Consider the following 284579-nt stretch of genomic DNA (forward strand, 5'->3'; position numbering starts at 1 on the left):
AAGGCTACGAATCTGTAGGTATGAAAAGTCCCTGGGGTGTTTTTAGATTAGATTATTAGTGTTTTTGGCCATATTACATCACAGGGCCCTGAAGTCTTTAGGGAGAAGTGGTCTGGACCCTGTCAATTCTTTTGGTCACAGGGGGAAAAAAAGAAAGGAAGGCACGCTTCTTTAAAGTAAAGAAATGTGTACAAGTGAATAAAATCATTTCAAAAGGCATTAGAAAGTGGAGCTTCATAGAAGGTTTTAAATGTGACAGCCTGAATATACATTTGTTTCACATGCTAGGGACTCATCTAAAGGAGATGCCGTGGCATTGGCAGGTAAGCTTATCCCAATATAGCTATACTGTGCACAAAATTCTCCTATTTATGTATATGCTGACACATAGCGATTTATTGTTTGCTTCAGAGCGCCGGACAATATTTTTTTTTGTTCTCACATACTCAGGGTAAGGTTGCTTTGTTCTTGATAAACTCATTCTTATATAGAAATTGTCTGGACAGTAACTTCCGGGACTGTGACCATGTAATGTAATAATTCTGAGTGTGTAAACCAAACAAACACTATCTAATTGTGCTCGGTCGTCAGATATATAAGCATAGCAGCACACTGGACCAGAGGAGCCCTCAAAGATACAACCCGCATCAGTGGCAGAGACCCACAAATGGCTTCTGCAGGCTTTGGCCTAGTGCTTCTGAAGGCCGCCTGAGAACACTGCTAGGCTTAGTCCTCTCCTAAATTAGAGATCTCTCTTGGAAATACATTAAACTCAATGACAGAGAGTAACATAGAAAATAAAGTCTTTGGTAAGTTATAACATCAATTGAGGAACAGGACAAAGTCAGCCCCAATCTGTGGCCTGCACTGCCTAATCAAGTTTAATACCCAGAATCAATTTACCTGAATCTCAAGCAGCCTGCTCACCAAAGAATTGTGGAAATACCGCCTACAAGCTCAACATCTTGCCAGCATGATAAACATACAGGTGATCACTGACAAGCCTTAACTGGCATTCTGTCTTCTCAGACCCTATCCAGCGGACCTCAATGATTGTGAACTCTTTCCATATGGAGCATTACAAGGGTTGCCTCATTGATACCTAAGACAAAGAGTACTCCAGGTCATGGGGCAGCATTAATGAGCAGGGACCTAAACAAACTTGGAAATCCATATTTCTTTTGGTCATCAGCTGCACAGCTGAATTTAACCTCTGTATACGTCAAACATAAAGCTAATATTAAGCATGTCCGCAAGATAATTACATCTACTATACCCATGGCAGTGGAGATGCCACAAGTTTGTCCACGTAACCAGTGAAGAAGTCACCACCGCTATGACAGACGCTGCCTAGGCCACCTCATGGGGGAACCTGGCCATCGTTGACTTGACACGGCTTATCACCCTGTCTGGTACATCAGCAACAACTCTCACCTTAAAAAAGCAATATGGACACATGAGCCTCATGGGAAAAGACAAAAAGAGCATGCAAAGAAAAGGGGCAGGAAACCGAGGAATTACACTCACTGTGCTGATTAAAGACAATTCTAAAAGTATTGAGCTCTGGGATAGTGAAAGATGGTACTCCGTAGAACCCACAACACAATCAGATTTGCCAGAGAGATTAATGCAGCCAGTATAATGTAAACACCATTTGACTTCAAATATTAGTTAAGAGATCAGTGAGATCCTCTCGCAGATAAAGACACTGCTTACAAAGGAGGATCTGAAAGCTTTAGGGGGGTATTCAATTGTGAGCTGGATCAGTGAAATACTCTCGCTCGAAAAATATTACCGTTAATACGGTAATCACTCGCTGAATTTCAGCTCGCATCTCCCTGAGCTGCAAGCTGAAATCCAGCGAGTAAATTACCATATTAACGGTATTTACGCACAATATTACCGTATTAACGGTAATATTTTTCGAGCGCGAGTATTTTAGCGATCTCGCTAACAATTGAATACCCCTCTTGGGGGGGTATTTAATTGTGAGCGAGATGGGTGAAATACTCGCTGACTGATCCCTAAATGGAATTAGAACCCAATTTAATCAGAGTTACTGTAAACCAAGCAATTCCCTGCATAAATGTAGCATTCTAAAAAGTAACTAAATTTAACATGTAAATTCTTTAGGGACACAAAGACAGCACATTATTAAATGTATATAATAAGACACAAAGCTTATTTAATAAAATAGTGATAATGAACTGACATATTGAAATATAAAAGAAAAACAGTCTTCTTAAAATAAAACAGATATAAAACACAGAAACAGTAATAACCCATTCATCTGTCCTTTTGTGTAGGCTACCACAAAGACTAGAAGGTATGGAGAATTCATCTGAAGTAGACTGAGCCCCACAAACTGACAACATCTAAAATAATTTAAATTTTAAATCTTGTTTTTCTTGTACAAAACCCCTCCTTTATGACATCACCGCAAGAGGTGTGCTGGTAAGCTAATCTGTTTTACAAGTTTTATTGTCCTTTGTCCAAGAACAGTTCTAGCAATAGGTTCTATGCATATAGTATATGTGTAGAACCTATATCACATTAATTGCACTAAACATGGAATGATTTTTCACACATACACATATGAAACATTATTACTTATAATCCTTGGGGGGGGGATTTTTCTTAAACACATAGTTAAAATTAGGGTCCAGGGTTTCTTAAGTCAGCTCAATCACATACAGTTTCTGCAACAGGCACAGATAGCACCCTCCCCAAACATATAAATACAAAATAATATTAATGACATTTATGAAAAAAAGATTATAAATTATATACCCAGGGATAAGGACTGATTTCACATGGTTTCCTCTCAATTGTGTCAGAGTGTAAACTGGCCTAAACCTTTATTACGGTCTAGGGAGCAGAGGGGCTCATGCCAATTGAAGAAAAAGAAAGTACTTTTATTATAACGTACAGGAGTTTGACAGCAATTAACACGACAATTCCACTAAATAAGCACACTAACATGTAATGGAAACACACAGACAACTGAGTAATATTACTGTTTTTTTGCACCCCCTCCAAGGGTATAAGAAGAAGTCCAATGGTCTAATGCTCCCATAGCATTGCACACATCCTGGGGTTTGTATTCCCCACTCTGCTTGTAATAGGCAGCAACAAGCCCTAGATTCTCCCCACTTTTGGTGGGCTCACTCCAGCTACCTAGATCCGATAAGAACGGCATGGACAGCTTAGTACAGCTAGTTAAAAGGTAAATGCTCCTTCAGACAACTGCTATGCTAGAATTTACTTATACCTTATTTAGAGTTAGGAAAATACAACTAGGAGGTGCAAACGTACAGCTAGACAAAGCATGGTGCAACTTTACACCAAGATAAACCATTCTGGTGCAAATGCAAATACTGGGCAGCTTTATTTTTAACTCTCAACACTAAATCTGCCATTTTTGATTTTTCCACCCTGCAGCGCAACATGGCACCGTCGAGCTGGATTTACTCATTACTCTAAATAAGGCTCAGGGTGGGCAAATTCTGAAAACAAATTCTTAAGAATTTGTAAACTGCACTGAAAATACTGACCTAGCCTTACCCCCAGTTTTCACTACTACCTATGTGAACAGCAAGTGCCTGCAGTATTTACAGAGTGTTCTACTTGTAATGCATTCCATTTAAAATGCTGCATGTGCGAAGTCTTACAATCTGCTTGTCAGATAAAGCCCTAATGCTTATAACTTCAGGTGTTCAACGACCTATTTAGCTCAGATGGTGACATGTCAAGGTGCCTAAGATGACCACAACATCAAATTTAGGTCCTAAGACCTCATTAGTAAAGCATTAAGATGAAAAGAACACACAAACCACTACTGTGATTCCTATTAACTACTTTGACAGTCTTGCTTTAAATATCATTTTATCTCTCTTGCTGTCTTGTAAACCTGAAAACAATTCAGGAGGTATTTGTTAGATAGAGAAAGCTTGTAAATATGTTTGACTGTAAACTGGCAAGAACATGAAAACTGCCCTGCCTAATATGTTTATTATCTCTCTGAATAGCTGCAATTATTTTACTTACAAACAAGGGTCATACACTTAGAAAAATATAAAATATATACGTATACAGCTAGCACAAGCATTTGGGCCAAAACCCACAAATGGAGTTTGTATTAAATTTTAAGGAGAGCCTCCAAATACATGAGTAGTAACTTTCAAAAAAAAAAAAAAAAGAACAATAAGTGAGAGGCTAAAGCCTACAAGAAAAAAGTGTAAGGGTGGGGTACTAACTGGCGGAGGAGGGAGTCAAAATGGTTCAGGTCCATGAATGTCAAGAGCATGATTAATTAGAATTAATAACAGGTAGGAAAACAAGAAGTTAGCATATTGTGAATTGTATGTAAAGGTCCATAACTATGCATAATTATGGGGTTTATTGTTAAGGTAAGCTGTAATTTTTTACATGGCTGTAACATGCCATTTTTTCTATGGAGGAGAGATATAAGTGGACTGTGCAGTTGTTTCCGGTGGTTTACAATTAGGTGTTTCACTTCCATAAGGTTTAGAGGCTAACTTATTTTGGTATTTATCAAGCCCTTCCATTTGATGGACAAGAAGAATAAAAACATGGTTCCTTCTGGTTTGGGTGTTGCATAATTTTACTAACAGTTTGGGAACATAGTTTTTCCAACAGAGTAGGAGGTTTATCCCAAAATAGTTTTGAAGCCTAGTAGACACTATATACCAGCTATAATAGATCTTTTATGAGGTTTTATTAATTATTACAGTTAAAACAGTGCACTTCTCTAATTTCTGACCATGCCTCATCTGGTGGTCTGCCTAGATCTGTTTGCCATTGTTATTTACATTTAAGAGTCTGTGATTGCATTGATGCCAAGATCAGATTAGAGAACAGAAAAATAATGCATTTAAGTTAGGGACCCTTGATAACAAATTACTTCAAATGGAGTCAAATTTCCTAGCGAAGCGAATTAACAAAATGTTTGACTTTGAGGCAGTCAATAGGACTGAATGAATTCAACTCTATTTTCTGTTGTATAATACCTCTTTCCAATGTATTTATACACAAGTCTAAATACCCTTTGCTAGCCACTGTTCAAATCGTGCAGGGCCAGTAAGGGGTGAGGGGAAACTAGAGAGATGCTAACATTTTCTGCACTGATCCTATATTCGTCAAGAAAAACTAGTTACCAAGTGTGAAAATTGCTAGGTCTAGGAGTTCCTAAGATTGAAATCATAGAGGTAACCTCACAAACGGATACTTTTAATTCGATCATTTTTAAAATTTGCATAGGTGAAAATCAAGCCACAATTTAGCTTAGACGAGATGCAAGATAGTAAAATAAATAACGTGAGGTAAACCATTAGTATTGGGGTGTTGTAATGTGGAGGAATGTATTCTTGGTGGTTTGTCCCTCCAAATTGCACTAGTCATTTATAGACATGGTCAAGCTTAGTGGTTGGCAACTGGGACTGGCAATAGATATAAGAATTTTGGGAGCAGAGAAATACACAAAATATATCAAGTGCTAAGAATCATAAATATAAACAGTATAAAAGACTGGACAGCAGCTCTCTTAATACAGATATCTGATTCTGTGAATGACAATGACAAGAAAGAAAAAAATGAGAGAGCGCTGATTTCAGGAAATATATTTATTAGTTAGCATAAAAAACAATTGTATAATAATGGTCACTGTAAATATAAACAATAGCTATAGCAATTAGGTATAAATATGCATGGCTGTCAAAAGCAGCAATAATTCATCATATAGACAATTAAATATCTTGATATCTTTATCTTCTGAGTGAAGCATAATAACACAATTCGGGTTCAAGACCCTCTTTATCAGGGAAAATAAAAAGAAGAGTCACCAAATACACTGGGAATAATTTAGTCCAAACTCTCCTTGGCTGTTTCAAGAGGAAATATGCAAATATTCAATAAGAGACTCTTTAGCATACGGGAGTAGACCGCAGCAAATAGTTAATCAGAGTAAGAATGATGAACCCCATATGTACTGCTCCTCAACAACCTCAAATAGAGGTTAGCAAAGTTTGGGGCGAACCTGGTACCCATGGCCGTGCCAAGTGTCTGTAAATAAAATTGCGAATCCAATAAAAAATAATTGTGTTGTAATATAAACCGAATCAATGAGAAAATGAACTCACATAACAATAGAAGATGGAGTTAGTACTTGGTTACAGAGAAAAAAACAGAAACATATTAAGTAAATTATATAGTGTTAGGGAATTGTATTGGATTGAAGTAAAAGTGTACAGACTCAGTTAAGAGTGACATGATAGCCATGTAAACTGGCACCACAATTTTCAGTGGATTCTAAGAGATGAAGCCACTTCTGGACTGCTCTCAAAATAAGATATGACAGAGCTGATTTCCATATAAAATTATAATCAGTGGATCAGTTTTATATTTGTTTGTTAATATTGGTGGTGGGTAAAGATGGCAAGAAGGCAATGGATGTGGGTCCAGCTACTATGAAAGTTCTTGTTGATATTATTCAGGGATAGTAGATGTAAGGAGGCAAGAAACAGGAATTGTGATGTATTTGTCACAGGTTTGATGACCTAACCATGTGCTAATAGCAGTGATGACCCAGTAATGAGTCTGTGGAGCAGAGGCAGAATGGCCACAGAACCTACTGGGACATTTCCCGGTGTGCCGGTCGCCTCAGGAAATCGCCAAATTGCTTTTTTGGGGGGGTTGAAAGAACACTTGAAAAATTAAATTTAATTACTTATGTGTAGTGGCCGGTCCACAGCCTCCAGGACTAGGTAGGTCTATTTATTAAATGTGTATACTATTAAATTAATGTTAGGGCTGATTAAATAGATCTATTAATCAAATGTGAATACTATGATTTTATTGTAGGGGCTGGAGGGAGGCCTAATCATTAAATGTGGGTGCTATTGAATGTCTTGGGTGGTTGGTGTTTTCTAAATTACATGTATTCATTTTTTTTTTTCCAAATGGGATCCCCAGCATTCCAGGATCCAGACAAGCAGCAACTGAACTAAAGACACCAGTAGCCACATGTGATGAAAGTGACAAGAACAGGTAGGAGAGAGCAGGACAGTCTGTCAACTGTCCTCAATCTGGTGGGGTAGTCCAGAATTTGGGTGACTGTCTCGCTAAGTCGGGATTTGGTCAGACTGCAAGGACAGTTGGAAGGTATGTCCTGTTCCACACTATACTACTCATAAAGGCAGAGCTGCATGCACCTATCAGTAGTGCACACAGCATTGCCTGTGTATTTGTCTAAAATGATAACCCTCCTGGCTTAAGTGCTCAAGTCCCCCCAGAGCTATAGTCCAGCTTTGGTGATACTTTAGAGGCTCTTGCATTGATTCCATTGCCTGCCTTCTACCTTGCACTGGTCCCATTCTCATATTACTTTATTGAACATATAGCCAGCCCCGTTGCACTGGCAATATCATTAATCATGCATCCTTTGCACTTACTATATTACAAGCAAACCCTTGGAATAGCTCTCCCCTTCACTCATTTAATTTTCTGCCAACCCTCCCCGAACTGTTATAAATTCAAATCAATCCTCCAGTCACTGGGCACATTTTAGGGCTTATACACAATTATTACAAAATAAGTGTTTTCTTGTAGATGCTTGAAGCATTTCACCTTTGAGGTGATTGCACCTTGACAGCCATTTATTATAAGGATTATTTTTAAAGCATTTTTGAAACACACAGTGCACATATTTATATATTATATATAGTGATTTGACTGGTATCGGTAACAGTGCACAGGCCGCGTTACTTTCAGCAGTAACGCGGCCAACGGAATTCCCCCATAAGTACCCAATCCCTCCCTGCCGTGGAGCATGACTGATCTGCAGTAAATTGCGCTCATTGTTTAGTTTAGTTAACTGGGCCTGCTAGTGGCTGGTGATGGCCTGGTCCATAGTATATCCAGGATACCAAAGAATCTCTGGGCTGAAAACTGTAGATGTGTGGAGTGTGCCGTCCATAGGTCTCAGGTCTGGCAGCAGATCTTCATAGTTGGCATGTATTATGCCCAGATGTTCTCAATGTGCCCTATGGAGAAGTGAAAGCCTTTGGAGAAAGTGAAGGTATAGTTTCAAGGTCTGGGTGCAGGCCAGATTGCACCAGGGGGCTGCAGACTGGAGAAGGGTCACTATCAGTAATTTGTTAATGGGAGCCCAAAGGTATGTTATTTATAGATACTCCAGAGGACACAGAGTACCAGGAGGGCCACATATCAGGAGCGAACGGAGGTTTGTGGGGGGGGTAGGGTTGTTTCCCCCCCGACCCCCCCCAAAAAACACACACCCCCGCGCGAGAGCGCAGCAGCTTCGTTTCTTCAGCGCTGTCCTATACAGCAGCCGCGGCGCTGTCTAAGAAGCGTCCGCGGCGGTGCTGTATACACAGCACCGCCGCGGACGCTTCTTTGACAGCGCCGCAGCTGCTGTATAGGACAGTGCAGCTATAGCGGCCACTTAGTTAGCGCAGGGGGGGTTCTGGAGACTCAGAAACCCCCCCTGCGTGCGCCACTGCTTATTTAAAGTGAGTGTGAAAAGCCCTATTTTATAGCTTAATGTTCATTGTTTCCAGGAGCTCAGCATGTATCTGGAAATGTTCTGTGTGACTGGTCATACCTCACAGTACGTCTGCATCAGTCTCCTGTTTGACTGGTCATCTCTCTCTCAGAACGTCTGTAACTACCTCTTGTGTGACCGGCCGTGTCTTCCGCGCCCCGCCTTCTGTGTTCATCCAATCAGCGGCTTAGTATGCAAGGCGACAGGTGGCGCGTGTGAGCTGCAGAGGACACGTGACAGGAGCAGGAGGTGAGGAGGCGGCGGAATGAGGTGCGGTGTGCGGGCTGCTGTGATGGAGATGGGGGCTGTGCAGTACTGAGGCGTATATGTTTCAGATGAGAGTACCGACAAAAGAATACTACTGGCTAGGCTATAATATACCTATTGGCATAGTCTACAGTCAAAAATATATGATATACCTATAACTAAATACCTATAACTATAGTGTACAGTCATAAATATATTAATACATGATCTGCCACACAGCATCTGCAGGAAGTGCCCCCACTCTCAATCTTCCCCCATCCTAATCTCCCCCACCTTTATAAGGAGTCTTGTGCTCAGATGTTCTTGGATTTCTATGGGTGCCCTTAGCAACTGGGAGAATCAGTTTATCACAATGACGTTTGCATTTGGTTAGGTTATTGCATATTGTTATATTACATTTATCCATCCCGTATAGTTGAGCTAAATTGGGTATTATTAAGTTTTAAAAATTATGGGGAAGAGGGGTTGCTGAATAAATGATCTGGTTAATTAGGAATTAGTCTTCAACCATAAGGGGATCTGTGGGCACAGGGCACCGAATTTACATTCCTCCAACAGCGATCAAAGAAAGAAGGGAATATTTTATTTAAATTGCATTAAGTATCTATAAATACATTTCAAATGAGAGATTTTGTGAATTGTTTGTACCAAAAAGTAAGATAGGTTTTGAATTTAAGTTGAAATGTAGCTAATGTGGAGCAATGGTGAGAATAATATACGTATTAAAGTGGGATAACGTTTATCAAAGATTTTATATAGCAATGTAATAATCTTATGACGGATTTGGGATATAATCAATGAGTTATCTTTGGGAGGGCTAGTTCCATTTATACCCATGTTTTTTTTAGGGAATCTGACCTATATATATATATATATATATATATATATATATATATATATATATATATATGTTTTGTACTACGATAACTGCAATGTGACTAAGGTTTAAGCTATGCTATTCTTGGAGAGGTTTTTCACAAGTAAAGTTGTTCAAAATATTTTGGGCTATGTGGAAAATGTAGTTGGGGATGGGATAATGGATTGTTGTGAATATATAAAGAAATTGAGGCAGAAATTCATCCTCAATAAACTGAGGCATCCTAACATGGAAACTGCATATGGGACCCATTTAATAAATTTCTTTCTTTTTAATAAGGGGTATATATTATATACTTGTCTGAACCTAGCTACCCTCATCAACTTGATACTCCAATGGCACTTTCTCTTCCATCTTCAAATATGTGCTTATCTCCTATTCTTGAAAAAACCTCTTGTCTTTCCATCTACTACTTAATTTCTCTCCTCCCATTGGCTTCTAAAGTACTTAAATGTGTACAACTGCCTGGCCAACTTTCTCTCCATTCAATCCCTGCTTGACTACCTACAATACTGCGTACACCCTCTAAATTCACCAACACTGCCCTCACTAACGTGACCAATGATAAAACTCCCAGACTCCCAAGCACGCTGTTTTGGTATCGTGCTTGACTCCACCCTCAGCTTTACCCACATCCTCGTCTCCTCATTGACAACCACTTCTCACTAACACCTTCAAGACTTCTCTTGGGCTGTGTTCCACTTACGGAATGCCCCACACTGTCTGACTAGATACTCCCCCTTCAATCTTTTAAGTGCTCTCTCAAAGCCTACCTCTTCACCTATCCCACCACACCTGATGCTATTCCCTCTGAGCCCTCTAGGTTTTCTACCAGCTGCAGTCCCATCTCTATCCTGAGACCCACTAGCTCCTATTGTCTCAGCATTGCCCATGATAATAATGAGCTAAATGGAAATGGTTGTATTCATGTGTAGCTGCTGAGGCTACCTATCTTTCAGGAGCTCTAACATACTGCTACCATCCAGCTCGGACTGTATTCTGTCTTATACTTTGAAAGCATAACTAGTTTTCGGGTGACAACATGTTCTCAATACACCTCTATCTGAGGTTCATGAAAATAGCAGTGGTGCTGTTGCCTACTCTCCTGGCATTTCTGGTGTACACTACTAATCCAGGATCATCTACATCATTTGATTTGCTTGTGCTCCCTCTTTATTGTATATAGCAGCAATCTATTGGTACTTGCCTAAATGATGCTCTAACTACTCATCAACATTTGTTTATATAGCAAATTCCATATCTCTTTACAATTGGGAACAAACACAGTAATAAAACAATACTGGGTAATACATATAGACAGAGAGTTAAGTATGTCCTACAGTCAATTACATGCGGAGGGTAGGTATACCTAATAAGATAACTAGTAAGTTTAAAGTATGGAGTAAGTGCACCAGTGTTTCTAGTTTTGTGGGGTACTGTAGAAACAATATATTGTGTGGAATGAGCTTGAAATGAAATAAAAGGGTTGAAAGGGTGCATTTTTAGAGGCGTTCCTTTCAGTGCTGAAGGACACAGTGATTTCACCTTACAAAAGTCCTTGAGTTTTGCAAAAGCTCAGAGCTGGCCCTCTTTAGGTCTCATCCTATAATTTTATTGGACCTAATTTAACTCCTCCAGTTTTCACTTTGGTGGAAAAACACATTTCCATGTGTTCTATGAGAAATGTAAGAAAAAGCTTCACGCAAAAGATAAATACAGTTAATGATCCCCACACTCATTATTCATTTAAGACATAAATGTGGTTAAGCAGAGCATTATGTCAGTAGAAAAATGGAAACATTTATTTTATGTAAAGCATTGGTCCCAAAGTGGTAGGAGATTATACTTTATAATGTGACATTTACACAGTTTGCCACTAGAGATATTTTCACCTATCTGCACTTCTAGACACAACTGTGGTTTGCCAAAGTGTCTCCCAAGTGCAGAGGGTAAGCAAACAACTAGATGTGCACTATGCCTGCCTTCAGTGGCGGATCCAGGGGAAAGGGGGCGATCAGCAGGGGCTTGCTGCCGGCGGCTGCACACTATGTGCAGGCCTGTTCGGCAGAGACAGAGCAGGGAGAGTGTGCTGCCCAGCTGCTCTGATTGTGTTTAAAACACAATCAGAGCGGCCGGGCAGCACACTCTCCCTGCCTGTCTCTGCCGAACGGACCTGCACATATTGTGCAGCCGTAGGCAGCCTTAGGTGTCAAAAAGGGTGCTGGGCCTAAATCGCCCTGGGTAGAACTATTTTCTAGATCTGCCCCTGCATGCCTTCCTGGTGCAAAATCAAGGCATTTTGTGGTTTATACTAAGTGTGCTTTGTAAACAACTTCCAATTTGTTTGTAGACTGAGGGATTTTAAATAGCAGAAAGGGTTTAAATTAATTTAGACCAACACTGTCCTTGGGAATTACTACAAAGTAATTTTGTTTTACTTTATTTAAAGAGATTATTTTGTACAGATATTAACAAATAAAATACATTGCAAACTTTCAGATCTCAAAGGTCCATAATTATACAAAACATCATCATCAGCTATTTATATATCTCCACTAATCCCGCAACGCTGTACAGAGAATTCGCATCAGTCCCTGCCCCATTGGAGCTTTCAGTCTAAATTCCATACAATACACACACAGAGAGACCAAGGGAGAGTAGGGTCAATTTAATAGCAGACAATTAACCTACTGGTATGTTTTTGGAGTGTGGGAGGAAACCCACCCAAACACAGGGATTCAATCTCCACACATATAAGGCCATAGTCAGGAATCAAACTCATAACCCCAGTACGTCATATACTGAGCCTATAAAAGGAATTCTAATTACAGTCATGGCCAAAAGTTTTGAGAATAACACAAGTATTGGTTTTCACAAAGTTTGCTGCTTCAGTGTTTTTAGACTTTTTTGTCAGATGTTGCTATGGTATACTGAAATAAAATTACAAGCATTTCATAAATGTCAAAGGCTTTTATTAACAATTACATTAAGTTTATACAAAAAGTCAATATTTGCAGTGTTGACCCTTCTTTTTGAAGACCTGCAATTCGCCCTGGCATGCTGTCAATCAACTTCTGGCCACATACTGACTGATGGCCGCCGATTCTTGCCTAATCAATGTTTGGAGTTTATCAGAATTTGTGGGTTTTTGTTTGTCCACCCGCTTCTTGAGGATTGACCATAAGTTCTGAATGGGATTAAGGTCTGGGGAGTTTCCTTTCCAAGGACCCAAAATTTTGATGTTTTGATCCCCGAGCCACTTAGTTATCACTTTTGCCTTATGGCAAGATGCTCCATCATGCTGGAAAAGGCATTGTTCATCACCAAACTGTTCTTTGATAGTTGGGAGAAGTTGCTCTTTTGTGAATGTTTTGGTACTATTCTTTATGCATGGCTGTGTTCTTAGGAAAAATTGTGAGAGAGCCCACTCCCTTGACTGAGAAGCAACCCCACATATGAATGGTCTGTTGGCATGACACAGGACTGATGGTAGCACTCACCTTTCCTTCTCCGGACAAGCGTTTTTCCAGATGCCCCAAACAATCTGAAAGGGGATTCATCAGAGAAAAACACTTTACCCAGTCCTCAGCAAGCCAATCCCTGTACCTTTTGCAGAATATCAGTCTGTCCCCGATGTTTTTCCTGGAGAGAAGTGGCTTCTTTGCTGGCCTTCTTGACACCAGGCCATCCTCCAAAAGTCTTTGCCTCACTGTGCATGCAGAGGCACTCACACCTGCCTGCTGCCATTCCTGAGCAAGCTCTGCACTGGTGGTTCCTCGATCCCGCAGCAGAATCAACTTTAGAAGATGGTCCTGGCGCTTGCTGGACGTTCTTGGGCGCCCGGAAGCCTTCTTCACAACTATTGAACCCATTCTCTTTGAAGTTCTTGATGATCCGATAAATGGTTGATGTAGGTGAAATTTTACTAACAGCAATATCATTGCTTGTGAAGCACCTCTTGTGCAATGCAATTATGATTGCACGTGTTTCTTTGCAGGTAACCATGGTTAACAGGATAGAGGTAAACATGGATGAACAAAGCTTTCATTCGTTAAATATTTAGCAAATAGTACCTCCAGAGAAATAAATCTCATATCGTAGTGAGAAAAAGATTAATGAAATCAGATAAAATCCACAAGCCCATTCCATCTTTATAAATTATATGCAGTGGTGGATATATTTACACACAGTGGCCCTTATTTAGAGTGGAACACAAACTTAAGCGTAACTTGTGATTGAAAAATTTGCACACAAATGAGTGTGAAGGCCATATTTTGATTTGAAAATGTATCCAGGTTTTAATGATTAGAAGATGTCTTTGCTTCACAAAAGACACACCCTCAAATAAATATGTCCAACTTAACATAAGCCTCTTGTTTTATAAGTTCAGAACGAAAACGACATTGCAATGAAGCAGTGTTTGAATTTGAATAACTTTGTTAATACAGCAGGAATAATTTCCCAACATGCGTACAACAAAAAATAAAAAATTGCATCTTTGCTACTACAGCACGCTTGGCAAATCCTATCTCTGGGTGAGTGACTACTACTATTACAAGTGGTTCATCACCATATTCCACTACTTACACCTAACCACCCGCAAATAAAACTTCTTCTTTAGCTGCATCTGACACTGTCCCTGTCTGAATCTTTATGCAGTTGCACGAACATGCCCTTACTGTACATTGCCTATGTTACAAATCTCCTTCCCTCCCCCATGACTGTTCTCCAGACGTAAGGAGTCGTAAGTGCATATAAGTTGCAGGTCTGACAAAGCAAAATGATATGATATGCAAATGGACTGACATCTCACTCTGAATCGGGCCTAGTAACTCTTTAACTATTTTTTGCAGTATCACCAATATATAAAAAAAAATTGTCTTTTTCAGGTATGGACTGGTTGCACTGTAATGTGTGTCATCTGCAACAGGGAAACACTTTTTACATCACTAGCTGTGGACACATTCTCTGCCAGGCGTGCATCACCCAAGGTTATTTCTTTATAAAATGTTTTGTATCCAGCAGTTAAATAATAGTACCTTTTTAAATGTTGTCATCATGTAATCTCTAAATGTTTACTATGTTACCAGTGTGAGACTTTGTTTTACAGTAAACAGTGTTTCCCAAACCCAGTCCTCAGGGAGCCCTAACAGTGCAGGTTTTCCATTGACAAGTGAAATAATTAGTACCACATGTGGATCTTTCAAAATGTGTCCATCAGTAATGACTATAGCTGTGCTCCAGCAAGGAGATATGGAAAACGTGCACTGTTAGGGGTTCCTGACGACTGGGTTTGGGAAACACTGGCAGTAAACATCTTTATGCTCACCTGGATTAGCAAACCTACAAATTACTGGAATCAGTTTCGTGAAAGAATCTAACTAGTTGATTTGCTGTTTATGTGTATTGCTGTGTTATTCCTTGGATCCTCCTGTTTGAACCCGACTCCAGACTTTGGTTGTAGACTTTATTTTAACCCACTACACTAATACAAAGTGTTATTTACCTTCCTATTCTCTATATATATTAAGGCAAAGTGACAGGCAGAGAAGACGGTTCTCATGGATGTTCCGCTCTTTTCTACCACTTACACTGCTGCCCCTGTTCCCCTCTGATGGTCACCAGCTGCTAACTATGTTTATGACTAAAAATCTATATTTTTTATCCAAAGGAGAGCCAAAGATGTTATACTCTTAGATTTACTTTGCTACTGTAGTAGTGACTGATAGTGAGTGCATTAAAGTCAGAAGAGGGTATGTAGTGTAGTAGAGTTGCTTCATCCTGCTGCCGATAAGTGTAGAGAAGCTAAAGGCTGGAGTGCAGGGGCCAGGAAGTAAAATTCTTACTGTGTTGTGTACACAGAACTACTACACATACCAATCAAATCACACTCAACTTCTAAATACACCTCTAGATTGGCCGATACATTAAAACATCTACACACACATCCATTGCTGTACAATTAAACCTTCTCACATTTATCTTGATACCCTGCTTCCCACATGCTTTGATCCCTAACTTGTGAGCAGGGTCCTCTTGTCTGTCTGTTAGAACCCAGTCTTGATTTATTACTGTTTGTTCCCAATTTTAAAGCGCTATGGAATATGTTGGCGCTATGTTAAATGTTAATGGTTCCTTCCTAATGCTCCAATATCAGCTTCGACTGCCGTCCCCATTCCTTGATCTCTGCCTCCACTGCCTGATTCATACCTACCGTCCCCTGTCCCCCACACACATGCAGCTGTTGCACAGTAACGCTAGTCTTGACATCCATTGCCTCCTTTTCAGGTTTTGATGAGAAATTGTGGTAATAAATGTTTGTCGCATTCACCAACGGTAAGTTCTAAATAATTCTTTTCCTGGTGCATCATTTATTGAGGATTTACATTTTACTTCTGGTGCAAGTGAGAGACTTTTATTACTGCAATTCTCTTTTCCTCATCTGCTTACAGATCAGCAGAAGTGACTTCCCTGCATTTAATGACAGACTGTGGTGATAGTGGTCACACACAGCGAAAGGGGCAATAGAGGATAGTAAGCATCTGTTGCTGCATACCAGCAACACAGCAATTTAGGATTATAGGGATTCTGTGATGAGCCTGCAAATGGGGACGTCTCTGCAATGAGCATGCAAATTTAAATTTGTAAATGTAGTACAATACATAGTGTTATATGTCTGCTCACCATTAAAGATTAAATTTATTGATTTAAATAAAGTTGTGTTCTTATGTCGTTGCTGGGTAAACTTATATGTACACTGCGGTCCTGAAGCTGAGTTGAATTGATGCTAGTTTGCATAATGAAAATACTGATAATTTGCACTGTGCACGCATCTGACACTTGTGGCTCCTTATGACGAAATACGGACAGGTGGGGAAAGGCAGTCTGAAGTAGGCCGAGTACAGTAAACGTGTGTTCATACAAATGTGGCTGAGACGCAGATACATCTGTCACGAACCATATCTCTTTCACCTGCTAGAGGGCAGGTGCAAATACACTTTTGTGAGATGTTGTCCGGAACCATTAGTTGCATCTGATTAACCTCCTTAGCTGATACTAATTCCTTCATTGTTTGTGGCTGTATACAGGATTGAGCAAATATTTGTTTGTTTGTGTGAAATTTTTGCTTTTTGTGGTCTGATTGGAGTTCGTTACAGGTATATAAATTTATTTGTGTCTTTATTACACTGAATAGCGAATGCATGTTTTTTTAGCAAAGCAAAATCAGCAATGAATGTCCGCTTAGGACATTACATTACAATTATGTTTGCTCTTTTTGCAATTGGAGTAAACCTGGCGCATATGCCGCTGATGTAGAGCTGGACGAATTTTGAGATGAGTACGACTCGACATATGAGCGTAAGTACACTATTTTTATTAACAACTTTTGTTTATCGTAATTATATTTAATTTGCGTCCAAATCAGCATCAGGCCATGTGTAGGGTTTTTGAAGCAAATGTTATGCACTGGGGCTTGAACTTTATGGTTATCAGAGATCCCATGAACTAAGTAAGGAGGACAGTTCTGCACTAAGCAGAGTAGAATACTGTTAGGCTTTGCCTTCCCCTTGATAAGTCCAACACATTCTAAGCCTGATTCATCTTCGAATGCAACTTGCAAGCAAGTTGCTTTTTTAAAACTAGCACAGATCTTGAGTGTGCATATGCCCAGGGCCATCTTTTCCATTGGGCACGATGGGCAGCTGCCCGGGGGCCCCACGGGCAAGGGGGTCCCATTGGCATGGCTTTTAATGAGAATAAATAATCCTGCAAAAGAAAAAAACCTGCAAAAAAAGCCTACAAGGGTCACTAAGCAAGTACATCTATCTATCTCTATATATCTATATCTGTATCTGTATACATCTATATATCTATATCTAGGGGCCCCGGTGCACTGCTTTGCCCGGGGGCCCATAATGTTGTTAAGATGGCCCTGCATATGCCCATATTCAAATCCAAGTGGATCTCAAGATATGTTTCCATTTGAATCTGGTTATAAGTTTGCTCTGCCTAAACAGTACTTGTCATTTGTTAACAGACAGAACAGACATCCATATGTGCAATATCAAGTCCAATCAGAATGCATGCAAAAAATTAAGTACATAAATTCTTAATGCGTACTGTACATACAATCCGTTTTTATAGTTTCTATTTATTTCATACACGTTATGTGCTATCTAGTGGCACACTTACTTGTGGTTTTTAAAATAATGATAATGTCATGACAGTCATCCCTATCAGTCGGCACTTACACCTGCCCAGAAGGTGATGCAAATGGTAAAGTTAAAAAACACGTACCTAAAAGATGCCCAGAGCATGAATCGTCCGCATCTGCATTGGCATACCCATACTGTGCATTGCCTACGTTCATCCACCCCTTCCCTCACTCTATTTTGCCTTTCAAGTCGTAGGAAGTAATGTCATTTGTATTCAGACATGAATTGTATGCAATTGCGGTCCTTGGCGTAAGGTCACTCAAGTTATGGTACGCAAAGGCACTTGCGTCCGAAGATAAATCAGAGCAGCCTGGTCTCTGCACCTACTATCTGAAGCCCTTTTCAGTCACTGCTCCCTACCTCTGGAATTCTCTCAGACTGAAAATTCGCCAGACAAGTTCCATCACTAGTTTCAAAACTCAGCTGCAGATTCACCCCTCAACAATGTCACAAATTAGACTTAATGCACTGATTGATCCCCTGTGTGTGATTGTTTCCAACAATACACTAAGTGGTATATTCAATTGTCGGCGGGATTGCCGAAAATCCCGCGCTCAAAAAATATTAACGTTAATACGGTAATATCTCGCTGGATTTCAGCTCGCAGCTCCCTGAGCTGCGAGCTGAAATCCAGCGATTAAATTACCGTATTAACGGTTTTTCCGCGCATGATTACCAAAATATCGGTAATGGTCCGCTGGATTTTCGGCAATCCCGCTGACAATTGAATACCCCCCTTAGAATTCACCAAACTCTGTCTGTGAGATCGTCCGAGGTGGAATGTTTGCCTTTGAATCATACCAAGATGAAGAGCATATTTTTTGTTATTTGGTGCTTATTGACTTCTTTATACATTTGCGTTTTGTGTAAAATTTGTCACACTGTACATGCACACAACTTTAAGCTGCACTTACGACCACTTGCACTTTGAAAAAAGGGTAAAGATCATTCATATGCAAGTTCAGTAAAGTGAGTTCCCTTTGAGATACATACTATTATGGGTTACATTTATCTTTACATACACCTTTTAGCTGGGTGGAAGTTGAGAGTTGATGATGATGATTTGCATTTCATGTATCTTAGAATACATGCAACTAAAAAAACTGCTAAAAAACGAAGTGTGCAGATGCAGCCTTTCTCAAACACAAAGGGCTGATTCACGTTCAAGCGCAGTAAAGAGCACAAAGCTTAAGTGTAGTTCTGACAATATTCAACTCGCTGCAGATCTCAAGATGCGTTTAGATTTGCATCTGAGCGTATAAGTATGCTCTACCTAAACTTACCTAGACAGGCAGAACTGACTGCAGTATATGCACAAGCATGTCAGCAAGACAGTCACATCACAGCTCCTGAAAAAAATGTATATTAGAAAATAAGTGCCACTCAGTATAATCACTGATAAAAAAAGAAAAAATGAAATGGGTCATACATTAAGTAGCTGTACCTGGACCATGGAGTACAAGCATTTATATGTACTTTTATATTGACCCCCCCCCCTACTTCCTCACCACAAAGTTTTAGAACACAAGGTTGTGGCTGGCAGAGATATCTGTTCTCAGAACCGATATTCCCCTATTCATATCATCATCATCATTAACATTTATTTATATAGCGCCAGCAGATTCCGTAGCACTTTACAATTGGGAACAAACAGTAATAAAACAATACTAGGTAATGCATACGTAGAGCTAAGAAGGCCCTGCTCGCAAGCTTACAATCTATGGGACAATGGTTTGATACACAAGGGTGAGTGCTACATCATATTGAATATTTGTCCAGCTTGAATGCAAAGCTTGCAAAGTATTTAGTGGGCTGTATGTTCAGTCACACAACTATGTTGGTCAGAGGGTTGTTGTCTTGTTAGTTGTGTAGAGGGTGGTAATAGGGTAACCTAGGGAGATTAATAGGGTGGTACAGGAATACTATAAGCTTGTCTGAAGAGGAGGGTTTTTAGAGAACACTTGAAGGTTTGAAAACTAGAGGAAATTCTCGTGGTGTGAGGGAGTGAATTCCATAAATTAAGTGCAGCCCAAAAAAAGTCCTGTAACCGAGAATGGGAGGAAGTGATGAGAGTAGAAGAGAGACGCAGATCTTGTGCAGAACGGAGTTGTGAGACAAGTGAGGAGTGTTGGTGCAATTTTGTCGATGACCTTGTATGTTAGTGAAAGAATTTTATATTGGATTCGTTGAAAAACAAGCAACCAATGTAGAGACTGACAGAGTAACTCAGCAGATGTAAAACGATTTGCAAGGAAAATCAATCTAGCCACCGCGTGCAAAATAGATTGTAGGGGATCGAGTCTGATTTTGGGAAGACCAGTAAGGAGGGAATTACAATAGTCGATGCGGGAGATGATGAGTGCATGAATTAAAGTTTTTGCAGTGTTTTGTGTGAGATATGTACGTATTCTGGAAATGGTTTTTAGATGTATGCAGCATGATGTAAATATAGAGTTGATGTGGGGAACAAATGATAGTTGCGAGTCAAGGATTACACCTAGGCAGCTAGCTTGTGGGGTGGGATTTATGGTCATGTTGTCAACAGAAATAGAAATGTCAGGCAGTAAGCTTCTATTGTTGGGTGGGAATATTATTAATTCTGTCTTTGAGTTGGCAAGAGGACATCCAAAATGAAATGACAGAAAGACAGTCAGTAACGTGTAACAACACAGATGGTGAGAGATCAGGAGAGGATAGATTTGTGTATCATCCATATAGAGATGATATTGAAATCCAGAGGAGCTTATTAGTTTTCCAAGAGAAGTGGTGTATATAGAGCATAGCAGAGGACCTAGGACTGAGCCTTGTGGTACTCCAACTGATAAAGGAAGCGGAATGGAAGTTGTTCCAGAGAAATTAACATTGAAAGCGATTAGATAGGTAGGATGAGAACCAGGTTAAGACAGTGTCTTGAAGACCTAGGGATTGTAGTAGCGTCTGTGTGAGGAGAGAGTGGTCAACAGTGTTGAATGCAGCAAAGAGGTCCAGGAGAATTAGAAGAGAGTAATCACCTTTATTTTTAGCTGTGATCAGATCATTGACAACCTTGGTTAGCGCAGTCTCTGTGGAGTGTTGAGAGCGAAAGCCTGATTGAAGAAGATCCTATAGGTTGTTTGCAGAAAGAAAGCTTGTGAGGCGAGTGTAGGCAATTCGCTCAAGAAGTTTGGAGGAGAATGGGAGCTTAGAGATGGGGCGGTGATTTGAGAGCTTGGGTCAGAATTTAGTTTTTTTTAGAATAGGAGTAATCACTGCGTGCTTGAATATCGGTGACCACTAACAGTTTCTCAGATTGCTGCTGTGAAGGCTTTAAACAGTGGTGCATGTGAGGATAGCTTGATGACAGATTAGTGTGCAGCTGGATTGAACTTTGTGCTTCCTGTGGTTAGAGTTTCATGTGCATGGTTTTATATTCCTCTTCCTTGACCCACTTCAGTATGTTTCTGCTAATCCCCTCATCAGCTGACTATCAGTCTGTGCTGCACTTCAAAGCAGCTCAATTTCTCTAATCTACTAGCTCTTGGAAAGGTTTTTGCAGTGGCAGGGGGTAGGTTGCTTTTCTACACGCATTAGCAGATGCTTTTTAAATGTTGATTATGACCTATGTCAATATTTTAATCAACAAAGTCTAAAGTGACAGTCTTGTTTTCTCACAGACTAAACTTCAGCTTCAGATTTTTTTTCAGTTGCTTTTTTTTTTTATTCTTTGTGTGCAATGATGGTTAAAAGTGTGCTTCGGTTTCCTCCCACACTTCAAAAACATACTGGTAGGTTAATTGACTGCTACTAAAATTGCCCTTAGTCTCTCTTGGTCTGTGTGTGTGTGTGTGTGTGTGTGTATGTTAGAGGATTTAGATTGTAAGCCCCAATGGGGCAGGGACTGATGTGAATGAGTTCTCTGTACAGAGCTGCTGATTTAGTGGCGCTATATAAATACATAGATGATGATGAAAGTGGTTTGACTAATTGCTGATCAGAGTACTGGGTTGATTAACTGCTGCTGAAGACTGCAGTTATGTTGGCAGTGACTCAGAGAAGAATCATGTTGTCCTGTGCCCTAGTACTCTTACTGACGTGGCACTTTTGATGCAAAAGATGCCGACCTCCAGAAAATAAAGCACAATAATCAATGCTATATGGTTAGTCTTCTTACATTTGTCATGAGGCAATTAGGAACTTCAGCTGAGTAATATAAATGGCCCCTAAGCAGAAGTAACAGGCAATGTGAGTTGTATTTCCACAGGTAAATATTGAACACCAAGGGCCTCAGTCATTAAGGAGCGTAAACGCAATGAGCATTTTTTTCTTAAAATGCACATAAATCAAGTATATGCAAGCTTGAATTCAACAAGGATCAGATCTAAAGGAACGTTGCTGGATAAATACGGTAGTAAAGGCACTTGTGAGCCTGGCACACATAGCACTGCATTTTTCTTGGCCCCTCTAGCTAATTCATTGATATGCATTTGTATTGCCGATTGGAAGTGGAACGCATAGACGTGCAATTACATTTAATTATAAATAAATTAGTAATCCTAACGCTCATGTTTTTTAATCAGAGTTATTATCATAATTTCATACTAAACCTGATCATTAACCCTTTTATGATGCTGTATGTATGTTGTTTGTTTGATATCACATGATATGGAAAAAGCTTATATGATGATAGCGGGAGAAATGCTGTGCTGCTGTATACTGCATGGGGATAATGGAACAATGGCTGTACTGCCGTATACTGCATGGGGATAATGGAGCAATGACTGTACGTATACTGTGTAGGGGAATAATAGCTGTGCTGAAATATACTGTGTGTGGGATAATGGAATAATGGTTGTGCTAGCATATTCTGTGGGGGGATACTGGAATAACAGTTCTGCTGCCATATACTGTGTGATTGTAATGGCTGTGCTGCCTTATGCTGTGTGAGGAAAGGAAACAATTATCAACCATACAAAATGTACCTAGTGTCACGAGCCATGGCGGTACTCACAGCCGCCGCGGCTCGCTTCCTGCCCGCTCTAGAGTCCCGGCTGTCACCATGACGACCGGGACGTCATTTCCCCTCAACCCCCGACCGTTGCCAAGGCAACGGCCGGACGCCTCTTCAGCGCTGCGTCCCGGCGGTGTTGGTAGCCGGGCGCATGCGCGCAACAGATAGCCGGTAGGCTGATCTAATGAGGAGGGCTGGATTTACAGGCATTAGCCTGCAACTGTGTATTTCAGGGTCAAGCCCTGATTGGCCCTGTTCTGTCTAAGCAATTAGCCTGCAGGAGTGTATCAACTCCTGATTGGTTTGTGTGAGTATTTAAGGCAATTAGGTCTGCTGCCTCATTGCCGGTTATAGCGTCCAGTCTGCCTGTCAGCTAACCTGCTCCTGCTCCTGTTTAGTATTGGTGAAAACCTGTTTGGACTGATTACCTGTGTATGACCCCTTGCCTGGATTTTAACCCTGCCTGAGTATCCTGTGACCCTGACCTTCTTGCCTGTATCTGGACCTTGCTACCGTGCTTGTGACCCTTGACCCTGGATCGTGTATTGGATTCCCTGTCTGCTGCCGGCCCTTGACCCTTGCCTGGACTTCACTCCGCTTACCTGTGTTCCCCCTAGTCGGTACGCACTTCACGACCCTCTGCTAGTCTGCGGCCAAGTCTGTCCCCACCACTAGGGGCTCCAGTGAACACCTGACTGGCAGAGCAGACTCCGGGTTGTGCTGTACTGGCTAGAGGGGTTCCTGACATTATAACTGGCCCACACATTTCGTAGACGAAGTTGGTATGGAAGAAAGTGGAACTAAATCGTCTCCTCTTCAAGCCCTCATGTTGAGACCCTCTAAAAGATGATCCGGGAACTGTCCCAGCGTTTGTCCTCCCCAGACGGGGTCCCCCGGACTACACTGCTCAGTTCTGGTACAGTTGATGAACCCAAGTTAAATTTGCCGGACAGGTTCTCCGGAAATAGAGCCCTATTCCGGAATTTTAAAGAAAGCTGCAAACTCTACTTTCGGCTGAAGCCTCGGTCTTCTGGTTCAGAACAGCAGAGAGTTGGAATTGTCATCTCCCTCCTGCAGGGTGACCCCCAGTCCTGGTCCTTCACCCTACCACAGTCGAGTCCTATCATGCAATCGTTGGAAGCTTTCTTTAATGCACTAGGCCTCCTTTACGATGATCCGGATCGAGTTGCCTCTGCTGAGGCTCATCTACGGGCCTTAAAGCAAGGCCGGCGCTCGGCAGAAGAATACTGCGCTGAATTCCGCAGATGGTCGCCTGACAGCGAGTGGAATGATCCAGCATTACGCAGCCAGTTTCGCTTAGCACTGTCAGAGGAGATTAAGGATTCACTTGTGCAGTATCCTTCCCCCACCTCGTTGGAGAGCCTTATGCAACTCGCCATTAAAATTAACAGGAGGATCGAGGAGAGGAGGACAGAGAAAGAGGTGTCTTCTGGTTTGTCTGCAATTATTTCAGCTTCCCCGGATGTTGAGAAGCCTACGCAGTCAGGGGCGTTTCACCTCCCTCCGGAGGAAAGAGACAAGAGACGGTCACAAGGCCTACGTCTTTATTGTGGCAATAAGGGCCACTTTTCCTGTTCCTGTCCATACAAACCTGAAAAGGGAGCATGTCTGGGAAAAGTCCACTTGGGGTTGCAAATCGTTTCCCAAAAGAATGCACAAGTTACTTTCGGTGCCAGTTCCGTGGCCCTGTCTGCCTTCATTGATAGTGGAGCGACCGGCAACTTCCTCGACATCGGGTTTGCCCATTCTGCTGGGATTCCTATGGTGAAGCTTCGTTCTGCAGTTAGTTTGTGGTCTAGATGGGAGTCCATTGCCTGGAGGTAAAATTGTTTGTGAGACTCCATCACTACAACTGAACATAGGAGCTCTCCATTCCGAGGCCATAACCCTCCTCCTTATCGACTGTCCATCAGTCCCGCTGATCCTGGGCCATCCGTGGCTTTCCCGTCACAATCCTGTCGTGGATTGGGAAAAAGGTGAAATTGTCCAGTGGAGCTCGTATTGTACACAGTCCTGCTTGACTCTGCCTCTGCGTGTAATCCAGTCTATTCCGGAGCAACTTCCCGCACGATATCATGAGTACTGGGATGTGTTCTCCAAAAAGGCTGCTGACACCTTACCGCTTCATCGAGACTTCGACTGTGCTATTGAGTTGATTCCTGGTTCCAAGTTACCTAAGGGGCGCTTATATTCTCTCTGGTCCCGAGACCAAGTCCATGCAAGCTTATATTGAGGAGAATCTTGAGAAGCGGTTCATCAGGCCATCTAAATCTCCTGTAGGTGACGGATGCTTCTTTGTGTCAAAAAAAGATGGTGGCCTGCATTGACTACCGGGGTCTCAATCAAATTACAGTCAAGAACACCAATCCTCTCCCTCTCATCTCAGTGTTATTCGATCAGTTAAGAGGTGCCACGGTCTTCACCAAAATCGATCTCCGTGGCGCATACAACCTCATCCGCATCAGAGAGGGAGATGAATGGAAGACGGCATTCAATACACACTCCGGCCACTACGAGTATCTGGTCATGCCGTTTGGCCTCAGTAATGCACCTGCTGTGTTTCAAGATCTGATTAACGAAGTGCTACGAGAGTTCCTTGATTGTTTCGTGGTCGTCTATTTAGACGACATTCTCATCTATTCCAAGTCATTAATTATACATCGGGGCCACGTCAGACAGGTCCTACAGAAATTGCGAGAACACCACCTTTATGCCAAATTAGAAAAGTGCGAGTTTGAGGTGCAGAAGGTATCCTTCCTAGGCTACGTAATTTCTTCGGAAGGGTTCTCCATGGATCCAACCAAGGTCCAAGCTATCCTGGATTGGGTGCAACCAAATAATCTCAAAGCGGTGCAGAGGTTCCTGGGCTTCGCCAATTATTATAGAAGGTTCATTCGTGGCTTTGGTGATATTGTGGCTCCTATTGTCACCCTGACTTGCAAAGGAATGGATTCCACTAATTGGTCGCCTCAAGCAATAGCTGCATTTGAAAGCCTGAAAAAAGCCTTTGTATCCGCTCAGGTCCTTAGACACCCAGATCCTAAAAAAACATTTGTTCTTCAGGTTGACGCCTCTGATGTCGGTGCTGGTGCTATATTGTCTCAGAAGGACTCTCATACTCACCGTCTGCACCCATGTGCCTACTTTTCTCATAAATTCTCTTCGGCGTAAGCCAACTATGACGTGGGGAACCGAGAACTATTGGCAATTATGTGGGCCTTTGAAGAGTGGCGTCATTGGCTGGAGGGTGCCACGCATCAGATTTCCGTTATTACGGATCATAAAAACCTACAATATATTCAGTTGGCCAAACGTCTGAACCCCAGACAGTCCCGTTGGTCGCTATTTTTCACTCGATTCGATTTTGTAATCACCTACCGACCAGGTTCTAAGAATGTCCGAGCAGATGCTCTGTCTAGAAGCTTCCTGGCAAATCATGTTCCAATTATGAATCCGGAACCTATCATTCCCCCTTCCGTAATCCACGCTGGGCTGACCCAAGACCTGAGCATTACACTCCAAAGGTTTCAAAGGATAGCCCCGGATAATACCCCGGACGGATGTTTATTTGTGCCGGTTCATTTAAGGAAGGCGGTTCTTGCAGAAGCTCACAATTTTAAGACTGCTGGACATCCTGGAATCCGGAAAATGTTGGAAGTCTTATCCCGTACTGTATGGTGGCCATCGTTACCTACTGATGTCAGGAGTTATGTTCTCTCTTGCGAGGGTTGTGCCAGGAATAAAGTTCCCAGGAATCGTCCGATAGGTCAAGTGATTCCATTGCCCGTTCCTGCAAAACCCTGGACTCATTTGTCCATGGACTTTATAGTCGATCTGCCACTCTCTGCAGGACACAACACCATATGGGTTGTAGTAGATCGATTCAGCAAGATGTCTCACTTCACACCACTAACCAGGCTCCCTAGTGCTCGAAATCTGGCTGTCCTGTTCATCCAGCACATATTCCGCCTCCATGGACTTCCTGTTGACATTGTTTCTGATCGTGGGTCACAATTTATAGCACAATTTTGGAAATCCTTTTGTACCCTGCTTGGAATCAAGATTAGCCTGTCGTCTGCATACCACCCTCAGTCTAATGGGCAGACTGAAGAGGTTAATCAGTCCTTGGAGCAGTTCTTATGATGCTACACTTCCGAATTTCACGACAACTGGTCGTCCTTATTGCCCTGGGCAGAATTCGCCTATAACAATTCATATCGTTCATCTACGCAAATCTCGCCATTCTATTGCAACTTTGGTTTCCATCCCAGATCCAATTCCTTGTATTCCCTCAGATCCGCTGGTATTCCGGAGATTCGTTCCACAGCTGATGACCTCCAGTTCATTTAGAAAAAAGTGCAATTCGCTTTAAGACAGGCCTCATTTTCTGCGAAAAAAAATTCTGATCGCCACTGTACCACCTGCTCCCTTAAAGTGGGCCAGAAAGTGTGGCTTTCTACACGAAATATTAGGCTCAGACAGCCTTGCAGGAAATTGGGTCCTAAATTCATCGGTCCGTTTCTCATTGTTAAGCAGATCAATGCCGTGGCATTCAGGTTGAAAATTCCTGGGTCATTAAGGATACCAAACACATTTCATTGCTCTTTGCTTAAGCCTGTGCTGTACCCAAGTCAATTCCAGCTTCCAAGTCCACATGTACATAATCGGAATAAACCTCAAAAATACATAATTCAGAAGATTCTCGATTCTAAGAACGTGCAGGGCCAGGTGCACTTCCTGGTACAGTGGAGGAATTCGTGGCTTGGAAGAGCGGTCCTGGGTCCCGCGGAGAAAACTTAATGCTACAAAACTCTTAAGAGAATTTTTCAAAAAATTCCCTAAAAAACCTGGGTGTCGGGGCTCCTTGACCCCTCCTCAAGGGGGGGTACTGTCACGAGCCGCAGCGGTACTCACAGCCGCCGCGGCTCGCTTCCTGCCCGCTCTAGAGTCCCGGCGTCACCATGACGACCGGGACGTCATTTCTCCTCAACCCCCGACCGTTGCCAAGGCAACGGCCGGACGCCTCTTCAGCGCTGCGTCCTGGCGGTGCTGGTAGCCGGGCGCATGCGCGCAACAGATAGCCAGTAGGCTGATCTAATGAGGAGGGCTGGATTTACAGGCATTAGCCTGCAACTGTGTATTTCAGGGTCAAGCCCTGATTGGCCCTGTTCTGTCTAAGCAATTAGCCTGCAGGAGTGTATCAACTCCTGATTGGTTTGTGTGAGTATTTAAGGCAATGAGATCTGCTGCCTCATTGCCGGTTATAGCGTCCAGTCTGCCTGTCAGCTAACCTGCTCCTGCTCCTGTTTAGTATTGGTGAAAACCTGTTTGGACTGATTACCTGTGTATGACCCCTTGCCTGGATTTTAACCCTGCCTGAGTATCCTGTGACCCTGACCTTCTTGCCTGTATCTGGACCTTGTACCGTGCTTGTGACCCTTGACCCTGGATCGTGTATTGGATTCCCTGTCTGCTGCTGGCCCTTGACCCTTGCCTGAACTTCACTCCGCTTACCTGGGTTCCCCCTAGTAGGTATGCACTTCACGACCCTCTGCTAGTCTGCGGCCAAGTCTGTCCCCACCACTAGGGGCTCCAGTGAACACCTGACTGGCAGAGCAGACTCCGGGTTGTGCTGTACTGGCTAGAGGGGTTCCTAACACCTAGGAAGTCATAGGTGTTTCCTGGCAATTTAGCAACCAGACATCAAATCTGGAGAGATGCGTCACATATAGCCTTGACATTGATCAAGTGGAAATGCTTTCTATTGGAAAAAATAAAAACATATCCACCCAATGGGAAGAGGGCTACATGTTGTCATGAGCCGCGGCAGTGCCCCAAACCGCCGCGACTCATTGTGCTCTCCCTAGCTGAGTCCCGGGCGTCACCATGATGACCTGTCATATCACTTCACTCCTCTGTCCCGACTATTACCAGGGCAATGGCCGAAAAGCTTTTTTCGTCCCGGCATGTGAGGCGGCCGGGCGCATGCACATAATACCTAATTAATTAAGCAGCCTTTTGTGACTGATTGTGAGCCTCTGTGCCTGCTCTCTCCTGATTGGACCATTAATGTATTTAAGACAGGGAGGTCTTATCCTTCCTCCCGGTTATAACGTTCTGTTCTATGGATTGCTGACCTGCTTTGTTTTGTCCTCTGATTTCTGATCGAATTCTGTGTATGACCCTTGTCCTGATTTGGACTCCGATTGTATGCTGACTGCCCAGACCTCTAGCTGTTTCTGACCACGTTATCTGCTACAGGCCCCTGACTTCGACTTTCTTCTGACTACCATCCACCATTCTGGCTATCATCCTGTTTACTGACTCCTATTTAAAGCTGTGCTACGGCTGCCAAAGATAAACTTTTACTACGCTATAGGTTAAGATCTGAGGGCATCTAAGCGCCTGTTTGCGCATAATGCTATACGGGAAAGGCAGCTGCTAAAGGTGAAGACCTCTGTACGATCAGTTGTAGAAGAGTATACTGGTAACGTGAGCTCTAACACATGTTACATCTACTGCTGCTATAACGTGTGGAAAGACAGTTATGGTGGCAGACTGCTGCTATATGTGACTCCTCATCGTGTGGAAGATGGATGAATTGCTGAATGCACGTCAGGAAAGCCCTGAGCTCAATCTTTATCACATAGAAACATAGAATTTGATGACGGATAAGAGTCGCTTGGCCCATCTAGTTTGCCCAATTTTTAACCTTTGGAAAACCTCAAACCCTATTCATTCCTTTATTCTTTGTGAGGATATCCTTATGTCTATCCCAAGCATGTTTAAATTGCTATATTGTTTTAAACTCAACCAACTCTGATCCACTACCCTTTCTATGAAGTAGTTTTTCCTCAGATTTCCTCTGAACCAACTTCTTTCCAATTTCATTGCATGTCCTCGTGTTCTAATATTTCTCTTGCTTTGAAGAATGTATCCCTCCTCTACCTTGTTGAAATTCTTGATATATTTGAAATGTTCTATCATGTCCCCTGTTCCCTTCTCTGCCCCAAACTATACATATTGAGATAGAAGTAAGGGGTTTGGTGAGCGCTCCCTAGTGTTGTGAAAGAAAAAGGCTGCTTGGAGGGAAAAGGGTTTAGTATGGGTAGTTCCAGCCCTTAAGTAGATAGATTAAAAAGTGGTCTCCCCATAGCGCACAGATGTATGACAGATATGTAGAAATCAGTTTAATAGTGACAAATAATGCGGTGGTTACATATAATGCAAGGTTGCAACCTAAGAATTCAATCATGTCACAGACAAATAGGCATATAAAGACGTAAAAGTCACAATGGCTCAAACCTATAACAATCGGCAATATACCTAATATATTCACAATAGGTATCGATGTGGCGAAATAATGTTGAATAAACATAGAGTCCGATCCAATAATGTAGAGTAATTGTGGTGATTTCACTTACCCCTGTGGGGTTGAAGCGCTGCTGCATCCTCCCGAGGTGGTAGTCTCTGGACGTAGAAAGTAGCAAGAGCCTCCAAGTGTTGGTGTAGTCGCGGACACGGCTAACACCAGATTGTGCATGCGGCGTGGGATGAAAAAAATCGCTGTTCCGAACTCGTGTTCTGAAGGTGATCAATAACGGAGTTAAGGGTAACAGTTGTCCTCCCAACGCTTTTCCAAAGCTGTATGAAACAGCCAATCATACAGCTTATCCCTGTTAAAGCGCCTTTAAAAGGAATGAAGTCTCCTACATGATCTACCTTCCTTGATAAAGCGGTAAGCGAAACGCGTTGGGGGACAGCTGTTACCCTTAACTCCATTTTCGTCCCACGCCGCATGCGCTATCTGGTGTTAGCCGCGGCCGCGACTACACCAACACTTGGAGGCTCTTGCTACTTTCTACGTCCAGAGACTACCACCTCGGGAGGATGCAGCAGCGCTTCAACCCCACAGGGGTAAGTGAAATCACCTGTCACTCACCGGACCATGAGTGCCTCTGCGCTGGTGCGTGGTTCTCTATCCTTCCTGCCGGCGCCTGTCCTGAGCCGCGGCCGTCCGCCATCTTGATGGACTGCGCATGCGCAACATCCATGAACTCTTATGACCTTGCTTTTAACCTAATTGGTGGATCAATCACCTCTCCCTATTTAAGGCACCTGTGGCCATTGTATCGTTGCATGATCTTGAGTCTCATTCCCTGTGAGTCTCTGAAGGTGTCTCCTGTGTCCTGCTCGTATCCTCAGTTTCCTGCTGGATTACCTGCTCTGCTCAACGGCGGTTCCCATACCCGCTACTGACTCCTGTGCCCTGCTCGTGTCTTCAGCTGTCTGCTGGATTACCTGCTTTGCTCATCGGCGGTTCCCATACCCGCTACTGACTCCTGTGTCCTGCTCGTGTCTTCAGCTGTCTGCTGGATTACCTGCTCTGCTCACCTGCGGTTCCCATACCCGCTACAGTCCCTCAGCTCTCCTGCTGTGCCTGCATATCCTCGTTGGACAAGCTTCTCTACTCAGCAGCGGTATGCATACTTGTTATTGACTATCAGCTGTTATCCTGCATATCCGCTTTGGACAAGCTTCTCTACTTAGCAGCGGTATTCATACCCGCTATAGACTATTAGCTGTGACGCTGCATATCTGTTTGAACAAGCTTTTCTACTCAGCAGCGATATGCATACTTGTTATTGACTATCAGTTGTTATCCTGCATATCCGCTTTGGACAAGCCTCTCTACTCAGCAGCGGTATACATACCCGCTATAGACTATTAGCTGTGACGCTGCATATCTGTTTGGGACTAGCTCCTCTGCTCTCCAATTGTATTTATACAGTTATAGACTCTTATCACTCCTCCACTTATCCGCACCTGGACAAGTCCTCACCTCATCACAGCAGTGGAACAACTTGCTATACGCAGACCACTGACTCTCCCGCTACCTACCTACACCTGGACAAGTCTTCCCTTCACAGCAGTGGTATAACTTGCTATACGCAGACCACTGACTCTCCCGCTACCTACCTGCACCTGAACAAGTCTTCCCTTCACAGCAGTGGTACAACTTGCTATACGCAGACCACTGACTCTCCCGCTACCTACCTGCACCTGAACAAGTCTTCCCTTCACAGCAGTGGTACAACTTGCTATACGCAGACCACTGACTCTCCCGCTACCTACCTGCACCTGGACAAGTCTTCCTTTCACAGCAGTGGTACAACTTGCTATCCACAGACCACTGACTCTCCCGTTACCTTCCTTCACCTGTTCACGTCCACTCTACTCTCCTACCAGTACAGCTGCAAGTCGCTGACTCTCCTACCAGTATAGCTGCAAGTCACTGACTCTCATCTATTCCATTGGCATTCTCTCTCCATCTGCTGTTATATACGTTCCTACTATTCACCCTACTACCAGAGGACCGCTGTGTAAACCCCGCCCCTCTGGTAAGCATTATCAACTGGTGAATCCTGGGCAGAACTCCTAGTGCCCGTGACATCACCACAATTACTCTACATTATTGGATCGGACTCTGTGTTTATTCAACATTATTTCGCCACATCGATACCTATTGTGAATATCTGAACTGTACTACAGCTCTAGGACTTTTTCAGCTTGCTCGCATCTATTGCATATTATTTGACTGCATTCTCTGATTCATAACGGCCTCCGCTTATGCCAATTTATATCCTAGTGTGAAGCATTGCCAGTATGTTTATTCAAAGACTGTGATTCTAATTATCGTTTGGATTAACCTTTATATTGGGACTCATTTAACCTATTCAGCTTCCTGGGACCTCCGTGTCCAACCCTATAGGTATATTGCTGATTGTTATAGGTTTGAGCCATTGTGACTTTTACGTCTTTATATGCCTATTTGTCTGTGACATGATTGAATTCTTAGGTTGCAACACTGCATTATTTGTCACTATTAAACTGATTTCTACATATCTGTCATACATCTGTGCGCTACGGGGTGACCACTTTTTAATATACATATTGAGAGATTTTATTCTTTCTGAGTAAGTTTTGTGTTGCTATTCTTTGTACAGTCTCTAATGTATTTATATCCTTCTGGAGATATGTCCTCCAGAACTGAACACAGTGTTTTAGATAAAGGCCGTACCAATGACCTATACAGTGGCATTATTACTTCTTTCTTTCTGCTACTGATTCCTCTCTATGCAGCCAAGCATCTGACAAGAAGTATTGAGGTTTGTTTTTATCTATTATTGATATGCTTCTTTTTCCAATCTATTTGTTTAAGAATTTTATTGGTGTCTTGGTAGTGAGGGTTAGCTCCAGACACTGATCACATGACCTAGTTACTCTTCTTATTGAGTCTGTAGGCAGTATAGAGAGTATTTTTGTATTTTGTTCATCCTAAGTGTGGGTTTAATACATGCGCGTATGCAGATTTATAAAGCGTAGTAAGGGTTACACATGAGCCGAAGAGGAGAGGAGAATATATTACATGAAAAGACTGCTACAGAAGTGTAACATCCAACACCCTACTTTAAATATCTATTACTCTTCACTTCATGCACCTGTTTTGAGCTCTGCCTGTACACTCCCTGCTGAACTGTTTGCAACTCTTGCTTCCTACAATTGGTTTCAATATTTTTGTACCTCTAACTTTTGCTGCTGTTTGTTTTTTTCTCATTCAAAGCACCAGCAATCCTGGTACTTGATTGTAATTGCCATAGTATTGCTTTGTTTTAGTACATTGATTACATTGCCACTTTGTTTTACTTGCTGTTGCCTTTATCGCTATGATCTAAGCTCCTTTTCTCCTCTTTGCTGATCCCACTACCGCTATACCACAGCTTTTCTCTCCTTTTACCTCTCCCTCTACCTCTCTCCATTCGCTCATCGCCATCATCTTTGTAGACATCATCCAACCTCACATCCTACTACACAGTCACATTTAATTTCACAACCTTTAGCTTATCTTTACCCTTTGACATGCTTTGCTCCTCTCTCCCATCCTCCCCCCATCTTTCTGTACCCCTTGTCCCTCCATTCTATTCTTTATACCATCTTCCTCTGTCCCTTCTCTTCATCCTTCCTTTCCCGCTGTCTCGCCTTACTTCTCTCCTCTGCACTTCTGACCTGCTCTCCCTCACTGTCTCCTTTCTTTTCTCCCCCTCATGCTAGCTTTACCTTACTCATCCTCACCCCTCCAAACCCTCGCCCCTGCCATATATACTCCTCCAGTAGTTCTTCTCGCTGCTCCTACCTGTCCCCTTCCCCTTCTCTTCCCCCGACCTTGGTCCCTTCTTGTCACCCCTTCCCTCTCCAGCTTCCCCCACCTACCTCTGCTCCCCCTCCTGGAAAGCCCTATCTCCACTTCTTTTCCATCCACTCCTGTCCCCTCAGGACCTCCCTGTTCTGTTTCTAACCCTCCCCTCACTCCCCTTGCTCAAAATCCTGCCCTCCACTGCTACACCAACAATTTGATCCATCTCTTTTTCCCTCCCTCTCTTCTATGCTGTCTGGAATTCTAAATCAGTGTACAACAAACTGATCTCTGTCCATGATCTCTTAATCTCTAGCTGCTTAAACCTTCTCGCCAATTGTAACCTGTATTTCCTCTGCCAACGCCACCTATCCCACCACTCTTTCGTACCTGTGCTTTTCCCAGACCTGGAGGCTGGCATGGTTGCACCTTCTGGGTTATTCCCCCTGAACCCTCCTTTTCCTTTGAGGTCTTCTTCATCCGCCTCTTCCACACAACTCACCTCTGCATGGCTGTCATATACCATTCCCATGGTCCTGTCTCTCCTATAGCAGCGGCCACTCCCTTGATCTAGTCTTTTCCTACCTCTGGAGAAAGTTGCGCTCTTTCAATGATTTTTTCCAATTCAAGATCATTCTCTCATCTTACAGTTTTCCACTATCACTCTCTAAACAGTCCTACTTTAAGGCTCTCTTTCCTCCCAGCCCTCCAAACTCCATTGTCTTTATTAACCACCCCCAACTCCATCCTCTGACCTCCCTTCCTTTCCTCACTCTCTGCTCTTGACTTTGCCATCCACGTTTGAGTCCATATGACATGGCATCCCCACCCTCTCTCTCCATTGTACCCATCTTGTCCCCCCTCACCTGTTGTCTGCACTTTCTTCACTGCACCCTTCCTTGCTAGCATACCCACTCCTCTACTCCTTCATCACAAAGTTAGCATCCTTCTCTCCTCTTCTCCCCCTACAACTGCCCCCTCAACCCCATCCACTTTCATCTCCTCTCCCTCTCTTCGGGGGCTTGCTCCCACCATGTCAACTTTCACAGCTAACGCCCCTCTGATACCTTCCCCTCGTCCTTCAAATATGCCCTTGTCGTCACTATAGTAAAAAAAAACACTACGTAGACAATGACTCTCTCTCAAATTATCATCCTATCTGCTTCTTTCCCTCTCCTTCTTAGCTTTTTGATCGTGTTGATTACAACCGCCTTACCACCTTTCTTTCCTCTCACTCCCTACTCGTCCCACTCTTGTGGATTTTGCTCTCTCCCACCACTCCACTCCACAGAAACAACTTCCGCCAAAGTCAGTAACCGTCTTCTTGCTGCTAAATCTAGGGGTCACTTCTCCCTCCTTATCCTTGACTTTTCTGCTGCCTTTAATACCATCGACCACCCCATTCTTTTGCAAGCTCTCAATTCCATCGGCCTCAATGACACTGTTCTGTCTGGATTTACTCCCTACCTTTTAAGTCTAAAAATAACTAACTTTGATTAAATAAAGTGAATGTGGTAGCTATGTAAATGTGAACATTGGGACTGGACGCAGTTTCAATTGTAGTTAATTTTATCATTTTGTCTGGTACTTGTATTTTATTGTTAACAAGCATTGAATCCAGTTTCAACAACAAAATTTTCCAAATATGGAAAAGACTGTAGATTGACTGGTGAAGTGGTTGCCTTGGGGCTCCAGTGCTGCTGACCATTCTGGTATTGCGGGTGTAAATTTGAGCACACACTTGTGGAAGCGGACTAGGCCAGACTTTCAAGTTCGGCCCCAGAGGTTTGAAAATCTATATGCCGGGCTCAAAGTGTGCTGGTGGGTGAAAGGAACTCTTGTATGTCCACTGGTGGTAGATTATAGTTGGGGGAATCTCCGACATGTATCGATGCTGGAAGCTCACAGCACCACGTCGCTCCAGTATGGCTGTCGTCCATGCCACGTCTAATACTGCGGACTGCGTACCACCTAACCTTACTCTGCTTACTATTTACTGTGAACCATTTCTCTAAATCATAAAACTGATGTGGCAGCTTACAGTGTGGAACAAAGCAGCTGCACTCTAGTAACTTTTCACGGAACACTAAAATCTTCTGAGACAGCAGAAACAAAACCGGTTGGTTTTTCTCTACTATTCAAACTTGTTGCAGTGATGAAAAGTGCAGGGGCTCTTCTAGCCGTCCAAGTGGACCAGAAGGAAACCTTCCACAAATGAAAGAAATAACAACTTCTTAAAACATTTAATGCAGACAAAAAAATTCTCCTGACCTCAGAGCATGGAATATATTCTGGTTATAAATATAACAGGCATAGCCGCTAAGACCTCATTTGCGATGGGAGTTCTGAACGGACCTAGTGTAGCGGCGACTATTATGGTTTTTATTTTAAGGACAGGATTTTGACAACAAGGTAAAGGTACAGAATGTTTATAGCTAGGTAAGTAAATAAATAAAATACGTGATATGTTGGATTAATTCAATTATTATTTTGAATATCGGTGTGTATGTTTTATTTACATTTTTCTCTGGTGCACTACAGGCAGGACCTGATTAAGTCAATGTAGGCCCCTGGGCTAAGGGTACTGTGAGGCCCCCAGTAATTTGTAAAGGCCCTCGTTCCCCCTGCATCCAATTCATATCTCCACCCCCCATCATGACCCTCCGTCAGCCCCAATTTATCACCTCCGCTTCTTCTCCCCCCGATACATACAAAAACAGCACTTATTCGGTCCTCTCCTCATCACTGCAGGCATCGGGCAACACCCCTTATTTCTTGCCCTGCTGTTAGTGCAGGCATGGTGGGCAGCGTGCTGCTTAGTGAGGAGATCTGGTGAGACTATAGTCTCACGAGACCTCTTCACTAAACAGCGCACTGTGCCCGCACTAACAGCAGGGCAGCTAATAGCATCAGATTTGCTGTTAGCTGCCAAGACCTCTTCACTAAACAGCGCACTGTGCCCGCACTAACAGCAGGGCAGCTAATAGCATCAGATTTGCTGTTAGCTGCTCCTGCCTAACTTGAATGAATAAGAGTTGTGACTGTGTGAGGGGGATCAGATCCATCTCCTGGGGTAGATGGAGGTAAACAGCAGCAATGATGTCAAGTCCATGGATTTAAGTACAACAGCCAGTTTTATTAAGGAACAAAAATAATAGATCACTTCAAGATAAAGACGTTTCTGTCCGGCTCTAACTAAACATATGTCACGTCTGACTACCAAACTAAAGCACATCATAAACAGAGCAGTATGGTTCAGTCTCAGCCAAAGTAGCAAGGTTTCCTCTAACTGAGACTCACCAGCCTCAGCCCCCAGGCAGAGACAGAGACTGTGCTGAGAAGTAACTTTTTACCTGCACTGCTCAGGTGCACATCCTAATTATCAGCAGGTTAGCAGGTCACATGAAAGACCCGGCTACATGCCTAATGGATAGAATCTACCCTACTCTTTACAACCATAAACCCCAGGACCCTTTCCGGCTTTTCCACAAACCTTTAGTTTTGCAGTAGCTCACAGCTAGTACAAACACACATTCTCCAGGAGTTTTAAAAGCATTATGTTAGAAATCTAGGCAAAACTTAGCTGTTACAATACACTTCACCCTTGATTCTGTCACAGAGGCTATTGCCAAGAAAGCCTATTGTGTTATTCTGGCTCTGACTACAGGTCCCAGTGAGTCCTTAGCGCCAGGACATGCTTGTAATTGTGGATTACTAAGTGCCAGCATGCCCTGGCAGCATTGGTTTTACTAGCGTTTGTAGTACTGCTAATGGTGGCCTGGGCATGTTCAGGGAGGTATTCAAAGTTATGCATTTTAAGATACATACAGCTCTGAATACAGAGTAAAGACGTACTTTAAAAGGATGCAATTTATGGTTTTGTTTTAATTGTAAACTCTTCATAAGGCTGGGTACACACTTTGTTTTCAGACGATTTTCATGCTAACCAGATGTTAAACTGCTAATAAACAAAAGTTTTAGATTTCCCTGCGCTACCCCCAATTGTAGAAATATACACCTTAGGTTAACATCCAATTAAACCAATATTACAAAATATCCAAAAAACAAATAAATGGTAATGTGGGCTATTTGTACATTATGCAATTCTATAAAAGTAGAATTTCATTAATTATATTTTAGCCTACAGCGCTTGGTATTCCCAAGTGGTCTCTCATCCAAGTACTAACCCGGCCCAATCCTGGTTAGTTACCAAGATCAGACAAAATTGAGCTTGATCAGGGTGGTACAGCTGTATGCATATATTATCACAATGTCCTTTTAAAGTGGTGTGTGCTTTCTTCTTAATAGAGGTGTGTCACTTCCTTTTTGTCTCAAGTGTTACAATATAAACAAACAAATAATGGCCTTTTAAAGGGGTGTGTGCTTTCTTCTTAATAAAGGTGTGTATCACTGTATTTGTTTTTTAGATGTTAAACGACTGATTGGCCCGATTTCACAGTAGTGTGTACCCTTGGCTTTGAAATGATTATTGTTCTATGGCACTTCATATGATTGAACAAGATTTTTACAGTGAACTAAAAATCACGTTCAAAGATGAAACGATGTTGGTCCAATTCTGCAGTGTGTATGCACTCTGCAGAATTGGAGCGAAATTTTAGCTATGAAGCAGCAGTCACCTGTCGCTGGAGGAGCTGATGTCCGCTGTCATATCCCTGTGAATGTGAGGATTACTGCCTCCTGTCCTACAGATGCAGTTGTTACATCTGTCCTGAGCTCTCCACTCACTCCCAACCAGCCAATTAGCCTCTGTCTCACCTGACCTAGTCACTGTTATATTGTAGTCAGCCACATCCACTGGAAAGCTGAGGACAGATTGTTACCAGAGACCGGGCAACGGGAGGTGACCAGACTGGGGCAGATAGGACAGCGTTGTCTGGGGGCAGCAGGTACATTACACTGGGTGGAATCTGCCAGTCTCTTACTGCCAGCAGCTTCCTCTGCACTTTTCTTTCACACCCTTAAAGACTGTTCATAGGAGGTTTTATGGACCTTTTTGCTTTTATAGTTTCTGTTTCTGCAGTTTTCTCTACGTGGACACACAGTATTAATTTTGTCATCCAGCCAGCCGATGGTTAACTTATGACAGATGAGAAGCACAGATCTGAAGGTAATTGTGTATAGTGCGGCGGTTCCCAAACTGTGCGCCGTGGCTCCCAGGGGTGCCGCGGCGCTGTCACTGGGGTGCCGCGGGCCAAGCATTGAAAAAAAGAAAAAGCACAGAAACTTACCAATCCGCCGGGCGCTGGGACCCAGAAGACTCCTCCCTCCCGCAGCTGTCACTGAATATCGACGTCAGTAACAAGCTGCTGGGTCCCGGCGCCCGGCGGATTGGTAAGTTTCTGTGCTCTTTCTTATTTTTCTATGGCTGGCGCGCGGCAGAGGAGTGAGAGGGAGCGTGACAGCGGGGAAGAGAGGGTGACAGCTGGGGCAGAGAGCGTGATAGCGGGAAAGAGAGGGTGACAGCTGGGGCAGAGAGCGTGACAGCGGGGAAGAGAGGGTGACAGCTGGGGCAGAGAGCGTGACAGCGGGGAAGAGAGGGTTGCAGCTGGGGCAGAGTGTGTGACAGCAGGGGAAGAGAGGGTGACAGCTGGGGCAGAGAGCGTGACAGCAGGGAAGAGAGGGTGACAGCTGGGGCAGAGAGGGTGACAGCTGGGGCAGAGAGGGTGACAGCGGAGAAGAGAGGGTGACAGCTGGGGCAGAGAGCGTGACAGCGGGGAAGAGAGTGTGACAGCTGGGGCAGAGAGTGTGACAGCGAGGAAGAGAGGGTGACAGCTGGGGCAGAGAGTGTGACAGCGAGGAAGAGAGCGTGACAGCGGGGAAGAGAGGGTGACAGCTGGGGCAGAGAGGGTGACAGCTGGGGAAGAGAGGGTGACAGCTGGGGCAGAGAGGGTGACAGCTGGGGCAGAGAGCGTGACAGCTGGGGCAGAGAGCGTGACAGCGGGGAAGAGAGGGTTGCAGCTGGGGCAGAGAGTGTGACAGCAGGGGAAGAGAGGGTGACAGCTGGGGCAGAGAGCGTGACAGCAGGGAAGAGAGGGTGACAGCTGGGGCAGAGAGGGTGACAGCTGGGGCAGAGAGGGTGACAGCGGAGAAGAGAGGGTGACAGCTGGGGCAGAGAGCGTGACAGCGGGGAAGAGAGTGTGACAGCTGGGGCAGAGAGTGTGACAGCGAGGAAGAGAGGGTGACAGCTGGGGCAGAGAGTGTGACAGCGAGGAAGAGAGCGTGACAGCGGGGAAGAGAGGGTGACAGCTGGGGCAGAGAGGGTGACAGTGGGGAAGAGAGGGTGACAGCTGGGGCAGAGAGGGTGACAGCTGGGGCAGAGAGGGTGACAGCGGGGAAAAGAGGGTGACAGCGGGGAAGAGAGGGTGACAGTGGGGAGGAGAGGGTGACAGCTGGGGCAGAGAGTGTGACAGTGGGGAAGAGAGGGTGACAGCTGGGGCAGAGAGGGTGACAGCTGGGGCAGAGAGGGTGACAGCGGGGAAGAGAGGGTGACAGCTGGGGCAGAGAGGGTGACAGCGGGGAAGAGAGGGTGACAGTGGGGAAGAGAGGGTGACAGCTGGGGCAGAGAGGGTGACAGCTGGGGCAGAGAGGGTGACAGCTGGGGCACAACGGGGCAGAGGAGTGTAACAGGGGCAGAGAGGGTGACAGCTGGGGCACAACGGGGCAGAGGAGTGTCACAGGGGCAGAGGAGTGTCACAGGGGGCAGAGGAGAGTAACAGGGGGCAGAGGAGGGTGACAGCTGGGGCACAACGGTTCAGAGGAGTGTAACAGGGGGCAGAGGGCAGAGGAGGGGGACAGCGTGACAGAGGGCAGAGGAGGGGGACAGCATGAGAGAGGGCAGAGGAGGGGGGACATCGTGAGAGAGGGCAGAGGAGGGGGGACATCGTGAGAGAGGGCAGATGAGGGGGGGCAGCGTGACAGAGGGCAGAGGGGGCAGTGTGAGAGAGGGCAGTGTGTCTGGATGCAGAGGAGGCAGTGTGTCTGGATGCAGAGGGGACAGAGTGCCTGAGGGCAGAGTGTCTGGATGCAGAGGGGGCATTTTTGCATACAACTAAATAAGTATTTCTGTCCTGACCTAAATACTTATTACAATTTTTTGACCCAACTACTTCTAAAACAGGACTGCTCAATAATTATTTTGGAGGGGTGCCTTCAAAAAATTTGGAAACTCTAAGGGTGCCGCGAACTGCAAAAGTTTGGGAACCACTGGTATAGTGTGTACACATAAATCGGCAAGCTGATCGGGACTTTTCTTTTCCTGTCGCTGGTAAAATTGCTAAAAATATCGCATTGTTGGAATTTTGCTGTAGTGCAGTGGAACCCAAACTTTCTCAGTTCGAGGCACCCTTAGGGTCTCCTATAATTTTTTCAAGGCACTCCTAAACTGAAATAATTACCAAGAAGTCCCCTGCCTTGCTTACCACTGGCCCTTGCCGAGGCACCCCAGGGAGTCGCGGCACACAGTTTGGGAACCACTGCTGTAGTGTGTACCCAGCCTAAGGCCCATGGTGTTTTACATAAGCATGTGAATGACTGACTTGGCCAATCAACTATTTTCCTACCACCTGAATATTTATCGCTAATTGTGTAATAGTTCTAATCTTTGCAGCATATGGCTGATGGGTGGGTTGGATTTTTCTTTTCTTTTTAATCATTGAAGCTATTTCAAAGAAGAAGATTGAGGAGCATTGTGCTTCATTGTGGTTATTATCTTGTCTTTTTATTTCTTTTGTTTGTTACTGCATGTACTAAACTATGCTCTGTTAAGAGATATCCGTGACCTTTTGAACAGTATACAGTGGGGTGGGTGTATAGTTTTTTTTATTTATTTTTTATTTACTGTTATTAGGCTGGTGCTTTCTTGAACTGAATACCGGACTGATGTCTTTGTGATTACATGAACAGTATACATTATTTTACTAATTGGAAACATTTATGTTTCCAATTAGTAAAATAATTATGGTATTTATGGAGCAGGTTTTCATCCATGATGTCTCTGTACATTGCTGCATTCATCTTTCCCTCTATTCTGACTAGTCTCCCAGTTTCTGCCGCTGAAAAACATCCCCACAGCATGATGCTGCCACCACCATGCTTCACTGTAGGGATGGTATTGGCCTGGTGATGAGTGGTGCCTGGTTTCCGCCAAACATGACGCCTGGTATTCACGCCAAAGAGTTCAATCTTTGTCTCATCAGAACAGAGAATTTTGTTTCTCAAGGTCTGAGAGTCCTTCAGGTGCATTTTGGCAAACTTCAGATGGCCTGCCATGTGCTTTTTACTAAGGAATGGCTTCCGTCTGGGTACTCTACCATACAGGCCTGATTGGTGGATTGCTGCAGAGATGGTTTCCTTCTGGAAGGTTCTCCTCTCCACAGAGGAATGCTGTAGCTCTGACAGAGTGACCATCAGATTCTTGGTCACCTCCCTGACTAGGGCCCTTCTCCCCCGATCGCTCAATTTAGACGGCTGGCCAGCTCTAGGAAGAGTCCGGGTGGTTCCGAACTTCTTCCATTTACAGATGGTGGAGGCCAATGCTCATTGGGACCTTCAAAGATTGCAGATATTGTTTTGTACCGTGCCCCAGATTTGTGCCTCGAGAACAAACCTGTCTTGGAGGTCTACAGACAATTCCTTTGACTTCATGCTTGATTTGTACTCTCACATGCACTGTCAAGTGTGGGACCTTATATAGACAAGTGTGTGCCTTTGCAAATCATGTCCAATCAACTGAATTTACCACAGATGGACTTCAATTAAGATGTAGGAACATGATGATCAGTGGAAACAGGAAGCACCTGAGCTCAATTTTGAGCTTCATGGCAAAGGCTGTGAATACTTATGTACATGTGAGTTCTTAGTTTTTTATTTATAATACATTTTCAAAAATCTGAAAAAACTTTTTTAACGTCGTCATTATGAGGTATTGTGTGTAGAATTTTGAGGGGAAAAAAGGAATTTATTTCATTTTGGAAAAAGGCTGTAACATAGCATATATATATATATATATATATATATATATATATATATATATATATATATATATATATATATATATATAATCTCTATATGAGAGAGAGAGCGAGCAATAGGGATGGGTTTTGGGGTTTCAGTTAGAAACATTTCATAAACTGTAGCCACCTTTGTAATTCACAACATAAACCTTTGTGATGTGTTTATATGTTTGTGGGGAGAAAAGCAAAAGTAATAATTTATGTTTTATGGGTTACATTCAGGAGAGAAATATTGCTAGATAGAGTACTGCCTCACCCTTTCTTTGCCTTGTCACGCCTGTCTCCTGTGCAGCTATGGATGTTGCTGAATTGTATTTGAACCCTGTCCCCATCACTCTGAGCCAGCATGTATTTTTAGTTAATATCTAACATGGTTCCTTCATCTCCCTTGCACAGATTATTGCAGCGTATGCAGAACTGCCTGCAAATATCTGCCTGTTTCAGAGAATGTGAGTATGAATGCCAATGACCCTGTTTAAGGTTGTGTTTCTGGCTTATTTTTATATTGTAGTATAACAGATTATTTGCTGCACACAGTGTTAACCTGTATTCCTTAACTGCATTGTGAACAGTAGACAAATCACAATATTGAGTTAGCAAATTATCTAAGAAACAGCACACAATATATGGGCTTTGTTAAAATCTCCTTTTTACAGCTCTTTTAAATGATGTTTCTTTCTATGCTACATTAAGGCTCATTAATGAAGTACAAAAAGTTTAGACCTGCACATTATAGGCCTGATTCATGAAGGCATGCAAAAGGAGCGGATGTAAAGATACGGCTCTTGTTGAATACAGGTCTAGGTGCTCTCTGCTCTAACAGACAATACACTGCAGCATACGGCCAATACATTTGTGCAATATAAAGTCCCCAAAGAAAGCATAATAATAAAACTATTAACGCCGCCTGTTAATATAGTCATTAAATTACATTTATTAGGATGATATAAATGTATACTGTACGTAAAATGCATTTTTGGTCCTAATTGCAAACACATGGTCTAGCATACATACGTGACGTTTAACACTAGTAATTGGCACTTACTCCCGACCTGTAGCTGGTGCAAGTGATACGGCAAAAAAACATATATCTTAGAGATAACCAAAGATTGAATCAGACGTTGCTGCTTGCGCTCAAGCTTGGCACTCCCTTACTGTACACTGACTATGTGCTTATGTCCAGGGGTGTATAGTCCAGTTCTGGCCATATGCAGAGCGATTTTGCACATATCGGCATTAACGTTCTTTAATGAATCAGGCCCAATTTGTTTACGGGCACTCACTTGTGCACCTAGTGTATTTCAAGGTGCACACATAATTCCCAGTGCTTGTAACTAACTGCTCTTGGAAATTAAATTTGTACCTAGCTTTATAGGTTTACAGATACAGCTGGAAATGCACATGGGTGAAAGAGTGAAGCTTCACTTTAAACTCCAACCTATTACACTTCCTTTGGAGCGCGACACATGACTGACAGCACAAAGATCAATTTATAGACAGCTCATTGTACACAAATGAATCAGAGCAGTCCAGCCAGTAAGATACAGTTCTCTGGAGGCACACATCCTTCCATCTCATTAACTTGTTCTGCTATCTTTGAAACATGGGTATAATGTAAATTATATGGATCGTGCTTCAGGACCATGCATCAGTCATTTTCAAATTGGTTTGCAAGTCAGAGTACTATAGTAAAAGCATAGTTGACTACTCTCCCAGATTGTCCATGAGACTCCCAAACTAGGGGGCAGCATGCCAAACTTCCAAGACAGCAGGCAGTTCTTCCAGGGAATGCTTACCTGATACAAAGTGGGTGGGGACAAGTGCAGGGAGTCGTCCAAACACACCCACCACAGTAAAGACAGAGTGGCAGGGGCGGGATGTGAGGGATTGTATTTAGTGAGTTGGTTTGGGCTTGACGACAATTGCATCATCAAGCCCTGTCCTTCTCTTTTCCTACCTTGCCTCCACGTCTAGAATTTATTAAATATGATTAAAAAGTCTGTGTTCTGGGCTTCCAGGATTACAGATGAATCACTGATGCAGCTGCTCAACATACTAAATAGAACGGCATATGGATTAGAAATATTATAGTTTTGGTAGCAAGCAGATCAGCTGTCTACCATTGTTATGCAAGATATCTCACCCATTGTCCAAGTTTATCTTAGAATTTAAACTTGAATAATAAAACCTAAGACAGTTGGTTCAGAGGTTGAATTTATTCTGTTAATAAGGACTCTTTTATAATATATTCTATATATACATATTCATCAGTTGTTCTTGCCTTTAAGTCACTGTATTTTCTCTTATACGTAGCTCAAGCCTCAAGAAAAGATATATTTTAGAAGCCCTAGAGATACAGTACAGACATACTTTAAAAATATTGCTCAGGTGGGTCTTCTAAACATGGTTCATATGTTTACCAACATAGCTCAAATGCAGAAAAATAGCATTTGAGTTACCAAATATACTAAAGATTGGTATTGTTTTGATTTAGCTATAAAGATATCCTTTACGTCATGTATGATCAGAAACCAAATAGGAAAGATAGTTACTTTTTAAGCAAATCAGACTGTTTAGAATAAGATTATAATTTCACTTTCGTGTATCGCTAATATTTAATTTATTTACTTTTAGCATTTATATACTTCTGTGTATGACATATGTTATCCATGTAAGTATGTAATGTGACATTTGACAAAAAATAAGGGTACCATGCAATTCATGTGCTTTCCAGCTGTGTTAGTTAATGAACATATTCTACCGTACCCAAGGATTTGACACTGCCCCACAGATATCCCGTTTAATGATTGAAGCAGTGAAAATCACCGGTTTATTTAAATGGGGTATGTCTAACAAAAAAATACCACACATTGTAAAATAAGTGGTTTAAAGTGAAATAGAATATCTGATATTTGTTTTATGTCTTTTTTTTTAATAATTGTTCTATTGCAGTCTTTAAAATTTTAAATGTTCCAAATACTTTATCAGATGGAACAGTATAACAAAAGATAATTGATAAGTGAGTGCCAACCAAGTGCTGGAGTCTTGGAGTCCATGGGCCTGAGTCATTAAGTAGAGCAAAGCATACAAAAGGAGTAACTTTGCACCTGGGTAAAACCATGTTGTATTGGAGGGGGGAGGTAAATGTAAAATGTGGGGACAAATTTATAGCTGGTGTAGGGCATGTCCTAGATCAATTTTAAATTCAGAGTATAAAGAAAGTTATCAAGTTTTTGTGTTCTAGATGAAAAAGCAGCCAGTATTTAAGTTATGTGCAAAATAATAAATTAATTTGCTTCCCTTGTATTGTAACATTTACTCCATTTTTTGCCTTACTTTCCATAATAACTCAGGCCCCATATGTTCATATTTGTTAAACCATACTAGGGTCTAATAAGAGTGTGTGTAAGTATGTGTCTCCATTATATAGCCACTAATATTTATTTGCCAAAATTGCTGAGGCATAGTTATGATGAACAACCCACATCAGCAAAGTAAGAGAGTTCTATGAGAATATGCTAAACCTACTACTTTATGATTCAGTGTCCTTCTAGTAGTATTATTTGGGCCAAAGTCTAAAACCTAGTAGATAACCCAGTCATTTCGACTGACTTCTGATCAGTTAATAAGTTCATCACATGTATGAAGGTTCTTTACTTTCTGCACTCTAAAAACATCCAGTGTACTGATTTACATACTTTACCTACCCAAATCCATTTATGGCTATGTATGCAGACTGCTACAGACTTCGGGGTATATTTACTAAACTGTGGGTTTGAAAATGTGGAGATGTTGCCTATAACAACCAATCAGATTCTAGCTGTCATTTATTTAGTGCATTCTAAAAAATTATAGCTAGCATCCGTTTGATTGCTATTGGCAATATCTTCACTTTTTCAAATCGCAGTTCAGTAAATATACCCCTTGGTGTTTGAACACAAAGCTCCAGACTCTGGTAGAAGCGAAATGTAGGAATAATTTGATATAACTATAAAGCTACATTTTCAAGTACAGCATTATTGTGCGTCATTAGTAATCCATAAACACTTTTTAAGGAGTACATTCATGATTTTCATGTTTCTCAGACCTGTAACATGCTTAACAACCACTAGGAGGCCCACAGTATGTGGACAATCCTTATAATTAATGTGTTTGGCCTTATCTGTGGTAACCACCTATCACTCCCACCTACAAAACTTCTCCTGTACTGCTACCCACTTATAGAATTCCCTACCCACAACCATGAAATCTTTAGGTGCTCTCTGAAAACCCATCTCTTTATTAGAGATTACCCTACTCCCTCCAATACCAGTCACGATAATGCAACCACTCAACTGTCCCAATTAAACTCTGTTTCAGCTGTGCCATCTTCCCTACCCTTTGTTTTCATGTCTGTATTTATTTTGTCTACCTTGTATGTCCCCATTTTATGTATTTGCTGTTTTCGCTACTGAGGGGCACTTTGAAACATTACAAATGTGGGGTAATAGTAATATTTGCCACTTCCATTGATAACAAGTGCATAAAATGAAGCTTACAGCCATGCAATCTCCATAGTCAAACATTAGCAGTAGAATGGATCATACTGAAGAGCTCGGTGACTTTCAACGTAACACTGTCATAGGATGCCACCTTTGTCAAATTTCTGCCCTGCTAGAGCTGCCCCGGTCAACTGTACATGTTGTTATTGTGTAGTGAGCAATAACAGCTCAGCAGCAAAGCGGTAGGCCACCCAAGCTCACAGATGGGGACCACCAAGTGCTGTAGCTCGTAGCGAGTAAAAATCATCTCTCCTCATTTGCAAGACTGACTTTCCAAGTTCCAAACTGCCTTTAGAAGCAATGCCAACACAAGACCTGTTTGTCGGGAACTTCATGGTCTGCATCTCCATGGTTTAGCAGCTGCCTGCAAGTCTCAGATCACCATGCACAATGCCAAACTTTGACTGGAGTGGGGTAAAGCACAAACCCATTGGGCTCTGGAATAGTGAAAATTTGTTATTTGGAGTGACGCATACAATGACATCTTAGAGAATTGCGTGTTTCCAACGTTGTGGGAACAGTTTGGGGTATTTTCTGTTTCAGGATGACAATGACCCCATGTGCAAAGTGACGTCCTTCAAAGAATGGTTTCCCAAGTTTGGTATGGAAGAACTTAACTGGCATGCACAGCTCTAACCTAAATCCCATTGAACACTTGCGAACCAGGACTTACTGATATTAGTGCCTGAACTCAATAATGCTCTTGTGCCTGAATGGATGGGAATCCCTGCAGCAATATTCCAAATTCCAGTGGTATGCCTTCTCATAGGAGTGGAGGGTGTTGTAGCCAGGGCCGCCGAGAGGGGGGGGGAGCGGGTACTAATTACCCGGGCCCGGCATGTCAGGGGGCCCGGCCCGGGCCCTTGCGCTGCTGATTTTTTTTAATTTTCAAATATTTTTTTTCAAAACGTTTTTTTTCCTTTTCTTTTTTTTTTTTTTTTTTTTTTTGGCAGGGGGGGGGGGGGGCGGCTCGGTCGTTGGTGGGGGGAGCAGGCTAGTTTAAAAAAAAAACAAAACATACTCACCTGATCGCGGAGCCGGCATCCCTCCTCTCTGCTGCTCTGTGCTCTATTCAGACTGTCTGAATGCTGGGTGTGATGTCATCATGTCATGCCCAGCATTCAGTCAGTCTGGAGCAATGGAGCACAGAGCAGCAGAGAAGACCAAGAGAGGAGAAAAGGTAAGTGAAGGGAGGAAAACGAGGGGGGCACAAAGGGGTTAAAAAACGGGGGGGCAGCATGACAGAGGGGTTAAAAAATAAGGGGGAGCACAGAGGGGTTAAAAAACGGGAAAGCAGCATGTCAAAGGGGTTAAAAACGGGAAAGCAGCATGTCAAAGGGGTTAAAAACGGGGAAGCAGCATGTCAGAGGGGTTAAAAACGGGGAAGCAGCATGTCAGAGGGGTTAAAAAATTAGGGGGAGCACAGAGGGGTTAAAAAACGGGAAAGCAGCATGTCAAAGGGGTTAAAAACGGGGAAGCAGCATGTCAGAGGGGTTAAAAAATGAGGGGGAGCACAGAGGGGTTAAAAAATGGGAAAGCAGCATGTCAGAGGGGTTAAAAAATGAGGGGGAGCACAGAGGGGTTAAAAAACGGGGAAGCAGCATGTCAGAGGGGTTAAAAAATGAGGGGGAGCACAGAGGGGTTAAAAAACGGGAAAGCAGCATGTCAGAGGGGTTAAAAAATGAGGGGGAGCACAGAGGGGTTAAAAAACGGGGAAGCAGCATGTCAGAGGGGTTAAAAAATGAGGGGGAGCACAGAGGGGTTAAAAAACGGGGAAGCAGCATGTCAGAGGGGTTAAAAAATGAGTGGGGGCACAGAGGGGTTAAAAAATGGGAAAGCAGCATGTCAGAGGGGTTAAAAATTGAGGGGGAGCACAGAGGGGTTAAAAAATGGGAAAGCAGCATGTCAGAGGGGTTAAAAACGGGGGGGGGGGCAGCATGACAGAGGGGGTGAAAAAATGAGAGGGGCACAGATGGGTTAAAAAACGGGGCAGTATGGCACAGTGGGGTTAATAAACAGGGGTCAGCATGGCACAGTGGGGTTAAAAAATGGTGGGCAGCATGGCACAGTGGGGTTACAAAGGGGGGGAGGCATGGCACAGTGGGATTGAAAAAGGGGGGGAGCAGCATAGTATAGTCTGATGAAGGGGAGCCAGATGAAGGGGGCAAAAACAGCATGGAGGGCACAGTGTGATCATAAGGCATGGCGATGATGAAGGGGCACATTATTGTAATATTGGAGCTGGAGGAAGGCCTAATTATTAATCGTGGATGGTATTGATTTAACGCCAGGGTTGTTTGGAATTATCTAAATGTAGCTATTTTTTTCCAAATAGGGCCCCCAGCATTCCAGGATCCAGACAAGCCGCAACTAAAGAAACATGCAGCCACAGGTGGAGAAAGTGAGAAGAACAGGTAGGAGAGAGCAGGACAGTATGTGAAATGTTGTGATTCTAGTAGGGACAATACCAATTTTTGGTGAATGTTGTGCCCAATGTAAGGTGTAGGCCAAGACTGAACTGTTTGTGTACACACTGCATTGTTTGTATACTACACTGTGGTGGTAGATGTCCTGAAAGTCAGGAGTGCTTGAACATATGTGACGCTCCGGCGAATTGAGAGCCTAGTGGTTTTTATGTTAGCCACGCCCCAATGGCACGTTTGCCACGCCCCAAAATGCATGACCACACCTCCCAAAATTTTTGCACCGCCGTTTGGCTAGCTACGCCCCTGAATGCATGACCAGACACCTAAATTTTTTTGCGCCGCCGTAAGGCGGCGCAAAAAATTTTTGGGGCTTATTTGACTATGAGGGGGGGCCCCATGAATTTGTTGTACCCGGGCCCTGAATTCTTCTTGGCAGCCCTGGTTGTAGCAGCAAAAGGGGACCAACTCCATATGAATACCAATGGTTTTCAAATGAGATGTTCAAAAGAATGCATATGGAAGTGTTTGGGTGTCCCCATACTTTTGGCCATGAAGTGTATATTCAGAGGTTGCTGCCCACCTCTGAATGACTATGACCTGAATTGACCAGAACTTAACCAATTGGCTGAGTGGCAGTCACTCCTGGTTGCAGTCTTTCAGCAATTTAGAGCAATTGGTTGCATCGGTTTTTAGATTTTATTTTTTCTCCTACTGATTACAAACACAGAATTTTTTTAAACTGAATTATGACCGATCAAGAACAAAGATATAAGGTTTTATTGTTTAATAAGGTTGTGAACAATGGTTTTATTTTAAAAATTGCATATGTGTGTTCTAATTACCTTTTTTATACACTCATGGTGTAATGGACAAGGGTCTTACGGAGCTTGGTCCATTATTCTGGGACTACGAAGGTGACAGAGTTGCCACACTACATGTCTCAGTATTTTTAATTAATATGCCTCCCCTGCAGGAAGAGGAGCTGGTACTCTCTTGTGGAGGTTGACATGTGGCATGCTGAGTTTTTTAAGTCCCCATTGTTTTAGAGGCAAAAGATCTGTGCTGGTTTCCCTTCTGACGGGGGACCCTTCCGTGTATTGGGAAATAAACCTGGCCGCCTACTGCTGAGGCTGGTTGGGGATTTTGGAGGGTGGGCCATGCTATAAATCAAATATTGACACAATCAGTCTGATGATTATTGTGTATAATATCGGTTGTTTTTATAAATAAATAAAGGTATGTCAAGTTTATATCTAAGAACTGTAGTATGCAATTATGCATATTTTTTTTGCATTAGCATATTTTATGAAATAAATATAAAAACTTGTATTCTTATATTAAAAACATGGTTTGAAATCACTGTCACACTGTCCTTTATTTCAGCATTAATTGTAAGTACAAATATTTAGAAGAATAGGTTGTAGTCTCAAAACAGAGAATGGTTTCTTAAATATCCTTACTTAATAAAATTCAGATATGTTCCTTACTAGTAAAAATGTAATGACTGTCCTTATCCAAGATTAAATATATATTGTCCAAAACCAGAACATGCCTCGTTATGGTAAAAACTGTTTCCCCTTATTGTAGAATTATGTCTTGTCCATTAAATAGAATCTATATAAGTGGTCAAAGTGGAAATTATGAATTTCTCTGCCCGAATGATATCCCCTCCTGACCCCCCAAATTTTTACTGTAATCAACTCTCACATTTTTCTGTTTCTGCTGTATCTCTTCTGTACCTTGAAACCTCTTGGATTTCACATCCATTTGGCACCTTGTAGGACTTTTTAAGAATCATGGAAGATGTGCATCCGTTGAATAATCAAAACTATACAAAAAAGTTAGAATTCACAATCATTTGACACATTGGCTCCATTAATCCAGCCTCAGGGCTTCACACATGGATTCCTACCTGTCACGAATCGGGGTCTTAGCGCAGTTTACACCACTCGGCGGTACCATATTACCATACATCTTTCTCCTGGTCGTATGCAGCATTTTATCCTGGGACAAGCGTGACTTCTGTCTGCAGCACTGGAGGCTGCCATCTTGGGTGAGACATTTGCTAAGCTTCCTGCGGAGTCTGAACACCTGATCTCATTTCCAAATTGGCTTCCTCTGCAGACTATAAGAGTCCCCTCCTACACTCAGCAAGTTGCCAGTGCAACACTTCCCTAGTTTCTGGTTCCAGATCTATAGTTGCTGTTGTTTTGCTGCTCCAACCTACCTGCTGTATGCAGAGCCCTACCCTCCCTTCGTGTGTATTCAGCTTCATCCTGATTACTGCTTTAATCCTCCTGCTGTATACAGATCTCCACCATTACCTCTGAGTGAATTCAGTCTCAACCTGCTGCTATGTTATGGATTTCTCTCAGTGAGCTCAACTTCATCTGTTGCTATTCTAAGAACTGCAAACCTTTTAACCATTCGTGTGAATTCAACTTCATCTGTTGCTGTTATGTGAATTACAAACTATTAACAGTTTGTGTGAATTCAGCTTCATTCCCTGCTGAAATAAATACCTTGGTTAGTTATTCCTAGTGTGGATTTACCTTCTTTACACCTGCTTGTGTACTGATTCCTGCGGTTGTCCTCTGTATAGTTTTTTTCTCCTACATCCTGTATACAGGACTCAAGCAAGCTCTATGAGCAAGACATTCATCCAGCCCCTAGTTTCCACTCCACTTCACTCCTGCCACAGCTAGTCCCTGGGGTCCTGAGACAGATCCCAGAAACCCAATTGCCGTGACACTGCCATGCTCTGATTTCCCCTGAAGAATCTTCTAACTTTCTTCCTTCTATATCTGGTCCTCCTGCAGCCTGGCCCACACCTGCAGTCTTCTGGTTTTAATCCCCAGCCTTGGGTGCTGCATCTCTCTATCTCTGTTGTCTGTCAGACTTCAAGGAGCACTGTGAACTACAGATGCACATAAACCACTAACTGGTGTTCGCACCTCCTGGCTCAGTGGCGCTGAGTCTAACATACCCTTGGGGTAAATGTATCTCTACACTCTGACCTCCATTCCTGTTTCTTCTGCCCTTCTTTTCTCTCCCCTCCATTGTCCCTTCTTTCCTGGTCTCTCACCATGCCTCCTCACTCCTGTCCTATGCCCATCCTCTCCCCTATCCCTCTTACCTACCCCAACTTTAACCCTTCCCCACATTCTGCAATCTTGTCCATATCTCCCCTGTTCCCTCCCTCTCCTTCTCCTGTGCCCTCTAGAACTCCAGATCCATCCGAAATAAACTGCCCTCTATCCACAACCTCTTCATCTCCAACTCCCTTAACCTTCTTTCTGTCACAGAAACCTGGTTGTCTTCTACTGACACTGCTTCCCCTGCAGCTTCCTCTCATGGGGGCATCTCCTTCACCCATTCCACCAGACCGGATTACATTCTTAGAGGCAGTGTGGGTCTCCTCCTATCACCTAACTGTACCTTTCGGGTCATTCCCACTGTGCCCTCCCTCTCTTTCTCCTCATTTGAAGTCCACTCAATCCTTATCTTCTTCCCCATCCATCTCCGTGTCTCTGTCATTTACCGACCCCTTGGCCCCACTTCCCTTTTTCTTGCCAACTTTGCAGCCTGGCTTCTTCAATATATTTTCTCTGACCTCCCCTCCATCGTACTAGGTGATTTTAACATCCCTATTGACAACTCTACTGACCCTGCCTCCGTCAAACTTCTTGCCCCTTCTTTCTCCTTTGGCATCACTCAGTGGACCTCATCCCTCACCCACTGTCTTGGTCTCTCCTTTACCCATGTCTTCTCTTATAAATGTGCTATCTCGGTCTTCTCTAACTTTCCCATTAAACTCACTGACCAGCATCTTCTCTCCTTCACCCTGTTGTCTTCCCCTGCACCCCCACTTAAATCTGCCCTCACTAGGTGCAATCTTGATGCTCTTGACCCTACTTCATCCTCCTCTCTTCTCTTCTCACCCTGGTCTGCCCAGATCACACAACCACTCCTTCACCACTGCCCTCTTCTCTTTTCACCCTGGTCTGCCCAGATCACACAACCACTCCCTCACCGCTGCCCTGGACACTCTCATCCCACACTCTTCTGTCTGCCGTGGCCGCTTTGCTACCCCATCCTTTGCACTCCAAATTCACCTGTTTCCTTCAGTAGTGCACTCGCGCTGCTGAATGCCTCTGGAAGTAATCTCGCTCCCAGAACGACTTCCTTTATTTTATCCTTTCCTTCATCTCTGCCTTCTCCCTTGCTAAATAATCCTTAAGTCCCTCTTTTCTTCTCAGTCCTCCAGTCCCCACTGCTTCTCTTTGCCACGTTCAACTCCCCACCCATCCCGCTCTCCCATTCTTCCACTGAATTATCCTCCTTTTTCTTCTCCATAATCGAGGTATTGGACATGACATTTCCTCCTCGCATTATCCTCCAGCCACCCTCATCGATCCACCTTCCTCCATCAACCAACTCTGGTGCTTCTATTGTCCTACTTCAGATGAAGAATTCCACTCCCTCAACTTCTTCTGCCTCCCCTCTCTGCCTTGACTTACATTGGCTCCCCTTCCTCTACAGAATCCTTTTCAAACTCCTCACCTTGACTTAAAAGGCCCTCTCACACTCCCCTTATATCTCCAACATTCTCTCCATTCACGCTCCCTGCGATCGGCCAGTGAGTGTCTCCTCTCCTCCACTCTGATCACCTCATCCCACGCCAGAATCCAAGATTTCTCCCAGGCTGTCCCCCTACACTGAAACAACGTTCCATCCTACTGTCCCCTAATATGTTCACCTTTAAATGGGCACTTAAATCTCATCTGTTCCTCAAAGCACACCAGCCATCCACTTAACTATCTCCATACTTGGTATCCTCTCTCTTACCCCGTCCCTGAACTTGCTCCTTGCATGTCATCCCTTCCACTGACTCCAGTTGTGCCTGCAGTCTGTTTGCCCTCCATTTAGTATGTAAGCTCTTACGAGCAGGGTCCTCTTCCCTCCTGTCTCTATACCAGTTATTCAACTTCACTGTATTAGCTATGTTTGGAGCTATCAGAGTCTTGATTTTACTCGTTTATTGTTTTGTACTGTCTTACCCTGGATTGTCAAATGTTTGTAGTTTGATTGGCACTGTGGAAATCTTGTGACACCTTATAAATAAAGGATAATATTAATAATAATTGGCCTAAAGTATACGCTTCTCTAGCACAAATGTAGGCATCATGACGACGTTCGTCTGCTGTTTGCCTACAAGTCCGAGCATGCCATTCCCTGCCCGGTTTCTAGTTCTATAACAACTTGGATGCCACAGGTTGCTCAAGCATATTTTTTATTTCAGATGTCCCTCTTCCCTGTTTCATACATTTTCTCTGTAGTACTCCCCCTTTTCTCTTAAGTGCCTTTTTATCCTTATCTATCACTGTAAACTGTTATTAGCTTTTCACATAATGGTGGCTGCATCCCTAATGCTCCCATTGTTAAGCTGTCTCTCCCATTACAATTTTCCTCTTACCTATCATCTTTGTCCCTGTCCCTCTCACCTCACCCCATGTACCATCTTCTCCCGTGTTCCCCTTGCATATCCCCTGAAACATCTTCTCTGCTGTCTCTCTCGCCTAACCAACTGCAATATCTTCTCCTTTGTTCAACTTACTTATCCTCTTGCACCAGCTTCTCCCCCATGCCTCTTACCTATCCACCTGCAGCTTTCTTCCCTCTCACTAATTTGTTTTCTTTTTTCTGCTTCTCCACTGTTCTCTTTGGACTGTCCCACTCACAATCGCTCCTCTGCTGCTCTCCCATTTTTCCATTCATCACCTATATACTCCTCTTATTTCTGAGTCACTCAGTGAGAGTGAATCGAATGCATGTGGAACGCATAGTTCCACTTCCAACTTCTGCTTTGGGTACAGGAGCTGCAAAGGTAAAAACAGGTAAGTCAAAGTTTGCAGTGTGAGTGTCCTACCTGGTGGTCTGCTAGGCTGCTTTCCCTGATGTGAAGGGGGATGTTGGTGTGGTGGACACATTGGGAGCCTGGTGGTCATTACGGCAAAACAAGCACATGGAGAAGGGTAGAGTAGAGAGAAAAGAGAATGACTTATGATTCCTTTTGGACCTAAAATAAAAACAGTGGTGGTATGGAATACCGTTGTTTACTGGCCCACTTTGACCATTGATTTAAGTGTATAGGGATTTGTTACTCGTAGACCTGCTGCATGATCCGTTTTAATTGCTATAATTACAATAAGTGATTCTTTCCTTTGACCAGCATTTGAAATTGATCTTTCACGGTTTCTATTTATTTGGTAATAGGACTTCTGTAGTGTTGTCAGTCTCTGTCTTGCTCAAAACTTTTAATAATTCTTAATAGCCAAGTAATACCTTGATTGGTTCTTGCAGGTGCAGCTTCGGTCCTCTCTTTGTGGCTGCCTTCTTCTTATAGCATGTGCTTGTATAAAACTTGGTCTTATGCATTTTACTTTGCGGGTTAGTTAGTTGAGGAAATTTTGATATGTTAGTATTCAAACCAAAATAAAAAGCTACATCTGGCTCATAAACCGACTTCTTCAGGGTGAAAGTTTGTATACAGGATAGTCTGGAGTTTGTAGGCACAGCACATATTATATGCAAATGGAGTGTATGATCATGAAGCAGGTTCTGCTTCTACTTTGTCACTTATTTGTAACACAAGATTTGTCACATAAAAACTTCTCCTATTTCATATTGTTACATAAGTTGAGCATATTTGTTACTTTTGCATGTTAATTATCTGACAATCATTTGTTTTTTTTTCTTACAACTATTACATTTTAAAACATTTATACATAATGTATTTTCATATGTAAAACTACAAGCCCCAGCATGCTTTGCCAGTAAATAGCTAGCTGATTGCTGGCAATGCATGCTGGGACATGTAGTTTCACAACACCTGGAGAGCCACAGGTTGGTCAGGCCTGCAGAAGGGGGTTGTTATTATAGCAGGCATATTATTTAGCACAAAAATAGAAATGTAGTTATTTTAACAGTTTAATTATTTTTTTATTTTTTTATTTTCTCTTGTTCTTCATTTTTGTATTGTTTATTATATTTATCCTTTTCTTTCTTCAGAGATATGCAACTCTCTTTCTCTTTTATGGATACATACGTTCTGTCTCGTTGTTTCTTAATTTTACATCTGAAAGTGTCTTGAGGTATCTGGCACCAAGACCTTAGCAGCAGATTCTTTAAGTCCTGTAAGTTCCGAGGTACATCCCACAGATACATGATCGGGTTGAGATATGGGGACTTTGGAGGTCAGGTCAACACCTTGAACTCTTTCGGTTATATTTACTAAGCTGCGGGTTTGAAAAAGTGGGGATGTTGCCTATAGCAACCAATCAGATTCTAGCTTTCATTTATTTAGTACTTTCTACAAAATGACAGCTAGAATCTGATTGGTTGCTATAGGCAACATCCCCACTTTTTCAAACCCGCAGCTTAGTAAATCTAGCCCTTTGTCCTATTTCTCAAACCATTCCTGAACAAATTTTGCAGTGTGGTAGGGCGCATTATACTGCAGAAAGAGGCCACTGCCATCAGGAAAATACCTTTGCTGTGAAGGGGTGTACTTGGTGTGCAACAATGTTTATGTAGGTGGTACGTGTCAAAGTAACATCAACATGAAAGGCAGGACCCAAGGTTTTCCAGCAGAACATTACCCGGAGCATCATATTGCCTCTGATGGCTTGTCTTCTTCCCATAGTGAATCCTGGTGCTACATCTTCCTCACGTAAATGACGCACAGGCATCTGGCTGTACACATGATGTAAACAAAACCATGATTCATCAGACCAGACCACCTTTTTCCATTGCTCTATGGTCCAGTTTTGGTGCTCACATGCTCATTGTAGGCGTTTTGGCAGCGGAGAGGGGTCAGCATGGGCACTCTGACCTGTCTGCAGCTCCTACCGCTTGACAGGCGCCATTGTAACGAGATAATCAATGTTATTTGCTACACTTGTCAGTGATTTTTATTGTCATTGCTGATCGGAGTATGTATTCACATAGGCGTTCCTTTTCAGTACTAGGTTATTCTTTTCTTCTGCTCTCTTTGTATTAGATCTTCAAAAAACCAGCTGAAAATCCACGTTAATGTTATGAGCCGCGGCGGTGCCGTAACTCTATGTTGGAGCCTGACCGCGTCCCGGCCTAATGCTCAGCCTCATCCTCACCCTCATCAGTTTGTACATCATTCTCACACATTATTAATTCATCACCGCTGGAATCCACCATTACAGAAGTCTCAGTATTTTGATGTAAATGTCGGGAAACGTCTTCCTCATGGAAATTTAAGTTGATTTTTATGAACATCATCTTTTCCACATTTTGAGGAAGTAGCCTCCTACGCTGATCGCTGAAAAGGTTCCCAGCTGTGCTGAAAACTCTTTCCGAGTACACACTGGAGGATGGGCAGCTTAGGCAGTGCAAAGCGAGTTGGTACATGGGTCTCCAAATTCTCTTTTTTTCCTCCAAGTATGTAAAGGGACTGACTGATGTGTATATTTCTATGCTGTTTTGAAAATAATCTTCCACCATCCTTTGGATGTTGATAGTAGGACCAGGTGGAGTTACGGCAGAGGTGTCACGTTTTTTGGTCATTTCTTTTAGACCAGACCAGGGGGTAAATGTATCAAGGTTAGATTTTTTTTTTCAGCATGTTAGAATCATGGCAAATCGCGGGTGATAACTGAACCAGCACTAGACAAACCAGCCGGGGTTGGTGGCACTATAGCAGGGGGACAAGCGGCAGGGGTCCCCGTCATAATGACAAACAAACCTCAGGCTGTTCAGCACTGGGCTGGATTCCCTAGGGAGTGGGGTCCGCTGAAAAAAAACGAGCGGGCCCCCCCCTCTAGGGATACCCAGCCCAGTGCTGAAAAGGCTCTTCCTACACCCCTGGGCGGTGGGTGTAGGGTAATAACGGTGATTATAGTAGAAAAAATAAACGGACACCATTTTGTTTTGTGGAACTACAAGTTCCAGCCAGCCAGGGTGCGATAAATAGTGTGGCATGAAGATACTTGTATAACTACAAGCACCAGCATACCCATGGCAGCCAGGTCATGTTGGCACTTGGAGAACCACAAGTGCCAACATGCCCTGACACCCACGGCTGGCTGGGACCTGTAGTTTCACAAAAGACAATGTTAAACCACTACTCCCTCATTAAAACCACATACATTTAATAAAAATAATAACCCTACAATAAAGACAGTAAACACCCTAATTTATACCATATATTTTTATTAAAAATAAGAAATGCCCTTATACTCACCACAAATGTTTTCATCTGTTGTCAGCAGCTTTTAATCCGAAAATGGCTGTCAACCAAGTCCCAAATAATTTTGTATCCAATAGTCCGGCTTGAAAAGTCCAAAAAGAATTTGTACATCCAAAAGTCTCTGCTTGAAATGTCCAAAAAATATTTGTATCCAAAAGTCCGTGCTTGTAATATCTTCTGTTCTTCTTGGGCAAAAGCCCTCCTTGTTGCTTGCAGTCTTCACTTGATAAAATCGGACCTTGGTACATTTACCCCCTGGTCTGGTCTAAAAGAATTGACCAAAAAACGTGACACCTCTGCTGTTACTCCACCTGATCCTACTATCAACATCCAAAGGATGGTGGAGGATTATTTCCATGACAGCATAAAATTGACACATCAGACAGTCAGTCCCTTTACATACTGGGAGGAAAAAATGGGAATTTGGAGACCCATGTACCAACTCGCTTTGCACTGCCTAAGCTGCCCACCCTCCATTGTGTACTCAGAAAGAGTTTTCAGCACAGCCGGGAACCTTGTCAGCGATCAGCGTAGGAGGCTACTTCCTGAAAATTAACAGGTGCAGAGAGGAAAATCATGTAACGTAGGAGCACTCAATGATAATAGAATATTTTAAACTTACATTTTATTAATTTTATTAAAATAGTAATGAGTCCCAATATAGTACCTGTGACACCAGTTGCGAAATGAAAACAAAAAAATATGGGATAAACAAAAATATAAATTTAAAATGGCACAAAACACCGCCAAGCTTCGCAGTGTGATGAGACAGCTAATAAATCTTCAATATAGTCTATAATAAATGACAAGATATTTGGTAGCTGTCTGTACATCTATAAATGTAGAGTACCGTTGGAATTCTTAGGTCCTAGATGGGAGATGTCTTAAATACATGATAAATTATCACTAAATGTGGAAAAGATGATGTTCTTAAAAATTAACTTCAATTTCCACAAGGAAGGCCTTTCCCGACAATTACATCAAAATACTGAGACTTCTGTAATGGTGGATTCAAGCAGTGATGAATTAATAATGTGTGAGAATGATGTACAAACTGATGAGGATGAGGCTGAGGATGATGACAACAACATTTTGCCACAGTAGAGCTCATTAACAGCACTGTTACCTTAGGTTCCTTAAGCCAATTGTTAGCTTGTCTTGTGGGTGCCCAACCAAACCAAACTTGAGCCTCAAAAGTGGCACGCCTTGTCGCTGAAGTGCTTGGTTTGTTAAAGTGTGCATGTCCTTTTTAAGATCCAACAAAAGGGCCCAAGGACAATTCCATCTTGCACTACTTTTCCTTTCAGCTACCGCTGTGTGCCAATGTTACGTACATGTGCTATATACTGTTGTGTGCTTTGCAAAAATCTTAGACATTCATTGATGATGGAGACGACTCAGCACAACATTTTGACATCTGGTCTTGTCTACTGTAAAAGAATTGACCAGCATTAGTGACACCTCTGCTGTACTCCACCTGATCCTACTATCAACTATTAACATCCAAAGAATGGTGGAGGATTGTTTTAATTTTGTTGAACGGTATAAAGACAACAGTTTTATTAACAAAGAACAATGTTGTTTGCAGAAGTAATGTAAGCATGGATGTCTAAATAGACGTGTATATGTATTACCTTCCACTCTGCTGCTGTTTCATCAGTATTGTACAAAGTGTTTGTAATCTGCACTTTACGTCAAAGGTTCCTAACCATATTATAATTTTTTGTGAATTGGGGCTGATTCGAAGCTCAGTGATGAACTTGCTTTCTGCTGTGAATTACAATGGCTCTTTTTGGTGCATTGTCTGGCACCCTGGATTGGTCTGGGTATGATAAAAGCACACATCCGGGGGGGGGGGGGGGCGCTCGTTGCCATGTATTAGCTGTAGAATTACCATGGTTATCCTAGGAACGGGTGGAGTGATCAAATGAACCATAACTGATTTCATGATCCAAGAACAATTCCATCTTGCACCACTTTTCTTTACTGACACTGCTGTTTTGCAATGTTTCTGTCACACTCCGTTCCCCGGGTGTCTCTGCTCAAGCCCCTAAACATTGGCTGTCACTTTAAATCTCTCTTCTTAGTGCAGGTTGTCAGCTATGCCTTCTATCTGTGATTAGTTCACCTGTGCATTGGGCAGTTCTGCTATTGGTCAGTCTCTCTTTATAAGGTCCCTCCTTTCACCTGTGTATTGCTGGTTCTTCAAGTCACACCTGACCTGATTCTGTCTCATCTGTGTTCCACATCTCTGTGGTAATCATGCTTCTATGCCGCTGGGTGCCTGGACTATGCTGACCTGTACACATCGGTTTGCTTACCCGTGGTATTGCTGTGATTAACATCCACTGCCTACTCGGCCTGCATTATGACTATTACTGTTGTGTTCCACGTTTCTGTGGTAAGCTGTATTTCATTGTCGCCTTGTTTGGATTATGCTGATCTCAACGTACCTGTTCCACTTACCTGTGGTAAATTGCTGTGATCAACATCCACTGCCTACTCGGCCTGCACTATTGTCTACTACTACCGTGTTCCACATCTCCGTGGTAAGCTGAACTGCTTCTCTGCTTTGTGTCTGGACTTTGCTGATCTCAACGTACTTGTTCCGCTACTAGTGGTAATCGCTGTGATCTTCATCCATTGGCTGCTCGGTGTCACAGTCACTAGGAGTCTTTGCCCAGGATATCACCAGATGTAGTCTTACCAGAGTAGTGTATGCACACAGTGGTCTTCTGGTAGCAGGGTGACTAGCGGAACAGGAGAATCAGCAGATGGTGAGAGGATGCTAGAGGAAAGTCTATGACTAGCAGCAACTGGTTATGAGTTAAACAATATGAACACGAGGATCTTGATGGAAGTGAAGACGTGAGGAAAGTCAGTGGTCTGCGTACAGCAAGTTGTACCACTGCTATAGTGAGAGGAATGTCCAGAAATAGATAGGAGGTAGTGAAGTCAGTGGTCTGCGTACAGCAAGTTGTACCACTGCTTGTAGTGATGGGACTGGTTCCAGGTGCAAGTAGGTAACGGAGAAGTCAGTGGTCTGCGTATAGCAAGTTGTACCACTGCTTATAGTGAGGAAACTAGTAACTGGTGCCAATAGGAAACAGGGAGTCAGTGGTCTGCGTACAGCAACTTGTACCACTGCATATATAGGTGAGGATAGGCACTAGGGTAGATGAGCGGAGCATCAAAGGTAACACGGAGAGCACAAGGAACTTGATTCCAATGGTATATATAATACGATAGCAAATGACTAGCGCTGCTTGGAGATACAAAGTCACTACTGAAATCCAGGACATATGAGACAGTCAATAGTATCTATAACTTCGTGAGGTAGAGGACTCCGTAGCTGAGCATAACACAGTCCAAGCGGATATGCAATAAACTGGTAAAGTCAATAAAAGATAAGCATACCGCGATTCAGTTGAGCAGGCTGTCACGAGAGAAACACAGGGATAGCTGAGCGGCTGAACGCCGACACGAGTAAAAAGACCACAGGAGAGTGGTAGCGGTAATCCTTGTCTGTGAAGCACACAGACAGAGAACATAACACGAGTGGAGCAATGATGATTCTTGCAGAGGTCAGCAGGAATAGTAGACACGATGAAACACAGGAGAGTTGAAGCGGTCTGGCAACCGGCAATGCAGTAGTCAGGAATCAGCTAGGACTAAAGACGCGATGAAACACAGGAGAGTTGAAGCGGTCTGGAAACCGGCAGTGCAGTAGCGAGGAATCAGCTGGGACTGAAGACACGATGAAACACAGGAGAGTTGAAGCGGTCTGGAAACCGGTAGTGCAGTAGCGAGGAATCAGCTGGGACTGAAGACACGATGAAACACAGGAGAGTTGAAGCGGTCTGGAAACCGGTAGTGCAGTAGCGAGGAATCAGCTGGAGCTGAAGACACGAGGAAACACAGGAACACCTTCAGAGACTCACAGGGAATGAGACTCCAAGATCAGGCAACGAGGTAATGACCACAGGTGCTTTAAATAGGGAGTGTTGCCTGATCAGCCAATTAACTAAAAGCAACAGGTCTGAAGAGTTCATAGAGGCTGCGCATGCGCAGACCATCAGGATGGCGGGCGGCCACAGTTCCTAACAACGGGAGAAGAGGCACTCACAGTCCGGTGAGTGACACTCGGCATGCACTTCTGATTTCTTCTATTATGTTTTACATCTCCGTGGCAAGCTGTACTTCTTCAATGCTGTGTGTTTGGACAGTGATCAACATCTACTGCCTATTCGGCCTACACCGCTGACTACTCTACATCTCCGGATAATTGTTGTGATCTACTTCTATTTGTCCACCTATTCCACACCATTGACTCCTGTTGCTGTCTTTTACATCTTCATGGTAAGCTGTGCCTCATCGCTGTTTATATCTGGACTTTGCTATTTGCTGTACAGCATTTCCACTACTGTGGTAATCGTTATGTTCAACGTGCATTAATCTTCTGGTCTGCACCACTGATTGCTGCTGTTTTGTTTCACATCTTGTGGTAAGCTGTGACTCACCGCTGCTGTGTGTTTCTGGACTTCGCTGTTCTCGGTGCACCAGTTCCACTATTTGTGGTAATCATCGTGACCAACATCTCCTACCTATTTGTCCTGCATTACTGACTACTGCTGCTTGTTCTATCATCTTGTGGCGGTTACCCGTGGAAGCAACATTTGCTAATTATGTCATCTACATTGTTGTCTATGCTGGCTCGTTGACATCCTGATAGTGAGCTGTTACTCATCACTGTTGCATTTGGATTTATTGAGCTGTTCATCTCTAGTACATCTTTCAACTTTGTATTATGTTCCACTCCTCAGTGGTATAGTGGTGATTTGCTATTAGCCTTCAGTCTGCATTATTGAATTTCATTGATCGTTCCTATTCTCTGTATATTATCGTTATCATCTACAGTTTACTCAACCTTCAGTGAACTTTGTACTATATTTTACAATAAAGTGGTAATCGTTCTTATCACCATTTGATGTACGAATTGGATTTCTTCTGTTATCAAGTATTCTCCATTTGTCTCACTGGGAACTTTCCTAAAGGGCCGCGACCTGCAGGGTGGAAGATGCTGAAGCCCAAATTCCCTTGTGGGACTCTCTGGTGAATACCTTCCACCTTGTTAGACTGGGGAAGTCTAGCCAACTCCTACTGAGACAACAGGATCTCACTCATCTATTTGTGAGCTTTTTGACAGTTCCCTAGATGTGGTAGGAACTGCCGTGTGTTTGAGTCATTGCTCTGTCGCTTAGCATCCAGCCAGGTTGCTGCAGTCTTTGTTTGAAAGTGTATGAAAATAATATTGTGACCTGTGAGGTGGTCAAAATTGACTGCAAATGACTTGAAATTAGTGTTCTTGAGGTTAATAATAATGTAGCGGGGCAAAAAAGCAAAAATATGTGATTTTAGCAAAAAAAAATAGGGATAATTGGGAACCATAATCAAAACAAGCAAGGGCGGTTTTGCCAAAACCGAATCCAGAACATGAATTTAATCCAGATACAAAACCAGAACACGGGGGTCAGTGAACATGTCTAATATTGAGTAACAGATTTAGGATTTTCCATTCTACATAATCTGCATACATTTTCTTTATTTCTGCGTATCTGAAGATTTGTATAATGTTTTTTTTTAATCATTCTTACCAGATATTTGTGCTGTGTACTAAACTAGGTAATAAAACAGACTTGCTCCTTCTGTTGTTGGGGTGTTTTCTTATAGGTTACAACTTCTTACCGTTTTCAAGGTCCTTCTGCATCTATTCTTCTCTATCATTTTTTTCTACAATCTTTAGTTTCATGTCTTCTGCTTGCTCCAGGTAAGTTTCCTCCATACAACAGTTTTTCCCTGGGATATTTCAGATCCATCTATACTTGCAATTACTTTGCAGATAGGTAAATGTTGCAATCCACTCTCTTCATATATGGTTTGGTCCTATACATAAATTATTAAATTGAGGAATTCCACCTGATTAGGGCTTATGTGACCTGTAAACTCAAGAGAGACATCATGACAACTGATGTATCTTATGAAGGAGTATAGTTTTTCTTCTGTTCCTTTCCAAATAATCAGAACATCATCTATAAATCTTAACCAAGAGATGATGAGTTCAAGAAAAGCGTTGTGGGTCCAGACCTTGTCTTCTTCCCATCTTGCCATAAACAGGTTCACTTCGCTTAGGACAAACCTAGTTCCCATCGCTGTTCCGCAAATCTGGCTATAGTAACCACCCGCGAAACAGAAGTAGTTGTGTTTCAAAATTAATCTGTTCACTTCTCTTGCAAAATCTATTTGGCTTCTTGGGAAATCTGAATATTTATCATGTAGTCATCCTTGTGAAGAATTAAAATGTTACCTTCCTTCTCTGCCAGTTTTATTCTTATCTCTGTTTTCTTTAAGGAATTTCTGCGTTTGTTTTTCTCTGATGGAAAAAATTGTTTTCTCTTTTAAAACTTCTCAGTAATCTTTTTCCAAATCACCTTCTATTAATCTTTGAAAACTTTTAATAAAGGGTCCCTTCTAATGTGTTGTATAAAACAATGCTTCCTGTATTGACAGATTCTGCCAAAAAATTCTTGCACATACTATGTAATGGGAAACGCTAGTTATCAAGTATTGTGCAACGCAAAAAATGCTTTTTTAGATCTATTGCACATGCGCAGGAAAACAAGCTACTTCACGCATACTGGTCTAACTAAGCAATGAGCTACCTTTGTGATAAAATATCACTACAGTTTGATGAAAATCAATTTGATACTGGGACACAACATTTATTTTTAATAAATTGGCTCCTCCAAATAACTGAGTCTGGGAAAGATGACCGGTTTGGATGGAATTGGGGAAATTTATATATGCTTAGTGGTTTTAGTTTTTTGATATAGCATTATGGATTACACACAAATATCAACTTTAAATTTCACTGTACAAATAAGCTATCAAGTATTTGGGTGCTACGTGAAAAAACAGTCAATATTTAACTTATGTGCAAAACAGAATACTAATTTGCACCCCTTGTAACATGCTTTTGTCCAGGAGACTGAAATAAGAAGTTTCTTAAGTTAAGATCCTTAATGAATCAGGCCCCTAATGTTAATGTTCAGTAAAAGAAAAATTATAATTATATATTGAGACAATATATTAGGAATATAACATACTAGAAAGTTCCTTTTAAGATAGATTGAGGGATATTGTTGACAATTAAATAGTGGTGTATGGTAGTGATAGAGTATAAATAAAGGTGAAACAATGAAGTACAATATTTACAATTAGTAATAAAAAAATATGCTGATAAGATATGGGACAAAGTATACCAAATGCTGCAAATCTTATTGAAATGAGCTTTGCTAAATTTAGCTTTTTGTGGTTCTATATATTTTAGAAACTCCGAATGTAATCAGTGGTCTCTCTCATGTTTGTAACATAAGTCAAAAATGTTCTGGTCAACAACAATTTGTCCAGGGCTCATACCTAATAAGGATTATCATTTTCCAACTCAGCAAATGACTTGCATTATCATACCCAGCAAATCTCGCCCTCTCCACATATTACAGGATATTCCTAGCCTAGGTGTAAAAATATATTCCTAGTCTAGGTATATAACCTGTACTTAATAACATTGTTATCTCTAATTAATGTTTGCAGGGGATATTTCTCCCATTGCCAAACATATAGCACAGAGATAAGCCCCTATTGCTAGTCAACATTGCACATTGAATGGAAAGGTAATGCTGAAGGACACTAAAACCTGTCACACCACTGCAAAACATTAAACAACATAGAAGAAATCTGACAAGACAATTTGTAGCAAATAATTGTATCATTGGGTACATTAGATGCTAAATAGGGCAAGCTTACAAATAATTGCTGTAAATGGTATATTCTATGTTCTGTTTTGTCTTCAAATATAACTCCAACTGTTAGCTGTATATGGGAAGAGATAATTACTCCGCTGTCCACCATATTTTGCACAGCAATAACGCCCTATTCCCAGCCACAGAAACCAACATTGGCAACCTTACATTAGATCACATAGATATTGCTGACAGAGATAACTCAAATGCCAACCATTTAAGGCAGAGGTACACCCCTGTGCCAGCCATATATTAAAGAGATATCCTCCATCGCCAGCAATATATTGCACTGAAATGCCCCCTTCGTTGCCAGCCAAAGGTTGCAAATAAATCATAATTTCTAACCTTATATCACACTTACCTGGTGTCGCATCTTCCTGTTACCTCTGCACTGTCTAGCTTTTAGGGTGTCATTCAGGACACTTACAGGGATTATGTGCAATAAAGATGAGACCTCTTTGAGCTAGAGGACCCCAGAACCTCCAAAGAGCAAGTAACATTAAACATCTAGAGGAAGTGCTGCTGTGTGGACTTTACAGAGCCATTGAGCACTACAAGCACTTATCTGCATTGTACTTAATGCAGAGAAGCGCTCATAGTTCTGAATGACTTTGGTGCAATGTTAGTGAGCAAGATGGTAGGAGCTTTCGTCACCTCTACTGTCGTCAGTGGTCAATGCGTAGATCCTTTGGAATTAATACTAGAAGCGTAACATTTTAAAATCTTTCTTTTTTTTTTACCCAAAATTGCAGTATACAAATTATTTAAAGTAGTAATTCAATTGGAGTTATCCAGCTCAGCCTCTAGTATGTTCTCCAACTTTCTGTAGCAATTTTCTCCTCATCCTTTCTAATGATAAATCTCAGATACATGGCCTCAGATGCCATTGTAGGCAATGACTATCCTCTCAAATATTATAGGGTGCACACCTGAATTCTTTAAAATTGTGTATGCCTAGGGGGAGATTCAATTTGGTGCGAGCTGTCTCCGGAACATCCGCAGAGACACCTCCCACCAACGTTATGGCTGGAATCTCCGCTCATATTTCCTCATAAAGGTGTGAGAAAAAATAAGCGAAGATTCCTACCCTAATAGCCGCCATTGTGCATAGCGAGATGTGCACGTGCCACATCGCTAGCAATTGAATTTCCTCCCTAGTGTATACTATTTTAGCCTTATTATGGTACATTCTGTATATCAGTTTGTTATCACAATTATTTATCAATAATAATTGTGATGTTCTAAAGACTTCTCGTTTCAAATTGGCTTCATTTTTATAATGTTGTTTTTATGTAGAAAATTGCTTAGTTTACAGTGACTGATTAAATTAGCTTGTGATTCAGTTTTGGGATCAGTTAGGGAGTAATTTAAGACTTCCTAAGAGTGTCAGCTCTAACTAAATCGTAGTGATGTCAGCACTTTGTGTTGAATAGAGTGAGTGTGATATATATTTTTGAAACATTTTAGACAATTTTTGACAGACCAAGTGGTTTTGTTTGCATTAACCCTTTTACATCCTCATGTCATGCCTGCCAAGGTGGTTATAAATATGACACACAGTGTAAGTAATTAATATGCCAGTTCCCCAATGTCATTGAGCTGAGGTGTTCAATTAAAAGCCTTTTAAGTACCCTGATGGTATCTCAGACATCATACCTATGTTATATATGCCATACAGAGTGTACTAGACTTTACGCATGGTGGACTTGAATTTGAAAAAATTGGCCAAATGTATTAAAACTGTCCCAATAACACATAACCAAAACCGAATATTTGGAAGCATTTGACTCTATTTTACTGATGGACATAATAAATTAATCTGCATACTCTAGCTGGCCGGCAGACACGCCCAGTTCCTAACAGCACTTATCTTCATGTACTATATATATATATATATATATATATATATATATATATATATATATATATATATATATCAACATACTAAGCATCAAACTATACCATATATGTGTGTATATATATATATATATATATATATATATATATATATATATATATGGTATAGTTTGATGTTTAGTATGTTGATATATGCATACAATGCTTGTGCTTTTCCATTTATCACTGCTATGTTTTTTTATTTGTTCTTTAAAATCTTCAATAAAAACGTATGTAAGTGGGGAAAAAAGAGCTAATAATTGTATTCACAAATATATAGTAAAATCTTCCATACCTTGCAATATTTGACAATGTATTTACATTTGATATGCATGTACATGATACTTCTTTGTTATTAATCATTTCACTTTGAGAGAGGTCCACTGTCTGTTAGCTTTCCTAGGCTTAAATACAGTCCAGTGTGCAAATGAAAAAGTCTATTCCCACAATCACCATTTTATGTGAAATATATTCTGTTCTATTAATCTTATTAATAAGTCTTTTATTTATTCAGCAAATAGCATTTTAGGTTGATGCGTCCTTTACTCCCATAAAATGTTACAATATTATGTAACTTGGTGACTGCCATTGCAAAAAGGGGATAGAGATTCTACCAACATAGAACATTGTGACATTATTATACAACGTTACACTTTAATTCAGTGTTAATAACACATCTTAACCAAATTGTGGAAGTTTATATAGAAGTGAACAATCATGAAAATGTGTCCTTCATATTTTAGTCTACAAAGGGTTCTGTTACTGAAGAACAATGCAATAATGCTGATGTTCATAATACTTTAGGCTTGGAGTTTCCAAAAGCAACAGCATGACCTTCATGTTATGTTCTACAAACAATACCTTACTAAGAACCAGAATACTTTGCAAGTGGCTCTACAGAAGATTCACTCCCAAGAGAAGTATTATATATATATATATGTTTAGCTTATGTTTGTTGCCCTTGTATGTTAAATTTTTGCCATAGGAGGGCTGTACTCTGTATATATACTGTAATATATTTATGCATAGTGCTTAAAGTATGTCATACATGCTATTATTGACAAATGGCTTCTTCCATAGTGAATTGAAAGTTATAAAAAAGGAAAATGATGAGCTTAGATCTTTGGTCACACATTTGAAGGTGAGAAACAAGTGTTATAGTGTTTAATTGACATCTCACGGTTTTGTGGGACAATTTCAGTAGATTAAAGACTGGTGACAGTCCAGTTATGAAAACATTTTTTGTTGCTTGGCACATTAAAAATTAAATCCTATAGTGGTAACCATGTTTTCAAGAAAAAATTACTTTGAAGGTTCTACACTTTATCTGCCTTTTCCCTCCCATTTGCTAGCACTGTCTGCCCAATACTAGTGACATTTTTAGGCAGTGTGAGAGGAAAGAAGAATGTCTGTCTGGCTAGACAAAAACTAATTTCACATGTTAAAGACCCCAACTGGCTTGGACTAACCATAAAAACACCAAAAGAACCCTTAGTAGGGCCTAAGGCATACTGGTTCTTGTACAGGCTGCACATGAGAAAAGTGGCTTTATTTTGTTATAACATGTTTGCTATATTTTATTTTGAGTCATCAGAGGGGACGATGATGAGTTTTACTGGTGTGACCGTTCTGCCTACAAAGTATTCACCATTTTCTTAGATTATATCATCATAAGGACAGTGTGCCCAGAACTTTCCTTTCATACCATTCAGTATTTTATGGATTATTTCCTGGGACCCACATCATTGGGGCAATCCAGGAGGCCTGGTGCCTTATGAACTGCTTTAAGGACGCTATTTGGCTTGCCAGGAATCGCCTCATCATCATCACCATTTATTTATATAGCGCCACTGATTCCACAGCGCTGTACAGGGAACTCATTCACATCAGCCCCTGCCCCATTGGGGCTTACAGTGCAAATTCCCTAACACACACACACACACACACACACACACACACACACACACACACAGACTAGGGTCAATTTGTTAGCAGCCAATTAAGCTACCAGTATGTTTTTGGAGTGTGGGAGGATACCGAAGCCCCTGGAGGAAACCCACGCAAACATGGGGAGAACATGCAAACTACTCACAGATAAGGCCATGGTCGGGAATTGAACTCATGACCCCAGTGCTGTAAGGCACAAGTGCTAACCACTAAAGCTGGGTACACACTGAAGAATTGTTCAGACCAACGTGATATCTCAAACGATTGTACCTACGACTGAAGGTCCGATCAGTCTGACGATTAATGCATACACACTGACACGATTTACCTTCAGATATGTGCTCTTCATCTGGTCCTCTAGTACGGAGAATGACAGCACAATATTCATTCATTCATTCACTAATGTCACATTGTCACACTGATTAAAACCGCCTTGTTATAGGTATCCACATGTCCTAACGAATTTCGTTATCTTCTGTGACTCAAAATATTCTGTCTCAGAAAAAACAAATGAATTATTCCTATACAGCACTCTCTACATTTATTCACTCTGACATTCAGTGTTAACATCGGCTGAAAAGAGCCCGACTCTGTAAACTCTATGGAGATCGTCAGCATGAGCGCATACACACTACACGATCGTTAGGTGATTGATCGGAAAAAATTGAACGGTATGACCAACCAAATGAGGCGATAATCGTCTATTTGGGCAGACTTTCGACCATTGTGTCACTACACACACTGACCCGAAACGAGCGGTCGTATGTCAGCTGGTTGAGCCGATTATTGGACAAAAACCCTGTAGTGTGTACCCAGTTTTTGCCACCGTGCTGCCCTTTATATTATATAAATATGTACTTAATTTTGGTTGCTGAAAGCTTAACTGTATGAAGACAGAAGGCATGATTCCTGTTTGGACGTACGTACACTTGCATATCTTGCATGAAATATCTCTGTGTATGTCCAGAAACAGACGTTATGCCAATGAACGCAATTACATGCAATTTATGTCTGAAAGCAAATGACGTTTACACCTCCCGATGATTTGAGAGGTGGAACGTGGGAGAAAAGGTGTATGCCATGTACAATAAGGGTGCTGGCATTATATAAATAAATGATGATGATGATGATTTTCCAACACAGCTGTGGGTTATTCAAGTCCCCTGTTTGTTGTAAGTACGTTTGTTTCCAACCTTATATTTTGCACTACAGAGCAAGTGTAAATGTCGACTGATATTGATGGCTGACGCAGAATTGTCTTTGAATTAAAAAGTACATGAGTGCATGTCACTAGCTATCACAGAATAACATATGCAACTGAGATATACTATAAAAATGCATTGTATGTACAGTACACATTGAAGTCATCTTTATGTGAATAATGCAAAAATATTAAATACTTAAAATATATTTTAAAATAAATATATAAATAATAATACTGTTAAGTGTTGTTATTTTAGTTAATGATAAAATAATATGTGCATATACTGCAGTCTGTTCCGTGTGTCTACATATGGCAAGTACTGTTTAGGCAAAGAGCATACTCCTACCAAGATTCAAATTGAAACGTGTTTTGAGATACGCTTGGATATGAATGTGGTTGGAACTATGCACGTTGCATCTGGACATGAATCAGACCCAGAATGCCTTTACCACTTCCTTATTTGGATTCAATAGAGAGGAAGGCAGTTGGAGCTGAGAATTACTTAGCAGTAGATGCAACAATTACTATTAAATATACCAACTTTTAAAAAAAACAAGGGGGTGAAAATCATCTTTTACTTTAGGCCATGTTACTAAATTGATTTCTAATCTGTCTAAATTCTTGATATCGACACAGATTGTACTATATGTTTTTGTGGGGTTTTTCTGTCTTTTGTTATTACTTAACTTCCAATTTTCACTACTTTTATCTATATCATTGTTCTGACCGAGCTAAGCCTGATACAGGTTTGGACGCATGTCAGTTTCCATGCTGTATCTTGTATGAAATAGTTCTATGCATGACAGAACTGGTTCTTATGCCAATGAAAGAAATTGCATGTAATTGGTGCCCAAATGGAAATGACACTACAACTGCCTACGACTTGATGGGGTGGGAAGGGCCGAACAGACAATGCAATGTACGGTAAGTACGATCAGAGAGCATGCCAACGTAGATGTGGCCGATTCATGATCTAGGTTTCTCTTAAGTAACTTGGTTTCAAATGTATAATTTGCTCCAGCTACAGGGGAGGTGTTAGTGCTGACTGATAATGATGACTGTCATAGGCAGTGTTTGTTTGAAAAGTACACGTATGTGTGCCACTAGCTAGCACAGAACATGTGTATGCAAGTAAGATAAACCATAAAAAAAACATTGTATGTACAGTACGCATTAAGAACATCCTGATTTATATATTTAATGTAAGAAAAACAAAAACGCCCAGATTCAAATCGAAGCACATCTTGAAATCTGCTTAGGTTTGAATATGGTCGGAACTATACTCAAGTTCTGTGCTCATTTTTTAATTGGCAAGTTGCATACATGTTGCATTCCCATTCAAACCAGGCCCTAAGAGTATAACAGGAAAGTGGTTACTTTTATATTTCACAAAGTCTCAAAAAAACAGGGAACACTTTCCAGCTTATCACAATCTCAGTTTGTCTTACATGTTTGCAGTTCGATTGAATGTCTTACACACAAAACCAAATTAAATTTTAGATTTCTAAGAACACAGATGGTTGGAAAAAACTAGACCATAAACCGTAGAAATGCAGCAATCGATCATCCAGAGCTAAAAGTTACTATCTTGCAAAAGACGCTTTCTTGCCATGCAAAGAGGTGTCCTCCAATATAAAACCAGTTTCACAATGTGCAAAAGCAGTCACATAATGTTACAAGACAGGACAGACCATTTCACTGTAGCTCGTTTTTTTTTAAATCAAGTGTTTTTATTGAAAATTTTCAATTAGAGATGCAACACAATACAAACTTATGCCACAAATAAACTACACATTTAATCTCAACAAACATTAACTTGAGGCATACATGGAAAAAATAGTGTTAAATTGACTTAGCCCTGTAAATTCATAGATAAATAAGTCAACAACAACATTACAGATAGATTCTATATAAATAGAGATGTAGTGCATAGAGTTGTGCAAAACTCCACAAAAAGAAATAAATGAAAGAAAACAGACATGTAGAGATCGCACTTAAGCATTATAATCATCACCACCTTGGTGGGGATGTTTAACAAACGGAGACTTGTACAAGCGTGGCCAGACATTATATTTATGTAATGCTTCTCTATTCTCATACATAAATGTAGCTCTTCTTTTTAAATGAAAATAAGTGCCAACCTGTTTGTGTCTGCTCCTTCTCTTTAGGATGCAAGCTCCCACATGCAGTGCCCTCTTTTCTTGTGTCCTCCTACTATTGCTTCACCCTCAGTTCGTCTAGGCCTGCTTCCTTAGACCTGTTTTCTAGAGCGTAGGCCTTCATCACAATGGACATTAATATCACTCTTACTCACTGTCACGTAAATAACTTGATCTACATTAACAAGTTATCTGTGTGTAATGTTTTAATAAATATATATCTGGGCTGTGTATAATGATTAATTTAATAATGTATTTTGTAATGTAATGTTATGTGATGTATTATGGATTGACGCTGTCTCTTAATTGTATTCTGTAAATTCTATCTACAATGTTGTAGACTTTTTGTGGTGCCTTATAAATAAAAGATAATAATGCATTAATCCCCATTTTTAGTTTCCTAGGAGTTTGTCTTTTCTGTTAACTAGTCCTTTTCCATCTCAGTTTTTCCCCAATTTATGTTCCATTTACTTTGTAGGCAACAAAGTTTTGGCAGTATAGTCAGCTTTAGACCTTCAGAAGGACAGACACCTTGGAACCTTCTGAAAGAACAGGCAATTCAGGAAATTTTGACATCTGGGGACCCTCTGGCAGAATAGAACTTTGAGACCTTCTGGCGTGTTAAAAACCATGGGACTCACTGGAAGGCCATGGGCTCTGTAGATGTGGCTGGATAGACTTGGGCCTTTTTTTAAAAAAAAAACAGCTACTGAGCATGCTAAGGACTTTCTGGAAGGAGCAGGAGCATTGCAAACATTTCAGGAGTTGAAACAAAGAAGAAATGGGGTGTTGCCCACTCATGGGTACCATCTGTACAGGGTCACCAGGACTGAAGGCCAGGGCCACTGTTTTATACTCGGGCCAGAGTGCCAGTGCAGTAGGTGTTTCTTCCAGGACAAAGGCCTGAGCAGCAGATACACTCAGGTGGTTGAACACAGGCACAGACCTCTGGAGGATGGGCACAGGCATGGAAATCTCAAAGATCTTGCAGTAATCCCCAGTATGTCAACTGGGCAGTCATCTCTGGTACGTAGAATAAACCAGAATAGATCTTAGGCAGAGCAGGCATCTTTTATACCTTGGGCAAGCAGCTGCCTCAGAGACCTCTGGCAAGGCAGTCATCTTATAGACCTCGAGCAAGTCAGTGGTCTCGAAGTCCATAGATAAGGCAGTTGCACAGGAGTCTTCGGGCAAGGCAGTCGTTTAGGAGATCTTAAGCAGGATAGACCACTCATAGACCTTAGGCAAAAAGGCAAGAACTGCCCCTTGAAAATGGATGCAATCACTAGGCTCTCAAGCATAGAAGTAGGAGCCTATGGTGGATAAGTATTGTTTCTTTAACTGTTGTGGAACCAATAGGAAACTGCTGAGGCTTAAGCTTTCTCAATATTTTGGGGCAAGGTAAAAGGGCAAGCAGGTATGCTTTTGGAGGAAAATGGCACCTCCTCACACAGGACAGGACAGGTCAGAATGGAAAGTAAGTGAGTAGAGATTAAGAATTCCAGGCCAGAATGTTTCTGCAGTAATGTCTCTAATGATTGACATGGGTTGTACATGGCATTCAATAGGATGGTTGTAGAGCAATAAACTCTATTACTGTTTTGTACTGTCCTATTTTGGCTGTGTTTAGAACTGGAATTGTTGGTAGTAAAGGATTGAGAACCCCTAGGACTTGTGGCAACATAAAACACCTTTGCTAATTATACAGGTGCAGGTGAGAAGCAGAAGGTTTAAGCTTGCAAGGTCTGAATCATTGGCATTAACAGGACCTCTCCATTTTGTTGGGTTAAAGTATTCTGTTGGGCATCTAAGGCAGAAACAGTAGGAATTGTACAAAAATTGTGAACACACAGAACAGATAATTGGGTGATAATGGCAGCAGATGCAGATTTGCTGACACATTAGAAACAGGACAAGATCCTTGAAAATCTATGCAGCTTCACAGGAAACAGTTACAGCTGAAATAACAGATGCAGGTGTCTGCAGTTGGAGAAGACTTTTAAATTAGTTATGTGCTACAGATTATAGGTTGATGTTTAGAGAGAGCTGGTAAGTCCAAGGCTAAATAAGTTGCGGTTAACAAATCCAGTTGGAAGTAACAATAAACAGTTGAAGGAGAGAAGCCATGGTCAGGAAGTGGAGAAATCAGTGAGGTCACAAATAAATGCTGGGTCTGCACATAGGAACTTTGAAGGAGGAAGTCCACAAGTGACAGTAGCAATATATCATACGTGCATTTTAGATTCTCCCTGAATCTGACTTGAGAGGGAAAGGGCCAAGAAGTTAGCAACATAGGATCCTCCACCCTGCCAACTAGAATTTTAGGCAGAACAAGTAAATGCAAAATGCGTGAACAGTCAAGTGGCAATAATGCAATAATATGTAAAATCAACATTATTTATTTGTAAGGCGCCACAATTCTCTGCAGTGCCGGACAGTCAGATTAAAAAGTAATACAAAATACATGGACATATAAACATAGAACATGTGTAGACCGGGTTGGCAAAGTAAGCTCAGATGTGAGACAAAAGATAGAGCCCTGCTTGTGAAGCTGACAGTATATTTTGAGAGAGCAATCCTGAGACACTAGGAGCTAGTGGGACGAGCTGATAGAACATACAGAAGGAGTGGGGGAAAGATAGACTATATTGAATAGGTAGGGTTTCAGAGAGATCAGGCGTGTACAGAGTTCCATAAGTGGGGTGCAGCATGCTAGAAATCTTGGAGGCGGGAGTGATAGATGGTTACTAGGGAGGAGCAGAGGGTGGGAAAGAGTGTATCTTGTGATGAGTCCATAGTCATATGACTGAGAGGATTTGTTGAGGATGTTGAAGGTGAGGATTAAAAGCTGAAATTAAATTCTTGAGGGAATAGGGGGGAGCCAGTGCAGAAATTTGCAGAGTGATGCAGTGGATGCGGAGCAGTAAGAAAGGAGGATCAGTCTTTAGGCAGGATTGGGGTATTCAGTTTAAGATGGCAACAGGCAAGGTACAGAACAGACATAAAGCATTGTACAGAACATGAAAGAGGCATAATATAAGGACGCATAGGTGGACAAGATGGCAGAGACAAGAAGGTTGATATGGAGTGAGGATGTGGACAGAGGCAGGTTGAGCCAATGAGAGTGGAATTAGGTGGCAGACTGGTAGTCTTTGATGAAAACTTTGGTTTTTAAAGAGCATTTTAAATGCTGGGGGTGAGTTTGATTGTGCATGTTCAGTATTCTTCATAGATGGGGAGTAGCAGAGGATAAGTCCTGGAGGTGGGATGTGGTTAACAATAGGGAGTCAAGGCACTGGTCATTAGCAAATTGAAGAGGGCTGAATGTGATCTGAGCTCAGAAATGGTTGGTAAGGAGTGGCTGAGGGCTTTGTCAGTAAGGGTGAGGAGTTTGCATTGAACTCAGTAGGAAACAAGGAGCAAGTGTGGTGGCAGGAGAGGAAAACCAGAGGAGATAACAATAGAGGGAAGATGAAGAGTTCAGTTTTAGACATTTAAAGATCTAGATAATATTGGGACCCATCAGGAAATGGCAGGGAGAGAATGGGCATTATGTATATATATGGATGTTATCAGTATAGCTTAATGGGATCTAGAAGATAAGATTAGTTATCCAAGGAAGGAGATGTACATCAAGAAGAGCAGAGGGCTAAGGACCCTAACAGGTAGATGAAGAAGAAGGGAGTCGTCCTGGTAGTATAGACACATAAGGAGCATTTGGAGAGGTAGAAAATTAACCAGAAGAGAACAGAGTAATGTAGTAGAGGGGGAGAAAGTGGTCATTGATGTCAAAAGCAGTGGAGAGGTCCATAATAATGAGCATGGAGAAGTGACCCTTGGACTTAGCAGAGAGAAAATTGTTGGTGGTTTAGTGAGGGTACTTTTTTCCCTAGACTTAGTGCTTATTTATTTACCACATTTTGTGTAACAGTATTGAACTTTTGCAAAATCCAAACCTATCAATTGAACTTTTAAAGCCTGGTTTGAAACTTGCACCCAATAGTATAATCATATTTGTTACGCATCTCTGGGCTTCCATGAAACTGTGCTGTCACTGTTATCAACTTTAGTTTCTGTTTGCAAGATATTTCAGTAATACTGTGCCAATATTTTACCCACCCAAGGTCACAGGTCTATAATTTCCTGGTTCCAATGTTATTCCTTTTTTAAAGATTAGTACCATATCAGCTTTATGACAATTTTTGTGGCACTGATCAGATTATAAGGGAGTCTATTAATATGAAATATATTGGTCCATCAATTACAGAACTTTTAGCACATGTAGGTGAATGCCATCTCGTCCATGTGATTTATCTGTATTAATCTTAGGTGTAACTGTACCTCCTTGTACAAGTAGCATTTAATGGTGTGTGTATAGGCTATTGCTACATAACCTATTCTTGGTATTTGTTCTGCTTTGTACATACAGCAGAATACATCATCATCATTTATTTATGTAGCGCCAACAAATTCCGTAGCACTTTACAATTGGGGACAGACATAGTAATAGACAATACTGGGTAATACAGACAAAGAGGTGAGAAGGCCCTGCTCGCAAGGTTACAATCTATGAGTCAACGAGATTCAGACACATGAGGTTAGGTCTACATATTGCATTTCGGTTTGTCTAGATTACAAAGGTAATAAAGTGATTAGTATGCTATATGATCCAGTCATACAGCAATATTGGTCGGGGGGTCAGAATGGTGTTTTTTTGTGTAAAGGGTGGTAATAGGGTAACCTAGAGTGGTTAAGCCAGTGGGTGAGGAATATTATAAGCTTGCCTGAAGAGATGGATTTTCAGAGAACACTTGAAGGTTTTTAGACCAGAAGAATGTCTTACTGTGCAAGGAAGGGAGTTCCATAGAATGGGTGTAGCTCGAAAAAATATCCTGTAAACGGGAATGGGAGGATGTAATAACACTGAATGAGAGACGCTGATCTTCTGCAGAATGGAATTTTTCAAGTTGGGAGATATTTTGAGAAAGTGAGGAGATGTATGTTGGTGCAGTTTTGTTGATTGCCTTTTAGGCTAGTAGAAGTATTTTATATTGGATTTGGTAAAAACAACAGACAACCAATGTAAAGACTGACAGAGCGACTCAGTAGAGGAAAAATGATTTGCAAGGAAAATCAATCTAGCTGCTGCGTGCAAAATAAATTGTAGGTGCTAAAGTCTATTTTGGGGTCTACCAGTAAGGTGTGAATTGCAATAGTCAATGTGGGAGATGATAAGTACATGAATTAGAGTTTTTGCCGTGTGTAAGATATGCGTGTATTCTAGAGATGTTCACTGACCCCTGTCTTCTGGTTTTGGATCTAGATTAACTTTGTGTTTTGGTTTTGGCAAAACTGCCTTTTTGTATTTTGGTTTTGGATCTGTATTTGTTTTGAAAAATTCCTAAAATAGGCTAAAATCACATAATTTTGCTCTTTTTTTGTTCCTATATTATTATTAACCTCAATAACACTATTTTCCAGTCATTTGCAGTCAATTTTGACCACCTCACGGGTCACAATATTATTTTCATACACTTTCGGACAAATACTGCAGCGACCTGACTGGATGTTAAGCGACAGAGCAATGACTCAAACACATGGCAGTTCCTAGCACATCTAGGAAACATTGCCACACAACAGTGCCTGTAAAGAAGAGTGGTGCAAGATGAAATTGTCCTTGGATCATGAAATCAGTTATGGTTCATTTGATCGCTCCACCCGTTCCTTAGATAACTGTGGTAATTCTACAGCTAATACATGGACAGAGTGAAGCGGGTAGTCATGTACAAGGAGACCCTCAAAGGTGGGAAAGGGATCCCGGATATCCCCACCATGCTGCGAGCCTTCTTTGTCTGCAACTGCATCCACAGAACTCCCTTTGAAAGAACATTTGCTCTGCTGGGATGTCCATGTCTCGCTTTTTCCTCCTGCCTCTTTGGAGGACCCTTGGTTGGGAGAAGTGGGACAGCTCCTTCACTTGCAACTGGACTACACCTTGGTTTTACCTGGATGTTGAACATTTTGTGAGGGAGCACCATCTGGAGGGACTTAAGCCAGATTTGTGGAAGCCAAAAACTCCAAAAGCCTTGGAACATGAACTTAAGGACAATGTGCCCAGAACTTGCCTTTCATACCATTCAGTATTTTATGGATTATTTCCTGGGACCCACATTATTGGGGTAATCCAGGAGACCTGGTGCCTTATGAACTGCTTTAAGGACGCTATTTGGCTTGCCAGGAATCGCCTCATCATCATCACCATTTATTTATATAGCGCCTCTGATTCCACACCGCTGTACAGAGAACTCACATCAGTCCCTGCCCCATTGGAACTTACAGTCTAAATTTCTTAACATACACACACACACACACACACACACACACAGAGACACTAGGGTCAATTTTGATAGCCGCCAATTAACCTACTAGTATATTTTTGGAGTGTGGGAGAAAACCGGAGGAAACCCATGCAAACACGGGGAGAACATACAAACTCCACACAGATAAGGCCATGGTTGGGAATTGAACTCATGACCCTAGCGCTCTGAGGCATAAGTGATAACCTCACCGCCTCATATTGAAAAGGGAGAAGATGACCATCCAGGACTGTCGCAGGCTGATCCAAAGCCTACTAATAGACTATAACACCATTAACAGTCTTGAGGAAGAGAGATGATTCATTTTCTGTCTCCCTCTTCTCCTGCTTCCCTATGTGAAGCCTATCCCTTACCCCCTCCACCCCATTTCCCCATCACTGTTTGAAGTTTTGTTGAATGTCTTGCCTTAATTTATGCACCATTCCCTATATTTCTATCTGTCTCAATAAAGCTTCAGTCTTCTATGTACTGCTGTGAATCCATTTTGATAACACAGTACAATGTGACTGCAGATTTAGCCCAAGACTGCCAGCCCTATTATTTCTATTTCAGCAATGACAATTAGCAATGGAGCTCTCTTCTTTGTGTGTAACCTATATAACACCGTACAATTTGACTGCAAATTCAGACGACCAAGCCTGACAGCTCTAGTATTTGGATTTCAGCAATGACAATCACCGAAATGCAACATGAATGCACAAAATGCTTCCTATTAAAATTATTGGATAAAACCTGAGGCATGCAAGTTCTGAGCTGTTGTAGAATTTTGTTTGCTGTGCACTGTGGTTTGTTACTCCCCATCCTAAGGGCTCTGTTTTACTGCCATCAAGTGTGTTTTAATCTTAACAAGCTTTACTATTAGTCAACTACTTCCTGCTTCAGTAAAAACACATTGTGATTCATAAACGAATGACCAGCCACAAGCTATTTGGAGCCTGCTCTGGAGTTTTCAGCTCTTGCACCTATTCAGTACCATATATAAACCCAGTCTGGACTCCTCTGAAACCATGTCTACTCTGTTGAAGTCTTACAAACCATTGTTACAGGCCTTGCAGTTTGATATCATGCTGCTTTGTGCTCAGCTGACCACTTTTGACTGTTGTGTCTGATCTTTTAAAGCTCTTCTCAACTACCTCAATCATTTCTGATTCAGCTCCTGTCTCAAGTCCGGCACTTATACCACCCCAAGGAAACAGTCAGTCAGTAGAAAGACACCTCAGACATTGGTTATCTATGAAAATTCTTTTTTGGGGGTCACTAATCCTCCAGGTTCTACCCACAAGACTGATCATTTTATTTCTAAAAGATGGAGACCTGCAAGTGGTCCATGTCCTCTCACCTGACTGAGCATGAACACAGTCATAGAAGGAGCTGCCTTTTTTGCCTTATTGTGCTAGTCCTGTACATTTTTTACAGCAATTTCCACTTAAGAGGTCAATATGTGTTTCTGAACACTCCATTATCTGTCCACTCCAGAGATAGTATACCTCCAGCTCCTGTTCCAGTAGTGCCTGTACCTCCAGTTCTTGCTCCACAGATGGTTGTGTTCCTTAAGCTAGTCCATGCACCATCCTTCCTACTGGCTACAGAGGGTTTGCAACCTTCTTTGTCAGACACTGCTCCAATACCCAAGGGTCCACATTCTGTTTTGTTATCTCAGGGGTGTCAGTACCTATTTCTAGTACTGAGGTACTAGTATCTGTTTCCAACCCTGAGGGGCCAGGTAATGGCTCTTTTCCCGAGCTCCCAGAGGAGACTGTCCATTCCAGGCTCCCAGAGGGCAATTCTGCCTTGGCCTCTGGGTTCTTAAAAAACATTCTGCCCTGTCCTTCAGGCTTGAGGTCAGTTCTGCAATAGGCTCTGTCCCTGAGAACAATTTTGCTCTTACCCTAGGTCCACATTGCATTAGATGACTGATTCTAATGCCAAGGTTCAAGTCCCTGCTTCCAGTCCCGAGGTTCAAGTAGCTGCCTCCAATTCCAAGGGTTCAAGTTGCTGCCTCAGGTCCTGAGGTAAAAGTCGTTGTCTCCAGTCAATTTGTTGCCTTTTTTCCTGAGAGCACAATCGTGGAACAGATGACTCTTTTGAGCCGCTACAGGTGACTGCTGCCCAGTCGGGGGTTTCTGGAGATGCAAAACCAGCCGTACGTCCAACTCTAAATTAGTCACTATGGGTCTGATTCATCAAGTAACGTAAATGCTGATACATGATGTATTTTGCGCAAAATCATTCTGTGCATCATGCCCAGAACTGGACTGCAGTAACATCCAATTCCTCTTCGAGTGCAAAGGACCCTTATGACCGCCTATGATTTAATGGTTGAAACTGCGAGAGTAATGGGCATATGCATGTAGTCAATGTACAGTAAGGGAGTGCCAAGCTCTAACGCTGTCACGTCTTGACAAATTGTTCAGGTTCAGGTTGGGCCTCGAAGCCTGCTAGGAAATGACTACCCCCTGAGGTGTACAGAGTCTAATGGAAGGAGAGGCATTCACCAGGGATCCCCGCAAGGAGATATGGACTTGGCAGCTCTCCAACTACAGGTCGTGGTCCTCTAAGGGGCGCAGAGCTCACTAAGGAGACAATGGAGACAAGTAGCTATCCTGGAGTGCAGGAGGGGTAAATATACAAGTCTTGGAGAGCGGCAGGTGAGTCAGGAGAATACGACAGGAACAATACGCTGAGAGAAGCAGATGACCTATAGTCAGCAGACCATCCACTACTCTGAGAGGTCTGTGTTGAGCAGCAATATACAGGAGAGCTGAGATCCCTAAGAGCCGGTTACCCATAGACAGGATCTATGATGATGCCTGATGTCTTCAGGTAAACTGTGAAACACACTGGAGCAGGTAAAAGCACTGAGGTCCCAGATGGGTAGCAAAGGTTTGATTCAGGATCAGTGATGAGGTGTGATATAATGCTGGCTAAACATGAACATATACTGAGGAACAGATGACACAGGAACAGTGAGATTGATAAACTGTAGGGAATTGTGCACTGAAATCCCTGTGGGCGAAATAGCCCGGAGCAGGATCAATAATGAGATGCTATACTCAGCAGTATAATCACTGGCCTAGAATTAGAACAGGTAGAGCAACGAGGACACAATGAGTAGTAGATGACTGATCGCTGAGATCCCTGCTGGCTGGATAGCCTATAGACAGGACCGATGGTAAGGAACGAGGCACTGTGATATATCCACTGATCTTGATCGTAGAACGGATGATACCGGTTAGAAGCAGGAAGGCGCTGTACTGCACAGGCCAGAGGCGCTGAGATCCCCGTGAGGCTTATAGCCTAGGAACAGGACCGATGGTAAGACGCGATATACTAGCAATACAGCCATGGATCACGATGATGATACAGATGTCACAGGAATCAGCAGGCAGGTATGAGTGGAAGCAATCAGGAGTCAGACTGCAAACAGGCAGGTAGGAGACCTGAAGTTCTGACAATTAGAGATACGAGGAAGCGGTTAAAATAGTGAACAGGCCGGTAATCAGCCAATGGGGAACCAGGAGAAGTTTGAAAAGTGCCGGGACTGCACATGCACAGCAGGGCAGGCAAGATGGCGATAGAGAGAGGAGGAACGCCGTGCAGTCCGAGATGAGATGGTTGTCCAGGGCAACAGGTATGACAACCGTCCAACATGGAGTGATAAACGCATTCTGCAACGTGCGATTGAAGCTTTGGGTATCTCAAGGTTAAGTGTTTCTTTATTATATCACTTGCACCAGCTACAAGGCAGGTGTAAGTACTAATTACTAGTGACGGTTATGTGTGTGTACTAGAAAATATGTTTGTAATCAGGAGCAACTGTAAATATTTATTTCATGTACAGTAGACATTAAGAACATCATGATGTATTGCATGGGGAGGGGAACTTTTTATTTTTTTAAGTTTTCAGTATTGACTACATTATTAACAGGTTACATTAATTGCATTTTCTTCTGTGTGTTCTGCTGGGACTATGTATCCCACATATGTATTGGAAATATCCTGCAGTGTAATGTCTGTCAAAGCAGTTGAATACGGGCGTGCTTAATCCTGAATTATATGAGTTTTTAAAAATATGCAATTTAGTTTGCTTTACGTGCTTTAATGAATCAGTCCCAATTTGTATAAGATTAGAAAAAAAAGGGAGTAAAGTTTTATGGAGTGGGAGATGGGGAGCCCCATAAATATGGAGTGGAATTAGAGATATGAGAAAAAAAGCAAATCTATCTTGTTGAATCTTATTTTACTCCCTGCTCGCAGAATCTGTAAGAAGGTCTGTAAGGAACATAGTTTGTGAACTGAATAAATGGATATACACAGTTTTAACTATGAAAGTTCCCGATACATCGGGAGTGAAGTTAACATGATGGGGGACTGGAGCATGGAAGGGAAAATTGAGTCAGGTGACCCCGTTAAAAAGTGAGCTGAAGCTTTCGGTTTAGTTGTATAATTAAGCTTACCAATTGATCATTGGGGGCAAATTAAGTGGGCGTTGTAACACTAGATGAGAGGCATACTAAGTGGTTGGGGGAAGATTTGTCCGGTTCTGGGGCGTGTGCAGAATGATTTTACGCAAAATACGGCACCTATCAACATTTACATTCCTTGATGAATCAGGCCTGCTGTGTTTGTGTGAGTATTAGGAAATTGTAGATAGTAAGCTCCACTGGGGCAAGCAATTATGGGAATTATTGAATATTCTCTGCAAAGCACTGCAAAATATGATAGCATTATATAAATAAATTAAACATGTCATACAACACTATGATAAACCTATATCTTCTGAGTTCATAAATGTTTCATTCCTTTTCTTATATTTGGCACTCTCCAACTCCACCATCTTCTTAATAAAGTTGTTTTTGTTTCTCTTCAGGGTTCTCTGAGCAGGTCACAAAGTAACAGCAGGTGAGAACTTTATCAGTGTTTATTATATTTCCTGTATCCTGGGGAAGTAACTTTTAATAGTACCAGAGTGCTGTTTTGTGGAGAGAAGCAAAGCTACATCTGGTAGGACACATAATCAATGGGTTGTATCCTCCGGTATTTGATACATTGAATTTACTTTATTGACTAGTTTAAAAAAAAACCATTGTTGATTTATGGTAATTGTTTCCCGTTAGATCCTGCACACCTCGACCAGTTGCCATCACGTCTCCCTCTCAGACAGGTAAAGAGCATTTGCCGAAGATGTGCTTTTGAAAACACCTCTATTTGTTTTTGGTTATACATTGTCCACAAATGTATTAAGGGTACATGAACTATCATATTGATTGAAAGACATAGAAGTATTCCAGCTTTAGACTGCAATTAATTAGTAATGAAATTGTGAAGTTTTTATTATATTATTTCATACTAGTTTGCACTGCAGGCTTTCCAGTTTCCTTATCCTTCTTTTTTCCATTCTCTTTTGCACTCTATCCATTGAGATCAGGCCTGGTATATGATTCTCTTTTTCAAGCTGCTCAAATGAGGTTGGAAGTAGTGTAGTGTTTCTAGAGATAACAGTGAATGGTGAACTGTCACTGCATTCATAAAACCATTCCTAGCCTGCTCTTTTTGCAGAAGATGGGTAAGAGGAAAGTGTGGAACTGTGGTTACATAGAGCTCTTGTAGATATAATTGAAAACAATAATATATGTTCACTTTAGTGAGGATAATTGTAAGTGAAATAAGTTATACCTTGTCTGTGTTTTTAGGGAAAAACTACTGCTACTACCACTATCATGTATTTTTATTCCAGTTACTCCTCGACACAGCTCTCAGCACTGCGGACAGGTTGTTAGGTAAGAGAAGTGGAGGTACAGCAAACCTCTTTCTCCAAAAGGGAAAATGAGTGATCATTCAAAAATATATAATGTATATATATATTTTTACTAGTAGATGTAGCTTTAAACGTGCAACCCGACAGTGGAGCTAAAAGTAACTGCAATTTACCATGTAAGGCTCTCTGAGTGATTTCTGATTCATTGGAGTCAGTGAAAATGTTATACAACTAGCATTTGTAATAGACAGAAGTGTTAGTCTGCCCCATAGTGTTTGTTTCATGCAGTACACTTTTATGTGGGAATCTCAGCCTAACCTTGCTGTGTGTCTAATACTATGCGTAAAGCTTTCAGAGGAGCCTAACGGCTTACAAATACTATGTCAATTTACATCTGTCATCCAGGGAAGTTTAATTTCCCATCCCTATTCCATGCTTCTCTGCATGATTACTTCTTGCCCAACTGCATTGTAGACTAGGTAAATTATTATCTTTTTCACTTCATAAAACTCGTTTCTATAATTTTATCTCCTCAATTAATCCATCTGGATAACTTGACCAATCAGTGGATGTAGGAGGGAAGGATTTTACCATATTGATTAGGATCAGTGAGTGGCATTCTTTAATCAGTTCTTTAGACATCTATTTCTATCTATGTCATGTCAACTTAAATGTATTCATGTGTAAATTTGTACTATTTTTTTCAGCCGTTCGTCATCTGTGGAGTCTTATGTTCGGTCACATTCAGGAACAGGCAGTGTAAGTGTGTAAACAGCACGGAAAGGATTATTATACTGAGCAATTCTTGGGATTATTGTGCATTACACCAAGAATGTGCTTAACCCCTTAATGACCATTTATAGCTTCATGATCAGACTCATTTAAGGGCAGCAGAATGGTTAACATAGTTACGTAGCAGCACTGGGGTCATTGGCTCGATTCCAACCAACTCAGCTCTATCTGTGTACAGTTTGTATGTTCTCCCCATATTTGCATCTGTGTGCTCCAATTTCCTACAAAACTCTAAATTCATTATGGCAAGGATTGATGTCAATGATTCTATCTAAAGTGCTGTATAATATATGTAGATTTTATAATCTATATAGTGACACAGGCAACCCACTGGTGATGGGTACTGTCTAGCAGTGGTCACCCAACACAAGTGCACAATACAGGTTTAAATACTTTACAGCCCTCTACCCCCATTAGCTTGATTGGCAGGTGACACTCCCACCAAGTCTTTAGAGAAGGCCGGCTCTTTAGGGGCTCTGTTTGATCCATCTCACTGCAGATACACCCAGTCAACTGTAAAAGAAAAACATATCCAAAGCACCTCCACCATGCAAGTTAAATCATGCTTTATACTTTTACTTCCTCACACATGTCTTACACCTGTATCTAGGTGCACTGCTATACATGTTATACATATATAGAAAATTTCTCAAGGGCTGCATTCACATAGAAAAATGTGAATTTTGGTTGTAGCAACTATAGCTCTGTGTGAAATATACACAAGAGTATGGAGTGTGTAAGAGACAGTTCTATAAAACTATATGATTGTAATCTAAGGGCCTGAGTCATTAAGGAGAGTAAAGGAGTAGTTTTGCATCTGGGAAAACCGTGTTGCATTGGAGGGGTGGGGATGGGGTAAATTTAAAATGTGGGAACAGATTTATAGTTCTAGAACAACTTTAAATTTCAGTTTAAAAATAGAGCTATCAAGTATTTGTGTGCTACATGAAAAAACAGCCACTGTTTAACTTATGTACAAAATAATAAACTAATTGCTCCCTGTCACGGTTTGATACTCTGGACTCTTGGACCTGCCTAACTTGGCGCTACTCCCAGCAGGGCATGGAGTCTATCGAACATATGGTGTTCACCAGTGATCACCGCAAGGTGATTTGGGCTTAACAGCGTCCGTCCGCAGGTCGCGGTCCCTACCAAGAGTGTCAGGCGAGATCCCAGGGGAGTAGGTTTAAGAGGTATGCAGACACACTGGAGATATAGAGATGTAAGCTCTACAACCAAGTAGCGGAGTGAAGACAGATGCAGGATGAACAATTCAAGTAGTGGTTTAATAATGACTAGAGGTTTGAACAGAACAGTCTGTAGTATATTGACACAAGGAGAATAATTGCAGCGTGTACAGTTCCACTAGCAGCGTAACAGGAGTAAATACAGCTTAGCAGTATAATGACATAATTAAGAGTAGTAGTATCATGAACAGTCCAGCAGCAGAATGGTAGCGACAAGTGCAGCTTGGGTATTAGGGACCACAATATGGCAGCACGATAAGAGAGGTGCAGTTAGCAATCCAGCCAGCAGGGTAATAACGATAAGTGCAGCCTGAGTGGAATAACCCGTAATACAGCTATACAAATAGAGACAAATGCAGCAGGAACAGTTTAGCCAACAGAGGTAGATGAAATCAAGCAGCTTGAGAGATACAACCTGTAGTGCAGCCAGGCCACAGGGACAGATGCAGAGTAGATGATCCAGACAGCACGATAATGGAGATTGGTGCGACTTGAGCAGAGGAGCCCATGGAGCAGCGTCACAGCAGAGTCAGGTGTAGCTTGAGCGTTACAGCTCGTGGAGCAGCAACACAACAAAGAGAGGTGCAGCTTGAGCAATATAGCCTGTGGAACAGCAACACAGCGGAGACAGGTGCAGCTTGAGCGGTATAGCCCTTGGAACAGCAACACAGCGGAGACAGGTGCAGCTTGAGTGGTATAGGCCGTGAAACAGCAACACAGCGGAGACAGGTGCAGCTTGAGCGGTATAGCCCGTTGAACAGCAACACACAGCAGATGCACTTACGATCCATGTAGACACACAGGGAATAGACAAGGTCCTAATCAGGCAGGTAACTTGATCAACAGGCCCAGAGGAAAGGGAGGAAGTGCCTTTTCAAGTTTAGAGCCAGAACTAAGAACCAATAGGAAACTGCAACGGACAGACAGGTACTAAGTCTGCGCATGTGCAGATCCAACGCCAAGAGCTGAGGTATGCTTAATGAGGGACAGGTGAGTGTCTTAGTCTTCGGTTATGGCAGCCGAATGAGCACCGTGTGACACTCCCCTTGCATAGTAACATGGTTTGTCCAGGAACAAACTTACCCTTTTTTCTGCTTTGCTCCCCTTAATGACTAGGGCCCTAAGTCTGTCAGTGTATTGCAGAGCATAACCTTGTGTATCTAGAGGGCATAAGAATTAACACTGTTTGGAAAAAATAAAATGTAATGGATGACTTCATCTTATCTAATAGTCAAAAATAACTTGGCATGACATGGCACTGCTCAGCAATCAAGCTTGTCATGAGGAATAGTTCAAATGAAAAAGCTCTGCTGATTCCGTAGCTGAAGAGTTCCGAATTTCCACTAGCATTAATGTAGGCACAAAAACTGTGTGGTGGAAGCCACACATCACCAAGACCAATGCCAAGCGTCAGATAGAGTGGTGTAAAGCACACCGAAGCTGAATGGTGGAGCAGTAGAAACGTGTTCTGTGGCATGACGAATCACGCTTCTCTGTTTGGCAGTCAGATGGGCGAGTCTGGGCTTGGCAGATGCCGGGAGAACGTTACCTGCCTGACTGCATTATGCCAACTGTGATGTTTGGTGGAGCGGGGATAATGGTATGGGGCTGTTTTTAAAGATTTGGGCTAGGCTCCTTATCTCCAGTGAAGAGTAATCTTAATGCTTCAGCATAACAAGTAATTTTACTTCCAACTTTGTGGCAACAGTTTGGGAAAGGCCTTTTTCTATTCCGACATGACTGTGCCCCAGTGCCAAAACAAGGACTACAAAGACATGGTTTGATGAGTTTGGTGTGGGAGAACTTGACTGGCCCGCACAGAGTCCTGATCTCAACCCCATCATACACCTTTGGGATGAACTGGAACGGAGATTGCGAGCCAGGCCAACATCAGTGCCTGACTTCATAAATGCTCTTCAGAATGAGTGGACACAAATTCCCACAGAAACACTCCAACATCTTGTGGAAAGCCTTCCAAGAAGAGTGGAAGCTGTTATCGCTGCAAAAGGGGGACCAACTCCATATTAAAGTATATGTATTTTAATACAATGTCATTACAGTCACTGTTAGTGTAATGGTCAAGCGTCCAAATACTTTTGTCCATATAGTGTATATACTGTATGTATGAATAACTGTTAATAAGGTTGAGCATTTTTGTGGTTTGTGCGTTAAACAACAAAACATTATTTATTGGTTAGGTTATCAAAGTAAGTTTTATATTGCTTTTTATTTGTTACATATAGCACTTTCGTTTGGTAGCATTTTTAAGTAATTAATTTATCGATTATATGATCACCAGGGGTATACACAATTCAGAAGTACTGCATGCTGTTCAGCATTCTATTGAAATCTACGCAGAAATTCTGAAGCTATCAGCAACAGTTTATAATTTATATATTTCTGTACAGGCAGGCTTTCGGTGTGTGGCCACCATTCCTGTGTGGTGTGTTTTTAAAGTACATAGGGTCAAAGCGCATGACTGCCCGATGTAAAAAAGGTTGGGTGGGCATAAATGGGTTAACCACTTCACATAAACATTACATTTACCTCTTAAGTGCAAAAAACGAGTGGAACTTATTTTTAGCACTCTCTTTCTATAGCTCTTTTACTGGGCCACACTCGGTGGCTTCACATGTGTCTACTATGATATGACTAGTGTTATTGAGTTATCACCTACCTCATATAATATGTTTATTGTTGATAATTATTACCTTTGTCTCCTCCTTCCATGTACTCCCCCTTTGCCTCCTCTACCGTAGTGGTCAGTAATTTCCTTATACCTTCCCCACTCCCCTCCCTCTTAATAGGTCATACACACTAAATTGGTCCCTTGAGTTCCCTTTCTGGGTCCCCCGGCCCTCTGTTTTCTTTTGTGGTTGCTCTTAGTCTACCACCCCCCTTAGAGCCTAGGGCTCTTTGCTGGTCCCCCTGATGGCTTGTCCATCATGTCCTATCCTCTACCAGCATTTGCAACAAGTGGACTTTGGTCCACTATGTCGATCCCCTTGTACCCTTAACCTTTGGTTCTCCCCTCCTTCTCATCACTGGTCATCATCTACCATGTCATTCCCTGTACACTCTTCTTTTTGTCTCCTCTCCCCTGACATCTCCTCCCTTTTCTGGTCTCTAGCGCTCCCCTCATTGATTTTTCTATGACCCTTAACCTTATCTCCTATAATGTCAAGGGCCTCAACTCCCCTCAGAAATGGGCTAAACTCCATTTGTCTCTTAAATCTCTTAAAGGAGATTTGATATTCCTACAAGAAACTCATTTTGTCAACCATCTCCACCCCGAGCTTCGTTCCAGAAAATTTCCCTTGACATTTCATGCATGTGACCATAGGCAGAAAAAGCGGGGTGTAGCAATCCTGTTTGCGCGCGGGGTTTAGCAATTCTTGTTTTCGAACTTCATGACTCTCATAAAGATAAAGAAGGTAGATTCCTGATTCTCATAGGCACTCTGAATAATCTCCCCTGCACTTTAGTGAACCTCTATGCACCCAACACTGGCCAGCAGAGGTTCTTCAAAAAACTGGGTTCTTTGTTAGCGTGTGTCCGTCAGGGTGAACTTATTGTCGCTGGTGACTTCAATGCTGTTTTAGCCCCAACTATAAATCGTTCCTCAGGCCCCTCCTCTTCTCCCCTGCGGAGAGATGCCCACACCACAGCTGCCTTACAGGCTTTTCTGAAACTCCATAACTTATATGACTCATGGAGAGTATCGGACCCCTTGGCCAGGGACTATACCTTCTTCTCTTCTCCCCATAATATCTACTCCCGGATTGACATGATCCAGCTCAGCCACGACCTCACTCTTAAACTTGGCTCCTCCCAAATCTTCCCTGTTACCTGGTCAGTTCATGCCCCTGTTTCCGCTGTACTTACCTCCCTTGCTCGCCGCCCTCCTGGAGCAACCTGGAGAATTAACTAATCACTCCTACATGATAAAGAAACTACTACTCACCTGCATTCTGTTCTCTCTGAATATTTTGAGACGGACGACACTCCTGATATCTCTCCTATGACACTTTGGGATGCCCATAAGGCAGTAATACGGAGTCATCTTATTGCTTTGGCGTCTCGGACTAAGCGATTCCTAAACTAAATCTCCTACTATCTCACCAGGTTGCTAATAAACTGAAGTGGCTCAATCAGCGCTTTTATGAAAAGGGCGACAAGACTGATAGATTGCTGGCCACCAAACTTAGAGCTAAGATAGCGGCCTGGAATCTCCTGGCTATCAGGGACTCCGATGGAGTTTTACACTATGACCCCCAGCGGATGCGTGCTGCCTTCCAATCTTACTACACTAAACTTTATAACCTTCCCCAACCGTGTGATCCTTTAGTCTCCCAACAACACTCATCACCATTTATTTATATAGCGCCACTGATTCTGCAGCGCTGTACAGAGAACTCACTCACATCAGTCCCTGCCCCAGTGGAGCTTACAGTCTAAATTGCCTAACATACACACACACACACACACACAGAGAGAGAGAGGGAGAGACTAGGGTCAATTTTTTTTTTTTGATAGCAGCCAATTAACCTAATGGTATGTTTTTGGAGTGTGGGAGGAAACCAGAGCACCCGGAGGAAACCCACGCAAGCACAGGGAGAACATACAAACTCCACACAGATAAGGCCATGGTCGGGATTTGAATTTATGAGGCAGAAGTGCTAACCACTTCGCCACCGTGCTGCCCACTCGCAGTTGATTGAATCTTTTCTTTCTTCTGCTAAGCTTCCGAAACTCTATCCACAGGCTTGTACTCTTCTGGGGGATGAGATTACTAGAGATGAAATTGAACAGACCATAAAGTCTCAGAAATCAGAAAAGGCTCCGGGGCTGGATGGCTTTACTGCTGTGTATTATAAGAGGTTTGCTGGGCTTTTGGTCCCCTGTTTCCACGCTGGGGGTTCTTGGTCTAGGGATTCTTTGGAGGCTCGGATCTCCGTCATTCACAAAGAGGGTAAAGATGTTCATGACTGCGCTAGTTATCGCCCTATCTCCCTGCTTAATACAGATGTCAAATTATATGCTAAAATTTTGGCTAATAGATTAAATTCGGTCCTTCCCTCCCTTATACATTACGATCAGGTTGGCTTTATACCGGGACGTCAGGCCAGAGACAATACCAGGTGAGTCGTTGATCTGATTCATATTATTAATACCAGGAAGGCCCTGGCCATTATTCTCTCCCTTGACGCCGAGAAGGCTTTTGATAGGATCTCCTGGAGCTTTATGTCCCGAGCCTTGTCTGCGTTTTGGATTTCGGGTAACCTCCTCACGGGTATTCTAGCCTTATACTCTCGACCCTCCGCAAGAGTCATGATAAACGGTTCTCCCTCTGACCTTATTACAATATCCAACGGTACCCGCCAGGGGTGCCCTCTGTCTCCTCTCATTTTTGCCCTCGTCATAGAGCCTCTTGCTCCCTCTATCCGGGCCTGCCCGGACATACAGGGTGTGCGAACGGGGAATCTGGAGAGTAAGCTCTCTCTCTCTTTGCGCACAATGTCCTTCTGACTCTCCAGTAGCCAGGGAAGTCGCTTCCTGGACTCTTTTACACCAATATGGGAACCTCTCAGGTTACAAGATCAATATTATGAAATCGTAAGCCCTCCTCCTTAATATTCATTCCCCGGAAGGACTGGTACTTACCTCCCGCTTTAACTTTCGGTGGCAGAGAAAGAAAATCAAATACTTAGGTATTTTTACAGGTTGATATATATGTAGGAGGGCTACCCCCGGGTCAAGAGTGACAGAAACTCGCATGACCTCTGAAATCAAAGCGGATACCTTGCCCCAGAACGCCTGAATCACCGGGCATGTCCAAAAGACATGATAAACATCTGCTATCTGACCACATTGACGCCAGCAGAATTTAGACTGACTTGACCATATCTTATGGAGGCGATCCGGGGTGAGATAGAGCCGATTGAGGAGCTTAACATGCATTTCGGTGTGATTAATGCATCTAGACGTGCGGTGTGAGGATATGTAGATCTTTTCCCACTGCTGGGGGGTGAGAGTCAGAGAGTTGGAGGCTGGGACCAGGGACTGGAAATAGCGGTACCAGAATGTTATTCCTCCCCTACTACCCGCCTTTGTTAATCTATCTAGAACCTGAGCTGGTAATGTGGACAGAGCATGGGGGGGTTCTGGAGGCTGCCCCCACCCAGTGTCTAATTCGCATATATTACTTAGGTATTTTTATTAGCGACTCCTATGATTCCCTCTACCGGGAGAACTACCCGGGCCTCTTTGCTAAAATCAGGTCCGAATTGTTCTCCTGGCGCTCATTGATCATCTCGTAGCTGGGCAGGATCATCTCTGTCAAGATGAACCTCCTTCCTAAGCCTCTCTATTATTTTCAGACCCTTCCTGTTCGAGTCCCCCTTTCGGATCTGTCATCTATACAAAAACCTCTTTCTAGATTTATCTGGAACGGCCGGTCTCCCAGGATTAAGCTGGCTCTCTTAAAGAGACCCACCAGAGGTGGTGGTAGGGGTTTCCTGGATTTGAAAATTTACTATTGGGCGGCTCATCTGAGCCAGATTGTAGCCTCCTTTGCCCCCCCTGCGGCACTGTCGTGGGTTGACATTGAATCCGCCTATCTTAAATTTCCAATTCTGTCCAGTATATGGGGTCTCTCAAAACAAACTAGATCTCCCCTCACCGCCCAATGTCCTACCTTACTATTCTCAGCTGCAATATGGGAGACCTGCCGGCCCCACCTCAATATAGTGGTGTCCTCTCTTACTGTTCTACCTCTTTGGGGTAACCCTGCCTTTCCTCCTGGGCTCTCCTATGCCTTCTATAGTCCCTGGATCACTGCGGGAGTTCGATTTGTCGGAGACCTATTATTTCAGGGGCCTTTATCTCCTGGGATGATCTCCGCTCTAAATATCCAAGTCACCATTCTAAATTCTACGAATATTTCCAGTTACGACACTTTGAGGGCTCTCTCCTAGGGAGGGGGGGGGGGCTCCTCCTCTCCCCTTTCTTAAGTCACCCTTTGAATCCCTATGTCTCTCCTCACCTTTGGGTAGGGGCACGATCTCCTTTATCTACAGCTTATTTGACAGTGCACTCTTACCTCCAGGTGGCAGGCATGAGAAAGAGTGGGAGAGGGATCTGCCCCCCCCCCCCCCCAGAGGTGGATTATTGGGAAATCATAAGGGATCAAGTCGCCACCAGCTCTATTTCCACCTTGGTGAAGGAGAACGCATATAAAGTATACTATAGGTGGTACTACAAAACTGACAAACTCACTAAAATGTTTCCCTCGAGTTCTCCATTATGTCAGCGGGGTTGTGGCCAGATGGGATCTTTCTTACATATTTGGTGGTCCTGCCCTAAAATATCCTCCTTTTAGGATCGAGTTAGGACTCTCCTCCCTCCTTCCATGCCCTGTCCGGAAAGACCCATGGTCTTTTCTTCTCTGTTATCCTCTGATTGATGATGATAGACAGTCTGTGAAATTGGCTTCCCATGTCCTTGCTGCTGCGCGATGTCTAGTAGCTAAGTCTTGGAAACAGGTTGAACACCCCACTATGGCGGCCCTGCGATCCTATATTTGGTTTATTGCCCAGATGGAACAGATTACATACCACCTACATGATAAGGATGATAAATTTGACCAGATTTGGGCTCCTTGGCTTTACTATAACCCCATACCTCGTGTAACATCTCCTTCCTTCTAAGAAGAACTCGATTTTTATTTATTTGTTTCTCTTCTTAAAAAGGGGAAGGATAAGGGTGAGGAAATGTGAGGATAAAGGGAAGTGTGTTCTATTTCTCTTTCTCGGTGACGACCAGTGCCCCCCCACACACACACATTATATTGTTATAAAATGTTATAGTATCCTGAATATTCTGGATAACAATTGTATACTTACCTGTCTGTTTAATGACAACCTGTTGTTGTCTTTGATATTTGCTACTCAAATATTTTCAGTACCATTGACATATGCCCATGATCTGTATTGTTCTCTGTTTTTGTATCTATTCAAATGTACTAATTGTTGACTCTTATTTGTACATCATTGCTATTTTTCAAAATAAATAGTTAAAAATAATCTCAAGATACTCTCATTTGAGAAGAGAGTGCTCTTTTTCCAATGAGGTGTAATAGTTGTTTAACATATATTGTGTGGTGATCATGTGTGACAATAATCCTCTACTCTATAGAAATAATTAAGATGTCCAGGAGTGGGGGAGGAGGGTACATATCTCCCCCATCTTGGCTTCAAAAAAACAGGAATACCCTCATTTTAAAGAGCGGTCTATATTTCAAATAAAATGGTCCTTTATTAGCTATTGTTTGGTGGTCAATCTACACTACAGAAAACATTATGAAGCCCAGGAACATTTTATTTTGCTGTGACAGGATGTATAAGCAAACTAATGATATTTTTTGAAAATTAAAACTCATCTGAAAGAAACAAGGTATAGGGGAACACCCGTGCGCCCCCCCGGGCTGAAATTTGCCAGCCCGCACCTGCATACAGCGCCATTCGGCAAATTACAGTGTGCGTGGCCCACAGTGACTAATCAGGTTTGCATATGAGAGTCCGTAAGTAGCTTTTTCCTTCACCCCTTGTGTTCTATGAAGGCAACAGGCACCTTGTTTTAAATGGGGTGTTGGGTTTATGCCTTTACATCAGTTGCTTGATTAAGCTGATTAAACGATCTTCAAGGTCATATAAAAAATAACTGTCCTGAAACCTAAAAGTGGTAATCCTAACTCAGTTACAACAATAACACTAGTTCTAAATATAAAACTACCCCACGATTTTAGCTCTTATGTTAACTTTAGCCAAAGCCTATGTTGTGCATAAACTTAGTGTCATAACTAAGACCCGCTGATCACTGACGGGCGCCCCATGCTGTCACTTAACTGGTCATTGCCGGTGGCATCTCTCTGGACGGATGCCGCTGCTCTCCCGTGCGGCATCTTCACCATTCAAACTGTCTGGCCAATCAGCTGGCCTGCTCCACTATAAAAGGCACCTCCTGCAAGCAAATGGTGCCAGATCTTCAGGTCTCTCCTATGGAGCAGTCGCTCCCAGGATTTGGCTCCAGTATCTCTCTACTACTCTGCAGTAACCTGGTGCTGTGTTATTCCTCCATTCATCTCTGCTGAATCCTTCTCTCATAACAAAATTGTTAACTGAGTACTGAGGACAAAAGGGCATCAGAGCAACCCAAAAATGGAAGGGATTTGAGGGAAGGTGACATGATTAGGAAGCAAAATGAGAGGGAGAGGAAGGGAAATGGGATGAAGAGACCTGTGTCTGAGCTTAAGTATGAGAGGGCTTAGCTTAACCCATCTCACATAGTTGGAGAAATCGCATGTTAACTAGTTGTCCACTCCTAAGGAACAGTATCAAAATAGGATCTTAGCGCTATATCTTTCAATTGTTTGCTTGGCTGCGCCTATTTCAGTGTATCACTGTGTTGTCTTCGTACAGCTACCAGTCCCAGTTGATCCAAAGCATAGTGCTTTATACAGCTTGGAGTTCTTAAAACCTAGCCACCTGAACCGAGTGTTGTGAAATGTCTCATAGCTTTCCCCTGCTGCCGAGATTACATCATCCATATCCATGTAAAAGTCGATTGTGGAGAACCAGTGAGAGACAGTTGAAGAAGAGGGGGATCTCTACCATTGTTGAGATGCTTTAAAATTGTTTGGTTTTTTTTAGCTAGCATTACTGACAGATTTAGGAGCCAGAATGCTGGGTCTCTGGACATGTGCCGCCATGTATCTTCCTGGAGAGCCGCAACACATTATTCTACAAGGGTCTTATTTTCAGCCATTCCCACTGTGGCAGATTGATGAACATCTGAGGACAGGGTTAACCTCCAGGGAGTCAGGAGGTAGTCCCACCCATTCCTCATAGGGGATGAGTTTGGGTTCAAATTCAATTTAGTCTTGGTTGGTGTCTGAGGAGGGGGTTAAGTTTCACATCTCTCCACTGAGCCAATATATCCTGAATTTTCTGCATTGCTTTGGTTTGCTGTTCACGTATATTGCTGTGTTATGCTGTAGATCCTTACAATACAGCTCCTGTTAGACCACTAAAATCACGTGATAACTTACACGCAGATGGTCAAGACTACTAATAAACAAAATGAGTGTTTTGTTAATTACAAAAATCAGCAAAACAGACTTCAAATAATAGTAAATAGGAAAAGGCAGCGGTCTATAGGAGCTGCCACTACCCCTCAAAAGTAAAAATTGAAAAACCAAAAGAAATGGCGCTCTTATTTCCCGTATATAGTTGAAAAAGCCTTATACAAAAGGCAGAGTAGACTTGGATTCAAGTTGCAATATAATATAATAAAAATATTTATTAAATACAATAAAATGTAACATCCGGATAATAGTCTCTAATCAAGAGACATGATAAAACGGTTTAAAAGACAAAACATATATTAGGCAAAAGAAGCAATCAGAAAAACAGTTCCTCTCCAGTGTTAACAGTTTAAGAGCTATCTGTGTCAAAAATCCATCAACATATAGTTAACTTTCCAAGAGAGTGAGTATAGAACATTTCAATGCACTTAATTCTCCATTAGGACTGACAGTCCCGGCATATAACAGGAGTCTTAAGAGATACAAAAACAAATCTGGAAACGGTTCAAGGCACATTAATAGTAAGAAGAGTTTTCAGTTTACCCAGATCCTGGCATAGTAATTTGAAACGTAGCGAAAGTCTTTATAGAATCATCCTCTCCTGTGCAGTCACAAACCCAGGTGGACACCTGATTTCTTCTCCTAGTCTCTCACTCCACGACTCCTCCAAGGGACGTCTCCTCCAAACAACACAGTAACCCTTTCAACATACGGCAAGCAGCATTCCGCTTTACAGGTTGGAAGATATAATATCTGACACAGCTCTCTTTCAATGAAGATAAACGCTTCCACTCATCACCTCTACTAAATCCGCTTAACCCCTCATCTACTCTGCTCGCTATTCCCTCTCTCCCCTGGCCCCTTCTTCTCTCCCCTGGCATCACCAGCTTCCTCTCGTGTCTGATTTGTTCACCCTCCCTTAGGATGTAAGCTCGTATGAGCAGGGCCCCTCTTCCCACCTGTCTCCATACCTGTTCTTCTGCTCTGTATGTCTGTCCCGGAGTTACTGAAGCATTGGTACTTTGTGTTTATCGTTCTGTACTGTTTAACCCTGTATGGTCTACTGTTTGTACTATGTACGGCGCTGCGGAAACCTTGTGGCGCCCAACAAATAAATGATAATAATAATAATCCGCTGACGCACTTCATTCACATTGAACTTTTTCAAAGTTTTTTTATTTTTCCTGTTTGACCACGACACGACACTCCTGGGCACATCACGCTCAATATATATAGGCATCTATACCATTGTAAAAATAATTTAAATTGTGTTTCAAATACATGCTTGGAGAGCTTGCTTGTGTCCTTTGGAAAATTTTCCATGCCTTCATATAACATTGGATTGTGCTGAGTTTTAAACAATGAGCTTATATAGTTGAGATATTGTATGTGTTAGATTTTGAGGAGCTCTGCACAATTATTCGAAAGTGGATAGGTGTCTTCATAGACCCCCAAGCATACCCTTTGTATTAAGGAAATGGCAAGCATATAAGTATTTCCACTGTACATTTCCATTCCTACATTTCCATTTAGGTATTTACATTCAGATTGAATGTCACCGTATGTAACGCACACCTGCTCCATTCACCAGCTAGTCAGCCCGTAAGATTCCCTGTCAACGTTGCCCTCAGCCAGCGTTTAAAAGCCTTAATGTCTAAGGCTGGTGGAAATTGCAAATTAGCTACAAAAGACTTCAAAGGAGAACCACCAATGAGATGCTTTTGCAATATCTTTGATGCGGATTGGCAATCCATGGAGCTCTCAGGCACCAGAATTGGATTCTGGCTATCTCTTACAGCATGATCTCTCTACCCGGCTCCCTGCACCTAACTGCAATAAGCATACTCTTTACCCCTTCCTGCTTTGTATAGCATGTTAGTGTGGCTTGTTAAGTATTGGGCTCCATACCTGAACTCCAGCTTCTCCAGATCCAGACATTTTTCAATCCCTTTTGGCTGCTGATTTTGTACATCTTTGTTTCCGTTACTGATGTTGACCTGGCTTGCCCTGGCGTTCCTATCAGATTTATGATCTGGCAATCTTCAGTCTGACCATGTACCAGATTCTGGCTTGCTGAACAGTTTTCTTCTTATATTTGACACCAGCTTGTCACATCTGAGAGCAGGGCAACGGGCCATAACATGTGAACCTAACAGCAGTGAAGCCCAAACCTCGTAGCTGAAGTGTCTGGTGAAAACCAGTTGTTGCTTCGACTCCACGCCTTTGTTCCTGACACCGCTAACCCAGGTTGGCAATAGCGAATCTGCTAAACTCTGCATAAGCATGACAGGGGCTAACCTTGCTGGTATATGCAAGGCAGCTGTTCCCAGATCTCAGAACATTCTTCTCTGTCTAAGGATTTACCAATGTCAGACAAGTGCATGGGGGTCTACCAACAGGGTCTGGGTAGTGAAAGCTCGGCATAATATATGGAAATTAAACCTTTGGTAGAGGCATGTCTCATGCAGAGCTTTTCAAAAGTGGAGAAAGGTATTTTTGGCAGACAGGAACATTGAGATGATTGAAAGTTCCTAATCTGCAAGAATTGAAAGAAGTGTTTATGTGATAAGGTCAGTCAAGACTAGAGGTACGAAAATTGGGGAAATGTGGACGTATGAGCTATATCGTTGAGGAATCTGACACCATCTGTCAACCATGGGGAAGAGAAGGGGGATCAAGGTCTGGGGTAAAAGCTGGGTTGCTGAAGATGGGAATAAGTGGGGAGCGATCTGAAGGCAGTTTGTAGACCTTTTTGGCACAATCCCAAACAGATAGGGAAAGCAACACTACTGGATGAGACTTTACCAAGCAAGGTTGACAGGAATGGGGTAGCCATTAAAGGGAGGACAATGTAGGGAGATTAATAGAGTCTGCTTCCAATGTGACCTATAGATTTGTCGGGGAGGCCACATTCCATTGGACACATTGAGTGAGCTGCTCTGCTTGGTAATATCTTTTCAAATTCGAAACAACCAAACCACCACAAAGGGCCTTTATAGAGACACTCTTGGACATTTTTGGTCCAGATAAAGGTCGAAGTAATATGTTAAATAAATTTGAAGGTTTGAGGAGGGATGCAAGTGGGGAGGACTGGGGAAAAATAAAGGGAGAAGATTTGTCTTGATGGCGTTGACCCCCCCAACCAAAGAGATATATTGTGGGTTCCAGGTTATCAGGTCATTTGTAGTGTTGGATAAGTGTTGAGGATAGCTTGCCTGATAGACTCGATGATAGGTTTTGGTTAAGTATACTCCTAGATATTTTAGGTTTTTAATGCACCATCTGAATGGAAATTGGGATTCCATGGCAGTTTTGATTAAGGAGGTGACATAAAAGTCCAAAACCTCTGTCTTTTGGGTTTTCATTTTATAACCAGAGAGGGAGCCGTATATCTTAATGTCTGTCAAAATAGCTGGGAGAGATTCAACTTTTTAATTCAAGTATACCTGTCGAAGTCAGCAAATTGGATAAAGTCATTTCAATTAATATTGAGCGAACTTGGTTGTCTTTGTCTGAAATTATGTGTAGAGCATGCTACGGCGTGGAGAAGCTTATCCAGCCGTGACACGTGGCAATAACAGGTTTTATACTTTCACATACATTTACACGAACATACACATTTGTAATTAGTACACATTAATTGTTCATTGCAACACATAGTTAATAATGTCGAAATATAGCAGTATTTATGTTTAATAATATAAGTTATGTACATGTTAGTGAAATCAAAGGTTCAGGTTGCAGGAAATATGTTATGTTTATTATCATTTTAATCCCCTATTCATCCGCAGTTGTCCGGTTCATTCACCGAAGGAATCGCACATTGCATACTCTAGTTAGCGATGTTAGGGAATAAATGTTTAAAATGATGCTGCCTGTATAATGTAAATAGACTAGTTTAAACTGGATTCTTGGCGGGAAAATTGGAGAGCTGACCCCCACCTTTTGGATATTTTGGTTTGAACTGGCCTATGACCTGCAGTACACTGAACCTTCCTGAAGCCTGGACCCATAGAAGCAAGCCAAATCATCTGCATTGTTTTACTGTATTCACTGACTGCATATAAGCAGGGGCTCTGGACCTAGTGACCAGTCTTCTTGACCACAGCCTTCAGACCTGTACACTGGATCCAGGGCGCCTGCGATAAGTAACGGCTGTACTTATTTTATTCTGACTTGTTATTCTGCTACTTTTGGCTATTAAATTACTTTGTGCTTTGGAACCACACCGGCAATCGACAATCGTTGTTGGATAGCAATTAGACGTGCATAACATACCTATGAAGAATATTTGAATAGAACTATTGCAAACTCATTGGGTGACTTTACTTTCCCTAGAATAGTCTAGGCATTATTGCTAAGAAAACTCAGATATTGTGCATCATTCTTCTAATTGTAGGAAAAGCTTTTCTGAGCTGATGCATTTAATTATCCTTATGGTATTTATTTATATAGCGACAATCATATTACGCAGCACTGCACAGACAATATGTAATCATTTACATCAGTCCCTGGCCTACTGGACCTTACAATGTAAATTTCCTTCCACATACCCTAGGATCCAATGCCAGAAGCCAATTACATTTCCGGTATGTTTTTAAACTGTAAGATAAAAGCATAGTACCCAGATGTGACTTACTGATCCACTGTTTCTCTCAGTTAGAAGAGGGAAATACAGATAGGGGTTGTATATTTTTCTGTCTGTTCATGTACCTTCTGGATTTCTGTCAGTTTGAGGTGTAATATTTTATGCCTTCCCCTATGATAATAAAATGAATTTATAAAAGCTATACATGCATTATCGGAAATTTCTGAAGTAATAAATACTAATGGTGACTTCTAAAGCTTTGAAAGGTGAGACGAGTACAAATTGATTTTGCTGGATATTGTGATGATCTTGGTTGTACAGATATATGAAGTGTATAAAAGCATTTTTACTGCTGTATACTGGAGCATTATATTTCATGTGATTTTTTTGGGGGTATTTTGCTGTTGAAGGAAAACATTCAGTGTGTCTTGCATGCACCATCTAGTGGTTTAAATCTAAAATTATATAAGGATAGTGTCATGGTGCTGGTTGCTCCCTGGAATGTACCACTTAGCTAGGGGTAGATATTGGAGACAAACCACAACCGGCCAAGCTGCTTAGTCCTGGGAGTATGGCACATGAGGGACAAAGAAGGATGAAGCCGATCTCGATAAATAGGCAAACAATGATACATAGATTGGTAGGAAAGACGGCTCTATAAAGGCTGCATACAGGTGAAATCTCATAGTCCTAGTTGAATTGACCTTTGGTTAAGTGTTGATTGCAGTAAGTGAAAAATAAAATGTGCATTAGTGAGTGTAGCCAGTGCACTACCACCTGTTATCTCTGGCCGGTATAAATGTTGCTGTGTGTTGTCAGTGTTTTTGGTGCACTGCCACATGTTGTCTGTAGCTGATCCTCACAGATAAGTTCCCTAACAGGTAAAAAAATAAATAAAAAGTTCTACAGCATTGAATCATGTATAATTAGAGCCGTGTGGTGTGTAAAGCATAGTTGAGATGTATTTATATTTATTGTACACGGCAGTGGTTTAGCATAGAATAGTATTATATAAAAGATATATGAGTATTTGAACTACAAGGTAATGGTAATTTTTTTAATGGACCTCAAGTGCAAGTACCAAGCCTCTGCTCATACAAGTATCGTTGCAGGCACTGAGAGGAGTGTACAAATGCATTAGTTTCTCCTTTGGCAGGCCTAATTCCCATCAAGTAACTTTTCTTAATGCCTCATACTAGTTTAATGCATTGTATCCCTAAACATAAAAAAAACATCCAGGCTTGAAATGCACATTATTATAATCTTGGTACTAATAGACTCATGTGGTCTCCACCTATTGGTGGCTTTCATTTTCCCGATGGAAGAAATACCGATACTTATCCTGCTGACATGAAAAAGCTGGTATTTCAGTCTGCCCGACACTGATAAAATACCAACATGTCGACAGTCACAATGCTGACAATAAATCAGCAATGCCAGTGGGGCCATCGTCTATATAGCCGCTGGAGCCGCCGGAGTAAACAAGTGTTCAAAAAAAATATAAAAAATAAAAACGCCAGCATGCCCAGACTGTTCATGGCAGCCTAGACTTGCTGGTACTTATAGTTCCACAATGTAAATTAGCTTTTCATTCATCTATCGTTAACCATTTATTACCCTACACCTACCAGCCAGGGGTATAGGAAGAGTCCTAGTGCTGTCAACACGGGGCTGCGTACGGGCCACATTTTTTTTGCGGACCCCAACTCCTTAGGGAATGCAGCCCTGTGCTGACCAGCCTGGGCCTGTATGTCATTATGGCACGGGGACCCACTTCTGCGGGTTCTCTTGCTATAATGCCACCAGCCCTGGTTGGCAAAGCCTATGGTTGGTTAGAGAAGAAGCGGAAAAACCCCATGCCGTTTTTCCCCCAAATGTTCCTCCTGGCAGCATAAGGGTTAATATGACTGGGGAGGGGCACGCTTTTTTAAAAATGTATTTATTTATTGTTAACACTGTTTACTGCCAGCGGTTTTCTGTACAGCCATTGGATCCGCTTGCATTGCTGATTTAATGTCTGCATTGTGACTGTTGGCATTTTGACTGTCGGCAATCACAATGGTATTTTATCAGTAACGGGCAAATTGAAATACTGGAATTTACTCTGTTGGCATTTTCATGTCTGCAGGATAAGTGTCTGTATTTCTTTCTTCGGGAATTCCTACCCAAGTCCCATCTAATATAAGTTAAAGTCTTTGGGTAGTTTCAGCTCCTTAGGTCGAGAGTAGAGATAACTTCTGGCTCCTTTTGCAGCATTTGATTGCGGACAGAAGATGACCACATTTTCCACCTTGCTTGATAATGATCTTATACATTTGGTTAGGCTCCTGTTTGCCAATTGGCATTGTTTTCTGCACATTGTGATATAAACCCAGTTGCATAATATCGGCACTGATATTGCAGCATCAGTGGGCACATTTCGATGCAGAATATAGCACTGTAATTAACATGACATATCCTGAAACTGCTGACAATATACTTCAATTTGTGTGAAAACCACTGTATATTTCTTTCAGATGATTTCAAGAGTATGTAATGTTGTAGCTCTATAACGTGTTTATGCTAAAATGTATACTATGTACTTTATGTAGATTTGGATGCATTTCACATTAAAAAACGCATACATAAATTGCATCAGAAAAAAATACATAATTCCGTGTGTATGCTGAGTCGGACAAATCTCAAGGTGCGTCCAGATCTGATTTAGTAGCATATGTGCTAGTTTTACACCATGAGTGACAAAAGCATAGAGATGTGGCTGTACAGTGTTAGTAGTTAACGTCAAAGTCACATTACACAGTTTGTACACAATATAAAATTGTAATGAAGTGTCATATACATATTATAAAATAGTGTCTGGACAGTATTAATAATAAAGGCGAAAGTCACATTTACCATGTAAAATACAACGAAATATAGCCACATATAGAAAATAAAAGTACAAACGAAATTCAAATAAAACACAAACTGTTGTATACCCCTTTAAAAATGTAATGGGAATTTTCTTTCCTGTTGTGATCCGAATGAAAATATCAATTAAATAATGTGAATGGGTGGCCGAAGGAGGGGTCCAGACGCAATCAGCCAGAATCAGAAGCAGCTGTCAGAAGTATGACATTCCCCTCCCCGGCCTGTCTCATCCCTTCTCCAAGTGGGGTGCAGGAATACACCACCTGAAGGGGTGGCATTGTATGGGGAAGAGGAGGTTAGCTGTGCAGACGGGTGCCTCCCACATCCTATACCCTTCCACCATCTCCGTATATATGATTTATGCTTAAATGAAGTTATAATGTATCATACACCTGTTATCAGTAGATGTTATTATTTGACTATAATACATAAAAACCCATATATGATACTAATCATTTGCAAGCAGCTGTTTAACTTTTAATAATGAGGGTAATCAATGATTTCAGGTATACAATGCCTTGAAAAAGTTTTCAGCCCCCATAACTTTTTCTCATAGGCTGGAATTTCAGAAAGGGAATTTTTATTTTATGAGTTACACATTTATCTCCTTATCATCTCCCTTCCACCCCCAATCACATAAAAATAATAGTAAACCATAAAGTAATAAAAATAATTTAAAACCCCCCCTGGAATATCATAATTTAATAAGTGTTTAATGCTCGTTTAGCTAACTACCTACCCATTACCCCAGAATATGGAGTATTGGTCGATCTACCCAGAGACACCAAAACCACAAATGGTTGTAAAAAACTACGTACTATGCACCGTTTCTGCGGCTGCAAGAAAGAGTGTGGGTCGAGGGTATGCCTCCATCATTTTTGTTGTTCCACAAAGTACAGATATGGAAGTGCTTTCATCACACATTTTGGTATAAAACGAGACTATGCATGCAGGATTCATAGATTCTTTTATAATCCCTGCATTACAGAATACACTAATGCATGCCCCCTACGCGTGACATTATCTTATTTTGCTAATATGTTTTCATTCTGTGATGTATGGGTCGAAAATTAGATTTGTTGAATTATTCATTATAGCTGATAATTTTAAATCTATTAAGAAAAATTGTTTAATATTACGCACATTAGCAATTTGATATAATTCTACATATCCTACTTATATCCTACTATGTTTAAGCACTAGAATATTTAACTATACCTGTTCAAGTACAAGGTAAACAGATTAATATACTGTTACAGAAATTGTTTCCCAAAATACAGTTATATAGGCTACATTCAAGTATTTCCAGTTCAGGACAATAGCTTGCCCCCTATTTTGGCCTTTTGAATTTGTTCTAGGTGTATAATGATTTTAAGCATGCAGCTGGACATTAAATTGTTTATTGTATTAAAATGCTAACTTTCTTATCTCTAGCAACCAACATCTGCAAACAGAACCCAGGACAGAACCACTCCCATTAGTTCCAGTCAAGGTAAGAATGTCATGAATGTTGATGTGGTACGAGCCTTAGAAAAATTAACCAAAGTGTTTTCAGAATGGATTAAATTTGGGTCACTTGTCAAACATAGTAGGGCACAAATGTTTTTTGTTTCATAAATTTGTGCCTGTGTTTACCGTGAACTGTTGACACATAATAATACCAACTCCAAAGAAGATAGCATCTTCTGTACTCCGATTTGACAACATAACATTTAAAACTTAAGGTGTCACTAAAATTGTAAAATGAGTTTTTGAAATCTGACTTCCTCAAATAATGTAAAAGCAAGCAAAAGTGTTTAACCAGCCATACAACAGTAAGTAATGAATGAAGTACATAATGGGCCTGATTCATCAAGGGTAGTATCTGCCGATTTTGAGCCTATCGTACACAATATCAAACTGTGCATGCCCAGAAATGGACTATACACCAGTAAGCGCAACCCTGTCCACTGCGTCTTCGTACGCAAAGGACACTTGCTACATAGCCTATGATTTAGAGAGGGAATGTGACGGGGCTTTTTTCATAGCCAATTTACAGTAAGGGCGTGCCAAGCTCAAGCGCACGCACCCATGTCCGAATCAAGCTCTGGCCATCTCAAAGTTATTTGTTTTTCTGCCGTATATCTTGCACCAGGGCTAGTCTAAGTCCTGATCAGTAGTGATGTTAGTATCGTATGCATGCTCTAACATGTGTCTGCAATTATGAGCAACTGTAAAAATTAAATAAACAAATACCACTTTTTTTTTAAAACTGTTTTATTATTAATGCCTTTATTACCAGGTGACATTATTTTTTCAATGTGTTCATATGCAAATTTATAATCCACATAGGTATTGAATGTATCCTGCAGTGCCTAGTAGAACACAACAGACCTAGACCCGAATTAATTAGTGCAAGTATCTTGAGATCCGTGCCTTGATGATTATGGGGAGTGCGCAAAGCCGAAATATGTGCGTTTAATAGTAAACGCGGATTGTTCTCAGAATGCGTGCCTTGATGAATCAGGCCCAATGTATTTTCTCTTAATCCCTGCCATTTAACAAAGCAAACATTTGAAACAAAAAATGTAGAACTCATACATTTTTTTGCTACTATTAAATTAAGATATAGGTAATTGGAGAAGAAGTAGTTTGTGTGAACATTACTTTGTTCCTGCTCCTCTAGTTAGCTGTAAGGAACTTTAAACACAAAGTATAAGGAAAAAACATAATTCTAGCCATCTTGGATAGACACAATTAGGCACTTTAAAGTAAATGTATACTCCTTGTAAGAGCTCACACACTCTAAAGTTGCCGTCTACCAACTAAAAAGGTGCTACTACACCCAAATTCATCAACAACTTCATAACATAGGGGCACAGGCACAAACCCACACAGAAAACAATGTAGGACAATATGAGAGTCTAAAGTTATAAAAATAAAGTGCACCACTGTCAAAAATACATATTACAAACTAGGGACATAAATGTCCTTTCAATTTCATATATTTACTTGTCCTTTGAAAGGCAGCGATAAGATCAACAGTCCACCAATGGAATGATCCTTTGACAATGATGTAAATAGTCTTCCAAAACAAAAAAATATAGTGCAAATATAGTGCATTACTTCATAGTATATATGAAATACACTTTTTTGTATTCTCTTTTTTATACAACTGGGAGAGACCTTCCATTTTCTAAATTAGAGGACTATTAACATCATTGTCATAGGATCATTCCATTGGTGGACTGTTGATCTTATCGTCTTATCGCTGCCTTGCAAAGAGGGACAAGTAAATATATGAATAAGTATAAAATATGCATTTTTACAGGGATGCACTTTTTTTATTTTTATAACCTCTGATATTCTCATATTGTCCAATACTGCTTTGTTTGTGAGTTTGTGTCTGTACAATTAAGCACATAGCAGGTGGTGTATTGCAAATATTTATACAAGAGCACAGTTTGTGAACCAACTCTTCACAATTAAATGACCATGAACATGTATTTTTATTCTCTAATTTAACACATGACAAATTGTAAAATTGTGGAATGTATTTCCAGGTTCTCCCATGTCTGGACACAGCATGTCCTACCGGTAAGTGACTACTTATGTAACATACCATATTAAGAGATCTCTTGTAGTATGGCCTCTGGCCTCAATATAAAAGATAAAGGAGATGGTTTTGAAGTTAAAAGCATTTTTACATCAATTACTTAATTATACCCAGTTGGCAAACAAGTGGTAAAAGTAGGCTTAGAATTATATCACATTACTCAGGTTGGCAGGAATGAATAGTTGGCGGTTAATGAAAAAGATTAATGTGAAAGCATGGAAGAGAGGTGCTGAGCTAGGGGGAGATGTGATTCATTTCAGTCTAGATTTACATCTCTGGGACCAATAAGCAAAAAATTGTTCGTAGCAATAACATACAGGGCATAATTTATAGTTGTTTGCATTTTGCGCTAAGAATTTATGCATAAACATTCTGATGCAAAAAAAGCATTCTTCTCGGTGTATGTTGAGTGGCATATATATCAAGATATTAAGTTATTATCTCCATGGCAGCCATAATGAATGGGTTAATTCCCTAGTCAGCTGAGTAAAGACAGTGTATTTTTTCTGTTTCAGTGGAGTAAGCAGTGTCTAAGTATAATGTAGTTGTTTGTTGTTTTTTCTCTACTGGGGGCTTAACTTCTCCATGTGGTTTCAAAGGGTTTCTGTAATGCACCTCTGGGAATGCAAGCAGTGGCAATGGTAGCTCACTTGTGGAGCTAGTTGCTTTAAAATGCCTGGCTTCTGGGCATTCTCAGTTACATGACATCACTGCCAGTTCAGAGGTCATAGACATGACATATCTCTTGGTTCAGAGGTCATAGGCCAGTATAAGAGTGCTTTCTACATTTTTTAGTTAGTCATTTAGTCATTCTTTTTCTCAGAACTCTTTTAGAACCTGTTGAAGGAAAGAGAAGCAGCCTGTGTTTGTAGCCTGTGTTTGTAGAGCATTTGACAAACCTTTTTCTGAGAATTGTGATGGGCCTTTCTGTGCTTACTGTATACCTCAGCCTAAAAGGCCCACTGCCCTGCCACCTGATTAGTATGCATAATTAATTTCCAGAATGATGAAGACAATGAAGGACACTTTTGTCGCAAAGAAGGACTTATATGGCATGCAAGATCTTAAGAGAGCCAGACCACAGACAAGTATGGATCTGGAGGATGTTACGCCTGGAGCATCTGCCTGGCAGTTAGAACTATGGGGACTGATCTACACCAGCGCCTTCCTCTCTCCAAGACTCCCATTTTGAAGATCATCAGCATAAAGGCAGAGTGTTCAAACTGCTCAGGTTATTAAGGATCTCATTAATAACGAATGGGAACAGCCAGCCAGACGTCAGCCTAATCAAATGAGACTTGATGATGTGCATTCTCTTTAGGATTATGAAGCTTAAAAGTGGTGTTTGATGTCAAAAAATTATGCTGCTGTAGCCAGTCTTTCAGCCTGGTTTATTATTTCATTAGAGGATGGAGGACCGTTGTAAAATGGAAAGCTGTTTCAAGAAATGTAATAGTTCCTTGGTTAGTGTCCTCTAGTCTTTCATGTCTGTGCCCTCGCTTTCCAGGGTACTCAGAATGTGGACTGATACAATGCATAAGAACATAGAAGAGAAAATTAACAGACAACATCTACTCAAAAGCATTGATGTCATGAGAAATGGCATTGACCTCCTATAAGTAGTTTCACTAGAAATGATTACCCTTTCTGACAGAAGTATGGCTTCATCTGAGTATACTAGGAGAGCTATCTGACTGCATCCTGAGGTGGCAGAGCCACAATCAAAGAACTGTTTGGCCGCACTTCCTTTTAAAAGTGGATTTCTCTTCAGGGATAAAATTGAGTCAAAAGATTACATATCATTTACCTCCAGACCAGAGAACAAGAGGTTTTCTTTTCTCTTTATCTCAACTGTACTTCAATAAAGGACAGAGCTATCATCCTGGAAAGCAGTATTATAGGATGTATGGTGTTAGTACTTCTAGACAACCTTTCTATCCTTTCAGGAATAAGGAACAGAGACCTGCTGGGCCAAAGCACTCTCAATGACTCCTTCACAGCTCAACCTCCAATGAGTAGTGTGGATGGCAGGATTTCAAATTATGCAGAAATTTAGACATTTAACACTCAAGAGTGTATGGAAATAGGGAAGTCCATTCTCCATGCAGTGAAGCAATCTTCAATTCAGCCTGCCTACATCTCCAAAGAACTTTCATCAAGGTGCTTAGTAGCTAGCATGACTGCTCTCTCTCAAGGAAAGAGAAGTCATTCTCTGGATCTAATAGACAAGGTGGCATATGAGGAACCTTCAGCTGGGGCACATTACTACAGAGCAAAAATTAGCTGCATGGAAACATTTTGGAGATGAGGATAGATTATCTCAGCACATGCCAGATCCATCTAGGAAAATGATCATTGCACAAAAAAGTTGTTCAAATTCGCACCTGGAAGTTCGGAATTCCCTCAATAAATATAACTGCAACAATTCGGCACACCAAAGCTGGTAGTCCATGTTTTTCAATAACTCAAGAAATGCTCAAAGAATAGCATTGAATTAGGACACATAGATCAGGTCTGCTACCCCAGGACCAGCTTTACATCCAAATCCGGACATGCTTTTTTTTTTTTTTTAACTTACTAACATAGAGATCGAGCTGTTGCAGTTGCCGGGCAAGGGAGTCTCTGACAAGGGTATTGAGGTAGTACGACTTCACGATAGAGAGCAAAAAAATATTTATTATAGGATTTGGAGGTTATTCATTTTATGGTGCAACACCAAATTGGAGGCTCCTACTTCTGCATTCTGCATATTCTCGATTCTCTTCACAATTGCTTTAGTAGGGTTCATGAATTTGTGCTTAGTATTTTTCTGGACCTGCAGTGAGGGATCTTATTTTTGCACTAAGGAGAAATCATCCTTGTATTAACACTTTTGTGGTACCTTGCTGTTACGATCTGCCCCTGCCTGCAGTACATCTACTCCTCTTTGGATGCTGCTTGATTGTTTCAGATCCTGCCTGCAAGGGGTTAAGTACTCAACATTTGTCCTGGATCCTGATCACCTATGTCTGGCATTTTAAAGACTGCCTTTTCCAACAGGCTGGCACCAGCCAAATTGTTTCTCTCTGAGAAACTCCTGTGATCTGGTCCTGATATGTCTCCTGGTATATGACATTTGCTTATCTCATTGTATTGCACCTTTTCCAGTGAAAGAAAAATCTAAAATTCACAAAGGAATTTTAATTAAACACTGACCACAAAACCATAATTACACACTTTAAACCTCAATTCCTTAATTATTTGGGAAGAGAGCTGCTTCTCCAATAATAAATTGCTGTGCAATAATTTAACTGCCAAAAACTTCTTCAAAGAGAAAAAATGAAGCACAAACAGGCTTCCTAAATTATATAACACACATCCAATTAATCGTGGAAAAAAATAAATATTTATTAAAATCCAACCTACAAAATTTAAATAAAATCAACCTAACTGCATAAAAAACATAAAAAGAACCTCATTGCCTTTAAATAATAAAATAAACGGGTTAATAGTTCCGGTGGTGCACACACCAGAGTATTAATATATACATTCATTAATATACATGTTTTTTTGTCATGAATATACAGTGTTCTCACCAGAAAATTTTGCCAATCGGGTGGAATTAAGAAGCACCCCGGTGGGGGCAGTTGTAATACATTGCAGTAATAATGAAAAATGTTGGAGGTTATTGCCCACACCTGCCACGACTGGTCAGACTGTTGGTCAGTGATGTTACACACACTGCTGGCTGTAGTGCTCACATAGTGCCTGTTTAATAGAATAAACAATGGTTTATTCTATTATAATAGGACTCTCTTGGGCGCCAAGAGCCGGATGGCAAGTTAAAAGAGCCGGGAGGAGCAGCCAAGAAAAAGGTGCTGTGGAGAACACTGGATATATCCTTTACAAAGGAAAAGTCACTCTGAACGCTAATTGCAAGTACAGTTATGGCCAAAAGTTTTGAGAATGACACAAGTATTGGTTTTCACAAAGTTTGCTGCTTCAGTGTTTTTAGACCATTTTGTCAGATGTTGCTATGCTATACTGAAGTAACATTACAAGCATTTCATAAGTGTCAAAGGCTTTTATTGACAATTACATTAAGTTTATGCAAAGAGTCAATATTTGTAGTGTTGTCTCTTCTTTTTGAAGAGCTCTGCAATTCGCCCTGGCATGCTGTAAATCAACTTCTGGGCCACATACTGACTGATGGCCGCCCATTCTTGCCTAATCAATGCTTGGAGTTTGTCACTATTTGTTGATTTTTGTTTGTTCACTCTCCTCTTGATGGTTGACCACAAGTTCTCAATGGGATTAAGGTCTGGGGAGTTTCCTGGCCATGGACCCAAAAGTTTGATGTTTTGATCCCTGAGCCACTTAGTTATCTCTTTTGCCTTATGGGAAGGTGCTAACCACTAAGCCAGCACGATGGCGTAGTGGTTAGCACTTCTGCCTCACAGCACTGGGGTCATGAGTTCAATTCCCGACCATGGCCTTATCTGTGTGGAGTTTGTATGTTCTCCCCGTGTTTGCGTGGGTTTCCTCCGGGTGCTCCGGTTTCCTCCCACACTCCAAAAACATACTGGTAGGTTAATTGGCTGCTAACAAATTGACCCTAGTCTGTCTGTCTGTCTCTGTCTGTGTGTGTGTGTGTGTGTGTGTGTGTGTGTTAGGGAATGTAGACTGTAAGCCCTAATTGAGCAGGGACTGATGTGAGGGAGTTCTCTGTACAGCGCTGCGGAATTAGAGGCGCTATATAAATAAGTGGTGATGATGATGATGATCATGCTGGAAAAGGCATTGTTCATCACCAAACTGTTCTTGGATGGTTGGGAGAAGTTGCTCTTGGAGGATGTTTTGGTACCATTCTTTATTCATGGCTGTGAGTGAGCCCACTCCCTTGGCTGAGATGCAACCCCACACATGAATGGTCTCAGGATGCTTTACTGTTGGCATGACACAGGACTAATGGACTGGTAGCGCTCACCTTTCCTTTTCTGGAGAAGCATTTTTCCAGATGCCCCAAATAATATTGGTTTTAGGATGCTTTACTGCTGGCATGACACGGGACAGATGGTAGCGCTCACCTTTCCTTCTCCGGACAAGCGTTTTTCCAGATGCCCCAAACAATCTGAAATGGGATTCATCAGAGAAAATGACTTTACCCCAGTCCGCAGAAGTCCAATCCCTGTACCTTTTGCAGAATATCAGTCTGTCCCTGATGTTTTTAATGGACAGAAGTTGTTGGCCTTCTTGACACCAGGCCATTCTCCAAAAGTCTTCGCCTCACTGTGCATGCAGATGCACTCACACCTGCCTGCTGCCATTCTTGAGCAAGCTCTGCACTGGTGGTGCCCAGATCCTGCAGCTGAATCAACTTTAGGAGACGGTCCTGGAGCTTGCTAGACGTTCTTGGGTGCCGTGAAGCCTTCTTCACAACTTTTGCACCTCTCTCCTTGAAGTTCTCGATGAACCGATAAATCGTTGATTTAGGTGAATCTTTACTAGCAGCAATATCCTTGCCTGTGAAGCCTTTTTTGTGCAAAGCAATGATGACTGTGCGTGTTTTCTTGCAGATAACCATGGTTAACAAAGGAAGAACAATGATTTCAAGCACCACCATCCTTTTAAAGCTTCCAGTCTGTTATTCTAACTCAATCAGCATGACAGAGTGATCTCCAGCCTTGTCCTCGTCAACACTCTCACCTGTGTTAACAAGAGAATCACTGACCTGATTGTCAGCTGGTCCTTTTGTGGCAGGGCTGAAATATAATGGAAATGTTGTTTTTGTGATAAAGTTCATTGTCATGGCAAAGAGAGACTTTGACATTAATTGCAATTTATCTGATCACTTCTCATTACATTCTAGAGTATATGCAAATTGGCATCATAAAAACTAAGGCAGCAGACTTTGTGAAAAATATTTGTGTAATTCTCAAAACTTTTAGCCATGACTGTATTTCTCTGTTAGATTATTAGGAAGTGAATAACATCACTCTTATAGATAGTATCATTCAAATCGCTGCTTTTGGGACTCATTAAGATCAAAGTTTCACTTAGTATACAGCATATAGTACAGTATATTCACATGCCCAACGTGCTTCATAATGCAGTCTCTCCCCAGCAGCATATAAAACACAGCTCCCCATCTGTTACCTTTTCACGACTCAATGTATTTGCCGTGTATGTTTAGCAGCTTCTGGACCTGGTGCTCTCTCTTGACAACTTCAGTAAGGACATCCGTGACCATATACCAAAATAAAACTTCCAGCCAAATAAAACTTTCATCTTACTTCTTCTTAGCATAGTTAAACTGCAATTTCATCAGAGATGTGGAAATGACAGCTGAACTTCCTTTTAACTTAGAGCTGACCAATCATGGTCTTCTCTATCGTAAATAACAGGAGATGCAATCATCATCATCATTGTCGTGAACATAGAGAGCTTGCAGTTATTTATAAGGCATAATTCATAACTGCAGTGTAAATAGGTTGTATCAAATGAATCCATTGATAAGTTAGTATAACAGTTAAAGACGCAGAGTCTGATGTAATTGTGTTTGATGGCTTTGCACACACCAGTGTGAACAGAAAGAAGTGTCACCTGGGGGCAGTTCAAAGGACTCCCGGGGTGAGATCTAGACTATTTGTGACACTTGAATAGACTTTTGGGTACCGCTCAGCATGTGGTCTGGCTCAATGTGCTGACATAGCCTATATGTAATACTGTATAGACAAAGAGAATTCAGTTTTAAAATATGCCACTTAAAATCAATAAAAGTAGTGATCAACCACATATTCCTCAATAGCATGATGAAGGGCAGCTCATATGTTATGTCATAGGGGATTTTTCATAGGGGATTTATTAATGGTAAAATTGGATCGATGTAACACTGTCCAGGAAAAATATATGACATAGTAGAACTGGTTAGGAAATCAGGCAACATGTAAATTTGGTTTGAAAAAGTGTCCCAGGACACAACCCCCGATTAGCATCTGTGAAGACCGTCCCATTTCATGTTGCTTAAAAACCTGTGTGTGGAAAGGAGAATTTGTCAGCTTCTTGGGGAATCAATCTAATTGAAGGACTGTCCATCTTTCCTGCCTGCCCCAGGCACACAGATTATTATTTGTAAGTAATGCTCTGTACTTTCATCCCATTTGTTTTATAACTGTTTGCAATTTTTTATTTGTATGTCAAATCTTTATTCATTATTTTTGTTATCTGTATGCCCTGTACCTTTTGTATATTAAATCTAAAATTTAATAAGTTGCGTCCTTGATACTCTAAAGAATCCATAGCCTTTTTAGAAGAGATCGCTCGACCAGGTTAACCCTTGGAATGCCAGTGTGTGATTTGTTGATACATTTGATTAACAAGCTGTGTGTGCTTGTATGTACATTTGTGTAACAGTCTGGAGGTGTGAAGAGTTAACCCCCTGTGTGCTGGTGTGAGTCTTGCTAGTTTGTGGAACTAGAAGCCTGTGTGCCAGTGTGGGATAGTATATTGGGGTCCTATTGACCGTACCTAATAGGTGGTGGCTGTACCTTGAAGTGTCTGGGGGTGTGAGAGCGCTGTGTTTGGGGGCGATTCCGTAGGTCTAGAACCTGTGTGATAGGTGAGAGAGACTGCGGGCTGAAATCGTGTATGACCTCATACAGCGAACACCCCAAAGTCACGGCAGCTGGGAGCGTGTTCGTGACAATCATCATCACCATTTATTCATATAGCGCCACTAATTCCACAGCGCTGTACAGAGAACTCACTCACATCAGTCCCTGCCCCATTGGAGCTTACAGTCTGAATTTCCTAACATACACACAGACAGACAGAGAAAGAGAGACTAGGGTCAATTTTGATAGCAGCCAATTGTGATGCTACTAGTATGTTTTTGGAGTGTGGGAGGAAACCGGGGCACCCAGAGGAAACCCACAAAAACACAGGGAGAACATACAAACTCCACACAGATAAGGCCATGGTCAGGAATTGAACTCGTGACCCGAGTGCTGTGAGGCAGAAGTGCTAACCAGTTAGCCAACCATGCTGCCCAATCAATTTATTCTTATTAGTGTGATACCAAATATAACACAGCAAAAATACTCCATATATCATAAAACAATAAAATGTTTTGAATGGAGGTATTATGAATAAATATTGCAATTTTTATATTCCAATAACTAAATAAAATCACTTCAGATTATAGGTTTCATTTATTCAAACCAATTTATATTTTCTCCTAACTCAAAAAGTAACAATATTTTTTCCTCAATGGGGAGCGAAGGTTGTCGCTTCGAATTCCCGTTGGGGATAAATGTATTTATTTATTTTGAAAAAATCTTCACTTAGGAAACTAATAGGTTGCTATGAATTTCAGTATCATGCAGATGATACCTAAATGTATTCTTCCTCTCTCACACCATCTGTGCTGGCCTGATTTACTGAATGTCTTTCTGCCACTTCATCTTGTCCCCTGGCAACCTCAAACTCAGTGCTTTCAAAACTGGGCTAATAATATTACCACTTGTCAACAGAGCTGCCTACTTGATATCACTATATTCCTATTTTGGTTGACTGAATTTGCTCAAATCCAATGTAATATACATCTACTAACATACAAAGCCATTAACACAACTCCACCAACATACATCGCTGCCCTTGCCTCAACATATCTTCCGAATTGACCACCCTACTCTGCCCAAGATGTACACCACTCATCCACGCTCACTGTTTGCTCCCATTCCTGGTTATAGGCGTTTTTCTCTCTATAACACACTTTTGGGCCCTTGAATGTAAAAGGCTGGATGACTGTAAATGTGAACTGTGTAAGTGTTCCTCACCTTTAACTCTTGAAAGTGCTTCCACCTGCACCTTCTCCAGGCTTTCTTTCTGGAATTTGAACATTGGGGGTCGAATCAGGAGATCCCCTGCCCTATATCAGACCAATATTATAAACACCTTTTGGCATTATATTTATTTAATATAGGCTGGTTAAACTAATAAATAAAAAGACAAAATTATTTTGGCGCAAAATTATGCTAGTGAACAGGAGGACCAATGCACTGGGTCTGCGTCCCCGTAATCACAAAATAGAGTAACAAACAAGTTGCAATGGATCCTCAAGTCACTTGGTGACTTGTGGTTGAACTAATAAAATATTAGAAAAGACAGAGAATTATATGTGTTTGTATTAAAGATTACATATACAATACAGTAACCCGTTGAATGTCCATATTTTCATCATCATCATCACCATTTATTTATATAGCGCCACTAATTCTCCAGCACTGTACATCAGTCCCTCCCCCATTGGAGCTTACAGTCTAAATTTCCTAACATACACACTCAGACAGACACAGAGAGACTAGGGTCAATTTGATAGCAGCCAATTAACCTACTAGTATGTTTTTGGAGTGTGGGAGGAAACCCATGCAAACGTGGGGAGAACATACAAACTCCACACAGATAAGGCCATGGTCGGGAATTGAACTCATGACCCCAGTGCTGTGAGGCAGAAGTGCTAACCACTTAGCCAACCGTGCTGCCCGATTTTCTTCCTTTAACCTATTGTCCTGGACAAATAAATAAACTTTGTAATACGAATATTCCCCTAATTGTTACTAAGTATTAATACTCTACTTGAGAGAAAGATTAGGGTACTAGTTTCACATAACGTGTTGGTGATTTTATGAGGTACCTTCAAAGATACTTAATATGCAATAACACTAACTTATTATTATTAGTAGCTGAAATGATCACCAATCACTCTCTTTTATGTATGCCATCATCATCTTCTTATATTAAAGATTTAATATAAACTATTAGTTATCACTTACTAAGTAATATACAACATGTACGAAAGATGTTGAAGGGTACCCAGGATTGTTCCCCATAAGTTAATTGAACAAAATAGCTTACTGTATCCCTCAAAACATGTTGGTAGTTGTTTAGTGTCAGGTGGCATTTGCGTAGTCACAGTGTTACCGCCGGGTTATGTCTGTGGAATTCAATCCCTTGTTCAACACTTTCCCCTAACACTAAACCTTTAAGCATTCCCTGAAAACTCACCTCTTTAGGCAAGCTTATCACATTCCTGAGCCATCTTTTTAAACACCCAAGGTTATTCTACCTGATTACCACCGCTCTACACAGCTTTCTCAAACTTACATTTATTCTAATTCCATACTCAAACCTCAGAACCCAAAACCAACATTGTTGTGTGACCACATAGCCCAACTTTGCACTTTTTCCCCATTGCTATGTGGCTGGAGCAAAATGCAATAAGTGATACTTAACTTCATGTATGAAACTGCTATTTTCCTAAGCTTGCGAGCAGGGCCCTCTTACCTTCTCTGTCTACATGTTAATATATAGCCTTCTTTTGATACTGTGTTTGGTCCAAATTATAAAGCACTGTGAAGTATGCTGGCATTGTGTAGGAGGGACTAGAGTATGAGCTCACGACGAGTCTGGACTGTATTCTACTACTTTGAACGTCCGAGGACTGTGATAGTGTGAACAAGTTGAGACTAACTGCACAGGGATTCCTGATCTTTGTGTGAAGAACAATCACTGGGGGTCTACAGGCCACCTTTTTGGCACCGCAACCTGTAGGCACATGCCTTGTGTGCCTATTAATAAATCCAACTCTGGATGCAGCACATTCTTTTCTGCTCTGCAACTTTTACAACCATTAATAGATTCATACCTGAAAGATCCAACTTATGGTCCATATGTGCAGACATTTTGGTCATTCATTGCAGATTTTTGTGTGCTACTCAAACATAAATAAGGCCTGATTTAGAGTAGAACATATAGATGCTCTGTTTGCGAAGATGTTTGTATGTTTAGTTATACACCTCTTAAGATACATGCAGCCTTAAATATTGCAAATAGACAGAAGTGGAGCAAAGATGCTGTAATCATCAAAATTAGTTTGCAAAAAGAAACAAAACTCCAAGAGCTTTGATCCTTTTTGTTACAATCATATTTTACATCAACACTCATTGTTTTATCCTTTTTTTCTTCCCAAATTACTGCTTGTTTAACCACAGTTTAATTACTACATAACTTTGAATGTCATACTTTTTAATTGTTAGACTTTTATGGTTTACAGGCACATAATTGTGCACAATGGCAGAAACTTGTTGAAATTGGTGTAAACATTGTGAATAACACAACAGTTTAGATGGGGTTAGACTGTAGACTTCTTGCATAACTTAAAAAAAATATTTAGCAATTCTGGTGCTTAGTCAGAAATATATCTGTGGCTGTCTTGCTAATTATAGGGCAGGCTCAGACATGCCAATAAACCAAAGTAAAAAAAAAAAAAGTATCTCTGCAAAAGAGGAGCTGTCCATAAAAAACAGAACACAAAGCAAATATGCAGTGTCACCTCTCTCATTTTCTATACATTTGCTCTGTCAGGTAGTTCTTTAGGGCCACTAGGTCCTGTTTCTCATATGTTTGTTCTTAATATCCTTTATGAAATATGCTTATCACCTACCTTGTAAAATACTATGTGTTCTAACTTACCTATTTATTTATTTTTGTGTGTGGGGGGCTGGGTGAAAGTGCTCCAACACATTGCAGCAGCATTTTAATAATCGGCAATTTTCCCATCACTGAAAAGGATTAGAATTTTTGAGTAATGTTTGTCATATATGTAAGATGACTGTCCAGCTCTACAGAATCTGTGGTGCCTTATAAATAAAAAATGATGATGAGGTTAAGATTATAAAATCTTTCATCTTAGTTTCCTGGTGTCTTAAGAGACAAGAGGCTTTTTTAAATTAACAGTTTCTGCTTAACCAAGATAATCCAGAATTTGGTCAACCTTAGCATTATAGTTTAAATAGCCCTCATTTTGAACCCACATCATGCTTTAACCCTAAACTTTGCCCAAATTGTAAAACGATATTGCTTCTGAAAATATAATAAACCACCAGACATAATTTGCAATAGTTAAATTGTAATAAAAATCTTGGCATCGCGCATTGGGTCATGATGAAGTGAATCGCGTCATCAAGGTCACCATTCACTTCTAGGAGAATGGGGAGATACGGTAGGGATGCAGTCTGGAGTCTTCCAGCATTTTTTAGAAGAGCTTTAGTAGAAGTTACATAAAAACTGTGCCCATATTAAACTTTTAATTACAAAATTGGGTGCCTACTAATGAAATCTTTTAATTAAAATGGCCCTGCAAACACTGATGACTTTTATATTTACAGTGATAAACACAGTGCCAGACAAAAAGCTTGCAAAAAACCTAAATTTATCTACTGTACTTTTACCATATTTGCAGCCTTATCTGAAAAGCCAGGTTGTGTGTGTCTCAGATCCTGCTTTTGATTTATATGCTATTTTGCGATGTCACAGGCTGGCCTAATTGCAATGTTTGTAGCGATGCAAAATTTGGGATCTTGGGAGGAGCTGGGCGGATTGGGGGCATTACATACCAAGTGCGGTCTAGGAGCATGAATACACACTTATACATCCAATACTGAGAATTTGTTTTTCTAGACCATACTTGCCAACCTTTGGCAAGTGAATTCCGGGAGATCCCGGGCAGGGGTTGTAGTTGGAGGGAGGGGGCGGGGCACGGTGAATCGCGTCATTTTGTCCCCACCCCGTCAACAAAACCTCATTTTGTCGTGGGACAGGGCCAAAACTACCAGATTCACCGCGAATCGCGTCATTTTGTCAGGTAAATTCCGGTATGCGGGATACTTGCCTGCTCTCTCGGGAGTCCGGGAGATGTACCCGTATTTCAGGAGTCTCCCGGACATTCCGGGAGAGTTGGCAAGTATGTTCTAGACAAGTATTTATATTTACTTTTATGTAAATGAGATTACGGGTTGGAAAAGATGGGGGGGATGGGAACACAAAAGAGCTCCACAATAGGAGTTTTACAGGAACTTAAGAATATTTCCAATGAAATGCATTTTTCACCTTGGAGACACTTTTGCACATAGCAGGCCGGACTTTTTCACTGTTTCTGTGATGTGTATCTATTCAGACCCGCAATCCTCAAGAATAGAACAGACGCAATTTGATGCGCAGTCCCAAGAGACTGGAGGTTATACATATAGATCAGTAACAGATAGGCGCATTTGCCTGAATAGTAAAGCTGTACACTTTCATAAATGACCTATTTTGTCTTTGCCGTGAACAAATTGATGTATTGCTCAGGGACAAGTTAAAAAAATAAATTAAATAATAAATCTTTTGATAGGTGGAACATTGATAGATACAAAGTCATACCATTATCATTTAACACTGTACTTATGTTGCTGTAACATTGACCATTTTTAGATACTGTTTTGCTATAGTGAAATGAAGATTCCTGAGCTGCACCACTTACGGTATCATTATTTTCTTTTCACAGTCTGCCTTCACAACCAACATCCAATCTGAATTTTCTTTACCCTAGTGAGATGTATAATGTCTCTGGGAGCCAGATACAAACTTGTACTGATAGCAACGCTTTTAGAACAAACTCAGGTAAACAAAAATACAGCTGTCTATATATGCATACTGTGACCACGTTTGAGTACTGCCCCCATAAAAGGTGGATGCACTTACTTTCACTGAATTTCAGTTACAAAAAAACAAACAAATGTAATATGAACATTCCACTTCATAGACTGGCATACTTCCATTTTATGATTTCACCCTTAATTCATGTATTTATTTTTACTCCTAAAATACTGTTATATAGAGCATTATCAGGGGGATTCAATTCCACGTGATGAGCCACCAGACATAACCGCAATGTCCGGCTGTGCTCATTATCAATTACTACAGTACTCAAACATCACAGGTTTTTCTGTGCACCTCTATATGGTGCAAGGAAAAGTCTGTGATGTTACATTGCTGCGCAGTGCCATGCCAGCTGTTCCACAATCGAGTTCCCCCTCTGTCTTAAAATAACCAAGAGCATGAGGGAAAATGTAGACTGTCTGTAGTACATTTATCACACCTTGTTTAAATGTTTTTATTACATAAATATATGTGCATAAATAAATAAACTTGCCAATTTAAAATGTGCCTGACTGGTACAAAAACAGTTCCAGGAAAAGTATAGGGCGACTCTTTTTACTGGCACCTCCTTGCACACTCTCTGTCCCTTGATCTTATTTAAATATCCTGTCTTGCAAAACAGAATGTAGTTTTTCCATGAATGTGCAAGTCAGGACACATGAGTATTTAGTCTTAACGCAGAATAATTGATTGTCTGATCCGATCGTTTTATTAAAATTGTAAAGAGAGTTTATCGCATAGAAGCAGGCTCCACTGACAAAAAGCAAAGCGCATGTTCACACCAACAGTCAGTTGCTACTGTGCTTTCAGCCGAGTATTAGGTCAATCAAATGATAAATGACTGTTTTGACCGATATTGTATTAGTGTGTACACTCCAGCGATGATCGTTCCAAAGCACAGATCATCATTTGATTTGATTGTTCAGCAGAACTATAAATCTCCTTCAGCTATGGAATGACGTCCTTCTAATCCTGCAGTGTGTATGCACGCACCATCAGGATCTCCATAGAGTTTTCAGAGTCATGGGGGTATATTTACTAAACTGCGGATTTTAAAAAAGTGGAGATGTTGCCTATAGCAACCAATCAGATTCTAGTTATCATTTGTTTAGTACAGTCTACAAAATGACAGCTAGAATCTGATTGGTTGCTATAGGCAACATTTCCACTTTTTCAAACTTTCAAATTTACCCCATGATCTTTCAGCCGACAGTTATGACAGATGAAGAGCTCAGATCTGAGAGTAAATCTTGTAAAACTTGTATACTGTGTGCACATTAATCGGCATGCTGATTGGGACTTTTATTTTCAGTTGTTGGTACATTTGTTGTATATAACTTATTGGCCTGAAAAGTCTGTAGTGTATACCCAGCCTTAGAAAGATCTTGTCCTTTTATGGTCACGTAAATTTCTCTATCAGCCATGTTAGGTGCTGAATCTCAGGAGAAACTTGTATTAGTATTATGTAAACAAGTGCATAGACTATACATACACAGATAGCTTATGCAAAGGTACTATAACTGTCTTAACATTACTACGTCTATGACACACTAGATAGACTTATATAACCAATTATTATCGTTGAGGAACCTTGTGAATATCAATCAAATCTATATAAAATATTTATAACTATAACACTAGAACATTCCAATTCTCTGAGCTACTACCTTTAAAAGATGTAAACTTTTGCACCATCTGTAGACTCTGCCATCTTGAAATGCAGATCCATGCACTTCCTCTATAAAAGGGGGCAAAATATAATAATATAATTTATATAGCGCTTACATACAATACAGCACTTAACAGAGAATGTTCCCTGCCCCAGTGGAGCTTACAATCTATATTCCCTATCACACAGACACACACAAGGGATAATTTATTCAGAAGCCAATTAAGCTATCAGCATGTCCGTGGAGTGTGGGAGGAACCCCCAAAACACTACACAGCTATGGTCCTGTTTGGAATGGAACCCATGACCCCAGTGCTGTAAGGCAGCAGTGCTACCCACTACTCAGCCCAGGGGATCATTTGTCACATGTTAGTAAATGACCTTTCTATGCATTGTAAAATACCCATGGGACAAATCAAGCTAAGGATATTGGCAGAAATAACACAAATAAGCCAAAAGAAGTTTGTTGCCAAAAGGGAAAACATATTAGAAATTTTGAAGTAACATATTTAATAGGGGCTTGTGATGATAACGCAAGTGTTCAACCATGTGGAAATAAAGTATTTTGGAACTGTAGCAAACATTGTGACATATATTATTTTATTTTTTTTAAGCTATTAGAAGGGAATCCTGCATGACCCCAAGTACTAACATTGACCGTCTCAGAGCAATCCAGGTGTGTATGTTCTACAGCAATTTTTGGCATGGAATTTGGTGCAGGAGTGCATTCATGTCACACTTACAAACATGGTGTTTCTGAGCAAGGACTTCAGTAAGACTTGACTTATAAGTCTTGACAAAACATACAAATATCATGATGTTTACACTCGCTGTGCTGTTTGTCATTGTGATGTGATTCATGGTGTACTGGCAACTAAAGAACTAATATGGGTAAGTGCAGCCCCAAAACTAAATGGTCTCCGGTTATGCAGTTTAGTTACACAATAAGAAGACATAGGTTGGAAATGTCTGTTAAATTCATTTTTAGCTGGTATTACTTTATCCCTGAAGCAAAAAATATGCCATACAGTATATTTGTACAAATGAGAGGGTAACAATAAAGAAATCAATTGCAAGCGTATCAAATATAAATATGTTCATGTCTAAATGAGGTTATTCAGTACAGGTGGGGATTAAGGTGTCACCTGTCAACATATAAATCCAGTTTCATGCACATAAATCACCACCATTATCCTTTTAGCTAGGCCACATCACTAACAGCGGTATGCAGCTGACAGGGAAACTTTGCAAAAGGGGGTGGGCTACTCAGTGGCTGACTATTTACAGTACAATTACTGTGCAGCAGCATATCTGATCCAGGGCCTGATTATCCGATAGTCTGGTAGCCTGGGGCGCAATGGTTATCTGTTGGGGGGGGGGGGGGTGCAAAATTGTGTCAGGGAAAAGTATAAACGGAGATTATTTTTAAAATATAAGAGAATAGTTGTTCTTCAGAATAAAAATGTAGTAAGGTGGACAAAATCAAGGGGCTCGAAAAACAGATTTAGGCAAAATAACGAAAGGCTAGTGAGTTTGAAATATACAAAGATATCTTACTAGTGAATTTTGTATCTTTGGAATTAACCACAATTATTCATTATCCTGGACGATTACGTATCTGTAAGTCTGCAAAGGATATTATTGATAACAGATCACCCTCTGTTTTTCTTTTTCAAATTCCTAAATAATATCACACAAAATGACTTTATGGTCAACATATGAAAAACAAACAAAACACAGTTGTTTTTGAGGGGAAGATACTTTTTCTGTTCTTACGTTTCATTTGAAGTAATGAAAGAAAGGAACGCACTTTCATCAATATGTACTATTTCAATTTCCAAATGGCCACAAGTTCACCATTATGTATCCTTATGGATCTGTGGATAGGAGGATTTTTATACAGCCAGATATGCTCAAACCTTATTGGATGTGCAATGGTCAATGACCCCTATGGCACCTTGAAGAGAACTGAAAATTAAGGCTATAATATTTCTGTTTATCAGAATTAGTACCTTATGTTAACGATTAAGTCTGGATCTATCCTCATGTCTTAAATGAAAACATAATTAACAAAGTCTCATTGTGTTATGCTTTCATAGTTTATAGCAGTGGTTCCCAAACTTTTGCCGTTCGCGGCACCCTTAGAGTCTCCAAATTTTTTCAAGGCACCCCTCCAAAATAATTACTGAACAGTCCTGTTTTAGAGGTAGTTGGGTCAAAAAGTTGTAATAAGTATTTAGGTCACGACAGAAATACTTATTTAGTTGTATGCAAAAATGCCCCTCTGCATCCAGGCACACTGCCCCCTCTGCATCCAGGCACACTGCCCCCTCTGCAACCAGGCACACTGCCCCCTCTGCAACCAGAGCACACTGCCCTCTCTCACGTTGCCCCCTCTGTCACACTGGCCCACTCCTCTGCCCTCTGTCACGCTGACCCCCTCCTCTGCCCTCTGTCACGCTGGCCCCTCCTCTGCCATCTCTCACGCTGTCCCCCTCCTCTGCCCTCTCTCCCCCTCCTCTGTCGTCCTCCTCTGCCATCTGTCCCCCTCCTCTGCCCTCTGTCCCCCTCCTCTGCTCTCTGCCCCCCTCCTCTGCCCTCTGTCCCCCTCCTCCTCTGCCATCTGTCCTCCTCCTCTGCTCTCTGTCCCCCTCTGTCCTCCTGGTCTGCCCTCTGTCCCCCTCCTCCTCTGCCATCTGTCCTCCTGGTCTGCCCTCTGTCCCCCTCCTCCTCTGCCATCTGTCCTCCTGGTCTGCCCTCTGTCCCCCTTCTCCTCTGCCCTCTGTCCTCCTTCTTTGCCATCTGTCCTCCTTCTCTGCCCTCGGTCTGCCCTCTGTCCCCCTCCTCCTCTGCCCTCTGTCCTCCCTCTTTGCCATCTGTCCTCCTCCTCCTCTGCCCCGCGCCAGGCAAAAAAAAGAAAGAAAACAGAAACTTACCAATCCGTGCAGCGCTGGGACCCAGCAGCCTCCTTTCTCCCGCAGCTGTCACTGAATGACGTCAGTGACAGCTGCGGGAGAGAGGAGGCTGCTGGGTCCCGGCGCCGCGCGGATTGGTAAGTTTCTGTATTCTTTATTTTTTTTTGGGCTGGCCCGCGGCACCCCAGTGACAGCACCGCGGCACCCCTGGGAGCGGCGCACACTTTGGGAACCGCCGGTTTATAGTATAACGCAGAGGTTGAATTGGAAATTTAGAAGTAGCAGTATGGAAATTTAGAGGCGGCGATATGGAAAATGTAATGGAAATGTAAGTCAATGGAATGTTTGATAGTTTCACTATAAAGGCAGCCGGAGAGGTGGCGGTATAGCATACCACCCTATACGCCCCCACTTCCACCACTGTTATCATGCGTATTGCAGATGAAATGAAACCAACCCAACTCTTTCATAGATTGTCATTGTGTTGTCTTCTCAAGTTTCAAAGACGTTATCTATCCCAGTATTGGCAATTTCCCTAACTGGTATCAGAGTTGATTTCATCATCATCATATATGTATGTTTGTGTGTAAAATAATTATAGAGATAATTAATATACAGTATTGTCTTATACATCAAATATTATTTATTCTCTTTAATAAAGTGATATATTGAACATTACTAATTAATATAATTATAACATAAAAAGTAAATAATACACATTCAATAAATAGAAATGTAAGGACGGAACAGAGATAATAATTGAAATATGTAATAAGGAAATCTAATGAGTTGGAATCTGCTGCATAATTAGGAGCATCAAGTCCCCAAAAGCAGCGTGCCTGGTATTGAATAGAAATATAACGACATTTATTATAAGGAATAGCCGTCACAATTAATTTGCCTTTTCTCATAAACCATTTAAATGTGAAGGAGGTTGTTATTTCTAATAGTGGCCAGTGCTCAAGGAGTATTCCAAAGGGTTAATTCATCCTACTTGACATAAGAAATATTACAATCCGTTCCAACCAATGTGTGATGCTTCGTCTCCATCCTGTGGTTGCTGTTCTAATATTCTCTTTTCGTTCATGGACTTTTCAAAGCTCTCATGACACCTGCAGTTCAGCCTTAAATATCCCAGTGGGGAGAACACTCTCAACTCATCAACTGATTTGTTGGTTTCAATATGTATTCTGATGTAACCATTCTTAATGGCAAAAGAATATAAATGAAAAATAACTAAACAGTTGAAAACTAACATAAAACAATAAGCCAATTCCCTATATAAAATCAGAAAAAAATAATACAAATAGAAACCTATATCCTGAATTGAAACATTATAAGTAAGCAGCACTTCAAATATATTCTCAGCATAAAATCCCAACATAATGAAGTAAACTGATACACCGATGCAAGTAATCAAGTACAAACCTTAGGCAACACACTATAAGTTTCAAAAAAATAATTAAAATATACCACCCAAAATTTAATAATAAATCCCAAAATGTCATGCCCCTTTTCCTTCTACACAGTCCCTTTTTTAATACACATATATGAATCTATGTGGATAAATCGTGTTACTAGTTTCCTAAATACTATACTGCAACTAAAATGCTGATTTGAAACACTCTAACAAAGCAGCACTTCAACTATATCAAGAACATGAAATTATTATTCACTTTTATTATTATTTTTGTATAATCTGTTTTTATTGAAGTTTAACATCATATACAAGTATATGCAATAACATTAGCTCAAAATTCCAATACTTCAAACTTTACATTGCACTTCAGCAGTGGCATTTTCATCCACGGTGAGGTACATTTGCTTAATTTTGCTCAAAGGAGAAAATACAATAAAATAAGGTGGAATAATTGTGAGAAAAGGTGGGTAAGGAGGTAGAAGGAAAGAGGGGGGAGGGTGGGTATGGGGGGGAGAGGGGGTATGTGATAGCTTCATACATTCCACTGAGCGAACAACACTTTATTTTTAAATTCAATCCATTCCAACCACAGTATGTAAAATGCTGTATTTTTATCCTCTGCCGCATAGATTATTTTATCCATTACCATATAGAAATTCTTTTATGGTAGGGACCAGCGGTGACCTCCAGTGTACCAGTATCACCGCCTTTGCAGCGCCATTAAGATACTTTACCAAGGACTTTTTATATTTGTAGACTGGCATATTAGTGTCATTAAGTAGCCAGAACCTTGGGCAATTTGGTAGTTCAGTTCCCACAATCGTTTTGGAGATGAGAATAACCGTATCCCAAAAGGGTCTGATTACCGGGCTGTTATGAGCGTTTTGTCGCTATCCAATAACGATTGTCGAATCTCGATTTGTGTTTCCAATGCACAAATATTTATTCTCAAAAAGTAGCAGAATAATTCAAGCAAAATAATAATAAGTACAGCCGTTACTTATCGCAGGCGCTCTGGATCCAGTGTACAGTCATTCAGGTCTGAAGTCTGTGGTCAAGGTGACTGAACACTACATAAGAGCTACTGCTTATATGCAAACAGATACAGTGAATCAATGCAGGTGGTATAGCTTGCTTCTATTGGTCTAGGCATCAGGAGGGTCCAGGGGGTTACACATCATAGGCTGATTCAATCTAAGGAATCCAAAGGTGGGGGTCTCTCCAGGGGATGAGCTCTGTTCTTCCCGCCACACTCCAATTACAATCAGTCCATTTGCATTTGACAGTTAATATCATATTAAAGGTTCATTCCCTAACATCAATAACTAGAGTATGCAATGTGCGATCTCTTCGCCGAATGCACCGAACAGCTGCTGATGTAAAGGGGATTAATATGATATTAGACATGACACATTTCTTTTAACCTGAACCATGTGTATCACTAATATGCATATAACTTATAATATTACACATAAACACTACTATATTTCGACATAAATAACTATGTGTTGCAACTACCATTAATGTGTACTATTTTACAAATGTGTGTGTTGGTGCGAATGTATGTAAAAGCGTAAATACTGTTGTTGCCACGTGTTGCAGCTGCGTACGCCCTTCCACGCCGTAGTGTGCCATACGCATCTTTTCAGACAAAGACAACTAAGTTTGCTCAATTTTAATTGAAATGACTTTATCCAATTTACTGACTTCAGCAGTTCCACACTTTGATAGTGTAATAAACTATCACCTAATCACCGTTTTAAGTTCAGGGTTATACAACACTTCTTCACAGACCATGATCTCGGTATCTTAAACCTCCCTTTCAGTCTCGTTCTCAGTGTTTATCCTAGAAGACTGTTTTCCACACTTCAACACAGTAGGAACACATTTGACACATAAACCAATTGCTAAGATGACACCCAGCATAAGGAGAAGGAGCTTACCTACACTAGCAACCATTTCCTGTACCCATTCCCCCAGACCAGAGAACCATTTCACAGGATTCAACCACGAGAACCATCCTGCCACCTTTTCCCCGATCTCATATAACGAAGAATTATGGTTCCTTCGAAATTCCCATTTCAGTTGCAGAATTTCTTCCATCTTCCGGTCTATAACCTCCTTAGGGTCATCTGTATTATTGGTGATGTACGTGCAACATTTGACACCAAACTGGGTGGCCAACGTCACACAGTACCCACCAGTAATAGAGGTGAGATAATTTAGTACCAGTCTATGTTGCACCAACTCCTTCTTGTACGCTTGTAGCTCCCTAACAGTATACCTGAAAGTGTGATCATACATCTCAGTGATATTATCTATTAATTTAGCTAGGTCTTGTATATATTTAAAGTTTAATGTTCCCCGAGCGGTCCTGGTGAGATCTAGAGCAACCATAACTTGAAAACCAGCGGTTTCACTAATCAATTTTGTAGCTATGGGTTCCTCACCAGGAATCATATTTCTCTTGCCACGGTGTTCATACTGTGTGTGTATGTATGGTGGTGATGTAGTCTTGTGAATACCAACCATTTCCTCATGAGTAATAGTCATGATTTCAGGAACCAGTTTAGCTAAGAAACACAAACCCTTGGAACTCGGAGTCACCAAGGAATAAGCTTTTCTCCCACAAACAAAGTACACATCATCAGGGAGAACATAAAGAACAGTATGCCCATTAATTATATCACACAGAGTTTTGATAAAACTACCCAAGCCTAGTGTCTCCATTTGCTCAAGACACGTGTCAGCATGGATGACATTCTTACAATTATCTATAGAGACTTTTCCAATGGATACTTTCTTATGTTTAGTTATACGCCCTAATTTGTGACTTCCATCAACATTCCTGCCTATTGGTGACCTTGTAAGTCTCCCTCTAAAATGAGCGTGGCGAGGCATTGTCTGATCTGATGGGTCAGCTTCCCAATTCTCCAGACGCTTTGCATGAGAGATATTTAGGCACAGCAAAGATCTGTCTACAGAGTATTGTCGAAGCGTTAGACTAGGGGACCTAGTGTTATTGTACCTCCCCTCTATGGGCCTCCCACCCCTCAATTCGAGTACTTCGGAGATGTTTAAAGGGAATGGCACTAGTCCTATGTTATGCTGCCCCTGCGGCACGTGAGAGCACACCCAGCACTCGGTTTGGTTTAGGACCTTACGCACCAAGGAGTGATAATCCTCCAGAGGATGCCCGCCCACATTCAGATTACCGGTGGACTGGCATCGCTGGATGCATCTCTCTTCAACTAGGGAGTCACAGAACTTGCAGATACAATACTCATCAGACAATAGCCCCTCACACTGTCTCCGAGTTCCTGAGCTAGCAGACCTTTTCATAACCCCTGGACCAAGCTTGATAATGGGCTGCTCTGAGTACTCTAGTATTTTTTCCTCGATCTCCATCTCATCCGTATCACTAACAGAACCTTCTCCTGTCCTCCATCCTCCTTCACAAAAATAGAATGTCCTAGAAAAAGTAAAAATAAGGAAAATCCTGGAACAAAATAAAAACAAAAACCGCCACTCCATCACTGGAAAGATAGTTCTGATGCAACGTCTCTGGTTCAGGTGTCTTGACTGCAGGCTTTAGGTCTCCCGGAACAGATTTACGAGTGACAGATCTGTGTCGTCGGTCTCAGTTTTATCTCGCACTTTCTCCGGGTTACTGACTCTCCTGCAGTGGGTGGAATGGACCCAAGTGTCTCTCTCTGCAACCTTCAGTGATGTAGTACTGGTCAGCAGCACTTGGTACGGGCCTTCCCAACAGTCTGTTAAACAACCTGAACGTAAGAAATTGCGGATCATAACATAGTCCCCAGGTTCAACATCATGACAGTTCGTTTCTGGCATACCAGGTGACAGCATTTTAAATTTTTGTTGTTGTTTCAGCTGTCTGCTCATTTTTATAAGATATTGCACAGTCACTTCATTATTACACTTTAAGTCGTCTTGCGGACTCACGATCAAATGAGGTTGTCGGCCGAACAGTATCTCAAAGAGGGACAGATTAAGAGGAGGTCTAGGAGTGGTTCGGATGCTATGGAGGACTAGTGGCAAAGCTTCAGGCCACGCTAACCCAGTTTCAGCCATTACCTTACCAAGCTTGTTCTTAATAGTACCATTTACTCTTTCCACCTTACCACTGACTTGTGGTCGGTAAGGGGTGTGAAGTCTGCTACTGATTCCCATGAGTTTACACATATTTTGGAAGACATCACCAGTAAAGTGGGTACCCCTATCACTTTCAATGATTCTAGGGATACCGAACCTACACACAAAATCTTGTACAATTTTCTTTGCAGTGAACACAGCAGTATTAGTGGCTGCTGGATAAGCTTCTACCCAACCGGAAAACACATCAATACATACTAACACATACTTTAGATTCCTGCACGGTGGTAATTGGATATAGTCAATTTATATTACCTGAAAAGGTCCGTCTGTAGGAGGGATGTGGGATGGCTCAGTTGGAATAGTTTTCCCGACATTTTTCCTCAAACAAGTAAGACATGACATTGCTTTCTTACCAGTTTGAGAGGAAAATCCAGGAGCACACCAGTATGCACATACCTTCTTTACCCAGGTGAGTCAGACCATGTGCTGCTTCAGCCAGGCTTGGATAATATGTTCGAGGAGCTACAGGCTTACCTTGTCTATCCCTCCAAAGTCCTGAGGACTCTTGACCACATCCCTTCGCCTTCCAGACCGCCTTTTCCTGCAGGGAACACAAATCTTGCATTTCAATTAATTTCTGCATGTCTAATGTCTGAAAAACCATCATAGTCTCGGTCGATACAGTCATAGGTTGCTCTGCTGCCCATTTAGCAGCTTCTTCCGCCCTGTTATTGCCCAATGACACCGGGTCTTCTTCAAAGGTATGGGCTTTGCACTTTATGACGGCTACTGTTCTGGGTAACTGTATCGCTGTCAGAAGTCCTTTTATGTGTTGTGAGTGTGCCACTGGCGTACCTGCTGCTGTCGTAAAGTTTCTAAGACGCCAAAGGGCCCCAAAATCATGCACTACCCCGAAGGCGTACCTAGAGTCAGTATATATATTAGCTGATTTACCTTCTGCCAACTCACACGCTCTCCTTAATGCTACTAGTTCCGCCACTTGGGCTGAGTGAGGTGGGCCAAGGGGTTCAGCTTCTACCACATCCTGATCGTCTACAACAGCGTAACCAGTACATAGTTCTCCCTTCTCTGTCTGTCTATGACAACTCCCGTCTGTATAAAACGTAAAATCCACATTTTCTAAGGGGGTGTCACGTATGTCGGACCTTGCAGTAAAGGTCTGGTTCAGGTGTTCCATACAATCATGCGTATCAGTACTCTTGCCTAACTCATCATCAACCAGGGTCTCCTCACCTCCCACCCTTTGTGTCTCTAGAGACACATATGGAAGGTATGTAGCTGGATTTAAGGTGCTACAACGTTTGATGGTGATGTTTGAGGGTGCCATCAGAGCTAGTTCCCACTTTGTGAATCTAGCTGAAGAAACATGTCTGGTTTGAGCTGAATTTAACAGAGCTGATACAGCATGGGGTGTATAGACAGTTGAATTATGTCCTAATACTACGTCCTCGCTCTTACTTACCAGAAGAGCAGTTGCTGCTACACTTCTGAGACATGTTGGGAGTGATCTTGCCACAGTGTCCAATTGTGCACTGTAGTATGCTACCGGTCTGCTAGCGTCACCATGTTTCTGTGTGAGAACACCTGCTGCACAACCATCAGCTTCCGTACAGTACAGCTCAAAAGGCTTTTCATAATCAGGTATTCCCAATGCTGGTGCTCTAGTCAGACTATCTTTTAGATTAAAGAACGCTTGCTCTGACTCTTCTGTGTGTACCACACGTTCTGGTTTTGAGGAAGAGACTAGTTCCTGCAATGGTAATGCCAGAATAGAAAAACCTGGGATCCAGGATCTACAGTATCCACACATCCCCAGGAAGGTACAAATCTGCTTCTGGCTCTGCGGCAGAGTCATGTGTTGTATAGCCTCAATCCTGTCGGTTGTCAGGTGTCTTAGCCCCTTGGTGAGGCAGTGTCCTAAGTATTTGACCTTAGTCTGACATGGCTGTAATTTATCCTTTGCCACCTTGTGCCCTGTTTGTGAGAGATGGAGCAAAAACAATTTAGTATCATGTAAACATGACATAAAAGAATCAGAGCACAGCAACAAATCGTCCACATATTAAATTAGAACAGACCCATTGCGGGGTTGAAAGGATTGCAAACAGTCATGTAAGGCTTGGGAGAAAATACTGGGGCTGTCAATGAACCCCTAGGGCAGTCTGGTCCATGTGTATTGCACTCCCTGGTAGGAGAATGCAAAAAGGTATTGGCAGTCAGGGTGAAGAGGGACTGAGAAGAAAGCAGAACATAGATCAATGACAGTAAAATGACTGGCAGACGGTGGAATCTGCATGAGGATGACAGCTGGATTCGACACTACGGGGAATTGGCTCTCAACAACTTTATTAATTCCCCTTAAGTCCTGGACTAATCTATAGCCCCTCCCCCAACTCTTCTTCACAGGGAAAATGGGACTATTTGCTGTGCTGGATGTACGAAGTAAAATCCCTTGTTGCAACAGCCTCTCAATAACATGATATACCCCCAATTCCACCTCCGGTTTTAATGGATACTGTGGGATTTTTGGAGCTATCCTACCATTTTTAAGATTTACCATGACAGGGGCTACGTTTGCCATTAGTCCAGTGTCCTGTCCATCTCTGGTCCATAGTGAACCCGGTATTTCCAGCAACATCCCCTTTACTTGAGATGGACTTTGTTCTACAACGGTAGAGTGCAACACTAACCTTTGAGGGGTGTCCAATATATCCTGTACCTCATGCGTGACCTTCTCTGGTATATCTAAGAACACACCATGAAGTACAGTATATGACACATCCCATTTTACATAACAAGTCTCTCCCTAGCAAGTTAGTAGGAGCTGCTGCAGCTAAGAGAAACGAATGCTTAGTATGCAGGGGCCCGATAGTAACTTCAGTGGGTTTAGTTAGAGGATAATGTAACACTCCTCCCGTTACCCCCATAGCTGGAATAGTTTTACTGGTCACCTGTAGATTAAAAGGAGAGGTTATCACAGATCTGGCCGCCCCTGTATCTACAAGAAAAGTTTGCTTCCTACCAGCTATGTCAACTATCATTGTTGGTTCTTTTCTCAGACTCTCAGTTAACCTCACTGGCTGTAGACTACAGGTATGACCTGACCCCTAGCGCTGACTATTGCTTTCCCGCGCAGCATTTGTTGCTGTAATATGCGCGCGCATGTGTGAGTCTTCTAGTCTATGTGAATCCCTCCTTGGAGGATATCTATGCGACCCTTCATTAGGATTATATCTTCCCTTAGTACAATCTTTCCTCATATGTCCTTCTTCTTTGCAATTATAACATCTCAACATTCTGCGTTTCCTGTTATGTGGGTTATAGGCTGGTGGTCGTGTATGCATTCCCTCTAATGCTTGTATACTCACCGTCATCAACTTGTCACTCTTTTCTTCCTTTTTCCTAAAGATATTTTTATCATGCTCCACAGCAGACTCCCTAAGGGAATCTACCGTGATGCCTCTCCAATTAGCTAATGAGGTTTGTACTCTGGTTTTTAAATTTTCCCTAAGACCATCTATTAGTACTCCTACAGCTACTTCCCTGTGATGTGGGTCCTCACCTATGTTTGATATCCCAGTGAACCGTGTTATTACTGCTATAGCTCTACTAAAGTAATCTGATGCTGTTTCACTATCTTTTTGTTTTATGGTGAAAATCTTACTCCAATTCGCTACTACTGGAAAATAGATGGCTAAATGTTTGACAATCTGTTCTATAGTCTCTTGATTCACCTCATTTGTCAAGGTGTCGTCTTCCTCCAACGAACAATCTTTAATAAATTGTTGCACGTTAGTATTGGGAGGAAGACATGCCCTCAACACTACACGCCAATCCTTATCGGTTGGTTCGTGTGCATTTCCCAAGTCTTTAACAAACTTCTGACACTTAGCCAACTCTTTTCTAGGATCTGGGAATTCAGTCATAATGGATCGTAATTCTGATCTAGTCCAGGGACAATGCATTGTAACATTTCTTAAAGGAACTACACCATCCTTATCCGCCTTCCCATTGGGAACTGATATTGTGCGGACTGGATACATACCCACCGGTTCACTATCTTCAGGGTTAGCTACTTCAGTACTTTGAATATGATCTCTCCTAGTGGTCACACTACTCTTACCTATCTCAGCCATTGCCCCCTTTCCATACTTACGCTGAACCTCTAACATATTAACAGCATGGGCAATGACTGAAATTACCGTGGGTTCATCCTCTTCTTCAGAAACACTTGCTTAAAACAGGATATAACTTAGCAATTTCCTTTTTTTCATTTTTAATAACGGCTGTACTTACTCCCCCCGCCACATAGGGTGGCGGGGGAGCGCTTGCTCTGAGTTCTCCACGCTTCTCAACGGCTACTTCCGTTGTGCGCGCACTTTTCGCCACGCCTACTTCCGCTGTGCACTCGCTGCTCTGCCACCTGTTGCCTTCCATTTGCCACAATTTTAAACAGTCATTATGTTTATTTCTCACTTTTGTTGACTTAATCAACCATACTTTATCCTTTACAGTATTTAGTACCTCTGCATTAAAACTCCCTATTGTTGGGAAAGGCCTAACACAATCTTTGGTCATCTTGACCCACGTGTCGCAATACGCAGTTGCGTATGCACCATATTTCTTACACATGAGAAATCTCGCTGAACCAATAGGCCCTTCCTTAGGCAGTACCTCAGCCATCTCTAGCGTCTGCTTAGCACCCATGTTGAACAATAGGGTCCCAGTAATATCACAATATCCTGCCACAAAAATAGGGTTCCAGAAATATCACAATATCCTGCCACTAATTTCAACACTCTGCTACCCGCAATCTACCGCTAGAGATATTTTACTGGCCCGTGAACGTATTTGCTACAAGCCGGGTCCACTCGCTTCCTCTTGTATTGAACGAAGACCCCTAATACAGAAATATCAATGCGGACTAAAGGGTTATCAGCTCCTCGATTACCCCCCACTCTCCAACAAAATCTGTTGAGTTTATTACTCCTGGCAGCATCCGGTAAAGTCAATTACCAGCCTTACCAACGTAATTTCTCCCCGTTACCCCCAAGTCGCAATCACGGCTTTCCTTGTCGTGCGGTGCAATCGCAACGCTTAAAGCTTATCAGTAAGCGATGCGATTACCCTTGGGTGCACGTCGCGAAAACTCGCTTAGTTTCCGCCCCCCGGAATACCTGCCTTGTATACTGTACACCAGTTGGGCACCTGCCTCGTCAGACAGCAACTGACACTCTATTCAACAATAGATCAAACCTTAGTGTATTTAAAGTCAACAAATCACACGACATACACCTTTTCTGCGCAGAAAATCAAAGTTCCCAACAATAGTAATAATGTCCCAGAGGTTTTAACAAGTAATTATACTATGCATGTATAACAACTATCAAAACGATTGTTTAACCACGTGGCAAATCTACCGGAAGTTCACGTACGCAAAGCAGGAAGTACACTTATGCCAAGCAATGCAATACAGTTAAAACGCACAATGACAATAAAAAGAAACAGTTTTCTCTTTTGTCCCTAGATTCAGTTAGCGTACCTTAGATAATGCAAAACGGACATTTGGTTTCACAACACAGAGTAAAATTTAGGTTTTGAACACATTGCGTTCTTACCCGTATATGATGCGTCTCCACCCTTTGTTGGGGAACCGAAATCCGTTGGTCTTGCGTATCGTTCGGCAACGAAACCTTCAAACTCAAGAGCCCCCAAATTGTTATGAGCGTTTTGTCACTATCCAATAATGATTGTCGAATCTCGATTTGTGTTTCCAACGCACAAATATTTATTCTCAATAAGTAGCAGAATAACCTCGTCCCCGATAATGAAGTGGTTCAGCTGGCATGTGTATGTTACGGACGGAGAGGGAGCGCGTCCAGATCGAATAGACTCTGATTTACTACCTGCATCTCCTACACTTAGCGAAGTTCCCCATTGTTCCTACTAGTAGTTCCCTGGTGACCATTCGACCAGTGTAACTTTCACGAATTGGAAGGGAACCTATTAGGTTCCCTCCCTCATGTGTTCAATATGATTTAACAGCAGAATTGTTTAATGTGTTCCCCCCACTATGTACCCCCTCAACCCTTCCCCCTTTTAATTTTGTGTCCTTTCCTTACCCCCCATCCCTTTCTACTTTCTGTACCCCATAATTTTTGAAAAATTAATAATAAAAATACTATTAAAGTTAAAAAAAAGTAGCAGAATAATTCAAGCGAAATAATAATAAGTACAGCCGTTACTTATCGCAGGCGCTCTGGATCCAGTGTACAGTCATTCAGGTCTGAAGTCTGTGGTCAAGGTGACTGAACACTACATGAGAGCTACTGCTTATATGCAAACAGAGATACAGTGAAACAATGCAGGTGGTATAGCTTGCTTCTATTGGTCCAGGCATCAGGAGGGTCCAGGGGGTTACACATCATAGGCTGATTCAATCTAAGGAATCCAAAGGTGGGGGTCTCTCCAGGGGATGAGCTCTGTTCTTCCCGCCACACTCCAATTACAATCAGTCCATTTGCATTTGACAGTTAATATCATATTAAAGGTTTATTCCCTAACATCAATAACTAGAGTATGCAATGTGCGATCTCTTCGCCGAATGCACCGAACAGCTGCTGATGTAAAGGGGATTAATGATATTAGATATGACACATTTCTTTTAACCTGAACCATGAATATCACTAATATGCATATAACTTATAATATTACACATAAACACTACTATATTTCGACATCAATAACTATGTATTGCAACTACCATTAATGTGTACTATTTTACAAATGTGTGTGTTGGTGCGAATGTATGTAAAAGCGTAAATACTGTTGTTGCCACGTGTTGCAGCTGCGTACGCCCTTCCACGCCGTAGTGTGCCATACGCATCTTTTCAGACAAAGACAACCAAGTTTGCTCGATTTTAATTGAAATGACTTTATCCAATTTACTGACTTCGACAGGGCAATCCCACCAGATATGCAATGGAGTGCCCAAAGCTCCCTGACATCTCCAGCATAGGTCTGAGACCCTGGGAATCATTTTTGCTAGGAGACTGGGGCAACGGTACATCCTAGTCAGTACCTTGAAATGAGTTTCAACCACTCTCACACTGACTGAACTAACATGGGTACGCTGAAATATGTTCCCCCATTTTGATTCCGGTATGACTATGTCTTACTCCCATTCCCAGTCCCTTGTGAATTTAGGTAGCGCTTTAATGATTGTTTGAGCAATATCTTATAAATGGATGATAGGGTTTGCCTAAGGCAGTGTGCTGCAGTGCAAAGGACCTCAAACTGTGCGAGTCCTGCCTGCCTCCTCACGGATTTCACTGGAGCAGGCAAAGTGTCTCAACTGAATATGTCTCCAAATTTCCACATTAGGTAGACCCCACTTTGCCTGTATATCAGCAAAGGGTATGACCCCAGACCTGCCCACCAGCTGGCCGACATGTGTTATCTCTGCCTGGATCCAATGTTTAAATGACTGTCTCAATAAACCGGGGGGAAAGTCCGGATTATCAAAAAGTGCCGTCAAGGGTGAGTGCTTTGTGGAAATGTTTGGGATATGACGCAGCTTTGACCATCTGGCCAGGGTGGGAGATATAGTCGGGTGTTTAAAAATGGGAAGAGAAAGCTGCCATGGGACAAGATCAATCGCTGTCTTTAAAGCAAAATCCTCAATCCAGACCCACTGTCTGTCCCCTCCTCCTCGTGACCAGTCTAGAACCCTGTTCAGCATAACAGCGCCGTAATATGTTGAAAAATGTGGAAGCTGCAGACCACCATCACATTTGCGTTTATATAATATGTCATGTCTGAAGCGGGGTCTCCTGCCCCTCCAAACAAAATGTCTAATGGCCTTGTGTAACTCATTGAACCACGAGGTGGGAACCTGAATTGGTAGCGTGTGTAGTAGGTATAACACTCTCGGGAGTAAGTTCATTTTGACGACATTAACTCTACCTATCAGGGAAAAATCCTTCTGAAGCGAATCCCTCAGATTGGCGAATATGGTCGTAGTAATAGGTAGGAAGTTATCTGCGTATATTTTTGAATTGTCTTTGTTTATGATCACCCCCAGATATTTGAGATGCGTGGGGTGCCAAACAAAGGGAAAAGCCAACTTCAGACCTTCAATTATGTTGGGTGGGGAGGAAATATTAAGGGCCACTGACTTTGAATAATTAATTTGAAAGTGAGATAATTCTCAAAAAATACGAAATTCCGACACCAGGTTCGGAATTGAGACAGTCGGATTTGTGAGAATGGCTAGAAGGTCATCTGCATAGAGGGCTAATTTGAATTCCCTCTCTCCCACCCGGCCCCCTGAAATGTCTGGGTTTGCTCTAATAGATTGCGCGAGTGCCTCCATACACAAGATGAAAATCAAGGGAGAAAGGGGACAGCCCTGCCTCGTTCCATTGGCTATATTAAAGGGTTCTGATAAGTCCCCATTAATTCAAACTCTTGCCGTTGGATGAGTGTACAATATTTGAATTCTCGCCAACCCCACAGGCCCCAGACCCAAATGACTAAGTGTTCCCTGTATGAAATCCCAATCCACTCTATCAAAGGCTTTCTCCGCATCTGTAGATAGTAAAACGGTGGAAGATTTGGTAATAGTGGCATGCTGGATCAAATCAATTATTTTAGTAGTGTTGTCGCTAGCTTCGCGCCCTGGGACAAAGCCTACCTGGTATGAGTGGATAATTTTAGGCAGGAGTGGTTTCATTCTGTTTGCTATGAGCTTGGCGTATAATTTGATGTCCACATTAAGCAAAGATATTGGCCTATAACTTGGACAAAGCGCTGGGTCTTTCCCTTCTTTAGGCAATACTGTGATATGTGCTGACAAGGATTGGTGTGAAAAGTGAGTTTGGGCCGAGATCGCATTGAAGGCCTGGAGCATGAGCGGTATCAATTTGGCTTTAAAGGTTTTATAATAGGATATTGTAAAACCGTCTGGACCAGGACTCTTCCCTGAGGGTGTTGTTTTTATTGTTTCCTCTAGTTCCTCGGGGGTGAAAGGGGCCTCCAGCAATTGTATGGCGTCTGTGTCTAGTTTGGGAAATTGAACCCTCTCAAGGTAGTTCGCTATGCGCTCCTGTTTAGCAGAGCGTTCCAACTCTAGGAAAGAGCCTGTCAGAGCTTACATTCTAGAGGGGAAACATAGTGGGAGAGAGAGAGAGAGAGGGGTGGAATCCCTGTAAGCAGGGACAGACTGGGACTAAAATCAGCCCTGGCATTTAAAGCATACAGGCCCAGCTGCTGTGTGCTCCATGCATGATATTGTTGCATGCCGATGTGACATTGCTGGTGCAGTGCAACATGAAGCATCGGCACACTTTTTCCTCCATTTATATTACAGTTTGTTGGGATTTTTATCTTAGCAAGGCAATTGAAGTTCTGTACACTAAAGAACAGCAGCACAAAACACCTATGTTGAGACAGTTGCACATTGTTTTTAAAGGGCCTCTGTGTCTGGGTCTATCTTGAAAAGTGTTCCGGCAACTGGAGAGTTAATACTCAATGCCTCCAGCATTAGGCGATTTAAATTAATAAACATTACCGAGTGTCTGGTGGCAGGTGAGGTCAGTGGTCAGTAACAGTGGGTTACTGACGGTGAGAAGCAACTCAGATAAACTGTATAAGAAAATCCTTTTTCTCCGACAGACCAGGTGGCAAAGTAAGCCCATCTGGTCACAGCCACTACATCTAAAATGAAGGTAAATGTATAGTTTTATTATTTTGAACTCTTAGGACATTGGGTTGTCCAGATAAGGGTTTTTAGAGAACCTGTGTGAGGATATACTTGATGATGTCTCTGCTTATGCGGTTATCACTGGACAGCAGCAGTTACTGACTTTATATTCTTTCTGGAGAATGGGTTTCTTAATAATAGATCCAGTACCTGTATGTCCAAATCTAAAAGGCTTTTTTATAGCATATCCCGTATCTGACCCTTCCTCTCCCAGTGTCACTCACCGGACGGTTGGTGCCTCTGGTTTGGGACATGGGTCCCTCTCTCTCTTGCCGGCGCCTGTTCTGCGCCGCGGCCGTCCGCCATCTTGACCAAGGATTGTGCATGTGCAGAAACCACGGACTGTTAAAACCTTGCTCATAGTCTCATTGGTCAATCAATCACCTCTCACTACTTAAGGCACCTGTTACTCTATTACCGTTGCCTGTTCTTGATTCTTATTCCCTTGTGACTCCGAGGTGTTTACAGTTTCTACTCGTGCTCTCTGTTTGCTGTGGAACATACCTGCGCCTGGACAAGCCTTCTCTCTATATCGTGGTACAACTTACCAGCCGCAGACCACTCCACGCTACCTTGTAACATACCTGCACCTGGACAAGTCGTCTCTCCATATCAGTGGTACAACTTGCTAGTCGCAGACCACTCTACGCTACCTGGTAACATACCTGCACCTGGACAAGTCGTCTCTCTATATCAGTGGTACAACTTGCCAGTCGCAGACCACTCCACGCTACCTAGTAACATACCTGCACCTGGACAAGCCTTCTCTCCATATTGTGGTACAACTTGCTAGTTGCAGACCACTCTACGCTACCTGGTAACATACCTGCACCTGGACAAGTCGTCTCTCTATATCAGTGGTACAACTTGCCAGTCGCAGACCACTCTACGCTACCTGGTAACATACCTGCACCTGGACAAGTCGTCTCTCTATATCAGTGGTACAACTTGCCAGTCGCAGACCACTCCACGCTACCTAGTAACATACCTGCACCTGGACAAGCCTTCTCTCCATATTGTGGTACAACTTGCTAGTTGCAGACCACTCTATGCTACCTGGTAACATACCTGCACCTGGACAAGTGGTCTCTCCATATCAGTGGTACAACTTGGTAGTTGCAGACCACTCTATGCTACCTGGTAACATACCTGCACCTGGACAAGTCGTCTCTCCATATCAGTGGTACAACTTGCTAGTCGCAGACCACTCTACGCTACCTGGTAACATACCTGCACCTGGACAAGCCTTCTCTCCATATCGTGGTACAACTTGCTAGTTGCAGACCACTCTACGCTACCTGGTAACATACCTGCACCTGGACAAGTGGTCTCTCCATATCAGTGGTACAACTTGGTAGTTGCAGACCACTCTATGCTACCTGGTAACATACCTGCACCTGGACAAGTGGTCTCTCCATATCAGTGGTACAACTTGCTAGTCGCAGACCACTCTACGCTACCTGGTAACATACCTGCACCTGGACAAGTTGTCTCTCTATATCAGTGGTACAACTTGCCAGTCGCAGACCTTTCTACGCTACCTGGTAACATACCTGCACCTGGACAAGTCGTCTCTCTATATCAGTGGTACAACTTGCCAGTCGCAGACCACTCCACGCTACCTAGTAACATACCTGCACCTGGACAAGCCTTCTCTCCATATTGTGGTACAACTTGCTAGTTGCAGACCACTCTATGCTACCTGGTAACATACCTGCACCTGGACAAGTGGTCTCTCCATATCAGTGGTACAACTTGGTAGTTGCAGACCACTCTATGCTACCTGGTAACATACCTGCACCTGGACAAGTCGTCTCTCCATATCAGTGGTACAACTTGCTAGTCGCAGACCACTCTACGCTACCTGGTAACATACCTGCACCTGGACAAGCCTTCTCTCCATATCGTGGTACAACTTGCTAGTTGCAGACCACTCTACGCTACCTAGTAACATACCCGCACCTGGACAAGTGGTCTCTCCATATCAGTGGTACAACTTGGTAGTTGCATACCACTCTATGCTACCTGGTAACATACCTGCACCTGGACAAGTCGTCTCTCCATATCAGTGGTACAACTTGCTAGTCGCAGACCACTCTACGCTACCTGGTAACATACCTGCACCTGGACAAGTCGTCTCTCTATATCAGTGGTACAACTTGCCAGTCGCAGACCACTCTACGCTACCTGGCAACATACCTGCACCTGGACAAGTCGTCTCTCTATATCAGTGGTACAACTTGCCAGTCGCAGACCACTCCACGCTACCTAGTAACATACCGGCACCTGGACAAGCCTTCTCTCCATATTGTGGTACAACTTGCTAGTTGCAGACCACTCTACGCTACCTGGTAACATACCTGCACCTGGACAAGTGGTCTCTCCATATCAGTGGTACAACTTGGTAGTTGCAGACCACTCTACGCTACCTGGTAACATACCTGCACCTGGACAAGTCGTCTCTCCATATCAGTGGTACAACTTGCTAGTCGCAGACCACTTCACGCTACCCGGTAATATACCTGCACCTGGACAAGTCTTCTCTCCACATCAGTGGTGAGACTTACCGGTCACAGACCGCTCCACGCTATCTAGTATTATACCAGCATCTGCACAAGTCTTTACATTTACCAGCGGAAACATATGTCAGGAGCAGCTTACCCTACTATTTTGCATGGTACCTGTTATTAGGACTAAAACCTATAGTGCCTCTGAAGTATAGCTGCGAGTCACTGACTCTCCTGCTGCATTATTGATTGGTCCTTCCATAGACTTTATCCAGTTGTCATATATTGGTCTGCTGTATGCTACCTGTGTGCTAATGCACTTTGGAACTCTCTCCTCCTTTTATTACTGCTCATCAGTCTACCGTGTTACCATTGTTTCCATTGTTCAGAGACTCTGCATTTATATCATTGACATTCCCTTTCCTATTCAGTTGTACAGTTCCGTATATTCACCACACTTCCCAGAGGGCCGCAACCTGCACAGTGGCAGCCGCTAAAACCATACTCCTTTGCGGGAGTTCCTGGAGAAGACCAGCCACTGTGTTAGACTCCGCGCCTCTGGTAAAGTGAAATTCCACCTGGTGAATTCTGGGTAAAACTCCTAGTGCCCGTGACACCCAGGATGCCACCAAAACTGTTATTGACCCACTGAATGCTCGTCTCAACTACTGTAACCTTCTCCTTACTGGCCTTCCCCATTCCCATATCGCTCCTCTTCGATCTATACTTAATGCTGCAGTTAGACTTCTCTTCCTCTTTCGTCCCTCCACATCTATCTCCCCTCTCTGCCAAGCATTACACAGGCTCCCCTTCCCCTACAGAGTCCTCTTCAAACTCCTCACCCTCACGCGAGAGGCCCTCTCCAATTTCACTGCTCCCAACATCTCCATACATACTCCCTCCTGCCCTCTCCGGTCAGCCCATGACCATTGCCTTTCCTCTCCTCTGGTAATCACATCTCACTCCCTTATCCAAGATTTCTCCCCTGCTGCCCTCACCTTTGGAATGATCTCCCTCGTTCTATGAGATTAAGCTAGATTGTCCCATATTTAGAGAAAATAAATACATTTATTTTGCCTCCTAATTAAAAAACAATAAATAATGGATAAATAATGAATCTTTATATTGACATCTAATCATGTAACACATGATACTGTTCTAGTGGCTGTACAATCCTTGTCATGCCATATTTACTAAATTTGCTAACATACTTTTGTAGTAGCGAATGTTTATACTTTCTACTCTTCCACAGGGAGCTTTGCAGAACTTACTTCCCAGCAACAGCTACCAAATGCCATATTTATAGATCCCTCCATAGTAGGGCTGAATAATCACATTAGCAGTAGGTAAATAGAAGGATGTCCTAACAGCTGTTTACATTTCTGAACCGCTTTTGTACAACCATTACCAGCTCAGCCAGAAGCTGATACAGTCCATTGTGACAGAATCAACGATATAATGCTGAAACAGCACAGCATTACCACAGCCAGAAAGAACAATGAAGTAGAGACACAAAACTCATACGGATATGGAAACCTAATAGCAGTAGGTCCAGTTACTACACTTCCATTGCTAGATATGCATATTCTTTTTGCTGGCCTTGGGTGTTCATGGCTTTCACATAGCAGCTGATATTAGCCATATTGGCAAGAGGGCGAGATAGGCTTCTATCTGTCTTGAGCATAAGTATGCTTGGTACTCTTTGTCTATGAAAAGTTAGCCCTGCTTCACAAACTTTAATTCACCTATTCATGTAGACTTCAACTTGAGACTGAAGCATTTGCAGCTGCACTTAATGGGAGAAAGCACAGAACCCTGGAAACTGCCGGCTAATGGTAACTGTAATATCCTCTGGCACCACTGACCTTCGTCTGACTTGTGACGTCATGATGTCCGCTGCCGCACGTTACTGAGTCTCCACCTGCCGAGCATAGTGCCAGGAGTTGCTGCTGCTCTGGGGGGCCAGCAGACTTGGCATTGGCACTTCTGGCATTTACCAAAAGTGCTAGATGGCCAGTCCGGCCCTGCCTGTAAGACACAAGTCTCCATTAATATAATGAAAGAGACTGACACATTGATCTCCAATACATACAATAAGGACTTATATAAAATATATATTTAATGACTCACATCTTCATATTTTCAAATCTTGGGAAACATGTACTGTAAATTTCACAGAAAATTAGTGAAATATACCGACCAAATCCAACATTGAATTCTAGAGTTTTGTTTAGGCTGTGGTATGATACATTAAGGCACATAAAACGGGAATATGCACGTCCATATTCAACTAGGAGCGAATCTGAAGCTGTGTCTCTTGTTGAATATGGGTCTAGGTACGCTCCGGTCTAACAGACAATACACTGCAGGATACGTCCCAATACATATGTGGACTATAAAATCCCAAAAGAATGCACAGAAAATAAAATATTCAGTTAATGTTACTGTTCGGAACCCCTCCAGCCGGCACAACACAACCCGGAGTCTACTCTGCCAGTCAGGTGTTCACTGGAGCCCCTGATGGTGGGGACAGACTGGGCTGCAGACTGACAGAGGGTCGTGAAGTGTGTACCGGCTGGGGAGAACCCAGGCAAGAAGAGTCAGGTCCACGCAGAGGTCAAAGGCCGGCAGCAGGTAACAGTAATGATGAACAAGCTGAGGTCAGAGGTCACTGGCAAAGTAGCAGAACGGGTAAACAAGCCAAGGATCAGGGTCACAGGAAACACAAGCGAAGTCCAATACGAAGCCAAGGGTCATACACGGGAAGTCAAACGTAGATACAGGATACAGGAACTGGAACAAGCAGGTCAGCAGACTGGAGCACAGAAGCTATAACCGGCAATGAGGCAGCAGACCTCATTGCCTTAAATACCCAGCTGAACCAATCACAGGTAAAACACACTCCTGCAGGTTAATAGAGCAGTCACAAATAGAGCCAATCAGGGCTTGCCCCTGGCCTGCACAGTTGCAGGCTAATGCCTGTAATTGCCTCCTATAATCTGCCCATATTAATTAGCCCACAGGCTGTAGAACGCTGCGCCCGGCTTCCTCCTATTGCCGGGACGCAGCTCTGAAGCGTCTGCTGGTTGCCCCGGCAACGGCCGGGTTATGGCCGGAAATGACGTCCCGGTCGCCATAGCGACGGCCGGGACGCGGGTGAGTGAGTCGCGGCGGCTGGGCACCGCCGCGGCTCGTAACAGTACCCCCCCTTGAGGAGGGGTCGAGGGACCCCGACATCCTGGTTTTCTAGGGAATTTTTTGAAGAACTCCTTCAGTTTCTTTGGGGCATGGAGTTGTCTCCGCGGAACCCAAGATCGCTCTTCTAATCCGCGATTCCTCCATTGTATAAGGAAATGCACCTGTCCTTGAACATTTTTAGAATCAAGGACCTTTTGAATCACACATTTTTTTGGCCCACTGGAACCTCTCCCAGGCACACTTGAAGACTGGGCTTGACCAGAATAAAGCACTGGCTTCAATAAAGAACAATGAAAGGTGTTTGGAATTCTTAACGAGCCTGGAACTTTTAACCTAAATGCGACGGAGTTCACCTGCTTGATGATAAGAAACGGCCCGATGAACTTAGGGCCCAATTTCTTGCAAGGTTGTCTGAGCCTGATATTTTTTGTAGACAGCCAGACTTTCTGGCCAACCTTAAGGGAGCAGGGGGTACGGTGTCGGTCCGAAATTTTTTTTGCAACAAGTGAGGCTTGTTTTAAAGATGAATGTACTTTCTTCCAGACAACTCTGAGATCCCTGGCAGTGGAACGGATCTCCTGAATACCAACGGACTGGAGTGAATAAAAAAAGTTAGATCTGGGGTGGAAACCATAATTGCAAAAGAACGGAGAGGTTTTCGTGGATGAGTGACAGGAGTTGTTACAGGCAAATTCTGCCCAGGGCAACAAGGAGGACCAGTTGTCATGGAACTCCGATATGTAGCATCGCAAGAACTTCTCCAAGGACTGGTTAACCCTTTCAGTCTGCCCATTTGACTGAGGGTGGTATGCAGAAGATAAACTGACCTTGATTCCCAGGAGGGTACAGAATGATCTCCAGAACTGCGCTATGAACTGGGAACCCCGATCTGAGACGATGTCTGTAGGGAGTCCATGAAGGCGGAAAATGTGTTGAATGAACAAGACTGCCAAATCTCGAGCAGTAGGAAGCTTAGTGAGTGGAATGAAATGCGCCATCTTGCTGAACCGGTCTACCACGACCCAAATGGTATTGTGTCCCGCAGAGGGTGGCAGATCGACTATAAAGTCCATGGACAGATGTGTCCAAGGTTTACCAGGGGCGGCCAACGGAACTAACTGACCTACCGGGCGAGTCCTGGGAACTTTGTTCCTGGCACAAACTTCACAGGACCGGACGTGACTCTTGACGTCAGCAGACAAAGACGGCCACCATACAGTACGGGAAAGGATTTCCAGTGTTTTGTAGACTCCAGGATGCCCAGCAGTCCGACTGTTGTGTGCCTCAGCAAGGACTGTCTTCCTTAGATGAACTGGGACAAACAAACATCCTGCCGGAGTGTTATCAGGAGCCAACCTCTGGAACCTTTGTAAGGTACAGCTCAAATCTTGAGTTAATATGGCATGAATCATAGACACAGGAACAATAGGCTCTGGGCAGGTGACCGGAGCATGATGTGCCAGGAAACTTCTAGACAGGGCGTCTGCTTTAATATTTTTGGAACCAGGACGATAGGTGATAATAAAGTTGAACCGAGTGAAGAACAGCGACCACCGAGCCTGTCGGGGGTTCAGACGTTTGGCTGACTGTATATACTGTAAGTTTTTATGATCCGTTATAACGGAGATCTGGTGTGCAGCGCCTTCCAACCAGTGCCGCCATTCCTCAAAGGCCCATTTAATTGCCAGCAATTCTCGGTTTCCCACGTCATAGTTGGTTTCCGCTGACGAGAACTGACGGGAAAAAAAGGCACATGGATGTAAGCGGTGGGTCTGGGGGTCTTTTTGTGACAAGACGGCCCCAGCACCGACGTCAGACGCATCTACCTCAAGAACAAACGGTACCCTAGGATCCGGATGTCTTAGAACCTGAGCAGACACAAAAGCTTTCTTCAGGGTTTTGAATGCATTTATTGCCTGTTGTGACCAAACAGTTGGATCACCTCCTTTTCGGGTCAAGGTGACGATAGGAGCCACGATATCAGCAAAGCCGCCAATAAACCTCCTGTAGTAATTGGCGAATCCCAGGAATCTCTGGACCGCCTTGAGGTTATTCGGTTGTATCCAATCCAGAATTGCTTGGACCTTGGTTGGGTCCATGGAGAAACCTTCTGAGGAGATTAGATAACCGAGGAAGGATACCTTCTGGACCTCGAACTCGCATTTCTCGAGTTTAGCGTACAGGTGATGTTCCCGTAATTTCTGTAGGATTTGTCTGACATGACCCTGGTGCACAGACAACGATTTTGAATATATGAGGATGTCATCTAAGTAAACAACAACAAAGTGTCCCAGGAACTCACGTAACACCTCATTAATCAAGTCCTGAAATACGGCAGGAGCATTACTAAGGCCAAACGGCATGACCAGGTATTCGTAATGGCCCGAGAGCGTGTTGAAAGCCGTCTTCCACTCATCACCTGCTCTAATACGTATGAGATTATAGGCCCCACGAAGATCAATTTTTGTGAAGATAGTGGCTCCTCTTAATTGATCAAAAAGAACGGAGATGAGGGGAAGGGGGTAGGTGTTCTTAACCGTAATAAGGTTCAGCCCTCGATAATCGATACAGGGTCTGAGTCCACCGTCTTTCTTGGGTACAAAGAAACACCCCGCTCCTACTGGGGACTTGGATGGCCTGATGAAGCCCTTCTCCAAGTTTTCGTCAATATACTCCTGCATGGATTTGGTCTCTGGACCAGAGAGAGGATACAAGCGTCCCTTGGGTAATTTAGAGCCCGGAATGAGCTCAATGGCACAGTCGAAATTGCGGTGCGGTGGTAGTGTGTCAGCAGCCTTTTTGGAGAAAACATCCCAGTAGTCATGATACTGAGAAGGGAGCTGCTCCGGAATAGACTGAATAATACGTAGAGGTAGTGTCAAGCAAGACTGTGTACAATGGGGGCTCCACTGGACAATTTCTCCTTTTGCCCAATCCATGACGGGGTTATGGCAGAATAGCCAAGGGTGGCCCAGAATTAAAGGAACCGAAGGACATTCGATAAATCGTAAGACTATGGATTCCGAATGGAGAGCGCCAATGTTCAACTGTAATGGTGGGGTTTCCCAAGTAATCTTGCCGCCTGGCAACAGACTACCATCTAAGCCACATACCGTAATGGCAGATTGGAGTTTAATCCGCGGGATCCCAGCTGAGCGGGCAAACTCGATGTCAAGGAAGTTGCCAGCAGCTCCACTGTCAATGAAGGCTGATAGTTTCGTAGAACGAGCACTGAACGTGAGCTGTGCAGGGACCAATAGTGCATTTTTCTGGGAGACAATTTGTAGACCTAAGTGAACTCTCCCCTCGTTTCTTAGGCATGCTCGTTTCCCGACTTGTTTGGGCAAGAACGGGAGAAGTGGCCTCTTGCGCCACAATATAAACATAAGCCTTGTGACCGTCTCCTGTCTCTCTCCTCAGAGGAAAGACGGTATGCTCCCAATTGCATTGGTTCCTCACCATCCTGGGAGATAGGAACGAAGGCGGATGGAGGTGATGACGTTTCCTTTTCAGTTTTCCGCTCTTTATATCTCCTGTCAATTTTAATGGAGAGGTGCATCAGATCTTCCAGAGAGCTAGGAGACGGGTATTGCACCAGCGAATCTTTAATCTGTTCAGATAGGCCGACACGGAAATGACTACGTAAGGCAGGGTCGTTCCATCCACTGTCAGGTGACCATCTACGGAATTCCGCGCAGTATTCTTCTGCCGACCGTCTGCCTTGTTTCAAGGACCGTAGGTGAGCTTCCGCGGAGGCCACTCGATCCGGGTCATCATACAGTAAACCCAATGCCTCAAAGAAGGAGTCTACGGACTGCATGGCCGGACTGGTCTGTGGCAAAGAAAACGCCCAGGACTGGGGGTCACCCTGTAGAAGGGAAATAATAATCCCAACTCGTTGCTGCTCTGAACCGGAGGAGCGGGGTCTCATCCGAAAATAGAGCTTGCAGCTCTCCCTGAAGTTCCGAAACAAGGTTCTATTTCCGGAGAACCGATCCGGTAAATTCATTTTGGGCTCACAGATGGGATCTGGAGGAGATTGTGAAGCTTTTGTGGCTTCTTCTTGAACAGACATAAGCTCAGCCAATCCCTGCATCATCTGATACAAAGACTCAACATGGCCTGCTAGGGTTTGTGCCGGAGACGGTGTGGATCCACTTGCATCCATCCTAATCTTGTCTCCGTGAGTGGGCCGGTTATAATGTTAGGAACCCCTCCAGCCGGCACAACACAACCCGGAGTCTACTCTGCCAGTCAGGTGTTCACTGGAGCCCCTGATGGTGGGGACAGACTGGGCTGCAGACTGACAGAGGGTCGTGAAGTGTGTACCGGCTGGGGAGAACCCAGGCAAGAAGAGTCAGGTCCACGCAGAGGTCAAAGGCCGGCAGCAGGTAACAGTAATGATGAACAAGCTGAGGTCAGAGGTCACTGGCAAAGTAGCAGAACGGGTAAACAAGCCAAGGATCAGGGTCACAGGAAACACAAGCGAAGTCCAATACGAAGCCAAGGGTCATACACGGGAAGTCAAACGTAGATACAGGATACAGGAACTGGAACAAGCAGGTCAGCAGACTGGAGCACAGAAGCTATAACCGGCAATGAGGCAGCAGACCTCATTGCCTTAAATACCCAGCTGAACCAATCACAGGTAAAACACACTCCTGCAGGTTAATAGAGCAGTCACAAATAGAGCCAATCAGGGCTTGCCCCTGGCCTGCACAGTTGCAGGCTAATGCCTGTAATTGCCTCCTATAATCTGCCCATATTAATAAGCCCACAGGCTGTAGAACGCTGCGCCCGGCTTCCTCCTATTGCCGGGACGCAGCTCTGAAGCGTCTGCTGGTTGCCCCGGCAACGGCCGGGTTATGGCCGGAAATGACGTCCCGGTCGCCATGGCGACGGCCGGGACGCGGGTGAGTGAGTCGCGGCGGCTGGGCACCGCCGCGGCTCGTAACAGTTACCTGTTAATAATATAGTTATCGGTGTCAAAACATTAAGAAAAAAAGTTTTCATTCCCCCTCTTGCCCACAAAATACATTTATTAGTGTTTTATGATGTCTATTGCACATAAAATATTTTTTTAGAGTTGCTCCTGATTGCAAACACATTCTAGCATGCATACACGATTGTCATGACTAGTAATCAGCACTTACATCTGACCTATAGCTGCTGCGAGTATTACGACCTAAAAACATGGACCTTTGAAATACCCAAAGCTTGAATTGGACGTTGCTGCGTGTGCTCGTGCTTGGCACACCCTTACTGTACATTGACTACATGCATACACCTAGTTCCCTCCCTGGTCCTCCCGCTAAATTGTAGGCAGTAGTTAGGTTTCTTTGCCCTCTAAGATGAATTGGATGTTGCCGTGTTCACTGGAGTCCGGTTTTGGGCATGCGCAGGGCAATTTTACATAGTATACGCACGTAATAGCATATAAGTTCCTTACTGAATCAGGCCCTGTATTTTGAATGTAAATCGGACTATAAAATTGGAAGTACAATTATCCAAATACCTCATAAGTTAGAAGTGAATACAAGTAACAGCAAGAACAACTTCCCTAGCTAAGTTCATGAAATTCCAATGCCTCATTAAGGCACTCTGGGCAGAAATGCCACCAGAAATTGTGGTCCATGTCCAAATGAAACATGTGGGGACCCTCTTCTCTTCCTCCCCAGGGCTGGTGAATGCAGAGGTAGAGAGTGGAGCATACTACAGTGATGCTAATTCCCCCCCCCCCCCCAGTGTGCCATATGCCTCGTAGACCATACCTCATGTATCCTACATGCCCATCAGACATCTCCATATGAGCTTCAAACCTCCCTACGTGCCCCCCAGACCTCCCTAAGTATCCTTACATGCCCATCAAACCAGTGCACATGCCCCTCAGACCTTCCCAAATTCACGGACTGTGAATGAAAAGCATTTAACAGCCGGAATTTTTGGCGCTGGTGGGCCCACTAGTCAGTTTGTGCCCCTTACACCAGTACTCCTTGATGGCGACCATGCCTCTGGGCGGAAGGTCTGTAGACGAACATCTAGAGGTCCTCCCCTGAGGCAAAGCCTCCTGATTCTGTCCCCACCTCTAAAAGTGTTTTAATGTGTTCCCCTCCCATAGAGGGATTCCCTTATGCACTTGAGCAGATTGAAACACTATAGGTATAGAGATATTTCAGGATATTTCACCAGTGTTTTCGGAAATGGGTTTTCACAGACCTAGTAGTCCTCCCCAAATATTATAATATGCAAGATTATTGGAGGACATATATAACATAAGTGGATTTGCAGTTATAAATTAGCTTATAGGAAATTTTGGTTGCTTGTATCAGATGAAGCTACTTTGACTACCTTATTGCCAATAAAATCACAGGTCACTTATATTTATTACAATTATAGCAACCTGAGGGTCTTAGTGGAATCCAACATTTCTTCTTCTTTGTCGATCTTGGTACTCCAACAGTACTCTGGGCTACAATATTCTTCAAATTTATTTTTCTCTTACAAATGATAGTTGATTTCTCCTTAATGATACCCTCTAACAATGGGTCTTGCCTCAAAATAGTGTAATTCTTTTAAAGAATGTTTCTTATTTGTCGAGACTTGTTATTCAATTTTGAGACATAAGGTAAGAGCGTATCGGTGGAGATCGCTCCCTTTAGTTTTTTCTTAGGTATTAGTCAGAAGTGTCTATCCAAACCAAAGGCATAAATTAAGGCCTCTATAGGCCTTTAAAGTAGTGAAGTGTTGTGATAACCCATTTGTTCAAAGTTATCCAACACCTTATCAAGTTGTATTTTAAAGTCCATTTCTTACAGTTGCATATTAATCTCCCCATTTGACCCATGGAAATGGGCTGTGTATAAGGAAAGTGTCATGAGATTTTGTGACTTAATGGTGGATTTGAATTGTATATATTATTTCGTTTTTTTGAAAGTTATGGTAAGGTGATGTCTAAAGGTTTAAAACATGAATTACTATTAAATATTTTTTTAGTAAAATTCCTTATTGTGTCTGATACCGGTGCAACAGTTTGCTTTATTATCTGAAGGAAGGCTCACGTCTCCCAGGGATTAACTGTTTAGGATTTTTTTACATTTATATACCTTTGCAATTAACAATAGTTATGTCAGTACACATCTTGAAATTAACTGATTAGTTGATAAGAGAAGAATGTTCTCCCTGTTGGACTATAGAAGGTTAAATTGCAGATATTATGACAAATTTGAAAAAGTTTATGGTTATAGACAAAACACATCAGCTGAGAATATTACAGATGGAAACCTCATGATGGAGACTAAGCTTCACAAATTGATTGGAACGGATTGGAATATTTCTTATGTCAGAAAGTAAGAATTACCTCTAGGAATACTACTTGAGCAATGGGCACCGTTAGTTAGTTAAATAACAGCCTCCTTCACACGTAAGTGGTGTATGAGGGAAGACATTATAAACCGTTAGTGTAGACTACTCTGTGGGACTCATGGTAATCTAGCACACTGCTTATGGGCACTTGGTGCTCCTAATTGTACAGTGGATTCCATCTAGAGTCGCTCATTGCATATTTTATGCAATATTTTATGTTCCATTCATTGGTGAAGTACTGGAACCCACCTCTCATGGACTGCATCGCATTGTCAGTGAGCAGCTTGCATGGTATACCATGGGTAGAGAAGTGTATTTTCATTTTGTTAATGGCTGTGGCACTTGTCAGTTTAGGAAGATAGTCTATCTCGAACCAACCGGAATGAGACCACTAACACAAGGTGCTCTTTCCCCCTCCGCACAAAAAGATCTGCAGCAATGATAGACCAAGGGAGGTAAGGTACTTCATGGAGAGTGAGCGGTTCTTTGACATGATGGGGCCGTAGAGCATTGCAGGGTGTACAAACAGAGACTACCCACTCAGTGTCAGCAGCCATAGAAGGCCAATACAATGCATCCCTAGCCTATTGCAAAGTGGCCTCCCACCCGGGGTGACCCTGGTGGGCCTGCTGGGTATAAAATCCTTGGAGGCAATATGGGATTACAAATCACTGACCACACAGGATGATGATCTCTGAGGTAACTCATCCAGGAAAGCAAAGAATGACTTGAGGCAATTGTCTGGAGGAAGACGGCCAACCATGCAGGACGACATGCGACAACTGTTGGCAAAGGTCATTCCTGAGTGTAACATCACGCAGCTCTTCCAAGCGCCAGGAGAGAACATCAAACTCCATAACATCTATGTCATCATCAACATCAGGGACACCTGAGTTTGAAGGGTAAGCATGTGATTAAGCGTCAGCTACATGGAGGTCCTTTTCACACTTGTACACCACATCGAGATGGTAACTTGAGCATGAACCTGCCCAGAGGTGTCATGAATGAAGTGCGTAAGGATGACTCTTTTTCCAATGTGATCTGCCAGAACCCGCACTTGGCAGCCAGAGTGGTGAATATCTTTACGTTTGGCATGTCGACTATGAATTGCTCCACGGTCCTGAGGCAGTGATGCGGTATCATTAGAGCTTTATTCAGATGCACAAGGTCAATGCAGATGCGTATTGAAACATCCTTTTTAACTGCAGCAACCATGGCCCATACCCACGGGGTGGCTTCTACCACTGAAGCATTGACATTTAATGCTGTCATATGAATTATTTCGCTAGCACCTTATCTTTCATGGCCAAAGGCATCCTTCTGGGTGTACACACTGTAGGAGGAACAGTCTCATCAATACGCATGCGATATGTAACAGAGTTTGCTGATCTGTTTGATTGCAAGACCATTGGAAAAGTCTCTTAAATCTGAAATATCCTGTTGCAACACGTGCATGTCAGCACTTACCGTTATTAACCTGTTTTCTACTGTCTGGAAGACTCAACAAAGGTTTGTCATTACTATCCACAATATGAAACTGCAGCGGGACACCTGTGAAGTGAAACATGACCATACCCACAGTCTTGATTATTTGGCCACCGTAAGCAATTAGATTCACTGTGTGAAAACAGTCAATAGGTGTCTTCGGGTTTGGACGCTGGAGTTAACGTAACATGACATTGCATTTGGCACCAGGGTGAATTTTAATTTTGATGGCGTTATTTTTCTCCTTATCAACTATGGTGGGAAATATCTCACCCTTTTCAGCCCTGAGGCCAACACTCAGAGTGAAGACTGGTGTGAGGATTGTTGTCTGGCGGTGTATCTACTGTATGGACTTGGTGCAGCTGGGTTGCTGGAACGTGCACTATAGTGTTGCCTGTCATCAGCTTTGAGATTGGACCTGCACCAGCAAGCAAAGTGATTTTGTTTACAAGCATTGAAGCGTTTATTGAAACTAGGACATTTGTGATGTTCATAGGAATGGCGACCACCGCAATTCACACAGCGTGTTTGTTGCTGCTTGTGTTGCTGGAGGTCACATATATCAGACTCTTTTTCAACTTGCTTGCACTTTTGCGTGACCGCTAATGTTACATGCATATGTGTATAGCAGTGTCCAGTGTCTTTCTCCCACAGGAGATGCGTACGAGTGACATCATCATAAGTTCCATACACAATTCTGTTCCTGATAAGTTCACTTGATTATTCGCCATATTCACATTTCTTTGCTAATAGTTTCAATCTGGCAGTGTATGACTGGATGCTTTCAGAGGGGCTCTGCACAGCACTGTTAGATGCATGTCTGTCCAATATGACATTTTTCACTGGTAAACATATTTTATTAATTTTTTTTATTAGTGTGTCTGGATGCTCCTGATCCTCCCCCTCTGAATAGACAAATGTGTCAGCTTTATCTACAGCTTCGGCACCACCTAAATTTAGCAGGGTGTATGCTGTACATTTCTTGAATTGTCTGAGAGTCCAGCACAGCAGTATACACACCCTTCCTTCTTGAATTTGAGCTATGTGTTCACAATCACGTTGTCAAAAACAAGTGGATCTATGCATCAGAGACCTTGTGCGATCACAACCAATCTTCTGACACCATGTAGAACTGTCTGAGTTCAAATCAGTAAGAAGAGGCTGAGAGCATGTCTTTACTGTGTGGTATATACTGAAAACTGAAGATTTACTTCCAGGTATTATCTGTCAGTCAGCACGTCCTGAATAGCAAGTGGATGGCAGTGATGACACTTCCACCAACCCCACATTACACACATCTACACTAGCCTTCGCTCCCCACATGCATCAATGAGCCTTGGGCCCCCATGACACTGTCGCCGGTTCACCGGTTATCCTTCCTTGGACCACTTTTAGTAGGTACTAACCCCTGCATACCAGGATCTCCACACACTATCTGCTGTTTTGGAGATGCTCTGACCCAGTCATCTAGCCATCACAATTTGGCCCTTGTCAAGGTCGCCAAGATCCTTGCGCTTTCCCATTTTTCCGGCTTCCAACTGCAAGAGCTGACTGTTCACTTGCTGCTTAATATATTATCCTCCACCCCCCTCCACACAACAGGTGCCGTTGTAACAAAGTAATCAATGTCATACCATATGTTGTCTTTCTTTTCTCAGATTCCTATTTTTTCCTCTTGTATGTCCTTCTCCTGTGCTGTATAAATACTAACATTATTCTGTTGATGATGGGGAAGGTTTGTATTAAACACAACACTTCTGCCTGTTGGAGGGGGATACTTATCTCAATGCTGTAAATATACAGAAAAAAAATAATGTAATATACATTAAATAAATCAAATTTGACACACATAATATAAAATAGTATTTCTTACATAATAAACATTTATCCATTTTGTAGCTTAAACTGGAAACTGTGGTGTGATGTATTTTTATGACAAATGTAATGTAGAAATGTAATAACTGCATCATGTGTAAGAATGGTTATTTTTACAGCTACAATTTACCCCTAACATGCCAGGATCACAGAGCTCAAGAACATAAGTAAGTGTTTTTCAATCACTGCCTATAGTAACTTCATATTATATGCAACACATTTAAGATCAGGTGCCTATAAAGAATTACACCCAGTCCCACTCTGGGTTCCAGTGTGTAGTATCCTCTACAGCTATTTTGCATTGTTGGTACCTCCGTGGTGTAAGTGTGCGGATGTCACTGACTGGAACAAATTGAGGGATGTGCAAACAATGGAATATTTCATACAAGTAGTAATTGTTAAATAACACGTTTTAATAAGGAAGCAACTAAGTGAAGGATAACTAAATCAAAGGCTGGTTGACCAATGTTGACAAAACAGGCTGTGTAACATCCCTCAACCCCCGTCAGTTTGGCTTATAGTGTGATAGATAAATGGGAAGCATAATGGCATTGTGGCACTTATTCCGGAAAGTAGCCCCTATAATAATGTATTAAAAGTGAACAGAAAGCCAATTCCCAACTTGTCACTAATCCAGCGATAGTGCTTCCTTTCAAAGAACACTTTTTTTTTTCATTCCACAGGTCCAACCAAATACACTAGGCAAGGCTTCAACTTAACAGAACATGAATGGGGTTATAAACTAGGCCAAAACCACCCTTTTGCTTAGAATCACTCAAAAAGGGACAGGCTCCTTATAATCCTACATTTATATAAAGAGCAACCAACAACACTGACATTTGATAAACATATTTGTGTAGATGGCATCATGCAGCCTAATGTATTTGTGATTGAGTGATCATATAGACTCAGGGAAAATAGTAGAACTCTGGCATAAAAAAGTGCCACCATTGTAAGACTATCCACGGGGAACAGGGGGGCATTTGCTCCCCGGGTCGGTCCCATAGTGAGCTACCTTGGGCACTGGGCCATCTGCATTTTTTTCCTTTAAAATAGGCTGCGGAGTCAAGTCTTGCCCCCCCAGGCTGAACTTTGCCAGCCCTTCCTTGCTATCCATACGAACATGGTAACTAAATTATGCAGGTGTTTCAGTCTAGTCCTCATTACTCCAGTGTTCTCCTTCACACAAACCTTGGGACAGGAGTGAAAGGTGATTATCAGAAAGAAGAGGCACAGGTTAAAGGCAGAGCTAAGGGCTTTAGGGAGAGAAACTTGGGATGATGTTAGAGATGTATAAGGTGAAGGTGTTGGTAAGGGCTGTAAAAGGTAAGGGTAAGTAGTTTGAATTGGATTCTGGAGGTTAGCGGGAGCCACTGTAGGGATTTTTACAGTGGTGCAGCAGATGTGGAAGAGTAGCATCAGTCTTGACAGGTGAGGAGAGGCCTGAGATAATAAGCAAATGGTAAATGGTTTAATGTCCTGAGTGAAAAAATGGTGAATTCGGACAGTGTTTCGAAGGAGGAGGTGGCATGAAAGTGCAATGGATCGGATGTTGGGAGTGACGCTGAGTGCAAGGATGACAACACCAAAGCTACTTAACAAAATAGGATGAATGCAAGGGGATGGGGGGGTCAGACAATGGATATAGAAAATCTATGTAAAAGGTATTTGTAGGCAAAAACAATTTATGAAATTTAATAGAAACACTAATATACTGCAGAAAATGTTAGAACTCCTTTAACTTTCGTGCTGAATTTCTTGTATTTGACTGGATGTTTTCTTTCAATAGACTCCCTGGCATTTCAGCAATAATCAATCGCTCAGAGCGAATAGACAGGATCTACTGTATAATACCCAGGTGAGAAAAATAAATTTAGTTGCAATTTCAAAAAGACTGTCAGATGCTATGTGTAATTCACACTTCCAGTAACCGTCAAAAACTTTACTGTAGTGTGGTTCACAAAAATTAGATAGTTAAAGCATTTTCTGGTTATGCATCTGCAATATTCCATTATATTTAGCTAGAATTATATATGCACCTTGTGTAAAAAAAAAAAAAATGAACAATGACTGATTTGCTAATATTTGCACTTGCAATCCAGAGCCATGCAGTATTCTGCATGCCTATAGAGACCAGAGCTGTGAGTTGGAGCCTTGTGAAGTATCCTCTGGATATTGGAGCAATACTGGTGGATTTCCAGTACACATCTAAGCGGCAGGCCACACTGAAACACACAACAAACACAGTGACTTCCATCAAAATAAACAGGTGGATTTATGTCCATTGTTAATAACTGTTGTTTATATATTGTTTCTGTAGTGTAAAATATATACTTATGTACTGTTTCTGAAGTGTGAAATATATGCTTAGGTTACATTTATGAAAATATACTAAACAGTGTGTTTCCATACAATTTTGTAATTTTGAATGTAGAAAGAAAACTTGTACAGCTGAACAGCAATCTCTTTTGCTTTATATGAAAATAAAACATGGTTTTATAAAAACAAGTGTGGGAACAAGAGATAGATTTTGACCTTTTACAAGAAATGTACCTTTGAAATATTTAGCAACACAATGTCTGTTTATGCTTATGTAATTGAAGTTATGTACAGTCAGCCCAATACTATACAATGAGTGCTCGGTTTAATGAGTATCCTTGGATCCAGCAATGCTATTTAATGGTGTGTACCAGAGGTTTAAAAAACAAATCTCTTTAGCAAAAAGTGCCCCAGACAAACAAAATCACAGTATGATTAAATAAGATAATCCAATTTTAAAACAGTTTGAAGTCAAATGTCCACAAAAATAAAACCATGATGTTAATATCCAATCACCACAGTACCCAATAAGGTAGAAACAGGGCCTTCTCAATCAGAATGTTCTCCTTATCTTTTGCTTCTTCATCCCCACTTGAAAGATAACGCCACAATTTTATAGTGTATAGCAGTGGATCCCACACTTTTTCAGTTCAAGGCACCCTTAGGGTCTCCAAATTTTTTTCAAGGCACCCCTAATAATTACCAAGTAGTCCCCCCTTGCTTACCATTGGCCCTGGCCTAGGCACCCCTGTGAGATCACCGAGGCACCCCAGGGAGCCTAGGCGCACAGTTTGGGAACCACTGGTGTATAGGGTTGTCTCTTCCAAATCAAAGTGTGCGGGAAAGCATGATGTAACAGACAGCGCATTTAACGTCACAGAAGTTCCTGGCTTTCTGTGATGCTGGGTGGTTTCTTTTCAGTTTCCTCACTCCAAGGACATCAGGAACAGCCGTGTGCATACGCACCCTGGTCCACTTGGACCTGGCTGATATAAGTATCCTCCTACTCCTGTTCTTAATCTATATGGTTTGTTTGTTTTACCTTTACACATGATCCTTGCTTCTGTAACTTTCAATAATGACTAAGTTTCTGCTCTGCATCAGAGGTCTCCTAAACATGGAGTAATCCCACAGTTACCTCCCATCAATGTCCCCCTTCAGTGAAATCAGCCTTCAGAACCTGCATTCAATAGCTCCTTGTATGGGTTTGTTGCTTTGCCACAGATTGTAGGGATTGCAGAGCGCTGATACTAAGGGGTCTACATGAACCCCAGCAGGGCACTCTTGAACTTCCTTCCACCTCCATTTATAATGTCTGCAGCATGTCAAACCGTGGCAAGAGTGCCAAAATATAGAGGTGGGTTCTATGTAAGTGGGGGAACGTCTGGGTGATGTGGTATATTGGTCCCCAATATGAGCATAAGCTCCTAATCTTTATTTAGTGTTTTTTTATTTTTGTGATATTGAGTGGTAGCATTGTAAAATAAATCCAAAAACTAAACCCTAATATCTACATTTTATGTCAGGATGATGGGAAACATTTAAAGAAGATCTGTCACTTTTGAGGGAAAAAAAAAGGTTCTTAGAAAGTGCCTAGTGTAATATTTACATGTAAAAAAAAAACCTTAGTTTTCCTATACTCCCTCTGCTCAAGAGAGAACATAGAAAAACATTTTGTCCTATATACAAATAAAGTGCCTCATCTTAAAACCATAGTGCTCTATTTTCACACCTGGATTACTGCCCTTGTTTCACAGCCACTCTCCGTCATGAGCAGCCAGCAACTAGACACTATGGGCCTGATGTAGAGTTTCGAGGCAAGTTACTGAAAAAAAGCGCAAGACGTAAATTGTGTCCAAAAGAAAGACACATTACTTGTGTATGTCGAACTGCACATATCTTACGATACGTGCAGCTCTGCATAGTACATTAAATGCGTTTACTGAATGAAAATATGTTTAAAGCATATGATACATTTTAATCATCAAGACTGGTGTGTAAACTGTTTAAATATAAATACATTTTAAAAGCGCAGCAAGCCCCATTCCCCTCCTGTACAGTGTGGTTGCCTTTATTTACCAAGTTTTTTTACAGGTTGCAATAGGAAACTGTGTTACGCCATAATAATGATACAAATGCCTTTGATATTATTTAATAACTAATCACATTAATTATTGGTACATAATGCAAACTTTTCGCTATTTTAGTCACAACGAATAACACGCACCTGTGACATCTCAGATGTATTTAAGAGGCATCATTTTACACAATATTTTTAAACATTCGCCTTGTACCACGTCAACCGCAAAAACAGGGAATCCCAACTGTGACGCTCACTTCTGCCAACTATAAGGCTGCAAAAACGACGTGATTCCTTTGTTTGACCCGATTCTATACCACCCCAGTATTATACATCTATTAACCTTCACTTCAAATAGTCCACTATTATGTGTTAATCACTAAATAAATACCAATCTATCATCAACATCACTATACTGCATTATTAATATAAGCAAACTATTCAATCATCCTTTTGTTATCTAAAAAATCTTTTACTTTACAAAGATAACTTCAAGATCATATAGATAGCACTTAAAATGCTTACATACAGTACACATAGCTTTATAGACATGCTATATTACCAAGCTAGTACAGAAGTGGGTTTCCAGTTGAAATATAGTAATGCGTTACCCTATACTGTTGCTAAGTTAACTTTGTGTTTCATTAATCCTCACCATTGTGTATTAACTTCCACGGTTTCTTCTGAGTGTATGTGCATATATGTGTGGGTGAGTGTATGCAGAAAGATTGAAATAATGTAAAAGAGGGCATCATCAGTCCTTGCTCTTTGTGTACAAGTATATATGTGAAGAAAGAGGGTGTGCAAATGTGCATGTAGATTGAGAGAGGGGAAGTTACACAAAGAAAAGAGCTAGACAACATGAGGGTATGTGCAAGGTTGAATTAGAAAAAAAATAAAAATAGTGCACGCTGTATTGCAGTGTAGGGATAATTTAAGAGGTATCCCTTGTAGGCATTTGTAGAAATAGAAGTAGATCGCAGGATTTTTGCAGATAAGAGTATAGCAAAAACAGTACATATAAAATACAGGCAGGGTCGTTTCTCTTAACAGTGGATTCATATCCAATAGCAGAACCAATGATGTCATAGCAGCTCAAATCCTGCAGACTCTGCTTTTTAACCTCAGATCCATTAGGACAAAAAATGTGGGAGGAGCCTCAGCTGGCTGTAATGGGGTGTTTTTTTTAACTGCTGCAATAAAAGATCAAGTTAACATTGAACAATTTGTTTGCCTTTTATGTTTCAATGGATCCCTTGGTTTGAATCTTGCAGCATGTGATTGTCATAGTACATTTGAACTAGGGGCAGACTAGGCTGGACAACCAAACTCCATCATTGGACCAGTGTAGGTAGAGTGGGGTTGTTGGTGGCTGGCCCCTCCTCCGGGGACAAGCCACCTTCCTTCATTTGGCCGCAGATCTTATGATCTGTCCCCCCTCCCTTTATGGCAGCCTACGTCTCCTATTTCTGTAAGAGATGTCACATGAGAAGCGCATCACATGACAGGCACGGTGCCATGTGTGCAGAGCAGCTCAAACACAGCGCGGCTGGAACAAGGCAAGTGTGAGGGAAGGGTGGGTATGTTAATGTAGTGTGTGAGGGAAGGGAGGGAGAATCTTAATATAAATTTGTGATGGAAGTGAGGAGGTGTCTTAATATAATGTGGAAGTGAGGTAGGCTGTTAATTCAATGGTGTAGGGAGGCTAATTATTTGAAGGGAAATTGATCTATTTGTCAAATGTGAATACTATTATTTTAATGATGGGGCTGGAGGGAGGACTAATTATAAAATATGGGTTCTGTTGATTTAACGCCAGGGCTGGTTGGAGTTTTCTACCTTTCATGTACCCATTTTTTCATCCCAAATAGGGCGCCCAGCATTCCAGGATCCAGACAAACAGCAACTAAATACACCAGCAGCCATAGGTAGTAAATACGACAAGAAAAGGTAGGTGTCATCCGCCGGGGTATCGGGCAGCTCACCCGGCCTCCGGCAAACTTACCTGCCTCCGGCGGTCCGCTCCGTCCCGGGCACCGCCATCTTGCATGCGCAGACCCGCAAATTATGAAATCTATGCCTGTCCTCCTATTGGCCAGGCAATCCTGGCGCCAAATACAAAAGGCACTTCCTCCAAACCCTCAGTGCCTGTTCCTCAGTTGCCTTTTGGGTACCTTAGACTTGGCTACTCTGCTACTATACTCGTCTGCAAAGCTGACACTCCGTTCAGGTACCAACCATCTATTCTACTAGTCTGCAAAGCTGACACTCTACTCACGTACCTGCTACTCGTCTGCAAAGCTGACACTCCGTTCAGGTACCAACCATCTATTCCACTAGTCTGCAAAGCTGACACTCTACTCTCGTACCTGCTACTACTCGTCTGCAAGGCTGACATTCTATTCTAATACCTGCTATTCTACCTGCTGGGTTCCAAACTTTCCAAGAGGGCCTCGCGCAGTACTCTAGCAGGGGCCGCGACCTGCGAGCAAGACGCAGCTAAGACCATACTGCCTTGCGGCAGTTCCTGGCGAACACCGTCTGCTCGTTAGACTCCGCGCCCTGTTGGTGTAGCGCTAAACTGTGCAGACCCTAGGATTCGCATTGTAAAGACCTGCTATCGCTTGAGACCGTGACAGTAGGAACAGGCCAGACTTTTCTTTACCATGACGGATCCCAACGTAGAACCCTCGGCAAAAGATATGTTGCAGCATTTACTTAACCGAGTGGAGCAACAGGATTCGATTCAGCGACAGCTCCTACAAGGATTCCAAAGCCTTGCTGCTCGCCTCGATGCTGTCCAGGGACCTCCAGTTGTCCAAGCGGCAAATCCTCCAGAACCTGTGGCCCCTCTTCCCGTTAATTCTACTTTGCGCCTCCCAACTCCCTCTAAGTTTGACGGGGACCCCAAATTATGCCAGTGTTCAATACAGTTTGAACTCCAGCCACAGAACTTTCCCACTCAGCGGTCCAAGGTGGCTTATCTCATATCACTCCTGTCAGGCCAGGCTTTAGCCTGGGCTTCACCCCTTTGGGAACGTGATGATCCTCTACTGGCGGACAGTGCTGCTTTCACAGCAGCATTTCGTAGAATATTTGAATATCGAACCCGGAAGAGTCACCTCAGCAGCATCTAGCATCCTCCGCCTTCGTCAAGGTTCCCGCTCAGTGGCTCAGTATGTCATCCAGTTTCAAACATTGTCTTCTGAACTGCGCTGGAACAATGATGCTTTAGTGGCCACCTTCTGGCAGGGTCTATCCGATAAAATCAAAGACGCCTTGGCTTCACAGGAGTTACCCCCCACACTTGAAGCTATGATTTCGCTTTGCAACAGGGTGGACCTTCATTTTCGCGAGAGGTCTTCTGAGAAGGATGCCTCCCGGCGTATACCGACCAGACCTGCACATCACTTTTCCCGTCCGGTGTCGGAGGATGAGCCCATGCAAATTGGGCGCTCTCGTCTGACCCCAGAGGAACGTGACAGGAGGCTCAAGAACAAGCTGTGCCTATACTGCGCTGATTCTGGACATCTCTTGAACTCCTGCTCCAAAAGGCCGGGAAATGCCAGACCCTAACCTGCTCCGGAGAGGTCAAATTAGGGCTTTCCAAAACCTCTCCTTCCAGTAAAACTCCCAATATCTGTTCTTTCCCTGTTATCCTCTACGGGCCCTCAGCTCCCATTAATACATCTGCCCTCTTGGATTCAGGAGCAGCTGGGAATTTTATTTCTTTTTCTTTGGTTTCACAGGCTTCCATACCAACGGTGCCATTGGAGATTCCTCTTTCCATCACCGCCATAGACGGCTCCTGAATTGCTAATGGTACTGTGGATCTTCGCACCAAACCTATCGTCTTGCAAGTTGGAGCACTTCATCGTGAAGAAATCACTTTCCATGTGCTTCCCTCTACTACAACTCCCATTATCCTGGGCCTACCCTGGCTTCAGCAACACTCTCCACAGATAAATTGGTCCACCTCTCAACTTCTCTCTTGGGGTTCGGTGTGCTTCCAGAAGTGTCTCACTCGAGTGCGACCTCTCTGAGCCATTTCTACTTCACCTCGATCCACAACTCTACCCGAGCACTATCATTCCTTCCTGGATGTGTTTGATAAAGTTCGCTCCGAACATCTACCACCTCATCGCGCATGGGACTGTCCCATTGAACTCCTGCCCGGGAAGATTCTTCCGCGAGGGCGAGTATACCCGTTATCTTTACCTGAGACCTCCTCTATGTCAGAGTATGTTAAGGAGAATCTTCTACGTGGGTTTATCAGACCTTCTTCATCCCCTGCAGAAGCAGGGTTTTTCTTCGTGAAAAAAAAAGGACGGCTCGTTGAGACCATGCATTGACTATCGTGGATTGAATGCTATAACAATAATAAAGAACCGTTATCCCATCCCACTCATCACTGAGCTCTTCGGTCGGATCAAGGGGGCTCGTGTTTTCACCAAACTAAACCTAAGAGGCGCTTACAATCTTATTCGGATCAGAGCCGGAGACGAGTGGAAGACGGCATTTAATACACGTGATGGTCATTACGAATATCTAGTAATGCCATTTGGTCTTTGCAACGCACCTGCTGTATTCCAAAGTTTCGTTAATGAAATATTCAGAGATCTGCTCTATGTTTGTGTCGTTGTATACTTAGATGATATTCTAATATTCTCTTCTAACCTCACATCTCATCGTCTCCACGTGGCAGAAGTCCTTTCCAGGCTACGTCAAAACCATTTGTTCTGTAAACTGGAGAAGTGCTCCTTCGAACTCGACCAGATACCATTCTTGGGTTACATCGTATCCGGTTCTAAACTACAAATGGACCCGGACAAGGTGAAGGCAGTCTTGGAGTGGCCCCTTCCATTGGGCTTGAAACCTATCCAGCGATTCCTTGGTTTCGCCAATTATTACAGGCGTTTCATCCTGGGCTATTCCACCATTGTAGCACCCATTGTGGCTCTTACCAGGAAGGGTTCCAACCCTAAATCCTGGCCATCGACCGCGGTAGAAGCTTTCGACTTCCTTAAAAAGGCTTTTGCTTCAGCACCTATTCTTAGGCAACCCAACTCCTTTTCTCCATTTTTTCTAGAGGTCGATGCATCTAACGTGGGCATTGGAGCAGTACTCTCGCAAAAATCTCCCCAAGGTCAATTCCACCCTTGTGCCTTCTATTCAAGAAAATTCCTTCCAGCGGAGAAGAATTACGCCATAGGGGATAAGGAGTTGTTCAATCAAAGTGGCCCTGACGGAATGGCAGTATCTTCTTGAAGGGGCAAGACACCCGGTTACAATCTTCACCGACCATAAAAATCTTCTATACCTCCAAACTGCACAATGCTTAAACCCCAGACAGGCACGCTGGTCCTTGTTCTTTTCCCGCTTTGAGCTCCGGATTACCTTCAAGCCTGGGAGTAGGAATAAAAGGGCTGACGCTCTCTCCCGTGCGTTTCCTGCGCATGTACTTTCTGAAGATGACCCATCTTATCCTATCCTGGACCCTAAATGTCTGGTGTCTGCTACGCAGCTCAAATCCTCTGTTCCTCCTGCTGGGAAAACCTTTGTACCTCCTAGACTCCGCCATAAGTTCTTGAAACACTTCCATTCTACCATTTTCTCTGGTCACTCAGGCATCCGCAAGACCACAGAATTAGTGTCCAGGAATTATTGGTGGCCCAGTCTAAACTCTGATATCAAGGACTTCGTCTCTTCCTGTGGTACCTGCACACGAAGAAAATCTTCTCATCAACGTCCTGCCGGTCAACTTTTACCTCTGCCACTTCCTCAGGTACCCTGGACCCATATCAGTATGGACTTCATAACCGATCTTCCATCTAGCAAGAATTGTACAGTCATTTGGGTCGTGGTCGATCGCTTCTCCAAAATGGCCCACTTCATCCCACTTCCTGGTCTGCCCTCCTCACCCATCCTAGCTTCTCACTTTGTCAAGGAGATATTCCGTCTGCACGGCTGTCCTCTCGAAATAGTATCAGACCGAGGCGTTCAGTTTGTTTCCAGATTCTGGAGGTCTCTCTGCAAACTATTGGGAATCAAGTTGAATCTATCATCAGCTTACCACCCACTATCTAACGGGCAGACTGAACGAGTGAACCAGATTTAGAGACTTATCTCAGAATGTTCTCCTCTGCTAACCAGGACAACTGGGTAGATCTCTTACCATGGGCTGAATTCTCTCACAACAATGCCTTCCATGAGTCCACCTCCAAGTCTCCCTTTCTGGTGGTTTATGGGCATCACCCTTCTCTCCCTAAATTCACACCTCTCCCACCCACCCAGGTGCCTGCTGCAGACCTACTTTACCACAACTTTCTCTCTATTCGGACTCAAGTAAGATCTTGTCTCAAAAAGTCCTCTACACAATACAAATTGGCTGCTGATAAGAGACGTCGGGTACTCCCTGTCTTCAAAGTTGGAGATCGGGTGTGGCTCTCCACCAAAAATATACGCCTCAGAGTTCCTTGTATGAAGCTGGCTCCGCGGTTTATTGGTCCATATACCATTTCTCAAGTCATTAATCCAGTTTGCTTCAGATTACGCCTTCCAACTTCTCTCCGTATTGTTAACTCTTTTCATGTCTCTCTGTTGAAACCACTGAGGATCAATCGATTCTCTTCAACGTCCTCTTCAATCATCCCTACTGCACATCAGGAGGAGGAGTTTGAACTTAAACAAATTCTAGACTCCAAGTATTGTAAAGGCGGTCTAAAATACCTGGTGGACTGGAAGGGCTTCGGTCCTGAGGAACTCTCCTGGGTTCGTGCCTCCGATGTTCACGCTCCTCGCCTGGTGGACAAATTTCATAAAAAGTTTCCTACTAAACCCTGCAGTAGACGTGCGGTGCCCGTCTTTAAAGGGGGGGGTACTGTCACCCGCCGGGGTATCGGGCAGCTCACCCGACCCCCGGCAAACTTACCTGCCTCCGGCGGTCCGCTCCGTCCCGGGCACCACCATCTTGCATGCGCAGACCCGCAAATTATGAAATATATGCCTGTCCTCCTATTGGCCAGGCAATCCTGGCGCCAAATACAAAAGGCACTTCCTCCAAACCCTCAGTGCCTGTTCCTCAGTTGCCTTTTGGGTACCTTAGACTTGGCTACTCTGCTACTATACTCGTCTGCAAAGCTGACACTCCGTTCAGGTACCAACCATCTATTCTACTAGTCTGCAAAGCTGACACTCTACTCACGTACCTGCTACTCATCTGCAAAGCTGACACTCCGTTCAGGTACCAACCATCTATTCTACTAGTCTGCAAAGCTGACACTCTACTCACGTATCTGCTACTATACTCGTCTGCAAGCTGACACTCCGTTCAGGTACCAACCATCTATTCTACTAGTCTGCAAAGCTGACACTCTACTCACGTACCTGCTACTCGTCTGCAAAGCTGACACTCCGTTCAGGTACCAACCATCTATTCTACTAGTCTGCAAAGCTGACACTCTACTCATGTACCTGCTACTATACTCGTCTGCAAAGCTGACACTCCGTTCAGGTACCAACCATCTATTCTACTAGTCTGCAAAGCTGACACTCTACTCACGTACCTACTACTATACTCGTCTGCAAAGCTGACACTCCGTTCAGGTACCAACTATCTATTCTACTAGTCTGCAAAGCTGACACTCTACTCACGTACCTGCTACTATACTCATCTGCAAGCTGACACTCTGTTCAGGTACCAACCATCTATTCCACTAGTCTGCAAAGCTGACACTCTACTCTCGTACCTGCTACTACTCGTCTGCAAGGCTGACATTCTATTCTAATACCTGCTATTCTACCTGCTGGGTTCCAAACTTCCCAAGAGGGCCTCGCGCAGTACTCTAGCAGGGGCCGCGACCTGCGAGCAAGACGCAGCTAAGACCATACTGCCTTGCGGCAGTTCCTGGCGAACACCGTCTGCTCGTTAGACTCCGCGCCCTGTTGGTGTAGCGCTAAACTGTGCAGACCCTAGGATTCGCATTGTAAAGACCTGCTATCGCTTGAGACCGTGACAGTAGGAGAGAGCAGGACAGTCTGCCAACTGTCCTAATTCTGGTGGGGCAGACTCAAATTTTGCCGACTATATCACTTAGTCAGGATTTGGTCTGACTGCAAAGACAGTTGGGAGGTATGTCCTGCTTCACACTGTACTGTTCGTAAAGGCAGAGCTATGTGCACCTAACAGTAGTGCACACAGTATTGCCTATGTATGTCTAAAATTATAACCATGTTACATCATAGGCCCCCCTGTCTAAAGTGCCCAGGGCCCACCAAAGCTTTAATACAGCTCTGGACCAGGGTGTCTGAATGACACCTAGTGCTATAATTCTCTTCCCAGTACCACCTCTCATATTGTTTGTTTTTGTTTAACTCTAATTCAAATGATAACCCTATTAGTATATATGGCAAACCGAATACAAGCCCTTTTGCTAGCAAAAACATCAGCTTTTTAAAGCAAAAGTGCTTCTTGCATTTTGATAAATTAGCCCGTGTTCAGTACTGTAATAGAACATTTTTATATAATCTATTGCTATAATATGATTTTATAATAAATATATACACCCCATTATTATCAGCCAGGTATGTAATAAATGTGCTGTAGGGAGAAGGAACATATAAAATAAAATGCAATATCAAAGTAAGGTTTGTTTTTTTGCTGCATTATTTATTTTCATTATTTAAGATTTATCATTTATAATAATAGTATTGCTGGGTTCAGCAATACTAAAACAGCCTCTTTTTATATTGATAAATATATATTGTACCGAAAACCACCCTTTAAGATTGGGCCATTAGTTATGGGCCAGTGCTGTGTGGTTGCCCCCTGGGCCAAGGGCTACCAGCCAGCCCCTGATCTGAACACACTTGACAGGCAGAGTACTCAACTGAAAATAAACTTTTCCAGTTTGCAGCAACTATGGTACACAATGGAATCATCCATGTACTGCAATTTCCATACTTTCTTGAGTCCATGCCATGATAAATTCAAAATAGGTTTATGCAGCAGAACTAGGCGTTAATGGTGAGAGACATGGAGATGACATACCAGGTGTAAAAATTGCTCTGCAAAATTACTTATCTTTTCCACTTCACCGACTCAGCTCACACCTCCTTACAATAGGGCATTCAGTTTCACATGTTCCCGACTATGGGTTCCTGCTGCTAGCTTACCAATATTGCAGATAACAACAAGAACCCACAATACAGCTAAAGGTGACACAACAAATGCATGAAGTCTGGACCCACATCCTCTGCTCTCATTCTTATTGTGCAGAAGATTTTGCAGTCAGACGTACAGCTGAAACTATTTTCTACATTGTAGCTACACTGCAGCCACTTGAATGCATAGCATACTCAATGAAATTCTGAAAGACTAATTTTTACACATAAAATACATGTACATTAGAAGGCAGTATCACTGATTAGCACAATACCAATGATGTACAAACAGGCAGTGACTAACAGTGTAAGTGTGGCATTGCAGACTCTGACATAACTCCTAAACAATTGTTAAATCTATATAATTATGTCTGTATGTCATTGTGTGGCTATACTTTTAAATCCCCCAAATAAACTTAATTTTTAATATAATTTACAGAGCTTGACAAGTTTTTGTTCCCTAGAGAGATGAACTGATTAAGGACTTTCATGTTTACTATCGTCAGGGAGATCTAACACTGCCAGCTCCCTGATCTAATAACGTATCAAATAATCAGTCACACAATATATCACATCTATAATGTCAGGAAACCTTTACCTGTCACAAACCGCACTATGCGTGACTTTGAAGTTTATTGTAAAGGGACATACAGGATTCCAGCCGAAATCTTGGTCTCACCTATCCCTTATGTCACAGATTTAACTAGTCTCTTCCCCAATACAGACATACACTTCTGCACCTCTCCCCAACTGCCACCATCAACGTATAAGGCCCGTAGAACACCTATGACTTAATTACCCAATTGCGCAGATAGATAAGAGTTAACACCTCCCACACTGGTATTTAAATGTTGAACATAGCCAAGCAATCAACCTCTTCTAAATAGGCAGTGAATTCAAGCAATAAGTACAGCACTTATTACATTTCAGATTTACTGTACAAAAAAAAGTACACTGCTTAGAGGTTATAAAAACAGTAAAAGATGATATAACATAAGTAAAACATGTAAAATAGAAGTATAAAGTTTCAGATTATAAACATACTAGTTGTACAATCTGCACCAAGGGAAGTTGGCTTGGAAGACAGACAGCTTATCATTGTTGAATGAGTTCCCAAAAGTCAATTAACAAAACAGATGAACAACCATCACTGCTCAATCAAAGATGATCTTCATAAGAAATCAGTTCAACCCCATCTTATTTCACTTTTGTTATTATTTCTTAATCTACTCAACATTAAATATTTGTTTGGGGTCTGCTTGTGTACCCAGAGTCAATAATTCACTGGGGAAGCAGAGGAGTATCAGGTGCACCTGGCAGAGCAGCAATATCGAACAACTGGACAGTACAGCAGCGTATGTGGCTCAATAAGAGCGGGCTATCCGATAATAATCCTATAGTTTCTGATTGGATTGTTATTAGTGACTTTGTAAAATGATGTGGCAAAATGACCACCATCGGCTTGTGTGTGCATCTTAAACATCACTAGCAGAATCCAGCGTAAGCTAGAAGTGCACAGAGAACAAAAAGGAAATTTATATCTGTATAATAAATTAATCTACAAAGCTAGGTAATTTGTATAAAAAAATACATATATACTTAAAAAAAAAAAAATCCATGTGCAGAATAATTTAACAGAAAATACTTTACTTGTACTGAAAATCACACACTAACAAAACAGACCATATAGTGCTATTACCTGATCAATCGTCAAATAACTCAGAATTTGAACATATGTGTTGGTACAAAACAGCTTATAACACTTCTATGGATAGCCATATTTAATACTGCTGTAGTTAATCTACACAATTTATATGTTTATTATTCACTGAAAGAGTAATGCAGAATCTGGCATCACACAAATGTTGCAATATTTGTAGTCAATATCTCCAGTTGTAATTAAGAACACACACCTATTAGCAATATATACTTACAGTTCTCTCCTGTGTCTTGCGTTTATCTGGATCGCAATAGGGGCATGGCACCAGCCCAATACAACGATGATACTTCAATAGTGGATCCATATCTTTGTCCTGGAGCCGGCCACTATTTAAGCATTCTCAGTCCTGCTCTCAGTGAAGTTACCAGAGCACTTAAAGGCCATACCCCATCCAATGTGGGCCCGTAGGAGGCCAAATTGGGCAATAAGCCTGTCACTCTGTGTTAGAATCTAGGTGTCTCTGTATCATTGCCAAACTTACTAACATTCAATAGAAAAAAAAACACATTACCATACTTTATCAACTGTTTTCTAGGTTTCATTCTAAGGGGGAAAATAAATATTGGTGGTAACAGGCTAAGTGGCTCTAGTTGGCCACTTCTTTAATACTTGTTGAGCACCTGTGGAAAACTTTTAAACATATGTATCCTGTGGGAGGCTGACGAGAGAAGCTGTATGACTGATCATGTGAAAACAAATAGGCACCCTGGCTCTTGAAATGATTAAAGCGACTGCCTGAGGAGTGTACACCAGCAGTATATAGTCTGGGTATAGTTGTGTTTTAAGTCACTTCAGCTAAAGTGGTAAGCGGTTTATCTGCACGCTTGATAGAGAGGGACAGCAGTAAGGCAATGTCCTGAATGGGGGCAAGACATTAATTATTTTCAGATTCTGCATTGCTGTCAATTAAAGCACTGTTCAAACGTCTGCATTTGTCGGGGAGAGACCCTTTTTTGCACCTAAGCACACACCACTGGCCAAAAGGCTGCTCTTGAGCTAGTTCGCCATTTAACTTCCACTGGGGCAGGGACTGATGTGAAGGTTTAAATTTCCTCTGTAATGATCTGCGTATGCACTACATAAATATCAATAAATAATAAAACCTTCACATTTTATTGTATTGTTATAAAGAATGTGTTTACAAGTTTGTCCAACTTGGATATCTGCTTTAAACATTTTATCTTGAACACTCAGATGCCTTTAGGGCTTCAGTTTGATGCTGGAACACCAGGACATTGGGAAGATGAGAAGATACAAGCAGTGGAACTTCACATACATGAAGATATAAAAATATATGTCAAGGTAGATTGAAAAGTGGGATTTTAAAATAATTTTATTCATGAGTGAGATGAGGGAGGCACCTAGGATGTCCTGCAGCTGCACTCACCAGGCACCTAGGATGTCCTGCAGGACCACTCACCAGGCACCTAGGATGTCCTGCAGCACCACTCACCAGGCACCTAGGATGTCCTGCAGCACCACTCACCAGGCACCTAGGATGTCCTGCAGCAGCACTCACCAGGCACCTAGGATGTCCTGCAGCACCACTCACCAGGCACCTAGGATGTCCTGCAGCAGCACTCACCAGGCACCTAGGATGTCCTGCAGCAGCACTCACCAGGCACCTAGGATGTCCTGCAGCAGCACTCACCAGGCACCTAGGATGTCCTGCAGCAGCACTCACCAGGCACTTAGGATGTCCTGCAGCACCACTCACCAGGCACCTAGGATGTCCTGCAGCAGCACTCACCAGGCACCTAGGATGTCCTGCAGCAGCACTCACCAGGCACCTAGGATGTCCTGCAGCAGCACTCACCAGGCACCTAGGATGTCCTGCAGCACCACTCACCAGGCACCTAGGATTTCCTGCAGCACCACTCACCAGGCACCTAGGATGTCCTGCAGCAGCACTCACCAGGCACCTAGGATGTCCTGCAGCAGCACTCACCAGGCACCTAGGATGTCCTGCAGCAGCACTCACCAGGCACTTAGGATGTCCTGCAGCACCACTCACCAGGCACCTAGGATGTCCTGCAGCACCACTCACCAGGCACCTAGGATGTCCTGCAGCACCACTCACCAGGCACCTAGGATGTCCTGCAGCAGCACTCACCAGGCACCTAGGATGTCCTGCAGCACCACTCACCAGGCACCTAGGATGTCCTGCAGCAGCACTCACCAGGCACCTAGGATGTCCTGCAGCAGCACTCACCAGGCACCTAGGATGTCCTGCAGCACCACTCACCAGGCACCTAGGATGTCCTGCAGCAGCACTCACCAGGCACCTAGGATGTCCTGCAGCACCACTCACCAGGCACCTAGGATGTCCTGCAGCAGCACTCACCAGGCACCTAGGATGTCCTGCAGCACCACTCACCAGGCACCTAGGATGTCCTGCAGCAGCACTCGCCAGTGGTGCCTGGCCTGGAGCTTTCTTGAGACCTCCTAGTGTAAGTCCATGCTGAGATGGTTCTATCTGACTGGAAAACTGTAGGAGTCCATCCAATGAAGTGCAGTATTTGAAGCTGCATCTTCTAATTAGCATGAGAAGAACACTAGGAGGGTAGTACTATTAGGGGTAGTCAAGTGCAAACGTAAAAAAATGGAGAGAAACACTTTATATTTGTGTTACACTTGCATCTTGCAAACTCCAAAGAAAATGTATGCTTTATATTCCTCAGTAGACAGAAATGACCTACGTTATTTGTGAACAAATATAAAGGTTTCCTCATGTAGCCAAATACAAATTACTCTTGTATATGATTTTTTTCTGTTTTATTCAAATAGTTGCTAAGAAAAATAAATGTTTACACCAGTCGCACACTAGTCCTGAATGATTACAACATCATCATCGTCCTCTTCTTCTTCATCAAGACATACCTCCACCTCGGCAGGTTTATTAGATTTGGAACAGAACCAGTCCTGGACCTGCTGCCGGCTTAAGCCAGACTCTGTAACCAGTGATTCCAAGTCTACCTCCTGCAAACGATAATTAGTACACCAGTACTTTTCTAGCACATCATAGTTTTTTTGAAAGGTAGTGCATTGAATGTGGTTTTGTGGAAGAGACTCTGGTTTTGTACAGTTTATTACGAGAGGCTTTGCATTTGAAATGTTACATGTAGATTTAGATGTCCCAGAAGCAGTTTCATAGTTATTATGAATTTCTGGTACTTTTTCCATACTTTTTTCCGAACACTGGCTAAATGATGCTGTTAATTTAATCACTGGCCTCTGCACAACAGAAGAGGTCAATGCGTGTGTTACCGACGTTGTCAATGCCTGAATTGTAGTTCTGGACTCTGATTCTGGCGCTCGTAACTCTGGAGACAATGTTTGGACTCCAGTATATTCTCCAGATGTTGGTTCACCATGTCTTCCATTTTGATTAATAAGATGTTGTGGTTCATCTAACCAGCTGGGGCGTTCTTGGGCACTGTCTCGGAACCACTTAAGCTGGCCATGTTTAAGTGCATAGCGCGTATCTCCAAACCATTGTATAATCTCTGATCTTGGCAGTCCAGAAATCTCTTCCAGCATCTTGTAGTCTTCGCGGCGGGCCCATTGGCAGTGCAAAAAAAATGATTTCAGAATGGTCAACTGTTCTTTTGTTTTGCGTTGGCGTCGCATGACTGGCATGTAGTCTTCTCTTCTGAGGATTCCATCAGCTTGCAATCCTTTGCAATCATCCATATTCCTGGATGTAGGCCACCCACTCCTATAGAGCTCCTCTTCAGAGGAAAGGCATGACACAGCTGAGGTAATTTCTGTCCTATCAGCTCCCAACATCTGGCTTGTAACAGGATGCTTGACAGAGTTCCAAAATATCTGCTCTGGTTCAGAGTTAAGATTTGAGGCTGTTGCACAGTGTCTATAAGTACCTGGAATGTCCCAGCTGGGAGACTGTATTCTATGTTCATTGGGGAGGTTGGTTGCAGTTTGTTGTTCTCTGTCTGACTCCATACAGTTTAACCTTAATTTCTTGGTCTCTGGTGCAGCATCACCTGAGGGTGAACAAGGAGAGTGAGGTAATATTTCTGGCCCTGCACCACTCTTTGGGGCAGGAATGGGAAGTTTTTCCAAGTTCTTAAACATATTCGATTTCTTTGCCAGAGCCACCAGAGGTTTAAAATGTAGCTGGTCCTGATTATAGAGGAGACGGGAACGCGTCTCCTCTATCTCCTCGGATGACCAGCTGATACCACAACGAATTCGCTGTACCATGAACCAGGTTTTCACCTTTTCCATTTGAAGTCCATACCGTAGGCAGAGTAAGGCAATCTCTGGCATGCTAGGATATGGAAAGTAGCTGAAGGTGTGGATGAGCTGAGGGTGATCATCCAACTCATGAGTCAGCTCTGCCTGAGTCCAAATCAGCTGAAGATCATCAGAAATAGGAGGTAGACACACAAGTCCTGGAGTGACTTCTGGGTACACACCAGCAGCTTTGGTAGTGGTGGGAGACATTATCCAATGGGTAGTAGCATAAGTCAGGTTGCAGTTTTCATCTGTGGCCACTTTGTGTGAAGAGAAACCAAAAACTCTTTATTGGCTTACTGGATCTTCTGCAGAAATAGAGATGATTGTGTTAAAGTATAAAAATAAAGTCAAGCACAATATAATTTTATCAACAGGCGTTCAGTTAAAGTAGAAGTATTCAAAGTTCATATAATAAGTGTATGGGTATGTGTATATGCCTATAAACATTATGTTTACAGTAACTGAATATTATGAAACCAAAGCCACACATCTGCTGAGAGACAGGGGCGCGGAGATCAAGTACAGTAATGGGACATGGATACATAAGATGACCAAGTTGTTTACTAGGTTTTTATTTATTGCTACTAATTATTTACTGCTTTATTCATGATTTCTTTTCCTTTGATTAGCTGACCAATTAGCACATCTGTAGTGTATTCCTAAATTAGACTGACTACATCTTAGCTTCATTCTATGGGGAGACGTATGTGGGGTTAGACGTGTGTGATTTCTCACAAAGTGGACGAAAATGCACAGTTAGACAACACAGTTGGACAAACATTGGACTACATTTGACTTGCTTTTACTCCCAGCAATAAGCAACATCTGCCACAGCCTATTTCTGCACTACTTGTCTATTTATATGGAATACTGCTAAGAGGTAATTCTTAAAATACCCTTGCTTTTTGCTTTTACCCCTTTTATCACAATGTTTCACAAATTGCTTTTCTTAGTCTCATTTCATGGCATGATCTTTAGGACTGTGTCATCTTTCACCCCTCCACCAACACACAAATTTGTTCATATTGCACCTGCATTACTCCACTCACCTCTATTTAACACCCATGAACTGTTGTCCTATTTATTATCTCTAACAAGTACAGCCTCCACCTGTCGCCAGAAAATAAAAGGCCACACATCTTACAATCCCCTTGCCTATCTTTCGCTCACTCTGCTTCTATTAGCTGGTGATATATCACCTAATCCAGGTCCCCCACACTCCTCACACACACATACATCAGAACACTACCGTTCTATAGCAAACCTCAAACATATCACCTGTCTCCCCTCTCTTCCCAAGTCCTTTAAATGTGCCCTTTGGAATGCACGCTCTGTTTGTAACAAACTTACCTCCGTTCATGATCTCTTCCTCTCAAAAAACCTCAACCTTCTGGCAATAACAGAAACATGGCTTATGCAATCAGACACTGCCTCACCTGCAGCACTTTCACATGGTGGCCTCCATCTCACCCACACCTCCAGACCTGAAGGCAGACAAGGAGGTGGGGTTGGACTACTTCTCTCCCCACAGTGCACATACACAGTTCTACCAAATGTCCCATCACTCACGTTCACATCTTTTGAAGTACATGCTATTCGCATTTTTAATCCATTCTCCCTACGTGTTGCGGTGATCTATCGTCCCCCTGGAGCACACCAACAATTTATTGAGGATTTCTCTGCATGGCTCCCTCACTTCTTATCTTCAGACATCCCCACCATCATCATGGGTGACTTCAACATCCCCATTGATAACCCACCTTCCAAAGCTGCTTCCAAACTACTCTCTCTAACATCCTCACTTGACCTCTCCCAGTGGATTGAATCATCTACTCATAAGGATGGCCACTGCCTTGATCTTGTTTTCTCTAGACTATGCTCAGTTTCTAATTTTATTAATACACCCTTCCCCCTCTCGGATCATCACCTTATCAGCTACACTCTCACCCCCACTGCTCTAACCTCTCTACTGTCTGACTCAACCAAGCCTCCTCATACTCGTAGAAATCTTAATTCTATTAATCTTCAACAATTTTCCACCTCTCTCCAACACCTTCTCTCCCCTATCTCTACATTCTCATCCCCTGAGATGGCAGTACCTCATTTTCACCTAACCTTAGCAACGGCCCTTGATCAAGTGGCTCCAGCGACACTTCATACTACACGTCGACTTCGATGTCAACCGTGGCACACCAAAGCAACACGAAATCTTCAAAAACTGTCCCGTAAAGCAGAACGTCACTGGCGTAAATCTCGAAGCTCTAATGACTTCTTCACATATACTTCTGTCTACCACTCCTATCGAAATGCTCTGGACACTGCAAAACAAACATACTTTCAATCTCTTATCTATGCTCAGGCTTCTAACCCCAAACGCCTTTTCAATACATTTAATCATCTTCTCAATCCTCCCACCCCGAACCCTCCATCTACTATCAGTGCTCAGGATCTTGCTTCCTACTTCAAGGACAAGATTGACAAGATCAGACTAGAAATGGTATCCTCTTCCTCAACAAGCCATCAGCTCATTTCCTTCCCACTACCCTCTGACACCCTTTCTTCATTTGACCCCACAAATGAAGAGGAAATTTCTACGCTCTTCTTATCTTCCTACTCTACCTCCTGTCCTCTTGATCCTATTCCCTCGCAAATTGGTAGATCCCTGTCTTCTGTGCTCATTTCACCTCTAACTCAAATCTGTAATCTCTCACTCTCTACTGGCATCTTTCCATCACTATACAAGCATGCAGTGATTACTCCTATTCTAAAAAAACAAAACTCCGACCCAAACTCTCTCTCAAATTACCGTCCCATCTCTCAGCTCCCTTGCCCCTCCAAGCTTCTAGAGAGACTTGCCTACACTCGCCTCACACGCTTTCTTTCCGCAAACAACCTGTTGGATCCTCTTCAGTCTGGCTTTCGTTCTCAACACTCCACAGAGACTGCGCTGACCAAGGTTGTTAATGATCTGATCACTGCTAAGACTGAACGCCATTACTCTCTCCTAATTCTCCTTGATCTCTCGGCTGCATTTGACACCGTTGACCACTCTCTTCTCATACAAACACTGCAATCCCTAGGTCTTCAAGACACAGTTCTATCCTGGTTCTCATCTTACCTTTCTAATCGCTCTTTCACTGTTAATTTCTCTGGAGCCACCTCTGCTCCGCTTCCCCTATCAGTTGGAGTACCACAAGGCTCGGTGCTAGGTCCTCTGCTGTTCTCTATCTATACCGCTTCTCTTGGAAATCTAATAAGTTCCTTTGGCTTTCAGTATCATCTCTATGCGGATGATACCCAAATCTATCTATCCTCTCCTGATATCTCGACATCTGTGTTGTCCCGTGTAACTGACTGTCTTTCTGCCATTTCATCTTGGATGGCCTCTCGTCAACTCAAACTTAATCTTTCTAAAACAGAGTTAATAATATTCCCACCCGCCAACAAGAGCATACCTGACATTTCTATCTCTGTTGATAACATGACCATAAATCCCACCCCACAAGCTCGCTGCCTAGGTGTAATCCTTGATTCACGCCTATCCTTTGTTCCCACATTGACTCTATATCTAAATCATGTTACATACATCTAAAGAACATTTCCAGAATCCGCACATATCTCACACAAGACACTGCTAAAACCTTAATTCATGCACTAATCATCTCCCGCATTGACTATTGCAATTCCCTCCTTACTGGTCTTCCCAAAAACAGACTCAAACCCCTAAAATCTATTTTACATGCTTCGGCAAGACTGATTTTCCTTGCAAATAGCTATTCCTCTGTTGAATCACTCTGTATGTCTCTACACTGGCTGCCTGTCTTCTACCGAATCCAATATAAAATACTTTTACTAACCTACAAGGCCATCAACAAAGCTGCACCAACATACATCTCCTCTCTTCTCTCAAAATATCTCCCAACTCGGCAACTCCGTTCTGCAAAAGATCTGCGTCTCTCATCCACCCTCATTACATCCTCCCATTCCCGGTTACAGGACTTTTTTCGGGCTGCACCCACTCTATGGAACTCTCTCCCTCGCACAATAAGACTCTCCTCTGTTCTACAAACTTTCAAGCGTTCTCTGAAAACCTACCTATTCAGACAAGCTTATAATATTCCTCAACCACCATCTTAACCTCACTACCTTTAGCCTGTTACACAATTTCACACAAGACAACTACCCCCGGAATAACATTGTTGTGTGACAGGATCATTTAGCTTATGAGTCACCCTACCTTTGCAGTCTGGCTGGGCCAAGATGCAAAATGTATACTTAACCTCATGTGTCAATCTCCCATTGTCCCATAGATTGTAAGCTTGCGAGCAGGGCCTTCTCACCTCTTTGTCTGTTTTACCCAGTTTGTTTATTAGTTTATTACGTTTGTCCCCAATTGTAAAGCGCTACGGAATATGTTGGCGCTATATAAATAAATGATGATGATGATGATGATTGTTATAATTTACATTGCATGTGCTTATTGTAGGTGTTTTCAATTAACTGGTGTATTTTCTGCAGCAATTCAGATCAAACAAGGACATACTATATTGGGCATTTTTAACAAACTAGATGCAAAGCTGCCCATTGTGAAAAATTCCATCTTTCCCCCAAACTTCTTCTGGTAGTCATTAAACTGTTTAGCAGAGTTCTTCAAGGTAACTTGAAAAAAAAAACAGTTGATCATAGCGTATATAAAACACTGAAATGTACCTTTTACCTTTCCATATTTGGCAATACATTCCATCATGGAAAATTAGTTATGTGACATAATTGTCATCACTATCCTTTAAATATATGTAAGATCATCACTTAATGCATGACATGGCCAAAAGTATTCGGTAACCTGAACCGCCACTCAGCTAATCACCAGTATTTCTCCACGGTGACCGCTTATTGTTGGCTAGTGGCCAGAGGGGGGAAGTTCCGGTCAATTCAGGTCATAGTCATTTAGAGGTGGACTGCAAACCTTCAATATACACTACATGGCCAGAAGTATGTGGACACCTGAACATTACTTCCATCTGTGTTTGCTGAACGTCTCAATCCAAAATCATGGACATCAATATGGAGTTGCCCCCCCCATCTTTACTGCTTTATATAATATACACTCTATTGGGAAGGCTTTCCACTAGAAACATGGCTGTGGGATTTACATAATAATTCCAGATGTTACAATGACTACAGAAGATCTAGCATCAACCCTGTAATCCAACCCAGTCCCCCATGTACAAGGTTTCTGTCACAGCATCTCACAATACAGCTTTAAGGGGTGCAGTATTCCATATATAATACACAAGAGAAGCTACTATGTATAAACTCTTGCAAATAATATCTGTGTAAATCTTCTGATATCATCACTCAGGATTCTATAGGAAAAGTAGTGAATTAATGGAATAACACACCCCTTAGAGCAAATTATTACAGAGAAGTCACTTTTGAGAGATATGACCTGTATGAGAGCACTTGGGCGGAGGTCCCAGGCCTTTGGTCATGGAACTGGTTTACGGTAGAAAGGTTCCTTATCCCCTATATTCTGCACACTGGATGCAAGCAATTATCTGTATTTGTTTTAATTCTCTGAAACTGATATTTTAAAATACACAAAAATACATTAGCTTAGTAAACATAGCATAGTGCCCAAAACTTCATTGACGCCTTGCAGTGCATGGTTTGTTTAGATTCACCTCCATAGCTGCAAAGTATCCCTGGAAATTATATTACAATGTTGGCAACTAAGCAGATAGTACTTAACAACATTACCCTCGCTTTCTACAACTGAATGTTTTTTCAGATACTGTGGTAATAATAATCTGCATTAAAAGTGACATTGTGATTGTTATGAATGGACAGTCTATAAACTATTAAGAAACAAAATCTGCCCACATACACATTGTTACAGACTGAACTTTACCTGTGTTCGTTTTTACTAGGGTAAAAGTACTACTAACAAACCACTGTATTGTGTAATATTGGACACCAAAGACACTTCTAATTATATATAATATAATCAGTGGCAATTTTATTACTGTACACCTGCTTGTTAATGCAAGCACCAGCCAATCATGTGGCAGCAAATCAATGCATAAAAGCATACAGACATGGTCAAGAGGTTTAGTCGTTGTTCCGCCAAAACACCAGAATAGGAAAGAAATGTAACCTAAGTATCTATGACCGTGCAATGATTGTTCGTGCCAGACGGGATGGTGCGAGTATCCCTGAAGTTACTGTTCTCCTGGGTTTTTCACGCACAACCGTCTCTAGAACAGTTGGGCCACCAGCGACTGGCCGAGCCTTCACCGAGCTCTCCAGCCGTCTGCTCCCAATCTAATAAGTACGGGACAGCCAACTTCTGCATCATGGTCACGTGGCATACCTGGAGGAGGGAATGCACGGTGCTCACCCTCCTACCTCCGTGCGGCCCCCTTGAAGGCCTTCGCCTCATTCATGTTGCTCACTGCTCTAGTTTACAAAGAATGTTGCACAAAACAAAAAACAACCAGTGAGCAGCGATTCTGTGGGTGAAAATTGTTAACGAGAGCGGTCAGAGTAGAATGGTCAGACTGGTTCAAGTCTGACATGAACGAGACAGCAACTCAAATAACCATGCGTTACATCAGTGGCATGCGAAACAGCATCTCTGAACGCACAGCACTTAGATTCTTGAGGTAGAGTAGATGGACTACAGCAGCAGAATAGCTACAGTGGGCACAGGCTCACTAAAACTAGTTGGAAAAACGTTTGATCTGACGAATGTTGATTTCTGCTGTGACATGCAGATGGTACAATCAGAATTTAGCATCATGTCAATTGTCAAAAGACTGGTGGTGGTGTAATGCTGTGTGTAATGTTTTCTTTGTACACAATCCTCTGAGAGGATTCCTATTTTATCCAGTACCATCAGAGTGACTGCTAATCTTGGCCCAGATTTACTGAATATTCGGTACGAGCACTACATATCTGTGGAGAGTGTCATATATCACTTTTAATTAGAGATGGTCACTGACCCCCGTGTTTTGGTTTTGGATTCGGTTTTGGATCTGGATTACCGTTGTGTTTTGGTTTTGGTTTTGGTTTTGCAAAACTGCCATTGCGTGTTTTGGTTTTGGTTTTGGTTTTGTTTGGTTTTGTTTTGCTATTTTTTTGGAAAATCCATGTTTTTGGGCCTAAATTAACCCAATTTAGTGCTCCAACTGTTTTAGAGACAAGTAATCTAATTGTTGAGGTAATAAATCATCCAAAAAAACAGTTTAATTCTTCGTTGGTAGGCCTATTCTACACACAAAACAGATTGTCTTCCTCTCCATCTATGCATATTGGCAATGCAGCCATCGTCTTTGAATGTATATTACACCCTACACTTATAGTTAAATATGTAAAGAAATGGAAAAAGCCAGTTTGGTTTCTGTCTCTCAAGGCCCCCCTCCACTTGTATAAAATACCAAAAAATTCAGCCATTATAGACTGTACAATATTAATTGACATGGAGAAAGCCAGTTTGGTTTCTGTCTCTCTAGGCCCCCCTCCACTTGTATAAAATACTAAAAAATTCAGCCATTATAGACTGTACAATATTAATTGACATGGAGAAAGACAGTTTGGTTTCTGTCTCTCTAGGCCCCCCTCCACTTGTATAAAATACAAAAAAATCCAGCCGTTATAGACTGTACAATATTAATTGACATGGAGAAAGCCAGTTTGGTTTCTGTCTCTCTAGGCCCCCCTCCACTTGTATAAAATACTAATAAATTCAGCCGTTATATACTGTACAATATAAATTGAAATGGACAAAGGCAGTTTGGTATCTGTCTGCATCAGATCCTCTCTCCACTAGGAGTAAAATAGAAAACTAATCAGCCGTTATATAATCTAGAATATAAATAGAAATTGAGAAAGGCAATTTGGTATCTGTCTGCATCATAATCATCAACATCATCATTAGCGCCCTCGTCGCCTACACAAATCTCCCCCTCATCCTCTTCTAATTCCAAAGTGGCATCCTCAATTTGGGTATCACCGGCTACACTCGGGCTATTAAGGCACACATCAGCAGAATGCTCACGATTAGACATCCCACTGTTGGATGGACTCTCCACAGGGATTGTTGTCATTTGTGAATCAGAGCAAATATTCTCCTGTAATGCCTCACTGTTATCTTGCAGCTCGGCTTTGACGCGTAACAGTAGTTGTGCACCAATTGTAGGCTGGGTAACTTTTTGGGATCTGCCACTAATAGCCAAAGGTGAAAGCCTCATTCTCTCTTTGCCACTGCGTGTGTAGAATGGCATGCTTGCAATTTTTTTTTTATCGTCACTTAACTTTTGCTCAGTTACACTTCTTTTTCGCTTCAATACAGTAAATTTTTTTTTGGTTTTTGTTTTTTGCACTAATTTGAAAACACTCTGTTGTTTGACATCGCCTTGGCCAGATGACGTACTGGGAACACTAACATCAGGACTGGTGACAGAACCTGGTTGCTCATTTAGATCATATGTGGACTGCTTTGAATCCATTCTGAGCGCAAACCACTGGGGAGTGCTAAAAATTATTTAGTAGCTTCTGCTGACAGTTATGACTTTTGACAGCCAGAAATATTAATGCACAATTAGGGAGGACACCCCAAAAGCACTGAGGAGTGCTAAAAATTATTTAGTAGATACTGCTGACAGATATGACTTTTGACAGCCAGAAATATTAATGCACAATTAGGGAGGACACCCCAAAAACACTGAGGAGTGCTAAAAATTATTGAGTAGATACTGCTGACAGATATGACTTTTGACAGCCAGAAATATTAATGCACAATTAGGGAGGACACCCCAAAAACACTGAGGAGTGCTAAAAATTATTTAGTAGATACTGCTGACAGATATGACTTTTGACAGCCAGAAATATTAATGCACAATTAGGGAGGACACCCCAAAAACACTGAGGAGTGCTAAAAATTATTGAGTAGATACTGCTGACAGATATGACTTTTGACAGCCAGAAATATTAATGCACAATTAGGGAGGACACCCCAAAAACACTGAGGAGTGCTAAAAATTATTGAGTAGATACTGCTGACAGATATGACTTTTGACAGCCAGAAATATTAATGCACAATTAGGGAGGCCACCCCAAAAACACTGAGGAGTGCTAAAAATTATTGAGTAGATACTGCTGACAGATATGACTTTTGACAGCCAGAAATATTAATGCACAATTAGGGAGGACACCCCAAAAACACTGAGGAGTGCTAAAAATTATTGAGTAGATACTGCTGACAGATATGACTTTTGACAGCCAGAAATATTAATGCACAATTATGGGGGACACCCCAAAAACACTGAGGTGTGCTACAAATTATTGAGTAGATACTGCTGACAGATATGACTTTTGACAGCCAGAAATATTAATGCACAATTATGGGGGACACCCCAAAAGCGCTGGGGAGTGCCAAATATGAAGAAAAAATAATAAACCTCTATCCTCCTCTCTGCACTAGCGATTTTGGTTAGAGCAATTGCAAGAACAATATGGTATTCTCTGTCCCTGCTCTAATTAGCCTATGACTACACCCTGCTCTCTCCCTCTGTCAAATGGCGATGGATTGCTGTGGAGGCGTGTATTTATAAAGTTGAAGTATCGCGAGAACCGAGTCCCGAGATCCGACGACGTCACAATGACGTTCGGCCTCGATTTGGATTCGGAATGGGCGGGAGAGTACCGAGCTGCTCAGCTCGGTACTCGGATACCCAAAGTTCGGGTGGGTTCGGTTCTCGGAGAACCGGACCCGCCCATCTCTACTTTTAATACACTATGGTTGGCGCCCCCTGTCTTTTTGTATCTCATTTATTAGGAATGACACTTGCAGACAGGTGTTGAATGACTGGGGAGCTGCCTATTGGAAAATTTAAGTATATTCCTGTTTATTATTTGCACTTGGTGTCAATAAGCGCTTTATAGCTTAAAGACTTTTTGGGTGTCATATATATATATTTATTATTTTTTTCTATGTACATACATAAACAAACCTAAATAAAGCATTGAAAAGCTCAGCCATACATTGTTGTGCTTTGCCACACAGTAACTGCTATCTACTGCACATATCCTCCATCTCTCTCTCTATATAGCTATATATAGGTAGATAAATCTATCTAGAGATCGATAGATATATCTATATCACTCTCTCTCTCTATGTGTGTATATATATACACACACATGATATATACACATAGATATATAGATCTATATAGATATATTTTAGAGTTAGATACATATCTAGATCTAATATATACATATATATATATATATATATATATATATATATATATATATATATATATATAGATATATATAGATATATATAGATATATATATACACACACCATATATACTCGAGTATAAGCCGAGTTTTTCAGCACATTTTTTTGATCTCAAGTGCTGCAGATCCATCTGTTTATCGGCACATCCAATTACTATTTCAGTAGCAGTATTACTTTTTTGTTTTCACATACTGTTTGCTTGTTTTCACATACTGTTTTACTGTATACCACTGCATTTATCCAGTGTATTATCCATTTCCTTGCCCATCACCTTAACCTCCAATCCCTCTGCTTCTAATGAATGTGCATGGGGTCTCAGCTGAATGTATAAAAGTAAAGTAAAGTAAAAAAAATTACCAGTAGCTGCTGCATTTCCCACCCTAGGCTTATACTCGAGTCAATAAGTGTTCCCAGATTTTTGTGGTAAAATTAGGTGCCTCGGCTTATATTCGGGTCGACTTATACTCGAGTATATACCGTAGATATATATAGATATCTATCTATCTATCTATCGAGAGAGATCTTTATATATAATATATATATATATATATACACACACATAAACTTACATACACAACACCATATACATACACAGACATTATTTGCGCTTTTGAGTTGTAACTTGTATCTTGAAATTATCCTGGGCTGGGGCAAGTCTATTCTTTTTAAAAATATATTAAGAGTAATGTTATATCTTACCTACAAGTGCAACCAGCTTTCATGAATAAAGTGACATAAGTTGTGCATCACACTTTTTGCTTTCAATCATATTTAGCCACTACTCTTTGGTTATTCTGTAGTTAATGCACCGAATGTGCCAATACCCATTTTAATACCCACAGTTTATGTTTGATTAACAGGGTAAAGACTTCAGTACAGGTAGGGCTATGATTGCCCTAATATAACACAGAACCTGCAGACAAAAGTGCTACTTAGCTCTACAGTGGCCTTTGATTTTCCTTTGCTTCCTATGCTACATAATTAGCAAGTAAGGTTAAAAAAAAAAAAAAAAATACGAGTTCAACCTTTCATTAAAAATAAGCATTGATCCATGGGAAGGCAAAATAAACAAACTCAGTGTGACAGTTGTCAATGTAGCCTCACAGAGGGAGAAAGATTCTTTCTGAACATAAAGAACGGACAAATTCCCTTTATCAATTGTGTTTATCCTCTTACTTACCTGTTCTGGATGATCCTACTGCCAGTATTGTATCTTCCCTAGGATACACACTCTGTAAGTGCATTAAAGAGATGTGTCTGTAGTGGTTTATCACTATTGAGGGGTAGGGAAGATCCACAGCAACTTACAGCATGCATTGGAGATGCATGAAACACACACCACATATGGGAGAATATACGCATCCACCCCCAGCTCTTTAATGGGAGAACAAAAGGTTAACTCCACCTCTGGTGTCCACCCATTTAGTCTGTCAGGATCCTTTGTTTCCTGACCTCTTTCCTCAGATGAATGGGATTAACCACTCTTATGTTCAAGAAACCCAACACCCACTCTGTCCATCTCCTTTTTTTCTAATCGAAGTGTTGTACCATGTTAGCCATTGATATAAGTAGGAAAAAGTTCAAGATGTTCAAGTGATACCTTTTATTGTCTAGCTAAATAGATATAATTGAAAGCTTTAATCGCTACTTAGGATTCTTCGCTATCCAATAAAGGACATCACTAGAAATCCACTTTTTCCTATCATTGACCAAGATATATCTTTGTGGGGCATAATGAGCAAATGATTCAAGGGGTTTAAAAAAAAAAAAAAAAAAAAAATGTCCTTTCATAAGGAAAGCAGATCCACATACTAATAAGATAGGGATACAAACAGGACTGTTCCTTAGAATACCTGCACAAAATATGGCTAAAACATTAACAATCAGGCATAATTTGCATTTTATACTGCAGTTTGGTTTAAAAATACTATATAGAAGAGAGTAAAAGAGCTAAAAAAAAAAAAAAAAGATCCTGTTTGGGTCAGTTTTTTCGTTTCTATAAAGTATATCAATATTTAGCTGTTACTATGAACGGAAGGGCTTATACCCACTGGCGTTTGATTTGCATTTGAAAACACGTCGCACACATTTTATACTGCAGGTTTCCTATAATACTATGTTTTAGAGAGTAATAGAGCTAAATAAATCCAGGTTCCAGCTGTTTTTTGGTTTCTCAGTAAAAGATGAAACACATGAATATGGAGCTGTTATTATGACCTTAAGGGCTTATACAATCTGGCGTTTGATTTGCATTTAAAAACATATGTCAAACGCTTTTAACTAGTGTTTTTACAGTAGGTCATTGGAGGTCAGTCCATTGACCTCAATGCATTTAACTTGCATTAAACACACTGAATGGAGCAAGAATTGTTTGAAGAAACCAACGTACATGAACAAAAGTAAAAACACCTGTGAGTATGTGGACCATTGTCAGACCCATTTACATGCATTAAAAATGCTAGGAAACACATCTATTTTCACGTGAATGGGTATGAGGTTAATAAACAAATTACCTTCTAATTAAGAGAATAAAAATACAAATATGGTGTTTATAGGCATGTCGCTTCAGATTCTTTAGAGACGCAATCGTTTCTTTTTTTGTTTTCTATAAATTGAACATAACTTTTTTAATTCACCATCTTCATTTTTATATTTTACATATGTTTTGCTTCTTGCGTACCGTTCCATCTTAAACTGCCTTCCCCCCAACCCCAGCTAGCTCCACAACATAAAATCTGACTATTGTGCAGCATTGATCATAATAGAGGCCCTATTATGATCAATGCTTTCCTGGCCCTATTAAATGACATTATTGGATCCCCATCCCCCACCCATATCAGATATTTTCCGAGATCATTAAAGAGCAGCAATCGGGAGGTCTTAGTCAAATTTGGTTTCCAAGGCAACATTCTCCACTCAATATTTGCATTATACCAGGATCCAACAGCTAGGATTTATAGCAATGGAACTAGACAGGGGTGTCCTCTGTCCCCCGCTTATGTTTGCCCTTGCCATTGAATCTCTGGCCCAAACAGTTCGTTCTGCCTCTGACTTTCCAGGGCTCACGCTTTACTCAACCCCCCATAAATTATGTTTGTTTGCAGATGATGTATTTTTTTTTTGTTACCAGCCCAGAGACCTCGTTGGTGGCATTGCAACTCATCTTAGATCGATATAGTGCTGCTTCTTTTTATAAATTGAATGTCACTAAATCAGAAGCAATGCCTGTTAACATCCCCCCCTCCTCCTTGCATCATTGCAGCAACGGTTTCCTTTTGTGTGGGTTCAGACATCCTCACAATATCTGGGTATTCAGGTTACCCCTAAGATTGCTGATAATTTTGAAGCCAATTATGCCCCATTACTCCAACATCTTTTGTTACTAACCAAGAATTGGATCAACTACGAGGTCTCCTGGCTGGGTCGTATTGCTTCTTTTAAAATGATGTTGTTTCCGAAATTAATGTATATATTTCGTACTATTCCTTATGTAGCACCCGAACATTATATGGATCTTCTATACAAACTGATGTCATCTTATGTATGGAAACAAAAACGTCCCCTTCTGGCTTACCAACGTATGACTCTCCCCATGCAACAGGGGGGTCTGGCACTTCCCCACCTGGTCCTATACCAAGAGGCTTGCATTTTAACTTACCTCAGAGATTGGTTCCTCCCTCCTAATACTAAGCCATGGGTAGATCTAGAACAGGGCTCCTACTCGACCTTTCCCCTGGTAGACCTGTTGTGGACCCCTAAAAACATTCGTCCCTCTTCCCCTTGTCGCCTACTCTCCATCTCGTATGCGCTGCTGGTCTGGGACAGATTAATGAACCGTCATCCTGAATTATCATTACCAACTCGTAAAATATCTCCCTTCATGCCCTCTCTAAACTCATCCCAGACATTTACTCTACTTCATACCACATATTTAAATGCATCAATCACACAGAGATGCACGTTAAATTGATTAACAGATTATACCTCACCCCGGCCAGGCTCCATGTTATATGCCTTCAGAGACAAAATTATGCTGGCGTCAATGCGACCCAACAGCCAATATATTTCATGTGTTTTGGGCATGCCCTATCATACGTCCTCTCTGGCGAGAGGTCTTTGATTTTTGTTCCTCTGTTTTGGGCGGTCCTGTCGACATAGATCCAAGCCTGGCTCTACTTCCTATATATCCTTCCTCCATCTCTAAACAAGATAGATGTCTTCTGGGCCATATCCTGTTAGCAACCAGAGCAGCAATAGCCCAAAATTGGAAGGTTGCTACTCCTCCTACGCTATCTATTTCGAGATGGAGACGATCGATATGCCTTATTCTACCTCCGCTAGGGCCCCAATCATGAAGTGGCTAAAGTGGCACATATTTGTTACGGAAGGAGCCGGAGCGCCTGGTAGACCCCCTACCCCCTCTACTACCCATTCACCACAAGCTTTACTTGAAGTTCCACAGGTCGATCAGTAGGTTAATGGTTCCATTTTCTTCCTTTGGAAGGTCTATACTTCTTTATTTGGCTATGTCATATCTATTCTTGTTACTCAGGTCGAATAATGTTTTTATTCTTTGAGACTGTTTATTTCCATAAGCATATTATGTTATATTACAATACTCATTGAGCAACTACCCCTCCCTTTCTGGTGGGGGGTCCCTGTAGGTCCCTCCTCGTCCCCTTTCCTCTTCATTGTTTAACTCCCTTTTTATGTTCTGTATCCCATATTTATGAAACATTTTTTCAATAAAAACTTTATTGATGATAAAAAAAGAGCAGCAATCATCTACTGCTGTTCTCTGTGACCATCCACTACCACCATCATTGTATAGACAGGAACAGTGGCTGCTTTTTGTGGTTCCCCAAGTGCCAGCATGGGTATGCTGGTGCTTCTAGTACATAAGCGCAAGCATGCCCAAACACTTAATGGCAGCCTATGCATGCTGGGACCTGTAGTGCACCAGGGACAAAATGGATTTATATATATAAGTTAATACTACCCCACACCCACCGATCCAGGGGTTTAGGAAAAGCTATCATCATTGTAAAGAGTGCACTTAAAAACAGGGAGTGCATACATGCATCCGTCTAGGAAACTAGACAACCTATTACATCAAATGAGGCATTAATTATATTATTAACCAAAGTCTGGAATGTATAATAGTTATAAGGAGCTAGCACAATATAGAAAACGTTTTCACATTTTATTTAATAAATTAAAGTTGGGCAAGCAGTTGAAAAAGAGGGATTGTCACACTTTCTAAATAGCTGTCTCCACACAAGAATGGTGCCCCATCTGTAACGGTTGCCTTAACCTTAAGTGGTGACTGGTGTACAAATATGCACTTAATACTTTTATTTTCAAAATATGCATTTCTTTGGCGGTCATGATTAATTAGATCAGACTATAAATTAATAAAAACTTGTCTCCTTTTACAGAGAAGGGACTCCCCTCTTTCAAATATGGTTATCCCCATATATATATATATATATAGTGCAGAAATTTGTTTTCCACAAGAGCTGCAACCCTTGTATTTACAGGAATATTATGGGAGGGATAGGTTTGGTGATCAGGACTGATAACCAGGCAAGAAATAAAAAGAGGCTCCCTACTTTGAAAGAGGAGACTCCCAATTCTTTTTTAAATAACATGGGAGAGCAGGTTTGTGGCTCTTAAACAAAGAGCCCAATCCTTCCAGCTAAAAACATTTTATATATATTTTCCTTTTTTCAAATGATATTTAATAATAATTAAAACAAAAGAAAAAGAGGAACACCGTCATTTGAAAGAGGGGGCATCTGTCTTTAAAATGAGGGTGCTCTGATTATTTCAGACTTGAGATGGGATGAAAGCAGAGTTCTTTTAGAGCTCAAACCTCATTTACTTCAATGTTATATATTGCTAGGTGATCACAGACAATAACTAAACTGGAACAACCTCTTTTAAAAAAAGTGGACATCCATATTTCAAATTAGGGTGTCCCCAGTATATTTTGGAGCTGGAATAGCCCATTTACTCCTACCTATTTTATTATTTATTGCCTGCTGATAAAAAATAATCAACAGAGAATGATTAATCTGAAGCACTCCTGATAGAAGGTTACCCCCCTTCCCCAAGACTATTGAAACCATTGCTCATTGCCTATGGGGGGTACGCACACAGGTAATCTCTCTTCACTAAAAAAAAAACCAAATACTAGAACATTCAACTCCTAAATGTATACACATTATATGTATGTTACAACTGTGTAGCTTCTATATTAAACTTTTTAAGTTTTCGCGAAGCTACTCAGCTATTAGTATTCATGAGAGTTAACAGTCCATATACTGACAGGAGAATTATCAGTGTTCTCCCAAGAAACATCCTGCAGCCAACTTTCAGTACATTGCTGTGGATGGTTACATGAGATCAGTGTCACAAAATTTCTACCTACACCAGCAACTAATTTAAATAATGTATCGTGTGTAAAGTCATCAGTCAACCAGGAAGTGTACCACTATATTTTGCAATCTGGCCGTTCCACCCAATCAAAATGGTCACTAACTAAATTGTCTGGTGATCAAGCCAAATAATAAGGTTTGCATATGTGTGGTTAACTTTGTAACCAAGTATATATCAGCTAACAGTAGCTGATTATCAATTAACGATACTCATACGCGGATGGATCTGGTCATTCAGCCATCAGGATGAAAGAACGACTCACATTGGCCCAATTAGTGTAGTTGGCCAATAGCAGCCCACACATAAAAAGTCATGTTTCTCTACCAGTCATTTAGTTTTCCTTGAGATAGATCCACTTTGGAATACAGCTATTATTCCAGTTTTGGATGAATACTTTCATATAATTTTCATAAAAAAATAACAGAGGAAAGAGGTACTTGTACAAAATAATATTACTATGTTACTCATAGACAAGCACAATAAAGATTATAGGTGCCTGGTTGGATTTGATATGAAATGTCGACAATCACAATGTCAACACTCAAAATATTGACATACATCAATAGATGTAAAACTAAAACAGCAATGCATGTAAAACAAAACACACACACAAACAAAGACAATACATGTAATAAACAGTTAAAACAAAACAAAAAACAGAAACAAAACAAAAAAACAGAGTGCCCCCGCCCCCCTAAACAGCTTAAACAACTCTATTGTTGGTACTTGCAAAACTGGGAGGACAAATTTTACTATTACTAGCACTAGGCTTTGCCAACCTGGGCTGGAGGCCCTATAGTAGGGAAACCTGCAGCATGGGGTCCCCCTGCCATAATGCCAAACCAACCCCAGTGGCGGATTCAGGTGGGGTTGATTTCCCCAATCAGGTGGGGGGGGGGGGGGTGATTGCTGTTGGTGGCTGCACACTATGTGCAGGTTCGTTCGGCAGAAACAGGCAGGGAGAGTGTGCTGCCCGGCTGCTCTGATTGTGTTGCACACTCTCCCTGCCTGTCTCTGCCAAACGGACCTGCACATAGTGTGCAGCCTTAGCTGTCAAAAAGGGGGCAGGGACTAACTTGTGTGTGTGTTTTTGTAACATTTTTCCTTGGTGCACTATAGCAGACCCAGCAGGCCCTGGGTGCCAGGGCATGCTGGCACTTGTTGTTCTCCAAGTGCTAGTGCTAGTGCCAGCATGCCCTGGCAACCATTGGTATGCTGGCGCTTGTAGTACTATAAGTGCCAGCATGCCCAAACACTTAATGGTAGCCTGGGCATGCTGGGTCCTGTAGTGCACCAGGGACAAAATGAATCTCTACACTTAAACAATATTACCCTAAATCCACCGTCCCAAGTGTGTGGGAAGAGAATGTTGGCATTACAAACTTGTACACGTTTTACATGTCGACAATATGAACACGTAGACATAATGACAGTGGACATTAAACAGTGTTGACGTTATGACTATCGACACTTCACCTACATCCCGTCTGGTTTACTCCAAACCACCCACCGACCTGAAATAAAGATGTTTGCCTTTATATCATATGTAGGGGGGTATTCAATTGTTGCTCCGGACCACAAAAAAACGAGCGCGTTAAAACTATTACCGTTTATACGGTAAACTTGCGCGTAAAAAACGTTAATACGGTAGTTTACTCGCTGAATTTCATCTCGCAGCTCCAAATTCAGCGAGCAAATACCGTATAAACGGTAATAGTTTTAACGCGCTCGTTCTTCCGGCGGCCGGAGCAACAATTTAATACCCCCGTAAAGTCTACAAATTCATAGGGGCATATTCAATCAGCTGCGTTACTGTCAAAAGTAATGCAGCCTGCGCACTATTACCGTTACTACAGTAATTGCAACGCCGTCTTTTGACTCCCGGCTCCCTGAGCAGAAAACAGTGTTAAAATTACCGCATTAACAGTAATATGCTTAACGCTGTGCTGTGTCAGGGATCATTGAATCCCCCCCCCCCCCATAAAGTATTAATAATCTGAAATTAAATTAATACCCCACTGGGAAAAGTGTATATTATGAATAAAGAAATGCTGGACCCCAGCAGTCCACTCTATGCAGGGCTACCATAAGCTGTGTCAGAAAGCGAGCCCAGAGCATGATAAACCAGTTGTGGGTGAGGAAGTGTGACAAAACAAGGAGGATAAATATTAAATAGGAATGAAGGGAAAACAATGTAACCTGGACAGAGAATTTGCCCTGAGGGTAACGCCAATTATAGGGGGTAGAAGAGAACAGGGACGTAAATTGAGCACAATAGTTAAGGGACATTAGAGAGGAAGAAATTACATTACAAAGATAGATTAAATAAATTGAATTAGAGAAGATACAGGACGGGATCTGGTATAGTGGTAGAACAACAGCACGTAAGAGACACACGTGGAATAAGAGAACACCGAGCGTGTAAATAAACAGCCGTGGACTGTACATAGGAGAAGCAGTGCTGACATACAGTGAGTGAGGTGCTGGAGGTGGGGGCAGTGCTGACATACAGTGAGTGAGGTGCTGGAGGTAGGGGCAGTGCTGACCTACAGTGAGTGAGGTGCTGGAGGTGGGGGCAGTGCTGACATACAGTGAGTGAGGTGCTGGAGGTGGGGGCAGTGCTGACATACAGTGAGTGAGGTGCTGGAGGTGGGGGCAGTGCTGACATACAGTGAGTGAGGTGCTGGAGGTGGGGGCAGTGCTGACATACAGTGAGTGAGGTGCTGGAGGTGGGGGCAGTGCTGACATACAGTGAGTGAGGTGCTGGAGGTGGGGGCAGTGCTGACATACAGTGAGTGAGGTGCTGGAGGTGGGGGCAGTGCTGACATACAGTGAGTGAGGTGCTGGAGGTGGGGGCAGTGCTGACATACAGTGAGTGAGGTGCTGGAGGTGGGGGCAGTGCTGACATACAGTGAGTGAGGTGCTGGAGGTGGGGGCAGTGCTGACATACAGTGAGTGAGGTGCTGGAGGTGGGGGCAGTGCTGACATACAGTGAGTGAGGTGCTGGAGGTGGGGGCAGTGCTGACATACAGTGAGTGAGGTGCTGGAGGTGGGGGCAGTGCTGACATACAGTGAGTGAGGTGCTGGAGGTGGGGGCAGTGCTGACATACAGTGAGTGAGGTGCTGGAGGTGGGGGCAGTGCTGACATACAGTGATCCTACATGCTCCACCTCATCTCTTACACTCCGCCAGGCTCACACAACATGACAGATACGACAACTCACATTGCGGGATGTTACATCTGCGCCGGGTCCGCAGCTCCCGGTACGGTAGATCAGCTGTGATGGTGTCCGCACGGGTCCGTGTTGTGCTGGTTGTCCCCGATGAGACCCGGGTCGGGTCGTTGCCAGGATTTCTCTCCAGCGATCTGGGTTCATAGATTGGTGCAAGGACAGGAAGGGAGGGACGTGTGCGCTGGGGGTGATTGGAGCTGGCTGCTGGGACGGAGGGAGGAGCCGGCGGCTGCACTGACAGCGGTCTGCATAGTTCCGTGGTGTACGGAGGTGCACACTGCCTGTGCTATAGGCAGTAGGTGTAGTAACACTTCATGGGCACCGAGGCAGGCAGGGAGATAGAGATTACCCGGGGAGACCTACCAGTGGTGTCACCGCCCATATGAGTGGCCAGATGAACCAGTGGGGGAGCGGGGCCTGGGGGGCGATCACTAGTCTCAGGCAGCACCATGTTAGGGGCGGCACAGAGGAGGTCTCATCTATAAATACAGAAGGGACTCGTGGTGACTCCAGCCTCTTGTGCTCTCCATGTAGGTGATTACAGTGATAGGAGCAGAGAGAGGAAGTATTCTGACCCTACTCACAGTGTTTGTCACCGCACTCATTCCAGTGGTCGAATGGAGTAGAAAGCATATTATGGTAAAACTCAGGGGCAGTGGGCATTTGCCCCCCGGGCTGGTCCCATAGTGAGTGACCTTCAGATGGGTTACTGGACTATGCATTTTTTTTTCTTTTAAAATGATGCTAATCGGCTGCCGAGACAAGTCTCGCCCCAGGGCTAAGATTTGCCAGCCAGTCCCCTGATAACACTGTTGCTGAATAAAATTGTGGTCTTTACCCAACCAGAATAAAAATATTTTTTTTCCCAAATTGCTTGTGTGATTGCTGTTCGCATACAAAAGGTATATGTTCCATGTTATTAAATGCGTTCACCTCTACTTAATTGCAACTTTCCCTTTTTCTCCTAAAATACTGCTTATTTATAAATGATTGTGGTTATATGTGCCAAAATAAAGACATACGATAGTTTAAAACATTGTTTATATTTACTAGTTTGGCAATGCAAGGTTTTACTTGATTCATTGTTAAGTCACTATTAGATATGTGAAAATTATCTTATCCACACATTACATAAGGTTTTATATGTATTTGTCAAGTTGGAAACCTGTAATCAAAACAGTTTGCCAAAAAAATTACTATTGTTAAGAGCTCTTTAATATCTTAAGTACATTGTCGCATTCAGCACAGTGGGCATATTTTTGGGTGAGGCAAATACAAGCAAGTGGCCTGGGCTCTTCTACCAGTATCCTGCAATTGGAACGTGTTTATAACGAAGACATTCTGGGTTTGCTTTGTTTATTGTGGGCAGGGTTTTACACAGCCAATGAAATATATGAAAATTGTTTATTTCAAAGAGCTATAAACAGACAGAACCCAGACCAATGTGAACCCAGCCCAATGTGACTAGTATTCAATGCACCGTGTATTCCTGTGACCTCTATGAAATAAAGAGAGCATTCTAGTAACATATACAACACAAAGATCATTCTGGTGACCAATATACAATAGAATAAGATTTCAAGTGTCTAATATATAATAAACAAACCACTCTAGTGACATTCATACACTATAGGGAGCAATCCAGTTAGCTATGAGGGTTTCCATGTTTTGTGTTGGTAATGATTTTCACTCATTTTTGCTTGAACATCATAGTAGTGCAATCAGAAATGGTAATGGTATTTGGTAAGCAAAAATTATAGGTAATGAAAACAGGAGGGAAGAGGGTCCTGCTGACTAGAGCTTACAATAATCGGAAAGGGGCAGACAAATGGTTGAGACATAGGGGTGAGCTAGTGTAAGGGGATCTGAGGGCAAGAAGCAAGAGTGAGAAAGATGGAGGTTGAAAGAGGGTGAGGTATACTACATGGCAGTGGCGGATCCAGGGGGGGGGGGGGGGGGGCGATCGCCCCCCCTAGCAGGGGCTTGCTGCCGGCGGCTGCACACTGTGCAGGTCCGTTCGGCAGTGATAATGTGCTGCCTGGCTGCTCTGCCCACATGCTTTAATCACACTTGCCCCCCCCTCTGCCCAGCACCTTTAGTGACACATGCCCCTCTCCATCACACCTTCTTCTTACCTTATTCTCCACTGCACAGCATGGGAAGATATCCAGCAGCCCACCGAGTACCATGTGACCACTGCAGTCACATGACCTGGCGTCTGAAGGTACCTGAGCTGAAGGGGATTTAGCCACTACCGATCCCCCTGCACTCAATAATTTTTTTTTAAAAAAAAGTACTTTTAAAATATTAGGGTTTTTTTCAAAATTAGGTCTCCAGAGGGGACTCGAGCCACCATGCAGGCCCAGGCAATTTGTAGCCGCCCCCTCCCCTCTCGGCGGCTATATATATATAATTATTTCTCATTTTATGAGGCTAATATCATATTAACAGTAAGGGACCAGCAAAAAAAAATGTTATGCCGCACAGTAGTGCCCCAGTTCACATCATACCTCATAATTGTGCCCCCAATTCATCTTATGCCACATAGTTTTGCCCCCAATTCATACTTTGCCACAGTTGCCCCCATAAATACATAGTATGTCACAGTTGCCCCTAGAAACACATAATATGCCACAGTTGGCCCCAGAAACACATAGTATGCCACAGTTGCCCCCAATATCTTTTATGCCACAGTAATGCCCCCATTGACTCTTATGGCCTCAGAATTGCATAAAAAATTTTTTTAGGACACTAATAAATTAATAAAAAATTATATAATTTTATACTTACCTCTTCTAGCAGTGATCCGGTCCGCAAAGGTGCTTGGGAGGAACTGCGCTGCCGTCACTGAACTGCTGCAGCTCTTCTCCGGCTGTCATTTTTAATCAATGACAGCCGGAGAAGTGCTGAGCTGTTGCGCTTGCGCAGTAATTCAGCTCTTCTCCGGCTGTCATTTAGAACAGTCGGACAGCCGGGATGCCAGGACTCAGGGGGCTGCGTGCCGGGGGTTGCCGATCCCTGGGCTAGGGGATAGTCCGATAGAACAAGGAAGATCATTTCAATGGTGGTGGGTAGCATGGGGAAGTTCTTTTGGGAGACGAAGGGTCTGATACGGGTGATGTTGCGGAGCTGGAAGCGACAGGGTTGGGCAAGAGATTGAATGTGGGGGATGAAGGGGAGGGAGGAAACAAGAATGATATCCAGGCAGCAGAGGAAATAATGGTGTTGTCAAATAGAGAGGTCAGGAGGGAAGAAGATTCTTGATGTAGGTGTTAAGGACAGAGTAGCACAAGATCTTCAACTGCTTGAACTGCTTTGCAAGATCTTCACCTCTAGCAGCCCACTTTCCGAATAACTTGCTACGTTCCTGTCACGTTACCAGAGGGGTTTCAACCAGATCCTGGTAGTTCAGCCGGGATTGGCGTTACTCTCGCTAGGGGCGCGGAGTCTAACAAGTGAAAGGTGTTCACCAGTGAGTCCCGCAAGGGAATATGGGCTTTTGCGGCTTCCACTTGCAGGTCGCGGTCCCCTAAGGAAGTTCCCAGTGAACCACAACTGAAGGAGCGTAGAATCAGTTAGGAATAGTCTTGCCACTTGATAATGGCGATAAGCCGGAACGTTCGGCAGCGTTGCCACTTGGGAGTGGGAATAGTAGGGTTGTTCTGCAACGTAGTCACTCGGGAGCTGGTTTGCAGAAATAGAATAAAGTTGCCACTTGGAAAGGCTATCGAAACTTCGGTAGCGTAGCCACCTAGAGGTGGTTCTCCCGGAGAGATAGCAGCTTGGGAAGTTGTAGAATAGCAAAAACACAGGAGCTGTATCCAATACTAGAGTCAGGGACTGACTGAAAGAACCAGCATTGAGTTCTGATTAGTGAGGGTAGATATAGTGCAGTTCCAATTAGTCAGCCAATAGAGGGCAGTGCAAGCACAGAAAAGGACCAGACAGTTCTGCGCATGCGCAGAACCAGTGGCGCCGGACGGAAGAAGGAGACAGACAGCGCTGGATGGTGCAGTAGCGTGGATCCAGGTAAGTAGGGAAAAGAAGGGCTTTGGGAAGAGGGATCAGCGAACACACGCGCCGGCTCCCGGGGAGATGGCGGGAGTCCGGCGTGTGACAGTTTCACAGTACTTGGTTGCACTCAGGACCTAAGCTCAGGTAGTAGCAGTTGTTGATCTAGCACTTGCCTGGTGGAGTGGACAGAACACGGTAGGAGGTAGTGAGCAACCACAATGTTATTGCAAGAATTCAGAGCCAGACAGGCAGGGGTTAATACAGAATGATCTGGCACTTGCCTGGTGAAGTGGATAGCACACGGTAGCAGGTAGTGAGCATCCAGGATGTCAATAGCAGAACTCGGGGCCAGACAGGCAAGGGTAAATGCAGAGTAACAGACAGGCCTAGGTCAGGAGCAGGATAAATCAAAAGTTCCTTTTAAACAAGCCAGAGTTCAGGGCAGGCAGAGATAAGATCCATTTAACAAGCCATGGTCAGAATGCAGGAGATAACAGCAGTCCCTTTTAACAAGGCAGAGGTCAGGGCAGGTAGAGATTTGAGAGCAAATCCGTTTAACATGCCGAGGTCAGAATGCAGGAGTAGACAAAAGTTCCTTATACAATCCAGGTCAGAAACTAATAGCAGAACAGGTCAGGGTACAAGGCACACTAGGTCAAGCAGGAACTATCACCTATACTGGAATGGTAACAGGAAGTGGTTTATAAAGCCAGCAAAGCCAATCAGAAGTTTGCTGGATGACTAGCTGGAGCAGTAATTGCACAGCTGATGCTTATAGAGAGTTGAAGCAATGCTGGTTACTATAAACATAACAACCAGCTGAATTAGTGAACTGCAGAAATGATCCTACACATGGGGGTAAATGTATCAAAGTGCGAGTTTGCCAGCGTGTTTAAATTGTGGCAAACACCCGCGAGTTTTGAAAAATAAACCTGAAATGTATCAAACTGCGATTTTGACACTGATGTTCAAAATCGCTGGTCATCTCTGGCGATTTTGGGCGATGTAAACACTCCCGAGATTAGCTAACTCTCCTGTGTTTGGCAAACTCTCCTGTGTTGTAACAGTGAGTTGTAAACACATCACTGTTACACTGACCTGTCATACAGCTGCCGGAGCGGCAGCTGTCAAAATGCTAAAGAATAGATCAAAGTGAAAAAAAAAAAAAGCGTGGGGTCCCCCCGCTAGCTCATTGCGCATGCGCTATGCTACTTGCGTAAGCTGTAATACTGTAAATACAGCTTACGCAAGTAGCGCATGCGCAATGAGCTACGTTACTTGCGTAAGCTCTATTTACAGTTTGATGGTACTACTAGCATGGGAAAATCACATAATACAGTAGTTAGAGCTTGCGCAATGAACGTAAGTCCTTTTTCCTAGGCTCCATGAAGCATCTGCAGCTCTCTCAACTCCTTTTTCAGTCATTGAATATACTGGAGGTATGAGACTGCTTTGGGAGTCCCTACCATTACTCCAAAGCATAAGTCGACTGGTAACCTTGCTTCTCCTTCAAACATGAGACAATACGCTGAATATTCAGTGGTTTCATTCATCATGTCATTGTAAGCATAAACCAACTGGCTAATATATTCCAGTGACCATTCTTTTCTGGAGTCCGACTTGCCTAACATATTGAGAAGGGTACTCAAGTCTCCAGTTGAAAATCTCCTTGAGAATTGTATAGAGTGGTTCTTGACTTCCAAATCCCAAACACTTCGCAAAGCTCTTAGATTAATCTACTCTCAAAGTCTTGTCCTTGGTCAGAATGGTTGAGAGCTGGCAGTACATAGTGCATGAAGATCTTCTCCCATAGCTTTAGTTTATAATAGTATATTAAACTCTTGTGGCCTGTGCATATTAGGTATAATAGTCTGTCACCACTAATACACTGCTGATGTATCCTTAATTTGGCTCAGGAAATCAGAAATTCTATGCACACCAACCCTAGAGGTCCAATGCTGGTGATGTTAACCAGAGGTGCAGATCGGTTTGGTAGTCTTCCTCAAAATACATTGCCCACAGGAATTGCAGTACTGCTCTATGTTAGTTCCCAGATGAGGCCATATGGTCAGTGATTAGACTGCTGATTTTATCCACTCCCAGATGTCCATGCTCATCAGAGTTCTCAATATCAACTGGTGGTGCTTGGAAAGTAGAACCAATTGAGTATGAAGCAGCCTTTGTGCATCACCAAGTGGTCATGTTGGCAGGCTCCTTCATCTTTAGAGCACCATTACGGCATCAAAGTCCTTCTTCACAAGCCACTTCACACATCCAGTCACTGAGTCTGTGTCACGACTGAGTATAGCGTACCTGCTATCGTTGGCACTACTCGAAGGAAGGTGCGGAGTCTAACGTGCCCCTGGTGTTCACCAGGGACCCCCGCAAGGAGGTATGGACTCAGCTGCAGGAAACATGCAGGTCGCGGTCCTTCCACGAGTCAGATAGCGAAGCACGAGAGGAATGTCAGACAGGCCGGTTCAGCAACGGTGCGGGCAAGGCAGGTACACGAGGAGAATCCAAAGGGGTAGTGAGTCAAGTCGGGTCGGTAGCGTTCTGGCAGCGTGGTACAAAGGGAGATCCAAAAGGGTTGTCAAGGCAATCCGGGTCACAAGGGTCACAGGCAAAATGGCAATAATCAGGAGGCAGGCAAAAGGTCAGGAGACAAGTTAAACACAGGAACACTGGAAACGCTGGAGGACAGGAAAGGACCTGAAACTCTGGCACTGGAGGTGGACCCAAGAGAGGCTTAAATGTATCCATTAGCCAATGAGGCGCAGCGCTAGTCATAATTTTAGCGCCATAGCGCTTCCGCAATACAGCGCCCCATTGCCTAGCAACGGGGACGCTACTGAATCTGTAGCCGGGTGGCCGAGCGGGGCAGAAGTGACGGCACAGCGGGACATCCGTCCCGATCGCTACAGGCGGCGCCTGACAGTCTGCTGGTCTCTCTCTAGTTGCTCAAGACTATGCTGAGTTAAACATTCCATGCCCAGGCAGGTCATGTAACAATAGAACAATGGTAGTCATTTTTTCAGTGGCTTCCAAGAAGTCAATGCACCCTAATTGCACCAGTACTTCTCCAAGGTGACACATACCATTGCCACTCCTTCAAGTACTCAGTAGCATTGTATCTCCACTATTCGTGTATATCTTCTCCAGCTGGGTCAGGTTTGAGCACCGAGAAAGTATGTAGTCAATTGTGACCTCTCTCACTGGGAGTTCTACCTAGTTGATCCACAAGCTTACTTAAAGCTATCAAGAATAAATCACTTTATCTAAGGCCGGCCTCCTCAGTAGGTCACAGCCTCTCCCCAAGTGGTTGGGTGGCAACGTTCTGGTGTTGGGTTGGATGTTTGAGGGGTTGAAGCTGCTACAACAGAACCTCCAGTCCAAATAATTTTCCAACAACCTCGGTCAGAAGATGTGAATTGCTGAGCAGTTGTTTCGATCTCACCAGCGACTCTAGACATCCACCAGTCTCAGTGTACCTAGAGTGCAGGTTAGAATAATTTCACTGTTAGATGATTTTCATGTCTTCACAAAAGCAGTGCCTCCACATGAGTCGTGTTTGTTCTTCAGGGTTGTAGCTTTTGGTAAGGTCCACCATGACTCTAGAAACCCCTGTCTGACTCACAGTAAATGACTAGTAATGAATCACACACACCAGATAAAAGCGGAAATGCGACTTAGCATATTTATTAAATGGCCTGAAAATTGGAAGGTCAGTAAATCAGTGGGTAACGAATAAGGAAAAGGGAGCGTGTCCTCAAATAAGTTAAAGTGGCGTCAGTGACTGTAACCATGAAATACACGTTCCATATAATAATATAATATAATAATACGTTGCACATACAATAATACAAATTCTGTGCAGAAGATTAGCATAACAGTAACTCAATTGTAGAGCATGAAATAATGACACAGTAGAAGAATTATCATGAACATTGATGACAATGGGATAAAATCACAAATCCTATCGCCCCTGTTTCTACACTCCCGGGGCCTAGCCTCCTTAGACAGGGGAACTCTGGGTTCAGGAATTACACTACAGAAGGTTCAGACATGAGACAGAGGATAGGGAGGGACATGCTCATTAGGGCTTATGGCATCCATGAATATTATCCCAAACAATAAAAAAAAAAGATCTTTTCTAAGTCGACAATCAGATATTTAAGAAGGGAAGAATACAACTATTGGCCTAGGATTGAACAACTATATAGCACTAATCACCACTTCCCTTCTAATTCACTCACAGCCATTTACTGTCACCACCAGTGATCACAATTAACCACAAGGGATGTGTGCAACCATTTTAAAATAATTTACAAAACTAAAATTTTGCTACAATTTAAATTTAGTTTAAAACCCCATTTCATGAATTTATTCATATATGTATTTAAACCACTGAGGTAAAAAAAAGTAAAATTTTTGTTAATTTCATGCATTATAAAATGTTGTTTTCGTCTATGTGATTTATATGCTGCCATATTGAGTAAAAAAAATATATTCTAAAATAATCATTATGAATGAAAACGAGGAAAGGAATATAAACTGCTGGGCCCCATAGCAACATTTTAAAGACAAGCCTTTTTTTATTCTGTAACCTGTAGCTGTTCGTACTCTGTATTAATGAATAACTACAGATAATCGGTGTTGCATTCCATCCGCCCCATACTGCCCTATACATATATATTTGGTAATCTACCCATATATCTAATGCTGTATAACTTTGCACCCATCCACTCATGATTTAAATAAACAAATGCACCTCGCTTTACTTTAACTATATCTGTGAGGAGTTTGTATGTTCTCCCCGTGTTTGCGTGGGTTTCCTCCGGGTGCTCCGGTTTCCTCCCACACTCCAAAAACATACTGGTAGGTTACTTGGCTGCTATCAAAATTGACCCTAGTCTGTGTGTCTGTGTGTGTTAGGGAATTTATACTGTAAGCCCCCAATGGGGCAGGGACTGATGTGAGTAAGTTCTCTGTACAGTGCTGCGGAAATAAATGGTGATGATGATGAACTATGCAGCCTTGCATGATGTTTCTTGGACTGAAAGGTGATGACCTCTCAATTGCCCACTGATCATGCAGGAGGACAGAGGAGTCAGCCTCATTTTGACAGCTTGGGAGGGCGATTGTCAGTTGGCTTGGGGGAGACAGGCAGATGGGAAATACATTACGATCAATTTATCATGTGACCCTGACACCAGGCTCCCTACATAATTGGTTCTATAGTGGCCCCATCGGTTGCTACGTATCTCTCTCAGTCTAACAGCCTGGACAAATTGCAACAACTGTCCAATCATTTGGAAACTTGCAATGTCAAAAACTTGGCTCTTATCCTTGGATAAAAGTTAGGTGCAATATTATTGGGTGTTATTATATACTAAACTGGAGGGTTCTTTGGTGTGGGATTTCTGTGGTTGTAATACTTAGAAGGAGAGGTCCTTGTGAAATACATTTGTTTCCTTTGTGTTCTCCACTAACATTCTTCCCTGTACAAGGTTGTTGCTAATATTAGAAACAATAGTTTGTTTACTCTCTAACAATATCACCTTCAGCTACAATTCTTGTTACTACGATTAGAAGCAATTTTTAGAATTTACACAAATGTGAAATCCCCCAGTCATGAAAATTTATAGGATTCCAATAGATAGCAAAGATAACCCCTGAAAGGCAATTCAGAATGTTCAATTTAACCTAAACAGCAAATACTATATTTTTAAAGAATGAAATAGGTACAAAACAATCAGACAGGGGTTTATTAGACATTTACATACAAAAAAGGACATTTGGTTAAGTATGATTTCCAACTGTTGCTTTTTTTGGAGCAAATCCACTTGTTCTTCATTTTATTTCAACAAATTGTTATTGGAACTTTCATTTTATATATGCATATTACATATCACACATCATAAACAGTGTATCAAAGGTAGAAAATACAGAACATTTTACTGTATAACTTTAAGGTTAGCAAACCCCAAAACAGAGTACCACTCTAAACAAACATATAAAAACAGGTACACATGAGAGGAAGAAAGAGGGGATGTAGGGGTGGCTGGCACTGCACTGGATCATTGCCACTAGATTTAGATGGTCACTAATGAAGTTTGTTGGTGGAAGAATAGGTAAATCACACTTCCCAAGTTGTTCTAAACATTCCTTGGGGTATATTTACTAAACTGCGGGTTTGAAAAAGTGGAGATGATGCCTATAGTAACCAATCAGATTCTAGTTATCATTTATTTAGAACATTCTACAAAATGACAGCTACAATCTGATTGGAAATCAGAAATAATTTTATATTTAAGCGGTTGTACACTTTAGGACAATACCTCAATAATTTAACCTGTCTGCCTCCTATAAATACCCTCTCCCCAGGAGGCCAAATTACCTGAAGATGGTACTCTGGATAATGGTGTTCACACAGCAATCCGGAGGACTAAACCTCACTATGTGCTATCAGTAGAGCTCTATGGAAGAGATATGGGTGACTTGTTACACCATCTGCAGCAAAATAAGCTGCTGTGAAGTGTGGTTTGTCTGCAGGTAAGGGGAAGCCCAGGGGGAGCAGGTTATATTAAGTAGGGGTTGTCCAAAATTAACGCCTTTAATTGTATATACATTTTTCCTGTTTCTTTTTTTATTTTAATTGGTCTTTACCAACCACATGCAGTACAAATAATACAATAATGGAGGATGGAGTTTTTAACATACAAGGATGATAATGTGACGTGCACAACTGCTACTTTAGGGTATATTTAATTATAACGGCAGCGAGTAGTGTGAATTCTAAATATGACCTATAACATGGAAACAGCAGCAAGTTGTCATGGGTCCAGGACAGAAAAACTGAAGACTGGTGTGGTTTGTGTAAGTGTACGATTGTGTAAGCTCCCAGATCTAGGTGAGATCTCTCATGGTTACCAGTTATACTGATTCTAAGAGACAGATCAATTTTAAACATGTCTCTCAGCACTATTTGCTCCATACCCTCACTCTTGCCCTGTATGCAGGATTCAATTGTCAATATTTGCTCTTACGGGGTATGTCGTGTAAGTTACCACTTATTCATACAGGAGTATTGCATTACATTACAAATGTATTGTAGTCATATCCAGTGGTGATATCATGTTGTGTAGGATGTAGTGTCCTAAGTTTGTCTACAGAGTACATTAATCTCCTTCCCACCACAGAACTATCTCAGCTGCCCTGTTAGTTACTAGATTTGCTTCATACTGCTGTGCTTTACAAAATGAACGTGTGTGTGCATGTGTGTGTTTCTTTGTTTGGAGAATTTAGACTGTAAGGTTCACTGGGGCAGAGACTTATATGAATGATTAATCAGTCTCTGTAAAGATTTGTGTAATATATTGGCAAAAGAGCTGGAGTATTCATTATGCAATGCAGGCTCTCACCTAGGGCCCAGTGGACACTGGGGAGGGGGTGGGGGCGGATTATTCTAATTCATTTTTTTAAACTGGTAATTAACTGCATTAAAAGTGATACACGCTATGTGAAGAAATATCAACATTACATAAGAGAAACAAAAGAACTTAACTGTGATTGCACAAACAATACTAGGCTGGGATAAATAACAAAGGGACAAGCTGACAATGTCTATTATTTTAAGAAGAAGGAGTCTATAGAAAGGGTGGGGAAGAGGAGGGGGGCAGACCAAGGAGAAAAGGGGGCAGCAGGTTGCCCGGTTGGGTAGCATTGAGAAGTCTCCAGGTGGAAGCACTGGAGAAGGAGAAGGGTCAGTCTTACAGGTTGAGCAGAGGTGAGTTGTGGAAGGAGGTCCAGAGAACACAGACATTGTTGAGGGACACAGGGGAGTTCAGGTACGATCTGGTAGGGGAACACATGGTGGTGAGGGTAGCATTGTGTTTATAAATTAGGCAACAGGCTTGTCCTGTCCATAACCACTTTATCATTATGTCTGTGTTCTATGTCTGCTTTCACATTTAACATCTCTCCCTTGCTACATTGGTAATTTGCATCTATACCCAAATCCTACAGTGCATCAAGTTTTGACAACATAATAAGGGATCACAAAAATGATAGATTTCCACTAGTACTGGTTATGCTGTGTGAGGGTATTCTTGCTTTTATAAAATGGAGGGAGGGTGTATTTAGACATAGATTTACAACAGGCACTAGGCAATATGACTATAATTATAAGGTTGTGTATGTTAGAATTAGGAATTACAAAAGAACTACTGTATGTGAAGGTTCATGTAGCCTTTCTTATCAGGTGAGCAAAGGGATTTGCAGGACAAGATAGTCATGTCTGTTGGCTGCAAAATTTGCATCGTCTTTTGGGAGAAGCTAGGTGAATCAGGGGCATATGAAAAGTTTGAGTGCAATTTACTTACGTTACTTACCCCCATGCAAAGACAAGTTTTAGTTTTGCAGGACAAGATTATTTAAATTAGATAAAGGGCTGGAGAGGGTGTATTTAGGGAAGGGGGATGGGGTATTCCCTGTTTTGCAGAAGGGGGCATTTTTTCTCCCTGTAAAAGGACTTGCGTTTTACACCATCTTTGAGGTGGCAGAGATCAGATCTCCTCTTATTGTTTTAATGGGATGGATTTTGAAGCTTCAGATTACACTGCAGGAAAACCCATTTCTAGCCACATTTCAACCAATGTAATAAAGTAGTTTTGTAAGAGAAAACCAGACGATTGAAAATGAATAGAAGGGGCTGCTCCTAAATTGTTCACAGTTCGGACTTTGAAGCGACATTTCCCTCTTTCCACTGTTTACTTTTTCAGGTAAATCTTCAAAAGGCTAAGTGCAGATTGATGTTTTGGAGACAGTTCCAAGGACCGGGAAGAGGACAGACACCTTAAAATGCATTAAGCGGCTAGGTACACTTGTAAATACAGAATCAATGAGAGTCTGGATTATGGGGGTTCATAAATGACTCTTACTGTGTTTTAAGCTTGAAATGAATGAAGTTGTGGGAGTACTGCATCTGTAGCATACCAATGGCTCACCTTATCTCACATTTTCTTTTCTCTCTGTCCCTTTCCAGTACTATGCTGCATCTCCTTCCCCAGCTGACAGTATCCCCTTAGGGTGGCACTGCTGGCATAGTTGATCTTTGCTGCCGTATCCATAACAGTCTGGTCCCACACATTGACAGCAGCCATTGTGGAACCAGCGATACCTAGAGGATCCAGTAAATTCGCAGGTTTCATGACATCGTCTCATAGGCATGCAGGTCTTAAAGTACATCACTGTGCAAAGACTGGACATGTTCACCGAAGATGGAGCAGGAAGAGCTGAGGTGAAGAAAAGAAAAAAACATCTAGTAAATGATGCTCTGATCTTGTACATATAGTATGTCACGTACTGTATGTGAGATTTAACATGAAACTGCTGAGTCTCGCGCCATGGGCTAAACCTTGCCAGCCAGCCGCTGATATAAACACGGAATCATGTGTCCGAAATGGGAGAACTTTAAGTAATATCAGTAATAAAAAGTTACATTGCATTGGCATTGCATAATACAAAAGGGTAATCATCATGCTGGGAAAGTCACCATCAAACAAAACAGACTCATAGCTTCAGACAGGGCACGTCCTAAGATGACATATGAGAACAGCTGCTGTTGAAAGAAGCCAATAACTGCTCCAGTACCAGCAGGAGACAAAATGCAGAGATATAGGGGCTGGTTTAGTGTTGGTGTAAATTTTGGCAGGATGCCATGTACCTCCCAAAATTGTCCCAGAATTAATTGGGACAAATTTTGCGGTGTGCATGCAAAAATGGGGCATTCCAACTCCCCAAGGGGCGTGCCCAATGCTTTCGAAGCACTAGTCTGCCTTCAACCTAATAATCTTCCCCTAATATAGCTTTGTACAGAAAATACAATACAAATAATTGACAACCTTTGTCAGTGCAGTGTCTGTGGAGTGTTGGGAATGAAATAGGTTGTGTGAGTAAAGAAAGTGTGTGAGGCGAGCGTAGGCAATTATCTCAAGAAGTTTGGAGGGGCATGAGAGCTGGGAGATGGGGCGGTAATTTGAAAGAGAGAGTTTAGATCAGAATTTTGTTATTTCAGAATAAGAGTAATCACTATGAGGAAATCATTAGAAGTAAGAGATTTACGCCAATGATATTCTGCTTTGCGAGAAAGTTTTAGAATATGTTGTGTTACTTGAGTGTGCCTTGGCTGACAGTGAAGTTGAGGCGGAGTATGAAGAGTGGCTGGAGCCACTTGATCAAGGGCTGTAGCTAAGGTTTGGTGAAAATGTCGTACTGAGATGAAAATGTAGAAATTGGGGAGAGAAGGTGTTGGAGATAGGTAGAAAACTGTTGAAAATGTATAGAGTTAAGATTTTTGTGAGTATGAAGAGTTTGACAGCAGAGAGGTTAAAGTACTGACAGAGAGCTTGTAGCTGATAAGGTGATGATCCAAGAGGGGGAAAGAAGTGTTAAGGAAATAAAAAACTGATCATAGTGTACAGAAAACAAGATCAAGACAGTGACCATCCCAATGTGTACAGTAGTCAGTCCAGTGGAAGAGGCCGAGGGAGGAAGTTAAAGAGAGTAGTTTGGATGCACAAGTAGAATGTGGATAATCAATGGGGATATTAAAATAACCCATGATAATGGTAGGGATCGTTAGAGGAAAATAAATGAGGGAGCCATGCAGAGACATCTTCAAGAAATTGTTGGTGTGGTCCAGGGGGGCAACAGATCACAGCAACGCGCATAGAGATTGGGTTAAGAATCCGAATAGCATGTACTTCAAAATATGTAAGCGTGAGTCATGGGACATTTAGTATAACTGTGAATCTGCAATGTGAGGAAAGAAGTAGTCCAACCCCACCTCTTTGTCTGCTTCCAGGTCTGGGTGAAATGGAGGCCACCATATGACAGGGCTACAGGTTAGGCAGTATCTGATTGTGTAAGCCATGTTGATGTTATTGCCAGAATGTTGAGGTAGTTTGATAGGAACATATTGTGTATGGAGTTGTTTGGTGCACACAGACTGATTTGTATTCCATAGAACACATTTAAAGGACTTTGAAATAGATGGGAGACAGTTGACGTGTTTGAGGTAGGCTGAATTTCTGTAGTGTTCTGAATAATATAATGGTGTGTTGGAGATGTTTAGGCGGTGGAGGGCTGGATTTGGTGATGTATCACTAGCTAATAGAATCAGAAAGATAGGAAAGATAAATGTAAGATATGTGACCTTTTATGTCCTGACGACAAGATGAGGATGTCACAGTGACTGAATACAAATTTCAATGTCTAGTGTAGTTAGAGAAGAAGTGCAGAGTTAGTTGTAGTAGCTGTAGCTTATTTCTGCATTATTTTCTGGTCTTCAGGTGTGGTTCAATGTTTGTTCATCTGTGTTGTTTAGCTGTATTTTCTAATACACACGTCTGTCCCCCTAGATTGAATGCCAAGATATAGTGAGGCTGATTTCAGAACAAGTTACATCTGTGCTAATTGGTCATCTGATCAGAGAGCTGGGGAAAAACAAAACTATTCGTCTTATTCAGGTAAAGCTGGGTACACACTACACAGTTTTCATCCAATAATCGGCTAAATCAGCCGACATACGACCGCTCATTCAAAAGTCGGGTCAGTGTGTGCAGGGACACAATGGTCGAGAGTCTGCCCAAATGGACGATTGTCGCCTCATTTGGTTGGTCGTACAGTTTAATATTTTCGTTCCAATCTCGTTTCCGCTGTGTAGTGTGTATAAACTTCCGACCAATCCACAACAGTGAGTATGAAATTACAGTCATTGCTCACGACAACATGGCTGTAAAAAGTCGCTAAAGGGACGTCCGCTCTTCCCTTTATCGTCCTAAACAAGGCTAGTGTGTATGCAGTCCATGGACAGAGCGATCGGAACATCGATCGCATGTAAAATCGCTCCGCATAAAAAGTTGGTTGAAATTTCTGTAGTGTGTACCCAGCTTTAGATGAGTGCCAAGCCAAGGTCATAGAAAATGCTTCACTTAGCAGCAATTTAACACATGTTATAGACAATTCCTGTTACATACTTTAAAAAAGCACAGTTACCGAGATAAGAAGTACAAATTAATGAGATGAGGTTCAGATTAGGAGAGAATGAGAATTACAGAAGTTGATGTACATACCTCGGGATAAAAGAGATGAAAGGTGGTTAGTAGTTGTGTTGTTTAATTGCATTTTCTAACCCTTTTGCCCTTTGTGAGTAAAACACTTTGTGCAGAAAACACACATCTGCCCCCCCCCCCCCATACATCTGTCTCCCTGACTGAAAGCTAAGATAGGTGCAGATATGCAGAGAAGAAGGTTTTGCTGTGTATAATAATTTATGGATATATGGCTTACTGGATATTTGCATACATATATTCTCTCCACATCATAAAGCAAGCAAAATAATTTCTGGCAGTAATTACATATCTTAGGATAATATTCAGTATATACAAAAAATAAATCATGCTCACCTTAAAAATTTACTTTGGTGTTGCAAAATATAGTTATTCCAGATTTTAATATTAGCAAAAAACATATGAAATTTTTATATTACAATACTTTTAAACTGCTCAGAGTATTCTCTTGATACCCAGCATTACAAATGAGCACTTTGTATGATGGCCAATTCTGAAATGTAGCCATTGGCTCCTGATTTTTATTTTTTGCATTATTTAACAGTGTTCTGAAGCACTTATGTCAGGAAAATGTAGAGCTGGCAGTGAATACATACTAGCTCCAGTTTATTAGACGAGGCTTCATTAGGAAATATATGAACATTTACTAGTTCTATGTTACCCTTCATTCCCCCTGGCCTACTATATATAGTGCATTTTTTTTAAAGTGGGGAGTGCTGTCATGCTAACTAACTGGCTGTCTGTACTTTATGCTCCTCTCACTCCCCCATTTCTCTCTTACCAGCTATTCACATAGAAGCAGGCTGCCAGCTATGTTGCTCATTATAGAGAGAAAGTGATTGGGGAATTAGTAGGACTGCCAGCTGATATTACTGGAACAGCTAATTAATTGTTTCACTAATATCTGGCAGTTTCCGGAGAGAGACAGGAAAGTTTTTTTATAGAGAGAGTTGGAGACAGAAGGAAGAGGAAAGAGCTGTGCTTAGAGTACCAGGGATTGTAGTGGAGTGATACGAGCTTTGAGGGTTGGGCACATTTGGCCCTGAGGTGGGCCATCATAACCAAATAAAATTTCACTATTTGGTACTCTTGCTAATGATTCTGATGTCACAGAGCATGTGGTCTGTGTAGGCCGTTAGTCCATGATGTCTTGACATGAAAATTTCATCGCTGTTGCTCCGATTTCATAATGTGATTTGATGCGTCTCACGAAAGGTAACCTGCACCCCCCTTGTGGGACCATAGATGGCTTGAAGGGGGCGGAGCCTGATAAGGAAGTTTGACTCAAATACACAAGGCAGGAAGGGGGGGGGGGATGTGCAGGCACACCTGGGGACTAAGAAGGCCAGTGGGAGTCTTACTAGGAGAACCAGGTGGGGAAGGTTAAGAGCTTGCAGGGGCAGGGACAGGAAGTCAAGGGTCAGTATCGAGCAGAGATTCACAGCTGAAGCAGCCATAGCCATTGCTGATCAGGAAAATCACAATTACTTGAATTCCGGCAACAAACATGCCTGCAAATAACCAAGAACACACTGCTAGCAGCCGTCCAATAAGGCAGAGGAACCCATCCAGGCGTTTGATTGAGACACCTGACATTGAGAAGTCTAGCCAGGCACAAGCATTACACAGTAATGGCTATGGGTCACAAGTGAGCAAGAGAAGGAGTGCAGCTACAGGCAGAGCAAAAGGTCAGAGAGCAGCCAGGATGAAGCAAAGAGGCAAGGAAACCTCAACTATCTTGCTTGAGCCAGAGGCAGGACAAATCCAGCAAGCAGCAGAAATCATCACAGAGCAGCAACACATGGTGAGTGAACTGTCCCCCCTCCCACAACCTACTGAACAGGGTCAAGGGGCTGAAGATGATGATGATTCGAGGAAAGAAGGCAGCTTAATAGGGCTACAGCTTGAAAGGCTGTGCAATACATCCTCATCACAGCATTCATCTCTGACTTGCATTACCACAGTTTTACCCGCCAATGGGGGCTATGTTCCGCAGACATGGGGAGCGAATGGACACAGCCTCAGTAACGGCATCGAAAACCCGGGATCTTGGATATTCATCGCCCCAACACAATTACACGGGCAGTCACCCAGCTATGGTCCTCCGCCTCCAGTTCCAAGACAGCAAGGATGGGGGCCCTACGCCGGATTAGGTCATCAGCCTGCTCCATAGCCCTATTATCCCCCACGGTTTCCCTCTCCCCTGCGGCGCAGATACCAGCGAGAGAGAGGGCGCAGCCAAGATCGCAGAGAGTGCAGGCATAGAAGTATGGAGCAGAGGCATCAGCGGCATGGTAGCCGCAGATCGGCAGGGGAGCACAGTCGGCACAACTCGCCTCAGGGCAATGAAGCTCGGCCATCATCCAGGCATCAAGAAAAAAGTTTGCATCAAGAGAGAAGATCGCATCAGACCAGACATCAGTGCCCATTGCATCGAGATAGGAGCTCACACAGGGCGGCTGCAGGTGCCGGGTCCAGCACCGCAGCAAGAGAGGGTCATCGCCAAGTCCACGCCAATTCCAGCGGGACTCCAGCAGCTCGCCATCGCTCACCAGGGGCCACATCCAGCCTGGTCAGCGCTCTGGAGGAACTACGACGAGGCCTTTTGCCTGAAGTCGCAGGGTCAAAAGCCAATTCATTTTGGGTCAAGGGACGTAGACATCTGGTTAAACTCCCAGGGCAGTGCAGCTATGGAAAGAGGGGGTGCATCAGCAAACCCGGGGGCAGGGAGGCCTAGTTTACAAAGGCAAGATAGACTTAAGTGCTGGGCATTCAACAAGACTCAGTGTACAAGGGCGCAATGCAAGTTCAGGCATGCGTGTATTTTTTGCGGAGGAAACCACTCCACAAACGAATGCGCAAGGAAAAAAGGAGGCCATCAGGCTGCCTTATCCGGCGCAAGTGGGCCTAGCAAAGGCAACTAGCCCAATAAGACTAGACAGGATGTGGGTGTGGCTGGCCGAGTATCCTAAGTGGTATGAAGCCGAGTTAATTTATGAGGGATTTAAGGTAGGGTTTAAAATTCCGGTCAGGAGGTCAGTTCCTCAAAGGATAGGGAGGAAAAACCTAAGGTCCATCAATGCGCACCCGGCAGTGGTTAGAGAAAAAAATTGCTAAGGAAATGATCTTAGACCGAGTTGCCGGCCCATATGTGGAGCCCCCCTTAAAGGATTTGATTGTCTCCCCCCTAGGTTTGGTGCCTAAGAAGGCATCAGGGAAGTTCAGGCTCATCCAGCATGTGTACTTCTCAGAAGGAGCGTCAATTAACGACGCGCTCGACAGCGAGCAGTGTTCAGTCCAATATCAGTCATTTGACAGTGCAATCAAATTGGTTAGAGCACATGGCAGGGGTGCCCTTATCGCAAAGCTGGACATAGAATCAGCTTTCCGGCTCTTGCCATTACACCTGGACAGTTTTAGGCTGATGGGTTTTCATTTTGACAGCAAATTTTTCATTGATAAATGTTTACCAATGGGTGCGCAATATCATGCTCATACTTTGAGGTTTTTAGTTCCTTTCTGCAGTGGTGTTTCGAAATCCGTACTGGGTCAAAATCCGTGGCGCATTACTTAGACGATTTTTTATTAGTTGGTCCTGCAAAGACAGAGCAGCGAGTTGTTGGGAAAGCTCCAGTGCATGTTTAGGGAATTCGGTGTCCCTATTGCTCAGGAAAAAACAGAGGGCCCAAACCCAATCATATCTTACCTAGTAATCGAAATTGACACCGACAGATTAGAGTGCAGGCTCCCAGCAGACAAGATATCAAGGCTCAGTGAGATGGTTGGCAGGTGCATAGAGGCTAGGAAGGTCACGCTAAAATAGATGCAGACATTGCTGGGGTTGCTGAACTTCACCTGCCGGGTGATACCGATGGGCCACATATTTAAGAGGAGGCTGGAGAGAGCTACAGCAGGTGTAAAAAAAAAGCACCACAGGATTCGCATTAGCAGGGAGATCAGAGAGGAACTGTTGGTATGGGACCGTTTCCTACACGAGTTTAATGGGGTGCGTTTATGGCCCGCAACAGAGCAGCCTAACTGTGAGCTGCAGCTGTTCACAGACGCAGCAGGGGTAATAGGTTTTGGATCATATATGCAGGGGGAATGGTGCGCACAAACATGGCCAGAGGATTGGGTTGCTAGCGGTCTCACTAAGAACCTAGCTGCGCTGGAATTGTTTCCAATAGTGGTGGCATTAGAAATTTGGGGAAAGAGGTTGGAGAACAGGCATATCAGGTTCTGGTGCAACAACCTGGGGGTGGTGCAAGCCATTAACAATCAGTCAGCATCATCCCCCCCGTGATTAGGCTGCTTAGGTGATTAGTTGCAAGGTGCCTGCATCAGAACATTACATTCAGAGCAAAGCATGTCCAGGGTGAGCGCAATACCATAGCTGATGCGCTCTCACGACAGAAGTGGGAGGTTTTCAGAGAGGTTGCTCCTCATGCGAAGCAAGTAGGCTTACCATGCCTTTCCCATCTTTGGCAGATTGTCAACCCGGTCTAGGTGAGCTGGTGGTGAAGTCCTTGGCGCTAAAGACATGGAGAACTTATAGTGCAGCTTGGGACAGGTGGCAGCAGATATTATTGGCATTCCTGGGTGAGCTACACACAGCCAGGACTTCGAAGGCCAGTGTTAGCAACATACTACCCGCCATTGCCTTTTTCTTAAGGCTGAGGGGGAAAGCAGATATAACCAAAGCATTCATAGTGTGTACAATAATGAGAGGCTGGGCCAGGAACGAGACTCGGAACCCGGATCCCCAGGAACCAGTGACAGCAGAGAGGCTGAGGGAGTTAGTAGGGATAGTTAGTTAGTAGGAGGCGAATATGGATCGTTGAACACCCCTATGTCTATTGGGCGGTGAAGCGGGCTTCAAATAGGCCATACGGGCAACAGCTAGGTCTGCCGAAGGAAGCAGTCACCGTTAGTTGGCTGGGAAAAAGAGAAATGGGGGGGACCTCAGAAAGGAGTTGCTAGAGGCAGAAGAAAAGGGAGTTTTACACCTCAGGGGTAATGACCTGGGGATGAAGAAATCTTTAGATTTAGTACAAGGTATCGGGATAGATTTGGTGTGGATGAAAGACCACTAGGGTGCTGTTACATTAGTATGGTCATATAACATCCCAAGGCTGTCCTGGAGAGGTGCGAGGAAGGGAGCGGGCATTGACAGAGCTCGTAAGAGGGTGAGTTCGACCATAGGTAAACTCATTTCCGCGTGTGGCGGCATCAGCATACGGCATGAAGACATTAACATGAAATGTATTGGTTTTTATAGGAGAGATGGGGTACACCTGTCAGAGGTCGCGCTAGACTTGTTCAATAATGCGATACAGGAAGCGTTGGAGGTGTTGGCCGGTTGGTGTCACAGCTTGGTGGTGGGGGCTTCGGCCTCATGAATTGTTCATGAAGGCCTTGTGTGGCAGTGGAAAGCGGTGCGCATGGTATAGCTATGGGGGGGGAGCCAGCATTGGTGCATATTCACCCCAGAAATGCGGCCGTCTGCCCGGCTCCAGCTTCAATGGTTGGGCCTCTACGGGGGCGTGCCAAGGGAAAAGAGGGGGTGTGGGCACAAGATGCGGGCTCCAGGGGGCATGCTTGCGGTGCTCACATGGTGGGCAGAACACGCACCCCATAAGGTGGAGGAATTGGTAAAAGGAAAGAGAAGAGATCTTTGCGCACTGCTTTCCCTGCATTGGTTTTTGATTTTAAATAAAACTGTGACCGTTATTTACACCAACACCAGACTTGCGTTTTTCTTTTATTTCACAAAAGGGGTTGTTTCCTCCTGCTGGATGCCAACAGGTAGACATATCCTCCCTTATGATACCTATGAGAAAATCATGTTGCCCACCACAGACATAGGTGAATGAGAATGGAGGAGGGCGAGTCAAGTTAGAGAAGAATTAATACAATAATTTCGGTACATCAGATATCAAGGCCAGCAACACTGTAACTAGCCATTTCTTCCTAGATACCAAGTCACTCACGTGAGCCAACTATCATAGCTGAAAATAAGTTTGAGATTTTTATTTGTAATTTTTCAATTGGTGATATATAACGTAAATAAGTAGATGACACAATCTCTCTGGTGTAGCTAAAGGCAGCTGTGGACTAGCACTGAGCCAGCAATAGTCCAGGTACTGGTCAGATGTGTTACTAATACACGGACCCTGGGCAATGCAATGAATTCTTTCAGATGGTGTAAGCACTCAGGTCTTAGTGACTTCTTATTACTGTACCTGAATGTGCGCCAAGAAGGATGTGATCCATGTGAGATTGCTGACTGAACTCTTTAGCCACAGGCAGTGTGTGAACTGTCCAATCAACAGCCGCATCTCCTTGCAATTCACACAGGGAATGGAACAGAGAAGGCAATGGGACAGGCAGCACCTCCAACGAACTTCTCCGGGCTGCATGCTTCCGACTTCCCTTGTTTTCACTGCACAAACCTGAGGAACGGAAAAAGGTAAAGCAAAAAAATTGAACATCTGCACCAGACTATTACCAGAATCCTCTCCAAAAAGTAGTCTATAATGTAATCAAATAATTTTCAATTTCTCAATGGAACGAGGGTATCTGCTAAAGGGCACAGGACAGCCATGCCACAGTGTCACCACAGACCTAGCCTTGACACACACAGTGTGATCATTATTTAACACATTATGATATCTTTAATTATATACAAGTAGATTTTTATACAGCTTTATATATCCACATTATCAACCAATACCCTGAGTGGCCACTTCAGTGGGTACATATAACGAAGAGTGAGTTTCCCTCAAAATAGCCAGAATTTGTCAGGGTATAGACTCAACAGGGTTTGGAAAGTACAGCACAGGGATCCTGGCTCATGTTAACACCATTGTGTCATAGTTGTTGCAGCTGATGGTGGATCTCTACCCCAAATAACTTGTCTATCTCATAGAAGAGATGCTTATTGGATTGATATTTGGGGTCATCCGATGGGGGACCTGTCTTCCCTGTCAAAGCTCCATGTGTACTTGTGTTTCTTTCACCCTTCTTTCGTACATAGGGCCTTTACAGAAACTTGCTATGGGGCCCACAAATGTCTAGTTATACATGTGTTAATCTGAATTCACTGTCATGTTTCTGGACATTCTCAGGACTTTCTCAGCCTTGTGACATAGATCATTATCTTACTGGAAAAGACATTTCACAGCCTCTGCGCTATGAAGGAATTCACCTGGTCGGCAACAATATTCAGATATTCTATGGCATTTAAACATTACTGTAAAGGGACCTAAAGTGTGTCACAAGAACACACCTCACACCAATTGATCACCACCACTAGCCTGCTTTTTTGACACAAATTTGGATACATGGACTAATTACATTTTTTACCAGATTCTGGTTCTCTGATCAGCATGCAACAACCAGAGCCTGCTTTAACAGACCAGATAATGTTTCTCCAATCCTGATTTTTTTTGTCGCATTGGAAGGGCCAATGTAATCCAATAAACTGTCCACTTAGTGTATAGTACACATTGGTACACGTAAACAGACTGCTTTAGGGAATCACAGCATCTCTATTCCTCCTTTGCTGATGTCAGCTGCCTCCTTGGCGTCAGAAGCTGCCACTGAACATGGGCAACAGCTATCTTGTCTCTTTTTCCAGCAGCGAGCATGAAACTAAAGAAAAACAGTGGTCTGTATAGAGTTACTCAAAACTGATATAAACCCCAAGAGTGCCCATGCAGCATAAAAGCAAAAGCCTGCTCTAGAACCAGCAGAGGAAGGACCTTGGTTAAGGTAAATGGTGAAGGACAGTTATGGCTGCCAGCAGCTGACTGCTCTATGATTTCTACTATGACCGGTTCATGTTTTGTGCCTCTGCCTTCCGATGTCTTTCCTCATTCCAACTGTACCAAACCACCGGAAGCTGCACAGAAATGACAGTAGCCAATGACTGCTCTATCAGAGGATTATACTGCTGCTGCCTAAGATTAACAACAATAACCATTGTTATTGAACTATATTGTAAGTTCATTGGGCCATAGCCATCTTTACCTTCTGTTTATGTTATTGTATGGGATTTGTTTGTGTCATGATTCCCTCAATGTACAGCACTACATTATATGGTGGTGCTTTATAAATGAAAGATAATAATAATAATAATAATCCACAATGATGTGAAGCTGGCATACTTACCTACACAGCTGCAACACTGTTCCCACAGACTGCCCAGACACAACATGCATTCCTGACAGCAGGGACAATCCTCTCCTTTAATGTTGCACTGGCAGAGCTCCTGCAGAGAGAACATGGGAAGGCTCAGTGTGACACACAGAAGTCTTGAACTCTGTCCAGGAAACTTGGTAGAGGAGACAGGCCACAAATGACAGGAGAGGTTTTATGTGGAAATTATTTTTTCCACAAGACAAACACATCTGACGACAGAAACCACATTAACTGCTATGAGATCAAGCAGACATCACATCAGCTTTGGATTCAGACTACATTATTTATTGGCTTGTAGTGTACATGCTTTCCTACAAATGTTATTAAAGCAACAGGGAACTTCTGGTCAAAATGCAATATTTCTGGCAATGAGACTGGGGAACCCAACAATAGAGGAGTGTACCTGATTGAAGAGGTTATCCCAGTGTAGGATGTGGACCGATCACATTTATGTTTTTTTTTTATTCAAAATATCTATCCATATTGTGGGCAAATCAAGTAAAGTCAGAACACCAGGACAGTGGTCTCATAAAGCTTCTGGTCACTTCCTACTGACGCTTGTAATAACTGCTCAGACAGTAATGTTGAACGCCTCTGGCTACACTGTACGGTATATGCAGGGCCGGATTAAGGGAATGGAGGCCCCTGGGCTAAGGGGGCCTCCATTCCCCCGTGAGGGCCCCCCCGTGATCCGAGCTGCCCGCCTCCCCCGGCACTTACCTCCTTCCCCGGCGCGCTGTACGCTCTTTACTGAGGAGATCTCGTGAGAGTGAGACTCATGAGATCTCCTCAGTAAGGAAACTACAGCGCGCAGGAGAAGGACCACAGTGAAAGTGCTCAGCAGCACTGATCGCGCCAGGGGCGCCCCCGCCCCCGACCGATCAATACTGCTGCTGAGCACTTTCAAGAGCCCCCTGGATGCCATAGGCCCCTGGGCTGTAGCCCAGTTAGCCCTATGGTTAATCCGGCCCTGGTTATATGGAACAGCTGATCCAGTAATCTTACACACAACATATATGAGCCCTTACCTGCAGCAGACACTTGCTGACATCACTTGCACAGAGAGCTTTGTTACATCCACTTACAGATGAGATGCAGCATGCAGCAGCAAACAGGAGCCCCACTGGATGCCATTGTCTCACCTGCCATAATTAGAGACCACCAATGATGACAATGCTATATCGCTGTGTACCTACATACAGTGTCAGAATGAGCATACCTATATTACTACATATAGACTTGGGGCTGTCTAGTTCAGGTTCTTTGCTAACATCATATTCGTGACACACACAAAAAAACTCACTTGTTACTGTCACTATGTTATCCTCCACCTTGTGACCATGAGCCAGTCACAATAAATGACTAACATAAGACAATCTGATTTTATAATAATAAATGCCAAGTATAAAAAGTGCCAGTAAATAAATATTTTGATAAGTAAAGAGTAATTATATTATTTTTCAGTGGCACCCTGTGGTACCCTCACCTTTTGCTCAAATGAAGAACAATCTGGTCGTTCACCACATGTGCCAAGTAACAGGATTTGGCCAAATGTCTACAGCTAAATTGCACAGTTTTGATATTTGAGTTATCGGACCAAATACATTGTGAATTTGGTTGCAGACTCTTTTCACCAATTCCAGGCTGAGGGGAAAGATCTGTGGAAGCTATTTCTATTTCTCATCTAGCTGGATCGAATCAGATACAAGAGGATAGGAGCTTTACATTTACATTTAGCAGTATGGAGCCATACAAACCAGCACAAATGTGGCCAGATTAAAGTTCCCTTCCAAGAAAGAAAATCATATGGAGAAAGCAAGGACACATATGCGGGGAGAATATGCAGGAGGAGGCAGGTCTATAAGCTATCTTAGACCCAGAATACAAAGACAAATTCTCAGCTGTGCTTACACCATATACATAGGTGGGTACTATCTAATCCTAGCATGTGCATTTACATCTTCTGAGTTCTGACACATCTGAAAAAAAAAAGTTTAGTGGTCATCAAAGGAAACGTTTTTGTGCAACCTCTGGCTGTAAGAATTATATGTGGTTTGTTAAGGGAGGTCATTTTCCATTCCTTCCTTAGAGGTGTTGTTGTGAATGTGTTTATGTAGAGCGTTGGGGCTTTACGAGCTGGATATATTCTCAGTGTCGCAGCGTCTGGTCACTGAGTGATGTACAAAATAATTTCAAAGTTTACACAATTAACTATACACATATCTTCCTGGGTAAATATATAAGCCAAGAGCAGGCAGACTAAGCACTTTGGACGTTTCTGGCATCTAAATTAAGCAAGGTTTTGATTTGTTTACTTTGTGACTATGACTAGGCATCAAGTGCCCACTTGTCACTGAGTGTTTTATACTTGGCCTTATCCTTATGTAAATTGGGGGGGCACTTATTTTGCTCAAATTGTGGTTACATAGTAGTTATTTTAAAGGGATGTTTGAAATTGCTAAATTAGTGGTTTTACCTGTCTGGTGCATACAAACGTGAAGCTGGCAAAATATGTTTTATAGTGTATACTGCTCTACTATAAATGTTTATTTTAGTTCATCTAAACTGTGAGAAGGGTGCCGTGTGCACATTCAGACAGTGAAGCAATTTACAACAGTTCTATTTTCGGCAAATATAATTTACAAATGTTTACCTACTGGTTTAAGAAATAAGTAATTTTAGGAAGGTAAGATATGAAAAATATTTTATATTACACATTTGTTCAATTTGCTGTTTTTGAGAATGAAATTTTAAAAGAACACTTTGTTCCAAATTCTACTTTTGCAAAGCGACCTTCACAAGCTCATTCAGCAGCTTTGAAACGCTGGAGTTCTAGAAGCTCGAAATGTGCTGAAATGTCTTTCTTCCTCGCAGACACAGCCACAGGAAGCTGGATGCTTAGGAGGGGGGCATGTATGCAATAAGTGCAGTGTGTAATATATGAACTTAGGGCGCTACGGCCTCAGGTGACATAAATGCTAGCTATGCGTGATCTGAATATAATTGTATAGGCGTGTAATATTTACCAGTCATAATTGTGAACCTATGTAGTGCACAGATTTCGAAGTTACATTAAGGACTGCATTCAGAATACAGACACGCTCATTTGCAGTTCACCGTTGAGCAAACCGGGCATTTGCCAGGAACTAAAACTCCCCTTTGAAACCAGGTTAAGCTCGCAGTAATTGTATCAGTTGGTAAAATTCTATTTTGCAAGCTTGGAAATTTTAACAACATATTATTTGTCACAAGACCATCTGACAGTTAAATGACTTTTCTGAAGACATAAAGCTGGCCAATTTTTGGTTTTATTACGTTTTAATGTGCTAAGGACCATATTAACAGTTTTGAGAATGAATGAACCCACATTTAATATTCGTGAACCTCATACCGCACACTGCTCAGCCTCCTATTCTCCATGCACTAAGCAACATAAATTATAACTGATATAGGTCATTTAGCACAACAATACCTAAATAAATACAAAAAAAGTAAATTAAATGAGCATAAAACTATTTCTCTGCAGCCCATAAAGTGAGTGAGGCATGTATCTGCCTATGCTCTTATTGTACTGTAGCTACAACCCAGAGAGCATTCTCACTGTAACCCAGACATTGGAGCCCAGATCTTATAACTTACCCTCCTCTCCATAGTCCCCTACAATCCAAACCTCAGGGTCAGTTGTTTTCTCTGTCCTGCTGCCTCTGTGATGTACCTTACCCTGTGTGGAAAGATTGTGTGTGGCAGAGGAGGGTGATGCATAAGAAAAGGGGGAAGTGGGCTGAGTGTTAGGAGAAAGAGAGGGCCTGTGCGTAGACGAAGGATAAGGGGGGTAGTAAGATGAAGGGGGAAGACTGCCGCTGGGAAACGGAGTATCTATGGGCAGTATGAAAAGAAAAACAAGGCACATGTGGAAAAGATTATAGTTTGGATGGGAGCCAAGATAGAATGTAGAGCTGAAGTTAGAGAATAAGCAGCTACAGGGGGAGGGTAGATCAATGGGAATGAGGGGAGAACACTCAGAGCCAGGTGGAAACAGCTCACTCTGCAACACAACATAATGCTGCACCTACTGAGAAATGGAAAATTACAATTCATAGGTTTTAAAAAAAAACTATATATAGCATCCTAGTTCCACCATTTTGGGTGTCAATTTTGTCACATCCCAGTACACAGTAATCATTTCTGCAGAGCCATTTACTGAAGTGCGTATGAGTACTAGCTGTTTTATTATTGATATTACAATAAAGCAGGTCCATACGAGTGATTTAATGTATATTTTGATATTTGAATTTTGAATAAGTAACTCAATGTTTTAACCTATGTTGTTTTAGTGATCCACAAATCTTTATTTTTATTTTTATGTAATGAATATTTTCCTAAAAAATAATAATATTTTTTGGGTTGATTTTACAGATTTTGTTTTTATTGGAATCAAGGGATGATTATTTCGTGCCTCGGTTCTCTGATTGACAATCTTTCTAATTAGCATATTTTGATTTTTTTGGTCATCCCTGGGTAGCTTTAATTCTTAGTTTATGGATTGCTGATTACTGACCCATGGTTTGTGGTTAGTATTTTACTGATTACTGACCGTACAGAGTGGTTGTCAGGTGCCATCTCCGCGCTCTCCACAGGCGCCGTAGACGGACACCTTCTCTCCGTAATCCACGTCCTGTTGCCTAGCAGCAGAACTCTATCTCGGCTCACCTGTCTGCAGCCAGCATGTCTAAACTGCCTAATCTCCCTAACCCAATCAGGAGGCACATTAGGGTATATAAGGCAGCCTCTGACACATGTCTAGTGCCAGAGTATTGGTTCTTCCAGCTCCAGCTTGGTTGTTCCTCCTGTGTATTGACTCCTTGGCTATTGTTTGAATTCTCTTCTGGATCATCCCTTGTTCTTCGCTGCCTGCACTGGTTTTGACCCTTGGACTGTTCCTGACTACGATTTGCCTTCTCTCCGTTGTACTATGCTCCTCTGGTTTCGACTCGGCCTGTTTGACTACTCACCATTCACTGCACTGGTAACTATCTGGGAGAACCGCGACCTGCGCATCACACGCAGCAAAGCCCAAACCTCCTTGCGGGGGTCCCTGGCGAACACCGGTGGTGCGTTAGACTCCGTGCCTCTCAGTTTAGTTGTGCTAATACCAGTCAGTGATATTCCTAGTGAAAGTCGTGACAGAATACTCTGGCCATGAGTGGACCGGAAGAATCTTCGGCCCACTATTTATTACTGCACCTGGGTCAAAGAGTGGAAAGGCAAGAATCCAATCATGCACAATCGCTGCAATGTATTCTGGGAGTAGTCTCCCGCCTGGACTCTCTTCAAGCCTCGCTACCTACTCTTTCCACGACCACTTCATCCTCCACTGCCTCGGCTCCTATCATCTCTTCTAGCACCGCAGCTGCCAGAAGCCTCCGCATCCCTCCTCCTGAGAAATATGATGGTGATCCACTGAAGTGTCGTGGTTTCCTTAACCAGTGTTCTATTCAATTTGAATTGGCTCCCGAAAATTTCTCCACGGAAAGAGCTAAAGTGGCTTATTTGATCTCCCTCCTCTCCGGGCAGGCATTAGCCTGGGCTTCTCCTCTTTGGGAACGGGATGATCCTGTGCTACGAAATTCGGTGGGTTTCATTGAGAGGTTCTGAAAAGTATTCGACGAACCCAGAAGAGTTTCTTCCGCTGCCTCCGGTCTCCTAGGATTACGCCAAGGCTCCCTTATGGCAGGCCATTATGCGGTACAATTTAGGACTCTAGCAGCCGAACTCCGATGGAACGATGAAGCTCTCATCGCTACCTTCTGGCAAGGCCTTAATGATCGAATAAAGGATGATTTAGCCTCTCGTGACCTCCCTCCCAACCTGGACGACCTCATATCCCTCTGTATTAAAGTGGACATTCGCCACAGGGAACGGGCTCTTGAACGGGATTGCACTCAAGCGACCCTTGGAGGAGTCCATGCAGATCGGTCGTTCCCATCTCTCTCCAGAGGAACGTGAAAGACGAATGAGGAACCGCCTCTGTTTATATTGTGGTGAACCAGGTCTTCTCCTCTCCGTTTGTCCCAAGAGGCCAGGAAAACCACCTCCTAGGTGATAATAGGGAGGTCAACCTAGTACCCCAGTCCCTTCCTCCCTACTCTCGGAAGGAGTCAGAGTTTTTGATGCCTGTCACCTTGGTTTCCCCCAATGGCCCATTTCCCACCTGGGCCTTTGTGGACTCGGGGTCCGCAGGGAACTTTATTTCCTCCAAGTTAGTGACCGAACTCCGTCTCGATACGATACCGTTGACCCAACATTTGATGCTTACGGCAGTTGATGGGAATAGAGTCTCCAATGGCTCAATCTCTCTCTCTACTTCCCCGCTCCAGATGGAAGTAGGAGCGCTTCATTCCGAGCTCATAAGTTTTTTTTGTTCTACCGCAATCCATTAACCCTATCATCCTGGGGTTACCCTGGCTTAAACTTCATTCTCCACAATTTGATTGGCAACGAGCACAAGTCATCCGCTGGAGTTCCTCCTGTAACAAGAGGTGCCTGAGATCCGTTTCTCCCTCGAAATCCAAGTTGGCCTGCCTCTGTTCATCTTCCCTGGTGGGTCTTCCTGAAGCTTATTCTGGTTTTTCTGATGTCTTCTCTAAAACCGCTTCTGAAATCCTTCCTCCGCATCGGCCTTGGGATTGCCCTATCGACCTCATCCCTGGAAAAAACATTCCTAGAGACAGGGTATATCCTCTGTCCTTACCCGAGACTGAAGCCATGTCCGAGTATGTTTCCGAGAACCTCGAGAGGGGATTCATTAGGAAGTCATCTTCTCCAGCAGGGGCAGGCTTCTTTTTTGTTAAGAAGAAGGACGGCTCTCTCAGACCGTGCATTGATTACAGGAGACTTAACGCCATCATGATTAAAAATCGCTACCCTCTTCCCCTAATTTCAGAACTCTTCGATCGTATCCGAGGGGCACAAATTTTTACCAAACTGGACCTCAGAGGTGCCTACAATCTGATTAGAATTCGTAAAGGAGACGAATGGAAAACCGCGTTCAATACCAGAGACGGCCACTATGAATACCTGGTGATGCCTTTTGGGCTTTGTAACGCCCCAGCTGTCTTTCAGGACTTTATTAACGAAATATTCAGGGATCTACTCTATCAGTCGGTGGTGATCTATTTGGATGACATCCTAATTTTTTCACAAGATCTGTCTACTCATATTCTGCATGTCAAAGAAGTACTTTCTCGTTTACGTTCCAACCAGCTATACTGCAAATTAGAGAAATGCCTCTTCAATTGCTCTCAAGTACCCTTCCTGGGGTATATTGTTTCAGGTTCTGGCCTTCAGATGGATCACAGCAAATTAGAGGCTATTCGTAATTGGCCTCAGCCTTCTGGCCTCAAAGCTACCCAGCGTTTTATTGGCTTTACAAATTACTATCGCCAATTCATCAAGGGATTTTCCACGCTAATCTCTCCCATTACTCTGCTTACTCGGAAGGATGGCCAATCTAAATCCTGGCATCCAGAGGCAGTTCAAGCATTCCTGGCCATTAAGGAGGCCTTTATGGTTGCTCCGGTCCTATCTCAACCAAAGTAAACCATTCTTCTTGGAAGTCGATGCATCCTCTGTTGGGATTGGAGCGGTGTTGTCTCAGAAGAATGCTGCAGGTCTTCCTGTTCCTTGCGGTTTCCTCTCCAAAAAGTTTTCGGCCAGTGAGTCTAACTATGGGATTGGTGATAAAGAGCTCCTCGCCATCAAGACCGCATTAGAGGAATGGCGTTACCTGTTGGAAGGGGCACGATTTCCCATCACAGTGTTTACTGATCATAAAATTCTTACCTACTTGCAGTCTGCTCAATGCTTGAATCCTCGCCAGGCCCGCTGGTCGCTATTTTTTTAACAGATTCCACTTGATTCTAACCTTCCGCCCTGGCACCAAGAATCTGCGTGCTGACGCACTATCCAGAGCATTTGACTCCTCTGATGCCTCATTACCCATGGTAGCCAAACCTATCCTCAACTCCTCCACGATTGTAGCCTTGACCAATTCGTCTTTCAAGACTCCTCCTCCTGGTCGCTCGTTTGTACAGGAACATCTGCGCACCAAACTCCTGAGATGGGCTCATAATGCCAAGTTCGCTGGTCATGCCGGGGTTAAGAAGACTGTTGCCCTTCTATCTCGTTTATACTGGTGGCCCTCTTTGTCCTCGGACATCCAGAGATACATCCGTTCTTGTGAGGTCTGTGCCCGACATAAGATTCCTAGGAGACCCCCTGCCGGTCTCCTCTTCCCATTCCGGACCTTCCATGGCTCAGTATCAGCATGGATTTCATTACAGACCTTCCTGCCAGTCAGGGCTTTAACACCATCTGGGTGGTGGTGGACCTCTTTTCGAAATTAGCCCACTTCATTCCCCTCAAGGGTTTACCTTCTGTCTCCCAGCTGGCTCTCCTGTTCATCCGAGAGATTTTTCGCCTTCACGGCTGCCCGAGGGACATCATTTCTGATCGTGGAGTCCAATTTGTCTCCCAATTCTGGAGATCCTTTTGCAAACAGCTTGGGATTAGCCTAAAATTCTCCTCCGGGTACCACCCGCAAACTAATGGGCAGACTGAACGGACCAATCAGGACCTGGAGGCATTTCTGAGGTGCTACTGTTCGGATCAACAGTCGTCCTGGAGTGAACTTTTACCCTGGGCAGAGTTTACCCATAATAACCACCAACACGAGTCCACAGGTAACTCTCCCTTCTTTACCATCTACGGGAGACATCCCATTCTCCCCACCTTCTCTGATCTTTCTGATTCCTCAGTACCTGCTGCGCAGAATATGGTACACAATTTTTCTCAAATTTGGTCCCAAGTACGTTCCAGACTATTACAAACTTCTGACCGTTACAAACACTTTTCAGATCGGCATAGAAGGAATCTTCCTGTACTTCGGGTAGGACACAAAGTCTGGTTAGCTACCCGAAACCTTAGACTCAAGGTTCCCACTATGAAATTAGCTCCACGCTATATTGGACCCTTTTCCATCTCTCATGTGATCAACCCTGTCACCTATAGACTTCATCTACCAGCTTCTTTTCGGATTTATAATACCTTCCATATATCTCTGCTTAAACCACTCATTCTCAATGAATTCTCCAGCAAAACCTCTCCACCTCCTCCTGTCAAGACCATTCGTGGTGAAGAATTTCTGGTAGAACGCATTCTGGAATCTCGTATCTCTAGAGGAAGACGCCAATTTCTCATCCATTGGAAGGGCTATGGCCCAGAGGAGAGATCTTGGGTCTATGAAGAGGATATTCACGCTCCATGTCTGTTGGCAAGATTTCTGCGGGATTCCTGCACCACCCGTAAAAAATAAGGGGAGGATACTGTCAGGTGCCATCTCCGCGCTCTCCACAGACGCCGTAGACAGACACCTTCTCTCCGTAATCCACGTCCTGTTGCCTAGCAGCAGAACTCTATCTCTGCTCACCTGTCTGCAGCCAGCATGTCTAAACCGCCTAATCTCCCTAAACCAATCAGGAGGCACATTAGGGTATATAAGGCAGCCTCTGACACATGTCTAGTGCCAGAGTATTGGTTCTTCCAGCTCCAGCATGGTTGTTCCTGTGTTACTCCTGTGTATTGACTCCTTGGCTATTTTTTGACTTCTATTCCGGGTCATCCCTTGTTCTTCGCTGCCTGCACTGGTTTTGACCCTTGGACTGTTCCTGACTACGATTTGCCTTCTCTCTGTTGTACTGTGCTCTTCTGGTTTCGACTCGGCCTGTTTGACTACTCTCCATTCACTGCACTGGTAACTATCTGGGAGAACCGCGACCTGCACATCACACGCAGCAAAGCCCAAACCTCCTTGCGGGGGTCCCTGGCGAACACCGGTGGTGCGTTAGACTCCGCGCCTCTCAGTTTAGTTGTGCTAATACCAGTCAGTGATATTCCTAGTGAAAGGCGTGACAGTGGTATTTGATATATATATTAAGAATAAGCGCTGACAACTGTCTTTTTGTTTTGTATACATATAAGGGCATTTATATTGTATTTATTTATATTGCATTTATATTTATATTATGCAGCTGGTACCAAATATAATATGGGATATACCGAGCACAAGCTTATTTTTTCCCTGGTTTTGTTTCAAAATATTGCCTTATTGTCATAGCAGCTCTCCATCAAGCCTATTTAAGGCACATTTGGGTGTCGCTCACAAGCCATCCCTTACTAGATGTAGGCCCCTATATCTGGGAGGTGAGTGCATCTGATTTTAACTGCATTTTAATGGTGTTTAAAGCATATAGATCAGTGTAGGACCTGCATATAATGAGGTGCCCTTGAAGCTGGAATGCAAGCTTAAATGTTTTGATCAAAATATGAACTAACACCGTCCATGGGCTTAGCATTGGCTGTTACAATGGATGATAGACCTATTTCAATGCAATCTCACCCAGTTGTCTTCTTCACCTGTCAGATATTGGACTTCTGCAAGCTTCATTTTGAAACTACCTCAACCCATCCCGCCTTTATCCCGGGGCATTGTCACTCTCGATTTAAAGTATGGCAGGAGAAGGGATGTTTTAACCGCAGGCCAATGCATCTTGCTGCCGCTGCTACAAGAGAAATTTGATTTCCCTACTATTAGCCAATTTGCTTACCTTCAAGTGAGACACTATGTCGATTCCCTCCCTAAGTTTGATATAGCGTGACCCCTCACTCCCTTGGAACCTTTATGTGTCCAATCACCTTTGCAAAGGGGAATGATCTCCACTTTATATAATCTTCTCACCTCCTCTAAGCAAACCCAAACCCCTATCCATGAACTCTGGTGGGAGGCTGACCTGGGTAGACAGCCAGAGGAGGATACTTAGGAGACAGTCAGAGAGAGGGTCTCTAAGACTTCCATCTCATCCCTTATTAAGGGGGCCTACAAAATCTATTACCACTGGTACCTGATTCCAACCGGGCTGAAGAAAATCTACGGGTCCACTTCCGACTTGGGTTGAAGTGGCTGTGATCTTGCCCGGGAATAGCCTTCTTCTGGAATGAGGTGGCAGCTTTGATTAGTGCAGTTACTACCGTCCATGTCTCAAAGTGCCCATGGTCCATTCTTCTTGGCTCCCCTATCGAGTTCCTAGACAAACACTCTGAGAAATTGTCTGTTCAGATCCTCAATGCAGTCAGATTCCTGGTCGCGAAACAATGGAAAAATTCAAACCCACCTTCAAGACAGCAACTTCTCAATAAAATCTGATCTTTAGCTTTCATGGAGAATATTTCAGTGTACCTCAATAAGAAAACCCATTAATTCTCCTAAATTTGAAGTGATTGTTTCCTCTACAATGGTCCCTTGTGTTCCAATCTACCTCCTGATCAAACTCAAAATATATCGTCCCTCTTCCTGTGAACAGTTCTGTCTAGGATGATTACCGCATAATGCTCTTTTTGATTACCCTCTGGCCATCTGGGACCCCAGACCTGGTCTCAAATCCCACCCCCTCCCTCCTATCCTTTCTCCCACCCTATCCCTGCCTTCACTACTGTACAACATCACAGTCCCCAGCATATCTATAAGGTTCCTCATTGGTTTATTTTTGCGACATGCTTCTATCTGTTTATGTTATATAACCGCTCCTAGTGGTCATGTTATTTGTACTTTGATTTCCAATTCATAATGTAATTTGTATCTGCCATCTTGGAATACTGTAAAATATATGTTCATTGTGTGACAAAATCTATAAATAAAAGTTTTAAAAAAAATAAAATATGAACTAATACCTCATGTTTTCATTTTGCCAGAATACACACAGATATGCAGTGATAAGGATAAGCGCTGACAACAACTGTCTTCTTGTCTTGTATACATATATGGGCATTTATATTGCCATGCAGCTGGTACCATAAACAATATGGGAAATACCGAGCACAGGCGTATTCTTTCTCTTGATTTGTTTCATATATATGTATATATGTATATATATATATATATATATATATATATATATATATATATATATTTATTTATTTATTTATTGACACAGGCACCCTTGTGATGATGCACACATGAACTTCTACTTCTTGCTTCGTACTTTGCCTTTATTGTCAGGATGGCAATGTAACAGCTAACACAAAGTTCAACAAGCTTTGTTGTGACCCTAATGCTATATTAACATAGACCAACTCCCTAGACTCCAGCCAGGTTATTCAACATCAGTCACACTGAATAATGAACAACTCAGGCTTTAAATACTTTACACTCCTCCCACAGACCTAGCTTCATGTACAGGTGACACGCCCACCTTGCCTTTAAAAAGTAGTTCTCTGCAGATATTCTTCTTGATTACTCTCACTGCAGACACTGCTAGCTGTAGAAAAAGTGCGCTGGATTTCTGCCATATCTCCTGCTCCAGCTAGGATTCTAGTTTAAGTACTTGCAGCGGTCCGGCGGCACAATACAGTCTAAGAATGAACGCTAATGCTGCCAGCCTATTGTTAGTAGGAGCAAAATTGAGCTATAGATAGATCTAGCAGCTGTCAGTTTTTCATTATGCGACAGCAGCTTCTGAGTACAGAAGCTGTTATGCGTCGTCTGACATGGTTTTTTATTTTTTACAAGCATGTGCTGAAAGATTATCTTGGGTTAACAATTTGCAAGAAAACAAGATTTATTTTGGGATCCATTACAGATGAAGAATATGGATGCTGGTAAGTTTTACAGGGGTGGGTGTGTTTTATTTTATTTTTATTAAATGTATTTTGGCAATGAGGTGTTTGTTTTATTTAAATTTTGTGTACATTTTAGTAGGATTGATAATAGGGATGAGCGCACTCGGATTTCTGAAATCCGAGCCCACCCGAACGTTGCGGATCCGAGTCGGATCCGAGACAGATCCGGGTATTGGCGCCAAATTCAAAAGTGAAACTGAGGCTCTGACTCATAATCCCGTTGTCGGATCTCGCGATACTCGGATCCTATAAATTCCCCGCTAGTCGCCGCCATCTTCACTCGGGCATTGATCAGGGTAGAGGGAGGGTGTGTTAGGTGGTCCTCTGTGCTGTTTAGTTCTGTGCTGTTTAGTTCTGTGCTGTTTAGTGCTGTGCTGTTTAGTGCTGTGCTGTGCTGTGCTGTTTAGTGCTGTGCTGTGCTGTGCTGTGCTGTGCTGTGCTGTGTTCTGCAGTATCAGTCCAGTGGTGCTGTGTGCTGTGCTCTGTCCTTCTGAGGTCAGTGGTGCTGCTGGGTCCTGTGCTGTGTCCTGTTCAGTCCAGTGGTGCTGTGTCCTGTGCTCTGTGCTTCTAAGGGCATAGTTATTTCCCCAATATTCCCCTGTGTTTAAAAAAATAAAAAAAAGTTTTTTTAAAAAATACCAAAAACTACTTTAATATTTTTTAATTACCACAAAATTTTCACAACCAATCCTGCAGTATAAGCCCATTGGTACTGCAATATTACCAAGTTCACACATTCAGCAGTAAAAGTCCAGTGGTACTGCAATATTACAAAGTTTACACATTCTGCAGTATCAGTCCAGTGGTGCTGTGTCCTGTGCTCTGTCCTGCTGAGTTCCGTAGTGCTGCTGGGTCCTGTGCCGTGTCCTGTTCAGTCCAGTGGTGCTGTGTCCTGTGCTCTGTGCTTCTAAGGGCATAGTTATTTCCCCACTATTCCAAAGTTTTTTAAAAATAAAAAAAAAGTAAAAAAAAATAAAAAATTAAAAAAAAAAAAAATATATAATAATTATAACCAAATTTGCAAAACCAATCCAGCAGTATAAGTCCATTGGTACTGCAATATTACCAAGTTCACACATTCTGCAGTATCAGTCCAGTGGTGCTGTGTCCTGTGCTCTGTGCTTCTAAGGGCATAGTTATTTCCCCAATATTCCCCTGTGTTTAAAAAAATAAAAAAAAGTTTTTTTAAAAAATACCAAAAACTACTTTAATATTTTTTAATTACCACAAAATTTTCACAACCAATCCTGCAGTATAAGCCCATTGGTACTGCAATATTACCAAGTTCACACATTCAGCAGTAAAAGTCCAGTGGTACTGCAATATTACAAAGTTTACACATTCTGCAGTATCAGTCCAGTGGTGCTGTGTCCTGTGCTCTGTCCTGCTGAGTTCCGTAGTGCTGCTGGGTCCTGTGCCGTGTCCTGTTCAGTCCAGTGGTGCTGTGTCCTGTGCTCTGTGCTTCTAAGGGCATAGTTATTTCCCCACTATTCCCAAGTTTTTTAAAAATAAAAAAAAAGTAAAAAAAAAAAAAAAATTAAAAAAAAAAAAAATATATAATAATTATAACCAAATTTGCAAAACCAATCCAGCAGTATAAGTCCATTGGTACTGCAATATTACCAAGTTCACACATTCTGCAGTATCAGTCCAGTGGTGCTGTGTCCTGTGCTCTGTCCTGCTGAGTTCCGTAGTGCTGCTGGGTCCTGTGCCGTGTCCTGTTCAGTCCAGTGGTGCTGTGTCCTGTGCTCTGTGCTTCTAAGGGCATAGTTATTTCCCCACTATTCCCAAGTTTTTTAAAAATAAAAAAAAAGTAAAAAAAAAAAATAAATAAAAAAAAATAAAAAAATATAATAATTATAACCAAATTTGCAAAACCAATCCAGCAGTATAAGTCCATTGGTACTGCAATATTACCAAGTTCACACATTCTGCAGTATCTTGTGCTACATATAATGGAGACCAAAAATTTGGAGGATAAAGTAGGGAAAGATCAAGACCCACTTCCTCCTAATGCTGAAGCTGCTGCCACTAGTCATGACATAGACGATGAAATGCCATCAACGTCGTCTGGCAAGCACGATGCCCAATCTCCTAGTACAGGGCATGTAAAATCCAAAAAGCCCAAGTTCTCAAAAAACAGCAAAAAAAGAAACTTAAAATCATCTGAGGAGAAACGTAAAGTTGGCAATATGCCAATTACGACAAGTAGTGGCAAGGAACGGCTTAGGCCCTGTCCCGTGTTCATGACTAGTGGTCCAGCTTCACCCAAGGATCTAAGCCCTCCTCCCCCCCCCTACAAAAAATTTAAGAGAGTTATGCTGTCAGCAACAACAACAAAACAGCAAAGAACTCTGCCTTCTAAACAGATGACATCACAAATCCCCAAGGCGAGTCCAAGGGTGTTGTTGGTTGTGAACCCTGACCTTCCCATCACTGTACGGGAAGAGGTGACTCCATCCAGCATTTGCAGCACGCCCTCTGCATATGCTGGAAGGATCACCCACAGTCCAGTTACAGATTTGGCTAATGAAGGTGTGAATGTTGTACACTGGGAGGAGGATATTGATGTAGCTGGCGCTGAGGAGGATGTTGATGATTATGATGCAGACAGATACCAAATTGCATTTCTCAATTTCTATTTATATTCTAGATTATATAACGGCTGAAAAGTTTTCTGTTTTACTCCTAGTGGAGAGGGGATCTGATGCAGACAGATACCAAACTGCCTTTGTCCATTTCTTTGTATATTTGAATTGCTAGTTCTACAGTCTATGCAGGCTGCTTTATTTATATTCAACTACAAGTGTAGGGCGGGGGGGGGGGGGGGCATAGATAGCCACCAAAGTAACGTGGTCCATTTAATTTCACTTTCTAGCTCCACAGTCTGTGCAGCCTGCTTTTTTTTATCTTCAAAGTATTTATATTTACAAGCCTTGCAATCTAAATTAACTAGAGGTAGTGACGTGGTAGAACTCCAAAAGGCAGTTTGGAAGCCCCTGTACAAACTGGCTCTATTTTACCTGAGTTGTCCCCCCTCCAGTGTGTACTCGGAAAGAGTTTTTAGTGCAGCGGGGAACCTGGTCAGTGAGCGGCGAAGGAGGTTGCTTCCTCACAACGTTGAAAAAATGATGTTTATAAAAATGAATAATCAATTCCTCAATGAAGTACAGCACTGCCCTCCAGATACTACAGAGGGACCTGTGGTTGTGGAGTCCAGCGGGGACGAATTGATAATGTGTGATGAGGAGGAAGTACACACTGTAGGGGGAGAGGAATCAGAGGTTGAGGATGAGGACGACATCTTGCCTCAGTAGAGCCTGTTTAGTCTGTACAGGGAGAGATGAATAGCTTTTTTGGTGTGGGGGCCCAAACAAACCAATCATTTCAGTCAAAGTTGTTTGGTAGGCCCTGTCGCTGAAATGATTGGTTTGTTAAAGTGTGCATGTCCTATTTCAACAACAGACCTCTCAACTGCAGCTCATCCCTCCTCTGCGGGGATAATGTCTCCTGTGCTCTGACACGTCACTCTGTGTACTCTCAGCCTCAGGATCTGACACTACAGCTACCATGCCTCTTGTAGCAGCCCTCACTCCAGGGCCTCTTCCATGTGCAGTGTCCCCCTCTCTCTTGGGTTCACTATAGTGGCATGGAGTTCTCCCCCTCATCCAGGGCACACATTCCTTGCCCTGGCTCAGTCACCACGCTCAGACTTCCAGGCAATGCTGGGGGAGCCTGGGAGCTTCCACCCCAGGTCCCCAGCTACAACTCTCCTCTCCTGTGTCTTCTCTCTCTTTCTGACACTTTAAAGATCGTGCCTTTAAATGAAAAAGTCAGTCTTCATTGCACGACTATGTGCAAGTGCAACAGGGACATTTTTTTGGGTTTACAAAGTCAAACAATAACACTACGACCCTGTCTGTCTGGGGTCTGTCAATGACGAATTGTCTGGAGCATGTTTGGAGGAGGTATTGTGGCCCCGGTATCAAATTGGGTACCGGGGCCACCCCCCTATGCAGTCCAGATACTTGTTTGGTGGAATTCCGACACGTGGAGGGTTTTTAAATTATATTGTGGCCTCGGTACCAAATTGTGTACCGGGGCCACCACACTACGCAGTCAAGATAGATAGATGCGTATTGCGTATCATAGATAAAGTACATTCAGTGGTGTGGGGCAAATTGAAAAATATTCCAAATGCACTGACATTATCAAAAACAAGAGGTTGTCACACGCTAAAACTCCAACATGTATATGATGGAGAGGATGGAGGAGCAGCCGTATGTGTAGTGTAATGCAGATCTGTTGAAGGTTTTTTATATATTTTATTGTGGTGCCCAGTGCCCACTCCTCTACGCAGTCCAGATACATTTATTGGTGCGAATCATAAAAGTTCAGGGTTTTTAATATATATTGTGGTGACCCACTCCTCTACGCAGTCCAGGTACATTTATTGGTGCGAATCATAAAAGTTCAGGGTTTTTAATAGATATTGTGGTGACCCACTCCTCTACGCAGTCCAGGTACAATTATTGGTGCGAATCATAAAAGTTCAGGGTTTTTAAGATATTGTGGTGACCCACTCCTCTACGCAGTCCAGGTACAATTATTGGTGCGAATCATAAAAGTTCAGGGTTTTTAAGATATTGTGGTGACCCACTCCTCTACGCAGTCCAGGTACAATTATTGGTGCGAATCATAAAAGTTCAGGGTTTTTAATATATATTGTGGTGACCCACTCCTCTACGCAGTCCAGAAAGATACCTTGTTGCAACGTTTTGGACTAATAACTATATTGTGAGGTGTTCACAATACACTGTAAATTAGTGGAAATGCTTGTTATTGAATGTTATTGAGGTTAATAATAGCCTAGGAGTGAAAATAAGCCCAAAAACTTGATTTTTAAACTTTTTATGTTTTTTTCAAAAAAAATCCGAATCCAATACCTTAAATCCGAACCGAGACCTTTCGTCAAGTGTTTTGCGAGACAAATCCGAACCTCAAAAATAACGAAAATCCGGATCCAAAACACAAAACACGAGACCTCAAAAGTCGCCGGTGCACATCCCTAATTGATAATAGTGTCATCTTCTCTGCAAAATCCGTTTGAAAGTGGCTTAAAGTTGGATGACATAGGGAGAGGGCTGCAATAAGACCTATAGGGAGGGGGCTGCAATAAGGCCTATAGGGAGAGGGCTGCAATAAGACTTATAGGGAGGGGGTTAAAATAAGATCATTAGGTAGCAAACTGTGATATGACCTACAGGGCAGGGGCTGCAATAAAAGCTATAGGTAGCGAACTGCAATAAAAGCTATAAGGAGGGGGCTGCATTCCAGTCTGAATCATGTATTGTTTCCACAAAGTTCTTAAAAATAAAACTACAAATTATTATATAATAATAGAATATAAATAAATTCAAGTCTGAACAAGATGAGTGTTATTATCCACAATTTAAATCAGCATTTTTTTTTACCTCTGAGGGTCTGATTCATAAAGAACATAAATGCTGATACATGCTTTATTTTGTATAAAATCGCTCAGTGCATGCCCAGATCTGGAATATACGCCAGTGAACTCAGCAATATCTAATTAATTATTAAGCGTACCTGATTTTCTGTCATATCACTGGCACCAGCTATAGGTCAGGTGTAAGTGCTGAGTGATAGTGATGACGATCGTGTATGCATGCTATGTGTTTTAGCAATCAGCAGCAACTGTAAAAAAAGCAATTTATGTATAGAAGAAATTAATTACACCATGATAAAAGTTGTGGTTTTTTTAAATGTTTTTTTCTTTAATGACTACAATATTAACAGGTGACAATAATTGAATACTTTTTTTCTGTGCGTTCTTTTGTGACTTTATATTCCACATATGTATTGGATGTATCCTGCTGTTTGTTGTGTCTATCAAAGCAGAGCGTACCTAGACCCGTATTCAACAAGAGACACATCTTCAGTTCCACTTATAGTCTAATATGGACGTGTGTATGCCCGAATTACGTGCGTTTAAAAAAACCCAAACACAATTTATGTTTGTTTTACGTGCTTTAAAAAAGCATGCTGATTGCATGGGGTTCTACACCCACCTTTTTTGACCATTCCTCACGGCAGTCATGAAGTGAATGTGTATGTCAATGCAAAGGCACATGTAAAAGTATATATTACAAGTTAACCCGTGCATGATACTCATGCATTCTAGTCAAATCAAGCTACTTAAGGTGTTAAAAAGGTTCTTGTCATGCATTTGGGCCATAGCCCAGGCCTCCTCAGGGGAAGAGCGTTACTTCCCGACGCAAGCGCCCTTTTTTAACGTGGTTTTGTCCACATATCACCACCTCATCATTTTTCTCCATCACCTCATCCTTCATCCTTATCGCCACATCTATCCAGATGTCTATCCAGACACAGGGATCTCTCTCAGCGGTCCTGAGTATCACACTCCTCTCGCTCTGTCACCCCCGGTAACCACCAACCACTCCCCACTGTCACCCCCGGCAACCACCAACCACTCCCAACTGTCACCCCCGGCAACCACCAACCACTCCCAACTGTCAATTCTCCTTCAAGAAATATATATATATTTTTTTAAAATCTTTATAAACACTTTTAACAATTAACAAATTAAATTAACAAATTAAAAACATCTTAGTATACCAAATTTCAGCCCTTTCTGAGGTTTTTTTCCCACACAATTTCAGGTCATTGGATGAGCCCTTTCTGAGAAAATAGTTTTTCCACACACACACACACTAACACACGCCGCTAGGCTTTTACTTTTATATATTAGATAATGCTAAGAATTTAGTAGGTCAGTGTATAACTCCGCCCAGCAGGTGGCGCTGCAGCTTGGGTTTTTTTTTTTGCACACACACACACAGACTAACACACGCCACTTGGCTTATATATATTAGATACTCTAATTTCTGATAAATCTAGGTTCACTGTATTGTAGACACGTTATAGCTACACCTTTAAGTTATGTGCATGCCTTTCTTGTTCTGTTATTAAAAATAAGTAATATGGATGATTGTGTTTACATTGATGACCATGGTAAGAATAACCCTTTTCTTTCATTTTACCTTGATGAATATGTAATATCTATCATAAGTGATTATTCTCCTAAAAATATTTAGAAGATTTGGAATGTTTGTAATAGAGTTCAGTTAGTCTAGTAACATCAATATCTTGATAAAATAAAATTTGATCATACAGTTCATTTCCAAAGCAAGCAGAGGGAGGAAATTCAATTCCCCCCAGAGTAACTCTGCGCTAAACCTATTACTGTTAATACAGTAATTTTAACCCTGCTTTCTGCCAACAGCTCAAAAAACTGGTGTTGAAATTACCATAATAACGGTATTTACACGCTCTATTACAGTAATATCGGTAATAGTGCGCAGGCCGCGTTACTTTTGGCAGTAACGCAGCCAATTGAATTCCCCCCAGAGAGTTACAAATGAAACAAGTATAGTCAGGGTGTCACAATTAAGATCTTCACTCAGCCTTCATTTTTTAAACAATCAAGACACCTGAGGGGAGGGGTCAGACTCTCAAAAAACAAATAAGAAATCAGTGATAGCATGTGCACTTCTTCAAATTAATGAAATGTGAATAAAATAATTTGAAAAAGTAATGCTTTCCCAGCTCTCCTCCAGACTTCCCCAAGGTCTCTGCTCTGGCTGGCATACAGGGGGTCTCTCCGTCCCCTGCTTGCTCTTATCCTCATCTCTGCTAGTCCTGCAGCCCTGTCTGGCCTGCACACACTCACCTCTCCTTGCTACTCCCAGGATGTCTGTCCCTCAGAGGCCCCCTCAGAATGCCAGCTGATGTTTTTAACTGCTCGTTCACAAGCTCCTCATCCTCAATGCGTGCTGGGATATGTAGTTCTCTGCCTGCAGAGGAGGTATTCAAAGTGCATGTGCGGCTCACTTGGGTCGCCGGAACCACATATGCAAAGCATTCTACAATCCCTATAAAACCGTGGCAGAGCACTGGCTGATAGGCTGGTCATTTTAGACAAGTAGATAGAGGAAAGTGAGCTGCACCCAGAAGAAAAATTGTGGGAGAAAGACCACGGACACAATATTTTTAACGTTTGAATACATGCATGATGAAAAGTGAAGCTGCAGTAAGAATAAGAGGTCATTAGATGGACAGCATCATCAGTACAGATGATGATAGACCAAGGTTACAATGTTAAATTGTGCAAGAAGGATAAAGAAGACATAGATTTACCTCTACAGGGACAAATTTATAATATTAGAGACATATTCTAGATTTTTTTTTTTACTATATTTAATTGAAAAGACAATACCTTTCAAGTTATATAAAAAAAAACAACATTTTCTTAAGTATCGAAAAGCCGGAAAAATGAACCGCCCACATATGTGTACGTTGGTTTTTGGTGGTTGTTATGTATGAAATGAGTCCATACATGCCGGACACACTGATTCCGCAAATGTATGCATTTAGTACAGTTTTTGTCATGGCGTCAAGAAGGATTTTTAATTTTTTTTTGGATAATGTCCAACTTCATCCAGTCTTATTTCAGCTACAACCTTCTGCCAACTTTGTGTGGTGGTGTTTCCACATTAGATTTAGGAGGTCATCCCTTTTTTGCTGTTTTTGCCCATTTGAATTATTGTTGCTGCAATTCCCGCTTTGAATCCTAGTAAACTCATGTTTGATTTCTTGCTATTTTTTAAAAGGATCCATGCGTTTACTATGGAAGCATTAAGAAAATAGAAGACAATCCAATGGCAACATTTTGGTAATTGATTGAATGAGGGTAGTGAGCTATCATCCTATTACACATATCTACTACTCCCATAAATTTGTTGTATTGGTTGACTGCAAACAGCCATTATACATGGGCATACTCCTTTTGTCTTCTGTCTCATCTGGAGACTACGTCTTACGGTTCTATTCCTGCATATGTAGAGATCATATGAACAATATTATTATCTGCCCACCGTAGAATCGTCACATTGTCTGTTTATGTGGACACCAAAATTGATCCTCTACCACAATTCACAGTATCACAAATCACACCAAATTCTGTAATCATGGAGTTCGATTTTTGGTATATTTAAAATGTTAAGACATATCTGTCTTGAGATGCCCTCACCCGTACTTTGAAGCACCACTTTTTGCATTTGGATTTTAAGTATTGTTTGCCTCTGTGTCTTCCTTTGAAAGGGAAACGGAATCCCGTTGCATTGGTTGTCCTGTCTTGCTCTGCCTCTTCCAGTGAGTCACCAGTCCACGCCCCTCCCCGATCCCGCCCCCAGTCCCATCGCCAGCCAGCCGTGCTGCAGGAATATTGCGCATGTGCAAACAGGGTGTGTCCTGCATGCGCAAATCATGGTTAACAAGATCAGGATGCCCAGAATTCTTCTCCCCAATTGATAACAATATCATTGTAGAGGAGAAAGGAGGGATTTAGAATTAAAATAGATTGTAAGCTCTTTAGATTGTAAGCTCCTCTGAGCAGGGCCTTCTCTCCTCCTGTTTCCGCCACTTGCTTTCCAGCTACTCTGCCCACCTCCTTCTTGGGCTTTCTGCCCACTGACGCCACTCATGCTTTTTACCTGCACCTTTTCAGCAGCTCTTAACCTGTTAGCTGCACCCACCTCTTGGGCACAGGTTTCCAACTTGAGCTGAATATCCCTCACCCTTTCTTATTAGCTGGGATTTGAGCTACCTAAGTTATAGTGTTACTTATTTCATTTATGGTGGATGTCCGATGTCCATCTCTAGCAAGAATCCGGAGGAGAAGCGGAGACTTGCCCCATGGAGCTGGGTAATGTCATCAATAGGCACCAGCAGCCAGACGCACTGGCTCAATAAATACATATAGAATATATACTGACACAAAAATACCCACGAGTGCTAAATGTCCACAAATGTGGACATTTACTATTTACGTTGAATGAAATAGACACAATACAATAAACCTGTAGAAGAAAACAATCACAATTCCTAAACATCTAGTGTATGTACCTGTTTTTTATTGCACAAAATTTTAATTATTTTATGTTGAAATAATACACCACTTTACTGCTGCAAATTGTTGTTGAATATTTGTGAATGTGTCCCAATTGAATGCACAGAAATTGTAAATGCTTTGTCTGTAAATAGATTTTACTATTGATTATATTGAACAATTTAGTTATTAATATATCTTGAAACTTCAAAAAGTTTTGTAATTAAAATTAACCGTTATTTTTAAATAAAAGTAAGGTTACACCTATGTGCTGGTATCCCTGAAGAGGTTAAGTAACCAGGCACGTCAGCGACAGGGACTGTGACTTTTGTGGCTAAAGTGCTTGATTTGTTTCAGCCCACACAAAAGGAAACATTTAGTTCCCCATTAATACCTTAATAGTTTATTATCCCACTTTACATATGCTGAATAAGACGCAACACACATCTCCTAAGTAATTTCTTATGTAAAATCTAATAAAAATAAAATTATTTACAATAATCTATAATATAAATGTCTAGTGGCGTGTGTTAGTCTGTCTGTGTGTGTGTGGAAAAAATAAAACCAAGCTGCAGCGCCACCTGCTGGGCGGAGTTATACACTGACCTACTAAATTCTTAAGTGTGTGTGGAAAAAAAAATTCAGAAAGAGCTGAAATTTGGTATACTAAGATGTTTTTAATTTGTTAATTGTTAAAAGTGTTTATAAAGATTTAAAAAATATATATATATATTTCTTGAAGGAGAAGTGACAGTTGGGAGTGGTTGGTGGTTGCTGGGGGTGACAGTGGGGAGTGGTTGGTGGTTGCCGGGGGTGACAGTGGGGAGTGGTTGGTGGTTGCCGGGGGTGACAGAGCGAGAGGAGTGTGATACTCAGGACCGCTGAGAGAGATCCCTGTGTCTGGATAGACATCTGGATAGATGTGGCGATGAAAATGAAGGATGAGGTGATGGAGAAGAATGATGAGGTGGTGACATGTGGACAAACCCACGTTAAAAAAGGGCGCTTACGTCGGGAAGTAACGCTCTTCCCCTGAGGAGGCCTGGGCTAGGGCCCAAATGCATGACAAGAACCTTTTTAACACCTTAAGTAGCTTGATTTGACTAGAATGCATGAGTATCATGCACGGGTTAACTTGTTATGTATATATGATTAAATAGATTCTTCAAGGTCAAAATACTGAAACATATGATCCAGAGACTCCTTTATGGCTGTGACCTTACGCTGCAGGGCCTGTAAATAAGCCCATCGCTGGTGGCGGCACGCTTCTGGTGGCTACTAACCACCAGCACCTGCATTAAGAGAGAAATGCAACATATTCTTTTTTGTTTTAGAAGGATCCGACTCCTCCTCCATAATCTTTCTGCATCTCCCTCCTCTGCCATTTTCTATTTAACTATCATTACATATGGACATAATTTTCACAGTGTGGTGGTTTCATTTAGTAAATTTGACACAAATACTACACATAATGAGACCGATTCATGTTAGGACAGAAGTCTGTATCCGTGCCGTATGTTGCATAAAATTGTTCTGCGCACGGTCAGAAATGTACCTTACACCAAAGTACACAATTGCATGCAAATAACACTTACGACTGTGTATAACTTGAAGAGTGGAACAGCGGTCGGAAGGGGTGGACAACCGTACGCGATGTACAACAAGGGCGTGTCGACGCAGAATACAAGTCCCGGGTTTCTCTTAAGTAAGCTTGTTTAATCCGTATCATTTGCACCAGCTACAGCAACAATTTTGTTTTTTTAAAACTTGTTTTTACATGAAGTTGTTTATGACGCTACACTTTTACAATGCAAGCTTACAGCGTATCTTGATTTGGATGCACACTTATAATAATATGTGCAAGATATTGCGTAATATTCTTATTGAATTCTTCGGACCCTGTATATATATATATACAAGTTAACCCGTGCATGATACTCATGCATTCTAGTCAAATCAAGCTACTTAAGGTGTTAAAAAGGTTCTTGTCATGCATTTGGGCCTAGCCCAGGCCTCATCAGGGGAAGAGCGTTACTTCCGGACGCAAGCGCCCTTTTTTAACGTGGTTTTGTCTACATGTCACCACCTCATCATTTTTCTCCATCACCTCATCCTTCATCTTCATCAAGCTACTTAAGGTGTTAAAAACTCTCCACTGTCACCCCCGGCAACCACCAACCACTCCCAACTGTCACTTCTCCTTCAAGAAATATATAGGTCAGTGTATAACTCTGCCCAGCAGGTGGCGCTGCAGCTTGGTTGTTTTTTTTTTCCACACATGCCACTAGGCATTTATATAGTAGATACTAAAATCATACTATTACTTTCAGAAAATAGTTTTAGCTGCCTTTTATCTACAGTGGCCTTTTGTAATCAGCAATGACAATATTTTACAATCTTTAGTTAAGTAAAATAAAAAACAATTTCAAAAGCTAACAATTGGGATATTGAAAAATATTTTAAATCGGCATTCAAGTGACGCCAGAGAGGTATCCGATTTTCAATTAAGAAAATTAATGTACTATATAACAAAAATCTAGTGTACAGTTGGTCATTTAAAGCACATTTCTGCATATATGTTCAGTATTTTGCATACCTCCCAACATTTAGAATTCCGAAAGTGGGAGAAAGCCCTGTCCCATTCACACAAACTCGTTGCCCATTTCCTATTAGGTCCCACCCGTTAGGTCACCCGCTAATCAGTATGTCCCGACAAAATTGGGATGGTTGGGAAGTATGATTTTTGTAACTTGTGGGGTATAACTCTACATTGTAAACACTCACAAACAGGGCTCTCTCTATCCTTTGCATCATGCCTTCCTTCATCAACCTCATATGTAATTTTTTTGTTTCATATATGATTTATGATACAGTCTGCCAAATCTACAAATCAACAATGATGAGGAAACTCAAGAAACCCTTCCAAACGGCTTCTCTTCACACTCCTATAATCAGTACAGGACAATTAGGAATAAGGAGATGCACAATGTTGCTTGACAGAAAGATAAATACAGTAATATACCATGTCATACTCCAACATACTAGTCCTACTCATAGATCTTTCAATCAATTAATTTTGTTAGTTTAGTGCACTTCAGGAAAACAGGATCACACCATGGGGTAAATGTACCAAGCTGCGAATTTCTGGCGGGTTTGAAGAGTGGAGATGTTTCCTATAGCAACCATATTCTAGTTATGATTAATTTAGTGCATTCTACAAAATGATAACTAGAATCTGATTGGTTGCTATAAGCAACATTTCCACTTTTCAAACCAGCCAGAAACTTGCAGCTTGATACATTTACCCCTAAATGTGTATCTGTATTTGTTGTACTTTTAAATATTTGATATAAAACCAAGTTAAGTTGTGGTGATCTGCAAAACAAATGAACAACTCATTTTAAATGTTATTGTGTTTGGTTAATAAAACTGTGGATCTAAACTTCCTAATTCATTGATGCAAAATTATTTTGTGGAAGCTCCATAGCTGTGAGGATTAATGAAGCACGGTGTCAAACCGAGTATTTGTATACAGCTTTGTTTAATCTACAATACTTTAATGCATGTGTCTTAATTTTTTTTATTATCTAGTTAAACTCACATTGATTTCATCAAGGTCATGTTTTTAATAGGGTAAAAGAAGAAACGCCTTAGTGTCTGTGTAAACACTCCAATAATATCCAATTACTTTAGATTTAATCTTTTTCTGCAATATATCCAGATTAGCAAGACGAGAGATGAAATAATTAACTTTGGAAATGTATTCGAATATATTCCAATGAAGTTTACTACTGTTTTGAATGTCTTCTTTTTCCACCTCGTTTCTGAATTGTACATTGGTGGAAAGTGAATCCATTGGTTCCTAATGAATGGATATAATGTAGTGTATAATGATTGCTTTATATAATTTATCATAATTAATACAGATGACAAATGAAAAATCAAAAAGGAAACAATTGGGTTCAATCATTAATTTGCTCTTTAATAACAGTACTTGAGGATTCTTGATGTGAAATAAAAAATAGGTTTTGCATGTAGATGAATACATTTTATGTAATAAAGTTATCCATAGGAGTGGTGTTCAGTAAAATACTGTTTAATAAATTCTCCATAATGTTTCATAGAAAAAAAACCAAACACATTTCTCATACTTTTCTTATTACTTTGGCTTGGAAGCCAGCACCAAAACGTTATTTAACCAAACATCAACTTTGGTTTCATTAGACGACACTTCCATAATTTCCAAGAACCTGAAATGAGATTAAGGTACAGCATGTAACTGTTTCAATGTCTTCCCATCATATAACTTGGCAAACTCAAAGCTAAGGAAATACTTCTTGGCTAAAGAAAAGGAGTAAAGTGTTTAGTCACGTTATACTATGGTTTACTTAGGAACCACTTTGTAGCTCGGTGAAAAATGTTGGCACCTTATAAATATTAATAGTAATAAATATCTAGCAAATGCATTCTAAGTATATAGTTCACTACTGTGTTAATGGTGGTAAGTACCTATGTGCAGACAAAATGCACTAAGTTCATTCAGACCCATCTTGTATTAGAGAGATCAGGTGTGTTCAACACACTCACTTATACACATGGTGACACTTATTTGCCCCTTGGTGTGCAGTATTCGCAGTCCATACTTATATGGGTCAAGTAGGGGGTTTTTAAATTAAAAAAAATACACACTGCCTTGTGTAAATTGGTAAGTGGAGTAAACACTTAACGTACTGCATATGTTACCCATGACAGATTACGGAATACGGTATAAAATGTGATTGGGACAAACATGTTTCTTTTTTTAAAATTGTGTACAGAACTGGGATATTGATATATTATTAAAGGTTGCATTGTACAACAAGCTCACATTTTATCATTAATGCTTATATAATATGTTTTATACTGTTAAAAAGGGATTTCCAAAACAACATGGGTGGAAAGGAGACAATTATTCACTGCAGAGGTTTTGAAAGTCATATCTGGAGTATAAAATGACCAATGTACAGTACAAAATCAGCTTTGGTCTTGCCATGCACTAATATTTTGGCCAAAATGCATAGGCTTGTGGCGCAAAAGGTTCCTCTGTAAATTGTGATAAGTGACTTTATGTCGCCACGATAAGTGGCGATAGAAAGTTAGTCTTATCGCAAAGTTTTAGTAAATAGACCCTTTGGTCTGGTGTATTTTATACGCCTAATGTGCTTTTGTTCCCAATCTATGCCTACGGTCCCACAGATAGAATAGATATCCAATTGTTTAATCATACGAAATATTCATTGGTTAGATATGTGTGACAAATATGACTTCCTACATTTCTAGCAGATTTGTTGCATCAGTTTTGGATGATGAAGGGAGACGTTGATAAAATAACTATATGTCTTCTGTGAGACGTATTTCAGAGGAATGTAGCTAGAACTAATTACTTACCTTTGCTCGGTTGTCTTTATGAAATCTTTCGCTTTCTCAGGTTCGCGACTGAGGAAAGTCTGGAACATGGAGAAGGTCTGAATAAAACCAATTAATTCTGCCAACGTCATTGGGATCTTAGTAACCATGTCAACTAGCCTGCAATAAAAAGAAGTCATCATTTTAAAGTATGGTTTTGTAACGTTAAACCCAAAAGAGTCTATTTGCAAGTAAAACCCCTTATCCATCTCTAACAGAGTGTTACCAAACGGGCACCTCTCTTGAAAAAGTTTCTTACTTCAGGGGTGTGGGCATATGCAAGCCTGGCCTCTTTATGCCCACATTGGGTTTGAACTCTAATTACAGTGAACATCTTTTAGCGCCAATGATTTCAAATTACTGACATTGGGTAGAATGCTGCAGTAAGGGCCAAACAAAATTAGAGGGTTATACGTTATATACACTCAAGCAGAGTGTATCTAGCCAATAATTAAAATAGGATATACCTTTTGGGTTTATTTTTGAAATTCTTCAAGAACAAATATATATAAAAAAAGTTCACAAAAGCTGGCCTTTTTTTAATATAATAAGGTTGAAATGTGGCACCATGTCTTAAGATTTATGAAAAGATATAACATTAAGAAACCTTTTCTTGTCTGTATAGGGAATAGCCTCATATATCTCCTTGTAAGCGGTTTGAACGTGATGAACTTTTTCATGTTTATATTGTGCCAGGACATCTTCCACCTGAAAGAATGATGAGGTTTTTTTCAAAATGTAAGAACACTAAACACATGTTTATTAAAAAAAATATTTAATGGACAGACATTCATTTGCTTATGATATTATATTGATGATTATATTGAAGAGACTGGAAAAAATACTGTATATAGCATCTCCATCCAGTGAAACACATACAAGGCTACCAGCAGCTACACATTTACACAAAATATTCTTATTCAAATTAGCCCACCAGAAACGGATGTATGCTTCCTAGCATATATTTGAGCATGGTGATAAAACTGGAAAGCTATTAGCTATAGTTAAAGAGTTTATTCTCCTCTATTATTATCCCTGCAAGTTATAATAGAAATAGTGAATTACTCACACACACACACTAGAAGCATAAATTATTGTTTAATTGATTTTCACTCTACCCTATGCACCAAATCAAACACTATGGGCCTGATTCAGTAAGGCAAAAAAATGTTTTCTCCTGGACAAAACCATGTTACTATGCAAGAGGTGCATATTCGTTTATTATTTTGCATGCAAGTTAAATAGTGGCTGATTTTTCATGTAGCACACAAATACTTGATAGCTTTATTTTTACACTGACATTTAAAGATGATCTAGGACATGCCCTTCCCCAACTATAAATATGTCCCCACATTTTAAATTTAGCTCCCCTGCAATGCAACATGGTTTTGCCAAGGTGCAAAGTTACTCATTTGTTTGCTTTACTGTCCTTAATGAATCAGGCCCTATAACTCATTACCTATGCTCGGTTCAGATGCTCTCCTAAATGTAGGTCACGTTGAATTTTTAGAAGTTGTTACACTGGAGCAGTTCCAAAGGGCTATATTTTAGTATTCATTTTCTAAGGCACCTTTTACTCATGGTTTGTCAGCGGAATGATGTAAATATCGAATAGAAGGGTTGTCTCTGCAGATGCTAAATCTATATAAATCTGTTTATGAGAATGGTCTATTAACCTTTCAAAGAGAGAGGACTTAACAATAATATTAAAACCCAGGAAATACCCAACAAAATTATTCGGATCACCACATTTGTTTTTTTTTTTTATACAATCTGGGTTGATGCAGGGAAGATCTACCACTGTTCACATTCAAAGGCTATACGCCAATCTTAAAAAAATATCACATTGGATCTATACAAGATCTATTAAAGAGAACAACAGCAGTGGAGAAGTAAAGGAAGAGGGCGAGCAGTGTAAGTTTCTAGGAGTTTGTATGTGTACATGAGTATTTATTATATAGCTGGTGATATTAAATGTTAAATCCCCTATCAGGCAACCCTCCCAGAATTTTTTTTTTTTTTTTTTAATCATAGTTGGCTACATAGTTTTTATTATATGTAAATAAATTTGCATTGTGCGTTTATATATTTAAATAATTTATTATAAGTATAAAATGTATTTGTTAAAATGTGATAGATTTTTATCCACGCAATAAAATGTTTATCGCAAAGATAAGGCTATTATTTTGGCCTTGCTTTACTTATTCCCCTCCAGATGTCACAAGAAATTGGGCTCCCATGTTTATACATGGGCAATCTTATTATCTATCAAGCATTGCGGCAGTAAATTCACTGCTGTACTCCTTGGTTATCGCCGTCTTTGCCACAACATTCACAGTAAATTTAGAAGAGATCTTCCCTTCAGCCCCACTACACTTACAGCCTTAGGTGGTATGTCACCCACACACAAACCCCCTCTGGCGGCAGGACCTGTACTATAGGTTCCAGAAGCTCCCATGGCTGGAGCTAGACACCGCTTTGGCATAGCAGGACACACACCCTTCAACAACACACCACCTAGGTTTTACTTCAGAATCTCTCTGAAATGATTTTTCAGCAGATGGCAAGTATGAACTGTTATAACTAATCTTACATTGTGTTCACCGGCACTATTCCAATGTAAGTACAATACAGATTTTACTGTAATACATTATAACATGTGACTACAGCTCATGCAGGGAAAATAATCCGCACATGGTACTGCGGTGACTATTTTTTTATTTTATCTTGTATAACTATACTATCCTCGTGAGAGCACTATATGTAATTCTAATAGTCTTTTTATTTCATAAGACTGCATGTCTACTTTGAGAATCAGCAGTTGGGATTAAATCTATATTTTGCTCATTGTTTTATTGTCATAATTGTCATTATACTATTATGGCATTGCTAAAGAGTACAGTTCAAGAGTTTGTTTTCTTATTTTAAAGTTTCCAATTTGTCATCATGTACTATTGGTTTAGTTATAGTATATACCCACTTGTCACGGCGGTGGATTGTCTAAAGGGGAAGTGAAAGAGTGGAATGACTAGTCCTGCCTCCATGGTAGGTGTTTGCATTTATGGTGATATCTATACAGGTAGGTTGTGTCTGTATATTTTTCCTTGATAAAAGGCCCCTACAGGTGTCCCTGGAAATCAAAACCCACCTCTCCAAAAGCCCCAACCAGCACCAGGTTATGACAGGCTGATCACACTATAAAAAGGAAAGTCTGCAGCATTGGGTTCCAATGTCATATTGTGACACAGCCCCAGTCTGTTCAGCACAGGACTGAACTCCTTAGGAGAATCGTCCCCACAAAAAAACATGTTGGGGTAATAAAAGGTTGATGATAGAAATAAGTATTTTTGTATGTGGCACTACTGTGCCAGCATGTCCTGGCAGCCATAAACTGCTTGGGTATTCTCGTGCTCACAGTGTTACTGTTGTTGCTATGTTAGTAGATTAGGGGTAGTTGATAACTCGCCTGAGAGGTATGTGCATATCACATGGCATAAAAGATGTTTCATATCCACATATGCTATTAAGGTGCATTGTGGGTGGCGATCTTCCTTTTAGTTGTGAGCAGACGCTAGTTTCTCTTAATAGTATGTAGAGTCAGGTACTCTAAGTTTATCAAGCTGCATAAGAGCATGAATAAAGACATATTGCTGAGCTTATATTGTTATCTGGTAAGATTTATTTCTAAAATCAACCATTTTCAATTTAGAGAGAATTACATGTTTGGTGATTTTCTAAGACGAATCATATGGGCATATGAATTATCTGGCACTGCATGCATCCCGACTTCATGTGGTGATGTCTTTATATACAAATTGATGTCCTATTGGGATAATCACATAACAGTATGTTTTTTGTAATTATAACAGATATGTTTTGTTATATTCTGTAATATCATAGGTTACACACATTTGTCTAACACAGGACCAAATGTTTATGAAACAATAAAACACTCAGAATATACACTTTGCAAGGAACCTGAGAAGGTCGTTCTCATACTTGATGGATAAAAGGGATGTTTATTTTTCAGGAATGCGACATCCAGACTGTTATGTAATGGTTATATATAGGATGATTTGAGCTAGTGTACCCTAGGGCCACATATGGGGATGAGAGGACAAAAGGAGACATGAATAAACCACAAAGGGGGAGAAAGAAAGAGATGGACACACAGACACAAGAGGACAGGATAAACATGCATGGGGGGGGGGGGATAGAGAGAGACAATACACACACAAAAGGGAAGAAAGAAGTGGAAACACACAAAGATATGGAGAACGATATGCCCAAGGGTGGGCGGAGCATACATGGGTAGAGAGACAAAAAAAATATACAAAACAGACATACCTCTATTGGAAGCAGGAGAAGTCTCAGGTGATTCTCACCCAAGTAGAAATGGAGGCAGGGTCCAGGCACTGCAAACTAAATGGCCTTGTGCTACCTTCTCTATGGCAACAAGCAGGGCGTAGCCCATGGCGGGGAGGAAGGGGTAGTGGCAGTAGTAAGCTGCACAACCTCTACATTAACAACAGTGACAGATGGGAGGGGAATTAAAGGGGCACATGTGAGTTTCATGTGGCGATTTTGGGAGTGTTTAATTTCAATAATAATTTTTAACCCTCGTATGTCAGTGTTTTATCTACTAACTACTATTACAATTGTATAATGGGGTGGCACAATTTATCCAGTACCCACAGCTCAGAGGTTTTTCTCTTTTTTTTTTTTTTTTTTTATTACCTTGCTTAAATTTTTATTTTATGATAAGCTGGCAAGATCATAATTTATTTAATGGATTTTCCCTTTAAATCATTAGAATTGCTTCTAGATTAGATGGTTCAATTCCAGAGCTACATTTGTTAGCGATCTTATGTATTAACAAATGCTGTATAACCTACTTTGAAATGTAAAAGGTATCAGAAGTCACCTTGGCGGTGTGTGACCTGCATTAAAGGTAAAGCCACAGTGGGGTACCCTTGTGGAGACACTGTGGCAGATTAATTTCTATATCTGCTGGGCAAGGTTACATAGCTCGGAGGACAAGACATCCACACACAACGACGCATCACTTATCGGATTTAGACCCGGCGTACTTGGAGCAGTGGTATTTCTTCCACTGGAGCAGTAGAAAAGGCAGTGACTTGTATCTCTTATTATAAAATCTTATGAGCTTACACCCATTGTTTTACAAAAGCAGAAATACATCTATTTGATAAAGCTGCAGGCCCTCATCTGGATATGAACTGAAATGAGATGCCATGTTAATCAGCTGGGCTCACCGAGCGGAGGTAAGGATGGCTCAGGAGGAGCTGAAATTGCCCCTTACGATGTGGGCGGAAAACTAGATAAATGTTTAAACTAGCTTCTAAATTTAACATGTCAGATTAACCTTTAACATTGGTATGTATGACAGAGCTAATCATTACAAAACCTTGTAATGTATTTATAACAGTTTCTGAATTCTGACCTCTGTGAAGACCTTGGACATCTCTGTTCGGTTTTTGTAATGAACTTCCATACTGGGAAGGTAGGAAAAGAAAGCAAGACATCCATGAGGCTTAAGGATCCGATCTACCTGGAATTACAATTACCACAGAGATTAAACCAGCATGTTAACACAGAAACTTAAGATATCAGAAATATATATATTTTATATATACACACAAATTATAGCAAATTGACTTTAGGGCGCATGCATGGTTCCAGCTCTTTCGATTCACAAACATCCAGCCATTACTTCTGTCAGTCTAGATCCAGTGGGGAGCAGGGGCAGGCTGGGCTGGCAGACAGTATGGCATCTGCCCACCTGGCCGGTCCTATGGTGGGCTACCTTGGTCACTAGGCCATCTGCATTTTTTTTTCTTTAAAACGTTCCTAATAGGCTGCCAAGTTGAGTCTGCCCCCCTCCCCATCCCCAGGCTAAAATTTGCCAGCCCTCCCCTTGTGGGGAGTGTCTAGAAACGTGAATGTAAGTAAAGTTAGTTTTGTTGGTACATACCGCCAATGACACTAATTGAATATTACTGAAAATAATTTAATATCCACTTACTATTGGAAGATCCCTATCCCTTCCTTCCATGACTTGTCATTGGATAGAATTGCGTGAACACCATGTGCAGTGGGAATCTAATATCTACAACAGATCCCTGTTGTAACCCTAGACAATGTTGGTGATCACTGTTTACTGCAAGTACATCTACACACATTAGGTGTAATTTAGAGCCAACTATAAAAGATGCCTGTTTGTGTATGAACAAATATGTGTCTGTACACTTAGGAGCTCATTTATAGGCATATGTGCCTTTAAAGTACATAAGAAAAGACACACGCAAAACACATCTGTATTTAGAATCAAATGGATCTTGCAGTCTGAACAGCTCTAAAAGGACAGTTCTTACACCAGACATCCCAGTGTGTGTGAATGCCTGATGGAAGTGTAGGATATGCAAAAGTTAGGTGATGTGTAATTCAAGGCAGAAGTGGCATTATCTTGTTTGTACACAACCTAACAATGTGATAAAAAAAAACAACAACAATATTTAATAAGATTAATTATAATATTTAATTATAATATATGTCTATCTATCCATCTCACACATACATATACACACAAGCACTCATTTTTCTTTGCCATATAAGAATTACATTGTTACCTCCTTTAGAAACTTCTCAATGTTGAACCAATGGACAGCAGCACATGCAGTTATTAGATCTACAGAGGCATCACCCAGCGGGACTTCCTCAGCTGGAGAGGCACTGTAGAAATTACATACATGCCAGTCTACAGTTATACAAGTCTTCAAACAACTCGTCTAACTTCTCAACCAAACCACATTGGATTGATATGTTCACCCAGAAATTCTGTTATTATAATTATCATTATTCTTTATTTATAAAGTGACAACCTATTAGGCAGTGCTGTACATTGGGCAGGGGGAGGGGGAATTGTGATACAAATAAATAACATACAGTCATATTAAATATACAGACCATTATGGGATTGTACTTCAGGGGTGCCCGTTATGATTCCTAGTGCATTCACGAAGAGCAACGGAAGTATAAAGCAAAGTGTCTTTATTCAGGTAAATACATAAACAAAGATAACTCAAGTTCATGGCTAAGAACAGGTTCCAAAAGAGACTGTATAATAAAATGGCAGGAACAGGTATTATAAGTTTACCCCAGTCCAGAAGGCACATGGCTGTCCAGGGAAGCAGACAGAGTCCAGGGATCAAGCAGAGATCAGATAAACAAAATCCAAATAGCCAGGCAGAGATCAAGGTCACAAGCAAAGTCCAGAAGTTGAGCCAAAGGTCAGAGCAACAGGCAAACGAGCAGAGTCCAGAAATAAAGCCGAGGGTCACAACAGAAGATCAAGCAATGGCGCAAACACAGGAACAGTGCTGCAGCCAGGAACAAACAGATGAACTGCACAGAGTACAGCTTGAGGCAGGTATTTGTAGCAGTGCGACAGGTGCATTTCTAATTAGGCATAATGCAAAGAGATTAACTCCTTCAGGCATGTAGATGAGTTCAAGAACAGCAACACCTCTGGTGGTATGAGGTACTGCTGCTAGATACAAAGAACAGACAGAGTCGCAATAGTGCCAAAACATTTTCACCACCTGTGATGTGAAGGCCAGGAAGAATTCCAGTTCCTTTCAGCACAGGACTATAAGTCGCACTGTTATTTGAGCCCTTCCCCAAATAAAGGATGCAACGCTGATTAGGAGGTTTTGGTTCACACTATGACAGGTACCAACTTTAGCAAGAGGGAGCCCATGCTAATTGTCCCCCCATTTTAATGTATTTAGTAACATAACCACTCCCATTCATTTCAATAGTGGAAGCCCCACTGAAATGAATGGGAAATTCCCCTTAGCACTTGTGTCTGGGTGCATCTGCAAATGCATGCAAACACATCCACGCATATCAATCACAGGTATATTACAAGTAAGCTGCATATCAAGTACTGCGTTTATATGCGTTTTCACAAGCAGTTTGTTTTCAAACACAACACCTGTGGGTAACTGGCCTAAGGCCTGTAACAAAAAAAAAAAAAAAAAAAAAGATTCATAGGTGCGAAAAATCCTATTTTTTTTTCCTCATGATGGTGCGAAAAGTCACATAACAGAATGGGATTAAGCTAAAATTTATCGCATTTTCATGTGTGAAGCATTATAACATGCAAGCAATGAGGAACTGAATTGGCCCCTTTGTGACAAAATAAAAAAATGCAATGTCTTAGAGCAGTATTTAACTACAGTAAAAATAAATCATTAGAATTGATTGTAGCCGGTGATTTTGACAAGCCTGTCATACCACATTGCTGGCGGAACTGTGGTCAGACAGGCACGTTTCTTCAGATTTGTGGATGTGTCCCAAGATTTCCAAATTTTGGGATAAGGTCTGGGACTTCCTGGCCTTGTACCTGCCCTGTTCCTAAGGACCCCTGGACCTTTCTTCTATGCCATCCACTCTAAGACACAGATAAAGACCAGAAGCCTTATCACACAATCCTGGAAAAAGGATTTGTCCAGGATTGTTTCTGCCCTTAAGTCCTTTATTTGGTTTATCGCACACATGGAAAATATTACCTTTTACCTCAAAGATAAAGATAAAGCTTTCACTTAGGTCCCCGTGGCTCTTTTTCCCAGGACCCCTTATCGCTTTCCCATTCCCTGCATTAAACTTAAGCCCCCGCCCCACCTACCACATATCCCTCCAACCTCTACCAATCTACCACATATCCCTCCAACCTCTACCAATCTACCACATATCCCTCCAACCTCTACCAATCTAAGTCCTTGATTCTTCCATAGACCTTTCACACTTTTGCTCTCTTAACCCCTCTGTGCTTTGTATGAATATACTTCTGGGTATACAAAGACTACTCCCTCCCCAACCACCATCCACCTTACCCCCTAATACCCTTACTATGTTTGTTTATGCATATTTTATGCATATGATGCTCAACTTCATTGTGATAGTACTAAAAAAATGTTCTGGACTCTTGGCCTTTATCTTTTGCTCTTTCGCTCTGTGATTGTATGTTATCTACTTGAGTCCTGTTAAATAAATAAAAAAGTACCTAATTATCCGAATATAATGTAAATAACCGGCAAAACATATACTTCAACAAACAGCAATTTGGATGATTGTTTGAGTCTGTATTACCCACCTCTCTCTCTCATGATAAATAATATGTAGTAGTATCTGGGGCTTTATGTTGTGTAGAAAAAAAAAAAAGTCATACAGGAACGCCTCCTATTAAAAATATTAATAATTCTTCATTGCTTAAATGCATGATAAACCAAAGCAGACAAAATGCTATCCTTATTCATGATCATAGGCTGTGTCAATATTCATAAGGATGAGGCCTATTTATATTTGCCTCATGAAATGCTCCAGTTACAGGTCCCCTTTTGCACTTGATAGATCTTTCTTCAGTTACCCCAAAACATGTGCATCTATGAATCCAACAGTCTTCTAAAATGATTCAGAATTATTAAAAGATGATCTCACCTAAATGTTATGTTTGAAAACCCAGCTGCCTTTTTGGCCTCCTCTATTTGGGCTTCACTAATGTCTGTTCCCAATACTCTTTCAAAATGAGGAGCCAAAATTCTCGTGCTCTGTCCTGTTCCACAGCCAACATCCACAGCAAGCACATGGGGTTTTGGTAACTAGGAAGAGAAAACACCTTTACTCGAATACATCTCACACAAGGCACATTAGACACTACCTAACAATATTTCCAAGTTCCCCCCCACAACACACATACACTTCTTACAGTAGTACTTTGGTGGAAGTCCTTCCTCTAGGATGACCACTGATGATCAGCATCCGGCTGTCATTTTTAGCCAGAGCATTTGATTACTTCCTTCTGTGGCACACAAAGCTGACCAGCAGAGTTCCCTGCTGACTGTAAGCAGTATCATGCTCTACTGAGGAAATCGGGGGCAGGGACCTCAACAAATGTGGGAGGAGGAGGGGAGGGAGTTTAAAGAAATAACAAAAAAATAAAATAAAATGGGAAATTTATCTTTTGGAAATCATTGAGGCTTAAATTACGGTCTATGTGAAGCTTAAATATTCACTTGTGACCAAAACGCATATATTGTCCATAACCAGCCCAGTTCTGCCAAAAAACAACTTTATATCTTATGATAATGTACAAGTATAGTATTTTCCTTGTATGTCATACTGTACCAGGATTGTCTGGAACTAAGAAATCTGTGGTGCCCTATAACTAAACGCTAATGATGACTTATGCGTTGAGCTGGAGTTTGCAAAATGCAACATTACTGTACACAAACATGTCTACAAAAAGGTGTTGAGAGCATTTAGTGAGATTTAGAATCCTGTACGCATAGATATGACATATACACAAGTGTTAAATTAAACATAGCTATGACGTGTGTTAGAATATGATCCAACACATACAATAAACTTAACAAAATGATAATTCATTTAAGCAGAGCATTCTGTATATTTATATGTATAGAAAAATATTCTGTGAGATGGACACTTTTCTTTCCTAAGCACATGGTTAAATAGGAAGGACATTGGCAGGAAATCATGTCAATTATATTATTGCTCCAACATGCTCAACCAAGCAACAATACATTTATTTGTTCCTTAGAAACTCATTTCCAACATGTTACTACTGTATTAGTTGGTTTACTGTATTAAACCAACTAATACATATCTGACCTCCAGAGTTTATTATAAAGTTGATTGTAGTTTCGACTTTGACCTTTCCTTACTTTTTCCCCCAGATAGCTGATGATCATGTCCTGGATATCTTGTGGTGGCGAAAACCTGTATTTCTGATAGTAGGATGCATGTTCTTTACCCTCAAATAGTTGTGTAGCCATTTCAGATTCCGTTAAAGAACAACCTACAATGACAAAGAAAACCCTCTGGTCAGCAGATATCCGGTGGGTTTAAAACCTGCACTGGAAGTGCATATTTTCTAAGAGTGAGAAAGACCTGGGAAGTATACTGCACACAGGACAAATATGTTTATGTTCTCAGGAGTGTAATGTGATCAGATATAAAAGCCGGTTTCCTCTTGTCCCAGCTTACAGTACACTGATCTGTTTGGAGATGCAATACAGTAAGCACACAACATCACAGACAGTGGGTGATGGCGCAGACTCTGGGTGTGGACCCATCTGGGTGTGGACCCATGACGCTGCTAGTAGTTGGCACTGACTAACCTGGAGCACTGAGGCTGATAGGTTACACAGTCTGGACCTGAAGAATGAGGGTTTAAAACAATTGTAGTCAAACACAGGATGGGCCAGGTTGGTCAGCACAGGTGAAAGTCATAAAACTTGCTAAAGGTCAGGGTCATGGTTGAAGACAGGTTGGGTCAGTAATGGCACAGGGCAGATCAGTAACAGGTAATCAATATACAAATGGCTAGGTGTACACAAAATACCTCTTCCTCAGGCACCACAGTGTGCAGTTAGGTAGATGCATGTCTAAATAGAAGAAAACAAGAAACTAAGATTTGCTTTAACTTTTTTCGGTGATTAAGAGCTCCTTACGTGCCCACCAGTCGTCCCCACTGCTCCTTAAATGCCCACCAGTCGTCCCCACATGCTCCTTACATGCCCATCAGTCATCCCAAAATGCCCACCAGTCATCCCCACCAGTCATCCCCACATGCTCCTTACATGCCCACCAGTCATCCCCACATGCTCCTTACATGCCCACCAGTCATCCCCACATGCTCCTTACATGCCCACCAGTCATCCCCACATGCTCCTTACATGCCCACCAGTCATCCCCACATGCTCCTTACATGCCCACCAGTCGTCCCCACATGCTCCTTACATGCCCATCAGTCGTCCCAAAATGCCCACCAGTCATCCCCACATGCTCCTTACATGCCCATCAGTCATCCCAAAATGCCCACCAGTCATCCCCACATGCTCCTTACATGCCCACCAGTCATCCCCACATGCTCCTTACATGCCCACCAGTCATCCCCACATGCTCCTTACATGCCCACCAGTCGTCCCCACATGCTCCTTACATGCCCATCAGTCGTCCCCACATGCTCCTTACATGCCCACCAGTCATCCCCACATGCTCCTTACATGCCCACCAGTCATCCCCACATGCTCCTTACATGCCCACCAGTCGTCCCTACATGCTCCTTACATGCCCACCAGTCATCCCCACATGCTCCTTACATGCCCACCAGTCATCCTCTCATGCTCCTTACATGCCCACCAGTCATCCCCACATGCTCCTTACATGCCCACCAGTCATCCCCACATGCTCCTTACATGCCCACCAGTCGTCCCCACATGCTCCTTACATGCCCATCAGTCGTCCCCACATGCTCCTTACATGCCCACCAGTCGTCCCCACATGCTCCTTACATGCCCATCAGTCGTCCCAAAATGCCCACCAGTCATCCCCACATGCTCCTTACATGCCCATCAGTCATCCCAAAATGCCCACCAGTCATCCCCACATGCTCCTTACATGCCCACCAGTCATCCCCACATGCTCCTTACATGCCCACCAGTCATCCCCACATGCTCCTTACATGCCCACCAGTCGTCCCCACATGCTCCTTACATGCCCATCAGTCGTCCCAAAATGCCCACCAGTCATCCCCACATGCTCCTTACATGCCCACCAGTCATCCTCTCATGCTCCTTACATGCCCACCAGTCATCCCCACATGCTCCTTACATGCCCACCAGTCATCCCCACATGCTCCTTACATGCCCACCAGTCGTCCCCACATGCTCCTTACATGCCCATCAGTCGTCCCCACATGCTCCTTACATGCCCATCAGTCGTCCCAAAATGCCCACCAGTCATCCCCACATGCTCCCTACATGCCCACCAGTCATCCCCACATGCTCCTTACATGCCCACCAGTCATCCCCACATGCTCCTTACATGCCCACCAGTCATCCCCACATGCTCCTTACATGCCCACCAGTCATCCCCACATGCTCCTTACATGCCCACCAGTCATCCCCACATGCTCCTTACATGCCCACCAGTCATCCCCACATGCTCCTTACATGCCCTTTACCATAGAGAGAGAGGATAAACACAGCACAGATACTAAGAGGGAGATTCCGTATATTGCACCAATGTTGGGAAAGGTTTATAAGCACCAGCCCAGACACTGCCTTTGTATAGGTAATGTATCTGGTGAACACCACGTGAGGTTCTGCTACACTGGACATTTAAAAACAAACAAACAAAAAAACAAAACAAAACACATAACAGTAATAACTACCTCCCATATTATAAATAACACCCCATCCTTAACAATAATACCCATACTATATTATAGCAAACACCCTCCCCTGCCCAAGTAACAATAATCACCCCATGTCACTTACCTATTTTCCAATGCAGATGGAGGCAGCCACATGTAAAAAAGGGAGGAGAACAGCAATGATGCTATACAGCCCCTGCTACATACTTAAACCTGGGGCCCCACGCAGAATGAGTGAGGGCCACAACCGATTATTGAAAGTTAAAAAGTAAAATTTAATAAAAAACAGTTGACAATGGCCAGCGGTCCCCTGGTCAGCCCAGGCCCTGTACATTGGTACCTCCTGTAACTCCCTGATGGCAGCCCTTCCTGTATGGCATCCCATCCCCTCTGGACATGACTTTGGCCATGCTATTTGAGGAACATTTAGAGAGGACATGGCATCAAATGCACACAACAACCATCGTAGCAACCACTGCATTCCACTGTAGCCTCAATGGGTACCATCTATAAATTTAGAGGTTTGCAGGATGGGCAGCCCAGTTACCAGCACTGATTTGGTATGACAAACCAGCATTGTGGGAAGTAAGAGCAGGTATACACAGACAATAGCGTTGTATTATTCTATTTCCAAGCAATTCATACCTATCACACTGTGAGAAGGTACGTTTATTCAAGAAGTAATGTGACTCAATTTGAATCATGTACTAAGTATAGTTGGACATAAAGACACCATCACCACCGACATACAGAGTGACAAAGCAAGTTGTAAGTGGCAGAAGTCCTTTACACAGAGCACTAGATAAAAATATAACACTACAGGAACAGGAAACAGGACAATAGATAAGCTACGCACCTACAAAGGGTTTCAGACAGTAACAGAAAACATACAAAAGTGGAGCACTCACAGAATATAAGCAAATTATTTAGGAGTAATAGAATTCAAATTACCAAAGTCCAATGACAGACAGCAAAAGTACATTTAGAAACCAAGCATGATGAAAACAGCATAGGCACAGAACAGAGCCAGGTAAGAACCAGGAACACAGAGCTAGACAGCTGAAACCACAGACACAAAAGTAAATAGTCTAATACCTAGGTTCCGCAGCTCCCAGACATGCCATGGCGCTGTTACAGGGGTGCCGTGGCCAGGAGGAGGAAAAAACAAACAGAAAACTTACCAATCCGGCGGAGCCTGGGACCCAGCATCATCCTCCCTTCTCACTGAATGTAGGGTGTGACGTCATCACGCCCGACATTCAGTGACAAGCGGCAGAATAGAGGATGCTTGGTCCCAGGCACCACCGAATTGGTAAGACAGAAAAAAAGACAGAAGAGATAAAAAAAAGAAGGTCAAGTGTGGTAAGTAAAGAAACAGAGGGGAATGGTGATAGGAAACAGCAATGGAGGGGCAAAAGAATGAAGGAGGGGGCAGAGCGAGGATGCAGAGGGGGCCACAGAGTGAGTGGATGCAGAGGGGGCCACAGAGTGAGTGGATGCAGAGGGTGCCACAGAGTGTGTGGATGCAGAGGGGGATACAGAGTGTGTGGAGCTGAAGGAGGGCACAGAGTGTGTGGAGATGACGGAGGGCACAGAGTGTGTGGAGATGAAGGAGGGCAAAGAGTGTGTGGAGATGACGGAGGGCACAGAGTGTGTGGAGATGACGGAGGGCACAGAGTGTGTGGAGATGACGGAGGGCACAGAGTGTGTGGAGATGACGGAGGGCACAGAGTGTGTGGAGATGACGGAGGGCACAGAGTGTGTGGAGATGACGGAGGGCACAGAGTGTGTGGAGATGACGGAGGGCACAGAGTGAGTTAGCTGTAAATTATTCTTTGACAGAAATATAATTGAAAAAAATATATATATTATTTTACCTTGGATTTATATGTATTATTTTTGCATACAACTAAATAAGTATTTCTGTCCTGACCTAAACACTTATTACGTTTTTTTCCCCAACTACTTATAAAATGGGACTGCTCGGTAATTATTTTGGAGGGGTGCCTTGAAAAAATTATGGAAACTCTAAGGGTGCCGTAAACTGTCAAAGTTTGGTAACCGCTGGTCTAATATAAGGTCTTTCTGTCACTCTGTGAATTAAATAGGCCACCGATTGCCAGATCAGAACAGATGAGCACACAGAGTATGTGCCATAGAAATGCACACTGAGCAGTCTTGAGAACTTTTAAAATTCTCCCAGAGAAGTGCAACAGACTTTGCCCAGGAATTACTAAGAACTTCTACAGAGATATTACAACAGGGCATTCTGTGAGGAAATGGGTGAACCAGGTAGGATCCTGGCCCTGGAGGGGGAGGAGGGCATTCAAAATCAAATAATTTGCACTTCCAATAAATTCAATTTGCTAAATAACTGGAGATGTATCTGTTTCAAAAGACCATCTGATATCCACCTATCAGAAGGTACAAGCTTTGCACCCTTACATATGTCATCATGTTGGCTGTCATATCCATGTGCTTCCCTGTAAAAACAGTTGCATTTGTGCTTGGTGATGGTATGTAATGTCACAAACCAGCATTTACACTGTACTTTATGCAAACTCGTTTATGAGCCTTAATGGGTTAGATGATTGAATACTTCAACCAATGTAATAAGAACATTTTATACACATAAAAGTTACACACAAAAACGCATTGAGGCGATGTTTTGCAAGAAATCCTCTCTCATTGTTCCTCACTCCAGACAGAAGTGCACAGAGAAAAATGAGCAGAGATTCCTTACCGTAATAGGTGGCAACGTGCGCAGCCAAACACTGGGGTGATGTCTGGCGGCACCTCGCGCTGAATTGAATCTGCCCCTATATAAGTCTGCATTAAACACTACTTTCCCCTCCAAGAAATATAGTTTAGCAGCAATAATAATTTATACTATACATAACATTACGAAAAAAAGTCAAAACTGGCCTATAAAGTTAATTTTTAAACTATTTTCTTTATGAGCTGCAACTTTTTAATTAAGATTTATAACAGCATCTCTACATTTAATTTAGATACAGACACTGATCTAGAAAACAAATGAGATTGACTTTACCTGACAAATTACACTTCATGTTGACAAGACAATGACAGGAGCTCACCTGTACACCGTGCACCGTTCTCTGACTCAGCTGCTATACTCGCTTTTCTACGGCTTCCCACCACAGGGTACTGCTATAGGGACGTAATATTGGACTTTGGACTTGGAGATAATTACAAATCTGTCACCGCCTTCTCCAACTATTACTTCCCTGCTACAGAGGAGCATTGTCTGTCACAGCTACAGTGCAGACACTCCGTATAACACCTTCAGATGACCCCTCACTTAGTTCATAGGCACAGATACAAGTTACCGTATTGAGCAGCTTCCTACATATCTGTACACACAGCTCACACCAGGAACTGCAGAGAAGTAGACACGTCCAACTTAGGGTTTATGAATGAAGCACTGCGTACACAGGAGAAAATCAACAGGTTTAAACAATTTAGTTTTAATATGTCCATTTCCAAATTTGAAAATGTGCTTGCGCTCAAATAAAATATGTTTTTAGGAATCGGAACACCCCTATTGTCTGGGAGCAGTTGGTATGGTCTGTGACGCCAAGTGACTGATTGTACTTGAAGAATACGGGAAAGGGGCGGAGACTGTAATGTCCTGGAATGACCCCGTTATGTGTGTATAAGGCTACACTAGATTCGACTAGCTCATTACATTCAGTTAACTGATGAAATAATGCGCCCCCTTTTTCACAGATCCTGTTTTCGTGAACTATGCAAATTATTTTGCAGAAATACAATGTAACGTGGCCATGTCAGCTAACTTGAAAGATATTTGAAATTAGACATCCTTCCCAACTGACCCGATATAAGTTAGCCAGTCACGATTCTGATAGACATTTATCCTGAATTGCTGGGAATGTTTGCACCACCTCCTCTCTCACTGTCCACGCCTTTGCCACCTACTTTGAAGCTAAAAATGAACAGTATTCAACAACACCTACATTCTCCTATACTCCCCAATCCACTCTTTCTTCATTCTCCCTCATAACTGAGGATGAGGTCTCTGCACCAACTTCATCATCTCTTGCCTTGACTACTGCAACCTCTTCCTGTCTGACATTCTCCTGACCTATCTATCCAGTGGCGCACGCAGGGGGGGTTTCTGGGTCTCCAGAAACCCCCCCCCCTCCGCTAAAAAGTGCCCTACATGTCGGCACTGTAGTATACAGCAGCCGCGGCGCTGTCTAAGAAGCGTCCGCGGCGGTGCTGTATTGTATACAGCACCGCCGCGGACGCTTCTTTGACAGCGCCGCGGCTGCTGTATACTACAGTGCAGCCGAAATGGCGCTGCCGCGCATGCGCGGCAGGTCTCTAGAATTTTTTTTTTTCCGGGGGCGGAGGAAACCCCCCATGACAAATCCCCCGTGCGCCCCTGCTATCCTTGTTTCAATACATTTCAAATGCTCTGTTGCTGCTCCACATCAGTCGTACCATTCTACATGTCACACGCAGAACCCTCGAGCTTACTTATCGGGGTCCGGTGTGCAGGACTGGCCTCCTCCAGCCCGGCGTCTACCAATGGCACGGAGTGCGCATGCACACTCCCGTCTTTTATAGTTTCCATGTTCAGTCATTAGTTCATTATTTTACACTCCCCAATCATCCTCCAGACTATTTAAGGCACCTGTTCTGGCAATATGGTGCCAGATCTATATGTCCATTTAGCCTAGCAAGCTGGCTTGATTAGCTCCAGTAATCCTGTGCTTCCCTTGTCTATCCTGGTATCCAATCCTATTCAGAAGATCCTAGTATCCAGTGCTATATGCTTCTCAACTAATCCTAGTATCCTGAATCAGTTCCTATTCAGCAGATCCTGGTATCCAGCACTATATACTTCTCAGCTGATCCTGGTCTCCAGGTATCCTGTATTTGTTCCTATTCAGCACATCCTGGTATCCAGTGTTATAGGTTTCTCAGCTAATCCCGGTATCAATCTGTTCCTATTCAGAATTTCCTGTTATTCAGCGCTATATGCTTCTCAGATAAACCTGGTATCCTGTATCCTCTGCCATTCAAGTTACCCTTGTACTCTGGCCTTCGTATTCTGGTCTCCCCTTATCGCTTAACATCTTATTCTCCTCTTACCCATCCAGATAACCGCAACCTGCATGGTGAAGCAGAAAAGACCAAACCTACTTGCAAGCGTCCCTGGAAAAAACCTTCACCATGTTAGATTCCGTGCCTTCTTGATAGGTGGAGCTTAACCAGGCAAACTGTAGAACATGCTCCAACATTTTTTGTGCAGAATGGACAGACAAGATGCTATCCAAGTCCAGTAGGTTCAATACCTTTAAGGCCTGTCTACCCAGCTAGATGCTCTCTAAAATAACCTGGGTAATCCTCCTCCTTCTTCTCGGCTGTAGCTGAACCTCTTGCTGCTGTGGTTGCTCCCATACCTGCCTCCAGTTTGCGGTTTCCCACTACTGTCAAGTATGACTGAGATCCTAAAACCTGTCGAGGCTTTCTGAATCAATGTTCCATCCAATTTGAATTGCTTCCTCATAATTTCCCTACTTTACAGGACGAAATTTGCTTTATTATGTCTCTGGCCTGGGTCTTTCCTCTATGGGAACGAAAAAAATGTGATACTCTTAGACTACGCATACTTCATTACTTCCTTTCTCAAAATACTTGACGAACCCCCTCGTACCTCCTCTTTCGCATCCAACATGCTGCAACTTTGTCAGGGTTCACGCTACGTGGATCAATATGTGATCCAATTTGCACTCTGTTTCATTGCAGTTCAGAAGAAAATGAGGCATTGGTGGCAGCATTTAGGCAGGGGTTGTCGTATCGCATTAAGAATGAATTGACCTCTTAAGAACTTCTTTCCTCCCTTGCACTAGTCGCATGTCTAATAGTACTATTCATCATAGTACTTCTCCTTTAATTTTTAAAGTGGGAGCCTTATACCTGGAACAGATATCCATTCCTGTTTTACCTCGTACCACCAGTCCTGTTGTTCTGTACCTCCCCTGGCTCCAACTGCAGTCCCCTCATCTGGATTGGTCTTCTTCCCAACTGTTGGCCTGGGTTTCTTCCTGTAAGTCTCGCTACCTACATAAAATAACTCCTCTTCAAGTGTTGCCTAACCAGACTACGGCTATTACTACTTCCCTTCCCACGCAATATTCAAGTTTCAAGGACGTTTTCAGCACACCAAAATCGTAGGCTTTGTTGTCTCATCAAGCATAGGACTGCCCCATTGACAGTCTTCCTGGGGAAAACCCCTCCACGGAAACGTGTTTATCCTCTCTCGCTCCTGGAGACTCAAGCCATAGTTGAGTATGTCAAAGATTGCTTGCAACGGGGATTCATTAGACCTAAATCTTCACCAGCCGTGGCTGGCTTCTTCTTTGTGAAAAAAAAAAGGATGGAATACTTCGCCGAGATGGCCACTAGGAGTATTTAGTGATGTTCTACAGCCTCTGCAATGTCCCAGCAGTTTTACAGAGCGTTGTTAATGAAATCTTCAGAGATCTACTCTACTCCTCTGTGGTTGTCTATTTGGATGGTATCATAATTTTTTTCAAGTTTCAGAGGTTCTATACTGTCTATGCAAGAAATTGGCTCTACTGTAAATTAGAGAAGTGTTCCTTTGAACTTACTCAAATGCTTTTTCTCATGTATGTTGTGTCTGTCTCTGGCTCTGGACTTCAAATGGACCCAGAAAAAGTTTGCCATCTCGGAATGGCCTCAACCCATGGGCCTCAAAGCCATCCATTGCTGCTCCCATAATTTCTCTCACTTGTAATGGTGCGGATCTCAATAATTGGACCACAGCTGTGTCTGAAGCTTTCCTTTCCCTCAAAGTGGTGTTCTCTTCTTCTCTGGACACTTTTATGTCTTTCTTCTTGGAAGTTGATGCCACCTCAGTTGGTGTGGGAGCCGTTCTTTCCCAAAGATCTTCCACTGGGAAGTTGCACCCAGAAATTCCACCCAGCCAAGAAAAATTATACAATTGGGGATAAGGAACTTCTGGCCATTAAACTCGTCCTTACTGAATGGAGATATCTTCTTGAAGATACTCGTTTTACTGTTACCATCTTTACAGATCATAAACTTCTGCTGTAATTTCCAACCTGCTCAATGTTTGAACCCTCGCCAAGTCCACTTTTACTGCATAACGGACCCCTTACATCTTGGGCTCCGCGACTGTTCTTAGCAGATGTACAGCATCAACTGCTCCAGAGGATGGGAATCCACAACCACTGAGTTTCTAGCCATGAACGGTTTGATTACAGGGGCTGCATCAAAGGACCTGAGGAAAAGATTTCTGGGGGTGTTCTTCCTCATGTTGGTTCTCCTGATCACCGCTTTACCTTCCCCGGCTCCTGGTCTTCTCTCGATCTAGAGTGGACACTCTGCTTTGGCTTGCTGAACACAGTGGTGTCTGTCCACTCTCTGCAAGATGCACAGTTGCCTCAAGCGCCCAGGTGGCTTTTCTTTTGTTCCACTGCCTTAATAACTCCACAAGGTAAGAAGACAGAGGAAATTGTTGCAGTAGATTCAACAATCACATATACCACTGTGAGTTCGGAACGTAAATCTGTCCGTTTCCAGCCACAAAAATCAAATTACACTTCAATTACAGGTTTCCTACTGACAGGCCCCAGTCCCTCATGTTGGGTGTAGCCCTCCTTACATTTCTTTTCTATGTAGCTGAAGAGATTTCCTGTATGTAGTTTGAGATCACCACTGGTGCCTATGCAATTCAATATTGTATTATAATGCAGAGTTTTAGTTCCACCTTGTGGTCAAGTGCAGTCTTGGATCCCCAAACAAGCTGCTTCACTTGAATAAAACATCCCTCTCTCACTACAACAGTGGGTGATGACCATTTTCTGCTACTAGTGTTATATCAGACACAGTTTATTCCATTTACAATTGATCGCCAAATTGTGACTCCTACTCTACCAATGTACCCGAGTACTAGTCAATGAACACTTTTCATTTACTTCCCTCCCAAACTTCATATGGACATCCTGTCCTAAATCAACCCATGAGATAGCACTCTAAACTGTAACAACTGATCCTTATCCATACACTTTTTCTACTGAAATTTCCTTCACTCTCACTGTGTCAAATAGACAAAAAAAACTGTCCAAACTGCCATGTTTGATTCAGGAGAGAAGAAGGTGCCTGAGGTGGAGGCATCAAAACTTTGCTTCTCCGTTCTTGCAGATTTGGAAGAATCCCAGCCTTCAGGGGTAATCTCCAGAGTTGATGAAACTAATTCAGAACGGAGTACAAACAGAGATGAGAGCAATCTTTCAAGATATCAAATCAGATGAGGTGGCTTTAGAACAGACTCCCTAGTGCAGCACAAAGTGGATCATATCTGCAGCTACCAAGAAACGATTGAACGAGAGTGGGCAGAGGTCCGTCAGGCTATGGCAAACATGCAAGACCATATAGAGGACATTGAAAACCGCTCATGGTGGCATAATGTCCATTTCAAGAATATCTCAGTCACTTGATGTTGTTTCCCTCCCTAATTATCTGTAAGGTCTATTCCGCCAATGCATTGCAGACTATCCAATCTCTGATTATCAATTGGATCGAGCTTATCTAGCACTGTGCCCTAAACTGCCTGCAGATCTATCATTATTACAAAATCAAGGAACTGTTCATCTCTTCAGCTCGCCCCAGTCACCCCCTATTCTGGGCATAATATACAGATTTATCAAGACTTAGCCCCTTCAATATTGAGGAAATTACAGAACTTAATATACATTACAAAAGCCCTTATAAACCACTGCATCGGTTATCGCTGCAGATATCTGTTCCAACTCCAAGTTACCCACAACAGAGCAACTGTCAGAATAAAGACTCATGCTTGAGAAATTTTTTGTTCCACTAGCACCCCACACATCATCTACACTGTCTTCTCCAGTTCCTGGAAGGCACAGACACTAGACTGGTCCAAAGCCTAAATCCCCTTAACCAAGCTCTTCAAGACTGTTTGCCTTTGCTTTACAGTCTTTGTATTTTATTTTACAGAGCATTTCATCTACATCCCAGTCCGTCAAGAACTCCTCACTAGAGCCCGCGGAAGTCTCTTCAGTGATCGTTTCATCCAGTCTGTAAATTATTTTTTGTTGTTTATATTCTCTCAATATCTCTGCAATTATTTTTTTATGATTCTATTTGTTCTGTATAATAGCCATATTTTCCCACCTCTCTTTGCATGGGTGCCCCCCCCCCCCCCAGTTCTAAGTTGTACTTTGTTATTTTACTTGATAAGTGTGTTTCTAGTTAATGGTATTCTAGTACTCTTAAAATGTTTAATATTGTATTTTTTGCTGATGTACACAGGTCACACTGTACTTGGACGGTCATCCCATGGCCCATTCCAAGCTTGCTGAGTTTTTCTCAGCTTTTCTCTTTTTTCTAACCATGGCCCAGCCTCCCGAGTACGGCCCACTTCTTTATTCAGTTTTCGCTGAGCATCCCCTGGAGTTCAGTTCTCCCCAATCCCCCTTTTTTTACAACCTTCTAATTTGGCTGTCACTCACCCCCCCCCCCCCCCCAGATTCTCTGACACACATAATGTGTCCTTTTAAACACTGCACTTGAGATCTGCTTGTCATTCTCTAGTCTCTCCCCATCATATTCCCCTCTCATGTAAAAGAGGGGAATAGATATTTCCTATATCCCTTACATACCCTCCCCCCTTAATCTATATATACTCTTTGTTCGTGTTATTCCCACTCCCACTTCCCACAATGACTCTGCAAATACTGTCCTGGAATGGGCTTAATATATCACAGAAAGGCACAATGGCTATGTAACACTTCTGACACTTGAAAGTGCATATAGGGGTATATTTACTAAACTGCGTGTTTGAAAAAGTGGAGATGTTGCCTATAGCAACCAATCAGATTCTAGTTATCATTTATTTAGTACATTGTACAAAATGACAGCTAGAATCTGATTGGTTGACCACTCAGCAGTTTTACTCCACATAGACCTAGGTGCCATTACCCCTCCTCATTCTAGATGGCGCTTCACAAAAAGACAATCTTAAACAGACTATAAAGTGTCTTAAAAATGCCTCTGTTTCAGGTCCAGATGGCTTCACGGCAGTATTATCATAAAAACAAAATGAGCCCTCTCTTCCATGCACTTAGATTTATTTAATTCCATCCCCTTGTGCAAGAAATTCACCACCACCAGAGCGAATATAGTAGTAATCCCTAAAAAGGTCAATGACCCCATCAAGAGTGCAAGTTCTAGGCCCATTTCCCTTTTAAAATTTGGATCTCAAATTATTTGTTAGTAGAGTCGCTTGGGTAATATACTCATTGGTCCACCCAGCTTAAGATGTTTTTATACCTAACCGCAAGGCTGTGGAAAACAATAGAATTTAATTTACGCTGCTAACAAGCAAAAGATCCCTGCTCTGGTGGTGTCTCTTGATGCCGGAAAGTCAAGTCCCTAACACTGCTGGTATTAGAGGACCCTTCCTTAAGGGTATAGTTTCTTTTACTTTAAACAGCCTCGGTACAAGCTAACGGCTGTTCTTCCTTCCTGATCCTGATTTCTAATTGCACAAGCCAGGACTGTCCCTTGTCATCCCTCCTCTTTGCCTTGATGATGGATCAACTTGTAGCCGGAATGCGGAATAATTCAAATATTATTGGCATCACTACTGGGTCCAAAGCTTCCAACTCGCACTGTACGTAGATGACATCCTACTCACTCTTACGAACCCCCATGCATCAATTCTATCTCTAATGATGAAGATTAGAAACTATGGCCAGCTTTCAAATTTTAAGATAAACAGATAAAACCACCCTCAATTTCCCCCTGATATTCAACAAGCTACCTTCAAGTTTAATTGGCGACTTCGACAAATTAAATATTTAGGTATTCATCTAACTACACACTATGATAAATTATTTGCGGCTAATTTGCTCTCTTAATTGCTATCTTAAAGAGGAATCTGAACACCTGAAACTCACACTTTATTTCTTGAGTTCACAGAATAGCCGCCGTGAAAATGAATGTGCTCCCTAAGCTACTATATTTGCTCCAGGCATTGCCAGTTCAAGTCCCTTCCGCCACTCTCCACTGGTTACAATTATAACCAGTTAGCATTGTTTGAACCTTAATAAACCACCATTTGTTTTCAAACTATCGCACTCCTACAAATTGTTGAACATATATAAGGTACATTAATCCATAGATATTGGTGTATAACAGGGAGCGCTAGAATATATTTTACTTACTTACTGTCTTCTTCCTCTCCGGCTCGTCGCTGCAGGCTCCAGCGGCACCTCTTTCTTCCTGCTGTCAGTGTAGGCATGGTGCGCCCTGCACTGCTTAGTGAGGTCAGGTCACGTGAGATCAGTGTCACGTGACCTCCTCACTAAGCAGTGCATGGCGCACCATGCCTACACTGACCACGATCGCCGGCAGAATTAAATATATATATATATATATACACACACATATACATACATACATATACACACACACGCTGCCGTCAGATCTTTCTTAGGTGCCCCCCACCTGCCTGAGGCCCCTGGACTATAGTCCATAAAGCCCTGCGGTTAATCCGGCCCTGCCCATCCTAAGATACATATTTGTATAATTAGTCATTTTTATTTAAATGAAACTGTTTTTCATAGTATTAAGGTATGTCATTGTGTTATCTTTGTATAGCTTAAGCATTGTGGCTATTTTGCCATATTAAATTCCATACAATACAGAAATGTAAGTTGCTCAATCAATTTATAGCAGCTGCTTGAAAGGGTGGGGTTATCCTGAAAGGAACAAACACAGAGAGAAAGCCCGAAGCACACTGCTATATCTACTTGTACATAAAAATGCTGAAATCTCAGTTTCATACATTTGCAAATGTATGAAAAGCCACCCGCCACTTCACAGCACTTCTGCTACAGTACAAGTAGAAATAGCAGCCTCTTTTGCTGATGATAGCAGTGTGTTCAGGGAGGCGCGTTCTCTGTGTTTGTTCCATGTTAAATTATATGTAATAACTTTCTGTCTCTGTGTTCTAACAAATTCATGTAATATCAGTGATTGTTTGGCTATCTATAAATCAACCCGCATTAAGTTTTGATGCTTGAGCAGGGAGTGACTGAAGGCTTCCCGTAAGAGTGTCAGCTCCTGAAACAAACATTGTTGGTGGTAGTTTTGACTTAAGAGTGAGTGAGCGTGTTCTATAAAAGGGTGGGGAGTTCATAACTTAAGACAAATGAGGTGGAAAAGAAAATATTTTGTTTAATCTGGAAGGTACAAATTATCACCTATAATAGATGTTATATAAATTCTCCTTAAGCAAATGACAGAGCTTTTGACTACCCCCCCTTTAATTTCCCTTCGCAATGCTTCCTCTGAATGGGGAGCAAGGTAATTTTTCCAATTGGATTTATCATTAATTGGTGATCAGATGTGTCTTGGTAAGATTGAACTTTTAACCAGGGGTTAGTCTAGACCAGTGTTTCCAAACCCTAGTCCTCAAGTACCCCTAAGAGCACAGGTTTTCCAGGTCACAAGTGAAATAATTAGTACAACCTGTGGATCTTTCAAAATGTGTCAGGCAGTAATGAATACACCTGTGCTCCAGCAAAGAGATATGAAAAACCATGTACTGTTAGGAGTATTTGAGGACTAGGGTTGGGAAACACTGGTCTAGACTATTCTAAAAGCTTAATTAAGAGAGTGACGTTGAGGTGGAGTCAGTGTGAGGGGCACATCATCCATAAAGAGTGAAAGGTTACATTCCTTTTAACCCACCATTAATGTCTGGAGACGTTCTAATCTTGGAAGCAAGCAATTTAGTATTAAGAGTGAATATTAACAGAGAGTGGGTAAATACCCTCTGCCTCCTATCTGGTATATACTGGGTCATCTGACCCAATAATCAATCCAGCACACTCCAAACTTACAATTGGGCCCTGTTACAAGACGGTCAGGAACTACAAATTACATGTTGTCCTTCTCTTTTAAATAAATATAAAGCAACTATGCCTAAAGGCAAGAAGACAAATGCCCAGGAACACTTACAGTTCTTCTTGAAATAATCTCACCTGGGTACAGAAAAGCAAATTCAAAAACCAATGACTCTTAGTGGGTGTGACTGTATCAGAAGACAAGGTAAGACATAGGCATAAGGAAATACAGTCCATCAAAACTATAATTCATTAGGAAGTCCAACATGTCCTGGGTCAGCTAATATCCGAATTAGAGGACTTAGGGGGTCGCACAGATTCTTCCTAAAATAAATATGAAGATATGGTGACATGTTAACAATTAGTGTCAAGAAGAAAAAGTCCCCAAGATTAGATTGAGGAACAATCTGTTTGACAGGTATATCAGAGGTCATTGAGCCTAAAGAGCTAGAAACAAATATATTATGCTTATTTAATACATAGTACAAGATATGATACCAGATTAGTTTTCTATAGATAGAGCGCATAGGTCCTTTAAGTCAAAACCTTAATCCACAGACCCTCCACACAAACTACTTTAGGAAGTGAGGAACCTCAATGTAGTAGAGTTTGAAGGATTCTTGATCTAGTTTTACCAGGACATAGCTCCAGCAACCTTAGCTATCACAGATAAATGAAAAATCAAAGATCAAGGTGTCAGATATAGCTGGAATTTCCCCTTCAGCATTTACACTCATAATAAGCTCTACGCTGCCAAGTCCTAAAATTATGCACTGGGTTTACTGTGCAATCTAGACATCAACACACCCATCAAGACTACAACCGCTGCTGTGGGAGACTGTCCAACTTCCCTTCTACCCTCTCAAGCATCCAGAATTCCAAAAGATGATTGGATTTCAACTTGTAAATCAGGTACCCAATCAAACAAAACTTGAAACTGTTTGAATCTGTCCAACTTTGCATGGACAGGCACTTAATCCTACATAAACACAAGCAAACTTTGGGTAGATGCTCCAACCAGCTGCTGCCAAATATTGTATCAAATGAAGTGAACAACTAGGGTGCTGATTTGTATTACATCCCATAGATTGTAAGCTTGCAGGCAGGGTCGTCTTACCTCTGTCTCTTATTAAAGTAATTCTATCATTTTCAAATAAGCATTGCATAGGCGATTGTATTGTGTTTCCAACGCACAAAGTGATTTATTTTAGCAGATGTAAATAGTTAACAATTCAATACATTATTATATTTAAGATATAGTACAGTACAGCCAATACCAAAAGATACATACATACATACCGCTGCGTTACCACGGGCCCCAGTGCACAGTATATCTGTTTAGAATACTGTGGTCAGAGTAGATTGGGGCTAGTGGGGATGCAGCTATGATTATATATACAGTCAGTGTTACAGAGTGAACAATAGAGATGACGTGGCTTGCTTCTATAGGTCCAGACATCAGATGGGTCCAGGGTAAACAGGTCATAGGCTGGTTCAATCTAAGGCAGTGGTTCCCAAACTTTTGCAGTTCGCGGCACCCTTAGAGTCTCCAAAAAATTTTCAAGGCACCCCTCCAAAATAATTACAGAGCAGTCCCGTTTTATAAGTAGTCAAAAAGACGTCATAAATATTTAGGTCAGAACAGAAATACTTATTTAGTTGTATACAAAAATACACATAAATCCAAGGGAAAATAATTTATTTATGTATATTTTTTTCAATTATATTTCTGTCAAAGAATAATTTACAGCTAACACACTCAGTGCCCCCTGCATCCACACACTCAGTGCCCCCCTGCATCCACACACACCGTGCCCCCCTGCATCCACACACACCGTGCCCCCCTGCATCCACACACTCGGTGCCCCCTGCATCCACTCACACCGTGCCCTCTGCATCCACACACTCAGTGCCCCCTGCATCCACACACTCAGTGCCCCCTGCATCCACACACTCAGTGCCCCCTGCATCCACACACACACTGTGCCCCCATGCTCTGCCCGCTCTGTCCCCTCAGCATCTGCCCGCTCTGTCCCCCCAGCCTCTGTCCCTCGCTGTGCCCTCAGCCTCTGCCCGCTCTGTTCCCTTAGCCTCTGCCCCTCGCTGTCCCCTCAGCCTCTGCCCCTCGCTGTCCCCAGCCTCTGCCCCTCGCTGTGCCCTCAGCCTCTGCCCCTCGCTGTGCCCTCAGCCTCTGCCCCTCGCTGTGCCCTCAGCCTCTGCCCGCTCTGTCTCTGCCCGCTCTGTCCCCTCAGCATCTGCCTCTCGCTGTGCCCCCGCCGTGGACAGGAAGAAAAAAAACAACTACTTCCCAATCCGGCGGCGCCCGGGACCCAGCATCCTCATCCTTCCTCGTTTCTCACTGAATGCTGGGCGTGACCGCCGCCGGATTGGTAAGTAGTTGTTTTTCTTTTTCCTTCCTCTTCTTCCTGTCCACGGCACCACTGTGACAGCGCCGCGGCACCCCTGGGAGCCGCGGCGCACAGTTTGGGAACCTAGGATCTAAGGAATCCAAAGGAGGGGGTCATCTCTCCAGGGGATGAGCTCTGTTCTTCCCGCCTAACTCTCCAGTTACAATTAGTCTATTAGCATTTTATGGTCAGTATGTTATTAAAGGTTTATTCCCCAACATCAATAACTAGAGTATGCAATGTGCAATCTCTTCGCCGAATGCACCGGACAGCTGCTGGTGAAAAGGGGTTTAATATGATACTAGGCATGACACCTTTCTTATAACCTGAACCTTAAATAACACTGAAGTGTACATATAATCATATTATATAAACAAATAATAAACTAAATACTATCTGCTCATAAATGACTGTGTAACAGAACCAATATGAATTACATAAATAACTAAATGTAGTAATGCGAATGTGTACGTGCGTATTTTACCGTGCGATCGCAATATGCCACGTGTAGCGTGGCATACTGAGTGCAATCAACCAATAAAACAATATCAACCAATATACTTTCGTTCATCCAATTATACGACTTTGACACTGTATTAACCAGTATGGTTTTATTACTGTATTTGTTTCCAATTGTAAAGTGCTTCGGAATTTGTTGGCGCTATACAAATAAATGATGATGATAACAAATGTACCTAATAAATTGTTTCAAAACATTTTTGCAGTGAATAAAATTCAAATAAACAGATGTCTTATTAAATTAAACTAAGAAATGTCCAAGAGAAAATTAGTCCCTGCAATGATAAAGTTGTGTTATATAGGTGTGGGACTCCAATTTATAGGATCCACATTATGTACCAAATGGCTTAAAGTTCTTGGATGTGCTGTTCACCGTTCGCATCTGATGGTTGTAATGACTGATCCCATGATCCTCTCCTCACTCCTTAAGTTTCAGCCTGCTCAGTGGGTGTCAATGTGTGAAATATTAGATATATGACAGTAATGTGGGCCATGGACCATTAATAAAGCAAAAAAACAGTACCCAGGAACAATCTGAATGTATCTTGAATAACATTTGTGACTTGCTGGATTAAACTATGTGACTTGTAAATAAAATACAGACCCTCATCAACCCTTTTATGAGCTCTGTAACTCAGGTAAACTATGCATGTTTAAACCACAGTAATACCCCATTCATACTGCACCAAAATCCCAGGTTTTTGCCGGGGCGAGCTCAAACGACCCGGGTCTTGGTGCAGTATGAATGGTACAAGTCAAAAATCCCGGGTCTAAAAACCCGGGTCTTCAACCCGGGATTTATCGAGGGGTAATTCCCAGGTCGGACCCGGGTTTCCTGCACTATGAATGGTGCAACCCGGGTTTTTCAACCTGGATTGCACAGAAAACAAGCTGATTGGCTGTCTGCCTGTCTCTGGAGGATGATGTCATCGGTGGGAGCCCGTGGAAGAAAAAAAAACCAGTCACCTTTCAATGACATCACCATTTTTCAGCCAATGAAAACTGCTCTAGTGATGACTCCCACAAATTGCCAGGGCACAGACTTGTGCAGTATGAATGGGGTTAACCCGGGAAATTCCAGGGTTCGAGGTGCAGTATGAATGGTGTTTCTGAGCTGGGACGCTCCGAGCCCCGGCAAAAACCCGGCTTGAAAAACCCGGGATATTGCCGGGGCGGCAGTATGAAAGCGGTATAATACGTTTTATTAAAAAAAATAATAAAAAAAAAATCAGCAATAAGTATACAGATAAGAGTCTGTGCAGATGGACCAGGATATTGCACTTTGGGGAAAAACCTATGTACAGTTTCAACGATGCATTAAAATAGGCACAATTGTGCAAGAAAATTTGTACTATGCTATTTTATTGCTTTGTAAATGGGCTTCTGCATGTTAAAGTGCAGAACACTAGTGTAAACTGGGCCTGATTCATCTTAAAACGCAACGTGAACGCAAATTGTGTTTAAAAAAAGCGCACATAACTTGTACGACATACACCCATATTCATATACAAGCAGATCTCAAGATACGTTTCCATTTGAATCTGGGTATAAGAATGATCTGACTATATGTTGCTTGCCATACGTAGACAGACAGAACAGACTGCATGATACACACAAGTCCCATTATAACAATTGAAAAAAATACATTTTATAAAAGAAATTAACAACTCCTAAGAGTTTTTTACATTAAATACATAAATCAGTATGTTCTTAATGCATACTGTACATACAATTCATTTTTATAGTTTCTATTCCTTGCATACACATGTTCTGTGCTATCTAGTGGCATGCATACATGTAGTCAGCACTAGCAGTCAACAACTGCCCTGTAAGTGGTGCAAATCATAAGGCTAAAAGCCCGTAGTATTTGGTAAAAACCAAGGCTGGATACTGAGGATAGATTACAAAGGCTGGAGACTTAGGACTAGATTTACTAAGCTGCGGGTTTGAAAAAGTGGGGATGTTGCCTATAGCAACCAATCAGATTCTAGCTGTCATTCATTTAGTGCCTTCTACAAAATGACAGCTAGAATCTGATTGGTTGCTATGGGCAACATCCCCACTTTTTCAAACCCGCAGCTTAGTAAATCTAGCTCTTAAGTCTGTTTCAAAGTCGCCCAGCTTGGAATACTGGCTCACACAGACCCTGTCCTGGTAAGGTTTCCTTCAGCAGCACCACAACGCCTGCCCAGAGTCCTTTTTGCTGATGTCTTGTACACCAGGATCCTCCAAGCTAGAATGAATTTTTTGGTATTCTGATCTCCTTATACACAAATTATTTTAACTTCTTCGCCATCAAGAGTAAAAAGTCTTCAAAAAGGAAAAATACACCTCACAAATATAAATGACATGGATTTCAAGGTTTTATTTTTTGTCAGTTGTGTCTAATAGTTTAGAGATGGAAGGCAGTCACAGAGAGTAGGGTCAAATGTCTCAATCCTCCCCCTTTCAGCAGGGGTCTATCAATGGACACTTTAATCGTTAGACATGCCGTCTGTTACCTTGAATATACAATGAAATGACTTGACTGAATTAGCTATTTGGATGGATACACTAAACAAAGGGTTACAATGTTACATCAAGAAATGACACTTCACGCTTGCATGAAACAATAAGACATTTAACACATTGTATCTGCAGCAGTACACAATCTGAGTCTGATACATTTTGATACAATAACATTTATATTGATACATGTTAATACATTTCCCAATGCTATTTCAGGCAGTATATTACTGTGAGGGCACACTGCATATCATTTAGAAGTTCTAATCTAATTACCTCTCAGATTCACCATTGAGGTGGCTAATTAACGTGGGCTGCTAGCTATGTCAAGTCACTCAGACATTGTTCGGATTACAAATCAGATCGAAGCCACACCTCATAACAATGGACATTTGAGGCAAATGGTAATTACCTTAACTAACACAAGCAAAATGATTTCTACTGTTCTGTTATTTTCACACAATATGGTAATATCCTTTATATATGTAATGCATACAATAGTGCAGGTAATAGCAAGGGCAAAATGTACCTAAGAACTTGAAACAATACACAGATACTCTGGTGTATATACTTAGACTGGGCCAAGGATTAAAAAGTACATTAATCTGAGAAAAGGGTGATGAATAATAAGTCCTCAGTCCAGTGAGACCTTATTTCTTCATAATTGCCTATAGTCATCCACCCCTCCCCTCCCCCATTCTGCCCTTCAAGTGGCAGTAGTAGGTGTAATTTAAGTTCAGACTTGAATTGCGTTTATGGACATAAAATATGGTTCTGAGCATGTGCAGAGACATTTCATGCAAGATACAACACGCAAAGGGACTTATATCTGAAGATGAATCGGGCCCATTATGCCTGCAATCAGGCTGTTGTGTATATCCTTAAACAGTTTTATAAATGGGAAAAATAGCAATCGAGAGCTGCATCAGGCATGGGTTTGTCTGCTTGTCTCCAGTTCACCCACAGCCTGTGCGCATATCTTTGGTCACCTCTCACCTACCCTGCAAACAGGTTATAGGCATATTTGCACAGCTTCTACACCTATATCTGCTGAACTGTGCTAGCTGCAAAAAGCAAATATGAACATGTTTGCACTTAACTTTTCAGTTGTCTTCTAAAATA

At 42.2% G+C, this 284579-nt stretch overlaps 4 protein-coding genes across 14 annotated transcripts; 1 reads left to right on the plus strand and 3 right to left on the minus strand.

The window, feature by feature from the left end:
• Positions 1-8694: 8694 nt before the first annotated feature.
• RNF212B (ring finger protein 212B) lies at positions 8695-176448 on the plus strand. Of its 10 annotated transcripts, XR_012692510.1 has the most exons (17): positions 8793-8851; positions 14615-14716; positions 43572-43624; positions 45489-45563; positions 69985-70100; positions 70261-70321; positions 85738-85769; positions 85985-86031; positions 86605-86647; positions 87333-87384; positions 107741-107798; positions 109849-109882; positions 123265-123380; positions 125703-125764; positions 159873-159920; positions 161543-161611; positions 161856-161875. XR_012692510.1 is itself a non-coding variant. In XM_075211185.1 (15 exons), the coding sequence occupies exons 2-15, from the start codon at positions 14617-14619 to the stop codon at positions 176236-176238; spliced, it is 798 nt and encodes a 265-aa protein (XP_075067286.1). In that variant the 5' UTR covers positions 8695-8851; positions 14615-14616; the 3' UTR covers positions 176239-176448. The 10 variants fall into 10 exon arrangements, 2 of the variants coding, with proteins under 2 accessions (XP_075067286.1, XP_075067285.1); XR_012692513.1 differs by lacking the exons at positions 123265-123380; positions 125703-125764 and adding an exon at positions 176229-176445 and having other exon boundaries at positions 8702-8851; positions 161856-162022; XR_012692512.1 differs by lacking the exon at positions 45489-45563.
• A 971-nt stretch (positions 176449-177419) lies between these two features.
• On the minus strand, positions 177420-199447 carry HOMEZ (homeobox and leucine zipper encoding). The gene is made up of 2 exons (XM_075211186.1): positions 199264-199447; positions 177420-179599 (listed from the first exon to the last, which is right to left on the minus strand). Exon 2 carries the CDS (start codon positions 179499-179501, stop codon positions 177858-177860), a length of 1644 nt encoding a protein of 547 aa, XP_075067287.1. The 5' UTR covers positions 179502-179599; positions 199264-199447; the 3' UTR covers positions 177420-177857.
• A 9584-nt stretch (positions 199448-209031) lies between these two features.
• LOC142157423 (twisted gastrulation protein homolog 1-A-like) lies at positions 209032-227557 on the minus strand. Its single transcript, XM_075211187.1, has 5 exons — positions 227262-227557; positions 224651-224764; positions 223593-223692; positions 221663-221872; positions 209032-212582 (listed from the first exon to the last, which is right to left on the minus strand). Exons 1-5 carry the CDS (start codon positions 227271-227273, stop codon positions 212335-212337), a joined length of 684 nt encoding a protein of 227 aa, XP_075067288.1. The 5' UTR covers positions 227274-227557; the 3' UTR covers positions 209032-212334.
• A 22741-nt stretch (positions 227558-250298) lies between these two features.
• On the minus strand, positions 250299-268445 carry LOC142157439 (putative methyltransferase DDB_G0268948). 2 transcript variants are annotated; one of them, XM_075211188.1, is made up of 8 exons: positions 268147-268445; positions 262554-262687; positions 261310-261470; positions 258438-258540; positions 257252-257359; positions 252395-252495; positions 251770-251907; positions 250299-250592 (listed from the first exon to the last, which is right to left on the minus strand). In XM_075211188.1, the coding sequence occupies exons 2-8, from the start codon at positions 262662-262664 to the stop codon at positions 250502-250504; spliced, it is 813 nt and encodes a 270-aa protein (XP_075067289.1). In that variant the 5' UTR covers positions 262665-262687; positions 268147-268445; the 3' UTR covers positions 250299-250501. The 2 variants fall into 2 exon arrangements, with proteins under 2 accessions (XP_075067289.1, XP_075067290.1); XM_075211189.1 differs by lacking the exon at positions 268147-268445 and adding an exon at positions 265694-265715.
• Between the last annotated feature and the right edge of the window lie 16134 nt (positions 268446-284579).

This window comes from Mixophyes fleayi, chromosome 1, assembly GCF_038048845.1.
Source record: "Mixophyes fleayi isolate aMixFle1 chromosome 1, aMixFle1.hap1, whole genome shotgun sequence".
NCBI classification, from domain to species: Eukaryota; Metazoa; Chordata; class Amphibia; order Anura; family Limnodynastidae; genus Mixophyes; species Mixophyes fleayi.

What these genes read in the sequence shown, in the direction of transcription:
- RNF212B (XM_075211184.1), top strand. Translation starts at nt 14,617, where the DNA reads ATGGACTGGTTGCACTGTAATGTGTGTCATCTGCAACAGGGAAACACT. An exon ending in ACTTTAAAAATATTGCTCAG is followed by an intron (nt 45,564 to 69,984) that starts GTGGGTCTTCTA and finishes ATAATACTTTAG; the next exon opens with GCTTGGAGTTTCCAAAAGCA. An exon ending in CACTGCGGACAGGTTGTTAG is followed by an intron (nt 86,648 to 87,332) that starts GTAAGAGAAGTG and finishes TATTTTTTTCAG; the next exon opens with CCGTTCGTCATCTGTGGAGT.
- LOC142157439 (XM_075211188.1), bottom strand. Translation starts at nt 262,664, where the DNA reads ATGGCTACACAACTATTTGAGGGTAAAGAACATGCATCCTACTATCAG. An exon ending in TTGAGAAGTTTCTAAAGGAG is followed by an intron (nt 257,360 to 258,437) that starts GTAACAATGTAA and finishes TTGTAATTCCAG; the next exon opens with GTAGATCGGATCCTTAAGCC. An exon ending in ATAAAGACAACCGAGCAAAG is followed by an intron (nt 250,593 to 251,769) that starts GTAAGTAATTAG and finishes ATCTCATTTCAG; the next exon opens with GTTCTTGGAAATTATGGAAG.
- HOMEZ (XM_075211186.1), bottom strand. Translation starts at nt 179,501, where the DNA reads ATGTCTCCCACCACTACCAAAGCTGCTGGTGTGTACCCAGAAGTCACT.
- LOC142157423 (XM_075211187.1), bottom strand. An exon ending in TCAGCAAGTGTCTGCTGCAG is followed by an intron (nt 223,693 to 224,650) that starts GTAAGGGCTCAT and finishes TTCTCTCTGCAG; the next exon opens with GAGCTCTGCCAGTGCAACAT. An exon ending in CCTTCTTGGCGCACATTCAG is followed by an intron (nt 212,583 to 221,662) that starts GTACAGTAATAA and finishes TCTTCACCTCAG; the next exon opens with CTCTTCCTGCTCCATCTTCG.